General features: G+C 44.3%; 1 protein-coding gene across 4 annotated transcripts; it reads right to left on the reverse strand.

Moving 5' to 3' along the window:
• Positions 1 to 11,377: 11,377 nt before the first annotated feature.
• On the reverse strand, positions 11,378 to 191,392 carry SPNS2 (SPNS lysolipid transporter 2, sphingosine-1-phosphate). 4 transcript variants are annotated; one of them, XR_012750524.1, is made up of 14 exons: positions 190,884 to 191,392; positions 109,013 to 109,078; positions 77,007 to 77,143; positions 63,354 to 63,505; positions 59,537 to 59,603; positions 51,487 to 51,617; positions 50,334 to 50,486; positions 48,841 to 49,030; positions 41,979 to 42,044; positions 36,074 to 36,172; positions 32,036 to 32,199; positions 25,391 to 25,464; positions 15,162 to 15,208; positions 11,378 to 11,446 (listed from the first exon to the last, which is right to left on the reverse strand). XR_012750524.1 is itself a non-coding variant. In XM_075336368.1 (13 exons), exons 1-12 carry the CDS (start codon positions 191,143 to 191,145, stop codon positions 25,398 to 25,400), a joined length of 1,554 nt encoding a protein of 517 aa, XP_075192483.1. In that variant the 5' UTR covers positions 191,146 to 191,392; the 3' UTR covers positions 11,378 to 11,446; positions 25,391 to 25,397. The 4 variants fall into 4 exon arrangements, 3 of the variants coding, with proteins under 3 accessions (XP_075192483.1, XP_075192484.1, XP_075192485.1); XM_075336368.1 differs by lacking the exon at positions 15,162 to 15,208; XM_075336369.1 differs by lacking the exon at positions 25,391 to 25,464 and having other exon boundaries at positions 190,884 to 191,391.
• Positions 191,393 to 288,358: the final 96,966 nt, after the last annotated feature.

The following is a 288,358-nucleotide window of genomic DNA, read 5'->3' on the forward strand; positions in this document are numbered from 1 at the left end:
AGTTTCTTCTTCAAAATGATTGCAATCACAAATTCTTTGGTATTATTATCTTCATTTATTTTGCTTGCAATGAAAAAGCACAAAAGAGAATGAAACAAAAATCAAATCATTGATCATTTCACACAAAACTCCAAAAATGGGCCAGACAAAAGTATTGGCACCCTTAGCCTAATACTTGGTTGCACAATCTTTAGCCAAAATAACTGCGAATAACCGTTTCCGGTAACCATCAATGAGTTTCTTACAATGCTCTGCTGGAATTTTTGACCATTCTTCTTTGGCAAACTGCTCCAGGTCGCTGAGATTTGAAGGGGGCCTTCTCCAAACTGCCATTTTGAGATCTCTCCACAGGTGTTCTATGGGATTCAGGTCTGGACTCATTGCTGGCCACTTTAGTAGTCTCCAGTGCTTTCTCTCAAACCATTTTCTATTGCTTTTTGAAGTGTGTTTTGGGTCATTGTCCTGCTGGAAGACCCATGACCTGTGAGGAAGACCCAGCTTTCTCACACTGGGCCCTACATTATGCTGCAAAATTTGTTGGTAGTCTTCAGACTTCATAATGCCATACACATGGTCAAGCAGTCCAGTGCCAGAGGCAGCAAAGCAACCCCAAAACATCAGGGAACCTCTGCCATGTTTGACTGTAGGGACCGTGTTCTTTTCTTTGAATGCCTTATTTTTTTTCCTGTAAACACTATGTTGATGGATTTTCCAAAAAGCTCTACTTTTGTCTCATCTGACCAGAGAACATTCTTCCAAAACGTTTTAGGCTTTCTCAGGTAAGTTTTGGCAAACTCCAGCCTGGCTTTTTTTATGTCTCGGGGTAAGAAGTGGGGTCTTCCTGGGTATCCTACCATACAGTCCCTTTTCATTCAGACGCTGACTGATAGTACGGGTTGACACTGTTGTACCCTCGGACTGCAGGGCAGATTGAACTTGTTTGGATGTTAGTCAAGGTTCTTTATCCACCATCAGCACAATCTTGCGTTGAAATCTCTCGTCAATTTTTCTTTTCCTTCCACATCTAGGGAGGTTAGCCACAGTGCCATGGGCTTTAAACTTCTTGATGACACTGTGCACCGTAGACACAGGAACTTTCAGGTCTTTAAAGATGGACTTGTAGCCTTGAGATTGCTCATGCTTCCTCACAATTTGGATTCTCAAGTCCTCAGACAGTTCTTTGGTCTTCTTTCTTTTCTCCATGCTCAATGTGGTACACACAAGGACACAGGACAGAGGTTGAGTCAACTTTAATCCATGTCAACTGGCTGCAAGTGTGATTTAGTTATTGCCAACACCTGTTAGGTGCCACAGGTAAGTTACAGGTGCTGTTAATTACTCAAATTAGAGAAGCATCACATGATTTTTCAAACAGTACCAATACTTTTGTCCACTCCTTTTTTTATGTTTGGTGTGGAATTATATCCAATTTGGATTTATGACAATTTTTTTTTTTCATTGAAGACAAATTAAATGAAGATAATAATACCAAAGAATTTGTGATTGCAATCATTTTCAGGAAGAAACTGAGTATTATCTGACAGAATTGCAGGGGGTGCCAATACTTTTGGCCAGCACTGTATTATCATCTCATCTCATCTCTTCTAGAAGTCCTAGAAATTTCGAGCTCCATAGGGTTCCAATGGTAAAAATGTTAAATGACCCCTCTCTGGGACTTCTAGTGTTAAATCGATGGCTGGACCATATGTAACAAGCTTTTCTCCCCTCCCCCCCCATCATTCACCTTTTGTGCCTCCCCTATTTCCTCTTAGACTGTAAGCTTACGAGCAGGGCCCTCACTCCTGGTATCTTAATTTTGTTTTTTTTGTATTGTCTCAAATTGTCTGTACATGTCTCCTCTGAATTGTAAAGCGCTGCGGAATATGTTGGCGCTATAGAAATAAAACTTTATTATTATTATTGGCATCCAAATACTAAGGCTAAAAACTCACCAAATACTTAACGTGGCCTTAAAGGGAACCTATCAGGTGCAATATGCACCCAGACCCACGGGCAGTTCTGACTGCATATTGCTAATCCCTGCCTAACTGTCCCTGTATGTAGTAGCATAATTAAAGAGATCTTTAGAAAAAGTATTTCTAAAGATCCTCTATCATATGCTAATGAGCATAGGGACTAGTCGCAAGGGCGTTACTTCCTACACTTATTCCGCACTCTTAGCATGGTAGCATGCCCACAGTCAGCAGTGAGGCACATACCTGTGTCCGCTGATCTGCACGCCCAGCACTTCCCCGGCCATGCGCAGTATGAAGACAGGTGTATGTGTCTCAGCTTCAGAGAGGTCTACTGCGCATGACCAGAAGTGCCGTGACTTCGGATCAGTGGTGACAGCGGACACAGGTATGTGCGTCACCACTGGTGATGCTGCATTAAATAGAATGTTAGCATGCCCCTATGGGAGTGCTGCCATGCTAACAAGGTGGAACTGAGTGCAGGAACGAAACGCCCTTGCGACTAGTCTCTGTGCTCATTAGCATATCATAAAAGATCTTTAGAAATACTTTTTCTAAAGATCTCTTTATGTATGCTACTAGATACAGGGACAGTTAGGCAGGGATTAGCAATATGCACCCAGAACTGCTCTTGGTTATGAGTGCATATTGCACCTAACATGTTCCCTTTAATGTAAAGTTTGTACATGTCTTCTAGGGAAACCCCTATACATCATGTACCCATTTTTGGACATCGTCTTAGGCAAAATACTAGGTGGTAGTTTTTTTTTGCAGGTGTGCACCCTTTGGTATACCAAGTTCACAGGTATGGTTACTATAGCATTTTTGGTCCTAAGCACACGGTAAGCAAATCGTGGACGTAAAATATGCTAATTGCATTTAAATGTTTTTGACCAAATTTTTGTGATGCTACCTTGGCATAGCTGACATTTCTTAAACTCTCTCATTGTAAACATGTGGATCTTTGGCAAACTTCCACTTTTCTTTACTCATGACCACACATGAAGACAAAATCTTGCCAGCTGAAACCCACAGGCCAAGTATAGGAAAGGAGAATTAAAAAGTACTGGCTTGAAATCTGGTGGCCAGAAGATATATTTACATTTCAGAAAAGAGTCATTGTGCAGCCAAGACTTTAATCTTAGGAAAGCAGTAAAAAAAAGGGAAACCATACAGAACATTGCCTTAAATAGTTTATTTTGTATATCATTTACATAAATGTATATATTTGGCTTTCTCTTATACTCTGAGGTTTACAATTTCTAAAAAATAAAATAGTTCTTTTTTCCCTGAAATAAATCAGAAAACTATTTTACTTTGGTTCTTGTATGACAAGAAAGCACCACTTGTATGTGGTTGTATAAGTGCTGGTAGAACTCTTACTACGGAAGGAACCAGCATTACCTTACAGTAGCAAAAGGGTTAGTAGCAAAACATAACAGCATTTCCAAAATATACAAAACCATCAATATTGTCTGACAAAACCTTCATTATTGTGTTGTAAACTAATTAGTAGGAGGCAGATTTGGGTGGCAGGCAGCCAATAGCGAGTATATATGCAGTCTGTGTGTTACAAAATACGCAATGATAAAAATACTGATATACCATGATGTAACACGATACATAGAGCATAACATACGGAATGATGGAAACGTAATAATAGAACCCAAATGATTGTGCAAAGAAATGAACAACAAAGCTAAAGATTAATAGTTAGACAAGCGGTCCGCAGCGACCTTGCAGTAAACATCATACCCAGTAAATGCCAATATATTGGTCACAGAAGTGTTACATCTTGTTAGTTTTCTCTGATGAATAATGGTGGTCCCCCAACGTGTTCCACTGTACAGGCTTCAGGGGGTTCACTTTTGGTAGTAATGACATTCAGCTTATGTGCATAATTATAAAGCATTAAGAGATGATTGAGATGTGCAGTTCTACATTACATGTCATCACACTCGGGATCAAACTATCATGTAGATTAAATGAAGCTTGGAAAGTAGGAAAAATTTGACTTAAACATGTTCGATACTATGTTGTTCTTGTCGTAAATTGAGCAACTCCAGCAATTGGTTCTGAGCCACTGATTCTGGAGCAGTTTTTATTTTATGTCTGTCTATCTGTTCCAAAGCTATGACCCTTCCCAATAATAATGTGCAAATTTTCCCTTTAGCCAATTGGGCGTATACCTTTTTTTTTTTTTTTTTTTTTTTTTTTTTTTCCTTTTGACGCTGGTCAATCACAATACAGCCAGCTTCAGAAGTTCTGTGGTCTACAACCAACTGGTTGAAAAGAAAATGTGCACCTTTATTATCGAGGCACATAACCCTGGAACAGAGGAGCACTAAAGAAAATTGGCTCAAGAATCAGTGACTCAGTGACGCAGCGCCAATTGGAGCAGGTACTCGGTTTAAAGTGCTAAATCTATTGGGAGATCCTCTTTAAATACAAGACCAGGGCCATAATGTGAAGAATCAAACCCATTGTCTGTCTCATTTCCTTTTTTTTTTTTAATTTAAACCTCTACTTATGATAAATGTGTCTTTTTGGATTTCTTTAATTGGAACAAGAAAACCAGTATTGCTAATTGTTGCACAATTTTAGAGGCAAATTTTTTTACCTATGCAATTTTCAAACATAATCTAAACAGCAAAAGGTACTACCATTAAATAAATACCATTAAATATTAGTGTAAAGCCCCAGGAAGATGGAGGTTTTATCAGAACACACCGTACGAGGCATGTATGAAGGGGGTCATCCCTGTGAATTGTCATGTTGCTAGGTAACTGGCTGCAGGAAATGTACAACATGAGGGGGGGATTTATCAAAACTAGTGAAAGTGAAAAGCAGAGTAGTTGCCATGACTACCATTGATAGCCCATCATCAGGCTGCTGCTTTGTTTTTCAAAGAGCCTCTGAGAAAGGAAAGCTGCGATATGATTGGTTGCTTGAAGAAGCTCTTCCATTTTTTTTATTTTTTCACTTTGTCTTGAATTTGCATCACGTACAAATATTTCAACTAGGAGCTGATATTTTTTTTACATTTTAAAATGTGTGTGTGTGTATATATATATATATATATATATATATATATATATATATATATATATATATATAATATATAATGTATATGTATGTATTTTTTTTAAAAATTTTGAAATGGCTAAATGATGGCCATGCAGACGTTTTCAGCGCCATCCTTCACATTGTGGAAATATATCTTCTACATGTGCCCCAGCACTGTAACTTGTGGATTTTCACATTTTAGCTGCATATTGCACTTGCACCATGGTGCTTGGATGGGGTTCATCAAGATTCCTATCATACTCATATATCATATACATATCATCATAGTATCTAAGCACAGCATGGTGCAGTTAGCTTTATGTCTGAACATTATTCATTCATTTGTAAAGGTTAGCTATAAATGTTATGCACTCATCTATGGCAGTGGGATCAGCCAACTAACATGATGACAGAGGAAGGGAAGATTCAGGCATGTTAAATTTCAATGTCTGATCCTTTTGGTCCCAGGAAACATTAGCCGATGCCAGTGATATCTCCTGGGGATGAGTGAACTGCTCTGTAAAATGAACGAGCCATTTGATTCTCAGTACAGATTGACAAAGTATAATGGAAGTCAATGCTGAAGATACAAATTTTTCTGTAAATTCTTCTGGAAAAATGCTTGAGTTCCCCATTGACTTCCATTATAAGGTGTAAATGAGCACCCGACCATCAAAATGCTGGTTTGGCTTACTGAGCACTTCACTCATTCTCCCCTTTCAAAACCCATGCACTCTCAACCAAATCAAGTGTGCAAGCGTATACAGTAGTTGGGCTGGAGGAGATGTACAGTTAGGTCCAGAAATATTTGGACAGTGACACAAGTTTTGTTATTTTAGCTGTTTACAAAAACATGTTCAGAAATACAATTATATATATAATATGGGCTGAAAGTGTACACTCCCAGCTGCAATATGAGAGTTTTCACATCCAAATCGGAGAAAGGGTTTAGGAATCATAGCTCTGTAATGCATAGCCTCCTCTTTTTCAAGGGACCAAAAGTAATTGGACAAGGGACTCTAAGGGCTGCAATTAACTCTGAAGGTATCTCCCTCGTTAACTTGTAATCAATGAAGTAGTTAAAAGGTCTGGGGTTGATTACAGGTGTGTGGTTTTGCATTTGGAAGCTGTTGCTGTGACCAGACAACATGCGGTCTAAGGAACTCTCAATTGAGGTGAAGCAGAACATCCTGAGGCTGAAAAAAAAGAAAAAATCCATCAGAGAGATAGCAGACATGCTTGGAGTAGCAAAATCAACAGTCGGGTACATTCTGAGAAAAAAGGAATTGACTGGTGAGCTTGGGAACTCAAAAAGGCCTGGGCGTCCACGGATGACAACAGTGGTGGATGATCGCCGCATACTTTCTTTGGTGAAGAAGAACCCGTTCACAACATCAACTGAAGTCCAGAACACTCTCAGTGAAGTAGGTGTATCTGTCTCTAAGTCAACAGTAAAGAGAAGACTCCATGAAAGTAAATACAAAGGGTTCACATCTAGATGCAAACCATTCATCAATTCCAAAAATAGACAGGCCAGAGTTAAATTTGCTGAAAAACACCTCATGAAGCCAGCTCAGTTCTGGAAAAGTATTCTATGGACAGATGAGACAAAGATCAACCTGTACCAGAATGATGGGAAGAAAAAAGTTTGGAGAAGAAAGGGAACGGCACATGATCCAAGGCACACCACATCCTCTGTAAAACATGGTGGAGGCAACGTGATGGCATGGGCATGCATGGCTTTCAATGGCACTGGGTCACTTGTGTTTATTGATGACATAACAGCAGACAAGAGTAGCCGGATGAATTCTGAAGTGTACCGGGATATACTTTCAGCCCAGATTCAGCCAAATGCCGCAAAGTTGATCGGACAGCGCTTCATAGTACAGATGGACAATGACCCCAAGCATACAGCCAAAGCTACCCAGGAGTTCAAGAGTGCAAAAAAGTGGAACATTCTGCAATGGCCAAGTCAATCACCAGATCTTAACCCAATTGAGCATGCATTTCACTTGCTCAAATCCAGACTTAAGACGGAAAGACCCACAAACAAGCAAGACCTGAAGGCTGCGGCTGTAAAGGCCTGGCAAAGCATTAAGAAGGAGGAAACCCAGCGTTTGGTGATGTCCATGGGTTCCAGACTTAAGGCAGTGATTGCCTCCAAAGGATTTGCAACAAAATATTGAAAAATAAAAATATTTTGTTTGGGTTTGGTTTATTTGTCCAATTACTTTTGACCTCCTAAAATGTGGAGTGTTTGTAAAGAAATGTGTACAATTCCTACAATTTCTATCAGATATTTTTGTTCAGACCTTCAAATTAAACGTTACAATCTGCACTTGAATTCTGTTGTAGAGGTTTCATTTCAAATCCAATGTGGTGGCATGCAGAGCCCAACTCGCGAAAATTGTGTCACTGTCCAAATATTTCTGGACCTAACTGTAGATAGCTGTGGCCTGTTTGCCGGACACCTGTGTATGGCCACTTAGAGATAATAGCATCAGGATATTCTCATCCAGCACTTGCAATGGCTAAAGTGATTCTTCAGGGACATCTTTACACATAAACATGGGCGTTACACTACAATGGAAAACGCCTCTGAAAACCCAGCTCCAGAACTAATTGATGTTTAACCAGAGTGTGATTTCATGTAGCTCAGCAAGTAAAGATATTCCTATGCCAGGTGCTGACTCGGAGAGACTGCAGCATCAACATTTTATGCAGCTCCATACACTGGCCAAAGCTTAGGTGAATGGAGCTTCACATTTCATTTCTGCATTAAAATTGGGTGCATTTAGTTTGTTCTGGTCTTGGCAGTATAGGTGTATGTTGATGTATTCTAATACACATGGAAACGCACCACACAATCCATGGATAACATCAAATTCACTGTTAGAAGCTGAAGGCCATCATGAGTTAGAAATGAATTAGCCAAGTAAAGCACAGTGACAAATATAAAAATACAATTAAAACAATGCTGTTCTCTGCGGTGTACGTGATTTTAAACACAGAAAAGAAACATTAAAAAAAATTAAACTAAAAAACTGAACATAGAGTGAAAGGTGAAGGGGGTACACACTAGGCAGTTGAAGTGGTCCTACTGATTGAGATCGAATACCCTATTCAATGTTGTGTACCAAATGGCATTTGAAACCCTGTTACACACTAAACACATTCAGAAATTAATTACGAAGTTCGGAATTTGTCAAGTGTCCCATAGGACAGACCATGGGCAATTAGTACAGCTCATACTTCTGATACTGGTCCACCAGCACCTGGTTCTAAAAGTGAGACCTCCTTCATTAGATATAGGGAGTGCACTATGTCAATTTGGTCCTGATGCTGCAATTTTGGTGATCGATTTCTATAGATGTGTGTTTGTGAACGTTCCTAAATGGAGCTTTTTACCCACATTAAAAGGAGTTGTCCGGGCTTAGGATACAAGTATGCAATCACTCTGCGTGACTTAACACTGCTGAATCGTGCGATGCACACACTAACTATTCCTCTGTACTCTCTATGTCAGTGGCAGGTTATGTGACCTCATCTTAAGGTCAAATACTAACCATTTGTCATTTATCTCAATTTTGTTCTTACGAGAGAAGCTGATTACATCTATTTGGCACTTGACCACAAGAATAAAACCTCCAAATCTGGTGGAATTTTGCATTATGATGAGCTATTGGACTGCAAAGGGGACCCATAAATTGTTCTTGCACAGGGGTCCTTTTCTGTCTTTTTCCACCAGTGATTACAAATCATGCACATGCAATCACTTGACCGCCTACTTGTGCCAGGAAATTGTGATACTGTCTTAATTCTACAGTTGCATAGAGTGACTGCATCTTTTTGTCCCAATCCTGGATAACTTCTTTTAGGCTGTGCGCCCCTGATGAGTCTTTAGTGCGTTTTCGACACTGCATATTTTTGCTGCATCAGAAATAGAGTCTTAAGGCCACTTTACACGCAACGATATCGCTAACGAGATATCGCTGGGGTCACGGAATTCGTGACGCACATCTGGCGTCGTTAGCGACGTCGTTGCATGTGACACCTACGAGCGTCCGCTAATTATCAAAAATACTCACCAAATCGTTCATCGTTGACACGTCGTTCATTTCCCAAATATCGTTGCTGGTTCAGGACAGGTTGTTCGTCGTTCCTGAGGCAACACACATCGCTACGTGTGACACCCTGGGAACGACGAACAACAGCGTTCCTGCGTCCTCCGGCAACAAGGTGGGCGTGTCGATAATGCGGCTACTTTCCGTCCCTCAGCTTCTATTGGTGGGTCGCTGTGACGCCGCACGAATCTCCCCCTTAAAAAAAGAGGTTGTTCGCCGGCCATAGCGACGTCGTTAGGAAGGTAAGTACGTGTGACGCGTACCTGCGATATCGTTCGTCCATTGGCAGCAATTTGCCCGTAACGCATGAACGACGGGGGCGGCTGCTATTGCTAGCGATGTCGCTGCATGTAAAGCAGCCTTTACAGTTCCAGCAAAATGGATGGGATTTGTAGAAATCTCCTGCCCCCTGTGCTTCTTTTTTGACTTGCGATGTGATTCAAAGCTGCAACATGTCAGTTTCTCCTGTGGCTACACCAAGTTTTAAGTGCAGATTTTTCTCAGACTTGCAGCAAATGCAGAAAATCAGCATGCATTTTTAGTGCGGTTCCGCTGAGAAAATGCATCAAAAACATATGTAATCCATATATAAGTATATCGGAGTTTTGTCAAAGCTAAATACCAAAAAATATAGCAAATGAAACAGATTTATTTAAAGTATGACACACAAAATCGCAGCGGCAAAAACTCATCATGGGAATGTAGCCTAAGGAAATGTGCCCGTGTTGAGTATTTGTTCAGTTTTTTACCTTCTGTATTTTTCAGCCACTGGATTTGGCTTCCAAATACTAAAGTGGTGACGTGTTTCTATTCTAAATTTTCCTCCAATTGTTCCACTCCTGGTTTTGGTTTACAAACGCCGAGGTAAAAAAACTCACCAAATACTCAGTGTTAACGTGACCTAAAGCAGTGGTCTCTATCGTGTCTCTTCAGCTGTCATAAAAGAGCAGCTTCCCGCATCTTGCAACCATTATTTGGGAATTGTAGCATAGCTATAGATGGAGAGCCACAGTTTGGAGAACACCAATTTAAAACATATATGCATGCAGTATCCATAGAACGCCAAATTAATGGGTACACAATGCCTACAAACATTCATACAGAACAGTCCTGGAACAATCATTTCAAGGACCAAAAGAATACAGAGAGTTTATGACTAATATTCAGTCTTCTTGACTAGGGCAGGTAGTCCTATTCTTTGCCCCAAACAGGGGCAGAAAGCTTGATAACTCTTTAAGAGCCCCAATATACTCTCCAGAAAATACACCATTTTATATTAATATTCCTCAATATACTTCAATAATAAATAAGCAATACTTTGCTTTACAGAGCAGCGTACTTAATAACGTGTTGTTAATAGCACCAATAGGTTGTAACACTATACGTTTTCTGAACTTCATTCTTCAAGTAGAACTCTATACAGTCAATTTTTGTAATAATGGATTTCGAGTTACTTATCTCTAAGCCCAGATCCGTGCTGTGCGCACACATTATTAAGTAAGCGCTTACAGACATTTCACATAGATTCTAATACTGATCACCTTTCCAGGTAATATACAAAAAGTGCAAACCCCAAAAATTCAGAATTTCTTCATTAGTTCTAGACACTTATTTCATTCCATTGATCTGCACTTTGAAAAAGGAACATTCCTTGCTTACATATTAAAGCTATGGAGAACAAAAAAAAAAACTTCAAAGAATAAATATCCATTATCTGTAGAAATCCACCTGTATGGAGCCTAAAGTTTAAATTAAAGAATATATGTAAAATATATACATTTATATAACTTTATATACCTATATACAATTTAGAAAATGTATGTACACTAATTTACATGATAATTTTCTCTGTGAAAAAAAATCCTTCAAATAATTAATTACACTTCTAACCTTGCTTCTTCATAAACTTTGTTTTTGGACAAGGTAAATGTGATATGTGCCTTCCCCACCTTTTCACCTGCCTTACTGATCACTTGGGAAGTGTCGGATTGATGCCATTTTGGGCATCTCATTTATCTTGGCCTATACTTTCTGCCCACTAGTGGCAGTCACTTCATATATTTGGAGTCACTTACACAACCTCCTTCATAGAATAAAAAAAAAAATCTCCACTTTCAGTGCATTCTCTTGTCCTTCCAGAAAATTTAAGGTAATGAGCAGTTCCCAGAATTTCAGGGTTGAGTTGTTGGGTTTGATCTTCTGTCTTCGAGGAAATTCTTTTTTTTTTTGGGAAGAGATAAAGTTTATGCCCATGAGCTGTTGTCTTCAACTCTTGGTATAGACCTGCAAAGAATAAGAGAATTGTAATACTATTGTAAAAAAACACTAGCCATGGCAAGTAGTGACAGCATTAACTAATGAACATGTTTATATAAAGCTGGCCATACAACTTACAGGAAGGTCGTTTATCCCAAGAACATATGCGGGTTCAATTTGTATGGGGCACACAGACCCTGGTAGAAGAGGTCAAGAGAAAAAAAAGGATGGGGCTTATTGGATTTTACGTTTGATCCACTGCTCATGTAGGAGGAATCTCGGAATCCATTGTCCTGTGGAGGCACCTCTCCATTTATTGTACTTGCAGGAGGTGTCACTCACTCCCCATTGAAATAATCATGCATACTCGGCTCCACAATTTTTTATTGCTGAGCGACAGGTGTTGGCAGACAGTTATCTACTGCATATGACCAGCCCAACATTTGGCAAATATGATGATGTTATTGACAAAGGTAGCAGTCATTACAACTTGAGTCAACATTCATAATCTACATTGCTCCACGTATTTTAGACTTTGAATGTTGCTGTAACATTCTTCACTGTTTTCTATGGGAAATATTAGTTGCAGTGCCATGCGAAAGTATTCGGCTCCCTTGAATTTTTCAACCTTTTCCCATATTTCAGGCTTCAAACATAAAGATAAAAATTTTAATGTTATGGTGAAGAATCAACAACAAGTGGGACACAATTGTGAAGTTGAACAAAATTTATTGTTTATTTTAAACTTTTTTTAAAAAAAGAAATAACTGAAAAGTGGGGCGTGCAATATTATACGTCCCCTTTAAGTTAATACTTTGTAGCGCCACCTTTTGCTGCGATTACAGCTGCAAGTCGTTTGAGGTATGTGTCAGTTTTGCACATCGAGAGACTGAAATTCTTTCCCATTCTTCCTTTGCAAACAGCTGGAGCTGAGTGAGGTTGGATGGAGAGCGTTTGTGAACAGCAGTTGTCAGCTCCTTCCACAGATTCTCGATTGGATTCAGGTCTGGACTTTGACTTGGCCATTCTAACACCTGGATATGTTTATTTGTGAACCATTCCATAGTAGATTTTGCTTTGTTTGGGATCATTGTCTTGTTGGAAGACAAATCTCTGTCCAAGTATGTTTGCAGACTCAAACAGGTTTTCTTCAAGAATGGTCCTGTATTTGGCTCCATCCATCTTCCCATCAATTTTAACTATCTTTCCTGTCCTTGCTGAAGAAAAGCATTCCCAAACCATGATGCTGCCACCACCATGTTTGACAGTAGGGATGGTGTGTTCAGGGTGATGAGCTGTGTTGCTTTTATGCCAAACATATCGTTTGGCATTGTGCCCAAATAGTTTGATTTTGGTTTCATCTGACCAGAACACCTTCTTCCACATGTTTGGTGTGTCTCCCAGGTGGCATGTGTCAAACTTTAAACGACACTTTTTTTTTATATCTTTGAGAAATGACTTTCTCCTTGCCCCTCTTCCAAAAGGGCCAGATTTGTGCAGTGTACGCCTGATTGTTGTCCTATGGACAGACTCTCCCACATCAGCTGTAGATCTCTGCACTTCATCCAGAGTGATCATGGGCCTCTTGGCTGCATCGTTGATCAGTCTTCTCCTTGTTTGAGATGAAAGTTTGGATGGACGTCAGGGTCTTGGTAGATTTGCAGTGGTATGATACTCCTTCCATTTCAATATGATCGCTTGCACAGTGCTCCTTGGAATGTTTAGTTTTGGAAATCTTTTTATAACCAAATCCGGCTTTAAACTTCTCTACAACAGTATCACAGACCTGCCTGTTGTGTTCCTTGGTCTTCATGATGCTATCTGCGCTTTAAACAGAACACGAAGACTATCACAGAGCAGGTGCTTGTATACGGAGACTTGATTACACACAGGTGGCTTATATTTATCATCATCAGTCATTTAGGACAACAGAGATCCTCAATGAACTTCTGGAATGAGTTTACTGCACTGAAAGTAAAGGGGATGAATAATATTCACACCCCATTTTTCAGTTATTTATTTGTTTAAAAAGTTTAAAATAAGCAATAAATTTCGTTCAACTTCACAATTGTATCCCACTTGTTGTTGATTCTTCACCATAACATTAAAAGTTTGATGTTTATGCCTGAAATGTGGGGGAAAAGTTGAAAAATTCAAGGGAGCCGAATACTTTCGCAAGGCATTGTATGTGGCTGTTTTCATGCTACTATGCACAATGGGGATACCTTTCAAGTGACTAAGCATTAAACCCACAGTTACTTTACCAGACCAGTATAAATATACACATGCATACATAATCATTTTAATGGGGAGAGGGGAGTAAGCCACTGTCAGACTCCTCATGAAGAAAGAAAGCATCAGACATGTTGAAATCCAATCCATCTATACCTCGATATCTGTCTGGAGGCCCTGTGTATATTAAAGGGTATCTGTCACCAGGTTTTGCTATCCCATCTGAGAGCAGCATAATGTACAGACAGAGACCCTGATTCCAGTGATGTGTCACTTACTGAGCTGTTTGCTGTCATTTTGATAAATCAATGTTTCTCTGCTGACGATCTAGCAGTTATACAGAGCTCATGAATATGCTGGACTACCTGGCAGCACGCCAAGTAGTCCTGTAATGATAATCTACTGCTGCTTAATCAGTGATTTTATCAAAACTACACTAAACAGCCCAGTGACACACTGCTGGAATCAAGATCTCTGCCCCTAAATTATGATGCTCTCAGATTAGGTAGCAAAAACCTGGTGACAGATTCCTTGTAAATTGCTAGTCGTTCATACCCCAAAAAGTTTTGGTAGCTTTTATCTTGTGTATGAGCAGCTGAAGAATGGCCCTAACTTGTACAGTTCCATTTATGCACTCTTAAAAATTTGAGCAAATTTCTTCACATTCAATATTATTATCAATCTTAAAAGATTGGCAATGTTTCGCAGTTGCATATTATTCTGTATATATTGGTCTTCACAGAATGATACATGTATTTTATATGTTTTATATTGGGCTCCTATATAATTCAAGTAACATGTCACATCATCCATAAACCGAAAAAAGTCCCATCTATAAGGAAAGACAAACTCAAGACCTAACTAGCAGAAGTCTTTGTAAACCGCAGCATGAGACCTTCTCTATTCGTATGCAATGAGCGGATCAAAGTGAATGCAAGCACATCTTCACAATTAGAGACTTTTAGGTTTCTTTTAGAAGTAATGAGGCAGACACAGTAGGGGGCACTATTGATTGCTTTAGAGCATGGGCTATGAAAAGCGCCCAGGTGAGAGAAAATGTGCACCCTAGGGAATTAAATCCAGGACAACAACCGAGTGCCAGCAACAGAGTTAAATGGGACATGACAAGCTGGTAGCTGATCATCTCTGTGCACACATCAATTAAATATCCACCTTTGCTTTTCTTCAGAACACAGATCTTTGCTAAACACTGTGTTAATGAATCATTTCCTATAATCTGGATCTGTATATAAATTCCATCTCTAAGGGTTCAAAAGCAGAAGGGATTCTAGACCGGGCAGGGCAGTAGAATCCCAGTGAGAAAATTCTATCAATAATACTTAATTGAAATCCTATAGAAATTAATACCATAACCATAAAAACGCCAAGGCACTATAAAAAAAAATAAATGTCGACCTGACCGTATCTATATAGTTGTGCACGGCCCAGTATATTGTCAGCTAGGCTTATAAAGATGTCATAATGTCCCATATGCCAGGGATGACTGTACCTTATCAGACTTTCACAGAGACTGGCGGCATCATGAGTTGACTCTTCCTAAGTAAAAGGACAAACAGCAAATGTCACTTTTAAGAATAGGGAAAAAAAAAAAAAAGACAAAACGTGAAATGTCAGGGATTTCAGGAGCTAGAAAATACTGTGCCGCCATAAGCATGAAAACTGCCAGCTCAGCTTCATGGATTCAATTTGCATTTTTTTCTAGGAGTAGAAGTATACAGTGATGACTCTTCATTTATTGACAGGAGGGGCAGGAATGATGTTACTGGCCAAATTTATTCCCATCACGCATTTCATAAGTACTTTAGGGTGCACAAGTGGTTAAGTTTTTTTTCTGAGGTATGCCTCATTACTTCTAATATACATGGATATGCTCAGACAGCTGTAAGCCTTATATAGAAGTCCTAGTTTTAGAAGGAGGTCAAACATTGCTTCCTTTTAAAATTTTATTTTCGTGTATAACGAGGTGTGGCTATTACAATACCTTTGCTAGATATATATTTAGTCATTCCTTTAATTATATGCACATTGGACCTTTCATTTTGAGACAAATATTACAGGGTAGGCAGCCGCCTAAATTAATAAAGGAGTTAAGGGGGCTTTACATGCTGCGACATTGCTAACGATATATCGTCGGGGTCACGCCGTTAGTGGCACATATCTGGCGTCGGTAGCGACATCGCAGCGTGTGACACCAAGGAGCAACAATCAACGATCGCAAAAACGTCAAAAATCGTTGATCGTTAACACGTTGCTCCTTTTCATAATATCGTTGGTGGTGCATGCCGCTGGTTGTTCGTCGTTACTGTGGCATCACACATTGCTATGTGTGACACCGCAGGAACGACGAACATCTCCTTACCTGCGTCCACCGGCAATGAGGAAGGAAGGAGGTGGGCGGGATATTCCGCCCGCTCATCTCCGCCCCTCCGCTTTTATTGGACGGCTGCCGTGTGACGCCGCACGAACCGCCCCTTTAGAAAGGATGCGGTTTGCCAGCCAGAGCGACGTCGCAGTGAAGGTAAGTCCGTGTGACGGGTGTAAGCGATGTTGTGCGCCACGGGCAGCGTTTTGCCTGTGACGTACAACCGACGGGTGCGGGTACGCTCACTAGCGATATTGATAGCGATATCGCAGCGTGTAAAGTGCCCTTTACTGTCAAATTTATATTTTAATCACCGTAGCCAAAAGCAACATTAATATCACGAGGTTAAGATGGGAACCCGATATCCTAAGGGTTTAAACTACAAGATAGATTTGTTTTATCTTTACTAATATTTGAATCAATTGGTTACTAATGGTATGTATTTATATTTATTATACTATGGAGTAATTCTAATTATGCTTCCCTTAGTATTTAATAGAGGTCATGAGTTGGCAAGCTCATCTTCTAGAAAATAAATCTTTTCCATTTAGAAGAGATCATAAAGAAGAAGAAACATAGAATTATGAAAGGAGACAATGTTTCTTTGAATAAATGTTTGTTTTATTTTTTGGAAAATTGATGTTATTTATATCTTTGTGAAATTCATGATTGTTTGCATGTATATGTGTGGATTTCCTTTTGGTCATCTCCAAATGATTTCTATGCTCAATGTGTTTAGAGCTCCACCCTAATCGATGTAGGGATATATAAATGTATTGTGCTCATATCTGATGTTGTCATGATTAAGAACAGTTTACCTGTTTGAACCGCGTAGACGGACATCTGGTCTACTTTGATTGCGGTCATGGGTTTTTTTATGGTCTTAATTATTTTTCAATAAAGACATGTTTTAATCATATGAAGCGGATGCTGGATCCACTATTTTGTTTGCCTCAAGTTTCTACCTGGCTGCCGGTCCAGGTTTCCGGGCACCGCACCTATATTCAAGAGTCTGGTGAGCGGTTTGATTCTCAACGTTCGTTAATGTCATAAACCCGCCATGATAACATTCACTTGTAATAGTGAGATGAGTTGTGTAGGTTATTTACTACCCTGACTTAATGTTCTGCTCATACGTTGAAGCTCGCAGTTTAGAAAATTCTTCCAAGTGTCTGTATGTTATGTGACCTTGTAACCCAGATATTACTTTATTTGTACCTATATTTTCTGTGGTCGAGTCTATGAATGGCCTAGAATTAGTAAGATTAACTGTTTAAATTCCAATTTTTAAAGCCAACTGTCAATTACCCAGAATGTTTTCAGGCCATGTTCTATGATAGCTCAGTAGCAACCCAGATTACTACGGACTTAGGGGTACTTTGCACGTTGCGACATCGCTAGCCGATTGTAGCGATGCCGAGCGCGATAGTCCCCGCCCCCGTCGCACATGCGATATCTTGTGATGGCTGCCGTAGTGAACATTATCGCTACGGCAGCTTCACACGCACTTACCTGCCCTGCGACGCCGCTCTGTCCGGCAACCCGCCTCCTTTCTAAGGGGGCGGGTCGTGCGGCGTCACACGGCAGCCGTCCAATAAAAGCGGAGGGGCGGAGATGAGCGGGCGGAATATCCCACCCACCTCCTTCCTTCCTCATTGCAGGCGGGACGCAGATAAGGAGATGTTCCTCGCTCCTGCGGCTTCATACACAGTGATGTGTACTGCCGCAGGAACGAGGAACAATATCGTACCTGTCGCTGCAGCGAAATTATGGAAATGACCAACACTACACAGATCACCATTTTACGACGCTTTTGCGATCGTTTATCGGTGCATCTAGGCTTTACACGTTGCGATGTCATTACTGGCGCCGGATGTGCGTCACTTTCGATTTGACCCCGACGACATCGCAGTAGCGGTGTTGCAACATGCAAAGTACCCCTTACACCACCTTTAGAACTATATATAAGACCTAGTGATGAGTGAGCACTACCATGGTATTTATAATGAGCAGTTCGACACTCGGATGGGCTTGACTCGAGTACAGAGTATAATGAAAGTCAATATGAAACACAAGCATTTTTCTGGAAGAACTTCCGGAAAATCCTCAAGTTCCCCATTGACTTCCATAATACTTGGAAGACTAATAAAGCCCATCCGAGGGTCCAACTGCTCATTACGAGTACCGAACACTTAAGCTTGGAAGAGCCTATTAAGAACCCATGCTTATATCGTCGCAGAGGAAAGCAATTATTGTGATTGGTCCAGATTGCTACTTGAATAAACCAGCATTACCCATATATATATATTTTGACGTTGCACCTTGCAACATAGGGGGTTACTCGCTCAGCATGAGGGCTTCAGGTAGACACAGGAGGCACAGTTTCTTAAGATCACAGCCTGCTTTATTCAACTTCATAAAGCACCGCGCTGGTACGGACATCACATGGCATGTACAGGCAGGAAAACTGGTACATTCCCAAACCTCAGCCCTTCAGATTATGTTCAGTCCATAAGTCCCTGCAGAGCCTTCTCAGACGCGGTTTCCTTACCTCCACCCAGCTACTTCCTCCAGCATAGGAACTTCAGTGCAGGGCCATGGGTGTGTCCAGAGGCCTGACTTTCATTCCTGGGACCACACCCCGAGGTGGAGATATGGTGAACAGCCGTCCCACCTATCTCATTAGCTGACCACAACAGAGCCAGCCCAGGTAACACACCTTAACCCTCTCAGCACAGTACCAGTGATTATATCACAATAAATATATATATATATATATATATATATATATATTATCTCACGTAATATTCAATCAATTTATATGCATATAAATAGTCTTTTTAGAAGAAAGCAGAGGCTCCAGCAATTGTTCACTACCCAATTTATTCCACGAAAAAGCCATGTCTCCATCCCCAGACAGTGCCCATGTCCTAAACCTAGGGAAGGGTCATTCATGACATTACTGATGTCTCACATTCCTGTGGGAATCACACAAGGAGCCAGAGGAAGGAACAATGCTCTACCCTTTCATCCTGACAGAGGAAGACACTATTTTCAAACCTATGCTTAACAAATAAATTGTAAGGAATAGTTTTATTCTATTTTAGGAATTCCTAATCTTTGCTGAGATTTTGTGACGGTGAGAGTAGTTTATTTTAACTTCTCATCCGCCTATTTAATGCTTCCACGAAAAAAGGAAATACTTATTTTTATGTGAAGGGTTCCCTTACAATAAAATCATTATGTCTGCCAACCGGAGTTCTGAAAATTATAGCATATTAGTTGTAAAACCCTCTACTTAGTCATTTAATTCTATACCTTTATGATAGGCTCCCTAGCTGTGTCGTGACAATGTGATCAAATGAAAAGCCTAAAGGGCGAAATAGGCCAGAAGCGTACAATGTGAACCTACTGAGGCAGTGCAACCTCATGCAGTAAGGATACTAAATTCACTCCAAGAACTAACCTACACATTGGGTTATATGTATTTCCAAGTTGGATCAGTTCTACATCAGTCACAAATCGACAGACAATACTACTATCTTCAATCCATGGATCAAGTAGAATATCCTGAAGCTTCTCAATGGTATAAGAAAACAGCCTAGTAGATAACTTGCATAAGATACAGAAAAAACACAGCACTCACCCTTCTTCAAGCAATGTTTATTCGAATACATTCTGGTTTATATTAGTTCTGGTACAATAACTGTTTCATGTCACACATTGGATGTCAAGTGTGGCTCAAAATGGTCATTGGGCCAGATCTTTGGAAATTATATAATGTGTTAATTATCTCATATATGAATAAAGAAGCATTGTTTAAAGAAGGGGGAGTGTCATGGTTTTTCCTATATCTTTTATGCAGGTTACATGTTTTATACATGACTGTCCCAAATTTTAGGAAAACCACAAGTATAAAGGGATTTACCTTGACCTATCTCACCCATCCTGTGGCTCCATCTTCTGAACACTCTATAATTTTAATGGCATTCTAGGATAACCTTTTTTGCTCCCCATCTTTTGCATAGGCATGCTGGGCTCCTCTTATCGACTATATCCCCACTAAACTTATCTGCCAATTCCTTCCTTCCTTGAACTTTTTTTTTTTTTCTGTTCTTGGTTCTATCATTCAAATTGGATTCAAACATGCAAGTATTTTTGCAGATTTCTTTTTAACCAAAGCCAATAGTAGAGCCAAAAAGACAATTGAAAAAAGGAAATAGACCGCTTCTCTTTTATTTCTTCCCAAGTACTCAAAATATCGTATATATAAATCTAGCTTAAGATCAAATGAGTACTTAAAAGGGTTCTCCGGGAAGATAAAAAAAAATTCTACTGTCCCTGCCCTGATTCAGTGCAACGCTGAAGCTGCTCCTTGCTGCTCCCCCTCCCCTCTGGGACGTTACATCACACATCATTCTGTACAGATTTCATCAGTGTTTTTGATCAGAGTGTCGGAGTTTGGTCAGAGATTCATGAGCATTTTTTACATCGAGTAAAAAAAAAAAGTGTACTCAAGCTTCTTCCATGAAACAGTCCATTAAAATTGGACAGCACAAGAATGGCATCCAAGTGCTGTCCGATTATTTCACTGACCCATTCACTTCCATTGACAATTTTGATCTGAAAATTAAATCAATATCGAACATGCCTCTGTGCTTTTCTGTGGACTACTTGGTAAGAGGAAAAAAAAATCAAACATTTAAACTACCAAATAGACTAATCATAGGAACAAGTGCTATCCGTGAAAACAAAGATAGCACTCATATAAGAAAAACTGATATCTGAATGAGCCCTTAAGGCCCCGTCACACTAAGCAACATCGCTAGCAACATCGCTGGTAACGAACAACTTTTGTGACGTTGCTAGCGATGTTGCTGTGTGTGACATCCAGCAACAACCTGGCCCCTGCTGTGAGGTCGTTGGTTGTTGCTGAATGTCCTGGGCCATTTTTTAGTTGTTGCTGTCCTGTTGTGAAGCACAGATCGCTGTGTGTGACAGCGAGACAGCAACAACTAATGTGCAGTGAGCAGGGAGCCAGCTTCTGCTGAGGCTGGTAACTAATGTAAACATCGGGTAACCAAGAAGCCCTGTCCTTGGTTACCCGATATTTACCTTTGATACCAGCCTCCTCCGCGCTCTCACTGCCTGTGCTGCCGGCTCCTGCTCTGTGCACAGATAGCTGCAGCACACATCAGGCAATTAACCCGATGTGTGCTGTAACTAGGAGAGCAAGGAGCCAGCGCTCAGTGTGCGCTGCTCCCTGCTCTGTGCACATTTAGCTGCAGCACACATCGGGTTAATTAACCTGATGTGTGCTGTAACTAGGAGACTGGGGGCTGGTCACTGGTTGCTGGTGAGCTCACCAGCAACTCGTGTAGCCACGCTCCAGCGATCCCTGCCAGGTCAGGTTGCTGGTGGGATCGCTGGAGCGTCGCAGTGTGACAGCTCACCAGCAACCTCCTAGCAACTTACCAGCGATCCCTATCGTTGTTGGGATCGCTGGTAAGTTGCTTAGTGTGACTGGACCTTTAGACTGCGTTCACGTCAGTTATTTCCATTTTTATGATCTGTTTGAGAAGCATAAAAACGTAAATAAAACATTCAGTTACAAGACCCATTCATTTGAACAGATCCCTTTAAAAATGGAAACTTTGGGTTCAGTTAGGGATCTATTTGCATTCATCTTTTTACATGTCCTTTTTTTAATTTTTTTATTACTCGATCCATTATAAAGGATCCCAAATGGAGATATACTTAGATCTATTTAAAGGAGAGAAGCATAATACATACTCTGCAATAATAAACTGCATATTATAAGCACATGGCTCTTGAGCATATGAACTATAGTATTCCTATGACAAACCTGTAATTCAGGCTGCTCACTCACTATAGTAAAACCAGCAGCAGTATACACTACATCCAGCTCAAGTACAAAGAATGATTGTGTGAGAAAGAAGGTTTGACCAGTCAGGTATTATTGTTACATACGGGATATTATGGACCTGCTAACATTACTGAATACACAGTACTTAGTGCTTGTGTTTCCCCCATATTTACCTATATAATGATCTGGGCTAAGTGATGTTGTATTTTATGTTTGTTTTTTTAATTCACCGCTGTCTTCTATAAATGGAAACCATATGGTAAAACACAACAAGAGGTACAGTCGCTGACAGTAGTTCTGTCGCTTATCCATGTTATGTAAATAAAAGCTTATAACCTAACTTTAAATTCATCCATTGGTTTTATAAATTACTCTTTTGAAAGCTGAAAACCTCCCAAATTTGGTTTAGGTTATGAAAATGAAGTTGATGCAAAGCTGAAATATTGATCATTTAAATGAACACAGAAAGGTCAGATTTTAGCAAGACAAAGGTTTTGTTGCCTTGTCATATAATGCACCCAATCCTAGTTTACATCCTCACCTGTGCTCACTAAATGATCAATTAATTAGTGGGTGTGTATAAAAAGAAACCCAGCACCCCGGACCTTCAGTTGAACTGCAACTTGACCTCTGACAACATGCCAAAAATCGACCATGGGATTAAAGCCTTGATTATCAAGAGACTGAAGACCAGATCCACTGCAGAGGTGGCTGGCACCATTAATGTATCTCAGTGTCAAGTACAAAGAATTAAAAATGTTTTGAAGAGACTGGAGCTGATATTGACAAGCCCAGGTCCGGCAGACCTCGCAACACAACTGCTCAGGAGGAACGTTTGTTGGTTAGAAAATCCAAAGCCAGCCTCTTTTCCACTGCAGCAGAGCTCCAAAAGGCCTGGTCACCTCAAGTCCCTGTGTCAACTAGAACAGTTTGTAGGATTCTGTCTCAAAATGGCCTCCATGATCGAATCAGTGCCCAGAAGCCAGTACTAAACAAAAGACAATTAAAAAAAGTGTGGCATTTGCCAAGTCCCACAGCCTGCTAAACAGATGGACCCTAGAAAAGTGGCAGAAGGTGGATTTCTCTGATTAATCTTCAGTTGAATTACACCACAGCCACTGCAAATACTGCAGGAGACCTACTGGAGCCCATATGGATCCAGATAACAGTTAAGTTTGGTGGTGGAAAGATCATGGTCTGGGAGTTACATTCAGTATGGGGATGTGCGAAACATTTGCAAGGTGGAAGGCAATATCAATAGCCTAAAATATCAAGAAGTACTAGCTATCTCTTACATTCCCAATCATTAAAGGGGTCAAATTCTGCAGCAGGATGGTGCTCCATCTCATGCATCAATCCTTCCAACAAAGTTCCTCCTGGCAAAGAAGATCAAGGTGCTCAAGGACTGGCCAGCACAGTCACCAGACATGAACATCATTGAGCATGTTTGGGGTAGGATGAAAGAGGAAGCTTGAAAGATAAAACCAAAGAATCTAGATGAACTCTGGGAGGCATGCAAAACTGCATTCTTTGCTATTCCTGATGACTTCATTAATAAATTGTATGAATCATTGTTGAACCACATGGATGCAGTCCTTCAAGCTCATGGAAGTCACACAAAATATTAAATATGGCTCTAATAGCACCACAACTTCATTCACCAATGTTATGCATCATATCTTTGTATTAGAAGTTAATTATTTGTTTGAATTTCCCGTTACTTTCTGTGGGCGACAAAACTTCTGTCTTGCCAAAATCTGACCGTTCTGTGTTCATTAAATGTTCAATATTTCAGCTTTGCAGTAACTTTATTTTCATAACCTAAACCAAATTTGGGAGGGTTTCAGCTTTCAAAAGAGTAATTTATGAAACCAATGGATGAATTTAAAGTCAGGTTATAAGCTTTAATTTACATAACATGGATACGCGACAGAACTTCTGTCAGGGACTGTAGACATGTTTTATACACTGTAGTAGGCCGTGTAATTCTTAAAGTACCACTCCTATGTTTTTTGTTTTTACTTCACCATTGGAGTGGCATGTTTCCTGCCCATAATAAAATACTTATAAGCCACCATCTTCTCCTGTTCTCTGTCTTTTGCTATTTTTAACTAGCCAGATTGCTCTATTGTTTGCTGGGCAACCTGGAAGTCACTTCTCAATGTAAGTCTATGAGAGCCAGAATGAGGTCCTCATAGACTTGCACTGAGATTTTGTGATTGTTACCTCTGACTTACAGTCAGTCAGCAGGAGCCGCAGTCACAAGATGGCGAAACAGGACCAGAGTGGAGCCAGGAAGAGCAGAAGACAGTGGCTGGTAAGTATATTACTAGGGTCAGGGAACATGCATTAGTTATACGACTTCAGTGGTGCAATAAAAAAATAAAGCTTGAGTAGTGCTTCATGACAAATCTTAAAAGGTGTATGTGGAAATAGGTAATAACATTGTTATATACTGTATGTAATACATTATTCATATTCCATTAGAACACCATTAGTAGTGTTGCATCACTATCAATCAACTCTTCTTGGTGGAACTGTATACACTACAATTCATAATTTGTAATTCCTTGAAGTCACTGTAATCACTGATTATTTTTTGCATGAAATGCTTGAAAATGGTGTCTGTCATTTGTCATTTTCGCACAAAATCAAATAAGCCCCCTTTTTTTTGTCTTAACGTGTTTTTTCTTTTTTTGACTTCCAGCACCAAAAGTCATAAATCCTTTAAAAAGGTCATACTTTTGACTAAAAATGGGACAAACTGAAAAGACCTCCAGAAACCAGGGACTGAAGTGAAGTGCGCCAAAACATAAAAGTGATATTTGGTAACAGTTCCATTTTATAAAACTGTCTAAAATATCTGGATAAGTAAAGTTATCAAAGGAAAATTAAAAAAAACTCATATACAAGAAAGATGTCTAAAAAGAAAAGTGGCGCAAAACATATAGAAAATAAGTTGCAATTAAGAACGCCACTAGTAAAGAGCAAATTACTCCAGAAAACTGAAGAAACTGAAATGATGAATTAAGTCATTGTTCAGCAGAATGGCCCAAATAAACACAGGAAAACAGCTCTTCTCGAACATTGGGCTCAAGAAGAAGTACAAATGGAGATCATTACTAAATATAGAATAGTGCTTAATATTAGGAATTAGCAGATAAGTCTTTCATCGTAATGGTCCCTGTCTCGTTAAGCAGCTATTCAGATCTTGGCTTCTGTAGGTCATTTGGATGCATGACTGTTTGCCAGATATTAAAAGCACTGAAAAATTAAATTCTGCACAAATTTATATGATCAATCTAAGTGCCCTGGCTAGGATCAGGACATTTACTCAAAAAATAATGCAAGAACGTCAAAAGAAAATGAATAAGAAATGAAAAGAATAATTTCACTAAAGCCTCAAATTAGATCAAACAGAACAGAAAATGGGAATGTAAAAAACAAAAGAACAAAAAATGAGACCAACCTAAAAGCTACAAGATGGAAGCTTCTTCTGAGTCACTACAGCTGCCAACAGTGAAAGGTTCTGAACACGGCTCACTAGTGGGAAGAAAACGCACTCTTTTTAATGAAGATGAACTATTTTAAGCAGTCACCATCAGGCATACCCTCACCAGACAAAGAAACATTGAAATCTTTGTCAATGCTTTTTGTTAGTCTGCTGTAATGTCATCCGGGCAGAAGCTGGGTACTATAGTGAAACCTCAGGACACAGCTGCTATGGTCAAAGCATAGCACACCTGGCCTCACACAATGCAGTGCTACCTATCCCAGCAACCAGTCCCTTCAGAAGCATTACAGATGGACAAAGCGTGTGTAAGAGGACAGCAGACAAAGCTATTAAAGATATTACGTGGAGACAGACGTGTGCTGGTTACTGCATACATTATATGGCATATAATGACTTCAAATGTACTTAAGTTAATGTTTGAAGCTTCAAAAAGTAATAAAAAATTGTCCAGCTGCAACTTGAGACCTGAATTAATGCAACTCTCCACCGTGGGAATGAAAAGGAGCCATACATTTGTCATGGATTGTCACTCTACCTTGTGGCTTCTATTGCCTCCTATACTGAGACTGGTGTTCCAGACCTTCTGCATCCAAGATGGTAATTTCTCTGACATGGGGAGAATGATGGAAAATCTGAACAGTGCCTCCCCTGCCTTTTGTATTTTTTTTGGAGGTCAATCTTAGACTAATCACTATCCATGCTAATGCGGTGGCCATCGTGGATACAGGAAGACTTGCTTCACCAGAGGTCCCCAGGTAGGGTGGCTATACAAATGTAGTCACTTTTCAGGGTCAGGGTGAAGGGTCGCTTTTATACCTCTATCCGTCACCATCTTTTTACCTGGTTGTCAGAGGAATGTTCTGCCAGTATGAAGGTACCTTACTATGCAAATCATGAAGATCAGCTGACAGCAGCTCCCTTTGCAATTGCCAGCCAAGGACGTCTCAAATATACTCAATCGGAGACCAGAAACACTGCAAGCAATAATAGGGTGTTTAGGCCACTAAGCCTACCACAGTAGGGACAAGTTGGAGAAATAGTCATACCACTGGTTCCACCATCAAATCAATTAGCTGGTATTGTACCTGGAATGAAGATTAGAATGGTCAAGCTACCTTACATTATGCTGCCCCACACTATAGCTCTGGGAGTAGGAGTGGTGTGACATTCCCTCGCCAAAGCCTCTTCATGGCATTGCCTATGTGATCTCTATATGGAAACTGGAGGCTAAAATGGAGAAATGAAAGCTGAAATTGAGGTCTATTCTCTTCAAAAATGAGTCCTGCATTTGTCGTGATAGCTGGAGACAGAAAATTCCTGAAGGAACATCACGTCGGTCCTACTCCCTGGATTATGGTGTGGGGTGGCATAATGTATGGTATCCAGATACATCTAGTCTTCATTTAAGGAACAGCTCAGCGTTAAATTGATTTGGTGGTAGAACCAGTGGTATGGCTATTTCCACAAAGTGTTACACTAGCCATTTTTCAACACGACAATGCCAGGCCACAAACTGATCATGGTACTGTGAGCAGCCTGTGTGGTATAAACATGCTACCATGAACTGCAGTGTCTTTGGACTTGTCTCCCATTGGGTACATTTGAGACGTCACCGGTTGGAAATTGCAAAGGGAATTCTCAGCAGTGGATCTAGATGACTTGCATGGCCAAGTGCATTCAGAGTGGCATAGCATTCCTCAGACAACTATTAATAACCTCATTGCTAAAATCTAAAGGTGTGCAAGTGAGTATTTTCTTGACGGGCATTGCAATTGCAATGTTACATCTATCTATTATACAGTGCCTTGAAAAAACTATGCATTTGTATTCAGCTCCCCTGTGTAAATACTTTAAAGGACCACCTTTTGTTGCTATTACCTCTGTAAGTCTTTTTTGGTATGTCTCTACCAGTTTTGCAAATTTAGAATCTTTAATTTTTGCCCAGTTGTCTTTGCAAAAAAGCTCTAGCTCAGTGAGATTGGATGGAGAGCATCTGTGAACAGCAATTTTCAAGTCTTGCCACAGATTATCAATGGTACTTTGGTCCGGACTGTGACATTCAAACACATGAATATGTTTTGATCTAAACCATTCTACGGTAGCTCTGGCAGTATGTTTAAGGTTGTTCTCCTGCTACAAAGTTGAACCTGTGCCACAGTCTCAAGTCTTTTGCAGCCTCTGTATTTAGGTCCATCCATCTTCCCATCAACATTCATCAGCTTCCCTGTCCTGCTGAAGACAATCATGCCCACAGCATGATGCTGCCACCACCATATTTAACAGTGATGAGCATTGTAAGTTTCTTACCTTAGAGGTTTTGGGGCTAAATGCAAAACGCTGTATGCTTTGCTCTCATCTGACCAGTGTACCTTCTTCCACATGTCAGCCATGTCCATTACATGGCTTTTTGCAAACAGGACTTCTTAAGGCTTTCTTGCCCCTGTTCCATAAAGGCCAAATTTTTGGAGTATACATCTAATAGTCGTCCTCTGAACAGATTCTCCCACCTGTGCTATTCATCTCTACATCTCCTCCTGAGTTACCATAAGCGCCTCTTGGCTGCTTCTCTGGTTAGTGCTCTCTTTGTTTGGGATCTCAGTTTAGGTGGATTGCCATGTCTTGGTAAGTTTGCAGTTGGGCCATACTTCTTCCCTTTTTGGATGATGATTTGAACAGTGAGTAGCGAGATGTTTAGATAATGGGTTTTTCCCCCATAACTTAACAATGCTTTCCTTTTCTCCCTGACTTCTCTGGTGTGTTACTTGGTTTTCATGTTGCTGTTTGATCCCTATTACTCTCAAACAAACCTCTAAGGCCTTCACAGAACAGCTGTAGTTATACTGAGAATAAATTACACATGTGAACTCAATTTACTTATTAGGTGACTTCTGGGGGCAATTAATCACTCAGGTTTTTTTTAGGGACATCAAACTATAGGGAGCTGAATACCACAGCAAGTCACAATTTTCAGATTTATATTTTTAAAATACTTAGAAAACTATGTATCATTTCCTTTACATTTCACAAACACTTGCTACTTTGTAATGGTATATCACATAAAATACCAATAAAATACATTTACATTTGTGGGTGTAAAGTGAAAACAAATGTAAAAATGTTCACAGGGTATAAATACTTTTTCAAGGCACTGTAGCTCTATCTATTTGCTGCGTGACTACACTTTTCTGTACCTAAATTTGCAGTACTGTTTTCTAAGGATATCTATTTCTACAATGTGTACTAATTGAAATGAATTGCCTCGCTACAGGCTTGTTACAGTAAAGGTACCGTCACACATAACGAGATCGCTAGCGAGATCGCAGCTGAGTCACGGTTTCCGTGACGCAGTAGCGATCCCGTTAGCGATCTCGTTATGTATGACATCTACCAGCGATCAGGCCCCTGCTGTGAGATCTCTAGTCGTTGCAGAATGGTCCAGGCCATTTTCTTCAAAGGTGATGTCCTGCTGGGCAGGACACATCGCTGTGTTTGACACTGTGTGACAGAGTCACAGTGACTGCTGAGATCATTATACAGGTCGCTACTGCGACCTGTATTGTTCCTGCATTGCCGGTAAGATCTGACTGTGTGACATCTCACCTGCGACCTCCCAGCGACTTACCTGCGATCCCTATCAGGTTGCATCGTTTTCGGGATCGCTGGTAAGTCGTGTGTGACTGGGCCTTTACACATCTAAGCAGTCAACAGCTAATGATGCAGAGGGATTCACTCGCTACTTTACCAGGAAAAACTGCAAGAACTTTTAAAAAACAATTTATCGTACTGAAATTTGGACTGTACAAATTTTGGTTCATGAGAAACTAATGTTTTAAGCCAGGTGTTGAAAAAATGTCCACTGTTCGCATCCAAGCAGATGCCTTTCCATATTGTTGAATGTATTCTGCAGTATGTCTCAGTACATAGCCAGAATTTCTCGCTGTATGTTCTCTTTGAGTGCCTGTAATGGGCCAGAAGTTGTTGTTTCACATCTTGAATGGTTTCCTTAGACATTTTCGGATGTCCTCTATCATGTCTATCCAGTAATGTTCCTGTACGTTATAACTTATTTACCAATGACAGAGTGCACGGATTTCGACCTCAAAACATCTTGAGAAACTCACTTTGGCACCTCTTTCAGGAGTCCAATATCTTTTCAGAATGAAAACACGATACTCCAAAACTGTATATGTACATTGTTAACAAATGAAGAAGAAATTCGGCAGGAGTGAAATGCAAACACCACACAAACTGCTAACAGAAAGACGTGCATGAAGTCTATCTCTTAGTGGAAACGATCAGCAGGGTGACAAGTTGGTTAGACCACTTGGCACAAGGATGTTTGCTGTTGCTCAAGTTCATTGGTTCATGAGAACTGAGAGTGCAAAGTATTTACAGTCCAAATTTAAGTACGGTTGACCATCTCTTTTAGGAGTTATAGCAATTTTTCCGGGTACAGTAGCAGGTGAATCACCCTGCAGCAGATGCTACAGTATATAAAATAAACATGTCAGTAGAAACCACTTTTAACATAATAGTAAGCATGTATTGTACCATGGAGTCAAGGTACTCTTAAGAAAGGTAGCTGAGATTCTAGAGTTTAGTGGAAGAACCTTCTATCAGAGGTGTTTGATATTGTGCACAGTGATTGGGCAATAATTCCACTTTCTGTAGATTAAGGCTAGATTGAGTTGAGTCAGTTCAACCTATTCTCTTAAGCTGCCCATACACATTAATGTAGACCAAAACAGACGATTTTATCACTACCAGCTGATATGTCAACATATCTAATATGGGATGCCTCCAGACTTTCTCACAACAGATGATATCAGGAAAGAGAATTATTGGACATATTCAATTTCATGGCCTGATTGTGTTGTTTCCAAAGGTGCATGACAGTGGTTGAAGATCCATTTACATAAGAACACTTGTTCCCGATCATTGGCCTATGTACACATGACACCAAGCAGCCTATGAACAAATAAAATGCTTGTTCTCCAGCTGAACATTTATGCCAACACAGAAACCACTGTAGTCGGCAGCACATAGCTGTGTATAAACAGGGAACATGCTAATGACAACATGCATGCTGCTACAGATCTTATTAACAATCTTTTAGTCTTCATACAGTTTGGATGGCCTATGTGTATGAGCCATAAATGAGTGCAGATTAACTTGTAAACAGTCAATCGGCACTTATTTAGGGACACCTTTAGGACAGGTAAGTGACTCACTTGCTTATCAACCTTTAAATTAACGTTCGCTTATTAGATTAGACCCTTCCTAATGATGTGAAATAGACAGTTTTTAATTTAGCAAATGCCTTTCCATATATATGTTATATAAGTATGAGGTTAGTATGTATGCAGTGATGCAAAGATTAATTGTAAGCCATGAAGTTAATTAATGACCACAGAAAACAAGTTTGGCTTTTAAAATATTTTTTGTACTCTATAGTAGACTTTCAATTTAGTGTAACTATAAGCCACACAGTATGCCTAATGTGCTTGATTATTGGCTGATTTTCACACACTTATACTGTTAAGAAAAGTAACTATATAGCTCAAGAACCCTAAGGTTTAACCCATTAGTAACAAATTGTTTCACTTTTTTGCATACCTCCAGCTGCAAAAGAAAATTTATTATGGAGCATGGCTTGTTTTTCAAAACCACTCTGAGATTTTGGGTTGTGAATGTCCAGATGCTGGTAATGCTGCCTTGTGTGTACATTGTATTGTCTGTAGGTTAATCACCCCCTGTAGTGTTTCTGTCCCTATGTCTGGGGGAGGGGGATCTGGAATCCACCCAACCTTTTTGCTTACCTGGGAGATTATTCAGTTTGTATGAGAATTTCAAGAGACAAGGAAGAAGATTGATCCTCTGGGGGAGAAAGCTGCAGCTACAGGCAGCACCCAGAGAGCCGTTGAGAAACCCAGATTTCCCTGGAAAAGGACTGCTGGAGGATTGTGACTGATCCCCGGGACATTTATCCTATTACTGGACGATTTAACCTCTGTGTGGTGGATTATTGTATGGACCTTTGATTTGCCTGGAATAAAGGATCTCTGGATTTGTCACCCAGCTCTCGCTCTGTTGATTGTGCGATATCGGAGAAGGACCCCGTGACACACTCTTTCCTAGATTACGAAGCGGCTGACATCTTGAGAATATACAGCTTTGCTCTTCTGTGACTAGGCTATCGACTTCACTGAAGGATCGAGTATCATAGGATCTCACTCTCACACTGAAGACAGCAGCTAAGAGTGAAGTGCAGACATGCCTAATTTAGTGCAGCCCAAAGCATGGACTTCAAGTGGTCCGTGCTGTTGGTAAACCACATAAACCTCTAATAGAGTGATTTCAACAAATGATTATAATTCAGAGTCCTTCAGTATAATCATTTTCCTTTTGAAGAAAGGAGGTACGCTTTAAGTGCTTGGGTCATAGATTCGAACAGCTTTGTAATGCTTAAGAAAGACATTTACAAACTGTCTTGCACTGATTTGGCTACTGTAGTATGAAATTTGATTGAGCCAACTTATTTTCATTAGTTCCACTAGACAACCAATAGACCATACAGATTTCAAGTAAACTTCCACTTACTGTTGCTCAGCTTTGGCACGGTCTTCTAAAAAGTAAAGTGCTGTAGCCAGGAAAAACATTCCACCCAAAACAACCACAAACGGGCACAGCATAAGTGCATAACCTAAACTTAGGAACTCCCACAATGGAGATTTCGTGGTATTCTCTTGGATCAGGTCTGAGATCTGAGAAGCAAAAACAATAGACATGTAAACAGCTTCCCCGAACCTATTGAAATAGAACAATTTGCTTCTACGAAAGAGGAAATCCACTTTAGCCTGGTTGCCTAATGACTTGGGCACTGGGGACTACAGAGGAAAACTAGGTTTAGCTAAACAACCATTGTGCACTCATGTCTGAAAACACAAAGTGCCAGTTTTCATCGCACCAGGGTCATTTGTGAGGTCTGGACATTTTTCCAGTAAGTAATGGAGTGCTATGCTGTGATTCAACAGTAATAAAAAAATAAATACATACAAACTATTAACACTGACATTTTGCATTTTACATTCTAATAGGGTGCAGAAATTATTTTTAGAATTTCAGTGCATAGAGGATATTGTAAGATTATGGGTAGAATGTCGCTGATGCAAAGACCATCTGGTATTATTTTTGAGGATATTCCAAATATTAACAATTATATGTATTATTTTTCTTAAATCTAATACAAAATTAACCATATAGTAGTAGAACTTCAGTGACTAAGGACAACTGCTGAAGGATTGAAGAATGTCTACGGTATAATATGGCTGAGTTTTAAGGTACAAAGGGTGTTGTTTACGGAGGTGCAGAATAGAGGGATGCGACAATATGCAAATAACAAAAGGATATTGACATTTTGCCAGATGGCAACTATCTGTCATTAAACCACTCGGGATTTTATCATGGCAATGGAACATCATATAACTTAAAGCTTCATAAAAAAACAATATATTTTTCTTTATTGGGTGCTGTCCATGAGATTTTCAACCCATATAGTGTTGCTTCACGAAGTGTACATCATATAGTCCAAAATTGACCTTATATGGTTCATCATTCAGCTCCATGATAAAAATCTTCTCCGGCTGATCCTCAAAATCTGTTACATCGAGCTCCATTATGTAAAGACAGCACTGTGTAAATAGTTATATTAATGGAATTTTCTCTTACGTTACTTTACAAATTGCTGATACTTTCAGTAAAGCCTCGTATTGCCATAAAACCTTCACACGGAGGGCTGGAAGTAAAGCAATTAGAATAATGTATGAAACTGCAACTGTGAAATGGCCTTGCAGTCCTAAAATGTGATGTGCACGCTGAGCCAGACAGGCTCTTAGGGAACAGTTCAGCCTCGGCACTGCAGACTCCTTCCAGTTACGACTCATCTTCTATCTTCAGTTTATGAAGTATGTGCATCAGACTTGGAAACATCCCGAGGTGTACAGCCATTCCACACTTAGTCCCGCTGTACACACTGGTGTCATTAGCCTGATGACTGAAGCACGTTTATAACTCTCTCATCTGTGAAAAGTAGTAAATCAACCTGTCTTGTTCTTCAGCAATATCTATATAATATGAGGGAACAAGCTAGCTGTGGTTCTTAAAATCAGCCCCGTCACTGCTGACTGTCTTCACCATCAAGTGATCATGTTCCACAGAATACACATGATTCTCTCTACTAGAGATGGGCGAGCACTAAAATGCACGGGTGCTTGTTACTTAAGGCGATCAGGTCAGACACCCTGAAAGGGCTCAATGAGTATAATGGAAGTCACTGATTGGGCAGTTCGGCTCTCCGCCCATATACAGTCAGCCATAAGTGGTGCATTTATTGGGGAAGGCAGTTTTTTTTTTTATCTTGACACACTACATCCAAAACCTTTTTTTATACCCCCCTGGAGAGCCACTGAGACACTACAAATGGCTCGCACTGGGGTGTCGGCTCAAATCATTCAGTGAAGGCATCCGGCTCTCTGTGTTTTTGTTTCATGCACAACACATCCGAGCACCCGCAATACTCGGCCAAGCATCATGAGCACCCCAATGCTCAATCATGTATCAAACAGTGGTGAGCACACTCGCTCATCACTACTCTCTACATAAAATATTGATTCATTTCCGTGCCTTTTGAACTCACCAGTTTTCTGGTTGAGTAAAGAAGTTGTCTCATGAAGACTTCCCCTGTCCATGTCCTATTAGTGCATTTTGGTATTATAGAAGGGGAATCTCTATGAGCAATGCCTGTTCTTGTAGGTTTGAGACTATTTTCTTACTAAGACCACCCATCATCTGAATGCAATACAATATTGCATGTAATACTCTATTTGCTGGCCTGGCAGGACGCAGTCTCCCATAGCAATATCAGCTGATTAGTTCTGATAGAACAACACAATATATTAAAGGGTTTTCTTATTCTGATATCAGATTTGATATTGAAGAGTTGGATTTTAAAGCTTCTTCCATGAAATTATTCTCACATCTAGACCAATTTGACCAAAAAGTCAATTTAAAAAAATTGCACCCCGCAACTGTAAAGGCCCTGTTACACACAGAGATAAATCTGCGGCAGATCTGTGGTTGCAGTGACATTGTGGAGAATCAGTGCCAGGTTTGTGGCTGTGTACAAATGGAACAATATGTCCATGATTTCACTGCAACCACAGATCTGCCAAAGATTTATCTCTGTGTGTGACGTGGCCTTAATATTAGCTTAATCTCTGTATGGTAAAGTCTGATTGACATTTTTTTATCACTGTGTTTTTAGTTTATCCGTGGTTTACCGATCTATCCACTTTAATAGGGTTTTTCCACTACAGGAAGTGTTCGTACTTCACTACAATATGTAACTTCCTCCTCATGTGAAGAAATCTAACTGTATGCCTCCTGTGATCTTGAGAATGAAAGAACTATAACGCCACTTTAGCTGTGTTTCCTTCATTGCACAGTAAGTTCACAGAAGCACATCTAAGCAGGAAAAAAGTCAAAGGACCGCTTTTCATTTCTTTTTAGGATCAGCGTGGATCTAACAAATTGGATCCCCAGCCATGACAATGCTATGACATAGGCATATGCAAAACATTGCAATATGGGAACAACTTTAAAATGCTAATTTTTTAACTTCATGATCCTACACACCTTATAAGATGCATTAGGAGTATTTACAAATCTCTTTTTCATTAAAGGGAATCTGTCAGCAGGTTTTTGCTAACTCATGTGAGAGTAGTATGATGTAGGCAAAGAGATTCTGAATCCAACAATGTAACACTTAGATTACTGACTGCAGCCATTGTGACAGAATCTAAATTTTTAGCTTTAGTCATGTAGCAGAACCCAAGGAGCTGTTCCCACCCCCACCAGGCTATCAATAGAGATTGTACATGGACAGTGAGGTGTCAATCAGAGGGGGCGCGCTGGACTGCCATGCACGTGCCAGCTAGACCTAGCAATGATAATTAGCAAGTAAAAAAACCTTTAGTTTCAAGTAAAGAACAGCACGGAGCCAGATAACAGGGACATAGTTGTTTTTTTTGTTTTTTTAACCCCTACAACATTCGTAAGCTTACATAGCAAAAACCTGCTGACAGATTCCCTTTACAGGGGTTTCAATAGCACATCGAGCACATCGGATGATAATCTAATTGCATGTGACTGTGACTATGGAAATCACGTATTTGCAATCACATGACCACCCATTCTCTTTGGGAATGCAGGGAAATTGTGGCACTGTGCACATTGCACACTGTCATGATTCAACAATTTGCAGTCACATAGAGAGACTCCAAAAATGTGTCTAGAGCCTAGAAAGCCATTTGAATAGGATTCAAATGTAAGGAAGTCATCAGCCTCATTATAATAATAATAATAATAATAATCTTTCTATAGCGCTAACATATTCCGCAGCGCTTTACAATTCAGGATGATCATATACATATCATTATGTTACACATTTCAATAATCATGAATATTTCATCACATCTTAATTTTACTACATTTTACTGTAGCTCAATAAAAGTATACAAAAATACATATGCACATACTAGAGTACTACTACATTCACACTGACCACTGTCATGTACTTACAAAGCCAATAAGGTATGGACTCCCAGCATCTCCAAGAAGATGTGATGTGAAGCTCTGCAAAGCTACAGCTGTGGCACGGCGGGTTGGAATAACCACGTACTGTACAAAATAAGACATAAGTGTAAGACAAATAATAAAAAACACTCTGCATTCAGCGCTTCCATTCTAAGATGTGGGCATTATGTAATAAAGTAGTACATTGCTTTCAAAGAATATTTTAGGTTTAATACAGACATTTATTTCTAGGTAGTATAACAACCACCAGGTAAAGGCCGCTTTACACGCTATGACATTGCTAAAGCGATCTCGTTGGGGTCACGGATTTTGTGACGCACATCCGGCCGCTTTAGCAATGTTGTTGCATGTGACACCTATGAGCGATTTTGCATCGTCGCAAAATCGCTCATCGGTGACATGGGGGTTCATTCTCGATTATCGTTGCTGCTGCAGTAACGATGTAGTTCGTCGTTCCTGCGGCAGCACACATCGCTCTGTGTGACACCGCAGGAAGCTCTCCTTACCTGTGTCCCGCAATGCGGAAGGAAGGAGGTGGGCGGGATGTTCGTCCCGCTCATCTCCGCCCCTCCGCTTCTATTGGGTGGCCGCTTAGTGACGTCGCTGTGACGCCGCACGGACCGACTCCTTAGAAAGGAGGCGGTTCGCCGGTCACAGCGGCGTCGCTAGGCAGGTAAGTAGTGTGACGGGTCTGGGCGATGTTGTGCGCCACGGGCAGCGATTTGCCCGTGTCGCACAACCGATGGGGGCGGGTACCCACGCTAGCGATATCGGTACCGATATCGCCGCGTGTAAAGTGGCCTTTATACTATAAAACAATGAGACCATAACCTCCATAAATAGAGAGAATTCAAGACCCAGTTTGCATCCTTGTTTTTTCTTTATTCTAAGATAAGCATGTTTTTGATCCTAGATTGTTGGCAGAGCTACGATGGCTCAATGTGGACATCTTATTTATTGACTAGTATGCTTTTTTATTTTATTCCATATTGATGAAGGAAACAATAGTGTGTTACTGGATGATAGGAGCTATCTTGACGTATCAAACAAGAACACAGTATTCAAGAAGCTTCCTGTTTAAAATAAAACATCCATGGCCGCAGCCTTGTGTTTACTTGAATAGGTTGAATAGGAAATTCCTACAGTAGACTATGGTCAAGATTATTTCATTCCAGGACAAGATTATAAACATGGTGTAGGACATTCCATTTCGAAAGCTGGGTCATTGAAACAATAGCCCGGGAATCATCTAGATGAGAGATGTGACTCAACAACTTAAGAACAAGTTAAATGGTTAGCCTATTCTACAAATTAGAGAGATTTAACAAATGCTGGTTTAATGAGCGAGGATTTCATGTGCATGACAACACATAAGGAGATTATGCGTTCATCTGCCAGGAAATTCTGAGTATGGGTGCCACCATATGAACTACAATGAGCTGGCTATATGAGGTTTCATTCAATGTGTCACATTACAGGCACCCACACAGTGCGATTGCAGCTCTGTAGGATGGTGTGACTTGTGTGGAATATTAATGGCAGCAAATTACACTAGTCCTTATAGTATTAATATAATGTTAGTGCTTTATTAAGATGATGACAACATAAATTGCCTAGCGCAAAGGGATCGCTACTGTCCTCCGAATATAGTCACTTCCCTTCTTCCTAATGACCATGATCGGGCAACTAACCCAGGCTTACACTCTCCTAGTTATGCAAGCCTAAATAAGAGATTTTAAATGCTTCGCATGGGTTAGGTAAGGGTGAATTAGCCCTTATGGATGACCCTAGTAAACCAAGGAACATTTTATTTTTGAATAAAATGTATATTGCAAGCACACAAAAGTAGACACAGTTCAAGCTTCAAGTTATTCCACTAAAATGTTAGAATGAATAGACATTTCGAGGCTCAATTGCAATGAAAGCTTTTGAGGTCAAAGAACTGCTCGCTAGAACTATTCATCTCTTACTATTAGATTATATTTAGAACTTTTTTTCCTTATACTCGCTGCATAAAGTATGTCAAGGAATGCATAGCTAATGGATACATTAAAGCAATAAAAACACAAAAAGCATTGAATGTGATTAACTTTAAGAGAAGAAGTTAAAGTCAGATATTCAGGAGATTCTAGGTCATTCATATATAACCCCAGTTCCGAAAAAGTTTTAACGCTGAGTAAAGAAAAGAATGTAATGATTCGGAAATCTCTGCTAGCCATATTTTATTCACTACAGAACATAGAACAGAGATCAGAAGGTGAACATTAGACAGTTTTCCACTTAAGTTAAAAAATGTACTCATTTAGAAATTGATAGCAGCAATACATCTCAAGAATAGAGATGAGTGGACCAGCAGATCCCTGTTAAATTTTTTTTAAAATCTGGTTCCAGTCTGGAATCGAGGTTCCCATATAAGTCTATGGGGACCAGAATCCAGCGATTAAAAATGGTGGTGGAAAGGGTGGTAGGAGCAGACGCGGTGTACTCACCGAGACTCCGTGTCAAGCTGCTTCCAGGTCGCGCACCTTTTTTCCCCGCCTACAGGCCTTCCTGGTATCTCTGATTGGTTGCAGTCAGACATTCCCAAAGCCTGTGTGAGAGCGTCTGACTGCAACCACTCACAGACCCTGCCTGTGAGTCAGCATTGAGGTCTAAGAATAAATAAAAAAAAAAATTGGCATAGGGTCCCCCCCCATATTATGATACCCAGAACAGATAAAGCCCATGGCTACAGGCCCAGCCCTGCATTTATCTTGGCTGTGTATCAACATAAGAAGAACCTCATGCGGCTTTTTTTTTTTTTTTTTTTTTTTTAATGTAAAAAATCATTTAAAAAAACGATGTGCAGTTCCGTCCAATTTTGAGAACCAGCTGTCATAAAGCCCGGCAGCTGGGGTTGATATTCTCAGACTGGGGAGGCCTACGGTTATAAGGCTGCCCCCAGCCTAAAAATAGCAACCTTTAGCTACACGATATTGTCAGTGCCATTAGATGTGATAGGCTCAGTGCTTTACCCGGCTCTTCCCGATTGCACTGATGCAGGGGTATTGAGGGGTTATTAACAGCCCACAGCTGTCACTTTTTTACAGTCCAGGTCCACTCATCCCTACTCAAGAAAGATGGGACAAAGCCATGTCTACCATTGTGTGTTCTTTTTACAACAGTCTGTACATGTCTGGGAAATGAGGAGACCAATTTCTAGAGTTTTGGCACAAGAATACATTCCCATTTTTGTCTGACATAAGATTCTATTTGCTCCACAGTTATGGGTCTTCTTTGCTAGATTTTATCATTTAAAATGCACCAAACGTTTGGTATGGGTGAAAGGTCCAGACCGCAGCAGGCCAGTTCATCACCCAAACTCTTCTGTGAAGCCATGCTGTTGTGATGGATGCAGTTTGTTGTTTAGCATTCACTGAAGTATATACCTGGATGGGGACATATGTTGTAAAAAAAATCCTCGCAGTTGCCCTCCTCAGCATTGATAATGCTTTTCAAGATGTGTAAGCTTCGAATGTGGTAGTCACTAATGGAACCCCATACTGTCAGAGATATAGGGTTTAAACCATGTGCTGATGACAAGCTGGATAGTCTTTTTCCACTTGAGGTTGTGGATTGCATAAAGAATTTCACATTTTGATTCATCTGACCACAGAACAGTTTTCCATTTTACCTCAGTCCATTTTAGATGAGTTTTGGCCTACAAAGGTTGGCAACGTTTCGGGATTGTGTTGATATGTTTTGCTTCCATCAATTTCTAAATGAGTCAATTTTTTAAAATGAAAAGGGGAAAAGTCTAACTTTCTGCCATACATGTTCTATGTTCTGTTGTGAATAAAAAATGATTATAATATTTTCAAATCATTGCATTCTTGTTTTCTTTACATTTTACACAGCGTTCCTGCTTTTTCAGAATTGATGTTGTAATATAATACAAGTACAGTCATTTAAATTAAAGGATTTGTGATCAAGTGGATGCTGATCGCTGGGACCAACACCTATCCCGAGAATGTGGCTGGTGCAGACATCTGTCTGAAATGGAAGCGGAGGTCGAGCCTGTGCACCACTACTCTGTTTATAGCCTACGTTCTGCTGTATTTAGCTATTTCATTGCTATATGTAATGCCACAGACAATGAATGGAAAAGTTCATAAGCTCAACCTCTTGAGATTGGTTGGCATCCCAGCATCCAATCCTCTAAAGGGTGCTTAACACGTTGCGACATTGCTAACGATATATCGTCAGGGTCACGTCGTTAGTGACGCACATCTGGCGCCGTTAGCAACATCGCAGCATGTGACACCAAGGAGCGACGATCAACGAGCACAAAAACTTGAAAAATCGTTGATACGTCGCTCCTTTTCATAATATCGTTGGTGGGGCATGCCGCTGGTTGTTTGTCGTTCCTGCAGCGTCACACATCGCTATGTGTGACACTGCAGGAACGACGAACATCTCCTTACCTGCATCCACCGGCAATGAGGAAGGAAGAAGGTGGGCGGCATGTTCCGGCCGCTCATCTTTGCCCCTCCTCTGCTATTGGGCGGCCGCTTAGTGACGCCGCAGTGACGTCGCCGAACACACCTCCCCCCTGAAGGAGGGATTGTTCGGCGGTCACAGCGACGTCGCTGAAAAGGTATGTGCGTATGATGCTGCCATAGCGATAATGTTCGCTACGGCAGCGATCACCAAATGTCGCACGAACGACGGGGGCGGGTGCTATCGCGCACGACATCGCTATCGCTAGCAATGCCACAGCGTGTAAAGCACCCTTGAGAGCTCTGGCAGTTGGCTGCAAGTATTAATAAATTTTGGTCTGTGAAACCTTTTGTACTAATTTTAATGCACAAAAGAGTGAAATTAATCTGCTGCATGCTTTCTAATAGCCAAAATGTGTAGGGTCGTCCAGTCTCCGGTCCATCAGAGTGTTAGACCTACAGTAAATAAATTTGTTCCTTAGAATAAAAATTAAATTTTACAAAACTGTATATTAAAAAATATCTCTGCCACTAATTATATCGGATAATAGGACATCTCTTTTTATAGCTGATAGAACAATATAACAAAGAAGCCAGGATCACAGCTACATATTGAAAATATCAGTATAATTTGAAGTGCCAGATCCCATGTAAATATAGTTAGGTTGAAAAAAGCCCTCGGTCCATCTATTTCAACCTTCCTCCACCAATTATACATTTGGTCACTAAGTCATTTATAACCAACAATATTGTATGTGCTGAGGAAATCATCCAGCCCATTTTTAAAAGCTGTTATAGTATCTGCCATTACTACCTCTTGTGGTAGGGCATTCCACAGTCTGACTGCTCTAACTGTAAAGAACTCTTTCCTATTTAGCTGCCGGAATCGCTTTTCTTCCACTCGCAGTGAGTGCCCCCTGGTCTTTAGTATTGTCTTTGGAAGGAATAAGTCATGTGCCAGTCCTTTATATTGACCACACATGTATTTATACATATAAATGAGATCTCCTCTGAGACGTCTTTTTTCTAAGCTAAACATATCTAACTTTTTCAACCTGTCATCATATGGGAGGCCTTCCATTCCTTGTAGTCATTTAGTTAGCCGCCTTTGAACTGACTCTCACTTCTGAATGTCCTTTTTAAAATGTGGAGCCCAAAACGCGATCCCATATTCCAGATGTGGCCTTACAAGTGATTTATAGAGGGCTAACAATACATTGGGATCACGGGATCTAATCTCTCTTTTTATACACCCTAAAATCTTGTTTGCTTTAGCAGCTGCTGCCTGACATTGAGTGCTGCTGCTCAGCTTATTTGTAACCAGAATACCCAAGTCCTTCTCCTGTTAATACATTAGTGGCAATCAATATAACAAATGATATGTAGATAAACCTAAAGATATTCTTACTTACCATTAACATATCAGCGGTGATAGCCCAGTTAGAAAACAGCAAAGTTTCCCCAGCAAATATGCAAATCTGTCAAAATTAAATATTTTCCATTAATTTAAGGAATTGAGATGCAATTCTGATAATTTTCATAATCACTTAATCACTAAAGAACGTTTTATTCTCTGAATATAATAAATATCCCAAAAGAAGTTTATAAAATGTCTAATTTACGTACACATGGGCTTGGCTAAAATATAGATTAGACTAAAATTGTCCAAACCAGTTGACATGGACCAACTACCTAATGTGTAAGGGGGCCTCACAACTCTCACCCGACAGATGATATCGGAGGAGAGAAGTATCTGGCCTTCTGAATTTCAACATTCAATCGTTTTGTAGAGAAGTTGCCACCAGAGAAGTCGGGAGAGAATTTAACTAAAGAGTACTTGGCTTCCAAATATGTAGTTATACCAATCTAAAACACATGATACTCTTCTTAATCTACACTGGGACCCGTAGAAGCGTTGTTTCATGTGAAACGGAGGCCATTCACAGTGCACCCCGCTTCCGCCCTAGCATGTTTTTATTGATGTTGAAATAAAACAAGAAAAATGATTGCAATTCCTTCACGTTTCACACTTTAATTGCATCTCAGTTGTTTCATTTTAAAGTACCACTCCAGCCGTATTTTTATTACAGTGCTGGAGCGGGGCTTTAAATCTAAATGCCCTGCCATTACTGTTATTTTAACGTTCCAGCGTTTCATCTGTTATCCGCGTCTGTCCGTCGGACTCTGGCACTTTCAGGCCAGTCGGCTGCTCTAGTGTTTCATGGAGCATGCTGGAGGTCACAACTCAATGCAAGTCTATGAAAGCCTTGTTCTTGCTCTCATAGACTTGTGACGTAACGCTGACTTCCGGACACTCAAAATTTAGGGTCTTAAGTTGGCACCATGGGACCGGAGCAATGTCAAAAAAGTTGAAGACGCCGGAAGGTGAGTGTATAAAACTGTGGGCTGGTGAAAAAAAAAAGTCCTCTGGAGTGGCACTGCAAATCCAAAATAGTGGCATGCAGACCCCCAAAGATTCGGTCACTCTCCAAATATTTCTGTACCTAAATGTATGATCTAAGCTCAGTCCTTTCACTCTGCTATTAGTATATTGTGACATTATTGAGGTCTGAATATTATATGGATATAAGGAAAGTGTGCTTTTGATGTATTATACTCTAGCATCCACATGGTTAATGTTGATAATATAAAACCACCCATTCCACTGCCTGTGTATTTAGTAAGACTGTCTTTCCAGATATTGTTTTGTTCTGCTCACTATTTGTATTCTTGTTCTGGTCCTATTGTCCATCTAGTCTTTGAAGAGCAGTATCGTTGCATGCTGAATGCCTCCGCTCCATTCTGCCTTGGCTGCACACACTGGCTCTTATACAATAAGCAATGCTAACACATTTCTATATTTGGATTATATTCAATTACACCTGCTTATGGTTTTCCCCACAAATGGAACTATGTGCAACCAACAAGCACCCTCAAACCCCTTATTGACGGAGCCAATTTTGACCTTAATGACCAAGCCAAATTTTAGGACTCCAACCTGTGTCACTTTATGAGGTAATAAGTCTGGAACACTTCAATGGATCCCGGTGATTCTGAGACTGTTTTTTTTTGTGACACATTGTAAATCGTGTTAGGGGTAAATTTATTAGGACATTTCTTGCGTTTTAATTGTATAAAAAAACAAAATCGGAAATTTTGAGAAAATGTTGAACATTTCGCAATTTGGCCAAAATAGATTGCGGGCACTTTGTTGTATTTGCAGGGCCCTGAAGGTACTTAGACAGCAGAAACTCCCCCCCCCCACACACACACACTCACAAGTGACCCGATTTTGAAAACTAGACCCCTCAAAAATTTTATCCAGGGGTATAGTAAGTATTTTGAACCCCAAGGTACTTCAGAGAATTTGATAACATTAGATCGTCACATTTAACATTTTCATTTTTTCCACAAAAATTTTTGCTTTAGCACCAAATTTCGCATTTTTACAACTGGTAACACAAAAAAGTGGAGGCCACAGTTCATTACCCACTTTCTTATGAGCGCGGAGGTAACCCACATGTAGTCAAAAGTTGTGTTTGGACAAACGGGAGGACACGGAACGGGAGGAGCAATATTTGAAATTTGGAAAACAAATTTGGCTGAAATAGATTACGGAGGGCCCCTAACATACCTACACAGCAGAGTCCCCCACTAGACCTATCAAGAAATTTATGTAGGGCTGTGTTGAGCAGTTTGAACCCAAAGGTAATTCACAAAATGTTTTAAAATGTTGATGTGAAAATGACATTGTTTTACATTTTTTTTTCTTGCTAAAATGTTTTAGCTAAAAATTTGTAATGTTGACAATGAATAATAGTATAAAACGGACCCATAATTTGTTACGCAATTTCTCCTGAACACAGTAATACCCCAATACATGGTCAAAAACTAATGTTAGGGCACATGGCAGGGCTCGAAAAGTGAATATCTCTATTTTATTTTTGGAACACAAATTTGGACAACACAACCTGTTGCATTTGCAGAGCCCCTGAGGTGTAAAAATGCAGAAACACCCACAAACAGTACAGACCAAAAGTTTGGACACACCTTCTCATTCAAAGAGTTTTCTTTATTTTTTATATATTTTATAAGCAAAAGGTGGCTACTTTGAAGAACCTAGAATAGAAGATATATTTGCAGTTGTTTCACACTTTTTTGTTAAGTATTTAATTCCACATGTGTTAATTCATAGTTTTGATGCCTTCAATGTGAATCTACAATTTTCAGTCATGAAAATAAAGAAAACTCTTTGAATGAGGTGTGTACAAACTTTTGGTCTGTACTGTATGTCCCCATATTTTTTTAGTTTAATCCCTGGTCTCATACACTGCTGTACTAAGGCACAGCAGCACATGAGACCTGTCAGTGAGTCACTGACTTTGCCTGTAATACCCAACTTATACCAGGCTCTTACATTCCACCATACCCTTAGGTCAACAGATGACCCCAGGGCACCATGGTAACGATCGGCACAAAATATTATGATTGTAGAGGTCAATCCTGCCAAAGGGGGTCCTTTAACCCCTTTTTAAAAAGTTAGATACTGCTGTCGCAATTGACAGTGGTATTTACAGGGATAATCGGCCCTGATTGGTTCAAAACTGGTTGGTGCAGATGACAGCAGGTGTCAGCTGTCATGTACTATCATCTTTGGGAAGTTAACCCAGTGGCGCTATTCCCTTTTTCCCGATCGATGTTTTAAAGCGGTAATGAGAGAATAAGGCCCCTGAATGACCACCGTTTATATGCGTATCGGCGGTCGTTAAGGGGTTAAAGGGAGCTATTACTTTAGAAAATGACATGGACTGCACATTGAATATATAGTGTGCAACTAAGCAAAAATTTACAAAACTGAGAATGAGGTTCTTAGCTTAAGATTCTGGTCAGGCTGTATGAAGAACACTACCATGTGACAATGAACCTCTCAGGCAGTCCCTGAGCTTAAAGGTGCGGCGGTGCCTTGTGTCAACCACTGACAAAATGACAGTGCACCAGCAGGGGGAGTGACCTGGCACCCCACAGCCCATGCTGCAAGGCAAAGCCCCCATGGCTCTAGGCCACCCCACCCTACAGGCACAGTATCACAGCAGCAATGGTCGCCACACAGCACCAAAACTATGTGAAAGGTGCTGAAAAACACAAATTCTACATATCCATGTCTTTTTCTACAATTATGGTACACTTTAAGGGGAGTCTGTTAGTATGCCAGACCAACGTTATTAAATGTAATTAGCAGAGAGTCGCCCAAAGTGACAATAAAGGAGAGGGAATTAAGCTTGCTATATTTGCTAATGAGCGTATGTGGCTCAATCATACTGCACAGTAATCCCTACGCTTATACAGACTAATTTACATTTAAAGGAAAGGCGGAGTAAGGACGAGGAAAGGGTTCTTTACTGTAACTGGCACCAAGGTCTAGAATGCACTATCAGTGTTTGATGAAAGAATTTAAGAAGGTCCATACCTTTATGTGAGAAGGAATGATATTGAGAGAGGGAATAAAAAAGGGGGTGACTAATGTAGAAATGGTGTAGGTAGGAAAATATTTGACTACTATGTGGGACCCGGCTTAAATTCCACAAGTAGCTACAATCATGGGATTTTGCTTTGTCTTCCTCTGGACCAAACCGCTCAGCCCAAGGCAGGATGAACTTAGTGACCTCGAGTCTTTTCAAGTATAATGAGTATGATAATATGTATTTCCAATAGATTCCCAGTGCAGCTGTCAGGATTCTGGATAATGCAGGATTATAAGCAACTTTGTGTTTCATAACTAGCTGGTTACCTACATTTCTGCTTTAATCATTTTTCCTCTGCGTAATTCTGCAGTTTTTTATTTTTTTAAATGGCCGGATGAGTTGTTACGAATCAAAGTTAGTGCTTTTTAAGTATCCCCATACAAACATTTTTCTGCTTCCCTCCAAAATGGAGCAGATCTATTGCTCACATAAAGTCATTGCTCTCCTTTTGTTTTCCCAGAACAGCTACATAAAAGCTATGTGTACATGTACAATGCATTGACTGTTCCAATTTTACAGTATTACGTTTTCTGGAGAAAATAAACCTGCATTGGCAAGTATGCCGTGGTGTTAAAATCCTTGTGAATTCCAGCTATATTTTTAGAATACACTGGATTTTTACTGGTGTCTAAAATCATTGGTACAGCAGTTTATCATTCAAGCTTGGTTAGAGAATTCTTCTAGTATAAAGGGAAATGATTGCATTATATTGAAACAACAGATATGTCAGGTTTCTGTACGGTCTCTATTCAGTCATCTATGGAAACTAGCATATGTCATATATTCTACGGTAATATATTGCTGTAGTGACCGTCCTGCCACATTTATCTAGGACACCAAAATTTACGGTAATTTTTCAGGTTTGGACCCTGCTTATAATATGAATCCACAAATCAGAAACAGATCGATAAGGTATTGGAAGATTTTTGTAGGAAACTTGCTATGTCAATTTTCATTTGCCTTGCATCTTGCTTACTAATGTAAGGCACCAAAGTTCTCAATGATTGCCCTGTATTCCTCCTGAGACACAGTAATGCATTTTTTATAATGAATTACATGAGAAAATACTAAGTTTTATATTCAAGAATTTCCTATATTATCCTGAATCCTTCATTCTTTTTGTACTACAGCAATGCAGAAAGCCCATTTAAAGGAAATCTGTGAGCAGGTTTTTGCTTCCGCATCTGAGAGCAGCATAATATAGGCAAATAGATCCTGAATCCAACAATGTATCACTTAGATTATTTGGTGTAGCTTTTTTGACACAATCAGAATTTTTAGACTTAAGGCCGCTTTACATGCTACGATATCGTGACCGATATAGCTAGCGTGCGTACCCAACCCCATCGGTTGTGCGACACGGGCAAAATCGCTGAGCGTGGAGCACAATATCGCGCAGACATGTCACACTAATTACCTGCCTAGCGACGTCGCTGTGACCGGCGAACCACCTCCTTTCTAAGGGGGCGGCTCGTTCAGCGTCACAGCGACGTCACAGCTGCGTCACTGAACCGCCGCCCAATAGAAGCGGAGGGGCGGAGATGAGCGGGACGTAACATCCCGCCCACCTCCTTCCTTCCTCATTGCGGGCGGCAGCAGGTAAGGTGAGGTTCCTCGTTCCTGCGGTGTCACACATAGCGATGTGTGCTGCCGCAGCAGCGACGAACTGCTTCGTACACCGAGCAGCAACGATATTCAAGAATAGGGGGGCATGTCACCGATCAGCGATTTTGACCGTTTTTGCGATGATTCAAAATCGCTCATAGGTGTCACATGCAAAGACATCGCTAAAGCGACTGGATGTGCGTCACAAATTCCGTGACCCCAACGAGATTGCTTGAGCGATGTCGCAGCGTGTAAAACGGCCTTTAACCATGTAGCAGAGCTGAGAGAGCTGTCCCGCCACACCAGGCTCTCAATAGAGATTGTAGATTGACAGTGAGGTGCCAATCAGAGAGAGCGGAGCGTGAAGGATTCCTGTGCGCATGACATTGTAGTCAGAGCAATGATAAGTCCTGCTGCTTAAACAAACAAAGCAAATAAAATAGCAGATCAGACCTTGACAAGACAGGCATCCTTGAATTCTATGTTTTAGCCCTTGCAGCATGCGGTCTTCAGATTACATAGCAAAAATCTGCTGACAGATTCCCTTTAATACAGTCTATATTAAACGGTTACTGCTCTAAAATGAACCTGTCTAAAGATCCTCAATTATCAGACTAGAGATATTATAGTATAGTGACCTCAATACACTCACAGGCTTATTTGTATTTGTCTTCAAAGCTTAATTTTTCCACTTTGGCGCATTGAGTAACTGCAAGCAAGGTATGTTTCACTTTTCTTCGATGACTTATACAGCCAAACTACAACTTTGATTAGTAATATATCACATAAATGCAGCACTTACAAGGCTGCCAAGATGATTAAACCTTGTAAATGAGGAAATTAAGATGCAAATTTGATAAAAACTTAATTAATGCTATTTTATCACAAAGATACTCTGGGACCGGAATGACAACAGCTATACATGTAAGAATACACTATCTGCATCAGGAAGGAGGGCTAAGCCAGAAGCAATAGTGACTGAGTGGGTGGCAATAGTTCTTTAACAGGAGTAGAATAATTTCAGATCATGTGCAATCTGGATACCAGCTGAGCCGCACAGAAGGCTTGTTTCAGCTTCACTGGGCAGGAATTATTTAGAACAGCAGAAAGGCATAGGAGAAAAGATTTCCTTAGTAAAGTGACTTACATATGCAGCTACGATGCTGCTCTTGGCAGCAACGAAGACCAAGCAAATGAAGATGGCAGATCCCAGCATGCCTACAGCACAGACAAGTGGGTCAGCGCGTTGCGTCTTCAGCCGACACCATTTAGTAGCTCCCGCCCCTGTTATCACTCCGAGAAAGCCGGTGATGCAGGTGATTGCTCCAAAAATCAAACTGTTAAAGAAAAGATAGACAGACTTGTCATGGACATAGGGAACCACAAGAGCGCTGGTATACAAGTGTCAGAACTGTAAGAGCCTCTTAATTGCATGAATTCTCTTCTTTGCTAATAATCGCACAGTGGGAAGTTTAATGTTAGCAAATAATAAACTAGAACAACCCTGATCTTCATGTGTGTCCCCCTCCTGGTGATCCCTAATCAGCAATTATTTCAGGGGAAACCATAATATAAAATGAATCAATATCCATCAATCCATGGTGTCCATTGTATTCCATAAGCCCCCTGCAGTCTGCACTGGCAAGAGCCTCATGTGAATGGCGCTCTATGCTATAATTAACATGGGAGGTGTCAGATATTCTCTAATTACAGGGGGGTATTTATTACAGAGATAAAAAAATATTGCAGAAATATTCTAGGCATACATAATTGGATCACAGTTATTAATAAATACAAAACCTTTGTACCTTTAGGCTCATTTCTCCCAATGAATTTGCAAAAAAACCAAACCACAGCATCTTCATCATAATCACAGATGCAGATTCTTTACTGTAAGAGCAGTGAAACTATGGAACTCTCTGCCACATGATGTTGTAATGGTTGATTTATTATTAAAATTTAAGAGAGGCCTAGATGCCTTTGTTGAAAAATATAATATTACTTGTTATGTGCACTAGATTGTGATGGGACGTTGATCCAGGGAACTAGTCTGATTACAGTATGTGGAGTCGGGAAGGAATTTTTTCATCTAATGTGGCTCTTACTGTCTGTAGTAAGGGGTTTTAGCCTCCTCTGGATCAACATGTTGGTCATAGGTTGAACTCAATGGACTTAAGTCAACCTTCAACCTTAAACACTGTGAAACTATTACGGTTCCAGCAAAATGGATGGGATTTATAGAAAGCCCCTGCCCACTGTGGTGCATGTTTAAAATCCGCAACATGTCAATTTCTCTTGAGTTTTATGTGCAGATGTTTCTGGGAAAAAATAAAAAAAAACAACAAAAATTGCAGCAGATGTTTAAAATCTGCAAGTAAGAATTCACACATGCACTAAGAAAGCATGTAATCCTCACATAAAGCTTTGTCAAAGGAAGTATCCAAAACAAAGCAGCTATATTTAAAACATGGCATATCAAAAAGATAAAAACCGCGGAATAACACGATAAAAAAGCACTCAAAAACGTAACCTAACTGGTGCAGAAATGCTGCAAAAACACCATTTACGCCATCAAAAACTCCCCAGAGAGGCATCTTGGGAACGTAGCCTTAAGAATTTTCAAACCAATTCATAAATTACCTGTCTTTGGTGCTGCAGGGTCCAAAGTTACAAGGCTCCACTGTTTTCTGTACCACCTGAGCTCTGTTCAGATAGAGAGGAATCCACATACCGAGAGCCCCAGTTGCAAATGACACTGTAGACGTTGCCAAAGAGGAGAAGACATAACTGCGACTGGCAAAATAAATAGAAAATGCACAAATTAAGTGCCTGAAATAAGGCAGCCCAGCAGGCCAGATGTGACCTGAAAATTGATTTTGCTTCCTTTTCTGTACTTAATAGGATTTCTGCTAGCTTTATGAAATTCCCAATCCCGTCTTCAAGATTTCTCACGAGCTGCGCCTATGCTCTGGAACACACTACCAAGAACAATCTGATTAATTCCCAACATCCACACCTTTAAGCGGGTCCTAAAAACGCATTTCTTTAGACTAGCCTATCACCTCACTGCCCTGATCTAATCTAGTCCCTTTCTGCCCTTCATAAAAAATTTACTTCCAATTCTTGTCCCCTGTATCTTCTGACTCCATTCCTTTCCATGTACTTTTTTACATTCTGTACCTGTATAAATTCTGGCTTTTGACCGGTCCACGCAGCTGGTTTTGAATCCCCTATTAAATAAATGGCTGGACCATATATGACAAGCTTTTCTCCCCCCCATTCACCTTTTGTGCCTCCCCTATTTCCTCCTAGACTGTAAGCTTACAAGCAGGGCCCTCACTCCTCCTGGTATCTTAATTTTGTTATTTTATATTGTCTCATATTGTCTGTACATGTCCCCTCTGAATTGTAAAGCGCTGCGGAATATGTTGGCGCTATAGAAATAAAATGTATTATTATATTATTATTATTATTCCTCTTTAGCCAAGCTATGCTGCTGCTGACACATGGCATCACCAACCCGTAAAATATGGAATAATGCCCTGATCATGAGTCCCAAGTACAAATGTAGTGATTCTTAATCTAGCGCCCACCATGTGAACTATATCTTGATGCAGAACACTAATGTGACACTTAAAGCAAAAGCTATTGGACAAGTGAGATGTTCGTTGCACATACACATTCTGTCTTAGGATGGTACGCACAGTGTTGTACAGATCAGGAGTGGCCCTGATCACGGCATTCATTCCGTTCCCCTTCTTGTTTTCCCCTTATAGCAGCTCAGTTGACTTACTTCTTGATCAGGGCTTTCATATCTCGGAACCAAGAACTCCGCGCCTTTAGTTGTTCTGTGTGTCCTCTCTTTGCGGCTGGTACAAATATTAGTATTAGAGTTCCCGTTATCATACCAAGCACCGGGGAGACCTTAGGACATGAAATACATTTGTTAATATATTTTGTACAATATATTAACTACAGCGAAGAAGTGATAAATTCAATCCCAAAAAACAATAATTATTATTTAAAAAAAAAAAAAAAAAAGTCATGTTCAATGTCATTACATTAGAGACGTATGAGGAATGCTGGAAGGTTGTGATCAGAGTCATTAGTATGTGTTCTCTAAAGGTCCAGTCACACTAAGCAACTTACCAGCGATCCCAACAACGATAGGGATCGCTGGTAAGTTGCTAGGAGGTTGCTGGTGAGCTGTCACACTGCGACGCTCCAGCGATCCCACCAGCAACCTGACCTGGCAGGGATCGCTGGAGCGTGGCTACACGAGTTGCTGGTGAGCTCACCAGCAACCAGTGACCAGCCCCCAGTCTCCTAGTTACAGCACACATCAGGTTAATTAACCCGATGTGTGCTGCAGCTAAATGTGCACAGAGCAGGGAGCAGCGCACACTGAGCGCTGGCTCCTTGCTCTCCTAGTTACAGCACACATCGGGTTAATTGCCTGATGTGTCCTGCAGCTAAATGTGCACAGAGCAGGAGCCAGCACACACTGCTTAGTGCTGGCTCCTTGCTCTCCTAGTTACAGCACACATCGGGTTAATTACCTGATGTGTGCTGCAGCTACATGTGCACAGAGCAGGAGCCGGCAGCACAGGCAGTGAGAGCGGAGGAGGCTGGTATCAAAGGTAAATATCGGGTAACCAAGGACAGGGCTTCTTGGTTACCCGATGTTTACATTAGTTACCAGCCTCTGCAGAAGCCGGCTCCTGCTGCCTGCACATTTAGTTGTTGCTGTCTCGCTGTCACACACAGCGATCTGTGCTTCACAGCGGGACAGCAACAACTAAAAAATGGCCCAGGACATTCAGCAACAACCAACGACCTCACAGCAGGGGCCAGGTTGTTGCTGGATGTCACACACAGCAACATCGCTAGCAACGTCACAAAAGTTGTTCGTTACCAGCGATGTTGCTAGCGATGTTGCTTAGTGTGACGGGGCCTTAAGTCTTGAGTACCGTACTTAGCATATGTTTAATCCTAATGAGTATCAGAGATGATGCCTCTAGACATATAGCTCCAAGCACCTAGGCTTTCAGTCTGCTGCCTTAAGGGTACGTGTGCTAAATCATGATCTTCTAATAAACAGGCAGGGGTTGGATTACAGAATCACACATTTGGGTTTCCTCAAGGAATTAAAAACAAAACAGAATAACAGCAGTTAATGTATTAAAATAATAAAATAATCATTGCTCATCTATTCAAACCCTGCGTCCTGCATCATTCAGGTGACCGCTGCAGCCAATCACTGGTCCTGTCAGTGCTGATACCAGTTTAGTTGCAGTGATTACAAAATTATGCCAATGCTGTAGCAGTCAGAAACCAGCTAAAGTGGAGTGGTGGGTAATCAAATAGGTGAGTAAGGTGCAGACTTATCATTAGTGTAAAATGTGCAGCCACACAGGGGCCCAAAAGGTGAAGGGGCCCACTTTCACCTACAAAGCTGGTGGAATGATGCATTATGATGAGCTGGTGGACTGCACAGGGGCCCTCTTCTGCCTGTGTCCACCAGTGCGGTGAGTAATGGTTATTTTATTTAATTGAAAAAAATTCCTGTTCTTATCAATTAGTTTATTCCATTCAACCCCTGTAAATGGTGTTATCAGGGTATGCTCCATGGTCTGTATATAGGTCCCTGCCTTAGATTACTTTACTTGGTCCATGGTGTGTACATAGCCTGAGCTTACTCTTCTTGGTCCATGGTCTGTACATAACATGAACTTACACTTCTTGGTCCATAACCTGTACACAACCTCAGCTTACTGTTCTTGGTCCATGGTTTAGACATAGCATGATCTTACTCTTCTTGGTCCATGGTCTGTACAAATCCTGAGCTTACTCTTCTTCATCCATGGTCTTACATAGCCTGAGCTTACTCTTCTTGATCCATGGTCTGTACATAGCCTGAGCTTACACTTCTTGGTCCGTGGTCTGTACATAGCCTAAGGCGGGCTTTACACGCTGCGACATCGCTAGCGATGTCGAGAGCGATAGCACCCGCCCCCGTCGCACATGCGATATGTGGTGCTTGCTGCCGTAGCGAACATTATCGCTGCGGCAGCTTCACACGCACATACCTGGTCGGCAACATCGCTGTGACTGCTGAACAATTCCTCCTTTAAGGGGGAGATGCGTTCGGCGTCACAGCGACGTCACCATGTCGTCACTAAGCGGCCGCCCAACAGAAGTGGAGGGGCGGAGATGAGCGAGACATAACATCCCGCCCACCTCCTTCATTCCGCATAGCCGGTGGACGCAGGTAAGGAGATGTTTGTCGTTCCTGCGGCTTCACACACAGCGACGTGTAGTGCTGCAGGAACGACAAACAACATCGTACCGGCAGCAGTAACGACATTATGAAAAGGAGCGACGTGCCACCGATCAACAATTTTTGACGTTTTTGCGATCGGTGATCGTCGCTCCTAGGGATCACACGCTGCGATGTCGGTAACGGCGCCGGATGTGCGTCACTAACGACGTGACCCCGACGATATATTGTTACTGATGACGCAACGAGTAAAGCCCGCCTTAGCTTATACTTCTTGATCCATAGTCTATACATAGCCTGAGCTTACTCTTCTTGGTCCACGGTCTGTACATAACCTGAGCATACTCTTCTTGGTCCATGGTCTGATAACATGAGCTTACTCTTCTTGGTCCATGGTCTGACTGTACATAACATGAGCTTACTCTTCCTGCTCCATGGTCTGTACATAACATAGTTACATAGGTTGAAAAAAGACCTAGGTCCATCTAGTTCAACCTTCCTCCACCAATTCTACATTTCGTCCCTAAAGGTCCAGTCACACTAAGCAACTTACCAGCGATCCCAACAACGATAGGGATCGCTGGTAAGTTGCTAGGAGGTTGCTGGTGAGCTGTCACACTGCGACGCTCCAGCGATCCCACCAGCAACCTGACCTGGCAGGGATCGCTGGAGCGTGGCTACACGAGTTGCTGGTGAGCTCACCAGCAACCAGTGACCAGCCCCCAGTCTCCTAGTTACAGCACACATCAGGTTAATTAACCCGATGTGTGCTGCAGCTAAATGTGCACAGAGCAGGGAGCAGCGCACACTGAGCGCTGGCTCCTTGCTCTCCTAGTTACAGCACACATGGGGTTAATTGCCTGATGTGTGCTGCAGCTATCTGTGCACAGAGCAGGAGCCGGCAGCACAGGCAGTGAGAGCGGAGGAGGCTGGTATCAAAGGTAAATATCGGGTAACCAAGGACAGGGCTTCTTGGTTACCCGATGTTTACATTAGTTACCAGCCTCCGCAGAAGCCGGCTCCTGCTCACTGCACATTAGTTGTTGCTGTCTCGCTGTCACACACAGCGATCTGTGCTTCACAGCGGGACAGCAACAACTAAAAAATGGCCCAGGACATTCAGCAACAACCAACGACCTCACAGCAGGGGCCAGGTTGTTGCTGGATGTCACACACAGCAACATCGCTAGCAACGTCACAAAAGTTGTTCGTTACCAGCGATGTTGCTAGCGATGTTGCTTAGTGTGACGGGGCCCTAAGTCACTTATAACCAACCATGTAGTGTGTACTGAGGAAATCATCCAGCCTTTTTTTAAAAGCTGTTATAGTATCTGCCATTACTACCTCTTGTGGTAGTGTATTCCACAGTCTGAGTGCTCTAACTGTAAAGAACCCTTTCCTATTTAGCTGCCGGAATCGCTTTTCTTCCACTCGCAGTGAGTGCCCCCTGGTCCTTAGTATTGTCTTTGGAAGAAATAAGTCAGTTGCCAGTCCTTTATATTGACCACACATGTATTTATAGATATAAATGAGATCTCCTCTGAGACGTCTTTTTTCTAAGCTAAACATATCTAACTTTTTCAACCTCTCATCATATGGGAGGCCTTTCATTCCTTGTAACATGAGCTTACACTTTTTGATCCATGGTCTGTACATAGCCTGAGCTTACTCTTCTTGGTCCATGGTCTGTACATAACATGAACTTATACTTCTTGATCCATAGTCTGTACATAGCCTGAGCTTACTCTTCTTGGTCCATGGTCTATACATAACATGAGCTTACACTTATTGATCCATGGTCAGTACATCACATGAGCTTACTCTTCTTGGTCCATGGTCTATACATAGCTTGAGCTTACTTTTCTTGATCCATGCTCTGTACATAACATGCGCTTACTCTTCTTGGTCCATGGTTTGTACATGGCCTGAGCTTACACTTCTTGATCCATGGTCTTTACCTTGCCTGAGATTACTCTTCTTGAAACATGAGATTGGTATTACCATGGATTTCCTTCTCTTTATACTTCACACCTACACCATGTAATTAGTCAGATATGTTCTATGTTACTACGCTATGACACATTACAAATAAATTGTGTAGAAGTAATTATTTTTTTACATTTTTTTTTATATAACAGCCAAATAGCTTTTACAATGGTGTTTAGTACGTCCAATCCGCACCTCTTCCTTCATTATACATAAGTTCTGGGAAATGTCCAGAAGACAATCTGAAACATTAAACAATAAGAATCTTGAAGTAAATGTTCTCTATTTTTGGTTGTTCAGTAAAGACATAATTATACCTTTACTATAGCTACAACTCCCTAGTTGCTTACTGGATATGCCAGCAAAATTTTAGAGCGAGAGAGAGTCAAAGGTGAAGAAGCAATGTTTCCTGTTTTAGGCCTTTAAATCAGATTCATGATCACACAAGCAATGCTTGCACTTAGATGAAAAAGAAAGGAAGTGTGAAGAATATGGGGTCAGTGCAAAAGCTATGGAAACCAGCTTTGTTGTTTTTTTGTCCCTTAAAACAGGAAAGAGACTGTTATAATCCTAGACTGCTAAAAGTGGTGATAAGTTGGAATGAACGGTTCAGATGCGGCTACTGATTAGGAGCAGATAATTAATAATACAACTGAAGGGAACGGCTGGAATCACAACCTGTCAATGTTTCACTGGTGAAGGACCTTCTCTACTATTAATTGATCACGACTCTTATGTGGGCGTCACACGGTACGATCTATCGTGCGATCGCACGAGCGATCGTACCCGCCACCGTCGTTTGTCCGTCACGGGCAAAGCGCTGCCCATGTCGCACAAAATCGTTAAACCGCCGTCACACGTACTTACCTGCTGAGCGACTTCGCTGTGGGCGGCGAACATCCTCTTCCTGAAGGGGGTGGACATTCGGCGTCACAGCGATGTCACATAGCGGCCGGCCAATAGAAGCGGAGGGGCGGAGATGAGCGGGACGTAAACATCCCGCCCACCTCCTTCCTTCCGCATTGCCGGCAGGTGCCGCGGGACGCAGGTAAGATGTGGGTCACAAAAACTGTGACCCTGACGATGCATCGCACAATAGATCGTCTCGTGTGACGCCCGCATTACTCCTCTTTACAAGTATTTTAAGCAATTTAGTCTTACATTATTTACACTATCACAGTAAGAGAAGTATATCCGCTCTGCTTTGTTCACACTAATGTCCTGATTTCTGCCCATGCTGGAACCATAACAGCTCAGATGGGTGTGTATGAACATAATAGTGTGTATAATTTCTCTCTCTGTTCTATTATTTTTGACAGCCATAATACCACTGCAGGATATGTTATTGGTGACAAAACAAATACTGGAACGCTTGAAGTGTGAACAAAGCCTAAAAGGTAGCCATACAAATTAGTTTATATCAACTAAACACGCTCATTTTGGCTGGACCAGATGAGTATCTAATGTATAAGCGGTGGCCTTGACTTTCCCCTATGGCAGATGTCAAAGGAAAAAAGGATCGGGCATGTTGAATTTCAATATGACCAATCCTTTTGTGCTTAGGTGAAATAGGCACTCGCTGGAGGGATTCAGCAGTAGTTTATTCGACTCTCTTTATTAAAGGGAATCTGTCACCAGGTTTTTGCCACCTAATCTGAGAGCAGCATCATGTAGGGGCAGAGATCCTGATTCCAGTGGTGCGTCACTTACTGGGCTGCTTAGTGTAGTTTTGATAAGATCACTGATTAATCAGCAGTAGATTATCATTAGAGGACTACTTGGTGTGCTGCCAGGTAGTCCAGCATATTCATCAGCTCTGTATAAATGCTAGATGTGCAGCAGAGAAAACATTGATTTTATCAAAATGACAACAAACAGCTCAGTAAGTGACACATCACTGGAATCAGGGTCTCTGTCTCTACATTATGCTGTTCTCAGATGGGGGGAGCAAAAACCTGGTGACAGATTCCCTTTAAGAATACTTGTATAGTCAGCCAATATAGAGAAACATATCTATAAAGTATGGCTAGCTTCAGAGAAAACTCTGGATTAGAATTTCTTTCCAAAAATATATTTCCTTTTCATTGAGAAACACAATAATACAACATGAGCCTCATTTAAGGCAAGCATCACGTAAATGTGGAAGGGCGCTGTATAGTTATATTGTCAGTCAGACAAAGGATTCTTCAGTATTGTCATCGTTACACCTACACGTCTGAATCTGATGTTCAGAGATTCATATGCAATGATTTGCCTATTGTAGAATGTGTCATCTTTCATCACTTGCAGTCACTTCAAACAGAGCAACATACTCTAGTCTAAATCCACAAAAGCTAAAAAAGATTTTTTTTTTATAAAAAAAAATAATGAAATTACATACAAATATATATTATTTGTGTCTAGGGAATCTAACTGCCCCTACCATGTGGTATGTGCATCTGCTCTACTATTCTGTAGAAGTCTACATAGAAATAATAGATGGTGTGTACAGTATTTGATACCAAGGATGTGAAAATTGTTAAAAAAAAATAAACATATGGGAAAAAGAATCTCATTAGTATTGTCTTTTAGATATAAGGTTGTTAGGATTATTCTGTATTTGCAATAATGGATGAACACAGTACAGGACTCCCGTGACAATACAATAGAGAGTTTGGGAAGTAACTAGAAGTTGATCAGTAATCGTCATATAGTTTACTGTACGGGAAAATACTAGGAGTATGGATACACCTAAGAAGTAACTCAATTTCTAGAATTCACCCCTTGCATATACAGTAGTCTTTATAGTAGTAGCAGTTTTAGGATTAACCCTCCGTCACATACAATAGGCCTGACAGGCACATCTCTTTTACTTTTATTTCTCCTTCCTCACCAGATTGTGAGGAAATCCCCTGCCTCCAGGTAGTCTCCTGTCTCTAGCAGCTCTGTGAAACCTCATACCACAGTTGGATTGCAGAGCTTCAGGAGGACAGATATAACTGCGCTAATCTCTCAGGCTCATTGTATGTGAACACGTCACACTCAATAAGGTTGGTATTTTATGTTTTTATTCATCACATGCTCTGCAAGTGTAATTTTTCTGGGGAAACTTCAGGATCTAATTCTGATTGAATATGTGTTTAATAGTACCTAAGGTACCTTAAAATTAAGTTTGTTTCCATAAATTTTCTTTGTAGAGTTGGGGACTATTTGGCAGGAGTTTTGAAATGTTTGTATTTCAGAGTTATTAGTTTTATGTTAAGTAAATGGGTTTTTTTTGCACCTGATTATGTGTAGTCTCTTTTATTACATCCCTATGAAGGTCACTGATCACTTTTAGAGCACTGAAATTGCAAACATTAGATATTATAGGTATTTTTCTAGCCTGCGCCTGACAGTCACATTGTATGTGAACTTGTTAGAACCGATATTGTATGTGACGGAGGGTTAAAAGGTTCTTTGCTGATTTAACGGTTTCATAAGACTATGAGATATGTCCAAACACTGCATTGGAAGATGTCTATTATTTTTTTAGACAGTAATTGTATATTAACTTATCTTTCGTAATGAATACTATAAACTGATGCTAATACTTTACCCGCAGTGCCCAGCGCCAGTCTCCTGCTACCTGCTTGACACTTGAACCGGTGATATATCCTAAGCCACTGTAAGTAAAGGAGCATAGTTAGGAAAGCTAAAAAAAAATTCTATATACCAAGTGAAATCACACATCATGCCAGAAACAAAAACTTTAAATAATGAAGAATTTAAAAGGGTTGTGTCCTTTATCTTTATTTTCAGGAAAGTGTTTAGGACAGTATTTTGTAGCACTTAAAGGAGTGGTCCACTACTCAGCATTAGTGGCCACAAAGCTGTAAAACTCAGAGGGAAGGCTTTTCTCAAATACCTTGTGTAGTACATTCTGCCTCTGAGTGTTGCTATTGCGGTCCTGCTCATCCTCATCACGTGACCCTCGGGCTCCGTGACTTCTGAGATCCGGTCATATCACATCAACTTCTAGTAGACCTGACATCACTGAGACCGGCCTCATTCTCCGTGAGTGACTGGGCTGTGGGCGCAGTTTCACCACTCGTCACAGCCTATCAGCTCGGCGCTCTCTCCTTCGCTGCAGAGCGCCGCAAGCAGGAGTGATGCTGGACAGTAATGAGCGGTGAAACTCCACCCATAGCCGAGTCACTCGAAGACTGGGTCCCTCCTTGGTGTTGTTGCGTCAACTAGAAGTTGACGTGACATCACCGGATCTCAGAGGTCATGGAGCCCGGGGGTTACTTGATGGGGATGAGAGGACTGCAATAGCACTGCTCTGAGTCAGAATGTACAACACAAGGTATTTGAAAAAAGCATTCCCTATGAGTTTTACAGCGATGTGGCCACTAATGCGGAGTAGTGAACCCCCTCTTTAATTATATATAAGTGTTATAGTTTAGTCTCCTCAGTCTGTTTGTAGCATTGTCTTCCTCGCAGATTGAATAGCTCTACAATTCTCAAAATGGCTGTTCATGGATGGACACGTGACCTGACCTCCTCCAATGAAATACATCTTTACTATGTGCAGTGTTTTTATATTGGTGGAGTCTGTCACATCAGCCATTGTACGGATAAGAAAAGCTCTTCAGTCTATGTGAAGAGCTGCACTAACAGAATAAAAAACATGTAAGGCCCTGTGCGCACACTGCGTTTTTTTGCCATGGTTTTTGCTGCAGAATTGGTGCTGTTTTTGTTCATAAGCTTCATGCAGTCCTTCCCCAGGAAAGTCTATGAAAAATCCAAAATGCTGTGCGCACGTTGCGTCTTTTTCCTTACAGGTTTTGCTGCAGAATTTCTGCTGCAAAAAGTAGCATGTGACTTTTTTTCTGTGTTTTTCCCTGTGTTTTGACAATTGACAATGCTAAAAAACTGTAGGGACAAAACCGCAAGGCATACCGCGGTAAGTCTGCACCAAAAACGCAGCATAACACCGGTAAAACCGCATGCATTTTTGGTGCGGTTCTTCCGCAGGTAGGTGCGTTTTTTGCTGGAGAAACAAATCTGCAGTGTGCTCTCATAGCCTAATTCTTATTTTTTAGTAAGTGCCACAAAATATTCAATAAAATAAAGTGGACAACCCTTTAATAATAGACTAATGCGGGCGTCACACGGTACGATCTATCGTGCGATCGCACGAGCGATCGTACCCACCCAAAGGCAAATCGCTGTCCGTGTCGCACAAAGTCGTTAAACCGCCATCACACGTACTTACCTGCTGAGTGACCTCGCTGTGGGTGGCGAGCATCCTCTTCCTGAAGGAGGAGGGACGTTCGGCGTCACAGCGACGTCACTCAGCGGCCGGCCAATAGAAGCGGAGGGGCGGAGATGAGCGGGACGTAAACATCCCGCCCACCTCCTTTCTTCCGCATAGCCGGCGGGTGCCGCGGGATGCAGGTAAGCTGTGTTCATCGTTCCCAGGGTGTCACACGGAGCGATGTGTGCTACCCTGGGTACGATGAACAACCAGCTCAAAGAAAAATAAACGAATTTTTAAAAATGAGCGAAGTGTGACAGATAAACGATTTGCACACGATTTGCAAACATTTTGTGTCGCTCGTGTCACACGGGACGACGTCGCAAACGATGCCGGATGTGTGTCACAAAAAACGTGACCCCGACGATGCATCGCACGATAGATCATCTCGTATTGACGCCCGCAATAGACCAGAAGACCCATGCGAAGCAGTGTTATCTAAATGTACTGTTTTCAGACTATATAAAAAAAATATACATACGGTATATATTTTTTAACCCTAGAACGCGTAAGCAATTCAATCTACCATAGAAAACAAATGACCTAGCAGGCTTGCGAGGCCCCAGGTATGCGTTCTAGGGTTAATAGATTTATGTAAAAAGTGAATATTATGCATTTTAGTTTGCAAAGGCCTAAAGGATAACAGCTTTGTCAGCTATTCACAGTGATCAGTGTAGACTGCATGAACTGTAAGGAAATAATCTCAGGGTGCCACTTTAGTATAGGAAATGGCCAAGAGGAACGTAGCTGCCACCCAGTCTGGTGCCTTAGAGAGCAAAAGTCAGCTATCGATGGGGTACAACATGCAAGTTATGGTCACGTGATATTTCTACTAAATAGTTATATATATATATAATATACAGCTTTTCTACTTGTTCTTGCCCCTGAATGGTTGTGTGTGAATTCTAGCCAAAGTAAAGGCTTTCAAGTCATGTCTCCAGAAGGCCACTGTGCCAATAAAAATTACCTAATGTCAAACAATGAGAATACGATAACAAAGAGCTGTAGGATGGAATTTTATGGTTACATTATTTTTAAGTCGAATTCTGACAACATTTTGGGAAATAGATACAGAAATATGGTTTATTACAAACTAATTATTACATAGGCTGTATCTTTATGTCACTGTTATACTGTATAATCTCATTATCTTGTTATATGCATAATAAGGCATGTCATTGCTCTTAATTAGTACTATAATTGGAAGACAAAGCGATATTCACAAAAAAAACCCCAAAACAAGTTATTTATTTTTAATGCCAGGGTCCTGTACATGTGAAGACGTTTCACAGAATAGTGGATATCTTGCTGATGGCTGTGGCTGACCGCTGGGACACTCAGCAATCCCAAGGTTGATGCTCTGAATTCCCAAGAGTAGGGCTCTGCAGTCCTATTTTGAATGGAGTAGAGATGTGCATACTCAACCTTTGCGCCACTCATTGTCTAAGGGACTGCCAGAAACATCCAAGCACTGAATTCGGCTGATTTCAGGACTGCGGGATAGCGAATAACTTGTTGGGTTTTTGTGACTAGCCCTTTAAGCTTACATGTAATGTGCACATCAGAGCACATCACCCCAATATGACATGCGTGTAGACGCCACAGGAGCAATGAGTCCCGTGATTAATGCAGCTGTTTAGTCACCACTGTAGCCATGTCAACAAAGGCCAGGGGCAACAGCAGATAGGTAGTGCTGGAGTGGCCAAGGGCAAGTAGTACTCGTTTTGTTATTTTTACAAAGGGCAAGTCTAAGGACTTAAATAGTTAAAGGTGGAAACCAGTAAAATAATGTTTCTGGGAACTATTTAGCCCACATAGCTCTTTTTTCTTTGTTTTTGCACAAATTGAAAGGGAAGTAGGGTCTGTCATCTTTAACATAGACTTAACCATATCTTGTTCATCTTCTTTAGTCTCATTCTTTATTCACATAATTTTTTTAAAGAAAAACAAACAAGAACAATGGGTTAATATGAACAGACAAAACCACAAAGCACTGACACATGTACAATGCATGCTCTGTATGGAAAGTGCTTGACTATAAATAGTCCTATCGGTTGTGCTGACTAAGAGCAGTCCCTGGTGAACACTTCATATATGCAGCGCAGTATGTTACCTTCCAAGAGGAATAGCAAAGTAGAAGACTGACAGCATAAGCGTGCGGGTGTTCTTGGTAAACAGATCTCCGATGATGGTGGGAGCGATGGTTGAATAGCTGGCCTCACCAATACCTACAAGTCCTCTGGAGAGTACAAGCAGCCAAAAATACTGTAAAAGAAAGACATTATGCACAGATTATTAATAAAGACTAAATACCAGGGTACAACAGTGCACATTTCACTACTCATTACTTGTGGCTTGGGAAGAGTTAATGCAGAAGCAATTTTCTTTGGTTGCCAAAGTAACTGGTAAGGGGGTATGTCATGGGAATACACAAGTATAAAAAAGAAGAAGCAGGGTGTGTATCGCCCGGCAGGGGTCCTATTATCAGCCAGACAATCCTGATAAACTAGGCAAAATCATTACACGGCTTTGTTTTGTCCCTTCTTTTGAGCCGCATGGTTAATCTTACGGTAAATTTGCCCTTGCCGGCAAAAAATAGGTATAAAGATTGCTGATTAATAAGGCGATAATGTAAGCATCAGCCGTACGAAGTATTAAAGATGGAATAATAGAAAAAGGACACTTTATCTACACACTAATGTAACCAATTTGGATTATATATAGGCTTTTAAATATTCCACATCATCAGAATTCAGACTATTGGCTAATTGAAATGTTAGTTGTGCATGGTCCAAACAGGTGGAGATACATTACATATATATATATATATATATACTAGAAGGTAGCCCAATTCTAACGCATCGGGTATTCTAGGATTTATTGTGTAGTTAATGTATGATTTTTGTTATATATATATATATATATATATATATATATATATATATATATATATATAGATCTTGTTGTGTGTAGTTGCCAAGTGTTTGTGTAGGGCGCTGTAAATGTTCTGGGTGTTGTCTGGGTGTGGGGGGGTGAGAGCGGTGTTGTTTGTGTGTTGCGTTGTGTGTTGCGTTGTTTGTGGAGCTCTGTGTGTCTTCAGCGTTGTGTGTGTGGTGCTGTGTGTGTTGCGCGGTTTGTGTGGGTGTGTGTGTGGGGTGCGTGTGTGTGTTTTGGTGGGAGGTATGTTTTGTGCAGTGTGTGTGTTGGAGGAGTAGTCCTGGGGGAGAGGTGTCTAATAGAAGGAGTAGTCCTGGGGGGAGGTGTCTAAAAGGTGGAGTAGTCCTGGGGGGGAGGTGTCTAATAGATGGAGTAGTCTTGGGGGGGAGGTGTCTAATAGGTGGAGTAGTCCTGGGGGGGAGGTGCATAGGTGCCCAATGTGTGCAGGGGGCATGGCCAAGCGGGCAAAGTGTGCGGGGGGGCGTGGCCGAGCGGGTAAAGTGTGTGGGGGGGCATGGCCGAGCGGGCAAAGTGTGCGGGGGGCGTGGCCGAGCGGGCAGTGTGCGGGGGGCGTGGCTGAGCGGAAAAAGTGTGCGGGGGGCGTGGCTGAGCGGGCAAAGTGTGCGGGGGGCATGGCCGAGCGGGCAAAGTGTGCGGGGGTCGTGGCCGAGCGGGTAAAGTGTGCGGGGGTCGTGGCCGGGCCGAGTGGGCAAAGTGTGCGGGGGAGCGTGGCCGAGCGGCCAAAGTGTGCGGGGGCGTGGCCGGGCCGAGCGGCCAATGCGTATATAATGTATCTCCACCTGTTTGAACCATGTACCACTAATATTTCAATAAGCCAATAGTCTACATTCTGATGATGTGGAATATTCTATTATGTTTACAGTGTACGATAGAAAAGGGGAATGGAAATTTAAAATAGGATTTCAAAAAGGTTTTTCATTAAGTGTCATTTTAATAATTCAGATAGGATCATCAAATGAACATTATCGTATGGGCTCATCCACAGTTGTATTATTGCTTATTTTGTATTGAGCCATAATAGTTCCTACACACAGGAACACGAGCCCTCTTCTGTACTCACATTTGCCTCCTACATCATATACAAGCACAAAAAGTTTCACTTTCAGGTTCCATATGAATCTGACACAAACAAAATTGTGGCCCGCTCCACCGAACTCAATTCACCACGGTGCTTATGGCAGACATTTTTCATAAATACCAAATACCTTAAGAGCCTGTGCACCCGGTGCGTTTTTTGAGAAATCTGCACCAAAATCTGCATGACTATCCTGAAGCTAGCAAAGTCTGTGTGATTTCTGAAGTGCTGTGCGTACATTGCTTTTTTTTCCCCTTGCAGCAGATCTGGTGCAGAAAAAAAAAACAACTGCAGTATGTCAATTTGCCATTGCCTTCACTAAAAAAAAAAAAAAAAAAAATGGAAAAAAAAGTACCAAAACTGCATGAGTTTTTTGGTGTGCGTTTTCAGCCAGAAGGTGCAGATTTGATGCAGAAAATGTCTGCACCAAATTTGCAGCGTCTGCACATACCCAGATACCCCAATACACAACTCTGCAGTTGTGTCAAAATATTGTGAATTTTTGGTGTTTATACGCCAGTCCAGGCTAGCTATTCTAATACGCCCGTGGCATGGGCTGGATTGGGCATGGTCACTAAAACAGTGTAACTTACTCCAGGAAAGTACGCCAATACCCGGCTGGCGTACATTTCTGGTAGTGGCACACACTGGGTACCAGACACGACTGATTCATTAAATCATGAAGGCTAGGTGTACACCAGCGAGCACTTCATTAAGACTGGTGGACGCTATGCCAGTATTAATGAATCTCCCCCTATATATTCAGATGTATTTTACTTTAAAGGTAACCTGTTGATGAATCAGAGCCAGACAGCAGAATCGTAGCCTGGTATGTTTTTCTTAGAAATGCTCCAACATTTCCCTTTAATTATGGAGATTAGAGCTAATTCCTAAAAAGGTATTCCATTTTTAGAAAAATAAATATTCGTACTACAGTATGGTGAAACGTTAAACATTTTTCTAATATACTTTCTGTATCAGTTCTTTTACAGGTTTCAAGATTTCCGCTTGCGGTCAGTCAATAAGGACCTTTATTATTTGCTTTAGATATAAAACTGTCCTGGTCATTGTGATGATTACACAGGCAATTTTAAAAATGAATGCAGAATTATTACTTTTCATCATATAGAGGATAACTATTATTTGCTGAAAATGTAATACCCCTTTAAGTCAAGCATTCATGCGACTGTCTAACCAGGGAAATTAGACACGTGCAGGTCTTGAAGGCCCATCAGCCTTTGTGATGGAGACCTAGGTCATTACACATTGATAAAACATTACGGTATTTCTTTGTAGTAGGTCTGTGTCCTTCAGGCTATACACTTTGTGTATTATTTACGCCGTCTGCATGAGAATAGGTAACTCCGCTGTGGGATTGCATGCCAATATTTGTCTTCATGCCTAAAGAGAAATCTGAAGGTGTCTGTGAATACAAGATGAAGGTGCTTCATCCACCAGGAGAAAGTGAAAAAGAATGCAAGCTTAAGACCCTTTACATCAGGATTTACATCGGGGGTCTACTATTGTACAGTCCTCTTCCAGCCAGTGAGCGTTGTAGTACCAGCAAAGGCCATCACAGAATGTGTCATGCCTGAAGCCATGACATTGGAGAAGGTTAAGTAGATCTTAGAAAGCTTAATTCTTCTAAGGGCCTCGAATTCAATATATTTTATAGAATCTATTTTTACAGTTATATCTCTATATAAATAAAGATAAAAAAAACCCATAAAATTGTGGAAACATTTAGGTCTTGATTCATCATCATCACAGTTTCTCCAGGTTTTTCCTTAGTAATTTGCTGTTTTTTTTAGTGGCTTTAGTATGTGCACCTTGTTTTGTATAAGTTTTGTGCCTTTATTAAGTTGCTTATCCAGATATTTTAGACAGATTTATAAAATGATACTTTTTCCAAGTGTCACTTTTGTTTTTTTTGGGGTGCATCTCACTCCAGTCCCTGCTTCGAGTAAGGTTTCTTGTGGAGGTGTTTTTTTTTTGGTGCAGTAGAAGACTAATGTGCAGCATTTTAAAGCATTTGCAACTTTTTGCACTAAAAAGTCATAAAAATTGAGAGCTGTTTTTTGATTTTGCACAAAATTCATGAATTTGTGTGTGCTAGTTTGCTGAATTTGGCGCAAACAAAAAACATCAAGAGACAAACCAGGAAATGCTTTAGTATATACCCCATGTGATGTGTGATTGAGTGCTTCCCAATTTATCTACTTGTGACTCTCACCCCAAACCTATAACTCCTAATGTATATGCCCACGGATCCTTTCATATTTGTGATGGCGGTGATATATGTGAAATGTTAATATAATCTCCTGTACCTAGTGCCTTGTGAATAACGAACATGAGAAATTAATAATAACTCATGTTTGAAGCATTCTTTGGTATTTAGTTCCTTCCTTTATCTGTTGCATTCTAGTGGGAAGGAAGTGATGAGCTCCACAGGAGCTAGCACCCATCGGGACTTACACACTGCCTACCCAGATCTTGGGAAAAAGAAAATAAGTAAAAGTAAGCAAATAATCACAAATGCTGAATATTACTCGCAGGATAGAATTTTTTTTAACTTTTTTTTTTTTTTTACTAAATCCTATGAAATACTGTAAGGAAAATATGCTTATATAGTAAATAAAGATGACCATATACATTGGAAGAACGTCAGCTGAACCCATTGCCAGGCCCGGCCAACAATCCAATTTGTTTTGGGGTGTGAAGACATTCCCAATGAATGATCGGGTAGTTCGATTTCAATATGTCCTATCCTTTGTTCTTCAGGGAGGTAAGCCACCACTCTCATCTTCCGTTTTAGAACATGCATAATCAGTTAAGCAGAGTCTGCATGTGTATGGGGTGTTCAGGAGAGATAGCTAGTGATCAGCTGACAGCGACCAAAAGAAACCACCAAGGCATGCATTTACTTAGTTTTCTAAAGCACTATAATAAGGCAACCATAGACGTGCATGGGGCTTTTATTGTGTTTATATACCGTATATATATATATATATATATATATATATATTTATATTCTTTGAATCCTTAGAAAGTGGCAATGTAAAGTACTGTCTACTAATCGGTCTGCCTCTAACTAAACTCTCCCCATTCCAATCTACCATGAACACAACAGCCGTGATCATATTTCTGTCCAACTGCTACACTGATGCCGCCACTCTGTACCAGTCTTTGCAGTGGTTGCCCATCCAATATAGAGTGCTAAATAAACTTATCAATCTTACCCTGAAAGCTCTCCACAGTCCTGCATTACCCTACATCACCTACTTCAACTCTGTCTATCACCCTACCTGTACTCTCCATTCAGTTGATGACCTGGTTTGGCTTAGACTAGCATCTTCCATAATCCGAACCTTCCAATCCCATCTCCAGGACTTCTCTCGTGCTGCATCATTTTCCTGGAAGGCACTACCCCAATCAATATAGTTAAATTCCTGTATCCACAGTTTCAAGCTTGCCCTGAAAAAACCTGGCTGAACCCTACATGACAAACACTTTAATTTTACATTTTGTGCCTCCCCTATCCTCTCCTTTCCTCACAGATTGTATGCTTGAGTTATTAGTTAAATATTTGAGTTCAGATTATGCTATACGAATACCAAGTACTGGTCCAGTATTCATCATGAATAATGAATCTAATGCAAGTCAATGGGGAACCCGAGCAATTTTGTTGAAGATTTCCCAGAAAAATGCTTGAGTTCCCCCATCTCTAGTTATGATGATTGGGAAGGATAGGTAAGAGATATTTCTACCAAGTTAGGAGCTGTCCCTGGCAATTTTATTAAACTTCTACATACCGAATGTTAAAATCATCAGATTTGGAGGCTGGATCAGGAATACTTAGAACAGAATAATAATAGTGGATATACTAAGAGGACCCAACAGAAGAATAATCTACAGCACACACATGAAACGGTCTAATGAAATAGCCGAGCTCTTTTATCTAACGCAGTAAGTTTGCTTTTATTTTGGTGCTAGTCCCTGTATTAATGTGATCCTCACACAGTAGATTCTGTAAATTAACACAATGAGAAAAAGTGCTTATTTCAGCTAATGTAATTCACAAAAAAACCTTGGTTCATTGAGGATATTAAACTGGGACATTTAGATAAAAAAAACAAACCTGAGGATATTCACAATGAATGAATAATGAGATGATGAGATGCCGTCCTTGCGTTCAGAGCAGTTTTTGGTTGTCTAATGGAAGAGTGTTAAAAACTTTCCATTCTAAATAAAAACACCACAGACTAGAATTAGATTTATGAGGAAAGAGGTCCCAGTTAGTGATGAGTGAGCATGCTCGCCACTGCTTGTTACTCGACCAAGCGTTGGGGTTCTCGGGCACAAATTGAGTACAGAGTATAATGGAAATCAATCGGAAACTGGAGCACTTTTAAACTCCGATGCTTGGTTGACTAACGAGCAGTGGCGAGAATGCGCACTCATCACTAATCCTGATGTAGTATGATTGAGAAGCTATGAGTAAAGAAGAAGAAGTGTCCTTAGATATGAGCTTTTCACCCTGTGAGATACTTGATCTTCCTTTATGTAACCTTAAAGTGGACACACATCAGACACTGACAGGATGGGTAGACAGTAATGACATCAGGCAGCGTTCGTTTGGCCTAGGTTGGGGGAAGATAAGCTACCGCCAGGGGCATACTCCCCTCTCAGTTAGGACTAAATGTGCACTTGTGAGAGATATTATTAGGAATAGCATATGTACAATATATTGAAGTAGTTGAAGGGGCTTTCCCTTAGCAGGACAATGGACAAGTCGGGTCCCAAAAAATCTCCCCCCACTAAATGATTTCCTATGGAGATATATTTGCTTCTAGTGAATATGTAGGAAGGGTCTGATTTCTTTGGTAATACAATGGAGATAAATTACAATCTGTGGAAACCTGCTAGAGTACTTTGGATGGATTGTAGGATCTTACAGTAGCTTGTTCTAAACAGAGTAAGGGTACCTTCACACTTAGCGATGCAGCAGCGATCCGACCAGCGATCTAACCTGGTCAGGATCGCTGCTGCATCGCTACATGGTCGCTGGTGAGCTGTCAAACAGGCAGATCTCACCAGCGACCAGTGAACAGCCCCCAGCCAGCAGCGACGTGCAAGCGACGCTGCGCTTGCACGGAGCCGCCGTCTGGAAGCTGCGGAGACTGGTAACTAAGGTAAACATCGGGTATGGTTACCTGATGTTTACCTTAGTTACCAGCTCACACCGCTTAGCTGTGTGTGCAGGGAGCAGGGAGCCGCGCACACTGAGCGCTGGCTCCTTGCTCTCCTAGCTGCTGTACACATCGGGTTAATTAACCCGATGTGTACAGCAGCTACATGTGCAGAGAGCCGGAGCCGGCAGCACAGGCAGCGTGAGAGCTGCAGAGGCTGGTAACTAAGGTAAATATCGGGTAACCACCTTGGTTACCCGATGTTTATCTTGGTTACAAGCTTACCTCAGCTGTCAGACGCCGGCTCCTGCTCCCTGCTCGCTTCATTTGTCGCTCTCTCGCTGTCACACACAGCGATCTGTGTGTCACAGCGGGAGAGCGCCTTTGAAGAAAACGAACCAGGGCTGTGTGTAACGAGCAGCGATCTCGCAGCAGGGGCCAGATCGCTGCTCATTGTCACACACAGCGAGATCGCTAATGAGGTCACTGCTGCGTCACAAAAAGCGTGACTCAGCAGCGATCTCGGCAGTGAGCTCGCTGTGTGTGAAGCACCCCTAAGCGTTCCTAGCACTTAGTGATCTATGTGGTTATGATTATCCACTTCAGTGATAGTCTTGTTCAATAAGGGTCTTTCTACACAGGCAAGTAATCTGCCCCTAAAATAAGTGCTGATCAATAATACAGCAGATCAACCAGAGCTCATTACTCTTCCATTATGTGCAAACTGTATGGAGATGAAGCATCTTCTCCCCCATACATTTTGATTGTTCTCAGCAGCTATCCTAGATTATACAAAGCAACATGCTGCAGACCAATAATGATTTTAAGGCCCTCATAAAAGATATGACAAGCAGACAAACAAATATCTGCATGTTTAGTAGCTGATTGCTGGCATTTATACACAGTGTAATTATGTTCTATTAAGGCAAGTATCGCCAAATATTCACCTGTATAAAAGGGTAACACAGAAACAATAAGCTCCAGCAGCAAGACATATACAAGTGGGGTGGTCATCTGTTTAATATGATGGGCCGAATGAATGATTGGCCAACAATTATTCCTCTTGATCCCCCTGCCCTCTATGTGCATGTTGGCTTGACTGGGCTGAAAATGCAGGTGTTCACAAAAGGGAGAGAGGTATATGGCACAGTACTGATCTGGTGGTGGAAGCCATAATAGAAAACATGGACAACTCTGGCAATGGCTTGTTTCCCATGAGAACAACATATGGCTCCCTACCTTTCTGACCGAGAGCCACATTCAGCTCAGAGGGTGGTGATCCACATTTAGGTCCCGCTGCTCACAGTAGTGACACCCAAAGTCCCATTACCAGTATAATGACAGCCAAAGCTTTCCCTCAGAAATCACCACATCGAGACAGTATACCAATATCTAAGGGTTCCTACCTCTATTTAAGCGGGCTTTACACGCTACGATATGTCAAACGATATGTCGTCGGGGTCACGTTGTAAGTGACGCACATCCGGCGCCGTTTGACATATCGTAGCGTGTGACAGCTACGAGCGTCTGTTAACGAGCAAAAATACTCACCTTATCGTTGCTCGTTGACACGTCGCTCATTTTCTAAATATCGCACGTCCTTCTCTGCGCCGGTTGTTCATCATTCCCGGGGCAGCACACGTTGCTCCGTGTGACACCCCGGGAACGCTGAACTGCAGCTTACCTGCGTCCCGCTGGCAATGCGGAAGGAAGAAGGTGGGCGGGATGTTTATGTCCCGCTCATCTCCGCCCCTCTGCTTCTATTGGCCGGCCGCTGTGTGACGTCGCTGTGATGCCGAACGTCCCTCCCCCTTCAGGAAGTGGATGTTCGACGCCCACAGCGAGGTCGTTTGAAAGGTAAGTACGTAAGACGGGGGGTTAAAACATTGTGCGACAGGGCTACAAATTGCCCGTGCCACACAAACGATGGGGGCGGGTGCTATCGCAAATGCGATTGCACGATTAATTGCACTGTGTAAAGCAGCCTTTAGATCTATTCTTCTGTGTGGGACTACTCACAAATGTCACCATCTGGAGACTTGCTCTTCACACCTGTTTGCAAGACCTGGTGCAAATGCACCAAGCTATCAGACAGCCAGGAGCCAAACATCATGGGCCAGCGAGTCACATGTGGCTCCCGAACCACAGGTTGGGGACCCCTATAGGGCAAGTTGAAATTCAACATTTCCAATTCTTTGTTCCCCAACAGCTGTCATTGGGGAATTGTTGGCGCTAACCCATAGACAATAGGCTGGTTCTTCCAAAATTGTTGGGTTCAGCCAACATTTATTTACGCATGCTGCCATCTTAAGGTTTCTATCAGAACCACTATCCTCAATGTGCTAGATTTCATTCTAACTAAGCAAAAAAAAAAAAAAAGACTGTATTTGAGAGATCAATTTTAATTCCTGTAAATGTACTAACTCCTGTGCATTATGCTCAGCTCAGGGGAAATCTCCTGGCACAGGTGCTTTTTAACCTTGGCATTGTAATCAGTGTGATCACATACTGTACACTGCCTGCTATGAGCTTTAGGAAAATAAAACAAAAGACTATAGATGTAGTCACGCAGGAAACATCAGAGGAGGGTGTGACAAAACATGTGCTACTGGAATGCAAATATTAAAATGAAAAAGAAAGCCTTAGAATGGCGGTGACTCTCCGTGTTTAAAGTTAATCTCTGTAGGAATGTGACACCTCTCACATTTCAACCTCATGCAGCCTTGTAATTCTCTGGAGCGGTTATGTCATAATTACTACTAAAGAGAAGATGACAGGTTGAAACAAAGTCTAAGCCGGTGCCATATAAAAGAGGATTCTGGAATAACAAAGAAGAGTAATTACCAGGAACATGTACTACCACTACACGTTGGGTTCACCTGATCCTGGCCTAGAGTGTCAATACCTGCAGTGTTCTCTTTTCAGCTGAGCAAATACATTTTTATTAGTGTCTAAGAATGTGACCTAACTAGATCACATATCTTTATAATACCCAATATGAGCCTTTACATGGAGGTAGCCTTAGGGGTACTTTGCACACTACGACATCGCAGCTGCGATGTCGGTGGGGTCAAATCGAAAGTGACGCACATCCGGCGTCGCTGTCGACATCGGAGTGTGTAAATCGTTTTTGATACGATTAACGAGCGCAAAAGCGTCTAAATCGTATTATCGGTGTAGCGTCGGTCATTTCCATAATTTCGGAAGGACCGATGTTACGATGTTGTTCCTCGTTCCTGCGGCAGCAGACATCTCTTTGTGTGAAGCCGCAGGAGTGAGGAACATCTCCTACCTGCCTCCACCGGCTATGCGGAAGGAAGGAGGTGAGCGGGATGTTTACGTCCCGCTCATCTCCGCCCCTCCACTTCTATTGCCCGCCTGCCGTGTGACGTCGCTGTGACGCCGCATGACCCGCCCCCTTAGGAAGGAGGCGGGTCGCCGGCCAGAGCGACGTCGCAGGGCAGGAAAGTGCGTGTGAAGCTGCCGTAGCGATAATGGTCGCTATGGCAGCTATCACAAGAGATCGCATGTGCGACAGGGGCGAGGACTATCGCGCTCTGCATCGCTACCATCGGCTTGCGATGTCGTAGTGTTCAAAGTACCCCTTAGAGTAGATCTGTAAAGTTGGTCCAATACGAGTAACAGCTCCTATTTATAATCTCTCTTTTCACCACTCACACCTAGGAACCCATTAAGACATTTCGATTGAAGGCGTTTTCCCCTGAACAAAGTACATTTCAGTTAATAGATCTTGGAACAATAATAACAGTTGTATGTGTTAAAAATATTCCTTAGCGGAGATAATCTTATAAATGTGCCCCTGCTATGTACTTGGTAATAGTTGTGTTCAACCATGCAGAGGTGCTCTAGTTGGTACTTCCAACAACTCCTGGATGGGTGGTGAGGAGGGAAGCATAAGTCACATATAATAAGTGAGTATACAGATGAAACAGGTTGAGTTTGCAGCTGCTATTTTCTTTCTGTTTTATCAGTAGTATTTTTGCCATGTCACCAGTCATGGAGCTCATCATAAGTCGAGTCAGAGACATATAAGCTCGGCGGCCCCTGGAGCTACTACCTCAGTGACTTGATTTATGTTGAGCTCAGAGGATTGGGGACATGGCAGAAACAATCCCTGCTGTGTTACTGCAGGCAGGGGAAAGGTGTTACCTTAAAAAGTATCATCTGCCAGCCCCAGTTGTCTGTATACTCACTTATCATAAGTGACTTCTGCTTCCCTCCCATTGGGCAGGAGCTGTGCTTTGTGTTGATTATGAACTAAAGTAGTGTCGCATTGTTAGACACGTTACTTAAAAAGTATCCACTGCCAGCCTCAGTTGTCTGTATACTCACTTATAAGTGACTTCTGCTTCCCTCTCATCGGGCAGGAGCTGTGATATGTGTCAATTATGAACTGAAATAGCGCCGCATGGCCAGACACAGCCATTACACAGTGTACATGTATACATGTATAGGATTATACTAAGGGTATGTAAGGGTACATGTATAGGATTATCTCAACACAGGGACATTATTATATGTATTATATGTATACATTATTATATGTAATATAATAATAATGTATTATATGTATACATTATTATATGTATTATATGTAAGGGTACATGTATAGGATTATCTCAACACAAGGACATTATTTCTTATAGTGTGATATCCTAAATTAACATTATTGCATCAATCCAATGATTTTAAGGAAAAAAAAAACATCAGCAATGAATGTGTGTGTGTGTGTGTGTGTGTGTGTGTGTGTGCATAATATATGAAGAAGATAGTAGTTCTTCTGCACTGCCCGTGTGACCAACAACGATGAGCTAGATGAAAAAATTGACAGATTTATTAATCTATGCGTTTCAGAGCGATCCAACCTCTTCCTCACGATAAAACTATATACATTAATTATGGTTTATCCTGAGGAATGGACCACATTGCTCCGAAACGCGAAGATTAATAAACTTTTCGATTTTTCATCTGACTCATCGGTTTTGGTCACACAGGTAGTGCAGAGGAACCACTATCTTCTTCATATTTTCTGACTCGGTATCTCTACACATGTGGATGTGTAGTAGCCTTTACATCTACATAGTGGTTGTGTCTCATACAACCACCCCAGGTGAGGAACTCATCTATTCCCCTCACACGTTTGTATCAGGTATAACCCTATTGTGCTTCTAATTTTCACTTGTAGTTTTATTCTGTATATGTATATATATATATATATATATATATATATATATATATATTTATATATCAGAAAGAAGGAATATGAGAAGCTGGAGAAATACCAGGGTCTTAAAGAACAACTGGAGAAGATGTGGAAGGTGAAGGTAACAGTGATTCCAGTGGTGATAGGAACACTTGGAGCAGTGACCCCTAGGTTGGAAAAATGGCTGCAACAGATTCCAGGAGCAACATCTGAACTCTCTGTCCAGAAAAGCGCAGTGTTGGGAACAGCTAAGATCTTGCGCAGAACCCTCAAACTCCCAGGCCTCTGGTAGAGGACCGGAGAATGAGGAAGGACAAAACCACCCACAGGGGGTGAGAAGGTAGGTTTTTCGGTTTTCTATATATACATATACATATATAGAGAGAGAGAAAGAGAGGAGAGAGAGAGGAGAGGATAGAGAGAGAGGGGAGCGGATAGAGAGAGAGAGGATAGAGAGAGAGAGAAGAGAGAGAGGAGAGAGAGAGGAGAGAGAGAGGGAGGGGTAAAGAGGGAGAGAGAGAGAGAGGGGGAGAGAGGGAGAGAGAGGGACAGAGAGAGGCGAGGGGAGAGAGGAGAGAGAGGAGAGGGAGGAGAGAGGAGAGAGAGGGGAGAGGAGAGAGAGGAGAGAGAGAGGAGAGAGAGAGGAGAGAGAGAGGAGAGAGAGAGGAGAGAGAGGAGAGAGAGAGGAGAGAGAGAGGAGAGAGAGAGGAGAGAGAGAGGAGAGAGAGAGGAGAGAGAGAGGAGAGAGAGAGAGACACAGACAGACAGACAGACAGACAGACAGACAGACAATCTGTAAATTCCTGCATGACAATATTTTGGTTGTCTAATACAAACCGTATGTTAGTACGATACATGGAGTTTCTATCCAGTGAGTTGTTATAAGGAAGACATTACGGTATTGATTCTTTCATTCCTGTAACATTTCTTCCCAATGTGACACAAGATGACTAAATGTCTTTTTACCATAACCTGGGTTGCCAGAAATTACAGAACAGTCTGTAAAAACAGAGCACTTTTTTGCTCTATACATAAACAATATTTATGGTGTCTGTGATTTTTTTGAAGCTGAAGAAATATATATAGATTATTTTGACAGCCATTATGATCATTTTACAATTTAAAGTGAATGCTACTAATGTCTTATAAGAATTATGGGCTGTAGACATAAATCACTTATAATCATAAGGATTAGTAATGGCTTTCCAATGGGTCCGTGAAAATTGTTGTCTATGTTTTTTTGAGGTTTTCCAGAATTTTTTTTAAAAAAAGTCAAGTTGGCAACCCTGCATCACACAGTTTGGTCCATTGATATTCTACCTGTTTTGAGATGAAGGAACTTGAGAAGGTGATGGCCGACCAGAAGAATATCCCACAGCTCAGGATCACTTTTCTGTTGAAGCGGTCTCCTAAGTAACCAAATATGGGAGCTGCCACCATGAAGCTACAGATGAAAACTGCCAAAGAAAAGTAACCGTTAGTGACAGATGATCACTGCACTTACTGAATATATAACCATAGTTACTGGAGAAGGCAACAAAAAACAGCAAAAACACCAACGCACTAAAATGTCCAGGGTCATTACACTGACAAATGATTGTTTTTTTTGTAGATAAGTAAGAAGAGTCTTAAGAAGTGATATCATTTTGGCAGGAATAGACAGAATACCAGCACGGAAGTCATGTAAAACACCATATATTAAATACATAAAAATTGTCCCTTTGAGGGACAGTGTGGAGATAGATAATGAAAGGAAAGACAATAGAGAGAGGACAGCATGGTATAGGCCGTGGGTTCATAAGGGCATATGGTGTGGCAATTATAGCTGATAACGATGGACGGTGTGGTGGTTATAGTTGATTAAGGAGGACAGTGTGGAGACCAAATACCATAAGAGGCATATTTAGGTTATATTATGGACAGATATGTTATGCAGAGAGCATTATAATGACACTCTTATTTTTAAGGGCACCGTGTGATGAGGTGCTGCAGAAGACCGTATAGGAGGGAAGTCTGGAGAGACGAGCTGTGGATGTAAAAATTCATCATATCATTTGGACAAGATAGAGACAAAAAGAAAGAGAATGACTCCAATTAGAGAAAAAGTCACCTATAAAAGGTAACTGGATGTAAATGTTTACTTGTTGCTACTGACTACATCTTGTCAGTACTGTGGTTCCTGTATGGTCCACAGTCTGATGATGGCTGATGACAAGAACTCCTAGTATCTAGTTGTAGGTTCATGTGATATAAATGTCTATGGGGTTTATTTGATTTGACATTACAATTGATTGCTGTAGTAGGCTTAGTGATGTCACGTACTGATGGTAGTTTTTGTGGCATAAACTTGTACTGATGGTACTGGTGTTATATTTATATACTGATAGTGGTGCTTGTGATGTATTCATGTACTGATTATGGTTCTGGTGATGCATTAATGAAGTGCTGGTGGTTCTGTGGATGCATTTATACGCTGATGATGGTTCTGGTGCTGTATTAATGTACCGATGGTGGTTCTAGTGACCTATTTATTTAAAGATCATGGTTCTGGTGCTGTATTTATGTACTATTGATGGCTCTAGTTTTCTATTTACATACTGAAGATGATAATGGGTTTTGTATTCATGTACTAATGATGATAATGAGTACAGCACCATAACTATCATCAGTACATGAGTACATCACTAGAGCCATCAATAGTACATGAATACGGCACCAGGACAACTATCACTACATAAACCACCATCAATACAGGAATATGACAACAGATGCACCAACAGCACATGAATACATTAACAGAACCACTCTGTACATGAATATGACACCAGAACTACCATCAGTTTTGCTGCAAACTGTATTTGTCGTTTGACTGATACAAAAACCATCATATGTATCCTTTTATCTATAATGAATTCTGTTTATTTTCCATTAGGTTCTCAGCCAAATGCTGGATAAAATTTAAATCTAACAGAACCATTTTAGGTAAGCTATATTAGTTTCCATCATTGTCCTTGGGTCTGACATTTAAAATATAGGATATCAGAGATGAATATCACTAATACTCCCTTTGTATTGTGTAAATGTTCTACAAACAATGAATGATTCTATACCCAACTTTTAAATTGGGCCCCCTGTTGAGCCTCACCTCTAAAGTACACCACTTTTTTTTCCTTTAGCTAATATTTTGGGGCAAAAAAAGTTAATTCTAGAAGAAGTGGTTGTCAGAGATTTTGACTTGACCCACCGGAGGGAGGAGTGTTATATTATTGCGATCTTATTACTTTAGTCTCTAAACCACCAAAATATTTAGTCCCAGCTCTGCTGCTATGTACAATGTAATGGCGGTTTCTGACCATGCAGGGACATGGTTTGATCATACCACATCTCCTGGGCCAGGGAGATTGTAAAAAAGTATACAGTAATTCTTACTTTCTGGTAAACAACATTTTTTAACAATAGGCAGGAAAATGTTTTACCTCACAAAAAATAATCTACAATCCCATGATGTAATAATATCTGTATAATCTCTTTTCCATCCTCCCCTGCCCAGGAGCTGTGGAATGATCATATCATATCCGTGTACAGTCAGACATGGCAATTACACAGTGTTGAGCAGGGACACATATATAAGATTATCTCAGCATAGGAACATTTTTAATAATAACTTCCATTTGTTTAATTTATTATTCCAAGATCTATTGATTAAAATTAACTTTCTTTGGTAGTGGGAAAACCACTTTAAAGGGAACCTGTCAGGTCCCATGAGTGCTGATCTAAAACAGGGTGATGTGTGGCCTAGAAACCCCTTCCTACCCATCCCTGTGTTTTAATATTGTGTAATATGAATGTATAAAAAACGTTTTATTACTTACATGTTCCCTATGTAAATGATCAGAGGCTCTAGCCCCCTGGGAGTCGCATTACCCCATGGGCGTTTGCATTCTTTCCGTGGTATCTCGGCCCTGTGAGCATGATACCATGTATTTACATGAGCGACATCACCGTCAGCTCCTTGAGATCCCGCGTGCGCGCTTGCCATTCCCAGAGCATTGTTATCCGGGTGCTTGCTTTCCGGCTTCAGACGCACTCTGTGTATGGTTGGAGCCGCAGGAGTCTTCTGAGCATATGCAGTGCGCGTATGAAGCAGACAACCAAGTACCCGGATAACAAGGCTGCGGGAATGGTAAGCAACACGTGCGGAATCTCAAGGAGCTGATGGTGACGTCGCTCATGTAAATCCATGGTATCACGCCCACAGGGGCGTGATATTACGGAAAGCATGTAAACGCCCACGGGGCAAAGCGACGCCCAGGGGACTACAGCCTCTAATCATAGGGACCATGTAAGTAATAAAACATTTTTTATACATTCATATTACACAATATTACAACACAGGGATGGGTAGGAAGGGGTTACTAGGCCACACATCACCCTGCTTCTAGGTCAGAACGCATATGAGACCTGACAGGTTCCCTTTAACTGAAAGAAAACAAGGAATTAAGGGGAATTGAATGTCCAGCAAAAGTAAAGATCCTGTAGCACATAATTAAAATAGAATTACTGTCTAGACAAGGTGTTGCTATTTTTACATGTACATGTTATTTAGGAATAGAAATAAAGGTGGCTAAACATAAAATTAAGTATAAGGTAAGAGTAAATCCTAGTCTACTCCACCTGGGCAAAACGCATAGTACTAGATTAATGCATATGTGAAATTTAAAAGGACCCAAGCAAAATCATGGACATTCCTGAACTTGTTGACTTCAAAATAAATGATAGTGTAGACTATAATGGCCGAATGTGCGAGATCAGTGTTCACAATGTGGAAAAAAGCAGCTTTTCAACAATCTGATAGAGCTCATATGTCCACAATGATTATAAATATAAACACACTAGATAGATAGATAGAGAGATAGATTAGATAAGATAGATAGATAGATAGATAGAGGGATAGATAAGATAGATAGGATAGATAAGATATATAGATAAGATAGTTAGATAAGATAGATAGGATAGATAGATAGATAGATAGATAGATAGATAGATAGGATAGATAACATAGTTAGATAAGATAGATAGGATAGATAGATAGGATAGGTAGATAAGATAGAATAGATAGATAAGATAGATAGATAGATACGATATATAGATAAGATAGATAGATAGGATAGGTAGATAAGATAGATAGATAAGATAGATAAGATAGTTAGATAAGATAGATAGATAGGATAGATAGATGAGATAGACAGATAAGATATAGATTAGATAGATAGGATAGATAGATAAGATAGTTAGATAAGATAGATATATAGATAGATAGGATAGATAGATAGATAGCTAGATAAGATAGATATATAAGATAGATAAGATAGATAAGATAGATAGATAAGATAGATAAGATAGATAGATAATATAGATGAGATAGATAGATAAGATAGATGAGATAGATAAGATAGATAAGATAGATAGATAGATAAGATAGATAAGATAGATTGATTTAGAATTGGCCAAAAAGATTCACGGGACCCAGGTCAAGGGGCAATGTCAGTAGTCCTTCCAAACAATGCACTATAATATATTTTATTATACATGGCTATATTGAGAACCCGACTATAATATTTTTCTTTACAGACACGATGATATTCTATCTTCATTTTAGCAGCCTTTTGAAGTTGACGGAAGTGTGTCTTCCCCTATAATCGTTAGCTTATCAGAAATATTTCAATTCAGTAGGTTCCTTAACAAGCTGTAGACATCCTTGGTGATAATCTCACTTTTCATCTGGTTATGTTTGTTGAAAATAAGCAATAGTCTACACAAAACTCAAAAAGCAAGTAAAACTGCTTATAATTAATACGTGCTAATGTTTTGATAAGTTGTTCAGAGCTAGTGGGAAAGAAATTCCCTCCCGAGGGGTGAAAAGTACAATATTCTCTGTTTTGACAGCCCACACTAAACACTGAAACTGTGATAATATTTGTTACTGTCTAGAGAACTGAATCTCACCGACATCAAGTGTTTACATAGCATAAGAGTATATATAATTATGTACTTGAGGATTGAATACAAATAAAAAAGTATGGGATAATAAAAACTGTCAGACTATCATTGTGTTCTCTTAGGTCTAAAGCAAGGCACACCCTTATCTAGTACACCTGTCTGGGTTTGTCATACGGGTCTGGATCAGAGAGAAAATTTCTATGTGGTTCTACCTGCTGCCATATATGATATCTCTTATAACCCCCCCCCCTATAACCTTCCCTTCCAAGAAAACGCCATTCAGCAAACACATCACATATTGTAAATTATTTACAGATCTTTTGATCCATTTACTATGACAAGAAAAATTGTCCATAAAAAAAGAAGAAAAAAATAAATTTGTGCGTGAAGATAAAACCCAAAACATATCTATACTTGATATGGTGATGCCTATACGACACTCAGAATGTTAATTACTCAAGAATAAAGTGTTAATAGGAATCTTATTAAAATGATAAGGACAAGGGGTAGTGGAAGCTCACCATTGATTCAGTAGACCCACAGGTGCACAGACCTGGCTTGGTAACCATGAAAAAAAGAGGAAAAAGTCCTGACCACAATTTTCCTTAAAACTTCGTATGTTCTTCTTTATTGAAACATCACATGCACAGTATTACAAAGATGTGTATACCCATGATGTGGACTCTATAAGGCCCCCAGACTTTTTCCTCTTTTTTCCTTAATAGGAATCTGTCATTTGATTCATGAAGCCCAAACCAAGGACAGCATGAATCAGACATTGGCTGTGTTATTGCAGCCGTGTTTGAAAACATACTTAGAATCCAGTCCAGGGACTAAGCGTTTTGGCTAACTAGCCCTAGGCAGGTCCCCCTCCGCCAGATACTTTTCTCAATACTTATCTCAGTATGTACACATGTAGGGGGAGACCTGCTAGTCAAGGGGAGAGGGGAGGTATGGAAGCTGTCAGAGACCTGCCTGCCTATGACTAGTCAGTTGAGACACCTAGTCCCTGGCTGGCTTCTGAAAGTAAGCTCTCTGTCTCAAATGCCACAAAGTTTCAGAGTAAAACATGCAGAACTGCAATAACGCAACTAGATTCCGTCATGCTGCTAACCTGTCATATGATTCTTATGCTTGAAACAAGAGCTGTGTGAATCAGATAAAAGTTCCCTTTAAGTATATTTTAAAGCACCACTCCAGCATTTTTTTTTTCAGCGCTGGAGTGGCGCTTTAAATGTCTGCCCCCAATATTATGCTTACCCTCTGGCATGTCACGCCTATTCAGTGCCCTCCGGTCCTTAAACACCATCTTGTAACAGTAACTTCTGATTTCCCGGAAGACATTACAAGGTTTCAATACAACACTATGAGAGCTAGAACAAGGCTGTCACAGAGTCGTACTGAGTTGTGACCTCCTGCTCGCTCCAACAAACACTAGAGGTCTATGGAGTCCGACAGGAGCGGCAGCCATAACAGAAGAAGACGACGGCAAGTGAGTATAAGACGGGTCAGAGGACATAGGACTGCAGTGGTGAAATAAAATACAACAACACTGGAGTGATGCTTTAATTCACAGAAGATCAGCAAACGTACATATAGAATGCACAATAAGTTGTGAATATAGTAAAATCGTAAATGAAACTGGTCAACAATTTTATGCTTTCTACATACAAGCATAACTGAGAAATCAAATGTTAAAAATACTGAATAATGAATTCATAGCTTGTACCTTTGCATTTTTCTGAAGCAATCATGCAGTATCATGTTGTACTTCGGGGGTTAATCTCCCCTTAAGGGTGGTTCATCGCTTAGTGTTCATAGGCACATGGATATTATGCTGAGAAACAAGGGTTCTCTCACCTTGTGTTGCCAATAGTTCCTGTGAGCGGCACTATTGCAGTCCGCTCATCCCTTTCACGTGAACCCCCCCCGTATCTGTGACCTCTGATGTCTGGTGATGTCACGTCAACTTCCTGACCTGACATCACCGCGGCCCCAGTCTTCTTTCTCAACATAATATCAATGTGCCTATGAAAACTAAGTAGTGAACCACCTCTTTAATTTACGTCTTCTAAGTGAGAATAGTGTGAATTAAAATTTGGCAGTACATACAATTGCCTATGGGTCTGATATATGAACCTGTAGACACTGTATGAACTGCTATACAGGGTTTCTGCAGATAGCATTGCTGTGGGCTCAGGAGGCTTTTCGTCAAAAGGCAGGAGTGTAACTAGTGTAACCAGACTCTGGAGTCTATGGGACCTTGTTATAATTGGAGACCCTTTAGGAGATTTTACATTGGGGCCAACAAGCTTCAAGTTACTCCACTGTCAAAAAGGCATTACTGACACTGCCTGCAACCGGAAAGAAGATAAATCCCATATGAAAACATTTAGATGGTTCTTTCCTGATTGGAAGCAGCCATGTGTACAACCTTGATCACTAATAAAAATCTGGAGAAACCTTGTCTAAACACTCAGTCAAGAAGACATTATTTTAGGTTTTTCAACTTCTCAAGTTCTCTCTACAAATATATTGGGAGTTTGCAAGCTTGATTCTATCTCTGCTTCACTGTATCAAGTCTATCTCAATGAACGTCTGGGAGGATATTCTTAAAAAGTTCAATTACAGCACCTCTCCAAGGTAATCATGAGACAGCTATCTAATCTGGTAACCAAAGTCTGAAACACTTCACACAAAGCTTTTCACCTGCTAGGAAGAATTTTCATGAAGTCTCAGAGGTCAAAGGCAAATTGAGACTTCTTCCTCGGCAAACAGCCTGATAGATTAGTGTGTATTTTAACAGCTTGCAAGCCACAACTAGGTTCAGCACTCAAGTGATAGATGTGTTGGCTATTCTCATTCATTCTCAATGCAATGTAGTGAAGATTAACAGTGTCCTACCTGGAGGTACAGACAAAACCTAATGTGGCAGATCGTGATCATGCCTAAAACAAGTTAGTAGACTGCAAATCTTTAACCTAATATTTTGTGTCATTCGTATGCTGCGATTACATCATGTCTGTAAATGTCCACATTATTATTCAAATTGTCCCTCCAGTGAGGAAGGAGACAAACTCTACCGCCACCTATTGGAAGTAGCAATCCTAAAAGTCAAAAGTGGCTTTTTAAACAAGTCTTTTCATAAGACTTAGGGGCCCTTTGCACACTACGACATCGCAGTTGCGATGTCGGTGGGGTCAAATCGAAAGTGACGCACATCCGGCGTCGTTCTCGACAGCGTAGTGTGTAAATCCTTTATGATACGATTAACGAGCGCAAAAGCGTCGTAATCGAATCATTAGTGTAGCGTCGGTCATTTCCATGAATTGGGAAATACCGATGTTACGATGTTGTTCCTCGTTTCTGCGGCAGCACACATCGCTGTGTGTGAAGCCGCAGGAGCAAGGAACATCTGCTACCTGCGTCCTGCGGCTCACGCCGGCTATGCGGAAGGAAGGAGGTGGGCGGGATGTTTACATCCCGCTCATCTCCGCCCCTCCGCTTCTATTGGCCTCCTGCCGTGTGACGTCGCTGTGACGCCGCACGACCCGCCACCTTAGGAAGGCGGCGGTTCGCCGGCCAGAGCGACGTCACAGGGCAGGTATGTGCATGTGAAGCTGCCATAGCGATAATGTTCGCTACGGCAGCTATCACAAGATATCGCTGCTGCAACGGGGGCGGGGACTATTGCGCTCGGCATCGCAAGCATCAGCTTGTGATGTCGTAGTGTGCAAAGTACCCCTTAGGATTTATTACCAGATCAGAATCCCAATTTGCAGACTTGGTGTTTCGAGGTGATTGCCCCTCGTCAGTGCAAAGTGTGGGTATCTGATCTGGCTTATGAGAAGCTATGTGGGGACCACAGGGAAGACCTGACAAACCAGTCTGGCTGTCAATAAGGGGACTTATAGCTGCAATGCCCCTCTGGGAATTATTCAAATTGTCCCTCCAGTGAGGAAGGAGACAAACTCTAGCGCCACCTATTGGAAGTAGCAATCCTAAAAGTCAAAAGTGGCTTTCTAAACAAGCCTTTTCATAAGACTTAGCATTTATTACCAGATCAGAATCCCAATTTGCAGACACTGTTTCGGGGTGATTGCCCCTCATCAGTGCAAAGTGTGGGTATCTGATCTGGCTTATGGCAAATTATTTTTTTGTGATGATTGCAAGTAATTATACAAGAGTTGTCAATGATTGCTTTATATCATTAATTGGTCCAATATGTGGAGGTGCAATAAGATAACCGGTGACGCTCATTTTCAGCATGTCAGGATACAATGACAGTTATTCTCATCAACTTGAAACTATTTATTTATAGTCAATTATTGCAATATGAGGTCAGCTTGAATCAAATTTGTAGTATTATCCCAGCAAAGAAATACACCCATGCACATATTGTTCTGGTCCCACTAAAATTATACCAGCTGCATTGGCGCAAAAGAGAATCGTCATCGACCTGATGTAAATTTATCTTGAGTACATGATCTTTCTGTGCAGCACACAGTGACAATAATAATAATAATAATAATAATATTTTTATATGGGTTGGCCAGGCTTGACACAGACTTCAGAATGAGGAACACAAGTGGTCAGGATTCTCCAGTAGTGCCAGAGAGAGTGGTCATGTAAAGGCAGGTGTGTGATTTGCATACTTCCAGCCACAATCCAACTAGATGTGCTGGGCCTCATTCAATGAAAGTAATTTGAGAGCAGTTGAGAACGTATAGTCGGCACATGACCACATTTATGCAAACCGCATACTTATGGTCACGTGATGTCATGGGTGACAGACAGTCATGTGGTTTCTGGTCATAGAAGGTCACAGCGTTTGGCTGCACAGAATGCTTCCTGACTTTCCATTGTTCCTGCTCTCAGTATTCATTGGTATAGATAACTTTCCTGCTGGATTCATCTCTCCCTTTTGGGTCCAGCAAGAGCTTGATTTTCACCGAGCGGTTTATTATCGGTATTCCCTTGGTGTTTAAATACCCCTTCCTTTCTTTGGACTGTGCTGGTGATATTTTCAGTTCCTTCAAGCCAAGGTTGCAAGCATGTGGGTTGTACTCCTCTGTGGTGTCATTGCTGACAGCTCTGCTGAACTTTTACCTGAGTCATCTAATGATACGTCATTCATGCTTTTCCCCCTTGTGTCTTCTATAGTTGTTTAGTGGAGTTGACGAAAAGCTCATTCCATCCGTTCCCTATTTAGGGCCCAGCACTAGGGATACCTAGGGTCAGGTATCCAGCTGGGCGCATAGGTGCAGAACTTATCTAGGGTCGTGAGGGACTAGCAGTAGGTTTGGGCAGGGGTCACCATCTTCCCTCTCCCTAGGCACAGGGTTTCCCTTCCCTTTCGCCGTGCACTTGGTACTTCCCCGTACCTAGCGTGACACATGACTTTCCGCTCTTGCTGATAATACCACAAAATCCTGACACTGTATGCACCACACACTGTCAGGATTCAAAGTTTGCAGTGACTGCAGACTTTTATCGGAAGACTGGACAACTCCTTCAAGGCATAGATTAGGAATTTCAATAATTAAATGTGATATGCAATAAAAAAAATGATATCGTGGTACCCTTTTATTCAGAAACATCTATGTAAATATTTTTAAGCCGTATTTACAATAATGAAGTTGAATTTCAAGTCAAACATCTCAGAGTTTTCATGGCGAGATCAAATATTCATTAAATAATCCAGTAAAAAACATTGAAATTTTACTAAATTGGTGTAAATAGTAAAAGATTAGATCTCATATTTCAGATGAGAAGGTTACTGTAAGATAAAATGTTAAAAAGTTTCAGGACTATTTGTTAATTCTCTCCACATGGTAACAGATAAGGCCATATGCACACAATGCTTTTTTATGTGCAAATGTCATTTAGCAGGATTAAAAGCAGCTGAAAAAAATGTGCATTTTTTTTATTTCATTTGCAGGTTTTTTCAGGTTTTTTTTAGTCATGGAATTCGCGGGGGGTTCAAAGTGCTGTACTTCCACGATCTCCTCCGGGTCTGCGGCTGATGTTACAGCTGGGTTCCGGCTCTCACAAGCGGTGTCCAGGCAGCTCCTGACAGTTTAACCCCCTGAATGCTGTGATCAATGCGATTGCTGGGTGACTGAGCTACGGAGAGCCTCACACACCATGCTGTATGCATGGTGTGTGAGGCGAAATGTCAGTGCTGCGAGTGAAACACTAACATAATCCACTGCAGTGATCAAGCATAGCAGTGGCTTATAAAAATGCAGAAGGAATTGACATGCTCCTTTTTTTCTGCAACAAAATCTGCAAGGAAATAAGAAGCAGCAAGTGCCCAGCAAGTCAGGATTCTAATAGATTTTTGTTGCATGTGTTTTTCTTTGCAGTATTGATTCAAATCTGCAAGGAAACAAGTATGAAAAAAAGCAACGTAGCACATAGCCCAACGCTCACCCTTATTATTTATAGAATGTAAGCTCACATGGGCAAACTAAAATTTATATTGTATCTGCTGCAGCATGCATTATATTCTCCATCGATGTGATACAAGTGCTGCTCAGGTCTAGGACACCGATGAAAATAGGCATGTAGGGTATCTTCAGTATCTAAAGGCCGCGTTACATGCAACGACATCGCTAACGAGATATCGTTGGGGTCACGGAATTCGTGACGCACATCTGGCCTCGTTAGCGACGTCGTTGCGTGTGACACCTACGAGCGACCGTTAACAATCGGAAATACTCACCAAATCATTGATCGTTGACACGTCGTTAATTTTCCAAATATCGTTGGTCGTGCTGGACGCAGGTTGTTCCCTTAAAAAAGAGGTTGTTCGCCGCTACCAGCGATATCGCTAGGAAGGTAAAGTGGGCTTTACACGCTACGATATATCTAACAAGATGTCGGCGGGGTCACGTCGTAAGTGACGCACATCCGGCATCGTTAGTGATATCGTAGCGTGTGACAGCTATGAATGATCAGAAATACTCACCTTCTCGTTCATCGTTGGCACATCGCTCATTTTCTAAAAATCGAACGTCCTGTTGTTCATTGTTCCCGAGGCAGCACACATCACTCCGTGTGACACTCCGGGAACGATGAACTGCAGCTTACCTGCGGCCGCCGGCAATGCTGAAGGAAGGAGGTGGGCGGGATGTTTACGTCCCACTCATCTCCGCCCCTCCGCTTCTATTGGACGGCTGCTGTGTGACGTCGCGGTGACGCCAAACGTCTCTCCCCCTTCAGGAAGTGGATGTTCCCCGCCCACAGCGAGGTCGTTTGGAAGGTAAGTACGTGTGATGGGGGTTACAACATTGTGCGACATGGGCAAGAAATTGCCCGTGCCGCACAAACGATGGAGATGGGTGCGATCGAAAATGCGATCGCACGAGAAATCAACACATGTAAAGCAGCCTTTAGTACGTGTGACGCGTATCTCCGATATTGTTTGCCATGGGCAGCAATTTTCCTGTGATGCACAAACGACGGGGGCGAGTGCGATCGCTAGCGATGTCGCAGCGTGTAAAGCGGCCTATAGACTTGAGTGGCAAAATCTAGAATAACCTATTGGTAAGAGTTTTCTTTAACTTAGTTTCTAGAAATTTGCCCACATCTAAACAAATAACACAAAAAGACCCATACAAAAGAATGAGCTATACCAATACACAGAGACATTCTTGGTAAAATAAAAAATGGCAACAATTACCCAATTGAATAGGTTGGGAACCCTGTTAGTCCTGTTAGTCAATATTGTTTTTTTCCCCAATTTCATGCACATTGAAAGGGCTTCATTTTTTGATCACTAATATCACGTATATTGTCCTGGTACTTAGGAAACGGATGTCAAGAGCAATTATTCAACAGCTAAAATCCAGGTAAAGCTGCTGAAGCACAGCTTGGGTGTGTTAGAGGATACAAATCAGGCATAAAAATATTGCCTGTGAACCTTGTGAACTTATCCCTCCCTGAAGCTCATTTCTTTCTGCACATATTCCCCAGACACACTGAGGATATCCTGAAAGGATACACTGACCAGCTGAGTCAGCAGCGTATAATGGCTGCAATGGGGATTGCTGGGCACTCGCATCACACCAATCCTCTGCACAGGAGAATAGAGGACGCATTTAATCCTGACATTCTTTACATGAAAGGAAAAATCCACCTTCATAATAATCCATTGGAAATGTTATAAAAATAGATGCCGGGAAATTAAGGAGGAGAAAACAGAACGCAGCGAAAGACAATTCAGCTATTATTTCTGCTAAGTTCCTACTCAGTTCTCAGATGTAAGAACATGTAGGCACCTTAATCAATGAGAGCCATGACCAAGCGGATCAGATAGGATAATGTCTTGTTAGTCAGGAAATTACTTGCGGTCACACCCTCGTTCTGCTGATGGTCACTAATCTACTACTTACAATGCTGCAGATGACTGATAATAAAGCTTGGATGTCACACCCATCGTGAGAACTGTGGTGACAAAACAGTATTTATGGGAAGTAGGGGTTAAATCCGAAGATTATGCCAATAATAAACGGGCTCGGACTTTTAGGTACCCAACATCTTTCAGTCTTATTATTAAGGTCTTTGTAAGTTATCATCATGGGTCCTATAAAAATTTAAGTATACCAGTGCTAAATTATGGCTGACTCAGCAAGATGCACATGTTCATAAATGAAAAAAGTTAAAGGGAATCTGTCACCAGGTTTTTGCCACCTAATCTGAGAGCAGCATAATGTAGGGGCAGAGATCCTTATTCCAGCAAAGTGTCACTTACAAGGCTGCTTAGTGTAATTTTGATAAAATCACTGTTTAATCAGCAATAGATTATCATTAGAGAACTACTTGTCCTGCAGCCAGGTAGTCCAGCATATTCATGAGCTCTATATAACTGCTAGATCTGCAGCAGAAAAAACATTGATTTTATCAAAAATTTTATCAAAATGACAGCAAACAGCTCAGTAAGTGACACATGGCTGGAATCAGGGTCTCTGTCTCTACATTATGCTGCTCTCAGATGGGCAAGCAAAACCTGGTGACAGATTCCCTTTAATTAGATTTAGAATCCCTCCAATCCACCAATGTTTCTTTAACCTTCCCCCTTTTTGTTTCCTTTTTTCAGTGGCTGCAGTTGAAGAGGAGTGAGGTAGAATTAGTCTGGAATGGGAGGAAACAGAATATAGCTGATTTTTTTGTATTCATTTTTAAATCATTTAAATTCATTAAAAAGCAAAAAAACATTAAAAAAGCCTTTCTAAGACATGCTTCATTCAATTGTTCAAGAGGTTGTCCACTACTCGGTAACCCCTTCTCAATCCCAGTCCCCAGACCTGAATATCATTGAAAATCTGTGGGATGATGTGAAGCGTGCTGTCCATGCTCGGCGACCATCAAACTTAACTGAACTGGAATTGTTTTGTAAACAGGAATGGTCAAATATACCTTCATCCAGGATCCAGGAACTCATTAAAAGCTACAGGAAGCGACTAGAGGCTGTTATTTTTGCAAAAGGAGGATCTACAAAATATTAATGTCACTTTGATGTTGAGGTGTCCATACTTTCGCACCAGTCAAATTTTGTTTAAATGCAGATTGCACATTTTCTGTTAGTACAATAAACCTCATTTCAATCCAGAAATATTACTCAGTCCATCAGTTATTAGATATAAGAAACAGAAATAACTGTTGTAAAAACCCAAATTGTTATAAAGAAAAAAGGTTAACATTAATAGGGGTGCCCAAACTTTTTCATATAACTGTACCTTTTAATGGCTAACTGAAAAGATGGTAATAATAGCAAGCTTTTGAGACTACATAGGTCTCTTCTTCAGGCTCAGTAGGTACAAAGATATATTTTAGCTTTTTCAAGATAAAGCACATAATGTCAGAACTTGATTCACTAATCCTATAAAGTTCAAATGGCAAAGACCGGACCACCCTACATTCACAAGTACTAAAACTGACACATAATAAAAGCTAAAGCGTCCCCAATCAATGGGCGTTATGTTCCCTCTGTTGGCATTAGTCCGTGAATGTCAGCCAGCTTCTTTCAGGCCTTTTTTGTTCCATACAGGTTTTACAAGTCTAGCTGCTTATCACTGCAGATCAGCGAGTGCTTATAGTGGTGCTGAAGCCAGGCACAATTCTGCTGTCCCAGGTGCTGATTTTCCTGAAGCCTTGGAGACATACTAAATAATATTTTCTTGGTTGTGGCTATATATCACTTCCTTGGCTAAAAGAAAGACACTTTATTCCAGGAAGAACATCGAGATCCAGGCTGATTTCTATGTCAAACTCCCTCATCATAAATTCAGCCATCAACTTCTATAAGCGCTTTCTCATTTTTCATTAGTGTCTTCCTATTATATTAGCCTGTCTAGTAAGCTCTTCATGCATGGAGTAATAGCACAAGCAATAGTGGACGATTTATTGACACCTCACCTTATACAGACATACAATGGGCCCTTGTGGTTTGTCTAAGAACTAAAATAGTCATTCATGGGCGTGATGGGTGAAAAACGACAGCTTAAGGCGGGCTTTGCACACTACGACATCGCAGACCGATGCTGCGATGCCGAGTGCGATAGTGCCCGCCCCCGTCGCAGCAGCGATATGTGGTGATAGCTGGCGTAGCGAAAGTTATCGCTACGCCAGCTTCACACACACACTCACCTGCCGTGCGACGTCCCTGTGGCCGGCGACCCGCCTCCTTGTTAAGGGGGCGGGTCGTGCGGCGTCACTGCGACGTCACACGGCAGGCGGCCAATCAGAGCGGAGGGGCGGAGATGAGCAGGATGTAAACATCCTGCCCACCTCCTTCCTTCCGCATATCCTACGGAAGCCGCAGTGAGGCCGGTAGGAGATGTTCCTCGCTCCTGCGACTTCACACACAGCGATGTGTGCTGCCGCAGGAGCGAGGAACAACATCGGACCATTGCGTCAGCGTAATTATGGATTACGCCGACGCTGTACCGATGATACGATTACGACGCTTTTGCGCTCGTTAATCGTATCATCCAGGCTTTACACACTGCGATGTCGCATGCGATGCCGGAAGTGCGTCATTTTCAATTTGACCCCACCGACATCGCACCTGCGATGTCGCAGTGTGCAAAGTGCCCCTAAAGCTCCATGCAATTATATTGTAAGCAAGGAAAAGACTTAACCAATTTGTCGTTTTTAATATATAAATCTTTAGCCTGCCAGCACCTTGTGGCCGTTTCCATTTCCAAATTTGAAAATATATATGTATATACTACAGTTCAAAGGTTTAGGGTCACGTAGATATTTCCTTATTTTTGAAAGAAAAGTGCATTTTTTTTTTCAATGAAGCCAACATTGAGTTACACAGAAATACATTCTACATTGTTAATGTGGTAAATGACTATTCTAGCTGCAAACATCTGTTTTTTAATGCAATATCTACATAGGTGTATACAGAGCCATTTCCAACAACTGTGACGCCCTGGACTATTCAGGTCGTCACAGGGTTCTGCACAATCTTTCCCTTCAGTACAGAATTCAACCCCCCATGGTTCTGGGTCTCCATCCTGCAGTACTGCCTCCACCAGCATTCACAAATCCTAGATACACCTTGCTCCACACCTGTCAGGCACACCAGTGGGCTGCTTAAGCAGGAATAGTGCCGTCCAAGTCAGTTCAGTGGTAGCCCTCGAGCTGTGAGGAGTTCTGAGGAAGCTGGGAGTTGTAGCTCCCAGGAGAGAAGCATACTAGATCGCAGACGGTGGTCTGGACCTACAGGAGTCGGACCCCCGGTCGCAGGGGATTGAGACTAGGTGCCTGGGACCTATTTTGGAGGATGGTCAGCAGCCTGGCCCGAATCACCGGTCTGGGACCGAAGGCATGACAGGGTACACGAACCCTAGGTCGGGGAGAAGCTTCAGGCGATCCAGCAATTAACCTGTGGAGGACAGGGCCTATATGGACTGTTCCCCCTAAGCTCAGAGATCGGGTCACTAGCGCACCGAGGGGGGATAGGGCTTTCCAAACCAGCAGCCCACTGAAATCCAAAGCGTGAGCCCCTGAGAGCAGGCTCCTTCACTTAGCCACAGTGGGGAGCGGGGCCCAGAAAGCTCTAAGCTGATGGGCCACAAAGGACACTCTAAATTTGTGCCAGGAGGCAGATCACGAACCAACAGGCAGTGCTGCAGGGGATGGGACCCGGACGAGCTCCCCTCAAGAGGCAGCGGCAGTCAGAGACTTGGTTTACCCTGTTGTCAGCGTCTGCTTTATTGCTGAGTGAATACCCGACTGACCCCTGCAACCAGCGAGCCTGCACTTCCCCTGCACCCCATATAACCATCCAGAGTCCCGGGGCCTTCCCGTACCCGTGGAGGGTGATGTCATCTTGCTGCTCCACTCCATCACCCTGGGTATTCCCAACGGCAGCGGCGGTACTCCCAATTACCGTACACCACGGTTGGCGTCACGAACTATACCTATCCCCTGTAAATAACCCCCTTTTTTATTTGAGTGTGGCCCCTAGCCCCCGGGTCCGGAGACCCTCGTGCCACGAGTAATCACCACCCTGAGCGGTTCGACCGCTGCAGGGGTGGCACACAACCACCACTCCAGTGTTCTAATGGTACATTGTGTTTGCTAACTGTGTTAGAAGGCCAATGGATGTTTAGAAATCCCTTGAAAACCCTTGTGCAAGTATGTTAGCACAGCTGAAAACAGTTTTGCTGATTAGAGAAGCTTTAAAACTGACCTTCCTTTGAGCTAGTTGAGAATGAGGAGCATTACATTTGTTGGTTCCATTAAACTCTCAAAATGGCCAGAAAAAGAGAACTTCATGTGAAACTCGACAGTCTATTCTTGTTCTTAGAAATGAAGGATATTCCATGCGAGAAATTGCCAAGAAACTGAAGATTTCCTACAACAGTGTGTACTACTCCCTTCAGAGGAGAGCACACACAGGCTCTAACCAGAGTAGAAAGAGAAGTGGGAGGCCCTGCTGCACAACTGAGCAACAAGACAAGTAAATTAGAGTTTCTAGTTTGAGAAATCGATGCCTCACAGGTCCTCAACTGGCAGCTTCATTAAATAGTACCTGCAAAACGTCAGTGTCAACGTCTACAGTGAAGAGGCGACTTCGGGATGCTGGCCTTCAGGGAAGAGTGCAAAAAAAAAAGCCATATCTGAGACTGGCTAATAAAAGGAAAAGATTAATATGGGCAAAAGAACACAGACATTGGAGAGAGGAAGATTGGAAAAAAAGTGTTATGGACAGACAAATCGAAGTTTGAGGTGTTTGGATCACACAAAAGAACATTTGTGAGATGCAGAACAACTGAAAAGATGCTGGACGAGTGCCTGACCCCATCTGTCAAGCATGGTGAAGATAATGTGATGGTCTGGGGTTGCTTTGGTGCTGGTAAAGTTGGAGATTTGTACAAGGTAAAAGGGATTTTGAATAAGGAAGTCGATCACTCCATTTTGCAACACCATGCCATACCCTGTAGACAGCGCTTGATTGGAGCCAATTTCATCCTACAACAGGACAATGACCCAAAGCACACCTCCAAATTATGCATGAACTATTTAGGGTAGAAACAGGCAGCTGGTATTCTATCTGTAATGGAGTGGCCAACCCAGTCACCAGATCTCAACCCTATTGAGCTGTTGTGGGAGCAGCTTGACCGTATGGTACGCAAAAAGTGCCCATCAAGCCAATCCAACTTGTGGGAGGGGGGAAGCATGGGTTGAAATATCTCCAGATTACCTCTGCAAATTAACAGCTAGAATGCCAAATGTCTACAAAGCTGGAATTGCTGCAAAGGAGAATTCTGTGACGAAAGCAAAGTTTGAAGGAGAAAATTATTATTTCAAGTAAAAATCATTATTTGTAACCTCGTCAATGTCTGGACTATATTTTCTATTCACTAAATATCTCATTTGGTAAATAAAAGTATGATTTTTCATGAAAAAGACAAAATTGTCTGGGTGACCCCAAACTTTTGAACGGTGACCCCATACATTTGAAAATGTATGTATGTATGTATGTGTGTATATATATCTAATATATAAAACCTAGTGTATGTATGTATGTATGTATGTCCGCTAAAGGAATTTGCACCGTCGCATTTACAATCATGAAATTTTACACAGACACTCCATGTGACTCAGGGAACCTCATAGACTATGTTTTGACTGGAAAATGTAACCCCGTGCTTTACAGCTACTCGCTAAAATCCTGCCTCCGTTAAACTGAATGGGCAACACGGTGGCTCAGTGGTTAGTACTGCAGTCTTGCAGCGCTGGGGTCCTGGGTTCAAATCCCACCAAGGACACCATCTGCAAGGAGTTTGTATGTTCTCCCCGTGTTTGTGTGGGTTTCCTCCGGGTACTCAAGTTTCCTCCCACACTCCAAAAAAAAACCATGCTGACAGGGACTTTAGATTGTGAGCTCCAATGGGGACAGTGTTCCTGATGTATGTAAAGCGCTGCGGAATATGTTAGTGTGACGCCCTGGACTAGTCAGGTTGTCCCAGGTAGACCCATGCACACACACCCCCTCCCTAAAAAGGTGACAGCAGCCAAACTTCAAAACCCTTGTCAACACCCTCCAGGTTTGATGTCCACACCAGGGGGGCGGAGCCAGGCGGTTGGCTCTGCCCACCGAGGAGTTCACAGGCCTGGAGGCGGGAAAGAGCAAGAGTTCTAGAGCGTAGTCTGACAGTGGAGGAGAGAAGTCAAGTTCAAGGGCAGACCTGTGACCAGGCCTGCCAATAGTCTACTCAGGTGTCTGGGATGTTGCCCAGTCACCTCTGGCAAGGAGGCAGACAGTGGTGGCCGCCTGCAGGAGCTGGGATTACAGCCGGTGGAACCGTAAGGACCGGGGTCGGGCGGTGGCCCGCAGGTACCGAACCGGGTAACCTATTGGAAACCGGAGCACCAGGAGGGGTACTCAGACCCAGTACGAAGCCCAGAATCCACAGGGCTGAGTCAAATCAACAGATTGAGGACTAGACTTAAGGACCTTTCCCACACAAGACCCGACTGAAGACAACAGCCCAACCATTAGGGTAAAGCCACCACCAAGGCATAGAGACCCAAGGGTGCAGCGTCTGCGGGTAAACAGGTCTCTCCCGACACCCAGCAAGCCGGGGAGCGGACTACCGTTGCTTAGGCATAGGAGTCAAAACATTCACATAAAGAGGTGCAGGAGAAAGGTGGAAACCACCAACCTGTTAAGGGAGAAGCTGCAGCCGGCTGCGGCCACCGTTCATCATCCCGTTTGGTTTACCAGAGACTCCAGTGTGTTGTATCATAGTGAGTACACCAGTGCCTTCAGGCTGCGCACCGCACCAGCACGCACCCATCCCCATGCCTTAGCACCTCCCTCGGGCCCCCGGGACCATCACTCCCCTATCCACGGAGGGGTCAACACCAAGCTGCGCAACACCGTGGAGGCCTAGTCAACGGCAGCGGTGGTGTCCATCCATTCAACACAACCCGTGGGTGGCGTCACGAATTTAAATCCCTTACAAACCACCACGGCCCTGGCCGTGGAACTCCCCACCGAAGTCCCTGCGTGTAGCGCCAACCCCCTTTCAGAGCGACGTGACCCCCGGGTCCGTGAGGAGCTCGAGACACCCACCGTACGAGCACGGATCCGACGGGTGGTACATTAGCGCTATATAAAAATAAAGATTTGATTTGATTTTTGAGGTGGGAGCCACAGGCTATTAATAGCAACGGTCAGTGGTTGCTATAGGAACAAAATAAACCGTTAGTATAAGAAGCTTATGTGTGAGGTAATAATATGTCGGTGGAGAGGCGGATAGAGAGAGACAGAAAGACAGAGACAGAGAGATAGAGACAGACGGGCAAAGAGATAACCCTGGAAAGAGATAACCCTGGAAAGAGACAACCCTGGAAAGAGACAACCCTGGAAAGAGACAACCCTGGAAAGAGACAACCCTGGAAAGAGACAGCCCTGGAAAGAGACAGCCCTGGAAAGAGACAGGCCTGGAAAGAGACAGCCCTGGAAAGAGACAGACTGGGAAAGAGACATGTGGGGAAAGAGACAGATGGGAAAGAGACAGCCCTGGAAAGAGACAGCCGGGCAAAGGGACAGCCCTGTAAAGAGACAGATGGGGAAAGAGGCAGACAGACAGACACACATACACACTACAGCTAGTACACACACATATACATATATATATATATATATATACCCAGTTTGCCTTTGATAACAGGGCATGGGAAAGCTGGGTGCTGAGGGGAAGATGTATAGCAGAGCATGGGAAAGCTGGGTGCTGAGGGAAGGATGTATAGCAGAGCATGGGAAAGCTGGGTGCTGAGGGAAAGAGACACTTTTCCTCAGCACCCTACTTTTCCATTCCATGCTTGCATCTTTGTCCCTGATCCTTGTATATAGCCCCATCTATTATTTTTTTTTGCTGAACATTATATTTATGCTATAAAAATAACATTATAGATTTAATCATTTTAGATATAAAAATGGTTGTTTTTTTAATGATACTTGCGTTTTGGCATTTTTAAAAAGGTTTTTTTTGGTGCTTTTAGTATTAAATTATGCTTTTTAATGTCTGCATTTTAGCACTAAAATGTCACATGTACACATTAACTTGTTCACACAAATGCAGACATATACAGTATATAAAAATGTAGTGTATGTGTGCATTTTTGTACACCCTGTGAACACAATGAAATAAAGTTTGATCTCTGACAGCAAGCTCCATGAAAATGAGGAGGCTCGGCCACCATGACAGGACAGCAGTGAGGTATTTTACATTATCAGCTACAGGGCAGTGGGGGAGGGGAGCAGGAGAGTGCAGCTGTGGGGCAGGAAGGTGCAGCTGTGAGGGGTAAATAGGATAGGTGGAGGATAGAAGAGAGTAGTGTGGCTAGAGACATCATTCAAGGTGCTCCAGCACACACTTCAGGTTACATTTTGCTTCTCTGGAGCTTCGACATCCTGCTAGTGCTGACTACAGAGCAATGACGTTGCAGAAGGTAGGGACACCATCTCGTTAGAAGGTTCTCATATTTCTGCAGCACTCACTGCACAGGCCTGAGACTCCATAGCAGGCTATGGCGGTGAGCAGGGCTTACTACTGTGAGGATCCGGAGCAGTGAGTTCAATGCCAGGGATGGATGTGCTGAGAATGAAAACCATGCGCTCAGCTTTTCTCCCGTCTTCTGATGGATGGCAAGAGGCGGAGCTTATGAAAGAGAGAGACTGTCAGAGTCGGGGGCCCAACGGGGGATCCACCGATTTCCTGGTGGGCTGGAGAGCAGTGAAATCATTCTCTTTAATAGAAACACACTGTTGTTCTTTTAAAGAGAATGAATATTCACTTCTCTCCCTGCCCATAAGCCTGCCCACCTCTTAGCACTGGTTTCAGAGGAAAGAGGTGGGTGGGATTATAGGCGTGGAGAGCAGTGAATATGCATTGTCTTAAGCAGCTGGCACACGTGTAGCCCCAGAGCCGGCTTATGCCTCCTGTGACCCCCATGCCACCGCACTTTGCAGTGTGGGGATCCCACGGATCTCTGTGCTGTAATACATTTCATCTGGATGTGTGCACTCGGAAGTACATCGAGCTGAAGCAGGTGCTGAGGTTGGCGAGCCCCCTGAACTCCCTGGCCTAGTTGATGTAGCGACCCCCGCAACTGCGATTGTTCCGTCTCTGTATATATGTTACACACAGTGCCTTGAAAATGAATTTGTAGCCCATGAACTTTTCCATATTTTTTAACATTACACCCAGAAACATGTGTATATATACAGTGTCTTGAAAATGACATTATATATATATATATATATATATATATATATACATATATTATAAATACACACCTATATATATATATATATATATATATATATTATCCTGTGGGCTACTTGCTTGTAGCTGTTATCCTAGTAATCCTATACAGGCAGCGTACTTTCATGTCACTGTAGGAAGTGCACATAAATACAGTCAGAAGGTATATTAAATGTGAAAGGTTTGCAAGTTACGTGCAAGCAAATTCTTTTAATGGTGAATCATTTAGACAGCTTTTATTTCGAGCTCTAACCTTTCACATTTCTTTATTCATTGCTACTGATCATATTGCCAAGAAGTTCACTATTACTTGTAATCGGAAGGTCTCCGCAGGGAGCATCACTGAGGTGTCAAGAAAACATCTCAATACAACCATCATTCACAGCCAATGACTAGCTAAGGACACTTCACTAGTCTCATCATACAAACCTGCTCTCACTGCTACAAATATATGTCAGCCGAGAGAAGCTTTGGAAAATGGCGGCTAAATAATACTGTAGATGAATGAGGAAATGAGTGGCAGGAGACACCCAAGAGGTCTGAATAATCTAGTAAACTATATCACGTCTTGTCAGCTTCCATCATGCATGAGGTCCTATGGGCATTCCACACAGTGACTAAAGGCCTGGAAGAACGCAACCCGAATATAGCAACAAATGATGTGGAGAGCACTTAATGAGAAGCGAGAAATGCACAGATGCTAGTGCAAAGCAGCAGAACATGGGGAGATGGCTAATTGTTTCTGACGGACTACTACGTCATACTGACCTATCATGACCCCAGCCCCTACATTGCTTCTCAGAGGACATGTAAAGCCCGTGAGCAGTGGGAGTAGCATTGGCAAGCTGTAGTAACCAGTCATTGTATGTACCATATAGATAACTAAAGTCACAAAACAGATTTTCCAATTAAAGTGGTATGGAGAAACATCTTATGGTGAGACAGACATATGTCGTGACCATTTGCACTTTTTGCTGTGTAAGTAATTATATGTAGATTGAGAAGTGGTAGCATGGCAGCATATGTCTTTCTTTGGCAAGAACTGGAGCTGAATGAATCAAGCCAATCAGTCCAGTGTTTCCTTACGTTCTTGGAAACTAATTAAAGGGTATGTGTCATGAGAAAATAACCCATTAATTCAGGTTTATATTACGCACATATTTTTTTCTCCATTTCCCATATCACTATGTATATTCAAAAAGAGAAATCTTGCATTCCCACATTCTGATACTATATTCATAATTTCTGTTCTGTGCAGATGAATTTTTTTTCAGCAGTCTATCATTATAGGCAGAATTAGGATGAAAAGTAACTTTGGTATATAGAGTAGATACCACAGGACCCACTGTTTATAATAGGTGATTGCGCAGCTCAACTGCCCCCTCACCCTGCTTCATGATTTACTGTACTTTACACAAAGCAGAACAGTTATCATTACAAACAGGATTACAAGGAAAGGTAATGGCTCTATATACCTCCTCCTCCATGTCCTTAGCCCAAATTAGAGCCCGAGGCAGGCCCCAATTACCCTGAGTGACTGGTGTTATGATCCGGAACCATGGAAGACCACCACAAATCATTGGCAAAAGGTGACAAGAGCATTGGCAACTAATCTGGCCGCCATCCCCTTACTAACCATCACAACTAGAAGTAGCCGAGGGGTGAACTAACATCCTGTGCACCGCGAACCCAGCCGGAGAACTAGCTATCCTAAAGGTAGGAAAGATGAATAACTCTCTGCCTCAGAAAATAGACAAGAATAGCTAGCCCCCCACATTCAAAGACTGCGGTGATATAGGAAAAACACAATACGCAGGTAGATGACAGGATTAGCAAAAGGTGAGGCCCCGCTGACTAAAATAGGAAAGGACAGGGCAGGGACTGATGGTAGCCAGAGAAAAACCCTGCAAAATACCAACTTCCTGATAGTACAAAAAGGCCCTCAGATCGCACGATCTGAACTCCGTCCTATACCAGGTGCCCTTGTCATACCAATGAACAGAAAACAAGAATTATAACAAAGTCAACAAGCCACAAATACATGGACCCAAAGGAGCTATACTCCACACAGAACTGCAGGGAGTTCCCCATCAAACCACTGAGGGGGAAAATCCCTACAAGCAAATAACCTGAAACCAACCACAGCAAATGACAAACCCAGATAAACAAAAGAACCAGACAATAAATAAAGAGCAAGCACTAATCTGGGGAAGATGTGGTGTAGAGCAGGATTAAGCAGGCTGGAGATACAAAGAACAACTGACATCCGGCAACAGCCTGCAATCAGACCAGGATTTAAATAAGCAGAGAGTTAGCAAAGGAAACACCCACTGCACAACACACCTGGTCCAAGTCCAAACCATTCCTGGCCACCAGAGGGAGCCTCCCAGCAGCCAAAACATAACTAACATTCACAACAGACTGGGCTGTGGGATGAGTTTCACCGCTCGTCACAGCCCAGCATCTCACTCTTGCTCTCTCCTTCACTTGCACAGTGCTGCAAGCGGGAGCCATACTGGGCTGAGGCGAGCGGTGAAACGCCACCCACAGCCCAGTCACTCAGGAAGACTGGGGCCTGCATTGGTGATGTCGGGTCAACTGGAAGTTGACATGACATCACCGGATCTGAGAGGTCACAGAGCCCAGGGGTCACTTGATGGGGATGAGCAGACCACAATAGCATTGCTCAGAGGCAGCATATACCACCCAAGGTATTTGACAAAAGCCTTCCCTATACATTTTACAGTGATGTGATGCCACTAATGCTGAGTAGTAAACCATCTCTTTAAGTATACTCATATATGGGACTTCTGGTGGCATAACAGTTATGATTTGCTATATAGGTTTCTCTACTATATCAATGTTAATTATTAGAAGTATCATAACATTGCCTTTAGTTAGTTAAATGGTCAGGGACTTGGAAACATACAGTAAATAGTCTGTAAATGCAGATTATTTTGCTCCTGCCAAGTCTCCGAGGACCTGAGTGTGCATTCTTAGGCCTCAGTTCAATATTCTGCAAATCATGAATTCTTTGATCATCTTCTCTCCTACATAATTACACTTAAAAGCTCTATGTGACCAATTCAATGAAAAAATAATTACACAGGCTATTTACAAAAGAACACATCTGCTTATATTCCATAGACTCTGCCTGCTGAAAGCTTACTTATGTCTCCATTCACAGATAGGATCTATTATTTATATGGCAAATACGCAATCTAATGTTCCCCACAAGTGGCCGCTAATTAGAAATACATTTCTTACTCTGTTGACACTAATGTAATATCAGATTATTGATTTCATAAAAGGCTCAAGTTTTGGTAAAGCTGGGTGTAAATGTAGATATGAAGTAAAGCCTATTTTGTCTTAAATTTCGAACCACATTATTCAAGGCAGAACACTTCACTTGAATGAGACAAAGCCAATTCTAGTGCATACCTCCCAACTATGAAACACAGGAACGAGGGACATATACCCCTTCCCTAACCTCACCAGCCCTTTATATGTGCTCACACAGAAATATTGCATCTAGTAAGTGCCATATGTGTTTCCACACAGAATAATTCCACTTTTGTGGCCCCCCCACGTGACCTTTCCCCCCCTCACACACAGTAGGATTACCTTGGCGGTACATATTGTTACACACAATATATTGCTCACTGCACAGTACTTTCCCCTTCATACAAACAGTATGATGTCCCCCAGTGTATTCCCCTTCACACACAATATGATTACCCTGGAAGTACCTTCCCCCACTTACTCCTTTCCCACACACACAGTATGATGTCCCCAGGTGTATTCCCCTCCACACACAATATGATTACCCTGGAAGTACTTTCCCCTATTTACTCCTTTCCCTCTCACACAGTATGATGCCCCCAGTGCATTCCCCTCCACACACAATATGATTACACTCGAAGTACATTCCCTACTTACTCCTTTCACCCTCACACAGTATGAGGCCCCCATAGTAGATTCCCACACACAGCATATTCCTTCAGACACATTATGATGCCCCTCTCTATACAAACAATATGATACCCCTACAGTACATTCCCCCTATGCAGTATGGTGCCCCCACAATACATTCCCCTCCACACACACACACACACACACAATATGATGCTCCCAGCAGTAGTGCCCTCCAGGATAGAGAAACAGCTCCCCAAATGAAGGATTGTACTACTGGATCTGTGACGTTTGGGAGGTATGCTAGTGGCTATGGCCCCTTCAATCACAGTGGCAGTGCCAAGAGTTAAACCCTTACCAATCAGATATTAATTACCTAACCTAAAGGAAGGTTGTCAATATAAAACTCATAAAACCCTTTAAGCACCACTCCTCCATTTTTTGTGGCGCAAGCCCTCTGTTCCCTGTGATATACTCACTTTCAGGTGGCTTCATAATTTTTTGGCGCTGCTCCAGTCCCATGGCGTATCTTGTGCCCATAACTTTGGACTGGTTGGAAGTCAGAAGTTACATCACAAGCTCTCAATGTAGTTCTATGAAAGCCAGAATGAGGCTCTCATAGACTTGTATTGGGTTGTGACCTACAGCTCACTCCATGAGATACTGGAGAAGCCAGTTGGTCACAAATTGCTGAGATCGACCGGAGCGGCGGTGATAAAAGATGAAGATAGCGGAAGATGAGTATAAGACGGGGGCAGGGGACTTACATTTAAAGCACCACTCCAGCGGGAAAATAAAAAAAACGCTGGAGTGGTGCTTTAAATGGCATACAGTATAGCCAGTAACAAATTAACTATTCCAAAAAAACAAAAAAAACTATTTACACTTCAATAGCACTAACCGAATTGAACACCAGAGGTGACGCATTATCACTATGTTTTGTCTTCAGTAACCATCATTTTCAGACAGAATCTCCCAGGAGAATCACTTAACCAAGGAGCAACAAAGTCACATATTTCAACACTGTGTAAACTGATTTCCCCAGCCTAAGAATCTTACTGTGATGCAAAGCAATAAATGTTAGAAAATAGTCGTCATGGACGTGAACATCATGAATGAAGATTTTTGGTGTGTATAATAAAATGCATTTCTCCGGCAGGGAGACCCTACCAGATGTGTTATTTCTGCAGCAGCGAGATCCCTTGTGTCTACAAAAGGTGCAGCCTGTTTAGTCTTCATTCTGTTTGGGCTAAAGTATCTCCAGCTAAAGGGGAAAATATGGTTTAACCCCACAGCTGCCTTTACAGAGGTGAGCAAACCTTTACTTTTCTGGGGATTGGGTGCTGAAGATTTCAAGAACATAAGGCTTACCATTACATTAATTTATTAACTCCTTGCATGCTACAAACCCACTTCCCCACCACAACTCATTCTACTAATTGACTATAACCATCAGTAAATTATCACTGAAATGGAATGTGACATCAGAAAATTAGCTATTGTTTAAATCAGGTTCCTGTATTAAATGTGTACATATTTATATAACACATACTGTATGTAAATAAAACGTGTGTGTTTATATTTGTATATTTTTTTAGGAATATTTAATTTTTTTTAATTATAGTTTTCTGTATAAAAAAATAAAAATTAGTCTTTCAATTATTATCACACTGGTCACTGGGGCTATTTAAAACTCATACTTCTCGTCATTTCAGAAAGAGTTTACAGCAGGCATATTATCATCAGAGGAAGGGTTACAATGACAGGTAACACCCATATACCCAGCTGATAACACAGTATCCACCTTTGAGAATTGGCGATTTCACAGCTCACATTCGCCCCCTCCCTTCATCAGCACCTATGCACACAATCACTTGATTCTTCAATAAAAATTATAGGTTCAAACTCCATCTATTGTGGCTAATATACCCGAAACAGGAAATTTAGAGTCTACAAAACCCCACTGGCCAGTGTGAAATTTGCAAGATTTCTATTTTTAATAAATCTTTTGATATGGGAAAAAAAAATTGTCAAAAAAATTAAATAAATTAATAAAATAAAAATAATAATAATAAAACACAAAAACCCGATTTCAACAATAGGTTATATTATATTGACACCTTCCTTTTAAAGCTGTCCTTCATTTTCTGCTAAACTATATTTAAATGTTTAATAAATGTAACAAATAAATAAGTACTTAGAATATTGTTGTATGCTATTAAAAAAAAAAAAAAAATACTCCTGAAACTTTATGAGTCTGTTAAAAGTCAATGGGAGTGGTCAGGATATATTCTTAGGCTGAGTTCCCATGTCCAGTAATCATCTGTTAGAGCAGATCCTACAGAGATCAATTAGCATAAAACAAACAAAAAATTTTTTTAACCATTGTGAAATAACTGATTTCTGCCTGATCCGTGTTTTTTTTTTTTTTTTTACATTGGAATCTATGGAGACGGATCCGATAATAGATTACGATTTCCCTTCAATTTGAAACTCATCCAGTAAGAAACAAACGGATCCTTTACAATTGAAAGAAAAACGGATGGCTAAATAGCAATCAATTAACAGATCCATTTTCTATAGACTCCAATATAAAAAAAATGGATCCCACAAAAATCAATTTTTTCAAAAACGAACAAGAAAACGGTGTTTGCACAACTTTTTCCCCAACGGATCACTACTCGATCCATTCTAACGAATTATTGCTAGACATGTAAATGTAGCCTAAAACGCTAAAAAAAACCAAAACATGATGCTAGTAAGAAATGAGACGTTTGTGTCTTTTTTTGTAAGATATATTCCTGTATCGACCAACAGTACAAAAAAAATACTCATAAGTGATTTTTTATTTTTTTTTACATCTGAAATAGGGAAGATAGATTAAGGCAGGGGCCACACGGGGACTAATGTGATCCTCGCATGACACTCAGCTCACGCTGGCAGCACAGCAGGAGCTGGGTGTCATGCGAGTGTCATTGCGACTGAGGTCCGATCATGCGATCGGACCACTACTGCGGGGAGTGGGTGGGCACTGAGGAGGGGCGGGCCGGCTCTGCAGAGGGGAGGAAGGAATTTCTCTCCCTCTCTCCTCTGTAGCCGGCTATTGCCATTCTCGCCTTGCACTCGCAGTACACCGGTGTACTGCGAGGGCAGTGCGATGTTTCTCTCGTTCCATAGATTTGAATGGGTGCAAGAGAAAGAGGATCGCATTGCACCCGCAGCATGCTGCAACAGTTTTCTCGGTTCGATTAGGGCTGAGAAAATAATCGCTCATGGGTGCTGGCACATAGATTAATATTGGTCCGAGTGAAATATGATGTTTTATCGCATTCCACTCGCTCCGATTTTCATGCCGTGTGTCTTAGCCCTAAGACCTATAGTTATCCAATTTAGCAATTGTGTGGATTCGATTTCCCAGTGATCACCTACAGGTATCTGAATCACATCCATTCGATGATAAATGCTATTGATACTTTTTTTGACCTAAGAAACACTATATTTAACATTAATCTTGCTATTTTTGTGAAATTATATCGTTGTAGCGCCTCAATCCTCCTTGTTGAGCAATACTTAACGTCCATTAAATAATGATTAGATTGTGCTTACTGTGTCAGGTTATACAAGAGAAATTCACCTTAAAATGATCAAGGTAACATATTTTCAGAGAGTATTCTAGATACCAGATACACTAAATGTTTTTGTGCTTACGATCGATAAAGAAGTATGTGCAGCATGTGTAATATTTAACAAACTAGTCATAGCTAGGACATTCTGAGAAGAAATTCCATGTCAGCTGGATTTTCAGTAAATGTGACATGTCAGGAGGCTATTTTCATAATCTCTAAATATAAGCTATAGACTCCATGTGATGAGAAAGATGCTTTGCGTTCAATTAGAGATAAAAAATTAGGGATGATTGAATATCACAAATATTCGGCAATATTCGGCTTCGCGAATATCTGACAAATAGATCACCGCTATGTGAATATTCGATGCGCAATGTAAGTCTATGGGAAGCCCAAATAGTTGCTATTTGGCAACTATTCGGGTTTCCCATAGACTTACATTGCGCATCGAATATTCACAAATAGTCGAATAGCGGCGACCTATTCGGCGAATATGGGCGTTGCCGAATATTTGAGGTATTCGATCATCCCTAATAAAAATCCTTGATAACAGTGAAGAAAATTACTTTAATCAAAGTGCTTGAAATAGGATAAATATGATAACGGTATGCAAACATCTTAATAACTGTGTTGTGCACAGATCCCTAATATAGCGCTCATTAAATTCTATGGGCCATAATATATCTGCATCTTTGTCCAATTTTACATGAAGACACAGGTAGAATCACTTAGAATCTGCGAGAAATAAACATGTGGCCTGCTCTACGATATGCCAAATTGAAAGAAACATATAGAGGCACTATATACTAGGCATATGTCTATAATAAAGACCATTAAGGAGATCCTTGCCTAAAGAATAAAAAGAGGTTGCTGGTAACTTTTCTATGTATAGTCACACGTACACTTTGAGTAGTGAGTTTTTTTCCTCAGCATATGTAAGACCACGTGCACATGTTGAGTATTTAGTGAGTTTTTACCTCAGCATTTGTAAGGCCGTGTGCACACGCTGAGTATTTAGTGAGTTTTTACCTCAGTATCACCTCAGTATGTGTAAGACCATGTGCACACATTGAGTATTTAGTGAATTTTTACCTCAGTATGTGTAAGCCAAAAGCAGGAGTGGGCGATAAATACAAAAGTGGTGCCCATGTTTCTATTGTACCTTTCCTCTGATTGTACCACTCCTGGTTTTGGCTACAAATACTGAGGTAAAAAACTCACCAAATACTCACTGTGAGTAAATGGCCTAAGAAGATACTAACAGAATATGAATACAGATGTATACAATTTTTCGGGGGGCATCAAGTTACTCATCTGCACAATCACAGCCTTAAGGCCACTGTACACACAGCGACATTGCTAGCGATGTTGCTGGTGAAAGCACACGCCCCCGTCGGTTGTGCGTCACGTGCAAATCGCTGCCTGAAGGCGCACAATATCGCTAGTCCCCGTCACACATACTTACCAGCCTAGCGACGTCGCTGTGGCCGGGGAACCCCCTCCTTTCTAAGGGGGCAGTTCGTTCGGCGTCACAGCGGCGTCACTAAGCAGCCGCCCAATAGAAGCGGAGGGGCGGAGATGAGAGGGCCGAACATCCCGCCCACCTCCTTCCTTCCTCTTTGCGGTCGGCCGCAGGTAAGGTGATGTTCCTCGTTCCTGCGGTGTCACACATAGCGATGTGTGCTGCCGCAGGAACAACAAACAACTTGCGTCCTGCAACAGCAACGATAATCAGGAAAGGAACTACGCGTCAACAATCAACGATTAGGTAAGTAATTTTGATCGTTAACGGTCGTTCGTGCGTTTCACACGCAACGACGTCGCTAACGAGGCTGGACGTGCGTCACGAATTCCGTGACCCCAATGACATCTCGTTAGCGATGTCGTTGCGTGTAAAGTGGCCTTTACCCTGTTCATGAGCCCCCAAAACTGCAGAACCTAGGCTCTGCTCATAACTCAAAAAGAAAGTACACTGATGGACACTTACCAGTTTGTAGTAAGCCAGCACCACTGTCCTTGACTCCAAAGTGTTGCTGAATGTCCAGTAGTACCCCTGTTAGGAGATAATAGACATATTTGAAGAAAAATATTTCCAGTTAGGAGTTACATTCTAGCATTCATGCTCCAAAATGTCCTCTTCCCCATATCCAAACATTATTCCTAAAATTAAATTCATAGCGGCTAATCTACAGTGAGGCCAATGAGCAAAGACATTGTCAAAGGAAATTCTACTGGTTCAATAGGGAAGACAATATAAAAGGTAGTAAGAAACAAGAAATAGAAAGCTTGTGATTGCAGTGAGCCCATCCCTGGCATCATCCAGTGGCCCATTTCCCCAGGACAAGTGCACGCATGCTTTAGAAATGGTTTGATATATGGGTTATTCAAGTGCAAAAAAAATGGGAATAGGATTTTGCTATTCTCCTTAAGTGGTTTGGTATCCTCAGATTACCTTGTTGCTTTATATTTTGCCTTTGTATTGCAGTAAGTGCATTAAGCAGACAATATGCTAAGATTACGCTGACTAAACTTGATTGAACTTGATTCAGATTGTAAAAAAGCAAAGCTTTATATTTATTGTCTTGGGGGAAAATTTTATTTCTGACTGTCATTACCAAATTATAGCTATCTGTAAAAACACATAGGGATACTATCTGTAGAACCTACGGAGATCTTTCCTCATGAAACAGATATTTTCCTGGAAATTGTGTACCTTCTGCTTATCCCAGATAGTGTCCCGTGTCCTATCAGTATGAACGTTTTTGGATTGAGCCCTTCCTGTGATATGTTTATCGCATGTGACAGCTGCAGAGTTTGCGCATTATTAGGACTACATGAAGGAAGACATGATAAGGAAACACTGTTGAAGCACGCTGTCCACCCATAGATGGAACATCCTATACAATTGACTCGGGTAAGAAAAGTTCAGATACTATCTTTAACAGAAGACTGGAGCACCCATATCATATCTCTAGAATAGTTTTCTTTAGCATATTTTTCATATAGCTTTTTGGGTATGTGTCTTGTAGGTTATGAACATTATAATATTGTAACCATATACTGTATGTCTGCTCTCTAATTGAAACGTAACCTTTGCAAAACTGAACTTCTTCTACTCCCTCCGTCTTCTAACCTTCCTAAACCTCATGTCTCTTTCTGTATGCAGCACCACGAAACTCCTAGGCAGCAGGCTCGCTGTTTGGGTGTTATGCTTGACACCATTCTTTCCTTTATCTCCTATATGCAATCTCTCGCCCGCTCCTGTCGCTTGCACTTCAAGAACATCTCTAGAATCTGCCCCTTTCTCACTATGGAGACTATGAAAACCCTCACCGTGGGCCTGATCCACTCTCGCCTTGACTACTGCAATTCTCTATTAAGTGGTCTCATCCTAACTAGTCTTTCTCCTCTACAGTCCATCCCTAATGCTGCTGCCAGGGTCACCAATCTGGCTAATCGTTACTTGGATGCTTCTGCTCTGTGCCAGTCATTGCACTGGCTGCCCATATATCATAGGATCCAATTCAATTTGCCTGTTCTCACCCACAAAGCTCTCCACAGTGCGGCACCCCACTACATCTCCACCCTCATGTATGTCTATCACCCTACCTGTTACCTACGCTCCGCAAACGACTTTCGATTAACATTCACACTAATCCAAACCTCCCACTCCCATCTTCAAGACATCACCTGAGCTACACCAAACCACTGAAAAGCTTTATCCCAAGAAACTAGGATGAACCACAAGTTACTCAGCTTTAGACGCTCCCTAAAAACACATCTTTTTAGGGTGGCCTATCACACTCCAAATCGAATTCAATTCACATAGAGTCCCTCCACTACTTCTCAGAACATAACTCTCCATCAAACTCTACCACACTCAAAAGCATCACAAAGATTGGCTGGTGGCTGGTTCAGGCAGGGTTGTCTTTATTTTTGCCCTAATTATTTTATTTTCTATAACTGTTATTTGCTTGTATATGAACCTCTGAATTGTAAAGTGTTGGCGCTATAGAAATAAAGATTATTATTATGATATGAAGCATAAGTTTAACCTTCACTGTACCACTAAGACTATCTATTCATTCTAAAACCTTGACAGAAAATGAATTATTTCAAATCTCCCAAAACCAGTGGGATTATGGCACTGATTTTAAGAGCACATAAATACATAACCGGCAGTACGGAGGGGTTAAATGGAGTAACGTCAGATCATCAGTTCACATAGTGTCTGATTTTATCCCCATTATCATACTTCCTAAAAGTATAATTTGTTTCAGACCATGCTCCACCTTAGCAACACCAAACAAAAATCAATTTTCACATAAATTCCCATGGGGTATGCAGGTGTTCATAGGAAAGGTAGAGCCATTATGTCCATGATGAAAGCATGAGTAAACCGATACTACATATACGCAGATCCTCCTTTTCTCTGTGACAAAGCTTTTGTAATAGTCGTCTCGCTGTCATTTTTCTTTCCTCCTTGGATCCGTCGTCATTGCTTGAATACTAATTTATCTTTCATACGTAGCCCGTTTTATTCTATTTTCTCTCTTTTACAGCTTTTGGCTCACATCAAACCTGTTTGGTCTCTAAAGGAATATAAGATTTTATCTTTGTATCTCTCTGTCTCTCCATCTGAGCTACTAAAATGATTCCATTTCAACAAACTCATTGACCGTGACTGCAGAATGCTATCTTTATGCCACCACAGTTAAGAAGTTGTAAACTCGCAGAGACTTCACTTTATGTTCCTCGCTTATGATTATGTCAACATGCCATAAATAATGCCAATATTTCACCACCATTACAGCCTCAGGATGACAGTCAATGGTATCACTTAGTGATCTGAGGTCAGCCCTATTGATTTACATCATCCCACAAGTGCTTCTGGGGCAGGGCACAGGCCATGGCTGCCCTCAACCTCAGATCTCCAGGGACTATACGATTTGCCTGGTACCAGTTATCAACTGGTATTTAAGATGACGTTTTCGAACTATAGACAGGTCATGACTTTTTATCATAGACAATTGTGAATAACCTGCCATAAAGTAAAGTGTGATATATTTATTAGTAAGAGCACTCTCGCTTGTCCACCACCTCCGCCTACTTTATAGATCTACAATCACTCCTACTATAAATACTCCCTTCTTTTTATTGATCTTTCTATAAAGTTTGGATGTATCATATGATCTATTTATTCACTCCTTGGAAAATTGTGGGACGCGCCAAGGAAATAACGATATGCTTTATTGGTCACTATAATCACATTCCTACAGATTAAGAAAGCTCCATTAATAAAATGTAATTATTTCCTCCTGTCATTATAAAAACCAGAAAGACTGAGTTTGGTGAAGCTTCTCAGCCTAGTTTGAAGTGATGCTTAGCAGGTATTTAAATAAAACTTGGGTGTAAAGCACATGGTAAAATTTAGTAACACGCCCTAGTAGGAAGATACTTTTCTAATGCACCTCGCCCCCATAGTCAATGTCAACATACACAGACATTTCAGGCCACACCCCAGCATTATATGATGCTTTTTACACAGTTAGTCATATGTTATACTACACATGCTTTTATGGGGTATTACATAAGCGTTCACACATAGTTTACATGACACTTATAAATATAAACCCTGCCTCATCTTCATGACCTAATTAGAATAAATTGGTAAGAATCCAAAGTTTCATTCATTTATTCCAGACCGTAATTTTATTGCTGTGAAGACTTAATGCACGATGAAATTTACACTTTCAGTGCTCACTATTAACTACTTAAAAAAACTTAAGGGGTTGTCCACTACTAGGACAACTCCTTCTGATTACATTTATTTACCCCAGTTAAAATAAAAGACGCTGTACTCACCTCCCGTTCTGGCATCATTCCAGCACTATCAGTAATCACAGTTTGAGGCTCACGTGACATTTTGACTAGAGATGAGCAAACCTTAGGCAGGCTTTACACGTTGCGACATCGGTAACGATATATCGTCAGGATCATGTCGTTAGTGACACACATCCGGCGCCGTTACTGACATCGCAGCATGTAAACCCTAGGAGCAACGATCACCGATCGCAAAAACGTCAAAAATCGTTGAACGGTGACACGTTGCTCATATCATTACTGCTGCCGGTACGATGTTGTTTGCCATTCCTGCAGCACCACTCATCGCTGTGTGTGACACCGCAGGAACGACAAACATCTCCTTACCTGCCTCCACCGACAATGCGGAAGGAAGAAGGTGGGCGGGATGTTATGTCCCGCTCATCTCCGCCCCTCCGCTTCTATTGGCCAGCCGCTTACTGACGTCGCTGTGACGCCGAACACACCTCCCTCTTGAAGGAGATATTGTTTGACGGTCACACCGACGTCGCCAACCAGGTATGTGCGTGTGAAGCTGCCGTAGCGATAATGTTCGCTACGGCAGCAATCACCACATATCGCATGTGCGACGCGGGCGGGTGCTATCGCGCTCGACATCACTAGCAATTGCTAGCAATGTCGCAGCGTGTAAAGCCCGCCTTAGGCTCGAGGTTTGGAGTTCAACTTCCAAAAAGCAAGGTTCAGGTTCGGAGTTTGAGTGAGTGACAAGTACGAACCTCTCAAGCAAGCAGCGCTGTGTTTGGGTATGAGTGATACACAGCCCTGTGCAAGCCACGTGCAGTGTTTGATCAGCTCACTTTTGGGGTAAAATCAGTGTTATCAGATGTAGTGTGCACACACAAACCCCCCCCCCAAATATTTTTTTTATAAACCATGCCCACCCTGCCCCAGAAGTGTTTTCCTAATAGCACATAAGCAAAACACTTCCGGGGCAGGGTGGGCGGGGTTTTGAAAAAATTTTTGGGGGGGTTTGTGTGTGTGTACACTACATGTTTTCATGCTGATTTTACCCCAAAAGTGAGCCGATCAAACACTGCATGTGGCTCACATCACTCATACCCAAGCACAGCGCTGCTCGATTGAGAGGTTCACTCACTCGAACTTCGAACCATACTTTTTGGAAGTCGAACTCTGAACCTTGAACCTCAATACTAAGGTTCGCTGATCTCTAATTGTGATGTCACACGAGCCTTGTGTCCAATCACCAACGGCTTCTCTCTCCACGCCTTCGGACCAAATTAGTTAAATCAACAGGAAGTGACGCTGCGGCTGACCCTCACTTCCTGTTGACTGCTTTTTTGGTCCGAAGGTATGGCGAGAGAAGTCAGCAGTTATTGGACGCGGGGCTCCCGTGACGTCACAATAGCCCCGAACTGCGATTAACGACAGTGATGGAACACTACCAAAATGGGATGTGAGTACAGGGTCTTTTATTTTAACTTCGGCAAAAAAGTGGAATCAGAAGGGTTGTCCTACTAGTTGACAACCACTTTAACTCAGAAGGCTCCAATGTCCTCAATGCGTGCTAGATATCATTCTATTCCATAAAACATTTGTGAAGCCCCGCAGGTGTTGTGTCGGTGCATACCTTCAGGGACTCCACGTAGCTGGTGCTGGTCACAGGTAGGGAATCTTCAGTTTTGATCGTGACGCCACTCTCAGATTTGCGGTCAGAGGGGACCGCCACTGCAGATTAGGAGGCACCTGGGGCTGATGGTGGGTGCAGTCGGGTGTAGTAGCCTCCTGAGAGTGAGGCAAGCCCCAGGGCCCTTTGTAAAGCTGTAGTACCACAAGTCGCAGAATGACCACACACAGGCAGAGTGTCTTTCAGGGTTTTTACTCACTTCAGGTGGCAGGGTGAGTAACCCGGGCGTAGCTGGGATGAACCAGGTGGGAACCAGGTATCCTTCCGGCTGACTGTATGAGGGTGACTACTAACTCGCCTTCCTTAGCCCTTGGTGGTTTGGGGTGACCCCGACTTTGAGTCCCTATGGGGGTCACCCAGGGAAGATGCTCCAAGCCTCTCTCCCCTTCTTGTTTTGCCGTGTGCTTGTTCCCCGGGCCAGGCCACTCCAGCCTCTTGCCTCCTGTGACCTATGGGCCCTACTTGCGGTTACGTGGCTGCGGCTTTTGGTTGTTGTGGTGTGGGCTGTAAGAGCCCCACACCGGCAGGTTTAGCAGGGAAAGGTGAATCTATCCTCGCTTCGGGATCTGCCGCCCGGTTGGGCCTGGTGCTCTCTAGAAGTCTCCGTACTTCCCACTCCGTGCACTCTCTAGCTGAAGCTGGCTTTCAGGCAGCACTCCTAGTTGACCGTTCTCCCCCGTCTGTAGTCACTGCGCGGGCGCTGTTAGACAGCAGCAGCCCCACAGGTCTGCTCCTCACTGAGCCCTATGGAGTTCTCCTTCTAACTGACTCACTGCTCCTCCTCTCCTGTTCTTGCCTACGCCACCTAGCAACCAGATTCTCTTACCACACCCCTTGAGAGGAGATGGAGGCTTTTTAACCCCCTGCCACTATTCCAGTGGAGGTATAGGCTTTGCCCCCTCCTGGGATCCCCAGGGGTCCTCTCATGGGTACATGTGTGAGACCTGATCACTATGCGCCTGTGTTCCACACCCCTGTCAGCCTTCTGGATTACCTGTATTGTACTGTCCCCAGCATGGGTGCAGTACTCAGTGGTGCCTGACCAGGTCAGGGGCGCCACATTCCCCCTTAGTTATCACCAGCACGTCCTCGGGCTGCAAGACAACATTTTAAAATGCATAAAACATTAAAACATGTAAAACATTTAAAAGCACCAGGTATCAGACATCACCACCCTCCACCCACAAGTCCGTTAACCCACCCAAAACCCTCTCAGGAGGCAGGTCACCGGTCCTTTTGGTAACCAGATCTGGGCCATCCGTTTCCCCAGACCTTTCCTCCAATCTTCCTCTCCCGTTGGCCGCGACTTCAGCCACTTCTGGCAGGATGTAGAGGCGGCTTTCATGGGCTGGTGGTTTCAGGGTATACCTGGCCTGGTGGATCCGCGCCGTCAGCCTCTTCTGGCAGGATGCAGAGGCGGCCTCCACAGTTGGTGCTGACCAGGTACCCTCTTTGTGGTGGTGAGCCAAGGCCCCATAAACAGGCGTGCTCTCTGGTTGCAGGTGAGCCAAGGCCCTTTTCTACGGACGGGCCCCCCTGGTTGCAGACGAGCCAAGCCCCTAAACAGGCTGGCCCTGGTGGTGGTGCCACTGGTGTAACTTTTTACACTGCGAGAGTTTGTGGCTATAGCAAGTTCATAGCCTTAAAGTTTATTTCTCACAATAGTTCTTGTGGGCGCATTCTTAAACTTGAGAACGTTGCAAACAAAACTTTCAAAACTTTAACTTCTGTACTTCTTTTCTGTACTTTACTTTACTCCTCTTTTTCACTAGGGCGAGGGCACGTTGGGCACTGGCACCTGTGACTTTCTTGCTCTTTGTCTCTGTCTTCATCTGTAGGATCTTTATCTTTCCGTTCTTGGTCTTCATCTGTTTCTACATCTGGTTCTTTATCTCTGTCTTTTCTTTCTTGTCTTTCTTGTCTTTCTTGTCTTTCTTGTCTTTCTTGTCTTTCTTGTAGCATGGGATGGCTGTAAGGTTTGCTGGGACATAACGCTACGTCCAGGGCATACAATCCCCTTTCGCCTTGATGCTTGGTGAACTGAACTGAGTCTCCCATCTTTAGATTTCTGCCAGGGTGTCCTCTAGGCAGATGAGCGCTTACATCTCTCCTGTTAACAAATATCCCCTCCTTGATGCCAGGGGCTACAATGAATCCATAACCACTTTTCAAGTTGAAGTCTTCCACTACGCCATAACACAGGGGTCCTCTAGCCTGGGCTTTGGACTCTCTCAACAAACGCTTCTCCTTTAGGTCTCTGGCGGTGACTGCTCTCTGTTCAGGAGACTGTGGTGCTGGAGCAAACTGTGTTCTTCTGCGCCGTGTCTTGCGGGCTGGATCCATGCCTGTGGGCTCCCAGGTGAAGCTCTTAGGCAGCTCTTCTTCTGCAGAGGGGGTCAGGTCCTCCTCGTCCCAGCGGGAGTATGGCAGCATTTCCGGCTCTGAATACACAACTGCTACTGGTGGCACTGGAGTCGGAGTCAACCCTTCTGCTTCCTGGCCTCCTCTCCCCCTTAGTTCTTCCTGGCACTCCAGCTGTGGCAGTGCCGGGGATGGCTGCTCTTCGGCCGGCCCAGGTGAGGGACTCCTTGGTGTAGCTGCTGCAGGAGTTAGCAGGAGACTCTTTGGGGTATGCGGAGGGGGTATGTACTGGCTCACCAACCATTGTGGAAATTTGGCCTCCAGGTCAGCCCTCATCTGCCAATATGCAGGGTCTTCACCCACCGTGGGCTGCCTATCAGGAACCTCTGTGGACCGGGGAGCGGTGTCTGCTCTGGCCTTACAGGCCGGGGTAAATGCTGAGGTAGCCTTTCCTTGGCGGGCCGCGCCTGGCATGGCGGCGGCCTGGTCTTGGCGGGCCGCGCCTGGCATGGCGGCGGCCTGGATCAGTGTCGCTGTTGCAGGGGGCTCTGTGCAGGCTGGGCTGGACGTCGCTGCAGCAGTCTGGGCTTGGCGGGCCGCGCCCTGTATGGCGGCGGCCTGGTCTTGGCGGGCCGAGCAGGGCATCGCTGCAGCCGCTGGGGCTTGGAGGGCCGCACCTGGCGTGGCTGCGGCCTGCTTCAGCGTCGCCGCACCGGACGCCTCTTCAGGGACCGCGGACGTGGCAACAGGGGTCGGGGCACTTGCGCGGGCCGGGGCATCATTCGACTCACCCGTTGTTGGTAGCACTGGGGTCTGCGTCGTCGCCGTCCCGCCTGACACCCGGCGCGCAGCTCTCCCTTCATAGGCCCGAACCGCCGCGGTCATCTCCTGCAGTTCCATCCGTTCCTCCCGAATCTGCTCCACGACCCGGGTCTCCAGCCGGTTGCAAAACTGGGCCAGCTCTCGGTACCACCAGGCAGCGGAGCCTGGTTCTGGGTTCCTGCGGTCAGACGCCATTTCTTCTGCGCCGTCTTCTGCACGGTCTCCCAGCAGTGGACTCTTCGCTGCCTCCTGTAACAAGCTGTCCAGTTTCTGCTCTGCCTCTTTCAGCAGCTCCTCTCCCAGCAGCAGGCTTGTGGCTTCCTTTCCTTCCCGCCGTCTCTCGACGCTTCCACTCTCATAGCTGGCAAGGTCAGAACTCTGCAGGGGATCTCTGGGTAGCCACGCCTCTTCGTGGGCGGTAACTTCTTCCAGCGCGGGCTGCTGTTGTTTTTCAGCGCGCTTTTCATGGTGGCAATATGGCGGCGCTTCCAATTTTTCAAGCGGACCGCCCAGGCACATGGTCACCTGTCTGAACAGGTCTAGTCCTTATCCTGTTCGTGACGCCAGATGTGAAGCCCCGCAGGTGTTGTGTCGGTGCATACCTTCAGGGACTCCACGTAGCTGGTGCTGGTCACAGGTAGGGAATCTTCAGTTTTGATCGTGACGCCACTCTCAGATTTGCGGTCAGAGGGGACCGCCACTGCAGATTAGGAGGCACCTGGGGCTGATGGTGGGTGCAGTCGGGTGTAGTAGCCTCCTGAGAGTGAGGCAAGCCCCAGGGCCCTTTGTAAAGCTGTAGTACCACAAGTCGCAGAATGACCACACACAGGCAGAGTGTCTTTCAGGGTTTTTACTCACTTCAGGTGGCAGGGTGAGTAACCCGGGCGTAGCTGGGATGAACCAGGTGGGAACCAGGTATCCTTCCGGCTGACTGTATGAGGGTGACTACTAACTCGCCTTCCTTAGCCCTTGGTGGTTTGGGGTGACCCCGACTTTGAGTCCCTATGGGGGTCACCCAGGGAAGATGCTCCAAGCCTCTCTCCCCTTCTTGTTTTGCCGTGTGCTTGTTCCCCGGGCCAGGCCACTCCAGCCTCTTGCCTCCTGTGACCTATGGGCCCTACTTGCGGTTACGTGGCTGCGGCTTTTGGTTGTTGTGGTGTGGGCTGTAAGAGCCCCACACCGGCAGGTTTAGCAGGGAAAGGTGAATCTATCCTCGCTTCGGGATCTGCCGCCCGGTTGGGCCTGGTGCTCTCTAGAAGTCTCCGTACTTCCCACTCCGTGCACTCTCTAGCTGAAGCTGGCTTTCAGGCAGCACTCCTAGTTGACCGTTCTCCCCCGTCTGTAGTCACTGCGCGGGCGCTGTTAGACAGCAGCAGCCCCACAGGTCTGCTCCTCACTGAGCCCTATGGAGTTCTCCTTCTAACTGACTCACTGCTCCTCCTCTCCTGTTCTTGCCTACGCCACCTAGCAACCAGATTCTCTTACCACACCCCTTGAGAGGAGATGGAGGCTTTTTAACCCCCTGCCACTATTCCAGTGGAGGTATAGGCTTTGCCCCCTCCTGGGATCCCCAGGGGTCCTCTCATGGGTACATGTGTGAGACCTGATCACTATGCGCCTGTGTTCCACACCCCTGTCAGCCTTCTGGATTACCTGTATTGTACTGTCCCCAGCATGGGTGCAGTACTCAGTGGTGCCTGACCAGGTCAGGGGCGCCACACATTCATAAAAGGTAACCTTGAAAATTTTATGCCAAGGACAATATAATACTATATGTGTCAGGTTTGATTTTATGGCTACTGTTGTAAACATAATAATAGTTGTATAATAAGATACTAAAAATAATAACCATAAAAAAAGGTAGAAGGCAGTATAAAAAAGCATTGCAGTCACCACTATTATAAGGTCACAAGACTTTGTAGTCACTTTGGTGGATATATTTAGGGTCAAACTTCAAAACTCAAAATTATTGGTGTATCTTTATTCTTAGTCATTTAGTAATATCAAGTGACAAAACAGTCTACCAGCTCCAATACTGAAATATGACCTGTTCTAAACAGTTTTCCAGAGCTCCATGTCTTGTTCATTGTTACCCATTATCACAGCTATGTCCAATAATAGGGTGTCCTAATATAAAGAAGAGAAAAGGGCTGAATATAAAGAGGAGAAAAGGGCTGAATTATTTGCACTTTACTACTGAAAAAGTACCGTATCTTACTGAATGGTTTCTATCTCTAAAGTGCTAAGAGTATTAAAGAGAATCCCATCTAAGAGCATCATGACGTATAGGGGCAGAGACCCCGATTCCAGCAATATGTCAAATAGTAGACTGCTTACTGTTATGTTGATAAAATCCCTTTTTTATCTGCTGTTCAGCTCTGTAAAATCCCACCCACACCACTGATTGACAGCTTGCTTATCCATGTACAGTGAACACAGAAAGCTGCCAATACGTGATCGTGCCCCGAGTTATACAGAGCTCAATTGTCACAATGTGGCAGCAGGTTTACTAGTCCTCTAAGGCTGGAGTTCCACTTGAGAGTGACTCGAATCGCATCACCTAGCACGGCCGCACACTCTCCAGACAGGAGCGGGCTGGCTGCATGCATTTCCCTGCAGCTGAGACGCTCGTCTCCGGAGAGCATCAGGCCGCGCCGGGTGATGCGATGCGAGACTCGTGTGAGTCACTCTCAAGAGGAACTCCGGCCTAATGATGATCTCCTGCTCATAAAAACCAATTATCTAAACTACAACAAGCAGTGACATCGCTGGAATCAGGGTCTCTCATGCTGCTCTAAAATCAGGGGACAAAAACCTGGTGACAGATTCCCTTTATATAACACCTTGGATATCGCTAACCTCTGTGCACTAGTTGGTATCTAGCCTTCTATTAAGGAATCCCTGCAAGTCCCCTATAAATTATAGCAGAGGGATGCTCGTTATTACAAAACATTGAAACTACGTGATGATAATTTGTACTTTGCAACGAGAATGAAATCCCAGATTAGCTCCATTTCATAAACTTTCAATCTAGATGAAAACACCCTGATCGTTCTATGATAATTGGAGAATGTGTCACTGTAATTGCCTTAATAAATAATAGTCACCAAAATAACCCAGTCATGGATTTGTCACTTGGCAGTTCGGGAAATACAGCTCTCCGGAATAAATTATTAATTGTATCCAGGAGTGGTTATAATTACACATGATGCAAACTATTAACATTTGAAAAGATGTATTCATTACACATTGGAAGATCTACTTTGTTATGTATAAACACATTTCCTTTTCAGAATAAAAACACTAACTGAATTACGTCCATTGATCACATTATGCAGGGCGCCTTCACTTTCTATCATGATGCTACAGAACCGTGCACCGTTTCCTCCTGACACTTGTACCTCCTTGTGTAGTGTTGTCTTTACAGCGCCGCTGAACAGTATAGTGTGTTTCATCACAGCACAACTGACGTCTTATCAAATGACAAGAGTGGACAACATTGCTCAACATCCTCAGATACGAAGCGCTGAACTGGAATTCTGACTCCGAGTTTCCATTAATAGTTCAAACAAAAAATACAACTTTACTGTAGATAATGCCTAAAAAGTGTACCTCAATGAAAGTAATACTAGAGGGTGGCTACAAATGAATGCAATAAGTCAAATTCAGCATAAATCATTTCCTGCCAAATACTGAAAATGTATCCTTCTATTTCACCCATGTTGTGTCATTTCAACTCCGACCTGGATGTTTCTAAAGCGTAAAGATATACTCCCATCAAATTTTTAATCCTCTTAATATAATGCAGTCTTCATATTATATAGCACTGTGTATTTGCCCATTTTGCCCTTCTTCCCAGTTAATTCTTCTGTTTTCCTTTGGGTTCATGACATCACGTGATTAAAAACAGACTAGCTGAATACTTCTAAGCACTATGAAGAAACGTGAAGTCTCTTTTCCCTGCATGAGTCAAAACTGCACAAGTCCCTGGCAGGCAGAGGAATGGAGCAGGTGGGCCAGGAGTTGAAGAGGGGAATGATTCATGCTGGTTCAGGAGACTTCGTATTTCTACATAAAGCAGAGAAAAGAGAAGAATTTACTAGGTAGAAAGACAAAATGAGCAACTGTAAATACACAGTGCTATATAATATGGTGATTGCAATATATTTAGAGGGGAGAGGGTTTCTATAAAAAAAAAAAAAAAAAAAAAAAAAGGCTCCAGTTGGAGCCGAAAAATTGCAGCACATGTGAACAAAAAAGACACTTTTTTGCACCATTTCGGAATGCTGAAGTTTTGTTTTTTGGTTTTTTTTTTGGGGGGGGGGAGATATTGAAAAGTAGGACCAGATTGTTCAGGTCCTTGTGGATTGAACCTGGTGTACATATTACCTACTATAAACAGTTCGGCCTACCTCGTATGGATCTTTTGCATGGATATGTTAACCTGCAGAAAAATAGGTGTACTAATCTATGTCACCTGTCTATTCCATCAGGAGATAATTTTCTGGATTACTGTATTTACTGAATCTGTCGCCGTAAACTGCAATACTACAAAACTTACAGAAGACTTTTAAAGAACCATATGAGTAGCATGATATTGCAATTAATCCTACACGAGCATGGCAGATTTCATTAGCCAACGGGAAAAATAATGCTATACGCAGAGCTATTTTCTCTGTCAAAATGACAGACAGCTTAACGAAACCAATGGACCCATAATAAATCGATTTGGCCTGGCTGGAGTGGGGGTGGGTTTCATCGGTATGATAGATTTGCACTTTTTAATTTATGATAATATTTGGGCAATGATCTTTTTAAAGGGAATCTGTCAAGTTTTTTTGCCACCTAATCTGAGAGCAGCATAATGTAGAGTCAGAGACCTTGACTGCAGAGATGTGTCACTTACTGGGCTGGTTGCTGTAGTTTTGATAAAATCCCAGTTTTATTAGCAGGCGGTTATCACTAGAGACCTAGTAAACCTGCTGCCATTTAGTCCTCCATGTTACAAATGCCGTTATGAATTGTACCAAAGGCTCAGGTCATTTGAACACCGGCAGCCCCCCTATGTGGGAAGGTAATTAAAACTGTGTATGTATTTTAATTAGCAAATAGCTGTGAAATCCTGATAACCAAATGGTGGAGCATATGTTTCCCACGTGCTTTCTTGCTAGCACCTTGATGCTAATCCAAAGATGAGAAAAAGGGCCTCAGAAGCTCAGATACTCTGATCCCTCAGCTGCAGGGAACCCTTTTGACATCATGAAAAACAATATTTCGATGTTATCGTTATAATAATTTGAGTTTTATTTAATCCAAGCATATATCAATGATCAGGAAAAATATTGGCATCTGTGGGTAAAATCACAAAAGTGTTGGTAGCTGGCAACGCTCTGGAGCACAATATCTCCCTGAATTATGGATATATCATATTCATGTGTGGTATGCATGGCCGGCTTTAGGCATGTGCGACCTGTGCGGTCGCACAGGGCGCCGACGGCCATGCTTCAGGGGGGGCGCCGCAGAGATTACAAATCAGAAATTTCCTGTCTCCTCCGGTCCCAGCACTGCGTTTTTACTGTAACCGCCGCAGTGCAGGCAGCAGGCTTTGATGGGAGGAGCCACAGGGAGACCTTATGTTTGAAACTAAATGTACTGTCTCCAGCGGCGCCTCTCCATCCCTTTCTTGAAGCTTGGCAACCGGGTGCCAGCTGCCCCTCCGTGCGGTTGGCCAGCTGGAGGCTGTGTGGGGGCCCAGCTGCACATAGGAGGCTGTGTGGGGGCTCTTGCTGTGCATAGGAGGCTGTATGGGAGCTCCTGCTGCATGTAGGAGGCTGTGTGGGGGCTCCTGCTGCGTGTAGGAGGCTGTGTGGGGGTCCCCCGTCCTCATGGCCTAATGGTGTGTATGTGGTACTGCACCTCAGTCTGTTCAGGTCATTAGGTGACACATAAAACTTGAGGACTCTTTATTATGTAGAAAGCAGAGATTTTTTTTCTAATTTCATACATTCCCCTTTAACATCTGTATTTTGGACTTTTTGGTCCAGAGTACACGCAGCATCGGCTGTCGGCTCCATCGTGCATTGTCTGGCATCATCCTGTACGTTTATCCTCAGGAATTGTATAGTAGATGCTGATCCCACCAATGGGGCCACGACCTGTGCTGCTCTAAGTGTATAGGAATTTATATCATCTCTTTATGAACAGCGGCAGCGCTTCATTCTCCAGATACATGTGCACGCCATAGGTGAGATCCACATGTACCATCCATGATGTAATATCCAGGGATACGGCATAAATGGTTGAAATCCGAAGACCTGTAAAAGAACGGGATCAAATGTGGTGGATTTGAGGTGCAGATTCTCCGGCACAAATATGGAGTTTATTGTACATTTGAAGAGATCAATTTTATTAGGATATAAAAAAATGGCCTCCTGTCCTCGTTTGTTTCCTGGGAAACTGGGTAAAAAAATCAGTAGGGGGGGGCACCAAAGGGCAGTTTTGCACAGGGCACCATTCAGGCTAAGGCCGGCCCTGGTATGTATAGAATTCTTAAAGTATTTTTGGTAAGATAACGACCATATTGTGTCTCTGGAAGGTTCCAAGAGGAAAATATGATCCACAGGAGAAATTAAAGGGGTATTCCCATCTCCCAAAATATGTAGTAGATGTAATAAATAATCATATTAGCAAATACCTCCACTTAGAAATGTAGTATAGTTCTCCTGATATAGCCATGTCTCTTACTTCATGTGCAGGGCATTGCAGCTTAGGTATCCATAATTACGTCCACTAATATAGTGACAGTCAATTAGTTGCTTGCATTCGTAACCATGGATACCTAAGCTGCAATGCCCTGCACATGAGGTAAGAGACATGGCTATATCAGGAGAACTATACTACATTTCTAATTGGAGAGATTTGCTAATATTATTATTATTATTTCACCTACTACATATTGGAATAGGATTTTGGCAATGGGAATACCCCTTTAAAGTCAAAACTGGGTTTGAATCGCACAGCTACCGTCTTCTTTCCTCAGCAGGAGGGGTGAGGGGTCTGGTGAGAACCTTTATAACACCTCATCTACCAAATAAGAGGGTGAAACCCATGTGTATTAGAGATTTATGCATATTTTCCGCAGCAATTGACTCGTCAGATGTTCTCATAAACCCAATCCGTAAGACATTTCTGTACTTATCCCTTATATTGTATATTGTATTGCCTGTATGCATATCTTTTATCATTTAATTTTGTTAACTCTTTGAAGTACTCGTTTTGTACATTACATGTAAAATGTAATAGTTTGCTCCTTGCTGCGCTAAACATACCCCAACTTTGAAAGAGGGAAAGTTTAGCTTGGTTGTGTTACCCTATGTATGCCAGAGTGCAAAAAAAGTACCAATATCAGGTGCCCCAAAAAACTGGGTGGTGGGTGTACTAGTGTGTGACCCAGAGCGGGCATCTCACTAGACTATCAAAAAGGCGAGTGCTGGCAGCCACAAGTGTGGTGTGGATGCATGAACTAGCTGGGTGGAGCGCTTAAATCATTGTAGGCCTATTGCGATAGGTGAGTGGACGTGTGAGTGTGACAGGTGGAGTGCTCCTTTACATATGCATCATGTGCAGTGAGCGTGTGAGTGTGATAGGTGGAGTCCTCCATTACATACGCATCATGTGCAGTCAGCGTGTGAGTGTGATAAGTGGAGTCCTCCTTTACATACGCATCATGTGCAGTGAGCGTGTGTGTGTAAGTGGAGTCCTCCTTTACATACGGATCATGTGCAGTGAGCGTGTGTGTGTGATAAGTGGAGTCCTCCTTTACATACGCATCATGTGCAGTCAGCGTGTGAGTGTGATAAGTGGAGTCCTCCTTTACATACGCATCATGTGCAGTGAGCGTGTGTGTGTGTAAGTGGAGTCCTCCTTTACATACGCATCATGTGCAGTCAGCGTGTGAGTGTGATAGGTGGAGTCCTCCATTACATACGGATCATGTGCAGTGAGCGTGTGTGTGTGATAAGTGGAGTCCTCCTTTACATACGCATCATGTGCAGTGAGCGTGTGTGTGTAAGTGGAGTCCTCCTTTACATACGGATCATGTGCAGTGAGCGTGTGTGTGTGATAAGTGGAGTCCTCCTTTACATACGCATCATGTGCAGTCAGCGTGTGAGTGTGATAAGTGGAGTCCTCCTTTACATACGCATCATGTGCAGTGAGCGTGTGTGTGTGTAAGTGGAGTCCTCCTTTACATACGGATCATGTGCAGTGAGTATGATAGGTGGAGACCTCCTTTACATACGCATCATGTGCAGTGAGTATGATAGGTGGAGACCTCCTTTACATACGCATCATGTGCAGTGAGTATGATAGGTGGAGACCTCCTTTACATACGCATCATCATGTGCAGTGAACGCGTGTGTGATAGGTGGAGACCTCCTTTACATACGCATCATGTGCAGTGAGTGTGATAGGTGGAGTCCTCCTTTACATACGCATCATCATGTGCAGTGAACGCGTGTGTGATAGGTGGAGACCTCCTTAACATACGCATCATGTGCTGTGAGCGTGTGAGTGTGATAGGTGGAGTCCTCTTTTACATATGTATCATGTGCAGTGAGTATGATATGTGGAGACCTCCTTTACATACGCATCTTGTTCACTGAGTGAGTGGTGTCTGTGACATTCCATATTCATGAGCTTGGTAAACCCTCATCTCCCCCAGTGATTGGCAGCTTTCTGCCTATGCACAGTGTACACAGAAAACTGTCAATCACTGGTCTGGGGGGATTACACAGCTCAGCATTCAGAAAACTGGTACATCTGCAGAAGATAAAACATTTTTTTTGCTGTTCTCAGGTAGGGTAGCAAAAATCTGGTTTTAGATTCCCTTTAAGAATTTTTTAAAAAAAAAAAAATCTGCAAAGTATTTCTATGCTGGGGCAATGCAAATCGATGTCTATTGTTGCTGTGTAACTGTATTCACTAGAATCCAACATATACAAGCAGAATAGTCTACTACAGCCTCTTTTATAATACCGCACTATAGTCACTGATTCTTGTAGAAAGAATGAGGGAGTATAAAGGAAAATACTAGAATCCCCAGAAATGACAGGGACGGGTCTTCAGCACTGGTGGCAGTCATACTGCAGGTGCTGGATGCACACTTTGCTTTCAAATGTAATTTTAGTAACCGCAGTGGCGACTTCATCCTACCAACTTCCTAGCGTTGTGACCACGCCATACCACAAGCTTTCCTCTACTTATGCCCAAGGCCTATTCAATTCAGCTGGGAACTGATAAACAGAATTTAGGAAAGATTGTTCCAAAAGGAACCCAGTGACCGCAAAGACCACAGACAAGACCTAGCTGCATTAAGAAGGAGTGAAAATGGACTTGAGGAACAGTCATTATGCAATGAAATTGTCAATTATTGATACACTAGAAGGTGGCCCGATTCTACGCATCGGGTATTCTAGAATTTACGTATTGTGTAGTTAATGTATGATTTTTGTTATATATATCTATATATATATATATAGATGTTGTCGTGTGTAGTTACCAAGTGTTTGTGTAGGAGCTGTACATGTTCTGGGTGTTGTCTGGGTGTGGCGGGGGGTGAGAGCGGTGTTGTGTGTGTGTTGCGTGTGTTGCGTTGTTTGTGGAGCGCTGTGTGTCTGTAGCGTTGTGTGTGTATGTGTTGCACGGTTTGTGTGGGTGTGGTGTGTTTTGGGGGGAGGTATGTTTTGTGCAATGTGTGTGTTGCATGATAAGTGCGTATATTTATGTATGGCGCGGTGTTTGTGTGTTGGGTGTTGTGTGTGTGCAGCGTTGTCTGTGTGTGTGGGTGTCTGTGTAGGGCGGTGTTTGTGGTTCCCAGTGTGTGTGTGGTGTGTTGTGTGTGTTGGGGGAGGTGTGCACCTCCCATCGTGCTCCATCCGCCATGCTGCGCACCCCCCATCGTGCTCCATCCGCCATGCTGCGCACTCCCAAACGTGCTCCATCCGCCATGCTGCGCACTCCCAAACGTGCTCCATCCGCCATGCTGCGCACTCCCAAACGTGCTCCATCCGCCATGCTGCGCACTCCCAAACGTGCTCCATCCGCCATGCTGCACACTCCCAAACGTGCTCCATCCGCCATGCTGCGCACTCCCAAACATGCTCCATCCGCCATGCTGCGCACTCCCAAACGTGGTCCATCCGCCATGCTGCGCACTCCCAACCGTGCTCCATCCCCCATGCTGTGCACTCCTCATCGTGCTCCATCCCCCATGCTGCGCACCCCCCATCGTGCACCATCCCCCATGCTGCACCAGCCCTTCCCAGCCTTCCCCAGGATCAGCCTCTCTCCTCCCAGCCTCCTTCCTCCCAGCCTCCCCCTCCCAGCCTCCCTCAGCATCAGCCTTCCCCTTCCAGTCTCCCCCAGCATCAGCCTCCCCAAGCATCAGCCTCCACCAGCATCAGCCTCTCTCCTTCCAGCCTCCCCCAGCATCAGCCTCCCCAAGCATCAGCCTCCCTCGTCCCAGCCTCCCCCAGCATCAGCCTCCCCCAGCATCAGCCTCCCCCTCCCAGCCTCCCCCAGCATCAGCCTCTCTCCTCCCAGCATCAGCCTCTCTCATCCCAGCATCAGCCTCTCTCCTCCCAGCATCAGCCTCTCCTCTCTGTCCCCAGCATCAGCCTCTCTCCTCCCAGCGTTCCCCAGCATCAGCCTCTCTCCTCCCAGCCTCCCCCAGCATCAGCCTCCCCCAGCATCAGCCTCTCTTCTTCCAGCCTCCCCCAGCATCAGCCTCTCTCCTTCCAGCCTCCCCCAGCATCAGCCTCCCTCTCCCAGCCTTCCCCAGGATCAGCCTCTCTCCTCCCAGCCTCCGTCCTCCCAGCCTTCCCCAGCATCAGCTTTCCCCTCCCAGCCTCCCTCAGCATCAGCCTTCCCCAGCATCAGCCTCTCTCCTCCCAGCCTCAGCCTCTCTCCTTCCAGCCTCCCGCAGCATCAGCCTCTCTCCTTCCAGCCTCCCTCAGCATCAGCCTCCCCTTCCCAGCCTTCCCCAGGATCAGCCTCTCTCCTCCCAGCCTCCTTCCTCCCAGCCTCCCCCTCCCAGCCTCCTTCAGCATCAGCCTTCCTCTCCCAGTCTCCACCAGCATCAGCCTCCCCCTCCCAGCCTTCCCCAAAATCAGCCTCTCTGCTCCCAGCCTCCTCCAGCACGCCGTGCTCCTCTGCCGACACTCACACACCCGATCGCATACACTCACACACACCCGATCGCATACACTCACACACACCCGATCGCATACACTCACACACACCCGATCGCATACACTCACACACACCCGATCGCATACACTCACACACACAGACACTGACGATATCGCACATACGCGCTCACATTCACAACATCCGGAGATACCACATGCTTCTGGCCATGTGATCCTCCGTCAGGTCCTGGAAGGTCACAACAGCACAGTATCGAGGCCGAGAAGCAAGCGATATCGCCGGATGCTGTGAGTGTGTGGATGCGATGTGATGTGTGTGTGAGGTGTGTGTGAGAGTGAGTGTGAGAGTGAGTGTGATCTGATGTGTGTGTATGTGTATGTGTGTGTGCTGTTATGTGTGAGCGTGTGGATCTTCCGCCGCTGCAGGACCTTGATGTGCTGGTAACTATGCCAGGATGGTTACCAGCGCATCACGTCCCCCACTAGCACGGGAGCCCACACCAGCATACGGCGGCAAGGCCAGCAATGCGAGGGTAAGTGTCGGCTGGGTTGGCGGCGTACGCTGATGTGGGCTCCCGTGGGGGGGAGGGGGGGGAGTGGTACAGTACTCACCTGGGAGCCGTGACCGTGTCAGTTCGGGGAATGCGCGGGGGGGGGGCAGAGCTAACGTCCATTGCGTGAGGGGGGCGGGGCGTGGCGTGGCCGAGTTGCCAATGCCTGCAGGGTGCCGGGGCGAGAGGCCAATCTGTGGGGGGGCGGAGCCTGGGCGAGCGGCTGGCCAATCCGTGTGGGGGGGCAGCCTGGGCGAGCGGCCAATCGGTGTGGGGGGGCGGGGCCATGGCGAGCCCAGCGGCCAATCAGCTTTGTGTCACCGTAAGGACACAATGTCACCGGAAGGACACAATTTTGAAGCATGACAGACAGACAGACAGACAGACAGACAGAATAAGGCAATTATATATATATAGATGAGATTAAAAGGAGAATGTAAAAATGTGAGTAATACTATTACATAGCTCAAAGTGTTCACCGTGAAGCGGCTTTTATGGAAACTTCCTACAAAACTGAATTAAAATATCAAATATAATATAAATCCTTTACTCTAAGCCAAACCTACAGGCCCAGCTTTCCAAACTACTGGTTAAAAAACAAACCAAAAAAACAAACAGGTTTCTAATCTAATCAACAAGATATTGGAATTGGCTACTAGTGAAGAGCAAGCACTACCATGCTCAGTACTTGAAACGAGTAGGACGGACGCTCGGACAGGTTCGGCTCAAGTACCGAGTATAATGGAAGTCAATAGGAAACTCGGGATCTCCCGGAAAAATGCTCAAGTTCCCCATTAACTCTCTTTATACTCAGGTACTCAAATCAAACCCGTCCAATCATCCAACCTTCTCGTTTTCCAGTACATAGCACCTGCACATGGTGCTGCTCGCACATCACTATTGGCCATCAATATTTAAATGACTGGTACGAGTTAGGGTTGGTGCACAGAACCTTATGTTTAGAGCCTAAACCAGGAAAAGACTTAAGGCCGCTTTACACACGATATCGCTAGCGATCTCATTAGCGATGTGACATGCCCAGATCATTGCTACGATTTGACGAGATCGCTCATAGGTCGTTTTGTAGAGGTCACACGTACCCATCTCACAAACGACGCTACATCATTCAGCGATATATTGTTTGCCCAAGGCGGTCGTGTGGACACTGTCACACAGCATTCCTCCTAACGATTCCAGCAACGACAGAGGCATATAATTGTCCATAACATACATAGTGACACCAATCAGAGCAGAAGAGGCGTGGAGCATTGCTCGTAACGACACGCCCGTGACGCTGATGACGGACACACTAACAATGTTGTTCTTCGTTGGCAGGGTGTCAAACGTAGCAATATGTATGCTGCGTTTGAAACGAAGAACAATATTTTGAAAATGTGTCAACGATCAACGATTTTCGCTATTTTTACGATCGTTCGGAGTCACTCGTAGGTGTCACACGCAACGACATCGCTAACGACGACGGAAGTGCGTCACGAAAACCGTGCCCCCGACGACATATTGTCAGATAAATCGTAGCGTGTAACGGGGCCTTTATACATTGATTCAAGCATATCAATAGGGTTCATTCACCTGGGCCTTCATCAGGGTTGTGTGTTTGTGCCGCTGTATTTTTCCTGTTAAGATATGCAGAAATGATGCAGAAATTTCTGCACCAAATAATAAACGTGTGCACAGAGCCACAGTTGACTGCTCCTAGATGCCCTATTAATTAGTTCTGAAAATGTGAGACAGTTATCTGCAAATTCCTGTGCAAACTGATATTAACCCGTAAACTCACCATTTCAATAATAATAATTGACAATAATAATAATAAAAAAAAAATAAATGGAAAACTATTCTGAAAACATGAATGTGGAAATGTTGCACATGGGGACTACTAGCTGCTGGTAGGGTGGCAGTGATGCATCAATACTCGAGACATGCATTCCTATCGTTATACCTCTAACTCAATTGCCTTTAATGACTTTTCATTAGATCCACAATTTTGGCAAGAAAAAGACCAATAAAGGCGGGTTGTCCATGATTGCTGTGTTATTTCAGACAGGCTGTGCTCCTGCCGCTCTACTAATCCTGATCTTGTGCCGATACCCACAACACATCTCCTCTATAAGCAGGCATGCTTCTTTTCTCCAGGTCTATTGATCGAAAATGAGAACTCGTGGCACGCTGGCTTAATGAATTATTCATGCTGTGAATAAATCAGGGGATGCCACTTAAGGAAAGCTCCGTTTAGTAGTTCATTGCAGGGTCTCAGGAGAGCCCACCACTACAGCTGAGCCTAGAGAATCTCCAGTATTCAGTGTATCTACAATATTTGGGGGCCACAGACAGCCCGCAAGGTACATAAGCATCATTCCTCCTCCTGGTGCATAAATGTGCCAAGTACATGTTTGCAGGGTGCTAAATCAACATTGCGATGCTTCCTGGTGCAGAAATGCAGTGCTGGATGCTATCTGCAGTGTGCCCTACTATTATGGTTGGGGTATGTTGACTGACTGTATAGTAATTGATTTAATTCACCATAAAATACCACAAACAATTATAGGGAGAAAACATTATATCTTATTTAGTAAATTGTTATTTGAAAGCCTAAAGCCACGTACATTCCGCCTATAGGTAACATTAGTCACGCTTCTCTGGTGAGCATTACTTTAAGAATATGACAGGGCTTCACACACAGATAGGAGAAAATCATTTTCTGAATTTTATTGTCCTTGGCATATGAAATTCAGTGCGGAAAATGCTTAACCCACAGATTACTTCGAGTTAAACAAAAGGATTTACAGGAATCTAGTCCAGTGGCCACATTGGTAGTCCCTGGGCTAGAGGGTGGGGGTTATCCCCCTACCTGCCAGCATACTCCACATCACTGGACCAAAGTTTGGCGATCCTTCTCCTACCTGCGAGCATACTCCACATCAAAGGACCTAAGCCTACCGATCCTCCTCCTACCTTCCTGTAACCTCAAAGTCGCTGGATCAGAGATTGGTGATCTTCCTTCTACCTATCATCATACTCCACCTCACTGCACCAAAGCCTGGCAATCCTCCTCTTACTTGCCAGCATACTCCACATCACTTGACCAAAGCCTGGCGATCCTCAGCCTGCAAGCAACCTCAACGCTGCTGGACCAGAGCCAGCAGATCCTCCTTCTACCTGCCAGCATACTCTAACATCTCTAGACCAAGGCCTGGCGATCCTCCTCCTATCTACCAGCATACTCCACATCACTGGACCAAAGCCTGCCGATCCTTCTACCTGCCAGCATACTCCAGATCACTAGACCAAAGCCTGCCGATCCTCCTTCTACCTGCCAGCATACTCCACATCACTAGACCAAAGCCTGCCAATCCTCCTTCTACCTGCCAGCATACTCCACATCACTAGACCAAAGCCTGCCAATCCTCCTCCTACTTGCCAGAATACTCCACATCACTAGACCAAAGCCTACCAATCCTTCTACCTGCCAGCATACTCCACAACATTAGACCAAAGCCTGCCGATCCTCCTACCTGCCAGCATACTCCACATCATTAGACCAAAGCCTGCCGATCCTCCTACCTGCCAGCATACTCTACATCATTAGGCCAAAGCCTGCCGATCCTCCTACCTGCCAGAATACTCCACATCACTAGACCAAAGCCTGCCAATCCTTCTACCTACCGGAATGCTCCACATCACTAGACCAAAGCCTGTCGATCCTCCTTCTACCTGCCAGCATACTCCACATCACTGGACCAAAGCCTGCCAATCCTCCTCCTACTTGCCAGAATACTCCACATCACTAGACCAAAGCCTGCCAATCCTCCTCCTACTTGTTGGCAAACTCCACATCACTTGGAAAAAGCCTGTCAATCCTCCTCTTTCCTGATGCCCCTTCTGCTTCAATGGGCCAGGACCTTGCAATTAATACACTCACACTACATTACATGTGCATATACACACACATTTAATGAATATAAAACTTAATGGGAGTTTGTTTCTTTAAGCTGGTGAACTTTTACCCCCACTCCTTATGGTTCATGAACGGGGCATACATCCTAAGGCCATGTGCACACGTTGAGTATTTGGGGAGTTTTTTATCTCACTATTTGTAACCCAAATCCAGGAGTTGGTGATAAACAGAAGTGATGTATGGGTTTCTATTATACTTTTCTATGACTGCTCTATACCTGATTATGACTTACAAATACTGATGTAAAAAAACCTCACCAAATACTCAACGTGTGCATGTGGCCTAAGGAGGAGGAAAGAGGGACTGCTGTCACTACACTCTCCTTTAAGATAGCACAACTTATCCAACTACATTTAAGAAAAAACACCCAGTGTCTGACACCTACTTCATAGCCATGAATTATAACGAGCATGGGTGGACTAATATTAGGCATATAGCGCTAGATGTTATGCTGATAAAATGATCCCAGCTGTTTAGAGGGACTCTACAAACGGTGCAAAATGTGATATTTCTTGATGTGTTTAAGTTGGAAGAGGCTTTTTAAGGCTTTTCCCTGATGAGCCATTTAATAGCACATAATGGCCTAATTACTAACTAAAATTAGTATTCAAAATGAGATCTTCAGTTCTCTGACCCTAGAGTGATGTAAGAAGTGGCTTAAGTATAGAGTGATATGTACCACAATATACAAAATAGAACTTACCTATTAGTCTTAGGCTCTGTGCCCAGGTGTGCGTATTGCATGCAGTTACGCTGCGTTCTCCACCGCAGCATAACTGCATGCGTCCTGTGTCCCCAGCATAATCTATGAAGATTGTGCATAATCCATGCGCACGTTGCATTTTAGAACGCAGCGATTTGCATGCTGCCAAATCCCTGCGTTCTAAAAAGCAACATGTCACTTATTCCGTGCCCTTTGGATGCAGCCCCCGCTCTGTCTATGGTGGGGGCTGCATCCAGAGCGCATGAAATCGGCTGATTCACTGCATTCATTCTGCAGCGATTTGACACGCACATACTGTCAAATCTCTGCAGAAATTGCTGCAGGGACAGTACGCAACGTGGGCACATAGCCTTAGGATCCCTATGTATTGTCCCCTTTCAATAGTCTTATTGCACTAAACTACTTTTTGGGAACCTGCAGCTGCATCAACCTCTTCATTGCTCTTTCCTATTTACCGTAGTAGCTTGAGGTGTTAGATAACTGTGGTTTTTGGAAACTTATAAGCAGTTTACATGCCGGGAAAAGGAACAGCAGCCTGCTGGACGGCAATGAAATAAGGTATACCAGTCACATTTATGTAGTCTTAAATACTATAACAATAGGTACATTTTATATGCCAAAGAATGTAACGTAATCATATTTCAAATCATCAATCTTGTTGCAATGTGTCTGTATCCGTATTCTGTATTTCCGTGGAACTGAAAACGTTCAGAATAGCTAAAGAAGTATTAATATCACAATGACAGTTGACGTTAGTGGGGGTTATCCAGGACTTTTACAAGAACTGGCAGGCAGGTAGTTGCTAACTACCTGCCTGTTCTGTACGGGGACGATCTCCCCTGGCTCAGCCGGCAATTCCCCTGCTTCGTTTCACTACTTGACAAAAGAGCAGTTCTTTCTTCTTTCTCTTTTGGTCTCTGCTTTGTCAACAAGTCATCTCTGCAGATGTCATGGTGATTGACAGCCGGCTCACTGCTGATTGAAGACCAGTCCCAGGGGGACTTGTGTTTAAAGCGCTGCTCCAGCGGTGAAACACCCCCCCCCCCGCTAGAGTGGTGCTTTAAGAGCTAAATATGGTGGTAGGTCTACTGTGTCTCATAATTTAGCCTTTTGTAAACCATAATGTGTATTTTTTTTTCTTACATTTTCCCCCCTCCATGAAAGATAAGTTGGCCAGACACAATGTGCGTGGTGCAACTCTAGAAGAAAATCATCCATTAAAGCGACAAGACCCTAATTTATAGCATTGCATGTTGTCTAAAGGGGGCTTTACACGCTGCGACATCGCTAATGCGGAGTCGTTGGGGTCACGGAATTTGTGACGCACATCCGGCCGAATTAGCAATGCCGTTGCGTGTGACACCGATAAGCGATTTTGCATCGTTGCAAAAACGTGCAAAATCGCTAATCGGCGACATGGGGGTCCATTCTTAAAAATCGTTACTGCAGCAGTAACGAAGTTGTTCCTCGTTCCTGCGGCAGCACACATCGCTGCGTGTGACGCCGCAGGAACGAGGAAGCTCCCCTTACCTGCCTCCCGGCCGCTATGAGGAAGGAAGGAGGTGGGCGGGATGTTACGTCCCGCTCATCTCCGCCCCTCCGCTGCTATTGGGCGGCGGATCAGTGATGCTTCAGTGACGTCACACGGACCGCCCCCTTAGAAAGGAGGCGGTTCGCCCGTCACAGCGACGTCGCCGGACAGGTAAGTATGTGTGACGGCTGTTGTGCGGCATGGGCAGCGATTTGCCCGTGTCGCTCAACAGATGGGGGCGGGTACCCACACTAGCGATATCGGGACCGATATCGCAGTGTGTAAAGTAGCCTTAAGTATAATGTCACAAGTGTCTTCTATGGTTTCCTTCATAATTAAACCTTTTGGAAGATGATTCTCTTGAAGAACATGGTTACAAGCTATGACAACATCCCCGGCCATCATAATCAACAAACCCACCAACAAACCGACCATAAAGTTTTTAGTGTAGTTTTCTTCGAGAATAGACCTACGCCCACTTTGCTCCATGCATACTGATTACGGAACTGACACTATTAGGCTATATGCGCACACTGAATCTTTTACTGCATTTTTGGTGCTTTTTTTTGTGAAGTTTGTGGTCACATAAGATGAACCCAAATGCATGCAGTTCCTTCCCCCAGCAAAGTTTATGAGATTTCTATTTTGCTGTCCACACAGTGTATATTTTTTTGGCTGCGTTTTTGAAGACACAGCCAAGATGCAGCATGGGAATTCTTTTTGCGTTTTGTCCCTGTGCTTCTGAGGACTGGCAGATCAATCCCCTGATAACTAGGGGTCAGCAGGGGATTGATCCCTGGTATCTGGCTAGATGCCGGTCCCCATATAAAGTCTATAGGAACCAGAATCCAGCGCAAAGGGGTAGGAACAAGCATTTTATACTTACTGAATCACCAGTGCGACTGCCACACTGCTCCCACGGCCGCTAATTCACTTCCCGGGCCGCTCATTACCTTCATTGTATATGCACTACTTTCCCCGCCCACCGGCATGTGTGATTGGTTGCAGTCAGACGAGCCCCCACGCTGAGTACAGCGTGTCTGACGCTTCCAATCACAAACGCTGGTGGGCGGGTCTATCATACAAGAAAATAAATTAAAAAAATGGGCCTAGGACCCCTTTATATTATGATACCCTGCACAGATAAATCCTGACAGCTGGGGGCTGGTATTCTCAGGCTGGGGAGATCCATGGTTATTGGGCGCCCACCCAGCCTAAAAATATCACCTGCAGCCGCCCGGAATTGCTGCATCCATTAGATGTGACAGTCCCGTCACTTTACCTGACTCTTCACTATTGCCCTGGTGCGATGGCAATCGGGGTAATAAGAGGTTAATGGCAGCCCACAGCTGCCACTAAGGCCTAGATTAGTAATGAGAGGAGTCTATTAGACCCCCCCATCACTAATCTGTAAATGAAAGTAAATAAACACAAACACCCAAAAAATCCTAGATTTGAAAAAAAGCACCCTGTTTCAGCACTTTATTAACCCCAAAAACAACCCTGCAGGTCCGACGTAATCCACACCAGGTTCCACGACGCTTCCAGCACTGCTACATGTGAAGCTCACAGCAAGCGCCAGAGAACATGACCGCCGTTTGTGAGGTAGTGACTGAAGTGAGCCACGCGATCAGCGGTGACGTCACTCAAGTGATTTGTGGTCACAAGTGGAGGACTCCAGCTGTGGCCCATGTAATTTTTTGGCCAAAAAAATAATTAAAAAATAAACAGTTGGCCAAGCTAGCTATCGCTCTATTGAGCTATTCTGTTATTTATTTCTATCTATTCTGTTCTTTCTATCAATTTATCTATTGTAGCTATCTATCAATTATCCTATCATATTTTGTTTCTCCTTTAAAAACGCATTAGCAAAAACACGGCAAAAACGCAGCAAAACGTCATGCGTTTTTTGAGCCATAAACTCAGTTTTCTGTGATCACAGGAAAAAGATGCACTCAAGATGCACTCAGAAAAAGATGTGTATATAGCCTTAGGCACGACTATCCGACATAAAAGCATGTTGCCGGTAGCAGAATACGTCTCAGAGCTTGACACAGTGATATAAAAACAAATAATTATTTCTCCTTTTCTGGGACAAGAGCTGTAAAATATGTTACCAGTATGTATGAGCTCCAGTGACATGTCTAACTAATCTTCACAGCTGCATGTCATACATCAAGTGACATTCTGGAAGTATCAGCGGTTAATTACAGCGAGGCAGTCTGATTTATTGTTCAGCAGGCAATACAATGATGCGGCCTGTCAGACTACCTATATTTCACTACATGTTACACTGATTACCCCATGTTCCAGACATCTTCTGTTTTTCATTGCAAGCATACGGCTAGGTAATAATATCTGAATCAAGAGGTCCGTGCTATAGACGATTGTTACAGCGTAGGCAGAACTCCTGAAATCCATACATGTGGGACCATGCTATTATGTAAGTATAGCCTACAGCCGGGCAGTTGTAAGCAAATCTCACATATCGACGCCTCTATTTTAATTCTGGATCTCAGGAGGTGGTCTAGAAAAACAATTTTTAAGTCTTCTTAAGGCCGCTTTCCATTCTGCGATCTCGCTAGCGAGATCGTTAGCGTGCGTACCCGCCCCCATCGGTTGTGCGTCACGGGCAAATCGTTGCCCATGGCACACAACATCGCTAGGAACAGTCACACATACTTACCTGCCTAGCGACGTCGCTGTGACCGGCGAACCGCCTCCTTTCTAAGGGGGCGGTTCGTTCGGTGTCATAGCGACGTCACTAAGCAGCTGCCAAATAGAAGCGGAGGGGCGGAGATGGGCGGGACGAACATCCCGCCTACCTCCTTCGTTCCTCATTGCGTGCGGCCGTAGGTACGATGTGATTCCTCATTCCTGCAGTGTCACACATAGCGACGTCACTAAGCGGCCGCCCAATAGAAGCGGAGGGGCGGAGATGAGCGGGACGTAACATCCCGCCCACCTCCTTCCTTCCTCATTGCGTGCGGCCGCAGGTACAATGTGGTTCCTCGTTCCTGCTGTCACATAGCGATGTGTGCTTCCGCAGGAACGACGAACAACATCGTACCTCCAGCAGCAACGATATTTGGGAATAGAGCAGCATGTCAACGAGCAACGATATGGTGAGTATTATCGCTCGTTAATGGTCGCTCCTGCGTGTCACACGCAACAATGTCGCTAATTAGGCCGGATGTGCGTCACGAATTCCGTGACCCCAACAACATCTCTTTAATGATGTTGTTGCATGTAAAGCAGCCTTTACTCTTTATCACAAGATGATGCCAAAACCAGATAACCTCACTCTTAGTTTTTCCCTATTAATTTGCATAGAATATGCACATATTTCCCTACAAATAAATCTTTTGTCTAGATATATGTAAAGAAACATTATTCCTTTATATTGTCTGTTTACCGAAGAGTATTTAAGCATTTGTTTTGTGCACTACATGTACTCGACAGTACTTACAACAGCTGATGGTATTTGACCTACAGACTATTCTAAAAGTTAGACTGGGGAGATACCAGAGACATTTACTGCATGGTCATTGTTTACATGGCAAGTCAACAAGGGCACATATTTCAATGAAGGAAGTTGCCCTAAATGGACAGGCTCTTTATTGGCATTCATACAGTGCCTTTCGAAAGTATAAGGCTCGCTTGAATTTTTCAACCTTTTCCCACATTTCAGGCTTCAAATATAAACATAAAAATGTTAATGTTATGGTAAAGAATCAACAACAAGTGGGACACAATTGTGAAGTTGAATGAAATTTTTTGCTTATTTTAAACTTTTTTAAACAATAAATAACTGAAAATTGGGGCATGCAATATTATTCGTCCCCTTTACATTCAGTGCCGCAAACTCACTCTAGACGTTCATTGAGGATCTCTGAATGATCCAATGTTGTCCTAAATGACTGATGATGATAAATATAAGCCACCTGTGTGTAATCAAGTCTCCGTATAAATGCACCTGCTCTGTGATAGTCTCAGTGTTCTGTTTAAAGGGCAGATAGCATCATGACGACCAAGGAACACAACAGGCAGGTCCGTGATACTGTTGTGTGAAGTTTAAAGCCGGATTTGGTTACAAAAAGATTTCGAAAACTTTAAACATCCCAAGGAGCACTGTGAAAGCGATCATATTGAAATGGAAGGAGTATCATACCACTGCAAATCTACCAAGACCCGACCGTCCATACAAAACTTTCATCTCAAACAAGGAGAAGACTGATCAGAGATGCAGCCAAGAGGCCCGTGATCACTCTGGATGAACTGCAGAGATCTACAGCTGAGGTGGGAGAGTCTGTCCATAGAACAACAATCAGTCGTACACTGCACAAATCTGGCCTTTATGGAAAAGTGGTAAGGAGAAAGCCAATTCTCAAAGATATCCATAAAAAGTGTCATTTAAAGTTTGCCACACGCCACCTGGGAGACACACCAAACATGTGGAAGAAGGTGCTCTGGTCAGATGAAACCAAAATCAAACTATTTGGGCACAATGCCAAACGATATATTTGGCGTAAAAGTAACACAGCTCCCCACTGTCAAACATGGTGGTGGCAGCATCATGGTTTGGGCCTGCTTTTCTTTAGCAGGGACAGGGAAGTTGGTTAAAATTGATGGGAAGATGGATGGAGCCAAATACAGGACAATTCTTGAAGAACACCTGTTGGAGTCTGCAAGAGACCTGAGACTGGGATGGAGAATTGTCTTCCAACAAGACAATGATCCCAAACATAAAGCAAAATCTGCAATGGAATGGTTCACAAATAAATGTATCCAGGTGTTAGAATGGCCAAGTCAAAGTCTAGACCTGAATCCAATCAAGAATCTATGGAAAGAGATGAAAACTGCTGTTCACAAACGCTCTCCATCCAACCTCACTCAGCTCCAGCTATTTGCAAAGGAAGAATGGGCAAGAATTTCAGTCTCTCAATGTACAAAACTGATATACACATAACCCAAGTGACTTGCAGTTGTAATCACAGCAAAAGGTGGCGCTACAAAGTATTAACTTAAAGGGGACGAATAATATTGCATGCCCCACTTTTCAGTTATTTCTTTTTTAAAAAAAGTTTAAAATAAGCAATACATTTCGTTCAACTTCACAATTGTGTCCCACTTGTTGTTGATTTTTCACCATAACATTAACATTTTTATCTTTATGTTTGAAGCCTGAAATATGTGAAAAGGTTGAAAAATTCAAGGGAGCCGAATACTTTCGCAAGGCACTGTATATATGACCCCAATGCAAAGTGTTCACTTTTAAAAGTCAGAAAATATATGCGTAAGGTTCCCATCACACATCCCAGTTTTCATTACATGTCGTGTCAGTGTCTACACATACTGGAGACACATTCACACGCATACGCATTAAAAAAGGTGTTGAGTTTTACACCTACGTATCTTCACATGGACCATGTGTACTTGTGAACCACACTCGTGGCCAGCGATTCCGGGTGCACAGTCGCCAGTGATGCCGGGTGCACAGTTGCCAGCAACGCTGAGTTCACAGTCACCAGCGACGCCGGGTGCACAGTCGTTGGCGACGCCGGGTGCACAGTCGTTGGCGACGCCGGGTGCACAGTTGTTGGCGACACCGGGTACAGAGTCGATGGCGACGCCGGGTACAGAGTCGTTGGCGATGCCGGGTACAGAGTCGTTGGCGATGCCGGGTACAGAGTCGTTGGCGATGCCGGGTGCACAGTCGTTGGCGATGCCGGGTGCACAGTCGTTGGCGAGTCCGGGTGCACAGTCGTTGGCAACACCGGGTACACAGTCGTTGGCAACACCGGGTACACAGTCGTTGGCGACGCCGGACGCACAGTTATTGGCGACGCCGGATGCACAGTTGATTGTGACACCACAGAAACTTTTTTTTTCCTTTTTTCATTTTACACCCCTAATAATTTGCCACCTAGGGCAATCACCTCTGTGTCCCAACCCCACACTACATTACAAGGCCTTTGTTTCTCAGCCAAGTAACAATGTTTTTATGAAGATATACTATTTTCAATGGTTTGGCCATCTATATTTCTAGGTTTACACCCCTGTGCTTGAATGGCCTCAAAAACTATGCTGTATTATTAATGTACTATATATTGAAGAGCATATCCTTATGAAAAGTGATACCATCGCCCTTAACCACAGTCTATTACACAAGCTGTGTCACGCTATAGTATAACTCCAGATGAAATGACTTTTTAAGTAGCACTGAATGGAAAAAAAGGCTTTATTGAATGAATTCAAAGAAATAACTTGCCTACTGAGAAGGTAAGGCATTCCTGTCGTATGACTTACACATAGCAGAACAGGCCACTGATCAATGGTAGTGTACGGTTCACACAGTCCCTGCTCTCCTGGCGCTCATACAACAGACATGGAATTAAGTTTCTACCATGAGGTAAGAATGTAAAGGGTCTTTGGAACATGAGTCAGGAAGTGATTTACTTCACCAGACCCTGGGGCTTGGGAGGGAAATAATACAAAAAAAGGAAAACATAGATTCAGTTTCTCAAAGGACATAGATTCATGTATGTAATCCCTTTCTATTTGCCTTTATCCGTGAGGGTTAGCTTTCATTACAACCTGTGCTGAAAAGAGGAAAAGCTAAAACGAAGGCCCCTGTAGAAACTGTATAACCATGTGTTCCTGCTACGTAGGCTTATACCCATTTTTCATAAAGTATAATGCAAACATTGGACAAGGTATTACCATTTCATTTTATTATTGCAGAGGATTTGCCAACTTCAAGATCTATTCTTCATTCATTTCCAGACACTTCAGTGATTCCGCGTTCCCATTTTTATGCTTGGTTTATGCTTGGTATGCAATATTCCACTAGGGCAGTCATGGCGAACCTTTTACAGGCCGAGTGCCCAAACTGTAGTTCTAAACCCATTTTTTTTTCCGAAGTGCCAATCAATCCTATTATGTAAATAATTGATTTTAACCTTACCTTTGCAGTCTTCTCTTCTCTTCAGCAGGGGGCATCACACTCATGCGTGCTTACCACACATTGGAGCTGAGCCCCTGCCCTTTCCAGACACAGCAGTTGGATTGATCTTTCTGGAAATAAATTGCAGCATGTTAGACAGAGATTTTAGCCTGGAATGCAATCAGATGTCACCCTGTAATCCACATCTACATTTCAATGTCTGAAGATCTTGAAATCCCATAAAGACGTACGAGTTGCTATTCTCCCCTTTCATTGTGTAGTTATGTCCCCATCCTGGCCACTTCCTGGTAAACATGTCCCCCATCTTGATATATATTTCCTACATTCTGGTATATTTGTCCACATCATGGCCCCATCCTGGTAAATGTACCCCATCCTGGTAAATGTACCCCATCCTGGTAAATGTATCCCATCCTGGCATGTTCCCCCATGCTGTTAAATGACCCCATCCTGGTAAATGTACCCCATCCTGGTAAATGTACCCCATCCTGGTAAATGTACCCCATCCTGGTAAATGTATCCCATCCTGGCATGTTCCCCCATGCTGTTAAATGACCCCATCCTGGTAAATGTACCCCATCCTGGTAAATGTATCCCATCCTGGCATGTTCCCCCCATGCTGTTAAATGACCCCATCCTGGTAAATGTACCTCATCCAGGCATGTTCCCTTATCCTGGTAAATGTACCCCATCCTGATAAATGTCACCCTTCCTGCTAAATGTTCCCCATCCTGGCATTTTTCCTCATCCTGGCATGTTCATGTACCCCCATCCTGGCATGTTTCCTCCCCATCCTTTCATGTTTCCCCCCATTCAGGTAAATGTATCCCCCATTCTGGTAAATGTATCCCCCATACTGGTAAATGTATCCCCCATACTGGTAAATGTACCCCTTCCTGGCATGTTTCCCTTCCTGCTAAATGTACCCCATCCTGGCATGATTTCCCCCATCCTTACAGTCATGTTTACCCCCATCCTTGCAGCCATGTTTCCCCCATCTTTGCAGCCATGTTTCCCCCATCTTTGCAGCCATGTTTCCCCCATCTTTGCACGTTTCTCTCCATCTTTGCACGTTTCTCTCCATCTTTGCAGCCATGTTTTCCCCGTGCTCTCCATGTTTTCCCCGTGCTCTGTTTGCCCCGTGCTCTGTTTGTATATGCCCCATGCTCCCATGTTCCCCCCGTGCAAGCTCTGTCCCCCGTGCTCCCCATGTTCCCCCCGTGCTGGCTCTGTCCCCCGTGCTCCCCATGTGTCCCCCATGTAGGCTCTGTCCCCCGTGCTCCAATGTTTCCCCCGTGCTCCCCATGTGTCCTCCGTGCGCTCCATGTTTGCCCCGTGCTGGCTCTGTCCCCCGTGCGCTCCATGTTTCCTCCATGCTCCCATGTTTCCCCCGTGCACTCCATGTTTCCCCCGTGCGCTCCATGTTTCCCCCATGCTCCCATGTTTCCCCCGTGCGCTCCATGTTTCCCCCGTGCGCTCCATGTGTCCCCCGTGCGCTCCATGTGTCCCCCGTGCTCCCCATGTGTCCCCCGTGCGCTCCATGTTTGCCCCGTGCTGGCTCTGTCCCCCGTGCGCTCCATGTTTCCCCCGTGCGCTCCATGTTTCCCCCATGCTCCCATGTTTCCCCCGTGCGCTCCATGTTTCCCCCATGCGCTCCATGTTTCCCCCGTGCGCTCCATGTTTCCCCCGTGCAGGCTCTGTCCCCCATGTGTCCCCCGTGCGCTCCATGTTTCCCCCGTGCAGGCTCTGTCCCCCATGTGTCCCCCGTGCGCTCCATGTTTCCCCCGTGCAGGCTCTGTCCCCCATGTGTCCCCCGTGCGCTCCATGTTTCCCCCGTGCAGGCTCTGTCCCCCATGTGTCCCCCGTGCAGGCTCTGTCCCCCATGTGTCCCCCGTGCAGGCTCTGTCCCCCATGTGTCCCCCGTGCAGGCTCTGTCCCCCATGTGTCCCCGTGCAGGCTCCGTCCCCCATGTGTCCCCCGTGCGCTCCATGTTTCCCCTGTGCAGGCTCTGTCCCCCATGTGTCCCCCGTGCAGGCTCTGTCCCCCATGTGTCCCCCGTGCGCTGCATGTTTCCCCCGTGCAGGCTCTGTCCCCCATGTGTCCCCCGTGCGCTGCATGTTTCCCCCGTGCAGGCTCTGTCCCCCATGTGTCCCCCGTGCGCTGCATGTTTCCCCCGTGCAGGCTCTGTCCCCCCCACATCTTGGCACAGCCGCACAGAGGCTAAAAATAAAAAAAAAAAACTCACCTTCTGGCCCCCACTCCTCCACTGCTGTGTCCTCAGTCACTTCAGTTCCCGCGCGGCCACAAGACACCGGCGCCGCCTACTGACGCTCCTCCATCTCCTAGGCAACAGGTCTGCAGCCCAGGAGAGGAGGCGTGTCAGAGCGAGGAGAAATGTCTCCTCTGCTAAACACCAGTTTGAGCTGCTGGCGCGACCACACCAGCAGATCAAACTGGCGCAGTGTGGCGACAGCGCACGTGCCAGCACAAACGGCTCTGCGTGCCCTGTCTGGCACGCGTGTCATAGGTTCGCCATCACTGCACTAGGGTAACACGGCCTGTAAAAATTATTCTGAAGAATTCCCATCCTGAATATAAAAACACTTGTCATTTGCCCGCTCCTCGTAACAATTACGCTTGAGATTTCTTTCAAAAGGTGTCTGGCCCCAGTAGAGCCCCTCACGCTGAGTAATAAGTGCCGACAGACAGAAATGAAGTAACTTAAGAAGAAGCATTTGTGAACTATCAGTCATCTAGAATGACCCTTTTCTTCTGCTCGTATTAACACTGTCGAAATGCAAGTTCCACACTGTAGAGGTATACAGCCAAGGAGAGAAGAACAGAAGTCGTGTATATAGTGGCTGTCCATGTGCTTCATAAACATATAGGAGTGTTTATGAAAGAACATGCTAAATGGGATTAGCTAAGCAACCACAAGATGGAGATGTCTCAGAATTTGGCTAAGAGCATACTACATCTGCGCCTAAAGGAGACATTGGGAGTTTCCTGACTTTTTCATAGGCTCCATCCATCAGAGGCCAAACGCGTGTCCGGCTTCCGTCTGGCAGGCATGCATCTACATACTGTTTGTCTTACTGTATAGGAAAGCACAGCAGGCTCTTTCCTATACAGAGAGCTACTATAAAGAACAAAAAATATATACCATGCCTAGAATTTTTGTTTTTTCTTACAATGGGTCCCTATGTAGTAGAGATATCTTGGCATCCTGAATGCGTTCGCTGTACAGTGCATACCTCCTTAGTGTATAAACAGACAGTGGGCACAGAAGCATTGTGTACATACTACCTAGCTTTAGTGACACTATGAAAGGGCTACTTTAATACTTAAACCGCAGACTGGGTTCACATAGTGTTTGTCACTATGTTCAGTCGTTCTGCCAAGGCTTATGTCTGAACCCTACAAAAACAGGATTCAGGTATATGCACCGACAGGGCCATTGACTGTAAAGATGCAGATAGCGTCCTAGTGCTCTGTTGTGCATCATTTTTGGCCGTATATGCCTAGTTGAGGCGGGCAGTAAGAATTTGTCGACTACGTCTTGCTGCCCGCCTCAACTAGGCTATACGGCTGAAAATGATGCACAACAGAGCACTGGGATGCTATCTGGATCGTGACAGTCAATGGCCCTGTCTGAGCATACACCCATCCTAATCCCGTTTCATCAGAAGGCCGGGCAAACCTTTTAACTTTAGAATTAAAGTCAAGCAAAGTCAAGCATTGGACAAAGATAAAAAAAAAAAAAAAAAAAAAAAGATAAAGCAAGTCCATCCTCTCTCATCGATCTTAGACCAGGAGAAAGCTAAATAGTCTACTTTACTCCATCATACCAAATTTAACTTAATCGTGTAAAAACAGTCTCTTGACACCAATTATCACTCTTCTATAGAGGATAAGTATTTAGTCAAATATACCGTATTTTTCGCTTTATAAGACGCACCTGATTATAAGACGCACCCCCAAATTTGGTGAAGGAATAGAGAATTTTTTAATAAATGGGGTCCGTCTTATAATGCCAGTGTCCGTCTAACAAATAATATAGGGTATATGTCCCTCATAGCCCCCTCATCCTAAAATTAGCCACCTTAATCTGGATATGGCCACCTTATATTGAACACGTCCCCCAGTAAGGCCCACAGGCCCACTGTGGAAGGCCCACAGGCCCACTGTGGCAGGCCCACAGGCCCACTGTGGCCAGGCCCACTGTGGCCAGGCCCACTGTTTGCAGGCCCACGGGCCCACTGTGGCCAGGCCCACAGGCCCACTGTTTCCAGGCCCACAGGCCCACTGTTTGCAGGCCCACAGGCCCACTGTTTGCAGGCCCACAGGCCCACTGTTTGCAGGCACACAGGCCCACTGTTTGCAGGCACACAGGCCCACTGTTTGCAGGCACACAGACCCACTGTTTGCAGGCACACAGGCCCACTGTTTGCAGGCACACAGGCCCACTGTTAGATGTTGCCCCCATGTTGCTGCTTTTAGTAAAATAAACTCCTTACCTTCTGCAGTAGTGTCCTGTCTGGTGTGACCCTCCTCGGGGTTGAGCTCCTCCAGTGTCTCCTGCACTTCCTACTTCCTGGTTCTCGGTGCAGTCATGTGATCTGCACAGCAGAGAGATATCTCTGCGTGCAAGATCACAGCAGCAGGAGGGAGACTGGGCAGACAAGCTGGAGGAGGTGAGTAAAGAGTTTATTATTTTACTATGGGCAGCAGCATGGGGGCCATAGCTAACACAGGGGGAGGGGGCATGTGCGATCAAAGGTAAGCACAGGCAGATAATATGCGCAGCTCCCCCAGCCCATCGACGCGGTGCAGTTTCAGCACCATGGTGGTGGACAGCGGCTGTGCATATTATATGAGCGGGTGCAGGAGATCAAAGGCTGCCGCCCGCAGCTTCACAAGCCTCTACCAACCCCCCCCAGACCCCCCAGCACCGCTCCAGAGCGGCCTCCACCTCCCCTGGACCCTGCAGTATATAATCTGTATATTCGGTTTATAAGACGCACCCCCTACTTTACCCCAAAATTTGGGAGAACAAAAGTGCGTCTTATAAAGCAAAAAATACGGTAAATTTATCTTACTCACTTATACAGCGCTATTAATTCCACAGCGCTTTACAGACGTGATCATCCCTGTCCCCATTGGGGCTCACAATCTATATTCCTGATCAGTATGTCTTTGGAGTATTGGAAGAAAACTGGAGAACCTGGAGGAAACCCACACAAATACGGGGAGAACATACAAACTCCTTGTATATGTTCACCTTGGTGGGCTGTGAACCTGAGACCCCAGCGCTCACCACTGAGCCACCATGCTAACCATTTAATTTTGCCATTATTAGGCCTTGTATTGCTTAGCATAACTCTTACTATGTAATTGTTAATGTCATTGACATGCGTTTTTGCCATGGGGCTCAATGGTGTAAATGGAGAGAAACATATGTAATTGTTATAATACAGCAGAAATTACTTGCAATTCTTGCAGTACCAGCTCAAATCCTACTACAATATGCAGTTAACCACTAGACAGTAAAAATAATGCATTGAGCTATACACCCAGAACCATGTGATCACTTTCACGATATTCTGGACATACCATGTTCTAATTCATGGGTGGCATACAATGTGGTGGGAGATCTACATCCAGAGATAATTTAGACAAAGCCATTCAGCTTACACAGAGAGCATCAATACCCACACGTGAGGCTGCCGTAAAAAGAAAGCATGCTTGTAATTATTGGTCTGAGTGTGCCATATATAATATATATATATATTATGTTCTTGGCAAACCCCAAAGGAAGCACAGGAGAAAGGACACAATGACACATCAGCGGGTGATTGTTTTTTTGGTTTTACTCTGAAAGGAATTTACCCTGGAAGAAGTTCATACTGTTCTTAAGAACTTTCTTACCTTAAAAAAATATATGTTTTGGACTCAAGGAATCCACTACTAGACAAACCTTGGCTACATGATTTTTAAGACATACATCAGTGGGTGAAATGGCACTCACCAAATCCCAAATCATCCACCCCTTGTACTGAAAAAATTAGCTGTACATTTTTCATTTATGGTCCTCTTAGATGGTGACCCCAGTTTACATCCTGCTGCCTGAACAGATTGGCTTCCTTTTCTCCTGCATATAAGATAGCCACCACCATGGCATAGAGAGTACAGTGCTAAATCTAAACCATAAAAACAACCTCCACTCAAAAATATTATGTATTGCAAGGTGTGCACAGTACCAACATTCCAAGCTGTACTATTGAAAAAATGAGATTTTTGGCAAAAAATTGCAATTTTTCGAGCCACCCCGCCAACGTCACGGCAAAAATCTAAACCATGCCTCGCCTCCACAGCAAAGGGAAGGCAGATGAATTTTAGACCATTTTGGAAGCAGTAGGAACAAAACACCAATCTGACCACAGGCAAATAGAAGGCACCCAGTAGGGGGACTATACATGTGAAAGGCAATCATTTTTTAGTCCCTGATTGGAGGTTCATTCTAAAATCTTATCACAGAAAGTTAGTGCTTTAAAGTAGAAGAACTAGATGCTCTTTCTTAAAGGGAATCTGTCAGCTGGTTTTTGCTACCTCATCTGACAGCAACATGATGTAGGCAAGGAGATTCTGAATCCAACGGTGTATCATATAGATTACTGGATGCAGCCGTTCTGTAACAATCAAAGAACTGAGTTTTAAGCATGTAGCTGAGCCTAGGGAGCTGTCCCGCCCACACCAGGCTCTCAACAGAGCATTGACTGTCAGGTGTCAATCAGAAAAGGGTGCATGCTGGATTGCTGTGCACACAAGCTTCTACTTATGTAATGATAATCACAGGGTAATAAAGCCGATCACATATACAATAGCTTACAGACAGATAAGAGAAGCAGAGTTGCTTTTTTGTTTTTAACTCTTATAGCAAATCGTCCTCAGCTTACATAGCAAAAACCTGCTGACAGATTCCATTTAAAGGGGTTTGGTAGCCGATAGACCTGTTGTTGAAATGTGTGTGAACCTCCAAAAGCCATGACCTCCATTTATGTAACCCAAATTACATTTTTGATTGACCGATCATTAAAATCTGGTATTAGTAAAACAAGCATTAAAGTCAGCAATAGCCACATACTGAAAGCGGACTTTTGGCTGGAGATTGGCCTTCTTCTGATAAGTCTCCCTTGCTGGATGGAGCCTCTTCCCTAAGTGCCTGCTCACAATACTAAAGGAATTTCCTATTAATCATTTGTGCAATCCATCATCAATTATTAACTTTCATATTTCTCCAATGTGTTAGATGATGTGCATGAGCAGTGCTCACTTTGGTTTGCACTTCTCAAGTTATTTGTAATCGTATTTCTTTATAAGGGAAAATATATATATTTTATGGGGAAGGATATATGTGCATGTGGACTGCTGGAAGTCTACATATCAGTAACTAATGAACTCTAGTGTACAGACGCTTGGGTGGAAAGTTCTAGGGAATGGTTTTCGAATAGTAATGACACTTGTGTGACCCCCATTAACAGACAGCGCTCTCAGCAGCATATACAGCTGGATCATATGTGTACAGAGGAGCTGTGGATATTCACAGCTGCAGACGGCATCTCCGCGTATATCAAGAATACCTCTTTGTCCAATTCACAGTGTCCTGCTGCCTTTCATGTTTATGGCATGGAAACTTCTACTGTATGTAGGAACACGACAGAAATTTTGACAAGGATCCCAAGATGAAGTGTCTTTACCAAGCAAAAATATTATGTCTAGCTAACGCCATTGAATAAATAGTTATAAAAGTGCAGGTGCGTTAACACTACGAGAAGGAATGTAGAGCCATGTATTTTTTTCCATATGTCCTGCAATGAAACACCACTTCTTCCAAGATTCCAAGATGGGGCCATAGGTCATATGAAGGAAGCGAGTATTCCACCCATTATCTCTAGACTATACCACACTCAGCTGTACAGAAAGATATGGACGAGACATTAAGAGGCCTAACATGAGGATATGGGCTAGCACTGTGACATGCGGAAGAACAACCATTACTCACAAATGAGTTTTCCAATCTTGTTAATTATCAAAAATTGTTAAAAGGAAATCATTCTTGCACTTTCACATCTCCATCGATATATATCAAACTCTGACATCTCCATGGAAGCAAATTGCAGCATTAATTTTTTTAAAGAAAAAAAGTTTTATATGATCACTACTTTTCTCTCAAATACAAGTGAGCATCTTTTATGGCTTGGTTAAGCAATATTAAGAAGGTAAATCGAGTGTTCAAATATTACAACCACATATACCTGTACAGATCTATGGGGTAAAGCTCCTCCTTTGTGTAAAGTGTCAAATTGGCTTGGGGAGATTTCTGGAAATTTAAATATTAAAGGGATGGTTCACCCATTTTTTTATTTTCTGTAGGAGTTCTACTTACCTTTCTAGGTGTTTTCTCCATTGGCTTCTGTTTCCAGTTCTGGCACTGAGCGGCGCTATCCTGCACGCTCAGTGCCGGTCACATGACCCCCTGGAGCTGTGGCCGCCAGCATCCTCTGACGTCCCGGCATTTCTGGGCTCTCAAACAAGACGGGTACGTCAGAGGAGGCTGGCACCACTCAGATTGAGTGACAGGGCTGTGGGCGGTGACTACCGCACATCACAGCCCAGTATCGAGGGGAGGATCCGGAGGACGTCAGTGTGGAGCCGGCGTCCTGCAGATGGTGAGGCACGGGGCGCCAGTGTGCAGTACAGGGGGGGGGGGGGGGGTTCTTCAGCTGAATCCCCCCCTGCACGTAAGTATGTGATCACACTGTCCACCCGCCCGCTCTGCTGCGATGTCAGGAGAGCGGCCGGTGTCGGGCAGTGTGATCATCTGCTCCTCCCAGCAGCAAGACACTGACAGGCATGTCACCGCTGTGCTCTGCCTTCTGTCCTGCTGCATGGGACCAACTGTATGCACTCTGTCACCTGCACCACAAGTCACAGAGTGGAGACAATTGGTGACAGAGCACCTCTGCCCCCCCCCTTCTTTCCCCACTCTCTTCTCTCCCCCCACTCTTCTCTGCCCCCTCTTATCCCTCTCTCCTCTCCCCTCTCTTCCCCCGCTCTCTCCCCCCCCCTCGCTCTCTTCCCCCCCTCGCTCTTTCCCCCCCCCCTCGCTCTTTTTCCCACCCTCGCTCTCTTCCCCCCCCCCTCGCTCTTCCCCCCTCTCTTTTCTTCCCCCCCGCGCTCTCTTTTCCTCCCCCCCGCGCTCTCTTTTCCTCCCCCCCTTGCTCTCTTTTCCTCCCCCTCGCTCTCTTTTCCTCCCCCCCTCGCTCTCTTTTCCTCCCCCCCTCGCTCTCTTTTCCTCCCCCCCTCGCTCTCTTTTCCTCCCCCCCTCGCTCTCTTTTCCTCCCCCCTTGCTCTCTTCCCCCCTCGCTCTCTTCCCCCCTCGCTCTCTTTTCCTCCCCCCTCGCTCTCTTTCCCCCCTCTCTTTTCCTCCCCCCACGCTCCTCTTTTCCTCCCCCCCGCGCTCTCTTTTCCTCCCCCTCGCTCTCTTTTCCTCCCCCCCCACGCTCTCTTTTCCTCCCCCCTCGCTCTTTTTTCCTCCCCCCTCGCTCTCTTTTCCTCCCCCCTCGCTCTCTTTTCCTCCCCCCCTCGCTCTCTTTTCCTCCCCCCCTTGCTCTTTTCCTCCCCCCTCGCTCTCTTTTCCTCCCCCCCTCGCTCTCTTTTCCTCCCACCCTCGCTCTCTTTTCCTCCCCCCCTCGCTCTCTTTTCCTCCCCCCTTGCTCTCTTTTCCTCCCCCCTCGCTCTCTTTTCCTCCCCCCTTGCTCTCTTTCCCCCCTCTCCTTTCCTCCCTCCCGCGCTCTCTTTTCCTCCCCCCCGCGCTCCTCTTTTCCTCCCCCCGCGCTCTCTTTTCCTCCCCCCCGCGCTCTCTTTTCCTCCCCCCCTCGCTCTCTTTTCCTCCCCCCATCGCTCTCTTTTCCTCCCCCCCCTCGCTCTCTTTTCCTCCCCCCCGCGCTCTCTTTTCCTCCCCCCCGCGCTCTCTTTTCCTCCCCCCCGCGCTCTTTTCCTCCCCCCCGCGCTCTTTTCCTCCCCCCCTCGCTCTCTCTCTCTTTTCCCTCGCTCTCTCCTGGCATGGTCAGTACAGAAATCTCTCCATCGTGGAGGGGTGAGAGGGAGTAATAAACATGGAGTCCCTACTGTGTCTGTGTATTTATTTCTAATAAAGTTTTTTTTCTCTGTGTGGTCTTTTTTTTTTTAAACCCTTTATTGGAGATTCTTAATGGCCAGGTCAAACTTGGCCTGACATTAAGAATCTCGGGCTTTATACCAGCTGGTAAAACATAGCTGGTATTAACCCCTTATTACCCAGCGTGCCACCTGCCACCAGGGCCACTGGAAGAGTTGGATACAGCGCCAGAAGATGGCGCTTCTATGAAAGCGCCATTTTCTGGGGCGGCTGTGGACTGCAATTCGCAGCGGGGGGCCCAGAAAGTTTGGGCACCCTTCACTGCGGATTTCAATCCCCAGCTGCATAGTTGTACCTGGCTGGACTCAAAAATTCGGCGAAGCCCATGTCATTTTTTTTTTTAATTATTTCCTGAAATTCATGAAATAAAAAAAACAAAAAAGGGCTTCTCTATAGTTTTGGTTTCCAGCCGGGTACAAATAGGCAGCTGGGGGTTGGGGGCAGCCCGTAGCTGTCTGCTGTACCTGGCTAGCATACAAAAATATGGCGAAGCCCACTTCATTTTTTTTAAAAAGTTTTCAGGCAAAAACCTTTATATAAAAAAAAAATGCCTCCCTGGATTTCTATTGCCAGTGAAAGTAACACCAAGCAGCTGGGGTTAGCAGCCAGTAGCTGCTTGGGTTACCCTTAATAGAAAATGCAGCGGGAGCCCACAAACAATGTGATTTTTTTTTTTATTTTTTATTTTTAATGAATTTTTTAAAAAAAAAAGAATCGACATGGGCTTCGCCCATCGAGCACCAGAGCATTTTACTGCTCAATTCATCCCAAGTAATCAGATGACTGCAGTGTCTGCCAATTACTTGTTCTGTGTCCCCCTGCATCCATTGCAGCGTGTACGGGCTGTGAGGTCAGCGGAGTTCACTCCAGCACTGGAGTCAGCTGATCTGAACTCAGCTGAACTCCAGCCTGCACACGCTGCGATGGATGCAGGGGGACATAGAACAAGTAAGGTCTAAGCCACACGGCGAGAAAAACAGTGCGAGTGGAGTGCGATCAAACATCGCATTCCACTCGGACCAATATTAGCCTGTGTGTCAGCGCACATGAGCGATTATTTTCTCCGCCCTAATTGGACCGAGAAAACAATCGCAGCATGCTACAACTGTAATGCAAGACTCTCTCTTTTACCCATTCAAGTGTATGTGGTGAGAGAAAAATCGTACTGCACTTGCGGTACATCGGTGGACTACGGAGGAGAGAGGGAGAGAAATCCCTCCCACCCCTCCTCAGTGCTGGCCCACCCCTCGAGTGCCGGTCCGCCCCCGCAGCTGAGGTCTGCTCGCAGAGTCGGACCTCAGTCGCAGGGACACACGCATGACACTCAGCTCTGCTGTACTGAGCGTGAGCCGAGTGTAATGCGAGGGGATTGCAGCAATCCCCGTGTGGCCCCAGCCTAATCGGCCGACACTTGAGTCAGCTGATCTGAACTCAGCTGAAGTCCAGTACACACAGCCCGCACACGGTCACATGTGACCGGCAGCAGGCAGCGACTGCTGTTAAGGCTACATTCACATGACCGTTCCGTTTTTGCGGGCCACAAAAAACGGTCCTTTTTTTCATGGATGCATCCTAGTGGCATCCGTGTGACATCTGCATGCCTTCCTTTTTTTTGCGGACCGCAAAAAACGGAAGCAGCAAGAAAGATAAATAGATGAGTAGATATAGAGATGAATAGATAGATATAGAGACAGAGGGATAGAGGGATGAATGAATGAATGAATGAATTAATTAATGAATGGATAGATAGAAAGATAAGAAATACATATATAATGTCTTACCCCCTGCATATTCTAAGCTGACACCCTTTTGTGACTTTCATGTGGCACTAAGGGGTGCTTAGCCTTGTATTTAGCCAAAAAATAAATAAATAAAAAAAAATGACATGCGGTCCCCCTATCTTTTGTAGCCAGCTAGGGTAAAGCAAACGGCTGCAGCCTGCAAACCACAGCTGGCAGCTTCACCTTGGCTGGTAATCCAAAACAGAGGGCACCCCACGCTGTTATTTTAAATTAAATAAATAATTTAAAACAAAAAACACGGGGTCCCCCAAAATTGGATCACCAGCCAAGGTAAAACGGACAGCTGTGGTCTGGTATTCTCAGACTAGGGAGGTTCACAGTTATTGGACACTCCCCAGCCTAAAAATAGCAAGCTGCAGCCGCCCCAGAACTAGCGCATCCATTAAATGTGCCAGTCCTGGTGCTTCGCGCCATCTCATCCCGTTGCCCTGGTGCGGTGGCAAACGGGGTAATATATGGGGTTAATACCAGATGTGTAATGTCACCTGGCATCAAGCCCTGGAGTTAGTGATGTCAGGCGTGTATCAGATACCCGACATCACCAACCCAGGCAGTAATAAAAAAAAAAAAGACAACAAACACATTTTTATTTGAAAAAAAACTCCCCAACACATTCCCTCTTTCACCAATTTATTAGAAAGAAAAACAAATCCAGGTCTGGTGTAATCCAAGGGGGTCCCACGATGATCCATACCATAGTCAATGTCCCAGTCAATGAAGAACAGAATGTTCCCTATTTGCTGGGAGAGCCGTGCAGTTACCTGAGCTAACATCAATAGGTCAGCCCAGGTCACTGCAGGGCATGACGAGTGCTGCTATCAGGAGGTTAGCGAGGTATATTACCTGCGATGATCGCTGAACTCCTGACAGCAGCGCTGTCACTGAGTTCAATGACCGCCGCCTTCACAAACCAAGTATCGCAAGCGGCCCGTGACGTCACCACTAGTCACAGTATCGGGTCGACAGCGAGAGGTGATGTGACAAGCGGCGGGCATACAAGGCAGTGACGACCGCTGACGTCAGGAGGGCAGGACTTCATCACCGTAGGTAATGAAATTACTAACCTCTTGACGGTAGCGCTGGTCATCCCCGCGGCTGCTGACACTGCAGTGCGGGCCGCTGCTGACACTGCTGAGCGGGCAGCCGCGGGGCTGGGGCTGGAGCGTGACACTGACTGCACGGGCACCCGACGGAAGTCACATGGAACTGCTTCCGTGTTGCTTCCGGGAAGTTTGCGGACCCATTGACTTGTATTGAGTCACGGTTCGTTATTACGGAACAGAATAGGACATGTTCCATAATAACGGAGCGGACATACGGCATGCAATGTGTTTTTTTTTGTAGGATCGGATGCACATGGAAGTGCTACCGTGTACCATCCGATCCTACACAAAAGACATTGAAAAGATGGTCCTGTCTGTGGGGCCGCAAAAAAACAGGAACTGACCAGGACAAACGGAACGGTCATGTGAATGAGCCCACCTGCAGCGATTGCAGCGTGTGCGGGCTGTGAGATCAGGAGTCAGCTGACTCCAGCGCCGGACGATAAATTCTGTGTCCCGCTGCAGAAGGATCCGGTAAAATAACGGTTGCATGCGCTGCACATTTAATCCACAGGATCTGGTCATATGCGATTTGCGGATGATACGGACGACACACAGACTAGGCAAGAGGGAAAAAAGCAATCTCTTCACCCCCTCACTTTTTTTTCCCCAATTATTTTTTTCACATGTTTCGCAGACTAATAATCATAATTTCTGTACACATACACACACACACACAAACACTCACAAACACACTCACACTATACACACACACACACACACACACACACACACTTTCTTCCCCTGGCTGTGCAGAGCTGCTGTATGGCTATGTCCGCACGTTGCGTCGGAGTACCTGCAGTTTATTCTGCACGTTTTCCTTCCCTTGGTTTTTGACCAAATGGCTTTTGAACATTTTTTAGCGCTAAAAACGCATGCGTTTTTACCGCGTTTTTAGTGCGTTTTTAGCGCTTTTTACCTGCGTTTTCACCTGCGTTTCTGCAGATGCGTTTTTGAGATCAAGACACTGAGAAATAAAGTTGAATTAGTCAAAAAGAATGAAAAAAAGAGAAAAAAAGTATAAAATTAACTTTTAATAAAATTATATGGGAAATTATCAATTTTAATGTAATAATAGTGGTTATGCACATTTTAACAGAAAAATAGCTAAAGTTTATTATATTTTTACATTTAAATTTTCGGTTATTGTGTGTGTGTAAAGGAACATTAGAACCCATTAATTTTTGTCCAGAAAAGCATGCGTTTTTGGAGCCAAAAACGCAGTTGAAAAGCAGGTAAAAAGCATGAAAAACGCAGGAATTGTTATTTTGGTTGCTTTTTGCCATTTCTCATTGACTCCAATGTTAAGGAAACGCTGCAGAAATGGCAAAAACAACTGACATGCTGCTTCTTTTTCAGCATGGTTTTTGACCACAAATATGCAAATTAAACGCTGCAGAAAAAAAAGCAAAGTGCAGACAGGATTTCTGCTTTTCCCATAGACTTTGCTGGAAATCAAAAACGCATGCGTTTTTGCACAAAAACGCTGCTGCCAAAAACGCTGCAGAAACGCGGTAAAAAACGCAACGTGCGAACATAGCCTATCTGTGATATCTCTCAGGGCATCAACTGGGAAGAGGCAGGGAGGAGGGTTTGGTCGGAGAGCAGAGTGGGTGTATTAGACACAATGGGTGTGTTAGATAAGCTAGACACCGCCCTAGAGCCACAAACAGTTCTGGGACTTGTAGGAACTGAACACAGGAAGTCAGAGGAGAGATTAACCCCATCAGAGCTGGAGCCAGCAATGAGCATGTGCTGCTAGTGCACAATAAAAGGTAATTTTGCTGAAAAAACATAATAGATGTGTTGAGGGGCACATATTAGCAAGATTTATCAGAAAAAAAAAAATCAGTTTTGGTAACTGGACAACTTCTTTAACCTTTGTGGAAAGGAAGAGGAGGACACAGAGTCTATTGCCACCTATTAGAAGTGGCAATCTTAAAAGTCAGTATCAGTCATTGCTTTGCTTCTTTCCCTAAGTCAGGTGGCAAGGCCATTTAAAGGGTCAACAAACATTGATTTTTAGGATTGCTACCTCCAATAGGTATCCTCTTCCTCTCTGAAATGAACATTTGCATTTTTTTTAAATTCCCAGGGGAACATTACATGTCGTATAAGACTCCATCCGCCAATTTGACAATCTATACAAGGAGAAACTTTACCCCCGTAGGGCTCTTTTCCACCTGAGATTTTCATGTGTGAGTGCAATTCGATAAAAAAAATCGGATTGCACTCGCACCAGTGTTAATCGATGAGGCAGTTTTCTCTTTCCTGTTATTTCTCGACACGAATCATGCTCTCAGTGCAATCTCAGCATGCTGCGTTTGGCAGAGAGTCCATGCAGCCCTATGGGAGTGTGTGAAACATCGCACTGCACTCGCATGTTATGCAACTGCAGTGCGGTGTACGCAGAGACAGACAGCGGAGGAGATGGGGAGAAAGTGCTCCCTCCATCTTCTCGCATCACAGTCGCATGACCCTCGGCTGACACCTGCAGCAGAGGGTCATTAGCATATTGCTTCCGATCCTGTTGCATCGGAAGCGGTACGCAAGTGGAAAGTAGCCCTTAAACCTATTGTCAGAGGCTGCTCACTCAACCAAAGCAGTTGTCCTGCTTCCCAGTGATGAGTGGAAACCTCCTAAAACATGTGTATGTGCATGGAGCTCCTGGTTTGGCTTCTTATCCTAAGTCATGCAGAAAGACTCTTTATAGAATCAATACTGACTTTCAGGATAGGCTATGTGCACACGTTCCAGACAATCTGCACCCAAATCTACATGTTGCAGGAAAAAGGCTGCGGGAAAAAAAAACCCTTTGTTTTTGCCAAGATTTGTTAAGATTTTTTGCTGCAATTTGCTCCGTTTTTCCTGCATCTTTTTTTTCCCATTACTTTCAATGGTGAAAACGCAGGAAAAAAACCACAGAGAATTGATATGTTGCAGATTTTTTTCTGCAACAAAATCTGCAAGGAAAAAAAAATCCTGAATATGTGCACAGCACTGCAGGTTCCTCATAGACTTTGCTGGCATCAGGATTTCCTTACAGATTCCTGAAAATCTGCAAGAAAAAACGCACAGTGTGCATACAGCCTTGGAGTTCCTGTCTTTTTCCTCTCAGAAGAAGCTATTTACATATAAGTCTTTGTTTACATTGAGGTTACTTGATGAGCTTAGCTTTTTTTTTTTTTTTAAAAACAGACGCTTTCCACAATCCTCCTCACAAACTGGACCAAGAACGCTTGGAACAATCTTGTTATTCATTTCTATGGGAAATTCACTTTGCTGTTCATATAAAGGAGTATCAAAAAACCTAAAAGGCTTTAAAGGGAACCAAACATCAGGATTTTCGTATATAAGGTAAAGCCAGTGCAGCACTGGCACTATCAGGCACAGGCTGTACATACCATTAGTGGGCAGCTCGGATGTTTAGTCTTTGAAATCCAAGTTTGTGAAGTTTAAAAATTCATCATCTTACCGATTAGCTGCAGCAGACGTCTGCTACGATATCGTTTGTTGAAGCTAATCGGTAACATCAGCTGTTCTCAAGTCCTGTTGTGATCGCTCACGAACCCGCGGTCACAACGGGATCTGAAGAAGCGAGGGCGCATGCGTCGCCCTCTCAGGCACAAGACTAGGTAATGCGGGCTTCAGAAACACGGCGCCGGAGATGAGCGCTACGCGCAGGCGCCAACTCCGCCGCTATGTTACTGAATAGAAGCATTTGCATAGAGCCAGAGAGAGGGAGTAACAGGCGGCGGGGAGGGATTGGGGGGGCAGGAATCACGTGCATAACCCGCACGGATATTATCAGCAGAGGTGCAACTGTCAGTCAAAAAGATGATGAATTTTTAAACTTCACAAACTTGGATTTCAAAGCCTAAACATCCGAGCTGCCCACTAATGGTATGTACAGCCTGTGCCTGATAGTGCCAGCACTGCACTGGCTGCACCTTATACATGAAAATCCTGATGTTTGGTTTCCTTTAAAAATAAAAGAAACAGTTACAAAAGTCCTCAAAACACTTTAGGAAAAGAAAACTCATTGCGAAAAAAAAAGTGAATATGTTGAAGCACTGTAAAATAATTAATGCAAAGTATATTAATATGACATCTGATGGAGTGATATCTAGACATGCATACGATCTAGTCTGAAGAATAGTGCACAAATGCCCCTGGTGGCAATCTGGAATATATACTCTTCTTTATAAGAGCTGCTAACTGCATAATAAACAACAGCTTTTGAGGGAGGAGGATTGCATAATTTAGGTTTACGTTATCGGTTTTGTGCTATAGCGAGCAATTTTTGCCGAGATTTTTTTTTCATTGCTTTCAGCATTTGACCTTAGCAGAAAATGCAAAATGCTTTCCAATATGAAGACTGGTAAATATCTTGGTCACATTGAGGGAGTTAAACAAAGTCAAGCACAAAGCGATTGTCCCACAGCTAACATTTCCACGGGCAAATTACTATGTGTTACAGATCTACAAACAAACCAGCAATCACAGAGGAATCTAAATTACCAGGAGAGAGAAAGGAAAACCGCAAAGTTATTCTGAAGCCGTTCTTCAATTATGCCATCTTTTTAAAGTTGTCATTGAATTTATTTTGGTGGTTTTAGTTTTTCTCTAGAGGAATTCTACATGTGCCAATGCCTTCTCTGTCTATTTGCCATTGTGCTATCTCTGCTAATATAAAATATTCCTAATAAATAGTTTGGAATCCATCGTAAAGCCGTGCCCAGTATTTATCCTATAAATAGTGACTTCTGATGTATCACAGTCATTTCACCGGTATATTGCTAATTCGGGTTACTCCCATGTGGACTTCCCTAGTTCAGGGCACACTACTCAGAATTTATGCTGTGTTTCCCTGTTCCTCCTCCTATATTAAATACAGACAGACATAATGTAGAAAAGTTTAGCAACAGCTTCTTTAAGGCTAGGTTCACATCAGGTTTTGGCTCAGAAAATTCACATGATGTACGAGGGGCTGCTGATAAGTCTTTGGCTTTGTGATCTTTGTTTGCTTCTATGGTAATGAATGTTACTTCACATGAAAGCCTTATGTGTTTAATATATGTTTTAAAAATTTTGTGTTTGTTGCTTATGGCAACAGTGTTCTACGCACACGGGAAAACAAAATGGCGAAGTCTAATGCAATATTCACAGCAAATGAGAGAAGAGGAGTGATAAAATTCTTGTTTCTGCAAGGAAAATCCGCGAAGGATATTCATGGTGATATGTCGCAGACATTGGGAGATCAATGCCCTTCGTATTCCACAGTTAAGAACTGGGTTGCCAAATTTAAAACAGGCCACTTCAGCACCAATGATGAGGAACGTCCTGGACGACCGAGAGTGGTTGTTGTTCCGGAGATCGTCGATGTTGTGCAGAAACTCATACTGGAGAATCGACGAATTTCAGCTAAAGCAATAGCAGACATCATGGGGATTTCCTGAGAATATGTTTGTGTCATTATCCATGAACATTTGGACATGAGGAAGCTATCTGCAAAGTGGGTCCCCAAATGTTTGACAACAGATCAGAGAAGCATGTGAGTGAAAACTTCCCGGTTCATTTGTCAGCGGTTCCGGACTGATAAGAACTTTCTGGTTCGACTGGACACTATGGATGAGGCCTGGATTTATTTGTATGACCCTGAAAACAAGAAGCAGTCAAAAGAGGGAGGCATAGTGGTTCTCCTCTTCCAAAGAAGTTCAGGGTGCAAAAATCAGCCACTAAGGTGATGGCGTCTGTATTCTGGGATAAGGAGGGCGTGCTGCTAGTTGACTACCTTCAAAAGGGTTCCACCATATATGCAAGGTATTACATTGAACTTTTGGACCAATTGAAGGCAGCTCTGAAGGCCAAAAGGCGCGGCAAGCTGTCCAAAGGAATCTTGTTCCTGCAAGAAAACAGCTCCGCTTACACTACACAAGTGACCACAGCAAAACTTGCAGAGCGGGGCTTCCAGCTGGTTGACCACCCACCTTATTCACCAGATCTAGCTCCCTTCGACTATCATCTGTTTCCAAACTTGAAGAAACACCTCAAGGGTACCAAATTTCACACCATCCTGATTCCATGGCTGCTACGGATGCCTGGTTTGAGGCACAACCAAAATCCTTTGTTTTGTTAGGCTTACAGAACTTGGAATACCGATGTAAGAAGTGCGTTGACATCACTGGAGAATATGTGGAATAAATGTAAAGTTTCATCATCCTATCTTGTTTCTTTCTGGGTAAAGCCAAAGACTTATCAGCAGCCCCTCGTATACACCTAATGTATTGGATGCTCATCATTAGCCGTACCTGACTGGAAGTTCAGAAGACGTCTACGTGTGCCGTGTCCTGAACATCCACCCTGCTTTTGAGGCGCACTGACACAGTCAAAATGAACCGTGTGCATGCGGGAGATTTCTATTAGCTAGCAGTGACACTAGTATCAAAGCTGCTGGGTTGGAGGGCATAGGGGACCTGACAGCCTCCCTTTAACTTACAGTGCTTCGATTAGGATTTTATTTAGGGGTATCAGACTACAGGTTGATGAATACAAATGCATGTCACAATACTTATATGATTTTCTAAATGTTGTTAGCAAAATCTATCATTTCCTTTACACATAACAAATACTACTTTGTGTTGGTATATCACATAATGTCCCAATAAAATACATTTAAGTTAGCGGGTATAAGGCTATGTCCGCTCACTGCATCTTTTACTGCATTTTTGGTTCTTTTTTGAGGTCACAAAGATGCACCTGCATGCATGCATTTCCTTCCTCCAGCAAAGTTTATGAGATTTCTGTTTTGCTGTCCACAGAGTGCATCTTTCTTTGGCTGTGTTTTTGAAGATGCAGCATGTCGATTTTTTTGCGTTTTGTCCCTGCATTTCTCACTAGTGACGGGAGGACTGAGAGATCAATCCCCCACTGACTTGGGGTTGGCGAGGGATTGATCCCTGGTATCTGGCCAAATGCCAGTCCCCATATAAAGTCTATGGGGACCAGAATCCGGCGCAAAGGAGTAGGAGCAAGTGCGTTATACTTATCGAGTCACCATCGCAGCTGTCACACCGCTCCTGTGGCTGTTCATTCAATTCCCGGGTCAGTCATTACCTTAATTGAATATGCACTGCTTCCCCCGCCAACCGGCATCTGTGATTGGTTCTTTAAATAATTTTAAAAAATGGTGTGCAGTCCCCCCAATTTTGATACCCAGCCATGTTAAAACCCGACATCTGGGGGCTGGTATTTTCAGGTTGGGGAGACCCATGGTTATTGGGTGCCCCCCCCAGCCTAACAATAGCCTGCAGCCGCCCAGAATTGCAGCATCCATTAGATGTGACAGTCTCAGCACTTTACCTCTTGGTGCGGTGGCAATCGAGGTAACAAGGAGTTAATGGCAGCCCATAGCTGGTACTAAGCCCCAGAATAGTAATGGGAGGCGTCTATGAGACCCTCCTATCACTAATCTGTAAGTGAGAAAGTAAATAAACACAAAGACCCAAAAAAAACCTTCAACTGAAATAAGACAAAAAAGCACGTTCTTACACCACTTTATTAACTCAAAAACACCCCTGCAAGTCTGACGTAATTCACACTAGGTCCCAAGATGCTTCCAGCATTTCTACATCTGAATTCACACCGAATGGCCATAGAACATGACTGCCCGCTGTGAGGTTCAGGCAGCGACTGAAGTGAGCCGCGCGATCAGCGGTGATGGTGATCATGGGAACCTTCAGCTGTGGCCGTGACCAACCTGAGTGATGTCACCGCTAATGGATGCGCCACTTCTGGGGCAGCTGTGGGCTGCTATTGTTAGGCTGGAAAGTGCCAAATAACCATGCCCCTTCCAACCCTAATAATATCAGCCCCCAGTTGTCTGCTGTACCTTTGCTGATTTTCAAAAAATTTGGGGACCCCACGTCATTTTTTTTTTTTTTAAATAAATCAAAATAATTTAAAAAAAAAAGAGCATGGGATCCCCTCTATTTTTCGCAACCTGCCAAGGTACAGCAGACAGCTGAGGGTTGCAGCCTGCAGCTGCTGCTGTTCTGTTCTGGATATGAAAAATCAGGGGGAACCCATGCTTTTTTTTTTTTTAAATTATTTCATTTATTTAGAAAAAAAAATAAAAAAAGATTATCATTACAGAAACAGAAAATTGACTGGTGTGAACACACTTTTGCCCAGGTAGTATTGAATGGCACACATACCCTACTGCTAACTGCAGCGCTGCTCACTCACAATGGCAGCAATACAAACCGTGCTGTATGAACATTACAAAGCTACGAGAGCGATGACAGCACATTGATGTTTACTAGGCTCCCATGGCTCATAAAGACCTTGTTATTGTCACTGAGGCAGTTATGCTTATTACAGAAAGTCCTGCATGTGTACAAACAAAGCAATGCATGGGACCCTTAACAGCCCTCATAGAGAGCAAGTAGGGGGGAACCCTAATTAGTAGCGACTTGCATAAAAGGTTACATTACAGATAAAGGAAAATCCAGCGGACGTCTCCCTGAGATAGTTGTACTTTTCTTCTTTTTTCTTCAAAGCCCAGTTCATATATCCAGAAAGGAAATTGTTCTTTTTTCCAATTAATTTTTTTTACGCACATAGTAACCTGATGCTGAAAGTTAACCAGACTACAATATTGTGATTGTACATTATTTCCATTGATTAGCGCTCCAGGGATCTACAGAGGATACTTTTGCACACTTCATCAAAAGCTTGGAAGCGGTGTTCATCTGTATTACTACATCATTTCCTAATACCTCAAGGCACATATACTGTTATGTTAAACATGGGAAGGGTGGGAAGAAGATAAACAAAAAGACTTGCCTTAGGTCCAGGGAAGAATTTCACTCTCAAGTGTTTGATGAAAAGTCCAAGTCTGACACCCTCTTAGATAAGCGATTTGTTTCAGAGACAAATTAAAGGAGATGTGTGAACATCAGGATATGTAATGTTGGTAGTTTACCATCAGAATACAAATATTTCCTGAATAAACTGTTTATAGGAAATAACTGGAGAAACAGAGATTCTTAAGCTACGTATTCACCTTAAATAGTGGTCCCTGGGCGGACTGCTAACCCTTCTAACTTCCTATACTCCTGCACAAGTAAAGTGGAACCTTGGTTAACGAGAAAAATCTGTTCTGGGAGTGTGCTTGTTAACCAAGTTACTTGTCTAGCAAAGCAAGATTTCCTATAGGAAATCATTGCAATCCAGACAATTCGTTCCACAACCTGTTAAATGTCCCATCCAGGTCCCCTATTGTGCCATTCCACAAACGTACAAACACGCACAAACACACATATTATGCTCACCTTACCTTCCATTCCATCTCCGGCCTCCTGGTTCTTGCAGTTCGCCGGTATAGGATGTGTATCGGGTAACCATCGTGACCAATGCCGGAACTTCCGCTGCCAGAGCGCTGACGTCAAAGGCACGAGCCGCTTGCCTCTCATTGGTCAGCGCTCTGTCTTTCAGTAGCGGCTAACAGCGGAAGAACCTCCCTCATCGCGATGGTTACCCGATACACAGCCTGTAGCAGCGAACTACCAGAACCGTGAGGCCGGGGATGCAACGGAAGGTAAGCATAATAAGTGCGTGTTTATGTGTGTTTGTGCGGACTGCAAGACCGGGTCAGAGCGCGGTGGATATACGAACCGGAAGTGTGTGCGGTGAGTATTTTGCTCGTAAGGCAAAGCTTGCTCGTAAAGGGAGTTACAAAATTACAGCAAGCTTTGCTCGTTAAGCGGAATACTCACTAACTGGGTTACTCGTTAACTGAGGTTCCACTGTATTTTCATTGGAGTCAAAAAATACCTCTGGTGATGACTTACAAGGAGCTTTCAATCTTTAATAAATGCAATAAACCTTTTATATTTTGGGGACCCTATTTGCATTGTGACTCAATCAAGAATAAACTTCTAGGGACACGAAATGACACCTCTCTGCACATGGCACAAAACCTGGACAGTGGCAGACAGTGTGTAACACAAACCTGGTGGCACTTTATGTGTCTAGTGTTCTTGAATGGCAATATGGACGGGTGCATAAGCCCTTAAACTGTACAAATATTGGCAGATTTGGCACCAATCTTCATAGACTTCCAAAGTGGACTGATGAAACCAATCTGTATAGATCAGAATGGATTGTTTCAATACCGAAGCCAACAATAATTCATGGCCAACTTGCGAGCAGTTGGTGCATCAAAAGTTATTCATTGATTATTCATTAAATATTCTTGCAAACTGCTATTTGTTTGATTTAGAATTCATAATGTTCCCTAAATGTCAATATAATGTAAAATACCGACCAGATAACAATCTCATGCACACTCAGGGTTCGCTTCATTAAATCTTTTATGCCAGAATTCTGGTGTGATAAGCTTTGGAAAGTCACTACATTTGACGCAACTCAAGACTGCGCTAAAATGTAATCATTTTTGGCATTTTCATGTCATTTTTACCTGGGTCCAAAGAGTGAAGAGAGCTGGGGCAAATAGTGGCATGGTGATTGCAGCTCGTCAAATTAACGTCAAGCAGGGGAGTTCACAACAGCAGAGTTCCCAAGCTTCAGTCCTCAAGACCCACCAATAGAGCCTGCTTTCAGGATTTCCCTAGCATTGCACAAGACATGGAATCATCAACTGGGCGGGTGATTAAATTATCACATGTGCAATACTAAGGAAACCCTGAAAACTTGCCCTGTTGGTACGTCCTTGAGGACTGGAGTTGGGGAACTTTGTGTAAGAGCATAAATCTTACTTCAGCAGGGACTGGAGTAAGATTTGTGGCAAGGCGCATACTACTTCGCCCCTCACAGGATTCATTAAAGGGAACAGGTCACATGTAAAAATTATATTAACTTGCAGATATGAGGTTAGTAGTGTTTGGAACCTGCACATTGAACTCTGCTGTACAGAGGAAAACAACTAATGATTGCATCCGCCCCCGTCGTGCGTGCATTACGGGCAAATCACTGCCCGTGACGGACAATATCGGTAGTGCACATCACACGCACATACCTTAGTAACGACGTCGCTTTGGCCAGCGAACAACCTCTTTTCTAAGGGGGAGGTTCGTGCGGCGTCACAGCGACGTCACACAGTGGGCCACCAATAGAAGCGGAGGGGCGGAGAGCAGCCGTATTATCGACACTCCCATCTCGTTGCCGGAGGATGCAGGAACGCTGTTGTTCGTTGTTCCAGGGGTGTCACACATAGCGATGTGTGCTGCCTCAGGAACGACGAAACAACCTGCGTCCCAGAAGTTCAACGACATTTGGAAAATTAATGACGTATAAACGATCAACGATATTTGAGGGTAAGTGAGATTGTTAGCGGTCGTTCGTTAGTGTCACACGCAACAACGTCGCTAAGGATGCCGGATGTGCGTCACGATTTCCGTGACCCCAGCGATATCTCGTTAGCAATGTTGTTGCGTGTAACCGGGCTTTAAGTCAAGGGGTGGCACCTATTCAGTCACTGCTCTTGGTCAACAATGACTGACAGCAGGTTCTAGAAAGCTGAATAAACTGATAACAAGTTATCTGTGATTCAATGTCTTATTTCAGAGAAATCCATAGTTTGTTAATATGGTTATAAGCTGTTAAGGACAAAGGGCCGGACACAGATCTCTCTGAGAATCTGCCTCCAAAGCTCATTTTAAATGAAAGGAGACGTTATCAGTGTGAGACATGTAATGACTGACACATTGCTGTCATAATCACACACAGCTCTGCAGTGAAATCAAAGCTAACACAGCACAGCAGAAGTGAACTTTGTCTCATTACACACATTTGCAGCAGCACTTGACCTCTCATTGTGCTGGCATCTCTGTTGCAGAGCTTTGCCTGATTATAGCCAACACAGTACAGCAGAGAGGAACCTGGTCGCATTACAAACACTGACCTACATGCCCATATAGATTGCTCAGGAGGATTGCTGCTACTGACAGATTCTCTTTAATGCAAGGATATCATAGTGCAATATAGCTTTACTTCAGGGTAAGGTAAATGTGACACAGTGATAATATTTCATTTATCAGGGGCTAGAAAGCAGATTTAAAGTGAATCCTGTGTCATTATAAAGGCATTTTAAAAATGTATGCCACATACTGAAATTCTGAACCTATATTTTACTACATAATTCATCAAGACCCAAGGTGGACATTGTAAGTGCCAATGCCGAGTAAGAACTGTTCTGCCCCAAGGCACCGACATGAATAATACACAAGGTTAGAACAGTATTGGAAGACATAAAGTGTATTATACAGACAACTGTACAAGATACAGATTACAATGTTCCATATTGTAGTTAAAATCAACATCTTTTTTGTAAAATACATACAGATATTAAGAAAGTAAATTGGATGTATGCGACTATTCTGTCTGATTTGGATGCTGGGTTTTGCTATTAACTCAATATGTTGTATAGGTGTCATAATGCTAAGTGTACATTAAATTTGCATTTGCGCTAATAAAATCTTACAAAGTTAGAAAGGTCTTGGTTAATCGTATTTCCAGCTTTGCAATGAATTTCAAAGAAAAATAAAATGTGAAAAAAAGCCCTTCCCCCTTTATATTTCTCATATGTATGCAATTACCTATACTGCTCTAGAAAAGCAAAGAAGATGGACAAGTCAGGCTGCATAGCAATTTTAACACATACCACATCCCAACGCCTTTTTAAACTGTCTAAAAATACTTTTACTACTCCTCCCTGCAATTAAAGAAGTGAATGAAGACATCTACTTGTATATTTTTTAGTCTTGTGGATTTAAAATTTACTGCAACCATAGCTGCTCCAAACATATCTATGGTATAGTACTTCAAGAATTAAAGAAGTCCCGTACTTCCATCTTGTACATTTAGGGCATATCAATGGCATCCACCAAAGGACTCTTAAAGGGAACCTGTCAGGTCCAACATGCACCTAGAACCACAAGCAGTTCTGGGTTCATATTGCTAATCCCACCCTAACTGTCCCTGTATCTAGTAGCATAAATAAAGAGATCTTTAGAAAAAGTATTTCTAAAGATCTTTTATCGTATGCTAATGAGCGCAGGGACTAGTCGGCCAAATTAACATGTTAGTACACCCCTGTGGGTGTGCTATCATGCTAATGAATACGCAGTGTCAGAGAATGATCTCACTCACTTTTCCGCCGCCCGACACTGGATTTCGGCTCAGTGCACATGCCCCCGGAGATTCAGTTATGCGCACTATGAAGCCAGGTGTATGTGTCCTGGCTTTAAACCGATATAGTTCGCATGACTGAAAGTCCAGGATCATGCGCACTGAGCCGAAATCCAGCGTCGGGCGGTGGAGAGGTGAATGAGATCATCCTCTGACGCTGCGCATTCATTAGCATGTTAGCACACCCACAGAGGCGTACTAACATACTAATGGGGCCGACTAGTCCCCTCGCTCATTACCATACGATAAACGATCTTTAGAAATACTTTTTCTAAAGATCTCTTTATCTAATCTAGTGTATACAGGAACGGTTAGGCAGGGATTAGCAATATGCACCCAGAACTGCTCGTGGTTCTGGGTGCATATTGAACTTGACAGGTTCCCTTTAATGTACAAGAAAAAGGCCCAGATGAGCGCCACCGTTAGGAGTGGTGGTCGGAATTCCCATACAAATGAATGGGAGTTCAGACCACTTCTCCACTGATAGAACGCATCAGGGTCTCATTTTGAGACAGATACAGATTCCATTGGTGGGTGCAGCATTGTACTGTACATTTATGGAATTCTCCATTGTAATCCCCCACGACATTTTACTATAATTTATGCTCTGAAGAGTTACCCAAGGATTTTCACTTTAGTTTTTTGGGTAAGTAGTAATGCAAGTAGTGCCATATACTGTAAATCCAGTTACCTAATAAAGGGCACAATTTTATTTTTACTTTTGCTTGTCGGCAGTCAACTTAAAGATGCACTCTCATTACACTTTTTATTGGTTAAAACATGTGTAAATGTATATATAGTAGTGAAGGTGGTTTAATATACTCACCGATTACGGTCTTCCCTGGTTTCCAGTGCCCTATCAATTTTTCTGTGTCATGTGATGCCTTTTCTGACATCACACGCACACTGAAGTCTATGTGTGAGCCGGAAGTCACTTTTACAATGCTAGACTATGATCTAGCGTCAGTTCGAGGCTCCGTGGGCTTACACTGGAAATGTTTCAAGCTCACACATAAACCTCACTGCGAGACAGTCTGTGACAGTAGCTGAAATATGACCTAAAAGAAGACAGGAGCTACGTTGTAAACTAGGGAAGAAGGTGATCGGTGAGCATGTTAAAAGGGAACCTGTCACCAGATTTGGCAATTATAAGCTACAACCGTCACCAGTGGGCTCTTATATACAGTATCCTAAGATACTGTATATAAGAGCCCAGGCCACTGTGTAGAATGTAAAGAAACACTTTTATAATACTCACCTAGGGGGCGGTCCTGTCCGATGGGTGTTGCTGTTCTCCGGTCCAGCACCTCCTGTCTGCGGCGATCGCCACACTCCTTCTTTTGAGGCTCGTGTGCACGATGCGTCTACACTGGCCAGCATTGAGGTCCGCGCAGACGCTCTTTGATCTGCTCTACTCTGGACAGATCAAAGTATTGTAGTGCGCATGCACGGGCGGTCTTGAACCTTTCATCACGCCTGCGCATTACAGAGGTTTGATCTGCTCTGAGCAGGGCAGATCAAAGTGCTCCTGCACAGGACCGCAATATCGGCCTGTGTGGATGACAAAGACGCATCATCCACACTGGGCTGGGTAGAAGGAGGATGGAGATCGCAGCAGAGAAGAGATGTCGGACCGGAGAGAGGAGGTGCTGAACCGGAGAGCAGTGACACCTATCAAACAGAACCGCCCCTAGGCGAGTATTATAAAAGTGTTTTTTTTTTACATTATACAGCGCGGCCTGGGCACTTATATACAGCATTCTGGAATACTGTATATGAAAGCTCAGTGGTGGTGGCCACAGCTTATAGTTGCCAAATCTGGTGACAGGTTCCCTTTAAAGCACCTTCACAACACTACATACACTCTTAAGCTAAGTTCACATGTCCTGTAGTCATCCGTTAGAACGGATCCATTAACGGATTGCCATTTAGCCATCCATTGTACTTGCATTTATAACGGTTCTGTTTCCTTAACGGATCTGTTACAAATGCATGATAAATAGCAATCCGTTAATGGATCCATCCTCCATAGACTCCCCATGTTTAAAAAAACAAATCTGTCCGATACTTAACAGCGGACAAAAAAGTTGTGAACTCAGTCTTACAGAGGTTTAGTCAAAAAAGGTTTTCAAGGGAGTGCTTCTTTAATTCTGCATTATTTATTCCTGGATTTACACTTTAAATTAGAAAGCTAAAACCTCACATAAATGCAGACTGTGTAAACAAGAACACTGATAATAATGTTAGATTTTAGAATATTTAGTGAAGTTAACCGATATAACTGTCTTCTCCCCCCACGCTTCCCCGTATGTCTCTTCCACCACCCTAGCACAATGCTACTTTTCTCTGCTCTCCAGCTGTATGAAATCCTATTACAGTAATCCCTAACGAATGACTGGTGTTTTAATGGGATAGATGGCTAAACTATGAAACCATTTACAGTGCCATACAAGCAGCTATAAACTAGAGATAAGGGCGTCACTGCGCTTAAACTGCCTGGAATATAGGAAACCATTATTAACATGATAACGTTAAATAATGGATACCTCGCACAATCTATACCTACGATCAGCATCAGTTGAGTTTTTGATGCTGCAGAACTTCTGCACCATCTCAGCAAAAAAAAGCAATACTCATCATCCTTAGACGCATGGCATAAAGAAAACTGGCAACTCAACATATACTGTACATATTCCGCAGTAATTTAGTAATCATGTCAGTATTTGTATAATGTAAGTACAATGTTCTTAGACTACTGCACTAGAGTATATTATATTGTATAATAGTGTAATACTTTGCTGTATTTTTGAAAGCCGCCATATAGATAAAAAAGTATATGCTGTAAAACGTGAGTTCGGAGACGATACCTACAGCATAGTTTGTTTTGTTTTTATCCAAAAAGGGACATGCGGTTACTACATTCCTAGATATGTGATACACCACAAGTAAAAGAATGCAGAATGACTGTAAAGGAACTTATACAGTACAGCACTATAGTATATATAGGGATTCCACACATTTCACTGGGTAAATATTTACACCCATAAGCAGCATGAAGGAAGTCATCCTCAGCCAACACTGGCCAGTAAGGATAGGGCTTTATGGCAACTTTTGTTCCGCAAATTAGTATTTTCCTTTGTTGTGAAAAATAGTGTGACAATTACAAGAATTCCAAGATACCACATAGTGACTTTAGAGAAACACGTAAGTTGTATGATGGCCTTTGAGCTCTGCATGACTAAGGTTTGCTGTCGAGGTCCAGTCCTAGACTCTGGCCATAAATAATAGATTCAAGTTGTCTCAAACTAGCAATATCGGCATGGCCAGCCTGGTAGCGGGTAAACAAGGAGATAAGAATCAGTTTTCAACATGGCTGATTCTTTGGGGGTTTTTTTCTTAAGGAAGATGATCCAGAACCAAGGGTGTGTGGCAGGGGCTTACTTCACTATCCGTATTGAGAGTTTGAGAACACATGCATGGCCACAAAAAGAATCAATGTGTAAGGGAGAAACAAAAGAAAACCACTCATTATTCATCCTTGGTTAAAAAGCTATTCTCTTTAAAGGGGTCTTTGGAATATTGGATAGTTCATTGTCACCATAGAGAAGGACATATCAAATAACCTAGCTGGCTATTACAATTTAGAATAAAACATATCGAACTATTAAAGGGAATCTGTCACCAGGTTTTTACTACTTAATCGGAGATCAGCATGTTGTAGGCAAAGAGATTCTGAAACTGACCACGTTTATCTTATATCACTGTGTGCTGCCGTTGTGACTTTATCTCAGAATTGAGTGTAGCAGAGCTGGGAGCTGTACCAGCCCACACCAGGCTCTCAATAGACATTGTGCATTGACTGAGGTGTCAATCACAGCAGGGGGCGTGCTGCAGTGCTCTGCACATGCAGAGGAGTCACACCAATGTTAATCACAGAGCAATAAACCCTTTAGTACGAGTAAATAGTTCACACAGAGATAAGAGAAAAACAGATGTTTTTACTTTTTTAACCCTCGCAGCATGCTGTCCTCAGCTTACATTGCAAAATCTTGGTGACAGATTCCCTTTAAAAGGTGCAAGCTAGTCCAACATTTGATTGTAACCATGAATAGTTAACCTATTCTAGAGGGCTCAAACTCTTACGTAGAGATCCACATTCAGTTCTGAGAGAGTTGTGAGCCACATTCAGGCCCCACCTTCCAGTAGTGATATGCTGCTCCTACCCTGCTCAAAGCAGTGACACCCAAAACCCCAATTACCAGCATAAAGACAGCTAAAGCTTTCCCATAAAAATCACATTGCTGGAGTATACTTACATGCAGGATCTCCCACCCTACTCCAATTCAGTATTCTCACATCAAGCCTTTTCACCACACTATTGCCTCCATCTTCAAGCACCTCCCTTGATTGGCAATATCATCTCATTTCCATATTACTGCACCTAATTTACTCTAAACCTTCAAAACTTTTCGTGCACATCCATATCTGCTCTCCTGTGTGAGGCTACTCACAAAATTCATCTGGAGACCCACTATTCATAGTTTTTTCCTACACCTGGGGCTAATCTACCAAGCGGACAGTCGTGAGCCGCACATCACAGACTTGTGAGTCACATGTGGTTCCTGAGCCACAGGTTCTATTATTCAGTAATAGATGGCCATAAATATCATTTTACTGCTCTGAACAATAATATACAGTTGAAGAATTGGATCAGCTTGTGTGGAAAAGGATTAACTCTCTGAACCATGCATATCAATTTAATCTAATCAGAAAAGTTACTTTAAAAGGAGAATCTGTCACCATAAAAATGCCGACCAATTCAGTATAACGTGTTTTATAACTTTGCTCTTCCTCGGACTTATGTCCAGTGGGTGGTCCTATCAGTGACTGACACCTGTCTTTGTATACCTGTGCATACAGAAATAGCTGTCAGTCACTGATAGTCCCGCCCACTGGATCGAAGATCCAAGAAAGAGCAGAGGTTAAGTGAATAAACCACAGGCTATACTAAATCGTATGTCACAGATCTATATATGAATCCGCTCAGCTCCCCCTGCCCTATAACATGGAGACTACAGATTGGACAGCATTTTCATGGTGACAGTTTCCCTTTAAACTTCCCATGTTATTTGTCTCTATCTGGGTTGGATAATGCAACTAGAAAGGTGCTGCTAACTCTGAGTGCTTTTCTATTTATGTATTTTGGCACTCCTAGTGCCTGGTGATAAAAAAAAAAATAAAAAAAAAAATAAAATGGCGCCTGGAGGGTCTAACTTGTAATTTGTCCACTCTTGTTCCCAGTCAAGAGTCAATTACTCTGCAATCCTGGAGAGAAATCTTTCCTATTCATAGTAATGTAAGTGTTAAAGATGAAATGGGTGAGATATTTTTAGAGCTAGAAAATCAAATAAAATACAATATCACTGATAAAGGGGACATAAACACCCCATTCATTCTAGACACGAATGTCGCCATTGCTTTTCCCATACACTTCTTGTTGATCTGAAGTGAAGAGCCATAATGAATGGAGACAGAGCTCTCACTATATGATGGTCTGATAGAGTAGTCACTGTATTCTTGTGATTACATTATCACGGCAATCCTGGGATTTTGTTTAATCTTTTTCTCTAACAATAGCCATCTTATTAGCAGACTGGACAGACTTTATGAAGTAAGAGACCACTAGCAACGTGCATTACAGCTGCAATTAGAAGATCAAGCCTTTTGATCACAGAAAATGTCACCATTACAGGCCGTAGTAGTATATTCATTAGGCACGAACAGTGTTTATGGACAATATCTTTACTTGCATGGATGTTATTAAAGACATTGAAATCCGAGAACGCAAAGAGCAGCCCAATCAATCTATTATAACCAGGACGGGATCCTATATTTTTTTTTTTTTTTAAAAGTTGTTTTCTCTAAATCAGTATTATGACGGTGGCAACATCCTTGATTATGTTATGGACCACCGCTAAAAAAAAATAAATAAAAAATGAAAAAAATAATATATCACTCTCACAAAACAAACATATAAATCCCAGACAGCACTACTTAAGCATTGTGTTTTTTTATTTTATATTTTGGTGCTTCTAATCTAAGGTCCCTGAGCCTGGCCTTTTATTACCCACCCCCATCTTCACCTTCTATCGCTGATGCTTCTGTCGGTCTCCAGCAGTTTGTGACCTGCCACCTCTTTACAGTGTTTCACTTTTCAATGCAAGTCTATGAGAGCCTTGTTCTGGCTCTCATAGACTGGAATTGAGAGCTTGTGACTAGAGATGAGTGAACTCGAGGTTCGGTGTTCGTACCGAACACAGACTTTACCAAACAAACATAGTTGGGGTGCAAAGTTCGGCTGCTGTACATATGTTGACCACTCATTTGAGCATCGCTGTGTTCGGGTACTCTTGGTGCTCAGCCCAGTGGGAGCCATTTACAGTGTTTGATCAGCTCGCACTGGGGGTAAGAGCATAAGTAGTGTGCTCCCAAAAATAATAAATAAATGGAAAAACGCTGCCCTGCCACCCCGGAAGTGATCCATTTATGGCTGGCTTCATGTGGGCAGAGACCCAAACTGCCCAATTAGTGACTTCCATTGAATCCAGGTCTCAAACCGAAGTTTGTCTAAGGTCTGGCTGAAGCAGTAGAACCAAACTTCCACAGGTTCTCTCATCTTTACTTGTGACCATTACCTCTAATTTCCGACAGTCACAAGTTGCCGTTACAAGGTGGTGCCATGGGACAGAAGTGGTGGTGATACAGGTGAAAATGCTGGCGGGTAAGTATAATACTAGGGTAAGGCACCTTAGATTAAAAGCACTACTCCATCGATATAAAAAAAAATAATGCTGGAGTGGTGCTTAAGCTATGATTGCAGACCATCATTTTAAGCTATTACAGCCAGTGGGATAATTAGGCCAGTTTCACATTTGCGTTGTGAGGCATCCGTCACAGTGCGTTGTGTGACGCATGTGACGGATGCGTTGCAAATAGTATGCTAATAAAGGTAACGGATTCCTTTAAAAGAACGTTTTCCGTTTTTTGTTGTTTTTTTTTTAATATTTTGCCAGGAAAGGAGATTTGCGGTCGGGAGGAGAGAGAGAGAGGTGACCGCAAATCCCTGAGTGACTACAGTGAGCCGCGCGATCAGCTATGCCGTCACTCAGGTGACCCGCGGTCACAGCTGCAGTCCTCCACCTGAGAGCTGTGTCTGCGGGTCACCTGAATGAGGGTCCAGCTGATCACGCGGCTCACTTTAGTTGTTGCGTGGAGCTTATAGACAGCGGTCGTGTTCTACTGCCACCGCTCCTGTCAGCTTCATGTAGCAGAGCTGAAAGCGTTGCGGGACCTCGTGTGGATTAAGCCGGACCTGGAGGGGTATTTGGGGATTAATAAAGTGGGGAAAAGAGGGTGTTTTTTTGTCTTTTATTCCAAATAAAGGATTTTTTCGGGTGTTTGTGTTTATTTACTTTCACTTACATTTTAATCATGGAAGGTATCTCAGGGAAACGCCTGCCATGATTAACCTAGGACTTAGTGGCAGCTATGGGCTGCCATTTAACTCCTTATTACCCTGATTGCCACCGCACCAAGGCAATTCGGGATGAGCCGGGGAGAGTCCCTGGACTGTCGCATCTAATGGATGTGGGAATTCCGGGCGGCTGCTGGCTGATATTGTTAGGTTGGGGGGCTCCCCATAACGTGGGGCTCCCCATCCTGAGAATACCAGCCTTCAGCCGTGTGGCTTTATCTTGGCTGGTATCAAAATTGGAGGGGACTGCACGCCATTTTTTTTTAAAATTATTTATTTTACTGCACGATATAGACACACCCACCGGCGGTGTGATTGGTTACAGTGAGACAGCTGTCACTCAGCGTGGGGGCGGGTGTGACTGCAACCAATCATGGGCGCCGGTGGGCGGGGAAAGCAGTGAATACAAGATGGATTAATAAGCGGCCGGCAATTTCAAAAGAGGAAAAGCCGCCGAAGCTTTGTGACAGCCGTGCAGCGCCGTACCAGTGATTGGTGAGTATGAGAGAGGAGGGAGAGGGGGCAGAGAGACCAGGAGTGATGTTAAACTATTTAGATCGTTCTGCTGGACATGCTGAGTATGCTCAGTAGAAAGTGCTGGGAACCGTCAGCGGATTCCGCCACTTAGCGCATTGCGGCGGAATCCGCCGCCATAGACAATCATTACACACCTTGGCGGATACTAACAGAATCAGTCAAGGTGCGGTATTTTAACGACACAAAAAACGCTACATAAAGCATTCCTTCTGCCCGACGCAGTGTCAAAATAACGACGCTGCGTTGTGCAGCGGATACAACGCAGACACTTGAGTTACAGTGCATCGTCCATAGAAGTCTATGGAGAATAGCGCAGTGCGTTAAAGGACTGCACTATTCTCCATAGCGGCGGATTGCGCTGAACGCAGGTGTGAAACCGGCCTTACACATTCCCCTATGTATATAATCTGCCCTTCAGAAAGTGGGCAACCATTGGAAAGGTTTGTTCTACTGTATTCAAAGCATCAGCTGTTACATAAGGCATAACAATAGTTCAACATCGCATCTGAGGACCAATAATAAATCAAAGGATTGAGCATATATTATTCAACTTGGCCTATCCTCCTCTTCTTCCACCATCAGTCTGGTGAGAGTCGGGAGGAGCCATACTTAGAAAATGATGAGTTCCTGCCCAAATCTGCAGGTTTGGCCCACTGTACTCACACATTAATGGAGTCCTCTTCCCTGGTGAACGTATGTCTTTAGATTTGATTTGTCACTTTTTTAATTCCGCTAACATTTTTTGTGTGCAGAAAATCTGCTGCTTTTCCAGTTCAAGCAAAGCAGTTGTGATTTCATGAAAACTGATGCCCATGATGCATTTAAAGACGCTGCGAAACCGTGCATTTTTTCCTTATTAACTTCAATGGGGAGTCTGACAAAGAGCAGGTAAAAATGCAATTGGGGTTTTAGTGTATAATTTCAAATCACTGAACTAAAAGCATAAGAGTACGTGCACACGATTAGGACTCCCTGCGTCCTGTATTCAGCGAGTCCTGACCTGCGGGGCCGCGAGTCTCCTCCGCAGGAGACCGCAGCTGCTCGTGCCTACCATCAGAGTTTGGGGCGTTGCGGTCTCTAACTTGTGTTCTTCCTATGGAGGATACTTGCGACTCCGCAGCAAACAACTTATATGCTGCAGCTCGGAAAGCTCGCAGCTGAAGCCGCAGCTGAAGCATGCTGCATCCAAAACGCTGTGAACACTGATCGTGTGCACGTAGCCTAATGCAGAAAAAAAGAAGGGATGCATCAAATTAAAAAAAAAAAATATTCAGAACAGATGGTTAATATTTATTTTGGTGTCGACACCCGCAGAAAACATGCAGGAAAAAATAAAAAAAAAAAAAGCAAAACAAAACACAGCAGTTTTTCCACATAATATTTGATCACAGAATAATGTTTCCACCTAGAGGAGGGGGTCTTTACCTGCCACTTGTGTTCAAATCAGTAATGTCAACGTATTTCTGATTAGTGCTGAGAAAATTGTACAACACACCCGTCTTTCAATGTAGAGCCAACCACTGTATTCATTTCCGGAGTCTCAATTTTAACCTGAACCCCAAAATAAACCTTAGAATGAGCCAATCTGATCAAAGACACATTTCTGCTGTTGATCTCAGCCTTCCTGAACTAAAGCATATGGAAGTATGGGAAATCAGTAACATGCTGTGTGTTACTTGGCTCAGCAGTCAATACATACGCCATATCAATGGCATTGATCGCTATAAACAGTGCCTGAAAATAATAGCTATTTTCCTACAACAAGTATTCAGTTTTACTACCCTTTAGCTCAACCCAATTTATATCAATGACTCGCTCATACGAGCCAGAAATTCAGTTTGAAAAAATTTTCTGCTTTTGAAACAAGCCCCAGATGTGTACAAACTTGGCTTGTTTTACAGCGGAGAGAAATAGCCTAATGCTGATGAAAGGATTTCTGCTGCAATATATTGTATCTACGAAGGTCCAGCATTTCAACTGGTTAACAATGCACGTTATCCTATTTTGTTTAAGAGTCATCATTTATGAAAGCAAATTGGCAACAAACAGAACCAGACGTAGTGTGAGAACCATAAGCGGATTCACATGCTCTATATAACAGGCCAAGAATCCTACTGAGCGCCTGCACTAAAATCAACACAGGTATTAATGAAGGTATTAGGACAGGAAAGCGATGTGTACAGCCAATGGCTACAGTTTTCAAAAGTTGGACAAATTGATTGGATCTGCCGTTGAGCTAATGTCTAAAGAGTCTAGAAGAAACTTAGCGAGTTGTTGCCAGTTCTGCACCGATAGGATGACATAAAGTCATTGTGTGTACAGAAGACGTCTCAGTTGTTGTACTAAAAGAATCATGGTGGAAAAGCCCTATAAATAAGAAAAAAAAAAAAAAGGAGGAGAAAACAAAGCTGGCACCAATAAACATTCATGACAACATACAATGTTCTCTAGCCACTTTCAATAAATACTGACGTGTTCTAAGAGACTGATTTCAACACCAAGACATCAATTGTTCAACCGAGATCACAGTCAACCATGATCATGGTCAACCGGGGTCGTGGTCAACCGGGGTCGTGGTCAACCGGGGTCGTGGTCAACCACCTGAAGCTATACAATAGAGTTGAGACTGATTGAGAGAAAATGTTCACATTTCAGGCTTTATCCCCAATGAAAACAAATCTCGTATTTCAACTGAAATGTCTTCATCAATGCTTCCAATTAAAGTCTTTTACTTACACAATCCAAAATCTGGTGATACACAGACAGAAAAGCGACCTGGCTTAGCTACTGAAAAGAGCACTCAGCCAGCCACCATCATACAGCACTGGACTCATGAAATCACAGGAAAAGTAGTCCTTTGTGGAGTCCAAATTGGAAGTGGATCTGCTGAACCAGTGTAAATGCTTGATAATCAGAGCATGTGATATACCGTAATTCTACCATATTATTCAGGAAACTCAAATCCTTAAGATCACGAATTTATATGTTCTGGGCTGGACAACCCCTTTAACTTTGGAAAATTTCCTAACATTAACTACCTGACTTAACACATTACTGTCCATAAAAATGAGTGTCAAACCCTTAAGCTAACTGTATCTCAACACTGATAGGTAGATAAAAAATATGTATAAATATATTTTAAACATGTGAAAAAGTCACATTTTTTTCCTTACATTTACTTGCGCTGTTTGTGCACCTGCAATACAAGGTTGTGTCTGACCCAGCAACCTCTCTGGTAAAGCAAAAAAAAACAAAAAAAAAACCCATGACTATGAGAAACTGTCACTATATGAGTGGTCTTAACCATGAATACCTAAGCTGCAATGCCCTGCACATGAGGTAAGTGACATCTGATCAGGAAATCTATACTACATTTCTAATTGTAGGTATTTGCTAATCTTATTATTACACCTACTACATATTGAGATAGGATCTTAGAGATGTGAGACTTCACAGTAAAAGCCCCTTTACACACTGCAACATCGCTAGCGATATTGCTGTAACGTCACCGGTTTTGTGACATAATAGCGACCTCCCCAGCGACTTTGTAGTGTGTGACACGCATCAGTGACCTGGCCCCCGCTGTGAGGTCGCTGATCGCTACAAATCTTTCAGGTACATTTTTTGGTCCTTAGTTTCCCACTGAGCAGCATGCATCGGTGTGTTTGACACCATTACAACGACATTATTAGCGACTTAGAACCCATCCCGTAGGCGTGCTATAGCGTTCCTTGGTGGTCGCTAATGTGTTCTGATTAAGAACACACTAGCGATCACCAATCGGAGCTGAGGGCGGCGTGTAAAAAGGACACCTAGGTGGCTTCAGCGCCAAACACCATGCCCCTAACATAGGTGTGAGTCGCCAAATAGCTGCTGAGTGACACGTCCGCAATGACCAGTGAGGTCGTTCTGCAGGTCCGTATCGCTGCTGCATCGTTGGCCAGATCTGCCTGTTTGACAGCTCACCAGCGACTGTTTAGAGACTTTCCAGTGATCCCGGCCAGATCGAGATTGCTTGTGTGATCCCTATAAAGTCTCAGTGTGTATGTACTTGTTGTATAATTGACTTCCCATTGGCCAATAGCTGCATTGTCTTCCATTATACTGTATCATGTTTATCACATTGTTCTCCCTTATCTTTTGTATTTCCTTATATACACACACTTATTTATGGTTCATTTTCTGTCACTTTATTATCCAGGATGTCTGAAGAAGGTCAGAGTTTATGGGCGAAACACAAGTTAAGTTGATTTGGATCGAATGAAACTGAATAAAAGATATTGAATGGTTGAACATATGTGTATGTGATGTTCTTCATCTTGGACACAATCTAATTGAGTGGGATCAAAGCGAATACTTTTCAGTGGGTGATTGGAGTAGGGCTGAATACATTTGTTTTCCCAATTTATTAATTCTCCCAAATCCCCAAAACACTATAAAAGCCATCAAAAATGAACTCTGGAAATCCTGTTTACATCGTCTTACTGCATTTTATAACGTGCACGCTCATTCTACAGATGTAGCAGAGCTGAGATGGTCATTTAGCATAAGTAATTTGTTCTTCTACATGAATAAAAGAAACGCCAAGCTACGGAACAAGCTTAGCTCTGCAGTATGTGTACAGAACCTAACATGATGAATGAAATCATTGATCAGCTGATCTCGTACTCACTGTAATCAGATTACTTGGCGTTAATGAGATTTACAGCGTTCACCTCCCTGACACAGTCACAGACAAGTACACTGGGTGGTCATGCCACTGGCCTTGTGCTGCGCACCATATGGAATGCTGCCCTGCCTGTTACTGAATGTACACCTATGAGCCCGGATGCAGGGTGTTTACACAAGTTTATGTCTCTCAATATTTATGCAAATCATTGCAATATAATCAGTTTGAACCCTCCTGTAATTATTAAAAATGGGTATAATTATTTATTCGACAGTCTGGGTCTTAGCACAAGCTCACAGGGGATCATAGAAAATATAAGCAGGAGTGTCACAGGTGATTAAAACATTCCGAAGACATTCCACTCACTTAGAAGACATTCCTTTCCTGTGATGTATATTCCCTTCTTTACCTGTGAACTTCAAATATACAGAGTCAGTGCTCCCCGATTATCCAAAGTCTAGGTGTCTCCTTTATTTTAAATGCTACATTTCATTAATGTATATTATGTGATGGTAGCCTATTTTTTTTCAATGTGCACTGACAGTGTGCTCTTGCCGGCTCGTCACTCCTCTTTAGAGCCAGAGACGGGGTGCAATGTCAGTGTGCATTTGTAGAAATAGAGCAGAAAACGCATACTGATCATGTGTTGGAATTGACAACTGAAGCATGCTGTTTAGTGAAAAGGTTAGTGTTAGCCCTGAAATGGATGTCACTGATGAGGATTCATTTCAGGGTGGAAACGGCAAGTGCAGCAGTGAGTGCAGCTCCAGCTTCCTGATGACATCCCCCACATTGTCTTGGGCTTCTTAAGTACTGTATGAGCAGCAGTGTGGACTTTCTAAGCATGGGAGGTGCAATGATGAAACCGAGCAGAGTACATCCCAGATCACTGTGTAATAAATATTCAGCAGCCTGGGGAACGTCAATTAAAGTCTAGGGGGTATAGTTGTAAATTTGAGCTGCATGACTCCTCAGAGTAGCTGCACAGCCTCCATGACTCTGTAGTGGTATTTAACATACAGTGTGTGCCTGTTTATAGATGCATTTTATATATAATTCAGTGTAACCCAAGTGTATACAAGGCAATCTTTACAAACTTCTGATGCATTTTTTTTCCTGTTCATTATAATGTCAAGAGTGCCATCTTAGACCTATAACCATGCAACAGGCTTCACTTAAAAACTGAAGTTTCCTCAACTTACTAGTGGAGCTATGTCTTCAACCAAAACTTTAAAAGTGACAGCCGGACGGGATATCTGACCAAATTCACCATAATATAAGTCTTTCTTGCAAGGTTCCTTAACAGAAGCATATGACACAATATGGCCACATTTGTGTTCAAAGAACAATTGCCCTCCAGCAGTTTTTTTTCCAGCACTGGTGTGGCGCTTTAATCTAAGTCCTTTGCCCACTGTCATATACAAGTGCATCTCAATAAATTAGAATACCATGAAAAAGTTAACTTATTTCAGTAATTCAATACAAAAAGGGAAACACATATTATATAGTCATTACAAACAGAGTGATCTATTTCAAGTATTTATTTCTTTTAATGTTGATGATTATGGCTTACAGCCAATGAAAACCCAAAAGTCATTATCTTAGAAATTTTGAATAATTACCACAAAACACTTGCAAAGGCTTCTTAAGCATTTAAAATGGTCCCTTAGTTTGGTTCAGTAGGCTACACAATTATGAAGAAGACTGCTGACTTGACATTTGTCCGTAAGGCAGTCATTGACACACTCCAGAAGGAGGGTAAGCCACAAAAGGCCATTGCTAAAGAAGCTGGCTGTTCACAAAGTGCTGTATCCAAGCATATTAATGGAAAGTTGAGTGGAAGGAAAAAGTGTGGTAGAAAAAGGTGCACAAGAAACTGGGATAATCGCATCCTTGATAGGATTGTTAAGAAAAGGCCATTCAAAAATGTGTAAGAAAATCTGTGGAAAAAGAAGCGCAATAGGGTCTTACCCCAATATGTACGGGGTGAGGAAATGAGCAATCCTACTCACCAATAGGGGTTGTGAAAGTCACAACTCCTATAACAGCATGTAACTCCAAGCCACGGCAGCGGTCCCAACAGGGCAGATAACAGAGAGCAGTAGAGATGGGTTTCAAAGCCGCGCCAATGACCGACAGATCATGAAAGCTTAAGATTAATGTTGCTTTATTTCATGCACAGGTCACAGGTGACCTGTGCATGAAATAAAGCAACATTAATCTTAAGCTTTCATGATCTGTCGGTCATTGGCGCGGCTTTGAAACCCATCTCTACTGCTCTCTGGTATTCAAAAATGTGTGGGAGATTCACAAGGAGTGGACTTCTGATGAAGTCAGTGCTTCAAGAGCCTCCACATACAGATGTATCCAGAACATGGGCTACAACTGTCACATTCCTTGTGTCAAGCCACTCATGAGCAATAGACAATGCCAGAAGCGTCTGACCTGGGCCAAGGAGAAAAAGAACTGGACTGTTGTTTTCAGATGAAAGTAAATTTTGCATTTAATTTGGAAGACAAGGTCCCAGGGTCTGGAGGAAGAGTGGAGATGCCATAATCCAAGCTGCTTGAGGTCTAGTGTGAAGTTTCCACAATCAGTGATGGTTTGGGGAGCCATATCATCTGCTGGTGTAGGTCCACTGTGTTTTATCAAGACCAAAGTCAGAGCAGCCATCTACCAGGAAATTTTAGAGCACTTCATGCTTCCCTCTCCCAACAAGCTTTTTGGAGATGGAAAATTCATTTTCCAGCAGGACGTAACACCTGTCCACACTGCCAAAATAAACCTAAATAAATGTTCATGAGACACTTATGATTAAGGAATCTTTTGCTTTTAATGGAAGTCCGAAACGCGTAAAGATTTCATGACTCTAACTCCTACCATCTGAGTTGATATTCGGTCTTCACGATGCTTTTAAAAATTAATTAAATAAAGCTTTGGATGTTTTAACTATAAGAAGAATTTGTGCCGGATCCTTTCCTCTTTTCTATGCTGTTTCGATTGCTACAATACCACTGTGCTTAATTGGCAGCAAACTCACCTGACCTAAACCACATAGAGAATCTCTGGGGTATTGTCAAGAGGAAGATGAGAGACACCAGACCCAACAATGCAGATGAGCTGAAGGCTGCTATCAAAGCAACCTGGGCTTCCATAACACCTCAGCAGTGCCACAGGCTGATTGCCTCCATGCCACACCGCATTGATGCAGTAATTCATGCAAAAGGAACCCTGACCAAGTATTGAGTGCATTTAGTGTACAGACTTTTCAGTAGGCCAACATTTCTGAGTTTAGAATTATTTTTTCAGTTGGTTTTATATAATATTCTAATTTTCTGAGATAATGACATTTGGGTTTTCATTGGCTGTAAGCCATAATCATCCACATTAACAGAAATAGACACTTGGAATAGATCACTCTGCTTTGTAATGACTCTATATAACATATGTGTTTCCCTTTTTGTGTTGAATTACTGAAAAAAAAAATAACTTTTTGATGATATTCAAATTTATTGAGATGCACCTGTATTACTCTTCTGGCAGCTTCATAGTTTTCCGATACCACTTTGGTCCCAGTATACCATCTTGTGGCTGTAACGTCTGAATGGCTGGATGTCAAGAGTTACGTCACAAGGTCTCAATACAACTCTATGAGAACCATAATGAGGCTCTCAGAGCTGTATTGAATTGTGACCTCCAGCGCGCTCCATGAAAGACTGGGGCGATCACAAAGGTTAGAAATCACAAGAGGCCGATAGGAACGATGCTGAAAAAAGATGAACATGGTGGCAGGTGAGTATAAGGGGTACTTTGCACGTTGCGACATCACTACTGCGATGTCGTTGGGTTCAAATTGAAAGTGACGCACATCCGGCGCCGGTAACGACGTCGCAACGTGTAAAGCCTAGAAGCACCGATAAACGATCGCAAAAGCGTCGTAAATTGGTGATCTGTGTAGTGTCGGTCATTTCCATAGTTTCGCTGCAGCGACAGGTACGATGTTGTTCCTCGTTCCTGCGGCAGCACACATCGCTGTGTATGAAGCCGCAGGAGCGAGGAACATCTCCTTACCTGCGTCCCACCTGCAATGAGGAAGGAAGGAGGTGGGCGGGATGTTTACGTCTCACTCATCTTCGCCCCTCCGCTTCTATTGGCTGCCTGCCGTGTGACGTCGCTGTGACGCCGCACGACCCGCCCCCTTAGGAAGGAGGCGGGTCGCCGGCCAGAGCGACGTCGCAGGGCAGGTAAGTGCGTGTGTAGCTGCCGTAGCGATAATGTTCGCTACGGCAGCTATCACAAGAGATCGCATCTGCGACGGGGGCGGGGACTATCGCGCTCGGCATTGCTACAATCGGCTAGCGATGTCGCAGCGTGCAAAGTACCCCTAAGACATGGGGCGTGGACTTCCATTTAAATCATAGGGAAAAAAAATATAAAAAATGCTGAAGTATTACTTTAAAAGTGACGGCAGGTAGCATAGCTGTACTTATATATTTGGATACAAACAGCTGAGATTTGTAAAATCAGATTTTATAACTCTATAGCCGTTCAAGTAAAGATACTTTCTGTCAAAATGGTCAAATAGATACACAAATAAAACAATAATTTATTATCAAATCAGCAATTTACCAATAACTAATTCAGCCTTATAAACAGTAACCCTAATTGCCCTATATATAAGTCCCATACTCTATATATAGGCTGTAGCAATGGCGTTACGCATAGGTTATACTGGTCATCCACACAGACAGACGACATCTGTGAGGTGGAGAACATGTATTGCCAGAAGACAGATTATGCTAAATACCTCCCATGCCCCGGGGAACCTGCTCCACCTCATACACACTGGTTTATTTCCGTACATGCTAAGCAGTCACATAGACACCTATCTATATGCACTAGAACATACTATATAGACATGATACTGGGCATAAAAGATTAGGCAGCAGTCTATGGAGCAGCCAGCACATAACTGAGCGTACACTACATTCACAGGAAGGGTCCCTAGGTGGAAAATCATGATGGCGTCAATGGTGCCCGAGGGGAATGGGGCAAGGTTAATGTCTTAGAGAGAACCAGAATTCTTTTGTTTCTGTGGAAACCAATAAACGCCGTATATAATGATACCGCTGAGGAAAGATCTATTGTTGGTTTAGGAAATGCCACTGAAGTATTATTCTACAATGATCAAATATGTGGCGGATTTTCTACAGACCGTATATATAGTATCCTGCTAGTGACTAATTATTGCTGCTTTATTAATATTCTTTGTAGTTATTATATGTCATTTATATCTGTTGTTATATAGCTTTATCGCTGGCAAGTGGTTCATTGGGATAGTGAAGTTCTAAAGTTAAAGGGCTTGTCCTACAACCAACGTATCATCCCCCATGCATGATAAATGTATGATTGCTATGCATTATGGTCACTTCATTCAGGGGGGCCATTCTCTGAATCATTCAGGGTCTCAGCCACAAGACACTATTAATCCCATATGTGTATAAATTAAGAATACAGACAATTCTTTATTTACAGCCTATCGGATAATATTGGCAAGCGGTTGCTAAAATCCATTACCCATTCAAAGTCATTTGCTTCTAATCAGCAAATTCGTAGCCATCTATAGATCATGTTCTTTTAACAATGATAAAATATGAGGTAGTTATAATGGAATTTGGAGAGCGCAAAGCACAAGCAGAACAATTACCCTACACGAGACATGTGATATCTGAATATCAAGTGATTTATTACATTTAATTCACTCCCATGTTTTGGGCAAGAAATGATATCAATTAATTACAATTACTAAAAGTATTACATGCAGAGAAGAAGTTTTCAACTCCAGACATCTCAACTTTTTTCATAGCATATATAATATATCATTTTGATATACTATAAACTGGACCAATCCGTTGAGAAGTTTGATTGTGATCCACGAGTTATCAATTTTGAAGCGGGATACTGATTTCAGTGGTCCAATACTTATGTGTTTTTGAGAACAGATATCTAAAATGTTGCCACTGCACAGCCAGGAAAAAGAGAGAATTGGAGCCTGAGCAACGAGCATGGGGGAGATAATCAGTCACATCAAGAGGAGGAGGGGAGGAGAGAAGATCCAGCACTGACGTAATCAAAAAATTCTTTATTCAAAATTCATAAAAAAGGTAATTCCAACCAAGTGCAGCATATATTTACGCTTGACGCGTTTCGGAGAAAGTAGACTCCTTATTCATGTTGCTTATGAATAAGGAGTCTACTTTCTCCGAAACGCGTCAAGCATAAATATATGCTGCACTTGGTTGGAATTACCTTTTTTATGAATTTTGAATAAAGAATTTTTTGATTACGTCAGTGCTGGATCTTCTCTCCTCCCCTCCTCCTCCTGATGTGACTGATTATTCAACTGTGGAAGCCAAACCACTTGTTCCGTGCACCGGACCAGAAGTTGGAGATACCTGTTTTGGAGTGGTGAGCTGAACTAAATTCTTTATTTGTGTTTTTTCATGGGGGAGATACCCTGAGCGGGTGCACAGGCCCAAGCAAAGAGCTGGGACGCGAACCCAAGCAAAGATGCGAGCCCGAGTAAAGAGCGGGGGCGCGAGCCCGAGTAAAGAGCAGGGGCGCGATCCCGAGTAAAGAGCGGGGGCGCGATCCCGAGCAAACAGCAGGGGGCGCGAGCCCGAGCAAACAGCAGGGGTCGTGAGCACAAACAAAGAGCGGGGCACGAGCCCAAACAAAGAACGGGGGTGCAAGCTCAAACAAAGAGCGGGGGCGCAAGCATCCATTTGCAGCCCTTTACCTATTAATGTGTTCTATGTAGAATTCTGCTAATAAATGGCTAGGGGACAGGAAAGGGAAGGGATTATTATCCTGAATACATCAGACTCATGCCTTAATGGTGGACTCCTTGCTGGCTGAACAGCACGCATTAAAATTTAAGTTCTTAACAACTACATCCCAGAGCTCAGACCACCACCAAATCATAAAGTAACATATCCTAGGGTTGATAAAAATACTGTTTTAATATGTATTCATATCTTTACTTTGTATAAGCCTCTCTCACCTGTTCTTTTTCTCTGAATGAGAAGAGCTCAGTTATTACAAGCCTATGGGAACCTGACAACTTTTTTTTGTTTTTAGGAAGGTAATCCACATACAGCTATAAAATTGGGTCAGCTTCACTGAATGAGAATTGAGAATGCAACACCCTTAGAATGTAACTGCAATTACATACAATAATATATATATATTATATATATATATATATATATATATATATATATATATATATACACACACACACACACACACACACACACACACACACACACACACACATACATACATACATACATACATACACACAGACTATAGCTGAAAAAAAAATCTAAAGAGCATCGTTTTATTCTATTTTTCTAACATTGCAGTAACATAGCCAATCACAATGCTTCCTGATTATGATGGAATGACCTGTCAATAGAAACAACAGCGGAAGCTCTATACAAGCTATTACTACTGTGACTGCAAAAATAATAGATCTGAAAATAGATGTATCACTCTAAAGCAATCGGATATAAATGGCTGCTATCTTATGTGTATGAATAGGTATAGTAATATTAATTTCAATTTATTTAGAAATGTTACCTACATTATTTCTATAAGAAGATTGCAATGTTAATGTACACCTCTTTCCTTGAAATAAACATCAATATGCAATCAATAAGTGTATGCATTGGTTTTGATGACCGATTTCCAATCCAATAATGACTTGGGAATGTGCACATGTATCCACCTCAATAAGGATATTAGAAAAGGAGAACATACCCAAGGCTAAGAGCCATTATTTAGGGCATGTACAGGCAACATTACTCCAGTTGGTAGCTCATCCTTGTAGCCTTGAATACACAACCTGCTATTACAGCATTCTGGTCTATTTTTGCCCCACTTACACCCATATCCTCTTGGGATGGGGCAGGGTGTCATCAGGGTGGACTTGAGGTTGGATTATTTATGAGCACTCAAACTTCTTTATATGTCTGCCAATGAAAATTGAAGTTAACCCATGTAAATTATAGTCAACTACTCAAGTTGTTGAGGTTCCTCACGAGCTAAGGTTACCATATGACATAATTTTACTTCCAACTTTAGTCCCCGTGATTGATATCCTCCATCAAAAAATGATGTGTGTATCACCTTGGTACCTGCCTTCATTCTTTTCCTGATGGGACCATACAAGGACCTAGAAGGACCACAAAGCATTACACAAATCATGTGGCACCAGGATGCTGCACTCTTGTAGCCCACTGTGGTGCTTGGTGGTGGCCTTCAATGTTTAGATTACACTGCAATGCTGCAAATCCAATCTTCATTTATTAGATGACACTAATGAAGCGGTGACTCAAAACTGTATCCGAGCCCATAATATAGCTGTCTATTATGGGACTACAGAACACATTTCCTATACAGTGCAGTGATCATCTACAATAACCTGATCATTACAGGAATCAAAATGATAAATGGAACCTGCAAATAGGAAATGTTCTAGGAAAAGGTGAATGACCTTGAAGCATCCCAATTGTTGAATGCCTTATTGCTCCATAAAGACCATGTGTGACCTTAAATGACAGCGGGTATTGTATACAAGGAGGATACTGCCAGAAAGTACACCATACCGTGGATCCACTGGACGGATCTCATTGATCAACTATACTTCTGAGCATATATATGTATACTATATATATATATACATTGTATGTAGATTCCATTTCATTAATGACCTGCTTAAAGTCTGTGAAATAACATAGTAGTTGACTATATATATATATATATATATATATATATATATATATATATATATATATATATATATATATTGGTCAGCTACTACATTTAATAGACACTGGAGAGATCATTAACAAAATGGAATATATATATATTATATATATATATATATATATATAGTAATGGAGATGTGATGTGTAAGTTGGTAGGTGGCACACATGGCAGTGCCCTGCTGTGTGCCACCTCCTCCTGGGGTATGCACACACTACCTCCATCCTTCCAGGGTGCATTATGTGTACCTGGGGTCTCTTACCTGCTACAGTGTACCTGTCCAGGTAGTTGAGCACATTGCCCACGCTGAGGATGCCCGCTGCTGCCACCCTGGCACGCCTCATGTTGAGGGGCTTCTCGGGGATGCTGCTGGGGCTCTCCATCTCTTGGGATTTCATATCCAGCGCGGTGGTGTCCGGGTTCATCCTCCCGGAGAGGGTCTCCACCCCCCCGTCCTCTGCTCCCGGGATGCAGTCCTGGCTGCTGCCCCCCGTGCCCGCTCCATCACTCTCCAGGCACATCATGAGCTGCTGCCCGGAGCTCCGCCAGTGATTCCGGGCAGCTGAATGGAAGAGCGTCACGTTGCCGTTCCTGGCTCCTCGGCAGTGAATGAGACAAAGCGCTGGTGAGTGCGGTCAGTCCTCAGCTTCAGGCTGGCAGCCCCCGGTGAGCGCTGCCGCGGGTGACACTTGACAGCTCGGGCTGGAGCGTGCTCCCCCTCCACTACCCTGCTGTACTGCAGAGAGGAGCGGGCGGGGGAGAGGGCACTCTGGGCTAGCTGGCTCCGCCCCTTTTACACCGTCCTGGAGGAGAGAAATAAGCCCACACCTGATTCTAGTGCGCGTCGGTCTGCTGTTCTGTGTGATCCACAGCGCCACCTGCTGGTTACTCATACCTCAGAAGCTGGCTAATTCATTGCTCTTAGCAGCAGCTGCGGTGGTTCAATTCGGTAACCCTAATCTGGTGGTCCGCTTCTCTCAGTTATTCACAAGTACAGCCAGGTCGCCATAATCTGGTGGTCCACTTTTCTCAGTCATGTACATGGTCCACAAGTACAACTAGCTCTATTCTAGTGGTCCACTTCTCCTGTCAGTTATATGCATGGATCATAAATACAACTAGTCCTAATCTGGTGGTCCACTTCTCTCAGTTATATACATGGTCCGCAAGTTGTGGACCATGTATATAACTGAGAGGAGAATTGGACCACCAGATCAGAGCTCGCTGTGCTTGCGGACCATGTATATAACTGAGAGAAGTGGACCACCAGATTAGGGCTAGTTGTATTTATGGACCATGTATATGACTGAGAGGAGAAGTGGACCACTAGAATAGAGCTAGTTGTACTTGTGGACCATGTATATGACTGAGAGGAGAAGTGGACCACCACATTATGGCAACCTGTACTTGTGGACCACAAGTACAGGTTGTCATAATCTGGTGGTCCAATTCACCTTTCAGTACTATACATAGTCCACAAATACAGCTAGCCCTGATCTGGTGGTCAAATTCACATAAGTTATATGCATGGTCCACAACTACAGCTAGACCTGATATAGTGGTCCAATTCTCCTCTCAGTTATATACATGGCCAACAAGTACAAGTTGCCCTAATCTGGTCTACATACACTATATAAAAAGAGACATCTGCATGTTTTTCTCACTATCTTACATGAAATCAGAATAAACCTTTCCCGTTTTAGGTCAATTAGGATTGACGCTTACTTGTATTCTGTGATATCCCGTAGGTATAAGAGTTAGTACTTTGTTGTTACTATATCTTTATGAATTTTGCACTTTATAACACTTTTGTGTTACCATATACAGATTTATAACTATATTTATATTAGCATTGTCTCTTATACAGGGTAATATTGATAACATTAATAATCATGTGCAGATTATGGTGTTCCCAATATTATGGTTAGATTGATCATTTTAACCCCTTCTGTGGGGCTTGCTTCCTTGAGACATCCTGTCTATGTTTTTATATTTTATAATCAACTAGCTGAACTACCCAGCTTCGCCCGGGTTAATAACTGCTGTTAACAAAATAAAATGTATTAACAAAAATGTATTCTGCACACAAAAGCCACAAAACAAATAGATAGAAATGTAATTATTAAAAGGCAAAAACTAAGCTAATAGAAGCATTTCACAACATATATTTCAACACCACAGATATTCCACACAGATTTACCGTAATTAAATTGGCCAAGTAATATTCTCCGTCTGTCTCTTTCCCCGTCTGTCTCTTTCCAGATCTGTCTCTTTCCCCGTCTGTCTCTTTCCCCGTCTGTCTCTGTCTGTCTCTTTCCCTGTCTGTCTCTTTGCAGGTCTGCCTCTTTCCTTGTCTGCCTGTCTCTGTCTCTTTCTTTGTCTGTCTCTATCTCTCTGTTTCTTTCCCCATCTGTCTCTTTCCAGGTCTGTCTCTTTCCCCATCTGTCTCCCCGCCTCTTTGTCTGTGTCTTTCCCTGTCTGCTTGTCTCTGCCTGTCTTTGTCTCTATTTCTCTGTCTCTTTCCCTGTCTGTCTCTATCAAGGTCTGTGTCTTTCCCCATCTATCTTTGTCTGTCTCTCTGGCTGTCTCCTACTTCCCTGTCTGCATGTCTCTTTCCCCATCTGTCTCTTTCCAGGTCTGTTTCTTTCCAGGTCTGTCTCTCTTTTCACCGTTTGTCTCTGTCTGTCTCTTTCCCTGTCTGTCTCTTTCCTCATCTGTCTCTGTCTGTCTCTTTCACCGTCTGTCTCTTTCACCGTCTGTCTCTGTCTGTCTTTTTCACCGTTTGTCTCTGTCTGTCTCTTTCCCTGTCTGTCTCTATCTCTCTGTCGCTTTCCCTGTCTGTCTCTCTCTATCCGTCTCCCCACCGACATCTTATTACCTCACATATTGTCACGCTCTCCGGGTCCCCTGCTCTGCTCCCCAGCTCACCTGCCACGCTCCCCGGCTTCCCTGCTTCGCTCCCCGGCTCCTCTGTCAGACATCCCCCGCTCCACGGTCTCCAGCCTCCATCACCTGCGGTCCCCAGGCGGCCCGGTCCCCGCTCCCGGCGCCCGTCGGCAGCCCTGCTCCAGGCCGGCTCCCCTGCTTCCTATACACCACTCCCTGCCCTGGCTTCTGGCACCCGGGCCTCGCGCATGCGCATTAGGGCTCGCGCGCGGTCATTGACCCTCTCTTAAAGGGCCAGCGTCCACTGACAGGAAATTGAACACACAGGTACAGGGTATAAAGGGGTTTAATGTCCAAGTGGGCGGGGCCTGTTCTTCGTGTTTCCTAAGCTAGGAGTCAGGTCTCCTTGTGTCTCTGTGATATACTTACCTATCTCTCTTCTAGAGCCGCTCCTGCCTCGCCATCCGGTCCTGCCGATTCCCGAACCTCGAACGCTGACTATCTGCCATCCCGTCAGTCCGTACCATCTCTGATCCCTGTGGTGACCCGTCCTCTCGCTCCATCGGTTCCGGACTCTGCCTGACAACATCTCGGCCTCTGAACCTGAGCTCCGTCACCCGGACTACCATCAGTGACTCCGTGGTCCCAGGGACTTCTCCATTCCACTCTTTTGCATGGACTGTCCTGCTACCCGTAGTGCTCCGGCTACCGGACCCCTTGCCTTCATTAAGGTGTTCGGCCCAGTGGATCCACCCCCTGGGTCTGCCCGTCCACCTGGCCCTAACACATATAAGCTTCTTATACTATGAATGTCTTTTATTCCTATAGCAACCACTCACAACGCCTACTCATAACCTGTAGTTCCAGGGTCCATTTACTTTAATGAAGGCATGTTTTTTGGAGAGTAACTGTAAAGCGTGGGGTTAAATTTTCCTGTTAAAACATAGTGTACAATGTTCCCTGGGTCACATGAGGTATCTATGCAAAATTTTGTGATTGTAAATGCGACGGTGCGGATACACTTTTCGTTTCACTTTTTCCCCATTATGTAGATAGAGGCAAAATTGATTGGTAAATTGAAACGCGCAGGGTTAAAATTTCGCCTCACAACATAGTCTATGATGCTCTCGGGGTCCAGATGTGTGAGTGTGCAAAATTTTGTGATTGTAAATGCGACGGTGCGGATACACTTTTCGTTTAATTTTTTCCCCATTATGTAGATAGGGGCAAAATTGATTGGTAAATTGGAACGCGCGCGGTTAAAATTTCACCTCACAACATAGCCTATAACGCTCTCGGGGTCCAGAAGTGTGAGTGTGCAAAATTTTGTGGCTGTAGCTGCAACGGCGCAGATGCCAATCCCGGACATACACACATACTTACACACATTCAGCTTTATATATTAGATAAAGGTATTTTTTTATATTGACTTTTTCTTCTTGCTGGTGATTTTTTGTGTGCGCACGTTGCGTCGTGTCCCTGCAGACATTTCTGCAGGGATTTGACAGCACATGTGCGCATCAAATCGCTGCAGAAACACTGCATAATGAATGCAGTGTTTCTGCAGAAAAAAAGCAGATTTCATGCGCTCTGGATGCAGCCTCTCCCATAGACAGAACGGGACCTGCATCCAAAGCGCACAGAATAATTGACATGTTGCTTTTTAGAACACAGTGATTTGGAACAAAATTTTGGCATCCAAATCGCTGCGCTCTCAAACGCAACGTGCACATGGATTATGCACAATCTTCATAGATTGTGCAGGGGACGCAGGTTGCATGTATTTATACTGTGGTGCAATACGCAGCGTAAATACATGAAATTCGTCAACGTGCGCATGAGCCCTTACGTTTGGAGGCAAAAGGGAGAAGCTTTAAAGCCTAAGATCACCATCCCAACTGTGAAACACGTGGGTGGCAGCATCATGTTGTGGGGTTGTTTTGTTGCAGGAGGGAATGGTGCAGTTCACAAAATAGATGGCATGATGAGGAAAGAAGATTATGTGGCAATAGTAAAGCAACATCTCTAGACATTAGCTAGGAAATTAAAATTTGGGTGGAAATAGATCTTCCAAATGGACAATGACCAGAAGCATACTGACAAACTGGTTACAAAATGGCTTAAAGATAACAAAGTCAATGTTTTGGAGTGGCCATCACAAAGCCCTGATCTCAATCCTATTGAAAATTTATGGGCGAAGCTGAAAAGGCAGAAGCAAGCAAGGCGACCTACAAACATGGCTCAGTTACACCAGTTCTGTCAGGAGGAATGGGCCCAAATTCCTACCAACTACTGTGAGAGGCTTGTGGAAGCATATCCAAAACGTTTGACCCAAGTCATATAATTTAAGGACAATGGTACCAAATACTAATGAAATGTATGTAAACTTTTGACTTTGCAGAACGTAAAAAAATGCCTTAAAACATTCTCCGTCTCATTATTCTGGCATTTGGCAAATATACAGTCATATGAAAAAGTTTTGGCACCCCTATTAATGTTAACCTTTTTTCTTTATAACAATTTGGGTTTTTGCAACAGCTATTTCAGTTTCATATATCTAATAACTGAAGGACTGAGTAATATTTCTGGATTGAAATGAGGTTTATTGTACTAACAGAAAATGTGCAAGCCGCATTTAAACAAAATTTGACTGGTGCAAAAGTATGGGCACCCTTATCAATTTCTTGATTTGAACACTCCTAACTACTTTTTACTTACTTACTAAAGCACTAAATTGGTTTTGTAACCTCATTGAGCTTTGAACTTCATAGGCAGGTGTATCCAATCATGAGAAAAGGTATTTAACGTGGCCACTTGCAAGTTGTTCTCCTATTTGAATCTCCTATGAAGTGTAGCATCATGGGCTCCTCAAAACAACTCTCAAATGATCTGAAAACAAAGATTATTCAACATAGTTGCTCAGGGGAAGGATACAAAAAGTTGTCTCAGAGATTTAAACTGTCAGTTTCCACTGTGAGGAACATAGTAAGGAATTGGAAGAACACAGGTACAGTTCTTGTTAAGCCCAGAAGTGGCAGGCCAAGAAAAATATCAGAAACGCAGAGAAGAAGAATGGTGAGAACAGTCAAGGACAATCCACAGACCACCTCCAAAGACCTGCAGCATCATCTTGCTGCAGATGGTGTCAATGTGTGTGTCGCCCTGGGCAAGCCAGGGGTCACAGGTCACAACACCACCACACCCCACATCCCAGGTAGGCACACCTAAGCTGAACCAAAAATCCTTGTTGCCTTCCTCCAGAGGCTGATGATTCACACCAGGGGGTGGGCCAGGCGGTTGGCTCCGCCCACCAAGGAGATCACTGCTCTGGAGGCAGGAAGTACCAGGAGTTGAGCCCGGGCAGGGGAAGAGTGAAGTCTAGCTGAGGGCTAGAGTAAACAACAAAGAAGTGAAAGTGGAGGAAAGAAGAGTAGTAAAGGAGGAAAGCAAGAAGTGGTGACAGAGCAGAGAGTGTGCCAAGCCTGAGAGCCCAGCTTTGTGTAGGGCCAGAACAGCAAGGTCAGCGACGGCGGTGACTGTCCGGAGGGGGACCGTTTGGAAGTTCCTGGAAGGACCCCGTTGGCTGTGTGCCCGGTGGTCTGGAGCAGTGTTCCGAAGGACAGTCAGCACCAGGGCAGGGGCCTCTCGGACCCCGGCAAGGCTAGGAGTCGCCAAATTTGCCGAATCCGTCAGTGAAGGGGACGTAGATTCCCCCAACAACCAAGTCCCGATTGAAGGCAACAGCCCAACCCGTACAACAGAGGCACCGCCACCGCCAGGGCACCAGTCTCTGAGGGCCAGCGCCTGCGGGCAAAGTGTAGTGCTCCTCCGGCCCAGCTTGAAGCCGGGGAGCGGGTTACCGGTGGGGACCCATCGCAACCAACCGTACATACAGGTGCAGGGAAGAGAGACATCACCGTCACCTGCCGGGGAAGCAAAGCAGCCGTCTGTGGGACCGTCCTACCAGCCGTTTGGTTTACCGTACAAACTGTGTCCCGTCTCAGGCTGAGTGAGTACCACAGTGCCGCAAGGCACAGCGCTGTCCCCGCGTCCCTGCGCCCACCAAGCCCTGCACCTCCCAAGCCATCACCGGGCCCCGGGATCACCAACCCCTACCCACGGAGGGGCAACACAACACCTAGCTGCTCCGCTTCACCATCCCCGGGATCCCCGTATTGAGCAGCGGTGGTGCTACACATCACCACAACCGTGGGTGGCGTCACGGACAATATCCCAACATCCCAAACCCCCCTTTCACTCACGGGCGAGGAGTGCCGCTCGAGGAAAACCCCCGGGATCCGGCCTACGGCTCGAGCCACCACTGAGCAGCTGCCGGACCCGAGCAGAAGGGGTGAGCGCGGTGTGCTGACACCCTCCTCCCCGCCCGCGACAACTTGGCGTCACGAACAGGATGTTACCGCTCTGCCGTCTGGTAGAGGTGCGCCTTGTTACCGCCGGAGGTATCCGGCAGAAAAATTGCAGAAGCCGCCATCTTTGGCGCGAAAAGTTCCCGCTCGAGCGTCTTCTCGAGCAGTAGAGGCGCGAAGGCCAGAACCCCGCCCCGAGAGAGGAGGGGCCGGAAAGAGCTAAGGGGGACGCGATGGCGGCTGGCCGCATGTAGCTGCGGCTATAAAGGCAGGGATGCCAGGACTCTGCAAACATACCGTTCCTGGAAGCAAACGAACCAGCCATCATGTGGATGCCGTCCCGTGACACCGAAGCCCCCGCGCCTGGAACCGCGGCGTGGGTGGAGATCCGAACCGCGCAGCTCTACCAAAGGCTGCAGGTCAGGATGCAGCTCCTCATGGAGGAGTGGGAGGCCGACATGGCGGACGTTGTAGCCACCGTGCGGAGACGCGAGGAGGAGACGGAGAAAGGGAGGGTGAGTGACCCACGTCCCGATGCCCTTGAGGGGCCGGTCATCGCGGCTGTGGGGCCCGGTCCAAGCCCTCTCCCCCCGTTGCCTCCCTCGCCACCCGTCCCGGAGGCTGTGACCCCGCCACTAGGCCTGCTACCACCGCAACCGGTAGCAGTACCCAGCGTCCTCGCCCAAGCGGGCCGACCTGTAGCCGGAGCCCGCGGCACACCGGAGGTGTTACCGTGGAAGACGCCGAAGGAGAAACCGGAGGCATCCCTTGAGAAATTTCCCGAGCCGGAGTCGATAGCCCGCTCCGAGCCGAAGGCCCGGCAGCGGAAAGCCCCTATGCCCATCCCCCACACCTCGGCTGAGGTCGCGCCGGGTTGTTGCTGTAAGGCAGCGCCCAAGGCCAAGACACCGCGGGACATGCCGCCCAGGTTCCTAACGGTGGGCAATGTCCAGGATGTCCCGCGGGGCCCGACCCGTGCGCCGGCGCTGGCGGCAGCGCCGTACTGGGATAGGGAGCCGGTACCGCTGGGCCTGGAGATCGCCGAGAGGGAGCGGAAGAAGGCCGAGCTGGTGGCCAGGGCGATCCGGGAGAAGGAGAATCTCCGGCAAGCGACGTTCCGTGTCCGGGGACCGTTGTACGAGGGGCAGGTGAGGCGGTTTGATGTCCGCCGGGGCTACGGGTTCATATACGATCCGGGCCTGGAGGCCGAGGTGTTTGTAGCCCGGCGGGATGTGCATGCCCACCTGCCCGAAGAACATCCCGGCCGCAACCTGATGCCGGGGGACATTGTACAATACACCCGACACTTTGGGGAGCGAGGATGGTTTGCACTGGATGCTAAACTCAGGAGGGGCCCGGAGGCCCGAGCGAGTGCAGACCTCTACCCCTTGCCAGTGACCCCAGTGCTTGAAGGACCGGAGTAGGGCAATGGATGCCCGCAGCACCGTCCCCGTTGGGACCACCACGTTGTTTGTTTGCAAAGTTTTAAAAGTTGAAAATGATAAGTGAAAATGATCCGAAGTTCACCTGATTCACCGTGTGATTTGCAACCGGCTGGAGCCGGCACCGTTGTCCCCGTGGGGACCGTTTAAAAATGCATGGGAACTATCCATGGACAAGCCCGTGAACTTGCAGGGCAACCACAAACGTTAGTGGCTTGTAAATATGTTGGTTACCGTTACCGTTTCCGCAGGCCGCCTCCGGAGAGGCAGGTTGGAGGGAGGGCCCTGAGCAGAGCAGGCCAGGGCCCAGCCGCCAAAGGAACCGGTGGCTACCCTCTGGAGGGAAGGACAGATCCCGCTCGGGTACCGTGTGCTGGACTGTGGGTCAAGGGGTGCTGCCTGGGTTTTAGGGGCAGCATCAGGGCCAGGTTACTTGGGTGGGAGAGAGCGGAAACCGTAACCGTAAACCGTTGCAACGTTAAAGAAATGTGCCTCCCGTCTTGGGAAGAATTTATTAAAAATGTTATGCATGTTGTTTAACCCTGTTATCCCCTTTTTACAGAAAAATAAAACCGGTGTAGGACGGCAGCCCGCGGACGGTCTGCATTTTGCTAAGGGGGAATGTGTCGCCCTGGGCAAGCCAGGGGTCACAGGTCACAACACCACCACACCCCACATTCCAGGTAGGCACACCTAAGCTGAACCAAAAATCCTTGTTGCCTTCCTCCAGAGGCTGATGATTCACACCAGGGGGTGGGCCAGGCGGTTGGCTCCGCCTACCAAGGAGATCACAGCTCTGGAGGCAGGAAGTACCAGGAGTTGAGCCCGGGCAGGGGAAGAGTGAAGTCTAGCTGAGGGCTAGAGTAAACAACAAAGAAGTGAAAGTGGAGGAAAGAAGAGTAGTAAAGGAGGAAAGCAAGAAGTGGTGACAGAGCAGAGAGTGTGCCAAGCCTGAGAGCCCAGCTTTGTGTAGGGCCAGAACAGCAAGGTCAGCGATGGCGGTGACTGTCCGGAGGGGGACCGTTTGGAAGTTCCTGGAAGGACCCCGTTGGCTGTGTGCCCGGTGGTCTGGAGCAGTGTTCCGAAGGACAGTCAGCACCAGGGCAGGGGCCTCTCGGACCCCGGCAAGGCTAGGAGTCGCCAAATTTGCCGAATCCGTCAGTGAAGGGGACGTAGATTCCCCCAACAACCAAGTCCCGATTGAAGGCAACAGCCCAACCCGTACAACAGAGGCACCGCCACCGCCAGGGCACCAGTCTCTGAGGGCCAGCGCCTGCGGGCAAAGTGTAGTGCTCCTCCGGCCCAGCTTGAAGCCGGGGAGCGGGTTACCGGTGGGGACCCATCGCAACCAACCGTACATACAGGTGCAGGGAAGAGAGACATCACCGTCACCTGCCGGGGAAGCAAAGCAGCCGTCTGTGGGACCGTCCTACCAGCCGTTTGGTTTACCGTACAAACTGTGTCCCGTCTCAGGCTGAGTGAGTACCACAGTGCCGCAAGGCACAGCGCTGTCCCCGCGTCCCTGCGCCCACCAAGCCCTGCACCTCCCAAGCCATCACCGGGCCCCGGGATCACCAACCCCTACCCACGGAGGGGCAACACAACACCTAGCTGCTCCGCTTCACCATCCCCGGGATCCCCGTATTGAGCAGCGGTGGTGCTACACATCACCACAACCGTGGGTGGCGTCACGGACAATATCCCAACATCCCAAACCCCCCTTTCACTCACGGGCGAGGAGTGCCGCTCGAGGAAAACCCCCGGGATCCGGCCTACGGCTCGAGCCACCACTGAGCAGCTGCCGGACCCGAGCAGAAGGGGTGAGCGCGGTGTGCTGACACCCTCCTCCCCGCCCACGACATGTGCATTGGTCAACAATACAGCGCACGTTGCACAAGGAGAGCTGTATGGGAGAGTGATGCAAAAGAAGCCGTTTCTGCAAGCACACCACAAACAGAGTCGCCTGAGGTATGCAAAAGCACATTTGGACAAGCCAGTTACATTTTGGAAGAAGGTCCTGTGGACTGATGAAACAAAGAATGAGTTGTTTGGTCATACAAAAAGGCATTATGCATGGAGGCAAAAAAATGCGGCATTCCAAGAAAAGCACTTGCTACCCACAGTAATATTTGGTGGAGGTTCCATCATGCTTTCGGGCTGTGTGGCCAATGCTGGCACCGGGAATCTTGTTAAGGTTGAGGGTCGCATGGATTCAACTCAGTATCAGCAGATTCTTGACAATAATGTGCAAGAATCAGTGACGAAGTTGAAGTTACGCAGGGGATGGATATTTCAGCAAGACAATGATCCAAAACACCACTCCAAATCTACTCAGGCATTCATGCAGAGGAACAATTACAATGTTCTGGAATGGCTATCCCAGTCCCCAGACCTGAATATCATTGAACATCTGTGGGATGATTTGAAGCGTGCTGTACTTGCTCGGCGACCATCAAACTTAACTGAACTGGAATCGTTTTGTAAACAGGAATGGTCAAATATACCTTCATCCAGGATCCAGGAACTCATTAAAAGCTACAGGAAGCGACTAGAGGCTGTTATTTTTGCAAAAGGAGGATCTACAAAATATTAATGTCACTTTTATGTTGAGGTGCCCATACTTTTGCATTGATCAAATTTTGTTTAAATGCGGATTGCACATTTTCTGTTAGTACAATAAACCTCATTTCAATCCAGAAATATTACTCAGTCCATCAGTTATTAGATATAAGAAACTGAAATACCTGTTGTAAAAACCCAAATTGTTATAAAGAAAAAAGGTTAACATTAATAGGGGTGCCCAAACTTTTTCATATGACTGTATCTATATATCTATCTATGCTTCTATCTATCTATCTATCTCTCTATCCCTCTATAATCTATTTATCTATCTATCTATCTATCTATCCCTCTATCTATCCCTCTATGATCTATCTATCTATCTATATCTAGCAATCTACCTATATATTGCATAGAACTAAATCTAGGAATTTCCTTTCCAACACTTTACAAATCATTCTGCTAACCCTAAGGAATATCTTAAATATTTCTGAAGTCTCGCTAATACAAATCATATGTAGTGTTTTTTTCCCAGTAACGTCTTGTGAATTGTTCTTAGCATTAAGTGAATTGTAAGGAACTAATGAAAGGCATTTCCATTGGAAAGTAAAGCTGTGTACTCTTCATTAAGTGTGTTCAGGGCTTTATTAATGCAGATGTAATTAACCATCCGCAAACTATGGTGCTCTCCTATGTAAGCAGATGTGATAACACCTGGCAGAAAGTTCTAACACCTCTATAGCCAGGAGGTCACTGCTTATAGCAAACATCGCTATCCACTTCCCAGTCCTGTATAATGCAAATATTCTCTATATATTCCTTATAGATTACCTATTCCTATACTAAACCTTACTCTTTCTTCCTGATTTCCTCAGACAGTCCGTGTCCCGAGCCTCAGGTTGGGGACCCCTGCCCTAATGTATATGGGGTTCATATGACTTTCTGATCTCAACATTCTCCGATCTGAATAAAACGCACTGTTTCTGCCATTTTTTTCCTTTTTGTTATTCTCTGAATGGGATAAATATCCTAAGAATTTATTAAAAAAATTCAACTAGTTTTGTATATGGAGATACCAACTACTTTTTTTTTTATTTTTTTAGATTTTATTTATGTTCCGGAAAAAAGGGGGGTAATATGAACGTTTATATATTTTTCTATTGCTTTTAATTACAGTTATGACTGAAAGTGTTGGCACATTTGAAATTGTTCCAGAAAATGAAGCATTTCTCACAGTAAATTATTGCAATTATATGTTTTGTCATACTCGTGTTTATTTCCTTTGTGTGAATTGGAACAATATAAATAGAGAAAAAAGGCAAATTGGACATATTTACACAAAACCCCCAAAATGGAAAAAATTGTTGGCACCCTCAACTTTGGATGCACACCATTTGGATTAAATAACTGCAATCAATCGCTTCCTATAACCATCAACAAGCTTCTTAAATCTCTCAACTGGAATTTTGGACTTCTCTACTTTTGAAAATTGTTCTCGGTCTCTCATATATGAACGGTACCTTCTCCCAACAGCAATTTTAAGATCTCTCCACAGGTGTTCAATGGGATTTAGATCTGCATTAATTGCTAGCCACATCAGAACTCTCCAGTGCTTTCTTTCCATCCATAAATATGTTTAGGCTCATTGTTCTGCTGAAAGATCCATGACCTAGGAGGCAAACACAGCTTTTTAACACTGGACACTACATTGTAACCCAAAATCCTTTAGTAATCTTCAGATTTCATGATTTCTTGCACACTGTCAAGGCACACAGTGCGAGAGCCAGCAAAACAGGCCCAAAACGCCTTTGAATCTCCACCATATTTGACAGTAGGCACTGTGTTCTTTTCTTTGTAGGCCTCATTCTGTTTTCGTTAAACAGTAGAATGATGTGCTTTACCAAAAAGCTCTATCTTGGTCTCATCTGTCCCAAAGATGCTTTCTAAAAATGATTTTGGCTTACTCACGTACATTTTTTGGAAACTGCAATCTAGCTTTATTATGTCTCTGTATCAGCAGTGGGATCTTCCTGGTCTTCTGCCATAGCGTTTTATTTCATTCAAATGTCGATGAATAGTTCACACTGACACTGATGCACCCTGAGCTTGAAGGACAGCTTCAATTTCTTTGGAACTTGATTGGGGCTGTTTATCCACCATCCGGACTATCCTGCATTGCAATCTTTCATCAATTTGTCTCTGCAATCCACGTCCAGATCATTTAGCTACAATACTATGGGTTTTAAATTTATTGGTTATGTTGCATATTGTGGACAAAGGAACATCAAGATCTCTGTAGATGGACTTGTAGCCTTGAGATTGTTAATATTTTTAAACAATTTTGGTTCTCAAGTCCTCAGACAATTCTCATCTCCTCTTTTTGTTCTCCATGCTTAGTATGGCACTCACCGACACACAATGCAAAGACATCTCCCCTTTTTATATGGTTCCATGTGTGATTTTCATATTGCACACACCTGTTACTTGCTATAGGTTAGTTTGAACAAGCATCACATGCAGGAAAAAAAGTTGTTTATCCAGAATTTTGAAAAGGTGCCAACAATTTTGTCCATCCCATTTTTAGAGCTTTGAGTGAAATTATGGCCAATTTGCCTTTTTCTCAGGGTCCCAGCAGTCAAACCACCAGCCATTAGTAAGTTATTCAATATCCTATGGATAAGGGATAACTTTTGATTTTTGGAGTGACCCTTTAAGGGCATATTACAAAATGGTTGTTGTCCCAGATTGCTTTATGGATTTACATGTTTATGAGAAGTGCTGCAATATCTTAACAAGTGTAAGGAGTCATCTACTTTTTCACACAAGTAATAAGTGATAATAACTGTAAGAAAATACAGGAATAACTCAAATATGTTACGTATTCACTTATGTTCCTTTAGTGTAATTCTCAGTATAATAAATAACTGGCACCGGATATGCAGTAATATGCTACATTGCGTGTTTTGCTTTTTATACTATTTAGATTTTAGTTATTTTCATGTGTGCTTTATTATATTCTCTTGTGCCTATATATGCACATGAATAAATGAGGGTGATCATATACAGTATAAGTGAACCTAGATGTGTTAAATAATCATAATACGACAAAAAAACTGTGGAAAAAGAAGCGCAATAGGGTCTTACCCCAATATATACAGGGTGAGACAATGAGCAATACTACTCACCAAGAGGGGTTGTGACAGTCACAACTCCTATAACAGCATGTAACTCCAAGTCCCGGCAGCGGTCCCCATAGGACAGATAACAGAGAGTAATAGAGAACAAACCAGCAAAGAACATCAAAGATTTGAGATTTGATGTTCTTTGCTGGTTTGTCCTGAGGAAGGGAGCTGTGCCTCCTGAAACGCGTTGACCTGACCTGTACATGAAATAAAGCAACATTAATCTTAAGCTGACATGATCCAGTGGTCTTTGGCGCGGCTTTGAATCCCATCTCTATTACTCTCTGTAAATAATCATAATGAGAGAAGCTTTACTAGTGATGAGAGAATACTAACTATTTGGGTTCGGATTATCTGTACCAAATCCCAAAGTACTAGTGTCCCAAATAAATGAACCTAATGCAAGTCAATGGGGAACCTGAGTATTTTTGTGGGAAATTTTCAAGAAAAATGCTCGGGTCCCACATTGACTTGCATTAGGTTCGTTATTTGTGGCGAATACCGGCATAGTACTTTAGGATTTGTTACGAATAATCCGAACCCGAATAGTTAGTATTCGCTCATCACTATTTATGACACATCGGAGTATAATGTCACCACACTCTCCACTTATTTACTTTGGGACTGTGTGTGACATCTCCAATAAATAAGTCAGATTTTCACCTCTTGGATGTGTGCGCCTATTCATACAAGTTTGTATTCTCTACTTCCTTGTTTCCTTTACTTTACAGTAGAAAATTAGCACCTTATGATAGCCCCACATGTATCTCAAGTAGTTGACATCCTGCTGATAAGGGGATTACTCCTCCTGAGCTTATTGAACATCACCCCAGCTCTCTGCTTGTGTTTTCTGCTATGAAATACTTTAGTCTTTTTTCTAGTTTTCATTTCTGTTAACTTACATTTTTCTTTCCGTTACTTGGGTACATTCCAGGATGTTTTTCACTAGAATCACTAATGCCATGAAACAATAGGAGCCTCATTATCTTGGAGAACAGCTCAAGGCACAGCACATCCCGAGCTTCCTATTCCTCTGGCAGAGGAGACGGTATCTTCCCGAGCCAAAGGAGATGCCATTTTAGTTAAATCATAGAGAAAGTGACAAAATTTACAATTCTTTTTAGTGATTGGATGGAAGTATAAAGGGTACTTTGCATGTTGCGACATCGCTAGCAAATGCTAGCGATGCCGAGCGCGATAGCCCCCGCCCCCGTCGCACATGCGATATGTAGTGCGAGCTGCTGTAGCGAACATTACCGCTACGGCAGCTTCACACGCACTTACCTGGTCGGCGACGTCGCTGTGACTGCCGAAGAATCCCTCCTTCAGGGGGGAGATGCGTTCAGTGTCACAGCGACGTCACTGCGACGTCACTAAGCGGCCGGCCAATAGAAGCGGAGGGGCGGAGATGAGCGGGATGTAAACATCCTGCCCACCTTCAAACCCTTCCGCATTGCTGGTGGACGGCGGACGCCGGTAAGGAGATGTTTGTCGGTCCTGCGGCTTCACACACAGCAATGTGTGGAGCTGCAGGAACGACAAACAACATCATACCTGCGGACGCACCGACATTATGGAAATGAACGACATGACACAGATCAGCAATTTTTGACTGTTTCACACTCGTTCATCTTCTTTCCTAGGCTTTACACGTTGCGACTTCGTTACCGGCGCCGGATGTGCGTCACTTTCGATTTGACCCCGACCATATCGCAGTAGCGATGTCGCAACGTGCAAAGTACCCCTAAGGCTTGGATGGTAGTGAGTGCTTCACATGATGTTCTATACATACTACATAGGCTCTAAGGAAGAGGTTGGAGTAGAGATTTCCCATATTAGATAAACTTGACTCTTAATAACATATTGTCTTTAATCAGGCAATTTGGACGTATATATACATGGATTCCTATGAATAATAAGACAACTGATTAGATCTTAGTATATACAGTAATAATTCATCTTTACCCTTGTGTGTAGCTAAAAGTACCACATTTTAACAGACATGATAATTCAGGACATGTATATATACAGTATATCTACAAATTATACGGACAAATAGGGCAAGTTATGTTAGACTACTTGACACTGGTCTTTTTTTTCAGACTCCTTCACTATACTCAATTGACCATTTTAAGAAACCAATTAACATCTGAGTAATTGACATCACACTGTGAGAGGTTGGGGGAGGAATTAAATCTACTTTTATGTTAATCCCTGGTACTGATTGGCCACTGAGGTATAAATTGTCTTTTCCTCCAAATGTAGATTTGTTAGACTAGAAAAAAGTTTGGAAAAGGACCATATATTTTCTGAAAAGTCTAATTCATGGTAAATGGCATAACTTTGGAGCCCTAATTTTGCAGTGCCCTCACCTTCCTCCTAATCCTTCCTTTTATACCCAAGTATATTATACCTCTTTTCATACCTGAGATAGCCTTATAACCCTCTCCCCTGCACTGTACAGTCAGAGGTGCCCCCAACAATGGAACTTTATTATTACAGTCACCACCGAGCTATAGCCGGCTCAGTCAGGCTACCAACATACTTAAAAACAAATCAACTATCAAAATGTTGCAGTGCTTTAGGAATCATTCCTACATCAGTTTTTCTCTTATAAGTTGCATCGATGTTTTTCACAGATAGAATTCGTATATATTGTAGCTTATGAGGTCGTTTCCATGTATGTGTATTTTCGTGGTCTCAATGATCCACACCAAAACAAGGAGACTATCCCTACATCTCAAATAATGTGGGCCCAGTCTGGCTTGTATTGGTAATCTAGTGTGCGTAACATCTCTGCCGACTTCTGTTTCGGCCACTAGGTGGCGCCGCGTCTTTATTGTGGGTGAAGCTTGACAGCATCAATTCTGTATTATTCCAGGGACTTGTTGCTTTGGGTTTCTATCTGCTATCAGTGTACCGCCGAGCCGCTCGGAACTGGGCTTGTTGGTGGGTGGCTCAAGCGCCTCTGGACCCGGGGTCACTTCGCTCTGAAAGGGTGCTGGCGCTACTTAGGGGGTTGGTAGGTAGGTGTACGGCCGGAGCCGTGTTTCAGTTCGTGACGCCACCTACGGGATGTGGTGAAGGTGTAGACACCACCACTGCAGTTACGGGGCACCCGGGGAGATGGTGATGCAGCAAGATGTTAACCCCTCCGTGGGCAGGGATGATGGCCCCGGGACCCGTTGGGGAGAGTAGCTGGGCGGTGCAGGGCGGTGCGCGGCCGGATGGCACTGTTGTACTCACTGTTATTGACACACACAAGTCTCTGGTAAACAAAGTTGATGGTGGTCAGTGCCCGCAGCCGGCTGCGTCTGGTCCCCCACCCGGTTCGGTGGTCTTTGCCTTTCTACTGCACAGTGTAGTGTATGTGTAGACTCCCTGCGCTTCAGCGACGGGAGTCCGCTCCACGGCTGTGTGTATGTCGGAGGAGCCCGTTTGCCCGCAGACGCTGGCCCGTGGGATCTCTCTGCCTGAGCGGTGGCTTTCTATCCCCCTCGGTGGGCTGTTGTCATCAGTCGGGACTTGGGTGGGAAAGGACCTATAGTCCAGACCGCAATCAGTTAACTCAGTCCAGTGAGTTCTGGACCTCGTTTCAGGGTCTGAGTACCCCCCTGTGTGCTCCGGTTTCCAGTCGGTTCCCTGGGTTGGTACCGGCAGGCCACTACCCTGTCCCGGTCCACCACGGTTCCACTGAGCCGTCTTCCCGGCTCCTGCAGGCTAGGCCACCGTCTGCCTCCTAGCCAAGGTGTGCGGGCTACGACTCTCACACCTGTCAGTCTGTTACAGGCCTGTCACATAGGCCTGTCCTCCTCCACTGCTGACCCTAATCTGGCTCCACTGACTTAACTGACTTAACTTGACTGCACGAGTTCTTGCCTCAGGTCCTCTGAACTCCCCAGCGGGCGCGGCCAACCGCCGTGCGGGGCGCTATCCGCGATCACCTGGTTAGTCCAGGGCGCCACATCAGCACTAGGTGGGGCCGTTCTATATAAACTCCTGAGAGCAAGTTCCCACGGCCAGCCAATGTTTGGTCTTCCTGGCTGTAGCTTGTTCTGTGCATCTGGCGTTTCATTCTGATTTATCCTGTTCAGTGACCTCAGCTAGTATATTGATGTTTCTCCTGCCTGATGATTTTGTACCTCATGTACCTCCTGTATTTGACTCTTCTAGTTAACTATACTTTTTGCCAGCTGGCGCTACCCAACAGCAGCTGAGTTTGTGGCCCTAGCTCAAGAGCACCTGTCTAAGTCCAGATCCCTTTAGGCCCCCTTCACACGTCCGTGAAAAACACGCACGTGTGTTACGGGCCGTTTTTCGGGTCCGTGTCCCGTTTTTGTGTCCGTTTTTATGGTCCGTGTGGCACCTGTGAGAATTGCGTATGCTAGCCGTGTTTGTGTGTAGAACGTCCCTGTGTGCGTGTGGAATTAACGTGTATGTGTACGTGGAATGTCCGTGTGGAATGTCCGTGTGTGTGATGCACAATGTCGTTTATAAATGTCGGCTGACAGCAGACAGAGTTGCGCGATGAGAATGAACTTGGGTGAACTTCACCCGACTTCATCCTCATACCGCGGCTCTGTCTGTGTCGAGTACTGATTAGCGGTCACCTGTGAAGGATTCACCGGTGACCGCTAATCCCCCGAGTGACTGAAGTTTCCCCCCCTCTCTCATACTCACCGTTCCTCGATCCCCGGCGCGGCGCTGCACGGCATTCACACTGCTGCGGCGGCTTTTACTATTTTGAAAAAGCCGGCCGCTCATTAAACAATCTCCTATTCCCTGCTTTGAGTGACAGGTGCCTCACTGCACCCAATCACAGCAGCCGGTGGGCGTGTCTATACTGTGCAGTAAAATAAATAAATAAATAATTAAAAAAAACCGGTGTGCGGTCCCCCCCAATTTTAATGCCAGCCAGATAAAGCCATACGGCTGAAGGCTGGTATTCTCAGGATGGGGAGCTCCACGTTATGGGGAGCCCTCCAGCCTAACAATATCAGCCAGCAGCCGCCCAGAATTGCCGCATACATTATATGCGACAGTTCTGGGGCTGTACCCGGCTCTTCCCGATTTGCCCTGGTGCTTTGGCAAATCGGGGTAATAAGGAGTTAATGGCAGTTCATAGCTGCCACTAAATCCTAGATTAATCATGTCAGGCGTCTCCCCGAGATTCCTTTCATGATTACTGTAAATTACAGTAAATAAACACACACACCCGAAAAATCCTTTATTAGAAATAAAAAACACACACATATACCCTGGTTCAACAATTTAATCAGCCCGAAAAAGCCCTCCATGTCCGGCGTCATCCAGGATGGTCCAGCGTCGCATCCAGCTCTGCTGCATGGAGGTGACAGGAGCTGCAGAAGACACCGCCGCTCCGGTGTATCACGGACGTGTGAAGGGGGCCTTACAGGGTGTAAATCGTGAAGGCCAGGGCAATCCCTTGGTTCTTGGAAATGGAGTAGTTTGCGCCAAGCTGGTTCATGTTTTTCTTTCTTGAGCTGCCAGGTGACTACTAACAGTGCTCGCATGACAGTTTGGCTATGTTTAACATGTCTGAGTTCTCTATCACCTGTCATCTGCCATCAGAAAACCTAAAGAATTATAGATAAATGGCAATTATAACAAAATTGCCGATGAAGTATGAAGTAGGCAGGACAGTTGTAAAAGTGATCAATCCTACAAGCCACTCCTCACAAAAATATGGCAGAAAGCAGTGTCACAGTAATAAAAAAAAAGAAAGTGTACATGAGCAACTTAACAATAAATTGTGCATACATACTGTCACGCTCCCCGGCTCTCCTGCTAGGCTCCCCGGCTCTCCTGCCATGCTTCCCGGTCCCTCTGCCTTGCTTACCCGCTCCCGTGCCAGGCTTCCCGGTCCTCCGCTCCATAGCCTTCCTGTCCCATTGCCTGCGGTCCCCAGGCAGCCCGGTCCCCGCTCCCGTCGGCATCTCTGCCTCAGCCCGGCTCTCCTGCTTCCTCCTCACCGCTCCCTCCTCTGGCTTCTGGCACCCGGGCCTCGCGCATGCGCATTAGGGCGCGCGCGCGGTCATTGACCCTCTCTTAAAGGGCCAGCACCGAGAAACAGGAAATTACATAGACAGGAACAGGGTATATTAAGAATCACTTTCCTGGTGGGCGGGGCCTGTTCTACGTGTTTAGTAAGCTAGTGTTCAGGTCCCCTATTGCTTTGTCTTGTACCTTGCCTGCATTAACCCTGTCCTGTCTCGTAGAGCCTGTCCTGCCACGCCAGCCGCTCCAAACCACGCTCATTCCCGTACCCTGACGGTGACTTCGGCGGATGTGCCACCACCTCTGCAGCTCCGCCAGTCTCCAGTCCCTGGCTCCGCTTGGTGACCCGTTCCATCGCTCAGCAAGTCTCAGATCCCGCCTGACCTTACCACCTGGCCTCGGACTCTGAGCCTCGTCACCCGGACCACCGTCCAGAACTCCATCCACCTTTCCTGCTCCCCTACGGACTGTCTGACTACCACCAGTGCTTCGGCTACCGTGCACCCAGACCCTCTGGCGGGGTGACCTGCCTGGCTGCCTCCTCAAGGGAAACCGGTGTACGGCCCAGAGGTTCCACCACCCGGACGTTACAGCTAGAACAGGCCATGGATCCCGCCGAAGCACTAGCGGCCCTGCAGCAGGAACTCACACGACAGCGCGAGACCCAGACCCGCATGCTGAACTTCATGACTTCTGTGGATGCCCGTCTGAACGCGCTACAAGCAGCGGTCACGCCTGTGGCATCTCGGGTTCCCACTGCACAACCCACGACCGCAGCTCCCGTGGCAGTCTCTTCGGATGCTTCCAAACTCCGTTTGGCCTCACCACCCCGGTACGCCGGTGATCCCAAGACCTGCAGGGGATTCATTAATCAGTGCTCCCTCCATTTCACGCTGCTGCCGCACCTTTTCGCATCTGACCAAGCCAAGGTCGCGTTCATGATGTCCCATCTAGAGGGAGAGGCACTGGCCTGGATGAACCCCTTGTGGGAGAAGGAGGATCCGGTAACTACCAACATCCAGGAGTTCCTGCAGGTATTTCGTACCACCTTTGACGAGCCCGGACGCGCCTCCGCGTCTGCCTCATCCCTCCTCCGGCTACGTCAGGGGACTCTGACGGTGGGCCAATACGCCATTCGGTTTCGCACCTTGGCCTTGGAACTCGACTGGAACAATGAGGCCCTAACCGCCGCCTTCTGGGAGGGACTCTCGGGTCGGATTAAAGATGAGCTGGCGGGTCGGGACGTGCCGTCCTCCTTGGATGCCCTGATTGCTCTAGCGACTCGAGTGGATCTTCGTTTCCAGGAACGATCCAAAGAGGTGTCCCGCGAGAGGCGTCCGATGCGGCACGCCTCCCCACCACTGAAGCCCATCGCTCCCCAGTCGGCGTCACCTGGCGCTTCTACCTACGAGCCCATGCAGATTGACTGCCTGAGGCAGTCTGAGCAACGCAGAGCTGAACGACTAGCAAAAGGTCTCTGCTTCTACTGCGGAGCTGGCACACACCTGCTACGCTCTTGTCCCGAGAAGCCGGGAAACTCCAAAGCCTAGGCCTGGTAGGAGAGGCCACCCTAGGTGCTGGGACACTCTCAGACTCCGTTACCTGGACTATTCAAGTCACCACAGACCCGGTTCACGGCAGAGGCGTATCTTGATTCCGGAGCAGCAGGCAACTTCATCCAGCAGGCCACGGTGGATAAGTACCAGGTGCCTGTCCTCCCACTAGAGAAGCCGCTGGTGATCGCCTCTGTAGATGGGAGACCCCTCTCTGACACCGTCTCACTGATCACCAAGCCTGTGGAAGTACGGATCGGTGCTCTGCACACCGAGAAGATCACCTTCTACGTCCTCCCGCGTATGTCTCATCAGATCCTGCTGGGACTCCCATGGTTACGGACACACGAACCGTCGGTCAGCTGGAGTACAGGAGAAATCACCCGATGGGGCTCCTCGTGCCACGAGAGATGTCTGAAAACCATCCAGCCCGTTCGACGCCCTCCGCTTCCAGAGTCTCTACCAGGACTGCCTTCTGCCTACTGGTCCTTCTCGGACGTTTTTGATAAAAAGGAGTCAGAGGTACTACCGCCTCATCGTCCCTACGACTGCGCCATCGATTTACTGCCAGGAACCACGCCTCCTAGAGGAAGAATATACCCCTTGTCCCCTGCGGAGACACGAGCTATGTCTGCCTATATTACCGAGAGCCTGGCAAAGGGGTTCATTCGGAGGTCCTCATCTCCTGCCGGAGCAGGGTTTTTCTTCGTCAAGAAAAAGGAGGGTGATCTGCGCCCTTGCATCGACTACCGGGGTTTAAACCAGATCACCGTAAAGAACAAATACCCTCTGCCGCTTATCCCCGAACTATTCGATCGGCTCCGAGGAGCCCGGGTCTTCACCAAGTTGGACCTTCGTGGGGCCTATAACCTGGTTCGCATTCGCTCTGGAGACGAATGGAAAACCGCCTTCAACACTCGGGATGGGCACTATGAGTATTGTGTCATGCCCTTTGGTCTGTGTAATGCTCCGGCAGTCTTCCAAGAACTGGTGAACGACGTGTTCAGAGATCTCCTCTATGTCTGTGTCGTGGTATATCTGGATGACATCCTGGTCTTCTCTCCGGACCTACAGACCCACAGAGAGAACGTGCAGCTAGTTTTCCAGAGACTTAGAGAGAACCGTCTGTACGCCAAGTACGAGAAATGCATCTTTGAAAAGTCATCTCTTCCCTTCCTGGGTTATGTAATCTCGGACACTGGCCTGCAGATGGACCCAGAGAAAGTGTCTGCCATCATCAACTGGCCTCCTCCTTCCGGACTGAAGGCTATCCAACGCTTTCTCGGCTTTGCAAACTATTATCGGCAATTCATCCCGCATTTCTCCGCCTTGACTGCGCCTCTCTCTGCCTTGACTAAGAAAGGAGCTAATCCTAAGGACTGGCCCCCGGCGGCCGATGCCGCGTTCTGCTCCTTGAAACAGGCGTTTGCTTCCTCCCCGGTTCTCCATCGCCCTGAATTGAACAGACAGTTCACCTTGGAGGTGGATGCCTCCTCCTCAGGAGCCGGAGCAGTGTTGATGCAGAACTCCCCCTCCGGCAAGCTGGTCACTTGTGGATTCTTCTCCAAGAGCTTCTCAGCACCCGAACGCAATTACACCATCGTGGATCGGGAGCTACTGGCCGTGAAGCTTGCCTTGGAGGAATGGCGCTACCTCTTGGAGGGCGCAGTATATCCTGTAATCATATACACAGACCACAAGAATCTGGAGTACCTGCGGTCAGCCCAAAGACTGAACCCACGACAAGCCCGCTGGTCCTTGTTTTTTGCCCGATTTGATTTCCAACTCCATTTTCGGCCTGCGGACAAAAACGTGCGGGCAGACGCTTTGTCCAGGTCCTTAGTGGCCGTGGAGTCGGAGGAGGAGACATTCCAGCCCATCATCAACCCCAGCAACATCATGCCGGTGAATCCTGTCACGGTAACTCAGATACCCCCTGGGAAAACCTATGTCCCAGATACTGACAGACAGAGAGTCCTGCACTGGGGCCATGCCTCGAAGATCGCCGGTCATGCTGTTCAGAAGAAGACTTGGAGCACGATTGTCCGTCACTACTGGTGGCCGTCCCTCCGTAAAGACGTCTCAACCTTCGTCTCGGCCTGTCCGTCCTGTGCCCGGACCAAGACACCCAAGCACCTACCATATGGACGTCTCCTGCCTCTGCCCATTCCTTCTGTTCCGTGGCAACATATCGCAATGGACTTCATTACGGACTTACCTTTATCCTCTGGACACACAGTCATATGGGTTGTGGTGGACCGTTTCTCCAAAATGGCTCACTTCATTCCCATGGCCGGGCTGCCCTCTGCCCAGGAGCTAGCTGACTCCTTCATCCAACATATATTCCGATTGCATGGCTTTCCCGCACACATTGTGTCCGACAGAGGAACTCAGTTTACCTCGCGCTTCTGGAGGGCCCTCTGCAAACATCTGGAAGTATCTCTGGACTTTTCTTCGGCCTACCATCCTCAGTCGAATGGGCAAGTGGAGCGGGTCAATCAAATCCTGACCTCCTTCCTGCGCCACTACGTTAATGCCCATCACGATGACTGGTCCATGCTTCTTCCTTGGGCTGAGTTCTCCCACAACCATCACATCAGCGAGTCCACCTCCAGCTCTCCATTCCGAGTCGTTTACGGACTTCAGCCTTCTGTTCCATTGCCAGTATCCTCGGCTTCCGATGTCCCCGCAGCAGATGCTCTGGTCCAGGACTTCTCAGCCATATGGAGCTCTGTCAAGACCTCCCTTGAGCGTGCTTCTTTGCGGATGAAGAGACATGCGGACAAAAGGCGCCTGGATCCCCTGTGTTTCTCCCCTGGTGATCTGGTCTGGCTTGCATCCAAGTATGTCAGATTGAAGTTGCCATCCTACAAGTTGGGTCCTCGTTACATCGGGCCGTTTAAAGTCATCAGCAAGATCAATGCAGTCTCCTACAAGCTGCAGCTCCCGGCCACGATGCGGATACCCAACTCTTTCCATGTCTCCTTGCTCAAGCCTGTTGTCCTTGGTCCCTTCTCCGCTGAGGTCGGTACTGCTCCTCCTCCCATCGCTGATGATGACATCTATGCGGTAAGGGATATCGTGGCCATGAAGACCGTACGTGGTCGGCAGTATTTCCTGGTGGACTGGGCGGGGTATGGTCCCGAGGATAGGTCCTGGGAGCCCCGGGAGAATGTTGGCACTCCTCTGATTTGTGCCTTCCTGTCCCGCTTGCGGGGAGGGGGGCGTGGGGGAGGGGGTACTGTCACGCTCCCCGGCTCTCCTGCTAGGCTCCCCGGCTCTCCTGCCATGCTTCCCAGTCCCTCTGCCTTGCTTACCCGCTCCCGTGCCAGGCTTCCCGGTCCTCCGCTCCATAGCCTTCCTGTCCCATTGCCTGCGGTCCCCAGGCAGCCCGGTCCCCGCTCCCGGTGCCCGTCGGCATCTCTGCCTCAGCCCGGCTCTCCTGCTTCCTCCTCACCGCTCCCTCCTCTGGCTTCTGGCACCCGGGCCTCGCGCATGCGCATTAGGGCGCGCGCGCGGTCATTGACCCTCTCTTAAAGGGCCAGCACCGAGAAACAGGAAATTACATAGATAGGTACAGGGTATATTAAGAATCACTTTCCTGGTGGGCGGGGCCTGTTCTACGTGTTTAGTAAGCTAGTGTTCAGGTCCCCTATTGCTTTGTCTTGTACCTTGCCTGCATTAACCCTGTCCTGTCTCGTAGAGCCTGTCCTGCCACGCCAGCCGCTCCGAACCACGCTCATTCCCGTACCCTGACGGTGACTTCGGCGGATGTGCCACCACCTCTGCAGCTCCGCCAGTCTCCAGTCCCTGGCTCCGCTTGGTGACCCGTTCCATCGCTCAGCAAGTCTCGGATCCCGCCTGACCTTACCACCTGGCCTCGGACTCTGAGCCTCGTCACCCGGACCACCGTCCAGAACTCCATCCACCTTTCCTGCTCCCCTACGGACTGTCTGACTATCACCAGTGCTTCGGCTACCGTGCACCCAGACCCTCTGGCGGGGTGACCTGCCTGGCTGCCTCCTCAAGGGAAACCGGTGTACGGCCCAGAGGTTCCACCACCCGGACGTTACACATACTGTATATACATATCATAGCGAAAGCAAATTTTCAAAACTAAATAGCCAACTTTTTGTCATAATTTTTGCTTGCGACAAATGGGAATGAAACTAGTCACAAGAAAAAGAGATTATTCATAACTGAGTCAGTGTGCTCTTCAGCCCATAGACAGAGACTAACCAGTAGAAATTTGAGAGGCCATCTGCCACGAGGTCTGTACATTGGCATATTTTTTCAGTACTGTATTTTGAGTGGACTGGCAGAAATTGGACTAGTAGAACTTTTGCAGCCCCAGATAGTTGGAAGAAATATCCATGATAGGTAGTAGTCAAGCATTCACAATGACCTATGGAATCACAGGGTAGATAACTATACAAGAAGGTTAAGCAGTGTTGACTGTAGTAGGGAGTAGCCTCTAGAGAACCACAGTGGCATTGTAGGACAAGTGAGAGTCGACACTCACGTTACATGACTTTTGGTGAACTTAAAAATTTTGCACCATTTGATCCATGGACTGAGGTAGAGGAGTAAACACAAGTGGACAAGCTATTCAGTGTGTTTTGAAAATGTTAAAGGGTTATTCCCAAAATACCAATCATAGCTCAGTGTCTTAAAATCCTAAAATAAACAGACTTCTCAAATGCAATCAATTTCCAAAAGTTCTCGTTGCCCGGTTTATCATCCCCTGAAACTCTGCATTTCAGAAGCCTTTACGTTCCTGGTTTCCCATGCATACATCCTGTAGTTCTTTCACGACAGGCTGCACATGCGCAGTAGATACCTGCTATTATTCTATAGTATGCATCCTCTTCTTACTCTAAAGTGACATGGCACATGGTAGAAATGATCAGCTATTCTCCTTTCTGACTGCACCACCGGCTGTGTGATAGATGCAGTAGTGTATCTCCTTTCTGACTGCACCACCGGCTGTGTGATAGATGCAGTAGTTTAAAAGCAGAAGTATCAGCTACAAAATCACTATTGTTTTTTTCTACCTATATATATAATATATGTACTCTTCATCAGTCTCTAAAAGAGAAACAGCAACCAATCAGAGCACAGCTTTCATTTTTTTTAAACAAGTCTGGTAAAATGAAAGCTGCACTATGATACGTGGCAAAAAAAATAGAAGAAATAGAACTCTAAAAATATGTAACAAATTAGACACTGAGTATTTGAAGGCTTAGTTGGGTTACTTTAGAGAGTTTATTAGTCTTCAGGGAGTTTGAAAAAATATAGGATTCTGGAATAACCCCTTTAAGCATAGTGTTCCAGTTTATCGCTGCCAGAAGACACAAGTAAACCATTGTAAATTCTCAATTCTGAACCACAACCACTATTATGCTCTCCACTGATACATTTTTGAATTATTTTTTTATATTTAACTATGTATTTTTGTGATAAATAAAAGAAATTTAAAAAAAAGCAATCCTGCCTTAAAGTGAACCTGTCAGGTCCCCTATGCCCTCCAACCCAGCAGAATTCATGGCTGTATGCCCAAATTCCATCCGTAACCAGCCCTGTATAAAGTTATTCACTAATATAAATGTTTAAAAAGACTACTTAGAAACCTCGCTTTCCCTACGCTAATGAAGGCCTTGACTAGTCGCAGGGACATTGTTTCCCCAGACTAGTTGGCCCTTTTTCTGTGTTATCACGCCCCTGTGTACGTGATAACATCATTTCCACACGCCGGGGTCACCTGAAAATCTTACGCATGCGTGCAGTTCATTTCGGCCACGGTAGTGTGCCTTTGAAGCCAGTTGGATGGTTCTCAGCTTTATTAGGCACATTGCGCATGACTGAAAGTTCAGAACATGGCTCACATACGCATCTTCTGAACTTCCGGTCATGCACAGTGCTCCTAATGAAGCTAGGAAGCATACACCCAACTTCAAAGGCAAAGTAATATGGCTGAAATAAGCCACATGCATGCACAAGATTTCCAGGAGCTAGCAGTGATGCCGTCTTGTGGAAATCATGTTATCACGTCCACAGGGATGTGATAAAATGGTAGACTAGTTTGCGGACTAATGCCCCTTCCACTAGTCAAGGCCCTAATTAGCATAGGGAAAGTGAGGATAATAAGTAGTTTTTACATTTTTTTTAAATATTCATATTAGCGAATAGCGTTATACAGGGATTATTAGGAGGGAATTTGGGCATACAGGTATGTATGCTGATGGGTTGGAGGGCATAGGAGACCTGACAGGTTCCCTTTAAAGGGATTGTGCACTAGTTAGGACAACCCCTTCTTAATTTGTAAGTTTACCCCTTTTAAAATAACAACACATACTCATCTCTGGTGCTGATGCTGTTCCAGCAGTGTTGAACGATCCTTGTGGCCAATCAGCGGCCCATTTAGACTCCCCGCATTAGGAGGAATCACATGCATTGGAAGAGAGAGCAGTAGCACTCACTTTATCCGTATGTAAGTGATTGGTCCAAACGAACTTAGAGTATTTGAACTCCCAAAACTTAAAACTGTTACGCGATCCCCAGGAGTGTGAATACAGACATCGCTGGAATGGCACCAGCAATAGAGGTGAGTATATGTGTTATTATTTTAAAAGTGGGAAACATACAGATTGAGAAGGGGGTGTCCAAGTAGTGGACAACTACTTTAAAGCATGGCCATATAGTTCACTCATCGCAGCAACATCTACCTTTCCATTTTGAGCAAAATATATACATCACTTACGAACACATTTCCAGCTATGGCCATGATTATGGGACAAGGAACAGCAATCACATGTGAAAAGAAAATATTCATAATCATCCTGTTTGTCTAAATGATTATAAAAATCTGCATAAATTAGTAAATGTTTTCTAAAATACCGGTAGTGAAGTTTTACATTCTGACATGTAGCATATTCTCTGACTTAGACAATAGGTAAAACCACCAACCAAATTCCAAGTGAAAGCACACTGTTTTTGTAAACATATAGCTGGCCCTAAGATATATGGGGTTTTGCAACACAATGGATTGTCATATTTTAGTACTCAGAAAGCTAAGTGGGTTTTTTTTAGTTCCAAAACTACAATTGATCACAATTTAAGCCAAAATTGAATCATTTACATGCCCGTTATTTGAGTGATCACAATTTTCTTATATTTACTTTCAGTAGCAGTGGCAATATTATGTCCAGTATAGATCAGTCATAGAAACATAGTTGTATATCCTAATTATTTTCTTAGTATATTCAATAATTTTAAAGTTTATTTTACTAGGTGCTATTTAGGAAATGTTCTTGATAAACATAAACCATTAGGACAGGGTTTTTTTTTTTTAATATATTTTACATATGACCTAAGTGACAAACTGTTTTAGGGGTATTTCTATTACTTTTCTTAAATGCCCGAATCCCTTAAATAAGTAAAATATGAAAAGCATATGCCAACTTCCCACCTGGAGTTGTCCCAGATATGATGGGCCTCCCATAACAATGTCTAGTGAAAGATACAATCTGGGGTCACTGCCTGGCAGCTGTCTCTACTAATTTGACAGTGTGGATGTTGGCTATGATGGAATATTGATGAGCAGCGCCTCTCAGAAACTGCATCAATTTTACGCGGGCATCGGGAGACCTTCCGGGGCTGAAAGTAAGTATAAGCTTTTCTTATTTTACTTGCGGGAGTAACTTAAACATTTAAGACAGACAACCCCAGCGTGGCAGCTGCTGCACTCATCAGACAAAGTCTACTCATTCTATTCAGCGGTCCATGATCGCTACTCTCGCTTAGACCATTACTTTGTTAAGCATAGGGATCTCCACTGTCTGCTGGCTGCACCAATCGAAAGCATCTATTTTTCTGACCACGCACTGATTACCATTACACTTGCCCTTAACCGTCCCATTGACAGGCAGTGCCAATGGATCTTGAATAACTCATTGCTAAGTGACCCGACTTTCTATGGGGGAGGTTCGCACAGCCCTTGTGGAAAACCTAGAGGAGAATGCATCTGGGGAGGTGTCACCTAACGTTGTATAGGAGGCCCACAAATGTGTAGTAAGGGGACTCTTCATTAAGCATGGCTCGCAGCTGAAGCAGGAGCGTGCAGCGGAGGTAGCTGCTCTTCTTGAAGAAATCCATGAATTAGAAATCCTGCACAAGGATCTCGGGACACTGGGGCCGGACCTCTTTTGCTTATAGAAAGAGAAAAACTGCGCACCCTGATGAATCACAAACAAAGGTCGCCATGGTAACGTGTAGGAGACATTTTAATGAGTTCGGGAATAAGAGCAGCAGAACGCTGGCTAGAGCGTTACGTGTACAAAGGTCACTTGGCTATGTCCTGCGGGTTCGGCCCTCGGGAGGGGTTATGGCTACGCTGCCCCTCTGCCTTTGGGAATTTTTACACCTCCCTTTACTATATTGACAACTCCTGATCTGAACAGGCCTCGTCAAACTTTCAAACAAGAATACAGGAATATATTCGCAATATGAGTATGAATTAATTTAAAACTGGCCAAGAAAGGCCCATTATGGATTCGGAACTTCTTGCAGCTATTAAAAATTCTCAGATGAGAAAAGCTCTAGGCCCTGACGCATTCCCCTTAGCCTACTACAAAAAGATGGGCCCCCTTCCTTCAGGCTTTTAACAATGTGTCTTTATCCGCCCTGTCCCCTGTCCCTCGAGACACATTGATGGCTAATATTGTTGTAATCCCCAAGGAGGAAAAGCACCCTACACAGTGCGCTAGCTACCTCCCCATTTCCCTTTTGAACACAGACTTGAAACTCTTCACGAGAATTCTGGAAGACAGACTTTCATCTTTGATGGGGGAGGTCATCCACCCTGATCAGGTTGGGTTCATGGAAAGGAAAAAAGCAAAGGACAACACGACTAAAGCTCTGAACTTGGTCCACAAAGCCCATCTTGAGAAGCTGCCCATGATGCTCTTCTCTACCGATGCCAAAAAGGCTTTCAATCGAGTTAATTGGATGTTTATGACTGAAGTCTTTTGGGCTGTGGGGTTGGGCAGGTCCATGTTGAGATGGATTGGATCCCTTTATAGTGTCCCCTCTGCTGCAAACAGCGTGAATAGCCTCCTCTTAGACAGGTTCCCCATAGCTAATGGGACCAGACAGGGGTGTCCCCTCCCCCCTAATATTCGTACTGACTCTGGGGCCTCTTCTGTGTCATATTAGAGGTAATAGCGATATATCTTGCTATTGGGTTAAAACATCTGAATTTAAAATTGTGGCCTATGCGGACTTTTATTTCTTCTCATTAATGCTTGGGTCTCTTAACCCCTTCAGCCCCCGGGGCACTTTCCGTTTTTGCGTTTTTGTTTATTGCTCCCCTTCTTCCGAGAGCCGTAACTTTTTTATTTTTTTATGTCAATCTTGCCATATGAGGGCTTGTTTTTTGCGGGATAAGTTGTACTTTTAAATGAAACCATAAGTTTTACCATATAGTGTACTGGAAAACGGCAAAAAAATTCCAAGTGCGGAAAAATTGCAAAGAAAGTGTGATCGTACAATAGTTTTTGGGATATTTTATTCACCATGTTCACTATATGGTAAAACTGATGTATCTATGTGATGCCTCAGGTCAGTGCGAGTTTGTAGACACCAAGCATGAATAGGTTTACTTGTATTTAAGGGGTTAAAAAAAATTCACAAACTTGTCCAAAGAAAGTGGCGCACGTTTTGCGCCATTTTCCAAAACCCGTAGCGTTCTCATTTTTCGGGATCTATGGCTCAGTGACGGCTTATTTTTTGAGGCTGACGTATTTTAACAGTACTATTTTTGCGCAAATGCTACGTTTTGATCGCCTGTTATTGCATTTTGCACAAAATTTGCGGCGACCAAAAAATGTACTTTTGGCATTTGGAATTTTTTTGCCCCTAGGGGGCTATAGCGATCAGCAATCCGATCGCTCTGCCCTATCTGCAGATCACAGCTACAGAGCTGAGAACTGCAGATTTGGTGCTTTACTTTCAATGCTGGCTGTATTCCGGCATTGAGAGGAAGTGACTCATGTTAGCTACAGGCGTCATCACATGACCCTGTGCTACCATGGCAACCACCGAAAGTCACGTGATCATATCACGTGACTTCCGGTGGGGGCGGAGTAAGTGACTGTCATGGCGGCGCGCATATACATCTCGCTGCCAGATTTTGGCAGCGAGATGTAAGGGGTTAATGGCCATGGGGGGAAGCGATTCCACCAGCGACTAGCAGGCACACATGTCAGCTGTTGAAAACAGCTGATATGTGCGCGGATCGCCGCCGCCTGCCCACGGCAGGGGACGGGGATTAACTGCACACGATCCATGATGTACCCAGTACGTCATGGGTCATTAAGGGGTTAACCCAATCTTCTGCAGGAATTTGAAAAATATTCTGCCTGTCCAACTTCAGAATTAATATGGCAAAGTCAGAGGCCTTGAATGTGACTCTGACCCAGGATTTGGTTGTTTTACTCCACTCGTCCTACAGCTTTAAATGGGCCTAAGGTATCTGGAGATTCAATTGGCGGTGGACACCAAAATGCTCTTCAAACTGAACTTCCTCCCCCTCATCCGGACTATCTGCAAGGACTGTGTGAGATGGGCTAAAGGCTTGGTTACGTGGTTTGGGAGATATGACATATTCAGGATCGTGTTCTTCCTCACATACTGTACCTACTACAGGTTCTCCCAATAAGGATTCCCAACTCCTTTTTTTAAGGAATTGGCATCTCTCCAGACAACATTTATCTGGGACAGCAGGCCAGCCTGGTTCTCTTGCTCCTTACTGAGCAGATCCAAAAGAAAGGGTGGACTGGGAATCCCTGATCTGAAGGATTATTATTGGGAATCACACATGGTTAGAGTCATTGATTGGTGTCGCCATTCCAAGGTGAAGAACTGGATATTCCTGGAGCAGAGCTTCTCCGAGGTCCATCTCCCCACAAGCTCCATGCACTTGGTTCATAGGCTATTGCTCCCTGTGCCCTCTCCCCTTTTGCCTATAATTGGCTCCCCTGATCTCTGCCCCGGCCTGTCAGATCCTGCTTTTCGTCAATGAATTGTGGGAGGAAGATTTCGTGCCTGACGCTTGGGATCAGGAGGGGACTGGCTTTTGCTTAGGGCCATTGAAGATTAGAGATGAGCCACCCCCCTAGAGTTCGAGTTCGGTGTGGTTCGTCGAACGAAGGACAAGTTCGTTGAACGTTCGACTAACCAATTCGAACCCCATTGAAAACAATGGCAAGCAAACACAAACACATACAAACACATGGAAAACACCTTCTAAGGTGTCGAAAAGGTGATAAACAACTCACAAGACACCACAAACACATGGAAAAGTGACATATACTCATGCGAAAACAAAAGAGCTGGACGAGTAAAAAGAGGAGGAGACACAGATATAGGAATGTCATGCCCTTCTAAAATCATGTAAAACACAGCAAGGGGACTCCAAGCAGAGTCTCCCGTTTTTCCAAAAATTGGGCCACACACACCACTTCAGTGGCATCACTTATGCCCCAGTTGCAAACTTGGCATGTTGATTTGCATCAAGCACATTCAAAAATACGCCAGCCTTAACTGTCCCCAGGATGATACCGGAGTAGCAAAGTCCTTGTTGAACCATGACTTGTTCATCTTGGATCATTTTTAAAAACACAGCAAGGAGACTCCAAGCAGAGTCTCCCTTTTTTCCTAAAATTGGGCCACACACACCACTTCAGTGGCATCACTTGTGCCCCAGTTGCAAACTTCACATGTTGATTTGCATCAAGCACATTAAAAAATACGCCAGCCTTAACTGTCCCCAGGATGACACCGGGGTAGCAAAGTCCTTGCTGAACCATGACTTGTTCATCTTGGATAATTTTTAAAAACAGAGCAAGGGGACTCCAAGCAGAGTCTCCCTTTTTTCCCAAAAATTGGGCCACATACACCACTTCAGGGGCATCACTTGTGCCCCAGTTGCAAACTTGACATGTTGATTTGCATCAAGCACATTCAAAAATACGACAGCCTTTACTCTCCCCAGGATGACACCGGGGTAGCAAAGTCCTTGCTGATCCATGACTTGTTCATCTTGATGAACGTTAGTCTGTCCACATTGTCACTGAACAGACGCGTGCGCTTATCTGTCAGCACACACCCAGCAGCACTGAAGACACGTTCAGAGACAACGCTGGCTGCAGGACACGACAAGATCTCCAAGGCGTAAGTGGCGAGCTCAGGCCATTTTTCAAGATTGGAAGCCCAAAATGAGCAAGGCTCCAGTTGCACTGCTCAGTCATAGCATCGATGTTCATTTGGAGATACTCCTGTATCATCCTCTCCAGCTGTTGACTATGTGTCAGACTTCTTGTCTCTTGTGGCCTTGCAAAAGATGGTCTAAAAAAATTATGAAACGATTCCATAAAATTGCTGTTACCACCAGATATGGTGTTGCTGGTATGGTTTGACTGATGATGACAAGACAGTCCCATGCTTGGCAAGTTACAACTGGGAGATTCACTCTGTGCACCACTGGTGTTTGGTGGAAAAGCCGAGCTAAGATTGCATAACAGCTTCTGCTGATACTCCTTCATACGTGCGTCCCTTTTTATGGCTCGAATTATTTCGCCAAATTTGGACTTGTACCGGGGATCTAAGAGTGTGGCAACCCAATAGTCATCATTACTTCTTTGGACAATCCGAGGGTCTTGTTGTAGGTAGTGCAGCAAGAAGGCGCTCATGTGTCTTGCGAATCCATGCGGACCAAGTCCTCGCTGTGTTTGTGGCAGCGAGGTGATAACCGTGCTTCCTTCCTCTGACATCTCCCCCCAACCTTGAACAACCGAAATTTGACCATGGTCTCCCTCATCTGCTGAGTCTTCCATGCACATCAACAGTTTGTCCTCCATTTCTTCCTGGGCTCCTGCACCTTCCTCAACAGTTTGGCTGCTACCATGCGCCCTTGGTAATCCCTCTCCCCCACCGTCCCATGCCTGCCGCCTTGGTGATGCTGAACATCTGAACCTTGTAGATCTTGGTATCCCTTCCGCATATGAATCCTCCTGTACTTCCTCCCCTTCCTCTTGTCCCACCACCTGACTCCGAATAGTGTTTAGAGTGTGCTCCGGCATGTAAATGACTGGCATTGCCATGCTGATAATGGCATTGTCAGCGCTAAACATATTCGTCGCCATGTCGAAACTGTGCAGAAGGGTGCATAGGTCCTTGATCTGAGACCACTCCAGCAGCGTGATTTGCCCCACCTCTGCATCTCGTTGGCCCAGGCTATACGTCATAACGTATTGCACCAGGGCTCGGCGGTGCTGCCACAGTCGCTGCAACATGTGGAGAGTCGAATTCCAGCGTGTCGCCACATCGCATTTCAGGAACGGCAGGAAGAAAGACTTCTGGAGCGATGCAAGTCGGTCAGCTGCGCCAGTTGAATGGCAGAAGTGAGCAGAGAGTGACCGTGCCCTGTGCAGAAGCCCATCTAGGCCAAGATAGTGGGTTAAAAATTGCTGGACAACAACGTTCAACACATGAGCCATTCAAGACACGTGTGTCACCTTGCCCCGGCGAAGGGCCGCACCCAGGTTGCAGCATTTTTGCACACGCCCTTCCCTGGCTGCAGGTTGAGTGGAGACAACCATTTACTAAACTCGGTCTCCAGAGCTGACCACAACTCCTCAGCTGTGTGACTCTTATTTCCCAGACATTTCAACGTAAAAACCGTCTGATGCCATTGAGCTTTGCTGCCAGCATAGTAAGGAGGTGTCCGGGATTCCTTGTGCACAGTTACAACGGGGGTGGCCTGACCAGACAGGCTTTGGGCGGAGGTGGAGGACCCAGATGAGGTTGAGGAGGCAGAAGCAGTGGAGGAACTTCTACATACAGAGGATTGACGCACAACTCGTGGAGACGGCAAGATTTGTACAGCAGACCCTTCTCCATCTATCACCATAGTTACTCAGTGCCCAGTCAGTGACATGTAACGCCCTTGTCCATGCTTACTGGTCCAAGTATCAGTGGTGAAATGCACCCTGTCACACACAGAGTTTCTCAAGGAAGCGGTGATGTTGTGTGCGACATGCTGGTCTAGCGCAGGCACGCCTTTCTTGGAGAAGTAGTGGCGACTGGGCATCTGGTACTGGGGCACAGCGATGGACATAAGGTATCGAAAATCCTCTGTGTCCACCAGGCGGAAAGGCAGCATTTCTGTAGCCAACATCTTGCAGAGGGTGAAAGCCAACCTCTTAGCTTTGTCATGGCTAGGAGGAAATGGTCTTTTACTTGTCCACATCTGAGGGACCGAGATCTGGCTGCTGTGTGGAGACGGCATTGAGTAGGGTGTCCCTGGAAAACTCCTGGTCTGTGAGGAAGGTGCAGGCGTAGACATTATGTTGCCTTCATCCAAAGTTGGGGCTCTCGATGTCTGAGAGAGCTCTACACCAGCACCTGTTTCCCCTTCCAAAACAACTGATGACCTGCCAATCAAACTGCCTGTTGCGGTTAAAGAGGTGGAAGGTCTGCGTCGAAAAGCATGTGTGACAGCTGTCCCCACAGTCATAGAGGATGAAGAGCGCGCGGATGCACTTGAAGGGGCAGACGGTGGTTGGCCCGCTTCACTAGGCCGCATTGTAGCACAGTGAGCTTCCCACTGGGACTTATGCTTGTTATTCATGTGACGATTCATGGACGAAGTAGTCAAACTAGTGAGTTTTTGGCCTCTACTTACAGATTGGCGACAAATCTTACAGATCACATGAGTTGGATGATCCTTTGCGATGTCAAAAAAGTACCAGGCTAGGCAACTATTAGAGCCCATGCGACCTGCAGAGCCACCCCGACTTGTGCTCAGAGGCAGAGTTGTAGCTGAGGATGCAGTTGTTGACGTGCTTCCAGTACTCCATCTGTGTCCAGGAAGGCGCAAGCTAACCTCGTCGTCAGTCGCATCCTCCTCCACCACCTCTGTTGACCTCCTCGAGTGCCTGACTGTGGGTTGACAGTAAGTGGAATTTACAACCTCATCATCAACCTGTGTGTTTGCATTCCCCTCGCCCTCAGACCTAACCTCTTCCTGCCCTGACTGAATAGTTAAAGGGGTTGTCCGACATAACAAAAATTTTTGAGTTTAAGCTAATCTGTGCTGTATTGTCATATAAAACACCCCTACATTGTTATTTTTTGTTTTCTGACTTTTGTTCCTCTTGAATTATCCCTTTATTCTCTGCAGCTCCTTGTTTACATTCAGCTCCAGCAAACTGACCACTTCCTGTGCAAAACCTCCCAGTCACAGCTGGCACCGCCCGGCCTCAGTGTCCAGCCCCTCCCCAGTGTCCAGCCTCGCCCTCTGCCCACCCCCTGCACACACATTCCCTGTCAGTATTCTGCCCCAGCACTGACCTCTCATCACTACAGCATTGCAAATAACAGCCCCACATCAGGCTGTGCACCGCATACACACACACCAGGCTGTGCACCGCATACACACACACCAGGCTGTGCACCGCATACACACACACCAGGCTGTGCACCGCATACACACACATCGGGCTGTGCACCGCATATACACACACACACACACACATCGGGCTGTGCACCGCATATACACACACACACACACACATACACACACACACACACACATCGGGCTGTGCACCGACCCCCCCCATAGGGAGTACATACTCACCCGTCCTCGGTCCCCGCCACTCCTGCACATTCGCGCTCTGTCTGCGCTCTGGCCATATCAGCACAGTAGTGACGTCACCGCTGTGCTGAAGAGAGCACAGACAGCCGGTCAGTGATGAGAAGCGCTGCTTCTAATCAGCACTTTCAAATGTACCGGCATCTGTGATCTGTGATGCCGGTACATTTGAATGTGCGATCCTGAGCAGGGGGCCCGGTGCTGGCGGTGACACCGCGGCAGCTGCCGCCAGGCCCCTCCCCCAGGTCACGGGTCCCACAGAAGTGCAGGGGGAGGTTGTGGGCAGAGTACGGGTGCGGGAGAATGTGTGGGAGGGTGCAGGCAAGGGGGGCGGGGCTCATCACACTGTACCCGCCCAGCAGGGAGGCGACATGCTGTTCCACATTTGCATGTCAACATGGCCCTGCCCATGTTGACATGAAATGACCGGAAGCAGTAAAATCGCGGCAGAAGCGGTCACATGACCACTCTGAGCTGGGGGAGAGGGGCTGACAGCAGGGCAGGTAAGTGGTCACTATCTACTTACCTGCCCCAATGTAGCCCAATAGGGTAATAATGAAAAAAAACTCAAAATAAGCCGGATAACCCCTTTAAGTTGTCATTCCAATCAGGTATCTGAGTCTCATCGTCATCAGTATGTTCCTCATTGTCTCCACCAAGAGGTGTTACTGTTTGGGAATGAGGGTCTACATTATGCTCAGAAACTTGGTTATCAGGGCCTGAATCTGACTCACAAAGCTTATGGGCATCACTGCAGATCATTTCCTGGTCTGTACTCACTGTAGCATGGGAGCAGACCTCTGATTCCCAGGCTATAGTGTGACTGAACAGCTCTGCAGACTCACCCATCTCTGTTACACCATACTCTGCAGGGCGGGTGGAGACTTGAGAGCTGGTAGAAAGCAAGTGCGATTGGGGTGACAACTCAGAAGACTGTTGTTTTTTGGATGTTGAAGTTGAGGTGGAGGAGAGGCCACTTGTTGGAGCACTTGAGATCCATTCAAGCATGTTCTTTTTTTGTGCATCATCTACCTTTGTTACAGTTGTTCGGTTCCGTAAAAGAGGGATCACATCAGATTGTCCACGGAAAGTAGTAGACATCTTACTTTTGCTGGAAGATGGCCTTTCTTCAGCAGATGTTACTGTAGCTTTACCACCTACCCCACGGACACAAACTTTTTTTCCCTTTCCAACACGCCTGTTCCCCTTTCCACCAGCATCTGTCCTTTTGCCACTCATTTTGTTTGTGACCAGACTGGACACTTAAAATGTAGTAGCAAAAATGGAGTGGTGGTGTACAATGCAGAGGTGGTCTAGCTTTATTGACAGCTGAAGAACCAACACTGACTATCCCTGACAATGAAACTATGGCCCTAAAACTGGCAGCACTTCTTGGAATTTAAAATAGCGTAGCAAACTGGAGATGTGGTGTACAATGCAGAGGAGGTATAGCTAAATTGTCAGCAGAGGAACCCTAACGTAGTATCCCATTCAATTAAAGTATGCCCCTAAAAATGGCAGCACTTTTGGCAATTAAAATTGCGTAGCACAAATGGACAGGTGCTGTACAATGCAGAGTGCAGAGGTGGTATAGCATAATTGACAGCTGAGAAACCCTAACGTAGTATCCCAGACAATGAAAGTATGCCCCTAAAAGTGGCAGCACTTTTGGCAATTAAAATTGCATAGCACAAATGGACAGGTACTGTACAATGCAGAGGTGGTATAGCAAAATTGACAGCTGAAGAACCAACAATGACTATCCCTGACAATGAAACTATGGCCCTAAAACTGGCAGGACTTTTGGCAATTAAAATTACGTAGCACAAATGGACAGGTGCTGTACAATGCAGAGGGAATATAGAAAAATTGTCAGCAGAGGAACCCTAACGTAGTATCCCAGACAATGAAAGTATGCCCCTAAAAATGGCAGCACTTTTGGCATTTAAAATTGTGTGCACAAATGGACAGGTGCTGAACAATGCAGAGGTGGTATAGCAAAATTGTCAGCAGAGGAACCCTAACGTAGTATCCCAGACAATGAAAGTATGCCCCTAAAAATGGCAGCACTTTTGGCAATTAAAATTGCGTAGCAAAAATGGACAGGTGGTGTACAATGCAGAGGTGGTATAGCAAAATTGTCAGCAGAGGAACCCTAACGTAGTATCCCAGACAATGAAAGTATACACCTAAAAATGGCAGCACGTTTGGCAATTAAAATTGCGTAGCAAAAATGGACAGGTGGTGTACAATGCAGAGGTGGTCTAGCTTTATTGACAGCAGAGGAACCAACACTGACTATCCCTGACAATGAAACTATGGCCCTAAAAGTGTCAGCACTGTTTGCAATTAAAATTGCGTAGCAAAAATGGACAGGTGTGTAGAATGCACAGGTGCTGTAGCTAGCTGGTCAGCAAAGGAACACTAAGTTAGTATCCCAGACAATTTTAGTATGCCACTAAAAGTGTCAGCAGTGTTTGCAATTAAAATTACATAGCAAAAATGGACAGGTGTGTAGAATGCACAGGTACTGTAGCTAGCTGGTCAGCAAAGGAAGCCTCACTGTCTATCCCTGCCAATGAAACAATGCCCCAAGGAATTGCCTGAGCTGATGTAGCAAGACGCTGTGATATAAACCCCTGCACAGTGCTGGCACACACCTGCCTAGCAACAACGGCTATGAACGGCTGTAATGCAGCCCTGAAAAGGGCTGAAATGACAAGTAATCCCTAATCCCTAAAGCACTGTGTAGATTGCACTGTATGTCTATAGCGAAAACAGCAGCAACAACGGGAGCGTGAGCGGTGACTGTTACCCACCCGCAGCAGACAGATAATGGTGGCGACGGGGAAAATGGCCGGGTCTTATAAGGCAAGGACATGTGACATGCATAGCCTGTGACACATGTCCTTGCTTGTCTGGCAAAAATTCACTTTGCTGTGTGTGTGTCTCTGATTTGCTGACAGCCTGGCCCGCCCCACTGTACGCGCGGTTAGGAAAAAAAAAATAAATGGCGATCGCCATTCTTTCAGCACTCAGCAGCAGCACTGATCTAAACCCCGTCCCCCCGCACACTATACGCTGAATTTTGATATCATGATTCACAGTGACTCACACTATTACAGTGAAAAGCCAGCTAGTAACTAGCTACGCTTTTTGGTGATCGAACCGTTCTCGAATGTAACTCGAACTGCCGAACTTTAAGGAAATCATTCGAGCAACCGTTCGAGGGTGAATATGTATGCACTCCATGCAAGCATGTTGCGTATTTGGAAGCCAAGGTAACTGGTCTAAATAAGCAGCTTGCAACACTCAGGGGCATTGCAAACCTGGAGAGGAGTTTAGAGCTCACTGAGCTTTCTCTGGCTGGGGCCAGTGATATGGAGGAGGGTGGAGGTGGGGAAGATCAGGACCCAGAGGTAGGTAGCTGGGTAACAGTTAGAAGAAGAGGTAGGGGGAAAAGTGTTAGGGAGCCTAGTCCTGACCTGGCAAAACCTAGTAAATATGCCTGTTTGGCTGATATTAGGAATGAAGGGCCAGGACTAGGGTCACTACAGCAGGACGTTGCTCCTAGCAACCAGGAAAACGACTGCTGTAGGAAGGAGAGAAATAGGAGTGCAGCAAAGCCCAGACAGATGTTGGTGGTAGGGGACTCCATAATTAGGCGGATAGACAGGGTCATCTGTCACCGAGACCGTGAATGCCGAACAGTGTGTTGTCTGCCAGGTGCTCGGGTTCAGCATATTGCGGATCGGATAGACAGATTGCTGGGTGGGGCTGGGGAAAACCCAGTGGTCATGGTACACATTGGTACTAATGACAAAGTTAGAGGCAGGTAGAACGTCCTTAAAAATGATTACAGGGAACTAGGAGAGAAACTGAAGTCCAGGACCTCCAAGGTGGTGTTTTCAGAAATACTACCGATGCCACGAGCGTCACTAGAAAGACAGCGAGAGCTTAGGGAGATACATTTGTGGCTTAGAAATTGGTGCAGGAAAGAAGGGTTCGGGTTCATGGAGAACTAGGCCGACTTCTCAGTCAGCTACAGGCTCTACGGTAGGGACAGGCTGCACCTCAATGGGGAAGGTGCAGCTGTGCTGGGGGAGAAAATGGGCAGATGGATGGAGGAGCTTTTAAACTAGGATCTGGGGGGAGGGAGGGTAGTGGAGCAAAAAAGGGGATAGATAGAGCAGATACAGACAGTGAGACGGTAGGGGTCAATGAAGGATTAGAGGGGGATGGGACATGCAAGGAACGTAGGGAGGCTAGGAGTAATAAAGGTGTTCATAGTATTAAATGTCTACTGGCAAATGCAAGACGTCTTGCAAACAAAATAAATGAATTGAAGATTCTTATGTCAACCATGAATTATGATGTGGTGGGCATTACGGAAACCTGGCTGGATGAAAGCCATGACTGGGTGACAAACATACAGGGTTATAGTACATTTAGGAGGGACAGGAAACACAAAAAAGTTGGTGGGGTGTGTATATTTATCAAATCTAACCTAAAACCTGTGTTGAATGATGACATTGCGGGGAACTGCAACAATGTAGAGTCAGTATGGGTAAATGTACATGGGAAGGGGAATAATGGAAAAATGCTAATTGGAGTTTGCTATAAGCCTCCTAACATACCTGAACAAATAGAGGCTGAAATGCTGCAACAAATTGAAAAGGCAGCTAATAATAATAATCGGGTTCTTATTATGGGGGATTTCAACTATCCAGACATACAATGGGACATAAAATGTTCTGGTTCTGCTAAAAGTTGTAAGTTCTTATCTACTATTCAAGACAATTTCCTCTCTCAGATGGTAGGTGAACCGACAAGGGGAGATAATCTGATAGATCTGGTCCTGTCAAATAGACCGGATACAATTTCAGATCTACAGGTCCGGGAGCACTTGGGCACCAGCGATCATAATATGGTAAGCTTCAACGTAATATTCAATGGAACATTTCAAAGGGGAAATGCTAAAACCCTGGAATTTTAGGAAAGCTGATTTCAACAAATTAAGGGAAGAGCTTAAAGGTGTAGATTGGGACAAAGTCATGATAACTGGGGATACCGAACATAAATGGGGTGAGTTTAAGGATATACTACTAGAGTCCTGTAAAAAACTTATACCCTCTGGTAATAAAATGTCCAGGAATAAAAATAAAGCACTATGGATAAATAAGACTGTACAAAGTATAATAAAACAAAAACAAAGGGCGTTTAAAATCTTAAAGGCTGAGAATACAGAAATAGCATTTCAGAAGTATAAAGATATCAATAGGAAATGTAAAAAAGAAATCAAACAAGCAAAACTAGCTACTGAAACAAAAATCGCCAATGACATTAATATAAATCCCAAAATCTTGTATAAATACATTAATGCCAAAAGGCAAACAAAGGATAGTATCGGCCCCTTAAAATATAATAACATATTAGTTATAGAGGACAAACAAAAGACTGAGATATTAAATAGGCATTTCTCATCTGTGTTCACCAAGGAACTGACTGTACCAGGCATCATTCAACAAATGAAAAATCAAAGTTTGCCACCCGATATAATTAATTTAACACAAAATGAAGTACGCATACATCTGAGTAAATTAAACATTGACAAATCCCCAGGGCCAGATGGCATTCATCCACGAATATTGAAAGAATTGAGCTCCGTAATCGACAGACCGCTGTTTCTCATCTTTTTAGACTCGCTTGTAACAGGGTTGGTGCCTCAGGATTGGAGGATTGCTGATGTGGTACCGATATTTAAGAAAGGTAAGAGGGTAGATCCAGGCAACTACCGTCCAGTAAGCCTGACATCAGTAGTATGCAAAATTTTTGAGGGCATTTTAAGGGATGACATGCAAAAATACATTGCAGAAAATAATATGATAACTGACAAACAGCATGGATTCATGAAAGATAAGTCGTGTCTAACCAATCTGTTGGGCTTCTATGAGGGGATAAGTGCAAACCTGGATATTGGTAATGCAGCTGATGTGATTTATTTGGACTTTGCAAAGGCATTTGATACTGTACCACATAATAGCCTTATACTAAAGCTCCAGAAGCAAGAACTAGGGGAAACTATATGCAACTGGGTAAGGAATTGGCTAAAAGATAGGAAACAAAGAGTAGTCATAAATGGTACATTCTCTAAATGGGCTATAGTCAGCAATGGGGTGCCAGAGGGATCTGTGCTAGGACCTATTCTTTTTAATCTCTTTATTAATGACCTTGTGGATGGGATTGATAGTAAAGTGTCAGTCTTCGCTGATGACACCAAACTATGTAGGACATTAAAAACTGACCTTGATAGTACAATATTACAAAAAGATCTGGATAAGATGTCAGAATGGGCAGCTACTTGGCAAATGAGATTTAATGTTGATAAATGTAAAGTAATGCACTTAGGATGGAGTAATCCTATAGCTGCGTATACATTAAATGGAAGTAAACTCGGGACTACAGAACAGGAGAAGGACTTGGGTATTCTCATTACAAATGAGCTGAGCAGCAGCACTCAATGTCAAGCAGCAGCTGCTAAAGCAAACAAGATTTTAGGGTGTATAAGAAGAGAGATTAGATCCCGTGATCCCAACGTATTGTTACCCCTCTATAAATCACTTGTAAGGCCACATCTGGAATATGGGATTCAGTTTTGGGCTCCACATTTTAAAAAGGACATTCAGAAGTTAGAGTCAGTTCAAAGGAGGGTAACTAGACTACTACAAGGAATGGACGGCCTCCCATATGATGACAGGTTGAAAAAGTTAGATATGTTTAGCTTAGAAAAAAGACGTCTCAGAGGAGATCTCATTTATATGTATAAATACATGTGTGGTCAATATAAAGGACTGGCGCATGACTTATTTCTTCCAAAGACAGTACTAAGGACCAGGGGGCATACACTGCGAGTGGAAAAAAGTGATTCCGACAGCTAAATAGGAAAGGGATCTTTACAGTTAGAGCAGTCAGACTGTGGAATGCCCTACCACAAGAGGTAGTAATGGCCGATACTATAACAGCTTTTAAAAAAGGGCTGGATGATTTCCTCAGTACACACAACATTGTTGGTTATAAATGACTTAGTGACCAAATGTAAAACTGGTGGAGGAAGGTTGAACTAGATGGACATAGGTCTTTTTTCAACCTAAGTAACTATGTAACTATGAGTTCGTCGAACGACTCAAACACCCCCAAAAATCACTCGAACATGAAATTGGCGAACCGTTCGACTCGAACATCGCTTAACTCTATTGAAGACTGTTTCATACCGGTACCGTTGGGAACCTGGAGATCTATGCAACTTAGACACTTCCTTAGCTCCCTCCCTGACTATGCTCAATTAGCAGGCCATCCTACAGAGTTCGAAAATATTTGCAAGGGGAAGGGGGTGTTGCGGCATTCCCACTTCCCAGTTATACAGGATGCTAGAAAATCCGGATAATGTCCCTCCCCCGGGTACCTGTTGCAGTGGTAGCATGACCTTGGACTCTCCCTGACAGATGCACAAAGGAGAAAAATCTTGCTGCTGGCACACAAAACTTCAATAAGCTGCAGGCTCCAGGAATCTAATTTCAAACTTTTGGCAATGGGGTATAGGGTCCCATCCTGATTACACAAGATGTTTTCTGGAGTGGATTCCCTCTGTTGGAGGTGTGGGATGGTGGACAGGGACTTTGTGCACGTCTTCTGGTCCTGCCCTACTTTGCAGCGGTTTTAGGCCGGAGTGGAAGAAGTGATCAGACATGTGACTGGAACGACCCAGGCTTTGGGCCTGGAGTTGTTCCTGCTACAACTACCGGTATCCTCGTTCTCCTCATATAAACATTAGTTGCTGAATTTCGTGGTAATGGCAGCTAGGTTGTGCATCCCCCTGAAATGGAAGTTTGATGCTCCTCCCACTTTGGCTCTTTGGGCCTCCAGGTTTAATGATCCTTTACAAATGGAAGATTTGACCTCCTCGCTGTATGACAGGTATGAGCCCTTCTACAGGAATTGGTTCCCCTGCCTGGAATTTAAGTTCTCTAATGACTATGATCGTCTGCTGAGTGACTTATAGACCTTGGCTTTTAGGCAGGGTGTGTTCTTTCCCCTGGAGATGCCAGTTCCCCCCCCCCCCCCCTCCCTTTTTTTTCTTCTTCTCTTCTTCCCCCTTCACCTTCTCTATACCCTTCCTTTACTCTTGAGGGATCCCTTCCCCTGTTGATGGTGGATTGTGAATCTCTAATGTGATGTGGCCTTTCCCTAAGGCATTTCCTTCCATTTTTATTCTATGTCTTAAAAATGGACGGCCCCGCACTATGAGCTGACAGGGACAATTTTAAGGGTTTTTATGTATGGAAGACGTCTGCTTTCAAAGTCTGTATAATTGACTTTTGGTTGACAGTCTTTTGTTATGTATGGGTCTGTTTAGAAATAAAGAATTTAGAAAAAAAAAAAGAAAGACAACCCCTTTAACTATTGAATATCTAAGTGCTTGGCACATTCTTTAGCTTTCTTAGACTTTAAAAAGATGGCCACCACTCTATTATATCCTATGGGCTTATCTAGGGTTCAAGAGATGAAACATGTAGTTAGAAGACTTTTATAACAAATATTGGGGATATGCCATAAAGGATTAAATGAGTTTTCCAATGTTTAATTTCCCCACGATGCATTATAAACCAAAAAATCCTATATTTACATTCCTGACCTTTGACATTTTTACAATGTTGGACTTTTGATCTGACAGAATACTGAATGCTTCAGTAATCACGTGAGATATCAATGGGTTGAGGTCTGTGGACTGTGGGGGTTAATCCAGAACCTCTACTTCAATTGCCATTGAACTATTGCTCCTCCAATCTCAATGTATGCTTTGGGTCATTATTCTGCTGAAACACTATGTCGTCCTTTTCATACCCATAATACTCGAGTGCACAAAGAAACTTGTCTTGTAGGATACTCACATATAGCTCAGCATTGAGACAACCATCGATCCTGGTCAAGTATTCAACATCTTTGGCTGTGAAACAACCCCATATCATCAGGCTTCCTCCACCAATCGTGACAGTTCCTTCCTTCAGTTTCTCAATCCGTTAGCACCTTTTTACACTGTTTCTTCCAGATCCATCAGAGCCTAGTCTATTGACTTTCGGCTCATCTTCCATTCTTCCACTGTCCACTTTTCATACTTCTTTGCAAAATCGAGCCGATGCTTCGTATAACAATATTGTGTTCGAGGCCTCTGCTTCTTTTTCAGGCCACCATTCCAGACTTGTGTAATGTGCATCGCACGGTGTTTCTATGGATATCTGGGACCTCACTATTACGAAGCATATGAGTCACCTCCACTGCCGTGTTTGTCGTGCTAGACCTGACAGACCTTCTGCTGAGCCGACTTGTTAACATTGATATTTTTCTGGACATCCACCTCTTGTCTTTTTTTAAATCAAATGTTTTTCATTGAAAATTTTCCAAAAATAACATTACAGACAAAGAGAGGAACGTAGTTCTCAGACGCTAACTGTCACCTCCACCCAATACCAAACAACCAGTTTCAGATACATAGTATACTGTAAGTCACAGATTTGAAAAGGAGAAATTACTATCTATATATATAATTGCCTTATTCTGTCTGTCTGTCTGTCTGTCTGTCTTGCTCCAAAATTGTGTCCTTACGGTGACAAACAGCGGATTGGCCGCTCGCCTCGCCTCGGCTCCGCCCCCCGCATGGATTGGCCGTTCGCCTCGCCTTGGCTCCGCCCCCCCGGCCGCTCGCCTCGCCTCAGCTCCGCCCCGCCGCACAGATTGGCCGTTCCCCTCGCCTCGGCTCCGCCACCCCGCACGGATTGGCTGCTCGCCCAGGCTCCGCCCCCACACGGATTGGCCTCTCGCCCCAGCCCCCTGCAGGCATTGGCAACTCGGCCACGCCCCGCCCCCCTCACGCATTGCACGCTCGCTGTGGCCCCGCCCCCCGCACACATTCCCCGAACCGATACAGAGACCCGACTCCCAGGTGAGAACAGACACACACACATATCAGATCACACTCACTCTCACACACACACCTCACACACACACCTCACACACACATCAGATCGCATCCACATACTCACAACATCCCGTGATATCGCTTGCTTCTCGGCGGCGTACTGTGCAGTGACCTTCCAGGAACTGCCGGAGGATCACATGGCCGGAAGCATGTGGTATCTCCGGATGTTGTGATTGTGTTAGCGCGTATGTGAGATATCTTCAGTGTGTGTGTGTGAGTGTATGCGATCGGATGTGTGTGAGTGTGTTCTGATGTGTGAGTGTGTGTGTGTATGTGTGTGAGTGTATGCGATCGGATGTGTATGAGTGTGTTCTGATGTGTGAGTGTGTGTGTGAGTGTATGTGATCGGATCTGTGAGTGTCGGCAGAGGAGCACGACGTGCAGCACAGCTGCTGGGACCGCCCACCGGTGGGCACAGGGAGAAGTGGTGTGTGTGTGTGAGTGTATGTGATCAGATGTGTGCGTGTATACTGTCTGATGTGTGACTGTGGAGCACGATGGGGAGTGCGCAGCATGGGGGATGGAGCACGATGGGGAGTGCGCAGCATGGGAGATGGAGCACGATGGGGAGTGCGCAGCATGGGGCATGGAGCACGATGGGGAGTGCGCAGCATGGGGCATGGAGCACGATGGGGAGTGTGCAGCATGGGGGATGGAGCATGATGGGGAGTGCGCAGCATGGGTGATGGAGCACGATGGGGAGTGCGCAGCATGGGGGATGGAGCACGTTTGGGAGTGCGCAGCATGGGGGATGGAGCACGATGGGGAGTGCGCAGCATGGGGGATGAAGCACGATGGGGAGTGCGCAGCATGGGGGATGGAGCACGATGGGGAATGCGCAGCATGGGGGATGGAGCACGATGGGGAGTACGCAGCATGGGGGATGGAGCACAATGGGGAGTGGGGATGGAGCACGATGGGGGGTGCGCAGCATGGGAGATGGAGCATGATGGGGGTGCGCAGCATGGGGGATGGAGTACGATGGGGGGTGCGCAGCATGGGGGATGGAGCACGATGGGGGGTGCACACCTCCCCCCAAAACACACACACACACACACACTGCCACACACGCACTGGGAACCACAAACACTGCCCTACACAGACACCCACACACACAGACAACGCCGCACACACACAACACCCAACACACAAACACCGCAGCACAAATATACGCACATGCTGCACAACACACATTGCACAAAACATACCTCCCCCCAAAACACACACACACCCCACACCCACACAAACCGCGCAACACACACACAACGCTACAGACACACAGCGCTCCACAAATAACGCAACACACGCAACACACAAACAACACCGCTCTCACCCCCCGCCACACCCAGACAACACCCAGAACATTTACAGCCCCTACACAAACACTTGGTAACTACACACAACAACATCTATATATATAACAAAAATCATACATTAACTACACAATACGTAAATTCTAGAATACCCGATGCGTAGAATCGGGCCACCTTCTAGTGGATAGATAATTGGGTTCAAAATACTGACGCACGCAATTAGTTCAGTCAATTGAAGGTATTAGGTGAGAGACCCATCTTGAAACTCAATTGACTAAGTATAAATTAAGATTAAAATTAATATAAATATAAATTAATGATCAAAACAGACCTAAGCGGTATCTTTGCAGTTCTCTAGATGCCAAACCCATTGTCACAATTGTCACAATTTAGAAGGACACTGTAAAAATGGTGGTGATGTAAAAGTGGTGATGTAAAAGTCATTTTGTAAATAATAGTTTTTAACTGTTTTGGTTTAAAGGTATATTCAGTTACATTTTTAAAATTGCTAAGTTTTCTAAAATTTCATAACATTTCAAATATTTAATGAACAAAAACATAATGACCAAAATTACTAAAACTAACTAAAACTAACTAAGACTAAATTTAATACTAATAACAAAACTGCAATGTGTGGGAAAGAAATATCAAACTTGCTGGGATATGTAGCAGCATTTTAAAGTTTTACAGTCTGAGATGACACATGCCAGAATTGAAAAACGGGGCATGGTTACAAAGACCAAAATTGTCTAGATCCTTAAGAGTTTAAAGGCCTTGATATTGATTTTTATGAAATGAATCATGGTTATTAGCTGAAATCATGCTTTTATAATAGATTGTAGCCTTTAAATGGTCATTAATTTGTGGCAAAAATCTAAATATGATTTAAATGTTTTTCCATGGGAACAAAAGGTGGAAGATGCATGGCAAAAGATCCAACTTGGCTGTATTTGTTGTGACAGTTACAAGGTCGTTTACAACTTTTTCTCCAAGAAGCACTGAAATCCTACTTTTTTACCATGATTTACAAGTGGATTTGAAGCACTATACTTAACCCTCAACTGGTGAGGTGGGATTTTTGTCACGGAACTGGTGATGTGGGGCTTCCTATAAACCAGTGTTTAGAAATCTCTAAATTTTACAAAAAAAGCAAAGATCACGTTTGTTTTAATCGTTTTCTAATTGGTGATTGATTACACATGAGTACACCACAAGTATCGGAAAATGTAATACATTGATGATTTATACCAGCATTTTCCAATGAATGCCAGCTGAATAAAATTTCCTTGGGGTGTTGCAAGCCCCACCTCACTAGTTGAGGGTTAAAGATTCTAATTAATTTTGCACCAAATTCAAAGCACACCTTCCTATGTTTGACTTGGCTATGTTACTATTTGAGCTCTGCATTGTGTATTTTATTGTGTTTTTTCAATTTTGAAAAAACCTTCTCTACTCTCTGAAATTAAACTGGATGATGACTACTCTGCAGATACTTTTCCTGGAAGCAGTTCTTAAAATAGACCATAGACTGTTTTCTTCAGATGTACACTATAATTTTTATCATGTCAATCATTTTTATTTAGTTGGATTCCATCTTGTACTTGATGTATGTGGGAAGCAGCACTGAGATGTGAAGGGAGCACTAACCCCAGAGATGAGTAAAGTAAATACAGAACAAGCGCTTGCATACTTGTTAGACAGAGGGATTTTCTGCAGCTCCACAAAGTCTAGTAGAAATCTTGGAGAAAAGTGTTAACTAGGTATTTGCATTTTATGCATTTATGCTATTGCCACAGGATAGGCCATAAATATCAGATACGTTTTGCTTTACAATTGTGGATATTCCATTAAAGTCTACCTTAATATTTAAGTTATTGTTTTTAGTCTTTGTTCTGTTGCAGTGGGGGGAGAGCTTCTTCTGAAGTCAGATGCCTTACTGACTTAAAGGTCATGTCGATTAATGCTATCAACCATTTTTTAGTTTTACAGGCATGCCGGAGTGGCTACAGTCACTGCTGAGTACCCAGTGAGCAGCGGCTATAAGCACGCCCCAGCACATTGACTGACAGATGTCTCTGTATTGATGCACTGCAGAACCAATTGTTAGTCAAACTCACTGTGTACTCAGCAGTGACTGTAGCGTCGCCAGCAAGCCTGGATGACTGGAAGCTGGCGGCTCTTGGAAAGAATAAAATTTATTTTTTCATGGGAGCCACATTTTCAGTACAGCGACCAGGCACCTTTCTAACACTATTGGCAGCTAACACATCTCTAACACTAATGTCATCTGACGTGACATGTTTCCATTTACACAGTTGTGTACATCAACGTGGTTAGTGGGAAAATGGCTGATATTTGGGAACACATATAAGTTCATGTCACTGTTCAAGTTCGGCCACCTGGATAAAAATAAAAAAAAGTTAAAAGGAAGCAAAATGAAGATCAAACAGGAGAATTTACCTAAAGTGTCTTTGTGCAGCTGTCACAGTGCTTGCGGGTCCACTCATTAGCTCTCATGAATATTCACTGCTTCCCCCTCTCACCCTCTGTGACAGTGTCTGTGATTGCTTGCAGTCAGACTGCCAGCGTGTCGGTGTCTGTGATGAGTTGTGGAGTGTAAAAATAAATAAATAATTGGAAAAAATATGGCATAGGATCCCCCATATTTTGATACTCAGCGCCGATAAAGCAGACAACTAAAGGCTGCAGCCCCCAGCTGTGTGTATTATCTTGGCTTTGGATCAAAACATGAGGGACTCCATGCAGTTTTTTTTAATTATTTAAATAAATCATTTAAAAAATGGAGTGTAGTCCCCCCATCTTTGATACCCAGCCAAGATAAAACGGACAGGTAGGAGCTGGTATTCTCAGGCAAGGGAAGCTCATGATTATTTGGGCCCCCCACCCTACAAGTAGCAGCCCGCAGCCGCCCTGCAGTTGTAGCATCCATTAGATATGACAATTCCGGCGCTTTACACGGCTCAGCCCGATTGCCCTGGTGCAGTGGCAATTGGGTAATATAAGGGGTTAATGACAGCTGGGATTTGCCAAAAAATTACAGCTGTCATCAAGTTTTTTTAAAAAGTCTAGCCGTACCTGCCGAACTCGAACATCTGTGGGTTCGCCCATCTCTACTCAGCAGTTTAAATAGAGTGCAGCCCCACCCAGCAAGGAGAAATTTTGTCTAGACATGAAATAACCCCCAATCTTTCAGGCTGGGTTGTACCACAAGCAGGAGTAAAACAAGGCTGCTGCTGCATAGTTGACGTTCAAAACTCAGCAAAAGAAGTAGAACATACAATCTCCTTGCAGATGTTGTCCTTGGTGGGATTTGAGCCCAGAACCTCAGAGCTGCAGGTCTGCAGTGCTAACCACTCAGCCACTGTCTGGCCCATCTGAGTGTTAAGTGAAGATAAAGCACAGACATATTGTGTTGCAGCCATGAACACATCTATTAATGTAGGTTCAGCCTCCTGTTGACAGAGGGAACTACTTCTGGCTGGGGCTGCATTACAAGAGAATCATCAGAGTGATTTGTAATATCACCCTCTGATTCCCCTGAGAGTGGCAAGGGAGAGAACTGACTAGAAGACTCAGCAGGCTGTTTATATCCCTCATTAGGTGAGGGAGCTCTTTTACCCGGACTTCCAAGACTTGGCTTTTGAATTCATGAATGGACTTCACTTTGTATTCTTTCAACTTACATGGCACTCACGTGATACATTTTGGCAATTTTCTTGGCTGAGAGACCACTATCAACAAGCTGGATAATGAGTTTTTCTCTTTTTTGGGAAATCTTCTTCATGGCTGCTCCTTGATTCGAATCAGTGACGTTTCACTTGGGAATCAACCTAACAACACTAAGCTATTAGGAAATGTGAGAACAAGTTGTTAATTGTAATATTCAGCAAAAAAAACGGTAACAATACAGTGACATTACAAGAATTTGCATAACTAATCATATGCTAACAGTTGCAAGTTAAATTTATGTATGAGATAGCCAAGATGATTGTCTATAGAATAAAGCAAGTCTCATGTTTGATGCTGTAGTGGATAGTGAGGTATGGAGCCTGAAAGTCAAACTTTCAAAACACTGTTACCCTTTTGCTCAACAGTGTATTTAAAACATTGAAAGCAACAAGGGGATGCTCCTAGTTTACATTTATGCACTTAGCACTTTTTTTTATCCTTTTTGAAATGTCTGGATTTTTGCACTATAGTGAGTCACTTGTCATTATTTAACTAGATAAAACTATGCACAAGGTCATTTTTTTTCCCAACAAGGGGTTTACATTTTTTGATACACATAATTTTGGTTTGTATATGCAACCTCATATTCTGCCATTCCAATATCTCTTTATACCGATACATTTTTTCTAACAGGTGGTTTAAATTTTCTGATATATATATAATTCTGATGTGCATATGTAATCTTCTCCTATTATTCCAATATTTCTCTATACCTGTATATTTTTTTTATTTGTGGGTATGCATCCTTTTGTGCACTTCCTGTGCTGTTTTGTACCATACTAATTTAATTGTTAACCAATAAATTATTGTTTTATTTATCTCAATATATGACTATTTATCGGATTTTTTCTTGTTTCCTTTTCTGAAGCATCCCTCTGTTTATTTTTCCTCACCGATTAGTCTTACCGGCATTACAGGTCTTTTTACATAAATGGTATATAAAATTCTCCACTGTTGGGATTACTCTATTACTTCCTTGCACCCATATATATGTTTTTGTATGCCTAGAAACACATCTATATTGATAGCAAGACACATAGATGGAATGAAGGACTTATTACGGAAAGGTCAACCAAAGGACTCCTACTCAATACAAAGAAGACAAAAATATTGACTGCTGCCTTGTACGAGCAGGACACCTTTTAGATGGACTGGCAGTTGTAAAGGACTTCAACCTATTTGTAACAATGATTAGTGATGGGCGATGTTTGGGATCGGGGAGACTTGCCCGATCATTTTGTAAAGATCAAGATTGGAATCGAGATAACACGACCTTGTGTCCGATCACCGATCTTGGACTTTACAGTCATTATGGTTACCCAATACACATCCTGTACCGGCGAACTACAAGAACCGGGAGGCCGGCAATGGAACGGAAGGTAAGGTGAGCATAATATGTGTGTGTGCGTGTGTTTGTGTGTGTTTGTGTGTGTTTGTGTGTGTTTTTGCATGTGTGGAATGGCACAATAGGGGACCAGGATGGGACATTGAACAAGTTGTGGAACGAATTGTCTGAGCTTGCATTATTTCCTATGGGAAATTTTGCTTTGCTAGATGAGTAACTTGGTTTACAAGCACACTCCCAGAACAGATTACGCTCATAAACCAAGGTTCCACTGTATAGTTAATAATAAACATTGTCATTATACTTACAGGTCCCACGATGCGTCCTGCAGACTCTGTCTCCCGGTGCTTCTGCTTCTGAGTATGATCATTACTGTGCCGCCCAGTAACCAAAAGACCTTCCATTACGTCATAGCATGTGACCAGTCACATGTGAATGTTGTATTATCCCATTGGCTACAGGCTAGTCACATGTCTATGACGTCATGCAAGGTCCTGTAGTGTAAGCATACTCGCCGGTACTCGGTGCTCGACCGAGCATCTCAGTACTTTCGGTATACTTGGAGAGTGCCCTGTATCGGCAACATGCTTGGGCACATGCACAGGCACATGCTCAGTTCCCCCTCCCTGCATGTTGGCGCTCTTTACAGAATCAGCCCACATGCAGGGATTGGCTGCCACACACTGTAATGCTACAGTCGGTGAATAGCGGCGCCGGGAAACAGGTGATCGAAGATCACAGTTGCTATAGTATCCCGCTCGTTAGGCTACTATGGCAATGGTGGCAGCGGTGATGTCACCGCTTACCAACCCGAACCCTTTGCTCACGCATTGAGTGATTAGTATGTACGGGGAGCAGAAGTGTTCTTCCTCTCTCCGTGCATTCTGATATAGCAGAGCTGCATCGGTTGAAGAAGACAGAAGACCAGGATCGTGGAAGGGGGAGAAGGAGTAATAAAGATGGGGTCCCTAAGTGTGCCTGTGCATTTATTTCTAATAAAATATTTTTTCTTACATAGTTACATAGTTACTTAGGTTGAAAAAAGACCTAGGTCCATCTAGTTCAATATTCCCCCACCAGTTCTACATTTGGTCACTAAGTCATTTAAAACCAACAATGTTGTGTGTACTGAGGAAATCATCCAGCCCTTTTTTAAAAGCTGTTATAGTATCTGCCATTACTACCTCTTGTGGTAGGGCATTCCACAGTCTGACTGCTCTAACTGTAAAGAACCCTTTCCTATTTAGCTGTCGGAATCGCTTTTCTTCCACTCGCAGTGAGTGCCCCCTGGTCCTTAGTATTGTCTTTGGAAGAAATAAGTCATGTGCCAGTCCTTTATATTGACCACACATGTATTTATACAAATAAATGAAATCTCCTCTGAGACGCCTTTTTTCTAAGCTAAACATATCTAGCTTTTTCAACCTCTCATCATATGTGAGGCCTTCCATTCCTTGTAGTAGTCTAGTTGCCTGCCTTTGAACTGACTCTAACTTCTGAATGTCCTTTCTAAAATGTGGAGCCCAAAACTGGATCCCATATTCCAGATGTGGCCTTACAAGTAATTTATAGAGGGGTAACAAAACGTTGGGATCACGGGATCTAATCTCTCTTTCTATACACCCTAAAATCTTGTTTGCTTTAGCAGCTGCTGCTTGATATTGAGTGCTGCTGCTCAGCTTATTTGTAATGAGAATACCCAAGTCCTTCTCCTATTCTGTAGTCCCGAGTTTACTTCCATTTAATGTATACGCAGTTACAGGATTACTCCGTCCTAGGTGCATTACTTTACATTTATCAACATTAAATCTCATTTCCCAAGTATCTGCCCATTCTGACATCTTATCCAGATCATTTTGTAATATTGTACTATCAAGGTCAGTTTTTAATATCCTACATAGTTTGGTGTCAACAGGTCATTAATAAAGAGATTAAAAAAAATCGGTCCTAGCACAGATCCCTGCGGCACCCCACTGCTGACTATAGCCCATTTAGAGAATGTACCATTTATGACTACTCTTTGTTTCCTATCTTTTAGCCAATTCCTTACCCAGTTGCATATAGTTTCCCCTAGTCCTTGCTTCTGGAGCTTTAGTATAAGGCTATTATGTGGTACAGTATCAAATGCCTTTGCAAAGTCCAAATAAATCACATCAGCTGCATTACCAATATCCAGGTTTGCACTTACCCCCTCATAGAACCCCAACAGGTTGGTTAGACACGACTTATCTTTCATGAATCCATGCTGTTTGTCAGTTATTATATTATTTTGTGCAATATATTTTTGCACGTCATCCCTTAAAATGCCCTCAAAAATTTTGCATACTACTGATGTCAGGCTTACTGGACGGTAGTTACCTGGATCTACCCTCTTACCTTTCTTAAATATCGGTACCACATCAGCAATCCTCCAATCCTGAGGCACCAACCCTGTTACAAGCGAGTCTAAAAAGATGAGAAACAGCGGTCTGTCGATTACGGAGCTCAATTCTCTCAATATTCGTGGATGAATGCCATCTGGCCCTGGGGATATGTCAATGTTTAATTTACTCAGATGCAGGCGTACTGCTTCTTGTGTTAAATTAATTATAACGGGTGGTGAACTTTGATTTTTCACTTGTTGAATGATCCTTGGTACAGTCAGTTCCTTGGTGAACACAGATGAGAAATACCTATTTAATATCTCAGTCTTTTGTTTGTCCTCTATAACTAAATTGTTATATTTTAAGGGGCCGATACTATCCTTTATTTTCCTTTTGGCATTAATGTATTTATAAAAGATTTTGGGATTTATTTTAATGTCCTTGGCGATTTTTGTTTCAGTAGCTAATTTTTCTTGCTTGATTTCTTTTTTACATTTCCTATTGATATCTTTATACTTCAGAAATGCTATTTCTGTATTCTCAGCCTTTAAAATTTTAAACGCCCTTTGTTTTTGTTTTATTATACTTTGTACACTCTTATTTATCCATAGTGGTTTCTTTTTATTCTTGGACATTTTATTGCCATAGGGTATACGTTTTTTACAGGACTAGTAGTATATCCTTAAACTTACCCCATTTATGTTCGGTATCCCCAGTTACCATGACTTTGTCCCAATCTACACATTTCAGCTCTTCACTTAATTTGTTGAAATCAGCTTTCCTAAAATTCCAGGTTTTAGCATTTCCCCTTTGAAATGTTCTATCGAATATTACTTTGAAGCTTACCATATTATGATCGCTGGTGCCCAAGTGCTCCCGGACCTGTAGATCTGAAATTGTATCTGGTCTATTTGACAGGAGCAGATCTAGCAAATTATCTCCCTTTGTTGGTTCATCTACCATCTGAGAGAGGAAATTGTCTTGAATAGTAGATAAGAACTTACAGCTTTTAGCACAACCAGAAGATTCTATGTCCCACTGTATGTCTGGATAGTTGAAATCCCCCATAACAAGAACCCAATTATTATTATTAGCTGCTTTTTCAATTTGTTCCAGCATTTCACACTGTATTTATTCAGGTATGTTAGGAGGCTTATAGCAAACTCCAATTAGAATTTTTCCATTATTCCCTTCCCCATGTACAATTACCCACACTGACTCTACATTGTTGCAGTTCCCCCCAATGTCATCATTCAACACAGGTTTTAGGTTAGATTTGATAAATATACACACCCCACCACCTTTTTTTGTCTTTCCAGTCCTTCCTAAATGTAGTATAACCCTGTATGTTTGTCGCCCAGTCATGGCTTTCATCCAGCCAGGTTTCCGTAATGCCCACCACATCATAATCCATGGTTTAAATAAGAGTCTCCAATTCATTCATTTTGTTTGCAAGACTTCTTGCATTTGCCAGTAGAAATTTAATACTATTAATACCTTTTTTACTCCTAGCCTCCCTACGTTCCTTGCATGTCCCATCCCCCCCTAATACTTCATTGACCCCTACCGTCTCACTGTCTGTATCTGCTCTATCTATCCCCTTTTTTGCTCCACTACCCTCCCTCCACCCAGATCCTAGTTTAAAAGCTCCGCCATCCGTCTGACCATTTTCTCCCCCAGCACAGCTGCACCCTCCCCAATGAGGTGCAGCCCGTCCCTACCGTAGAGCCTATAGCCGACTGAGAAGTCGGCCCAGTTCTCTGTGAACCCGAACCCTGCCTTCCTGCACCAATTTCTAAGCCACGAATTTATCTCCCTAAGCTCCCGCTGTCTTTCTAGTGACGCTCGTAGCATCGGTAGTATTTCTGAAAACACCACCTTGGAGGTCCTGGACTTTAGCTTCTCTCCTAGTTCCCTGTAATCATTTTCAAGGACGTTCTACCTGCCTCTAACTTTGTCATTAGTACCAATGTGTACCATGACCGCTGGGTTTTTCCCAGCCCCACCCAGCAATCTGTCTATCCGATCCACAATATGCCGAACCTGAGCACCTGGCAGACAACACACTGTTCGGCATTCACGGTCTCGGCGACAGATGACCCTGTCTGTCCGCCTAATTATAGAGTCCCCTACCACCAACATCTGTCTGGGCTTTGCTGCACTCCTATTTCCCTCCTTCCTACAGCAGTTGTTTTCCTGGTTGCTAGGAGCAACGTCCTGCTGTAGTGACCCTAGTCCTGGCCCTTCATTCCTAATATCAGCCAAACAGGCATATTTACTAGGTTGTGCCAGGTAAGGACTAGGCTCCCGGACACTTTTCCCCCTACCTCTTCTTCTAACTGTTACCCAACTACCTACCTATGGGTCCTGATCTTCCCCACCTCCACCCTCCTCCATATCACTGGCCCCAGCCAGGGAAAGCTCAGTGAGCTCTAAACTCCTCTCCAGGTTTCCAATACCCCTGAGTGTTGCAAGCTGCTTATTTAGATCAGTTACCGTGGCTTCGAAATACGCAACATGCTTGCATCGAGTGCAGACATATTCACCCTCGAACGGCTGCTCAAGGCATGCATACATCTGACAAGATACACACCTGGTAGAATTGTCCATGGAGCACCTATTAAATGGGGATAAACAGTAAAGTAGAAAAACAAAGAAAAATAAAACAATGGGAAATGTATGAAGATAAATTCAAACTATGTTCTTGTGTCAAACTATGAAATTGTGTTTAAACCATGCAGCACTTATCTGCAATCCTCGCACTTTGCTGCCGAACCTCGCATCTCTGAGTGATGTCTTTTTTTTAACTCTTTATTGGAGATTCTTAATGGCCCGGTCAAACTTGGCCTGACATTAAGAATCTCGGGCTTAATACCAGCTGATAAAACGAAGCTGGGATTAATCCCTTATTACCCAGCATGCAACCCGGCACCAGTGCCGCTGGAAGAGTAGGATACAGCGCCATTTTCTGGGGCGGCTATGGACTACAATTTGTAGCAGGGGGGGAGAAAGTTTGGGCCACCCTGCGCTATGGATTCTAATCCCTAGCTGCCTAGTTTTACCTGGCAGGACACAAAAATTGGGCGAAGCCTACGTCATTTTTTTTTTTAGTTATTTCATGAAATTCATGAAATAATTAAAAAAAGGGCTTCCCTATATTTTTGGTTCCCAGCCTGGTACAAATAGGCAGCCCGTAACTGCCTGCTGTACCTGGATAGCATACAAAAGTATGGCGAAGCCCACGTCATTTTTTTTCGCTGGATTTTGCATTGCCAGTAAAGATAACACCTGTGGGTTACCAGCCAGAAGCTGCTTGGATTACCCTTAGCTAGCAATAGAAAATGCAGCGGGAGCCCACGCATTTTTTTTAAATTTCTTTTAAATAACTTAAAAAAAATAAAAAATGGGCTTCCTGTATGTTAATTGCCAGCCAAGGTAAAGCTAGGCAGATGTGGGTGGCAGCCCCTAGCCATCTGCTTTATGTGCGCTGAGAATCCAAAATACCGCGGAGTGCTACGTCATTTTTTAAATTATCTATTCATTTTTATACAACTATATATTGTGTGGACACACCTTCTCAGTCAAAGAGTTTTCTTTATTTTCATGACTCTGAAAATTGTAGATTCACATTGAAGGCATCAAAACTATGAATTAAAACATGTGGAATGAAATACTTAAAAAAGTGTGATACAACTGAAAATATGTCTTATATTCTAGGTTCTTCAAAGTAGCCACCTTTTGCTTTCATTACTACTTTGCACACTCTTGTCATTCTCTTGATGAGCTTCAAGAGGTAGTCACCGGAAATGGTTTTCCAACAGTCTTGAGGGAGTTCCCAGAGATGCTTAGCACTTGTTGACCCTTTTGCCTTCACTTTGCGGTCCAGCTCACCCCAAACCATCTCGATTGGGTTCAGGTCTGGTGACTGTGGAAACCAGGTCATCTGGCGTAGCACCGCATCACTCTCCTTCTTAGTCAAATAGCCCTTACACAGCCTGGGGGTGTGTTTGGGGTCATTGACCTGTTAAAAAATAAATGATGGTCCAACTAAACGCAAACCGAATGGAATAGCATGCCGCTGCAAGATGCTGAGGTAGCCATGCTGGTTCTGTATGCCTTTATTTTTGAATAAATCCCCAACAGTGTCACCAGCAAAGCACCCCCACACCATCACACCTCCTCCTCCATGCTTCACGGTGGGAACTAGGCATGTAGAGTCCATCCGTTCACCTTTTCTACAAAGACACGGTGGTTGGATCTCAAATTTGGACTCATCAGACCAAAGCACAGATTTCCACTGGTCTCATGTCCATTCCTTGTGTTCTTTAGCCTAAACAAGTCTCTTCTGCTTGTTGCCTGTCCTTAGCAGTGGTTTCCTAGCAGCTATTTTACCATGAAGGCCTGCTGCACAAAGTCTCCTATTAACAGTTGTTCTAGAGATGAGAAGGTGTGTCCAAACTTTTGGTCTGTACTGTATATATATACTGTATATACACTACAGTTCAAAAGTTTGTAGTCACCCATACAATTTTGTCTTTTCTATGAGAAATCATACTTTTATTTATCAAATGAGTTGCATAATGAATAGAAAATATAATCCAGACATTGACAAGGTTAGAAATAATGATTTTTACTTGAAATAATAATTTTCTCCTTTACACTTTGCTTTCGTCAAAAAATGCTCCCTTTGCAGCAATTCCAGCTTTGCAGACCTTTGGCATTCTAGCTGTTAATTTGCGGAGGTAATCTGGAGATATTTCACCCCATGCTTCTAGAAGCCCCTCTCACAAGTTGGATTGGCTTGATGGGAATTTTTGCGTACTATACGGTCAAACTGCTCCCACAACAGCTCAATATGGTTGCGATCTGGTGACTGGGCCCAGTGACAGTCAAAGTTCAGTTACCAGGACCTTCGAGACTTCAAAGTCATGTGACCAGTCTGTGGCCAATGAAATAATACAATATTCACACGTGACTGGGTCACATGGCTATGACGTCATTGAAGGTCCTTTAGTAGTCAGTGCTGGTGTGCACAGCAATGATCGCATGGATGCGGAAGCAGAAGCGCCAGGAGGCAGAGTCTGCAGGACGCGTCGCGGGACCTATAAGTATGATCATAATGTTTTTTAATAATGTGCTTTTTTTACAGCCCATGGACCTGATCACTACGTGATCGGTACGATCCCCGATCTTTACAGTTCGCCCATCCCTACTGTGAGACTGTGACCGGGGTTATCTATGACGGCCGGTATGTCTCGCCCAGGTTGTGCTCACTCCATGATAGAAAGTAAATCCACTGTAGGGTTAATGCTGTTTCCCTACAGGCTTAAGGAAGGGTTAAAAGGAAACAGGAACGAGGGCAGGTGTGCCGGGTGTGAGGGAGTGAACAGAACTCCCTGAGTTTTCTGCTGGAGAGGCACATGTATTGTGTTATGGACTTTTGTTTGGACATTAAAACCGTGTGCTGTGAACCTTAATGCCTGGATCCCGTGTCTTCTGCTGCGCAGCCGACCGTGCTACCTCACACTACCAATGATCACTTGATGCAGCGATGACACCAGAAGTCAATAGAAGAATAACTATGCACAAATTAACAATAAATTTACTGGACAAGGTCCTCATATCTAGGAACATTTCACTGGTCATGAAGACATGGCTCATACTTAGTCTGGTCTTTTCTGAAGTAACATATGAATTTGAAACCTGGACAGGAAAGAAACAAGACAGAAGAAAAATCAATGCCTTCAAAATGTGGCTCTGGAGAACTATATACCGTATTTTTCGGACCATAAGACGCACTTTTTTCCCCCCAAATGTTGGGGGAAAGTTGTGGGTGCGTCTTATGATCTGATTGTGGCTGCGGGGAATGAGGGTGCAGCGGTGGAGCGGGTCATGGGGGGGCACGAGCAGGCTGTAGCAGTCTGCCGTGACCAAGTGGGCCCGCTCATTTAATATACACGCCCATCCTCCCACCCATCTCTCAGCGGTGAAGTCGGCGCTGACAGGTGGGCGGGAGGATGGGCAGGGATAAACAGCCGGCCCACATGATCACCCCTGGCAACTGCAGCCTGGAGTGATCATGTGCGGCTGTATTCACTGCCCCCCGCACATCATCATCAGTGCGGGGGGCAGTGAATCAGTACAGATTACTCACCGTTCCCCTGCAGCATCGCTCCTCCTCACGTCTGTCTGGTCAGCTGACTTGCGTGACTAGCGGCGCGCACATCGCTGTGCGCACGTGTCCACACGCAGCCGCCAGCACAGACCACCGGAGGACATTGCGATGCTGCAGGGGGACGGCTGCATTCAGAGGCGCTGCCGCTGACATAGACGGTAAAAGGAGTGGTGCTGCAGGGAGTGAGGTGAGGTGAGTATGAACGTTTATTTGTTTTTATGTGCCACAGGATGCGGCCATACACCAGGATGAGAGCATATAGCAGGATAGGGGTATATTATGAGCAGCATGGGGAGTTTTGGAGCAGGATGAGGGTATATAGCAGGCTGGGGAGTATATAAGCAGGATGAGGGTATATAGCAGGCTGGGGAGTATATGAGCAGGATGAGGGTATATAGCAGGCTGGAGAGTATATGAACAGGATGAGGGCATATAGCAGAATAGGGATATATTATGAGCAGCATGGGGAGTATATAGCAGGATGGGGAGTATATGAGGAGGATGAGGGTATATAGCAGGCTGGGGAGTATATGAGCAGGCTGGGGAGTATATGAGCAGGCTGGGGAGTATATGAGCAGGATGGGGAGTATATGAGCAGGATGGGGAGTATATGAGCAGGATGGGGAGTATATGAGCAGGCTGGGAAGTATATGAGCAGGATGGGGAGTATATGAGCAGGATGAGGGTATATAGCAGGCTGGGGAGTATATGAGCAGGCTGGGGAGTATATGAGCAGGATATTACCCCATAACAGTGTCAGCAGCAGATCCTCACCCCATAAGTGTGTCATGACCATATTTTTTGCTTAAAATTTTATTTTCCTATTTTCCTCCTCTAAAACCAGGGTGCGTCTTATGGTCAGGTGCGTCTTATAGTCCAAAACTACGGTAATTAATACCATAGATGGCAAGAAAAACAAACAAATCAATTTTGTAACAATCCACGCCAGATATTTTACGCAAAGCAATTATTACCAAGCTACGACTTGCCTACTTTGAACACAGGACATCATGGTCAGAATGAACAAGGCAAAGAGGAAGACCAGTAACCCAATGGTTTGATATTACCAAGCTAATGGCGGAGAAGACGCTGATGGCCTATGGCCTACCTAAGCTTACTCAAGATCGTTCTTCCTACAGAGTGTTCATCCATCAAGTCACCATGGCTCGAGATCGAGCTGAAGGCTGTTAAATAATAGTTACAATTCATACAACAGTGCATTTTTAAGATGGGAACATCATGGTGTGGGGCTGTTTTTCAGCATACCGCACTGGCAAACTTCATATCATTGAAGGAAGCATGAATGGCCAAATGTGTAGAGACATTCTTGATTGAAATCTGCTCCCATCTACCAGGATGATGAGATGAAAATTAGGTGGACATTTCCACAAGTCAATGATCCCAATACTCAGCCAAGGAAACTTTCAATTGGTTACAGAGAAAGAAAATAAAGATGCTAGAATGACCCAGCCAATCACCTGACTTGAATGCAATAGAAAATTTATGGAAGGAACTAAAGCTCAGAGTTCAAGAAGGAGTACACAGGAACTTCAGGATTTGAACAGTGTAAGAATGGGCCAAATTCACAACTGAGACTAGTTTCTCCATACAGGAGGCATCTTGAAGCTGTCATCACCAATAAAGGCTATTCTACAAAGAATTAAATACATTTCTGTAAGCGTGTTCAATACCTTTTCCCTGTGTCATTTCTCATAATTACACATCTCTAAATTTATAGACATTTATAGTTCAATTTCTTTGCCTATGTGGATTGGATGGGTTGGTACCGACATCTGGTGAGAAATTAATGTCAATAGGATCTTGAGAAATATATTTACTTAGAAAATTGATGACGTGTTCAACACTTATTTTACCTGATGTATATACAGTATATAACGTAAGCTAGCAGGAGGTGAGGTCCTGGATGGTAGGTATGTGTCACCAAGGTGGCTGGCCTTGATGATATAAGTACAGGTAACAACAAGTTCCAGTGAGACCGAGGTGGTGAGACCGTTTGATTTATTTTGCCTTAACCAGTGAAGGTTTTTTTCACTTTGAGCTGAAAAGTTTATGAAGTACAACAAACTTTATTTTGTTTTGATATTAAAACTCTTTGCCTGTTCAAGCAGCTACAAGGGAGCTGAAGCGCTCTACAATATACAGTATATACATACGTATCCTCTGTGCTTTCCCCATGTGATCAGGCAATGAAGAAATAATCTTTTCTGCAAAACTGACAAGCAACAGACAGTGATGTCATAAGCACAGAACTAACTTTGAATGTGTAGCCTGATCATTTCAGCTTTAGACTGAAATATGTTCCATTCAGCACTAAGGGGAATATAGGAAACTGTTGCCAAAATAAACTCTTTGTAGTACACGTGCACTGTTTTTTTTTCAGGGTTTGACCTCAGCTAATACATTTCATTAATGCAAAACATCAAAATGTCTGTGAAGCATTGTATGGTATGATTACAATATCCTTTTAGGAATTCCCATTGGTATTATCTGAGATCCTTGAGATGAATCCAAATCAAGCAAATGGTACAAGTTTCCGGAATATGCTTTTTGAGATGAATAGCATAGATAAGAATATGAATCTGGATAACTGAAAATTAGATCCCTCAATTTAAGGAAAAATGCATTAACAATAGATCAAATATACATAGGGAGAGTAAATTTGACATATGAAATGCTTTTTAAGTCTTAGTATCTTTTCCTCTGTCACTTCAGGTTTCTTCTTGCTAATATACTAAAGTGAACATACATAAAAAGGGTGTTAGCTCGGCTATGTTTGACATAAAAATATAAATGTCGGAAGCATACGTGCTTGACATCAGACTTACTGTATGAATTTCTTATTCCAAGCTTTCTTCTCACAATTTCATTTATTTTAAAGGGGTTGTCCAGGCTCTGCACTGCGATGCATTTCACCTTAATGTGCAGCCTTGTACTTACATCCAGCTGAAGCAGAGGCTGGGGCCGGCGGGCCCCCTCACCCCTGGGCCCGGTCGCGGTTGCGATCCCTGCGACCACGATTGTTCCACCCCTGGGTGCTACCGTGTTTTTCCAAAAATAAGACCTCCCCAAAAATAAGCCCTAGCAGGGATTTTCAGCATTTTCAGAGAAAGGCTTAAATATAAGCCCTCCCCCGAAAATAAGCCCTAGTCGCGGATCAATAATGAAGTGTCCGTGCAGTTAAAAAAGTTACAGATACTGCAGGACACTTCATTATAAACAGCGGCACCTGGCAAATACTCACCCGACACTGAGCGGCAGGACCTGCAGTGATCACACACCCGCACACATCAGCTCACACACACACACACACACACACACACACACCAGATCTCACACACAAACATCGGATCGCACACACAGTCAGATCGCACACATAATCAGATCGCACACACAAACATCGGATCACACACAAACATCAAATCACACATACACACACACACACACAAACATTGGATTGCACACACATCGGATCGCATACACACTCACATCTTCCAGCGACAACGATCTCTTCTCGCCGTGAGAATCCTGAGAGGCAGTGCAGTGGAGCGCAACGAACAAGACCTGCGGCCAGACACGTGACTTGGTCTCATTCCCTGCTGCCGTAAGTGCTGGATGTGATGTGATGTGTGTGTGTGTGTGATCTGCTGTGTGTGTCTGCAATCGGCTGTGTGTGTGTCTGCGATCGGCTGTGTTTTTCTGCGATCGGCTGTGTGTGTCTGCGTTCGGCTGTGTGTGTCTGTGATCGGCTGTGTGGGCCTGTGATCGGATGTGTGTATCTGTGATCGGCTGTGTGTGCCTGCAATCGGATGTGTGTATCTGTGATCGGCTGTGTGTGCCTGCAATCGGCTGTGTGTATCTGTGATCGGCTGTGTGTGCCTGCGATCGGATGTGTGTATCTGTGATGGCTGTGTGTGCCTGCGATCTGCTGTGTGTGATCTGCTGTGTATATCTGCGATCTGCTGTGTGTGTGTGATCTGCTGTGTGTGTGTGATCTGCTGTGTGTGTGTGATCTGGTGTATGTGTGTGTGTGTGTTGGTCTGTGTGTGATCTGCTGTGTTTGTGTGTGTGTTCTGCTGTGTGTGTCAGCGTGTCAGCCAGCAGCAGGGGAGAACGGCATGCAGCGATCGGATGTGTGTATCTGTGATCGGCTGTGTGTATCTGTGATCGGCTGTGTATGCCTGCGATCTGCTGTGTGTGATCTGCTGTGTATATCTGCGATCTGCTGTGTGTGTGTGTGTGTGTGTGTGTGATCTGCTGTGTGTGTGATCTGCTGTGTGTGCCTGCGACCTGCTGTGTGTGTCAGCTTGTCAGCTAGCAGCAGGGTAGGACGGCGTGCAGCACCCACCGGAGATTACAGGAGGACCCTGGAACCACGCAGACGTCCTGGTCTGGTGAGTATGAGTCTCCTGGGAAGTGGAGGGGTCTGCTTTTTTGGGGGGTAAACTTTCTCCAAGAATAAGACCTCCTCCAAAAATAAGCCCTAGTGCAGTTGTCGCGGGCGGAGGAGGGGACGCTGCGCTCTCCCACTGCTCGGGTCCGGCTGCCGCTGCTGCTGCGGCCGCTGCTGCTCGGTGGCTCGAGCGATGGGCCGGATCCCGGGGACTCGAGCGGCGCTCCTCGCCCGTGAGTAAAAAGGGGATTGGTATTGGGGATTTATTGTCCGTGACGCCACCCACGGTTGTGGTGATTGTGTGGACACCACCGCTGCTCTGTATGGGGATCCCGGGAGCGGTGACAGGGAGCAGCTTTGTTGTTATTTCTCCCCTCCGTGGGTAGGGGGTTGGTTGTCCTGGGGCCCGGTGATGGGGTAGGGGTGGATGGCAGGCCAGGTGCGGGGCCTGGTGAGGTGCAGGGTCGCGGGGGCAGCGCTGTGCCGTACAGTACACAGTTCTCGGTAAAACACACGGCTGGAAAGACGGTTCCCACGGACGGCTGCTGTTGCTTTTCCCCGGTAGTTAACGGTGACTGTCTCTTTCCCTGCACCTTGTGTAATGTTGGTAGCGATGGGTTCTCACCGGTAACCCGCTCCCCGACTTGGATATGGGCCGGAGGAGCCCCTCTTTGCCCGCAGGCGCTGGCCCTGAGAAAATGGTGCCTTGGCGGTGGCGGTGTCTCTCTCATACGGTTGGACTGTTGCCTTCAATCGGGACTTAGTTGTTTGGAGACCCGGGGGTCCCCTTCACTGACGGATTTGGCAAATACACGGCGACTCCTAGCCTTGCCGAGATCTGAAAAGCCCCTGCCAATGGTGCTGGCTTCTCTTCGTATCCACGGTCCTTTCGGCAACCTCCAATCAGCCTCTCCTGCAGACGGTCACCGCTGTCTGCCAACCTTGCTGTCTCAGTCCGGGGCACACACCCGGACAAACTTCAGGCTTTCAAACTGTCACTTTCTCCTTCACTTCAACCCCTCTCACTTGCTCCTCTACCACTTCACTCTCTCTACAACTCTCACTAATCTGCCTGGTTTTCCCGCCTCCAGGGCTATGAACTCCTCGGTGGGCGGAGCCAACCGCCTGGCCCACCCCCTGGTGTGGACATCAGCCCCTGGAGGAAGGCAACAAGGGTTTCTGGTTTAGCTTTGGTGTACCTATCCGGGGTGTAGGGTGTGGTGGTGTCATTACCTGTGACCCCTGGCTTGCCCAGGGCGTCACATTCCCCCTTAGCAAAATGCAGACCGTCCGCGGGCTGCCCGTCCAACACCGGTTTTATTTTTCTGAAAAAGATAAAAAACGGTAACACATACAATTATAGTAACATCATCCCACAACGGGAGGCACTTTTCTTAAACGTTACGGTAACGGTTGCGGCTGCCGCGCTCTCCCACCCAAGTAACCTGGCCCTGATGCTGCCCCTAAGAAACAGGCAGCACCCCTTGACCAGTCCTGAACCAAGTCACCCGAGCGGGATCTGTCCTTCCCCTCCAGAGGGTAGCCACCGGTTCCTGTGGTGGCTGGGACCCAGCCTGCTCCACTGCGGGCCCTCCCTCCAACCTGCCTCTCCGGAGGCGGTAACGGTAAGCTGCAACAAAACATATTTACAAGCCACTAACGTTTGTGGTTGCCCTGCAAGTTCACGGGCTTGTCCGTAAGGAGTCCCTTACGCAACTTTTCAAACGGTCCCCACGGGGACAACGGTGCCGGCAACGGCCGGATCAATCACGGTTACTGACAATCAGATGAGACTTCGGTGATCATTTTCATCTTCAAAAACTTTCAACACTTTAAAACTTGTACACACAGGTGGTCCCAACGGGGACGGTGCAACGGTGCTCCGCTGCCCTTAATCCGATTCTTCAGCTGAGGCGGATCCATCCTCTGCCACCAGCATATCAAACATGCATTGACATGCCTGCTGTGACAAGGGTGCCCAGTACCCATTTCCACCGGTGCGCGGGGTGTAGAAAACCACTGGGTCTCCTTCATAGTGGAGACGCTCACTTACCCCCTCAAACTCAGCAGTGGGCCCGGGGCCGGAGTCATCATCAATTATTCCTGCGTCATACGGGTTGCCGCCAGCTGCTGCAGCTTCCTGGCCTCCAGCATCCAGCACATCAGATCCTTCTGCAGTAGCACGGGGCAGCAGGTCAGGCGAGTTTACACTGAGGCGCCCCATAAGTAACGGCAAGGATGATGCATAGGTCGAGACTAGGCCGGGCCCCTCAGCCGCAGCGGTCGGTCCTGGTAGGACATAGGGACGTGGGTCACCAGTCGACTCTGTTACATCCGTTCCCCTCCCGTACATCGGGGCAGTTGCAATCAGCATCTCCACCTCGTTGGTCCACTGCTCCATCATCCGGAAGATCTGATCCTGTTGGCGTTGGTGGAACGCAATCACCCGGGCCTTTATCCATGCTACGGTCCCGGACTCGGGGTCTGGCGCAATCACTGCCAGGACTTCTGGCACATTTTTGTTAAGGGGCCGCGGTCCTAGCGGTTTCCCCGGGAGTGATTCAGGGACTTCCTGGGCGTCTGCAGCCAGTTGGTCCGCCGGGGCGGATTGGCAGGGTATCGCTACCGATTGCGGTGGCAGCGGGCCTAGTGGCGGGGCGGCAGCAGCTAACACGGGTGGCGGGGAGAGAGGCAGGGTGAGCGGATGCGGGCCGGGCTCCTCAGCTTCAGTGGCCGATCCCTCAGGAATACAGGGGCGTGGGTCTCTTACCCGCTCCTCCAAATCCTCTTCCACCTCGCGTCTCCGCATAGCAGCCACCACGTCCACCATGTCGGTCTCCCACTCCTCTAGGAGGAGCTGCATATGGGCTTGCAGACGGTTGCTCCGCGGGACGGTCCGGTCCCTCAGCCACGTTGCCGTGCCGGGAGCGGGGGCTTCCTCGTTGGGAGTTGAGTTATTCATCTTGGTAATGAGGTCTTCCAGGAACCCAATATCGCTGCAGAGTCCTGGCGTCTCTGCTTTTATAGCCGCGGCTACATGCGATCAGTTGCCATTTCGTCCCCCTTGGCCTCTTTTCTGGCCCCTCCTCTATCGGGGCGGGGTTTTGGCCTTCGCGCCTCCACTACTCGAGGAGACGCTCGAGCGGGAACTCCGCGCCAAAGATGGCGGCTTCTGAAATTTTCCGGCCGGACACCTCCGGCGGTAACAAGGCGCACCTCTACCCAACGGCAGAGCGGTAAGATCCTGTTCGTGACGCCAAGATGTCGCGGGCGGAGGAGGGGACGCTGTGCTCTCCCACTGCTCGGGTCCGGCTGCCGCTGCTGCTGCGGCCGCTGCTGCTCGGTGGCTCGAGCGATGGGCCGGATCCCGGGGACTCGAGCGGCGCTCCTCGCCCGTGAGTGAAAAGGGGATTGGTATTGGGGATTTATTGTCCGTGACGCCACCCACGGTTGTGGTGATTGTGTGGACACCACCGCTGCTCTGTATGGGGATCCCGGGAGCGGTGACAGGGAGCAGCTTTGTTGTTATTTCTCCCCTCCGTGGGTAGGGGGTTGGTTGTCCCGGGGCCCGGTGATGGGGTAGGGGTGGATGGCAGGCCAGGTGCGGGGCCTGGTGAGGTGCAGGGTCGCGGGGGCAGTGCTGTGCCGTACGGCACGGTGGTACTCACTCAGCCTGAGACGTTGACACAGTTCTCGGTAAAACACATGGCTGGAAAGACGGTTCCCACGGACGGCTGCTGTTGCTTTTCCCCGGTAGTTAACGGTGACTGTCTCTTTCCCTGCACCTTGTGTAATGTTGGTAGCGATGGGTTCCCACCGGTAACCCGCTCCCCGACTTGGATATGGGCCGGAGGAGCCCCTCTTTGCCCGCAGGCGCTGGCCCTGAGAAACTGGTGCCTTGGCGGTGGCGGTGTCTCTCTCATACGGTTGGACTGTTGCCTTCAATCGGGACTTAGTTGTTTGGAGACCCGGGGGTCCCCTTCACTGACGGATTTGGCAAATTCACGGCGACTCCTAGCCTTGCCGGGATCCGAAAGGCCCCTGCCAATGGTGCTGGCTTCTCTTCGTATACCGGTCCGGTCCGCCGAGCCACCACCCGTCCACGGTCCTTTCGGCAACCTCCAATCAGCCTCTCCTGCAGACGGTCACCGCCATCTGCCAACCTTGCTGTCTCAGTCCGGGGCACACACCCGGACCAACTTCAGGCTTTCAAACTGTCACTTTCTCCTTCACTTCAACCCCTCTCACTTGCTCCTCTACCACTTCACTCTCTCTACAACTCTCACTAATCTGCCTGGTTTTCCCGCCTCCAGGGCTGTGAACTCCTCGGCGGGCAGAGCCAACTGCCTGGCCCACCCCCTGGTGTGGACATCAGCCCCTGGAGGAAGGCAACAAGGGTTCCTGGTTTAGCTTTGGTGTACCTATCCGGGGTGTAGGGTGTGGTGGTGTCATTACCTGTGACCCCTGGCTTGCCCAGGGCGTCACACTTTTTTGGGGGGCAAAAAAAATATAAAAGACAGTGTCTTATTTTTGGAAAAACACGGTATCTATCTCTGCCCCCAAAACAGGATGTTGTAGCTGATAACAGTTTTAAAATTTCTTTGTATGTACATTTTTTATCATAAATTATTTTCCCTCAATTTCAAAAGGATCTGTTAGCTCTATTGAAATGGCTCTTTAGATTAATGCATGTATATCCTGTTAAATAACAGTGCTACAGCACCTTTTCTTAGAGCTTTGTTTGTGTGGTTCCTTTGTTATTCCATTTAGAAATTTATAAAGAAATGGACAATTGGGCATTTCCATTCTTTTATGAAAGCGGTATGTCTTCATGCAGTCTAATACAGTCAGCACTAATTGGATGGTGTCAGTGTGTTTTGACTTTAGAGGCATATCAACAACAAATTTTTAGGAGGAATGACAAGAGGAGCAGTACAAGCATGTGGATAAAATTAGGACTGATGATTGCCACATTACAAGGAATACAAGTATTTATATAAAAATGCCAGGAGAGTTTTAGGTCTCTTACCCTATTTCCCACCCACAACTTCTCCACACATAATCTCTTTACACAAGACTTCTTTCTTTACTATTTTCTTGTCAGCTCTTAACACAACTGTCCAAGATTTTTCCAGTGCTTCCCAAGCACTCTGGAACTGGTCAGTATTTTTCCCAACTTTGAAACATTAAAACACAACCAAAAAAGCCCATCACTTCAGAAAGACTTACACCCAGGGGTGGGATTCAAATTTTTAACAGGTTCTCTGTGAACCCCGCCCATTTTAAAACCACCCCCATTCTGTAACCACACCCAATTTGTTAGGCACATCCATTTTCACACACTTTCCTCAACCAAAAAATACAAGTAATTTAAAATAAAATCTATTTCCCTTTCTTCTCCTCCTATACCTTCACTCTCCTGTCCAGTACCAGTTGTTCCAGTCACTGTCAGTCATATTGTATTAAATGGTTTTTCTACAATTTTTAATAATTATTACTAAAGGAGCCCTTGTAAAGTTGGAACGGACAACCTTCCCCATACAAATATCATCCCATGTGGCTCCTTTCCCTCTACAGATCCCATCCCATGTGGTCTCTTTCCCCTGCAGATCCCATCCCAATAAGGCCTCTTTCCCCTGCAGATTCCATCCCATTATGGCCTCTTTCCCCTACAGATCCAATCCCATGTGGCTCCTTTCCCCCTACAGATCCCATCCCATTATGGCCTCTTTCCCCTGCAGATCCCATCCAAATAAGGCCTCTTTCCCCTGCAGATTCCATCCCATTATGGCCTCTTTCCCCTACAGATCCCATCCCATGTGGCTCCTTTCCCCCTGCAGATCCCATCCCATCATGGCTTCTTTCCCCTGCAGATCCCATCATGGCCTCTTTCCCTAGCAGATCTCATCCCATATATCCCATATGCTCCTTTTCCCCTGCAGATCTCGTCCCATGTGGCTCCTTTTCCCATATAGTTCACATCTTATGCGGCTCCTCTCCCCTGCAAATCTCGTCCCATGTGGCTCCTTTTCCCATATAGTTCCCATCTTATGCGGCTCCTCTCCCCTGCAGATCTCATACCATGTGGCTCCTTTTCCCATATAGTTCCCATCTTATGCGGCTCCTCTCCCCTGCAGATCTCGTCCCATGTGGCTCCTTCTCCCATATAGTTCCCATCTTATGTGGCTCGTCTCCCCTGCAGATCTCGTCCCATGAGGCTCCTTTTCCCATATAGTTCCCATCTTATGTGGCTCCTCTCCCCTGCAGATCTCGTCTCATGTGGCTCCTTTTCCCATATAGTTCCCATCTTATGCGGACTCCTTCCCCCTGCAGATTCTTGTCTCTCTGCATCTTCGGCTCACTGAGCGCTTACCCGCTCCAAGCATCGGTGGCCTCTCCTCTGTCTTCCGTCCTCTTCCATGGCACTCTGCAGGGACACTTACACTGGCAGTCGGTAGCAGGATTGAGCAACCTCACCATGCTGCCGTGTCCACAGCAGCATCAGCTAGTCGCTGGACGCCAGGTCAGGGAGAAAACAGGCTCCACTGAACCCGAAAGGCCGGCACGTATGCAGGTACGGGGGTTCATTTGTGTTAGTGTCTTACAGACACTAACACAAGTGAATATAGAGAACCGGGTCGCCGGAGCCGTGTCTTGCCAGTTCGGGGAACCGGCTGCTATTTTAACAACCGGTTCACCCAAACCGGACAGAACCGGCTGAATCCCACCCCTTCTTACACTCTACAGTAACCCTGCTGTCACCAAATTGTCATATTAGCAGCTTGTACCCTCAACTCCTGTTCCTTTTGCCCCTTTTCTGTAGATTTTAAGTCTTTAAAGATAATTTCTCTAGCCCTGTGCAGCAATCTGTCGCTCACATAGCCTTGTTCAGTTTTATTAGTTTTGTACCTTATTTTATACAAAAAGGTTAAATTAAGGTTATTTATTGTATTTAACACAGCTTTAAAATAAATGTTAAAGACAGTGGCGTAACGATTGCGGTCGCAGAGGTTGCGACTGTGAACGGGCCCGGGGATACTGGCGCCCACCAACCCCAGTGCATGCTTCAGCTAGATGTGTGTCCGAGGGTGCACAACCAGCTGAAATACATTCCAACACAGAGATCTGTCAGGTCCTTGTACTGCAATACAAGCAGTTTTGGACTGGGGTGCCTGGGGCCAGGGGCCCACCCTATAGCTATATGCAAATACATGTTAGCCGCTATCTCCATTATAGTGGAGCATTGACTGTAAAACCCAGGCATCTCCTGCACATCTACTGTGCGCACTATAACTGGGATGTACAATTACAGTATCTTGCAATAATGGGGTTCTTTGGTAAAAAGACCAATAATACCCCATACAAGGGAGAAATAATGCCACATCGTGACCAGTTAACATATTACCACCACATAGTGACCAAATACAACCACATACAAGGGAGAAATACCAACACCCCATCACCAGATGTCATAGTGGTGAATAATACTACTTACAAGAGAAAAATGCTGCCACCTGTTATGATCCGGTAACCGTGGAAGATTACAAAAAACTCCCATTGGTGAAAAAACACCAAGAAAACAATCTCTGAGGCATCTATCTCCACTTGAAATGAATTAGAAACATCAGGTTGCTGCAGGACTGGGGAGGAAGTGAACCTCTTTTTAAGTTCTTGGAAGGCCATAATTGCTTCTGAAGTTCAATTCTCAACATCAGCTCCCTTTTTGGTCAAATCAGTCAAAGGCTTAACCACACTCGAGAAATTGCCTAGACGTTTATGGTAGAAATTGGCAAAACCCAGAAATTTTTGAAGGGATTTCAAAGAGGTTGGCTAAACCCAGTCATGAATGGCCTGAACCTTGACCAGATCCATTTCAATAGAAGCCGGGGACAAAATAGACCCCAAAAAGGACATTTTCTGCACGCCAAAGAGACATTTTGATCCCTTAACGTACAATAAATGTTCCCTATGAGCATCCCAATCATCAGAAAAAGTCAAGATATCATCCAAATAGACAATCAAAAATTTGCCAATTAGCTCCAGAAAAATATCATTCATAAATGATTGAAAGACGGAAGGGGCGTTAGTGAGCCCAAAAGGCATCACTTGGTACTCAAAATGCCCCTCAGGGGTATTAAAGGCCGTCTTCCACTCATCACCCTCCTTAATGGAAATGAGATTGTATGCTCCCCTAAAGCCCACTTTACACGTTGCAATTAGTTGTACAATCGCATTTGCGATGTGACACGCCCAGGATGCATACGGGATCTTATGAGATTGCACGTTGGTCGTTCATTTGCTGTCACACGTGCGTTAGTAGTCTATGTTAAATTGATCAATTTTATGTGCGATCCTTTAGATCATGTGTTCTGTGACGTATGCATTGGGCACCTTTTTTTTTTTATTATTTATTGACTTGCCAAGCGTGTGTACTGTGTAGGGATGCGTTTTTACTATGTCATCTGCCGTTCAGCTCTGCTACATGGCCGCTAACAGCAGCCACAGACAGCCATGTAGCAGAGCTGAATGGCAGATGACAGCAGACACAGACAGAGCCGCACTGTCAGAATGAACTCGGGTGAACTTCCCCCGACTTCATTGTCATGCTGCGGCTCTGTCTGTGTCGCGCCCTGATTAGCGGTCACCTGTGAAGGGCTCACCCAATTTTAAAACCAGCCAGATAAAGCCATACGGCTGAAGGCTGGTATTCTCAGGATGGGGAGCTCCACGTTATGGGGAGCCCCCCAGCCTAACAATATCAGCCAACAGCCGCCCAGAATTGCCGCATACATTATATGCGACAGTTCTGGGACTGTACCCGGCTCTTCCCGATTTGCCCTGGTGCGTTGGCAAATCGGGGTAATAAGGAGTTATTGGCAGCCCATAGCTGCCAATAAGTCCTAGATTAATCATGTCAGGCGTCTATGAGACACCCTCCATGATTAATCTGTAAATTACAGTAAATAAACACACACACGCCCGAAAAAATCCTTTATTAGAAATAAAAAACACAAACATATACCCTGGTTCACCACTTTAATCAGCCCCAAAAAGCCCTCCATGTCCGGCGTAATCCAGGATGCTCCAGCGTCGCTTCCAGCGCTGCTGCATGGAGGTGACCGGAGCTGCAGCACACACCGCCGCTCCGGTCACCTCCACACAGCTAATGAACACAGCCGCGCGATCAGCTGAGCTGTCACTGAGGTTACCCGCTGTCACTGGATCCAGCGGTGGCCGCGGGTAACCTCAGTGACAGCTCAGCTGATCGCGCTACTCACCGCCGCTCCTATCACCTCCACGCAGCAACTGAGGTGAGTAGCGCGATCAGCTGAGCTGTCACTGAGGTTACCCGCGGCCACCGCTGGATCCAGTGACAGCGGGTAACCTCAGTGACAGCAGCTGATCGCGCGGCTGTGTTCATTAGCTGTGTGGAGGTGACCGGAGCGGCTGTGTCTGCTGCCGCTCCGGTCACCTCCATGCAGCAGCGCTGGAAGCGACGCTGGAGCATCCTGGATTCCGCCGGACATGGAGGGCTTTTTGGGGCTGATTAAAGTGGTTAACCAGGGTATATGTTTGTGTTTTTTATTTCTAATAAAGGATTTTTTCGGGCGTGTGTGTGTTTATTTACTGTAATTTACAGATTAATCATGGTGGCTGATATTGTTAGGCTGGGGGGCTCCCCATAACGTGGAGCTCCCCATCCTGAGAATACCAGCCTTCAGCCGTATGGCTTTATCTGGCTGGTTTTAAAATTGGGGGGAACCGCACGCCGTTTTTTTTCATTATTTAATTATTTATTTCACTACACAGTATAGACACGCCCACCGGCTGCTGTGATTGGGTGCAGTGTGACACCTGTCACTCAGAGTGGGGGCGTGTCTCACTGTAACCAATCATAGGCGCTGGTGGGCGGGGAAAGCAGGGAATACAAGATTGTTTAATGGGCGGCCGGCTTTTTCAAAACAGTAAAAGCCGCCGGAGCAGTGTGAACGCCGTGCAGCGCCGGGGATCGGGGATCGGTGAGTATATGAGAGAGGGGGATAGACTGACATGGACAGAGAGTGAGGGACAGAGATAGTGACCGACTGACAGAGATTAGTGAATGACAGACATTGTGAGGCGCTTCAGAACGCAGCTTTTCAGCTGCGCTCTGAAGCGGATCTTTTTTAAGCTGCGGTGCAGAGCGCACACCTGCGCACATAGCCTCAGACACCAAAATCGTATGAGGGATGTCACACGTTACAATTGACTAGGTTCGTGCAACAAAACGCTCAATTCTAGAGAATGATACGATGTGTTTGCGATCAACGGTTTTGCGTTCAATCCTGATCGCACGTAGCTGTCACACGCAGATACCTCACAAACGATGCCGGATGTGCGTCACTTACAACTTGACCCCAACGACGGATTGTGAGATATATTGAAGCGTGTGTAGCGGGCTTAAGATCAAGTTTCGTAAAACAATTAGCTCCCTTTACTCTGGAAACCAAGGGTAATGGATACTGATATTTAATAGTGATTTAATTAAGGAGACGATAGTCAATACAAGGTCTCAATGACCCATCCATCTTGGACACATAGAAAAAATCGGCACCCGTAGGTGATGAGGATGAGAATATATACATAGTCATGGCCAAATGTGTTAGCACCCTTGAAATTGTTCCAGAAAATGAGAAAATAGAAAATCAGAAAATTAATAATACACCCTTTACACTGACCCCCTCCATAATATCTCTCCCACACTGCCTCTATGTATATCCCCACACACACTGGCCCTGTGTATAATACCCCCCTCCCCCTCACACACACACTGCTACTTGCAACACTTTGCTAAGAGAGAAGTAGTGGGCACCACAATGTAATAAATATAAATAAAGGGAGGGGTGCTAACAAAAACTATGCAAAAAAGTGAATTATAAGGCCGCTTTCACACTTGCGTTGAATGGCATCCGTCACACTGCGTTGTAAATAGTGTGATATAAAGGCAACGGATTCCAGTGAAATAACGCGTTGCATTAAGCCGAGAGAGAGCCATCACTGCACACACCCCGGCATTACCGCACTCATCATCACTGCACATACATCGGCACTACCGCACTCATCATCATCATCACTGCACACACCTCGGCACTACCGTACTCATCATCATCATCACTTCACACACCCCGGCACTACCGCACTTATCATCATCATCACTGCACACACCTCGGCACTACCGCACTCATCATCATCATCATCATCACTGCACATACATCGGCACTACCGCACTCATCATCATCATCACTGCACACACCTCGGCACTACCGCACTCATCATCATCCTCGCACACACACCCCGGCACTACCGCACTTATCATCATTCCCGCTCACACCCTGGCACTACCGCACTCATCATCATCACTGCACACACCCCGGCACTACCGCACTCATCATCATCACTGCACACACCCCGGCACTACCGCACTCATCATCATCATCACTGCACACACCCCGGCACTACCGCACTCATCATCATCATCACTGCACACACCGCGGCACTACCGCACTCATCATCGTCATCACTGCACACACCCCGTCACTACCGCACTCATCATCATCCCCGCACACACCCCGGCACTACCGCACTCATCATCACCGCACATACACCGGCACTACCGCACTCATCACCGCACACACGCAGGCACTACCGGACTCATCATCATCGCTACACACCGGCACTACCGCTCCCATTATCACCGCACACACTACCTCAGTGATGTCCCCACTGACAGTGCAACTCACTTCAGTTGCTGCCTGGAGCTGACAGAGAGCGGCGGTGTTCTACGGCCGCTCCTGTCAGCTTCATGTAGCAGAGTTGGATGCGTCGCGGGACCTCGTGGGGATTACGCTGGACCTGTAGGGGTATTTGGGGAATAATAAAGTGGTGAAAGAGGGTGTTTTTTTTCTTTTTTTCCAAATAAAGTATTTTTCGGGTTTATGTGTTTATTTACTTTCACTTACAGGTTAATCACTGTGCGTGTCTCAGACACCTGCCATGATTAACCTAAAGGCCACTTTACACAAAGAGATAAATCTTTGGCACATCTGTGGTTGCAGTGAAATCATGGACATATTGTTCCATTTGTACACAGCCACAAACCTGGCACTAATTGTCCACAATTTCACTGCAACCACAGATCTGCCGCAGATTTATCTCTGTGTGTAAAGTGGCCTTAAGACTTAGTGGCAGCTATGGGCTGCTGCCATTAACTCCTTATTACCTCGATTGCCACCGCGCCAGGGCAATTCGGGATGAGCCGGGTAGAGTTCCAGGACTGTCGCATCTAATGGATTCGGCAATTCCGGGCGGCTACTGGCTGATATTATTAGGCTGGGGGGCTCCCCATAATGTGGGGCTCCCCATCCTGACAATACCAGCCTTCAGCCGTGTGACTTTACCTTGGCTGGTATCAAAATTAGGGGGGACCACACAGCGTTTTTTTTAATTATTTATTTATTGTACTGCACGATATGGACCCGCCCACCGGCGGCTGTGATTGGTTGCAGAGAGAAAGCTGTCACTCAGCGTGGGGGTGGGTCTGACTGCAACCAATCATAGGCGCCAGTGGGCGGGGAAAGCAGTGAATACTAGAAGGAATAATGAGCGGCCGGCATTTTCAAAAGAGGAAAAGCCGCCGCAGCAGTGTGAACGCCGTGCAACGATTTGTGAGTATGAGAGAGGGGGGTGAGGGGGAAAGAGAGACCAAGAGTGATTTTAAATAATTTAAATCGTTCTGCTGGACATACTGAGCATGCTCAGTAGAACGTGACGGAATCCGTCAGCGGATTTTGCCGCTTAGCGTATAGCGGCGGAATCCGCCACCATAGACAATCATTAGACACCTTGGCGAATTCCAATGGAATCCGTCAAGGTGCGTTATTTTAATGACCCAAAAAACGCTACATGCAGCATTCCCTCCGCTCGACGCTGCGTCAAAATAACGGCGCAGCATCATCCAGCGGATGAAACGCAGACACTTGCGTTACAGTACGTCATCAATACAAGTCTATGGAGAATAGCGCAGTGCGTTAACGGACTGCGCTATTCTCCATAGTGGCGAATTGCGCTGCACGCAAGTGTGAAAGCAGCCTAATGAGAGGAAAATAATCTGCAAAGTAAAAATGTGCACACCCAGCTATTTCTATATAAACATAGCTTTAATTGATACAAAACATACAAGGCTGACAAAAACAAAGGTTAAAAACACAATTATCAAGAGAAAAAGAATGAATGAAATAGGGGGATGAACATAATAATCCACAGACAGCACCCGGAGGCAGGAGGCTCACAGCACCGGGAGGCAGGAGGCTCACAGCACCGGTAGGCAGGAGGCTCAGAGCACCAGGAGGCAGGAGGTTCATAGCACCAGGAGGTAGGAGGCTAACAGCACCGGGAGGCAGGAGGCTCATAGCACCGGGAGGCAGGAGGCTCACAGCACCAGGAGGCTCGCAGCAGCGGGAGGCAGGAGGCTCACAGCACCGGGAGGCAGGAGGCTCATAGCACCGGGAGGCAGGAGGCTAACAGCACCGGGAGGCAGGAGGCTCATAGCACTGGGAGGCAGGAGGCTCACAGCACCGGGAGGCAAGAGGCTCACAGCACCGGGAGGCAGGAGGCTCACAGCATCGGGAGGCAGGAGGCTCGTAGCACCGGGAGGCAGGAGGCTCGTAGTACCGGGAGGCAGGAGGCTCACAGCACCAGGAGGCTCATAGCACCGGGAGGCAGGAGGCTCATAGCACCGGGAGGCAGGAGGCTCACAGCACCGGGAGGCAGGAGGCTCATAGCACCGGGAGGCAGGAGGCTCACAGCACCGGGAGGCAGGAGGTTCACAGCACCGGGAGGCAGGAGGCTCACAGCACTGGGAGCCAGGAGGCTCACAGCACCGGGAGGCAGTAGGCTCAAAGCACTGGGAAGCAGGAGGCTCACAGCACCAGGAGGCTCACAGCACCAGGAGGCAGGAGGCTCACAGCAGGGAGGCATGAGACCACGGATTGGAGGTTCCCCACCCCGGATCTAACTGAAGCAAGACAGAGGCTGAGGTCGGTGCGCCCCCTCCCCTGGGCAGAGATCAGCGGCCTGGGATCAGCGGCCCCCTCTCCCCCGGACAGAGATCAGCGGCCTGGGATCAGCGGGCCCCTCTCACCCGGGCAGAGATCAGCGGCCCCCTCTCCCCCGGGCAGAGATCAGCGGCCTGGGATCAGCAGGCCCCCTCTCCCCCGGGCAGAGATCAGCGGCCTGGGATCAGCGGGCCCCTCTCCCCCGGGCAGAGATCAGCGGCCTGGGATCAGCGGCCCCCTCTCCCCTGGGCAGAGATCAGCGGCCTGGGATCAGTGGGCCCCTTCCCCCTGGGCAGAGATCAGCGGCCTGGGATCAGCGGGCCCCTTCCCCCCGGGCAGAGATCAGCGGCCTGGGATCAGCGGGCCCCTTCCCCCCGGGCAGAGATCAGCGGCCTGGGATCAGCGGGCCCCTCCCCCGGGCAGAGATCAGCAGCCTGGGATCAGCGGGCCGCTTACCCCGGGCAGAGATCAGCAGCCTGGGATCAGCGGGCCCCTTCCCCCCGGGCAGAGATCAGCGGCCTGGGATCAGCGGGCCCCTTCCCCCGGGCAGAGATCAGCGGTCTGGGATCAACGGGCCCCTTCCCCCTGGGCAGAGATCAGCAGCCTGGGATCAGCGGGCCCCTTCCCCCCGGGCAGAGATCAGCGGGCCCCACCCCCTGGGCAGAGATCAGCGGCCTGGGATCAGCGGGCCCCTTTCCCCCAGGCAGAGATCAGCGGGCCCCTTTCCCCCGGGCAGATATCAGTGGGCCCCTTCCCCCCGGGCAGAGATCAGCGGCCTGGCATCAGCGGGCCCCTTCACCCCGGGCAGAGATCAGCGGCCTGGGATCAGCGGGCCCCTTTCCCCCGGGCCACCACCTCACCCTCCCCGATCGTCTATGGCTTACAGCGCTTACCTGTCCAGCTGTCCCCGCCACCTCCGCGTTGCCCACAGCACTGTGATGAGGCGCAGAGTGATGACCTCATCACATTGGACTGCGGGATGATGCGCCGCCTCCCTGCTCCACTCGCTTCCAGCCACATGGCTAATTTGCATGCGATGCCCTAGAAGGGCTTCGCCTGCAATTTAGCCGTATATGCAGTGGCTGAAATGAAATGGCCGGCCCCTCTGCTGCGGCTGTGACTGGTGCCCAATGAAGAGGGGAGCCTGGCCTGCCCGGGGCTTAATAAAGCTAAGTAATTACTCCGGGCCTGTCCGGGCCCCCTCTCTTCACCGGGCCCCCTACACCAGTTCCACTAGTAATGCCCTGATGGCGGCCCTGGGCACAATCATACTCTCTGTGGGGGGGCAAAGAATCAGAACCAGTCTCATTAAACACGTCAAGAAAATCTGACAAATATTCAGGTACATCATGCAGTGGGGGGGGGAATAGACAGCACAGGAAGATCACTATGCACACATTGACAAACCCAACTAACCACAGAAAAGAACAATCAATCAAGAACTGGATTACGGGTCTGCAGTCAAGGGTATCCCAGTACCAAAATATTGTGCAAGTTGTGTAATACTAAAAATTTACAATCCTCCTGATGAGCTGGTACAACCGTCATAGTTACCTAGGTCCAAAACTGGGGTTTATTTTCAGCTAGGGGAGTAGCATCAATGCCCCTTAAAGGAATAGGAGTTTTTAAAGGTACCATAGGAAAACCAAAATTCTTAGCAAAACCAAAATCCATCAGGTTCAGGACAGCCCCTGAATCAAGGCCAAAGCCGAAAACGAGGACAAGGAGCAAATGAAAGAGACGGACAAAAGAAATTTAGGTTGCACAGTACCCACAGTAAATGAATGAGCAAATCTCTTTTCCCATTTAGGGCAGACAGGAATAGTGTGAGACGAGTCACCACAATAGAAACACAACTTCTGTCTAAAACCCTGCCGCACAACATTAGAGACCCTACCACACTGCATAGGCTCTGACAACTGTTTCGTAAGCAATACATCAGTACGCATCGTTTTGCGCTTGCGTAAACCCCTATCAATCTGAATGGCTAAAGTCATAGAGGCATCGAGACCAGAAGGAACAAGAAATCCCACCATAACATTCTTCACTGCATCCGCGAGACTCTTACGAAAAAGTACCGCAAGAGCATCATCATTCTATTTGGTAAGGACCACCCACTTTCTGAATTTCTGACAAAAAATTTCAGTGGAATCCTGACCTTGGATCAAAGCCAGCAAGGCTTTCTCTGCCTGATCAATACAATTGGGTTCATGATACAACAATCCCAGGGTCTGAAAAAAGGAATCCATAGTAGCAAGAATCGGATCATCAGGAGCCAGTGAAAAAAGCCTAGTCCTAAGGGTCACCACGCAACAAGGAGATGACAATCCCAACCTACTGCATGGGACTCCTTGAGAACTTAGGCTTTAAGGCAAAAAAACAATTTACAATTATTTTTAAAGTTCAAAAATTTCGACCTATCCCCTGAAAACAATTCAGGAACAGGAATTTTAGGTTCTAAAACAGGATTCTGTCTAGGATATGCTGAAATTGCCTGGACCTCAGAGGAGAGATGCTCAAAAAATATTTTCCCTTCTTTTGAGTACATTTTTCTTTTGTTGGCCGGTTATACTGTTATGATCCGGTAACCGTGGAAGATTACAAAAAACTCCCATTGGTGAAAAAACACCAAGAAAACAGGAGTAGTTGGAACCTGAGCTGACCGCCTTCCCCTAACTATCAGACCACACTAGAAGTAGCCGTGGAACATTCCTAAAAACCTAGATGCCTCGTCACATCCTGAGAAACTAGCTACGCCTTACAAAAAGAAATGAGGAAATCTACCTTGCCTCAGAGTAGTCCCCAAAAGAGTAGATAGCCCTCCACATAAGATTACAATGATGTAGGAAAACACAATACACAGGTAGGAAAAATAGATTTAGCAAAGGCGAGGCCCAACTAACTTGATATAAAGAAAAGGAAAGGAAACTGATTGTGGTCAGTAAAAAATCCCTGAAGAAAAATACCAAACCCCTGATAGTAAAAATGGCCCTGGAGGTCGAACGACCTCACCCCCACTATATCAGGTACTCCTGTAAATAATAGGAGAAAAAAATACCAAAAAAACCCCAAAAAATACAGAAGAGCAAATAATCAAGTTAGACAGGGAGAAAATCCCTTTTTCTGCAGGAGAACTAGCAAAGGGGAACCCCCATGCTCACAACACAAGAGAAACCAAACTTCACCTGCAAGAAAACAGATACAAAGCAAAACAAGGAAAAATAACCACCCTAAGGTGTAAACCAGGAAGCAAGGAAAAACTGAGAACTTATCTGCAGAAGTTTTGCTCAGGGAAACAGGGAAGGACAAAACTCCAAGCCAGGAACAGAGACTTAGGAATATACAATTATAACCGGCGCCAGCAAGGCAAAAAGTGCTCTCCTATATAGACCAGACTTGTCTGCAATAGGACTTCCCTAATTCCCCATTAACGCAGACACCTGTCTGAGTCACAGGCTCAGATTCAGCTCCACTACCATTTCTGGCCACCAGAGGGAGCTTCAAAACAGCACCCACACAGGCGACATTCACAATAGCCACCCATGACCAGACCACATAGTGACCGAATAATATCGCATACAAAGGAGAAATACTGCAACACTATGACAAGACCACTTAGTGACCAAATAATACCATATACGAGAGAAATACCACTATACCGTGACCAGACCACATATTACCACTACAAAGTGGCCGAATACAACCACATAGAAGGGTTAAATACCAACACCCAATGACCACACAACATAGAGACCGAATAATACTACAATTATGATCATGAATTAAAACCACAATACTAATAACACTAATATTACCATTATACACAGGTGCTCAGTATATAGTGGCAGTGTACAGGTAATACAGTGATCACCGGTGACTTTATAAACAGGAGATCTGTATATAGTGTCAGTATACAGGTAATACAGTGATCATTGGTGACTTTATAAACAGGAGATCTGTATATAGATAATACAGTGATCACTGGTGACACTATACACAGGAATTGTCATGGTTCTCTCTGTGCTATAGGAGTTTAGTGACAGGTTTAGGGTCTGAATCTCACTTTCCCTTGTGAGACTCTGGTATTTAAACGTGTTTTCCTTTCCTTTGGCAGTTTTGGCGTTAATGGCAGTATTCCTTGACAGCAAGCAGGCCAATTACCATCCAAGGGGTTTCCGGTTTGGGACCACTCCCAGTCCCTTTATATACCCTCTGCTACCAGAAGAGGGTGCCAGTTATTCTTGATTCATTTGGATTCTGGTCTTGGAGGAAGAAGGAGCTGCTGAAATCCTCTGTTGTAGTTGCTGTGGTGGCTCCAGTCTTAGTTCTGACTGCAGCATTTTTTTGTTGTTTGTCCTCCTGTCTGTCTACCTTTCCCAGTGTGTTACATAGTTACATAGTTACTAAGGTTGAAAAAAGACCTAGGTCCATCTAGTTCAACCTTCCTCCACCAGTTCTACATTTGGTCACAAAGTCATTTATAACCAACAATGTTGTGTGTACTGAGGAAATCATCCAGCCCTTTTTTTGAAAGCTGTTATAGTATCTGCCATTACTACCTCTTGTGGTAGGGCATTCCACAGTCTGACTGCTCTAACTGTAAAGAACCCTTTCCTATTTAGCTGTCGGAATCGCTTTTCTTCCACTCGCAGTGAATGCCCCCTGGTCCTTAGTATTGTCTTCGGAAGAAATAAGTCATGTGCCAGCCCTTTATATTGACCACACATGTATTTATACATATAAATGAGATCTCCTCTAAAACGTCTTTTTTCTAAGCTAAACATATCTAACTTTTTCAACCTGTCATCATATGGGAGGCCTTCAATTCCTTGTAGTAGTCTAGTTGCCTGCCTTTGAACTGACTCTAACTTCTGAATGTCCTTTTTAAAATGTGGAGCCCAAAACTGAATTCCATATTCTAGATGTGGCCTTACAAGGGATTTATAGAGGGGTAACAATACGTTGGGATCACGGGATCTAATCTCTCTTTTTATACACCCTAGAATCTTGTTTGCTTTTGCAGCTGCTGCTTGACATTGAGTGCTGCTGCTCAGCTTATTTGTAATAATGAGAATACCCAAGTCCTTCTCCTGTTCTGTAGTCCTGAGTTTACTTCCATTTAATGTATACGCAGCTATATGATTACTCCGTCCTAGGTGCATTACTTTACATTTATCAACATTAAATCTCATTTGCCAAGTATCTGCCCATTCTGACATCTTATCCAGATCTTTTTGTAATATTATACTATCAAGGTCAGTTTTTAATATCCTACATAGTTTGGTGTCATCAGCAAAGACTGACACTTTACTATCAATCCCATCCACAAGGTCATTAATAAAGAGATTAAAAAGAATTAGTGCAAGCACAGATCCCTGCGGCACCCCACTGCTGACTATGGCCCATTTAGAGAATGTTCCATTTATGACTACTCTTTGTTTCCTATCTTTTAGCCAATTCCTTACCCAGTTGCATATAGTTTCCCCTAGTCCTTGCTTCTGGAGCTTTAGTATAAGGCTATTATGTGGTACAGTATCAAATGCCTTTGCAAAGTCCAAATAAATTACATCAGCTGCATTACCAATATCCAGGTTTGTACTTACCCCCTCATAGAACCCCAACAGGTTGGTTAGACACGATTTATCTTTCATGAATCCATGCTGTCTGTCAGTTATTATATTATTTTCTGCAACATATTTTTGCATGTCATCCCTCAAAATGCCCTCAAAAACTTTGCACACTACTGATGTCAGGCTTACTGGACGGTAGTTGCCTGGATCTACCCTCTTACCTTTCTTAAATATCGGTACCACATCAGCAATCCTCCAATCCTGAGGCACCAACCCTGTTACAAGCGAGTCTAAAAAGATGAGATACAGCGGTCTGTCAATTATGGAGCTCAATTCCCTCAATATTCGTGGATGAATGCCATCTGGCCCTGGGGATTTGTTAATGTTTAATTTACTCAGACGTAGGCGTACTTCTTCTTGTGTTAAATTAATTATATCGGGTGGTGAACTTTGATTTTTCACTTGTTGAATGATGCCTGGTACAGTCAGTTCCTTGGTGAACACAGATGAGAAATGCCTATTTAATATCTCAGTCTTTTCTTTGTCCTCTAAAACTAACTTGTTATTATATTTTAAGGGGCCAATACTATCCTTTGTTTTCCTTTTGGCATTAATTTATTTATAAAAGATTTTGGGATTTATTTTAATGTCATTGGCGATTTTTGTTTCAGTAGCTAGTTTTGCTTGTTTGATTTCTTTTTTGCATTGCCTATTGATATCTTTATACTCCTGAAATGCTATTTCTGTATTCTCAGCCTTCAAGATTTTAAACGCCCTTTGTTTTTGTTTTATTATACTTTGTACAGTCTTATTTATCCATAGTGGTTTCTTTTTATTCCGGGACGTTTTATTACCAGAGGGTATAAGTTTTTTACAGGACTCTAGCAGTATATCCTTAAACTTTCCCCATTTATGTTCAGTATCCCCAGTTACCATGACTTTGTCCCAATCTACACATTTAAGCTCTTCCCTTAATTTGTTGAAATCAGCTTTCCTAAAATTCCAAGTTTTAGCATTTCCCCTTTGAAATGTTCTATCGAATATTACTTTGAAGCTTACCATATTATGATCGCTGGTGCCAAAGTGCTCCCGGACCTGTAGATCTGAAATTGTATCCGTCTATTTGACAGGACCAGATCTAGCAAATTATCTCCCCTCGTCGGTTCATCTACCATCTAAGAGAGGAAATGGTCTTGAATGGTAGATAAGAATTTACAGCTTTTAGCACAACCAGAAGATTCTATGTCCCACTGTATGTCTGGATAGTTGAAATCCCCCATAATAAGAACCCGATTATTATTATTAGCTGCCTTTTCAATTTGTTCCAGCATTTCACCCTCTATTTGTTCAGGTATGTTAGGAGGCTTATAGCAAACTCCAATTAGCATTTTTCCATTATTCCCCTCCCCATGTACATTTACCCATACTGACTCTACATTGTTCCAGTTCCCCCCAATGTCATCATTCAACACAGGTTTTAGGTTAGATTTGATAAATATACACACCCCACCACCTTTTTTGTCTTTCCTGTCCCTCCAAAATGTACTATAACCCTGTATGTTTGACACCCAGTCATGGCTTTCATCCAGCCAGGTTTCCGTAATGCCCACCACATCATAATCCATGGTTGACATAAGAGTCTCCAATTCATTCATTTTGTTTGCAAGACTTCATGCATTTGCCAGTAGACATTTAATCCTATTAACACCTTTATTACTCCTAGCCTCCCTACGTTCCTTGCATGTCCCATCCCCCCCTAATCCTTCATTGACCCCTACCATCTCACTGTCTGTATCTGCTCTATCTATCCCCTTATTTGCTCCACTACCCTCCCTCCCCCCAGATCCTAGCTTAAAAGCTCCTCCATCCGTCTGACCAATTTCTCCCCCAGCACAGCTGCACCCTCCCCAATGAGGTGCAGCCCGTGCCTACCGTAGAGCCTATAGCCGACTGAGAAGTCGGCCCAGTTCTCCGTGAACCCAAACCCTTCCTTTCTGCACCAATTTCTAAGCCACAAATTTATCTCCCTAAGCTCCCGCTGTCTTTCTAGTGATGCTCGTGGCATCGGTAGTATTTCTGAAAACACCATCTTGGAGGTCCTGGACTTCAGCTTCTCTCCTAGTTTCCTGTAATCCTTTTTAAGGACGTTCCACCTGCCTCTAACTTTGTCATTAGTACCAATGTGTACCATGGCTGCTGGGTTTTCCCTAGCCCCACCTAGCAATCTGTCTATCCGATTCGCAATATGCCGAACCCGAGCACCCGGCAGACAACACACTGTTCGGCATTCACGGTCTCGGCGACAGATGACCCTCTCTGTTCGCCTAATTATAGAGTCCCCTACCACCAACATCTGTCTGGGCTTTGCTGCACTCCTATTTCCCTCCTTCCTACAGCAGTTGTTTTCCTGGTTGCTAGGAGCAAAGTCTAGCTGTAGTGACCCTAGTCCTGGCCCTTCATTCTTAATATCAGCCAAACAAGCATATTTACTAGGTTGTGCCAGGTCAGGACTAGGCTCCCTGACACTTTTCCCCCTACCTCTTCTTCTAACTGTTACCCAACTACCTACCTCTGGGTCCTGATCTTCTCCACCTCCACCCTCCTCCATATCACAGGCCCCAGCCAGAGAAAGCTCAGTGAGCTCTAAACTCCTTTCCAGGTTTGCAATGCCCCTGAGTGTTGCAAGATGCTTATTTAGATCAGTTACCTTGGCTTCCAAATATGCAACATGCTTGCATCAAGTGCAGACATATTCACCCTCGAACGGCTGCTCAAGGCATGCATACATCTGACAAGATACACACCTGGTAGCCGTGTCCATGGAGCACCCATTAAATGGGGATAAACGTTAAAGTAGAAAAACAAGAGAAAAAAAAAACAAAAACAATGGGAAACGTATAAGGATAAATTCAAACTATGTTCTTGTGTTAAACTATGTAATTGTGTTGAAACTATGCCACACTTATCTTCAAGCCCTGCACACTTTGCTTCAGAACCTCGCTCGCACGCTTGTTTCAGTGTAGCAGTGGGGCCAGCGTCCTGCCCACTTCTTAACCAGGGACTATTGTAGGGTCATCTCAGGGCTTCAGGTTTTGGCTTGGCGACAGGTGAGGAACCAGTATAGGGACTGGTGAGAAGTGCAAGCTACAGCGCCAGGTAAGTGAGGAGGTGCCCATCTACCTTCACACTAGCACTAGGTCCTACCATTGTTAAAGTGTCCTTGGTATTCTCAGGTTTTGTCTTGGTATTACCCCTCTTGTGTTGTGTATTTGGCCTCACACCAGACTCTCCCCTAGTCCATGCATGACAGGAATTCTGTATATAGTATACAGATAATACAGTGATCACCGGTAACTTTATAAACAGGAGATCTATATATCGGTAATACAGTGATCACCGGTGACATTACACACAGGAATTCTGTATACAGTGTACAGGTAATACAGGGATCACCGGTGACTTTATAAACATGAAATCTGTATATACAGTGGGTAATAAAGTGATCACCAGTGACATACACAGAGGCTCTGTATATAGTGTACAGGTAATACAGTGATCACCGGTGATATTATACACAGGAGCTCTGTATATATTGTATAGTGTGTATGTACATGTAATACACTGTGACGTCTCTAGCTGAAATTATTCATCTTCATTTTCCTCTTCACCCGCCACTGACCGCTATCAGTTCTTCTCTCCATGACTCGACTCTGCAGAAAATAACACACAGTCACCTATAGCTGATCACTTTAAGAGCACATTCCACACTTTTTCCCCAATTTCTACACTATGTCAGACTTTTGTTCCCCCCATAGAAGATGGTATCCTCAAAATTAAATTATTTTACAGCAGTAATAATGTCCCTAAATTTGCCCCTATAGTAATTATGTCCACCATTTGCACCATAAACCAATAATGTATGTTCTTCATTCTGGCCCCATATAGTAATTATATCCCCCATCCTGGCCCCCTTTATTTAATAATGTCTCCCTTCCTGGCCCCCTTTATTTAATGTCTCCCTTCCTGGCTCCCTTTATTTAATAATGCCTCCCATCCTGGCCCCCTGTATTTAATAATGTCTCCCATCCTAGGCTCCTATGTTACCCCATATTGGGTTCCTATGTTCCTCTATCCACGGCTCCTAAACTGCGCCATCCTAAACCCCTAAACTGCCCCATACTGGGCTCATATATCCACTACCCTGTCAATTCCCAGAAGGAGGAACAAAAATATTCTTCTCACCTTCCTGCGCTCCCCCGGTGTCCTCTTGTAGCTTTATATCTGGCGCTGTCAAAATGTCCACCACACCCATCCGAGGCTGCTCGCTGTTGTCAGAGTGTGGCACATAGCAGTGATGTTAAAAGATATGATGTAGGCACACAGACTTGCAGACACATGCAGACACACACTGACACATGCACACAGATGAGCACACGCACACAGATGCACTGACATGCACATGTATGTAGACACATTCATGAACACACACAAAAGCACACACTTACATAATTAGACACACTGGCATTTACAGACACTCAGACAAATGCATACAGACAAGCACACAGACATACAGTCATATGAAAAAGTTTGGACACCCCTATTAATGTTAACCTTTTTTCTTTATAACAATTTGGGTTTTTGCAACAGCTATTTCAGTTTCATATATATAATAACTGATGGACTCCGTAGTATTTCTGGATTGAAAGGAGGTTTATTGTACTAACAGAAAATGTGCAATCCGCATTTAAACAAAATTTGACCGGTGAAAAAGTATGGGCACCTCAACATAAAAGTGACATTAATATTTTATAGATCCTCCTTTTGCAAAAATAACAGCCTCTAGTCGCTTCCTGTAGCTTTTAATGAGTTCCTGGATCCTGGATGAAGGTATATTTGACCATTCCTGTTTACAAAACAATTCCAGTTCAGTTAAGTTTGATGGTCGCCGAGCATGGACAGCCCGCTTCAAATCATCCCACAGATGTTCAATGATATTCAGGTCTGGGAACTGGGATGGCCATTCCAGAACATTGTAATAGTTCATCTGCATGAATGCCTGAGTAGATTTGGAGTGGTGTTTTGGATCATTGTCTTGCTGAAATATCTATCCCCTGCGTAACTTCAACTTCGTCACTGATTCTTGCACATTATTGTCAAGAATCTGCTGATACTGAGTTGAATCCATGCGACCCTCAACTTTAACAAGATTCCCGGTGCCGGCATTGGCCACACAGCCCCAAAGCATGATGGAACCTCCACCAAATTTTACTGTGGGTAGCAAGTGCTTTTCTTGGCATGCCGTGTTTTTTTGCCTCCATGCATAAGCCTTTTTGTATGACCAAACAACTCAATCTTTGTTTCATCAGTCCACAGGACCTTCTTCCAAAATGTAACTGGCTTGTCCAAATGTGGTTTTGCATACCTCAGGCGACTCTGTTTGTGCCGTGCTTGCAGAAACGGCTTCTTTTGCATCACTCTCCCATACAGCTTCTCCTTGTGCAAAGTGCGCTGTATTGTTTACCGATGCACATTGACACCATCTGCAGCAAGATGATGCTGCAGGTCTTTGGAGGTGGTCTGTGGATTGTCCTTGACTGTTCTCACCATTCTTCTTCTCTGCCTTCTCTGATATTTTTCTTTACCTGCCACTTCTGGGCTTAACAAGAACTGTACCTGTGTTCCATTTTCTTACTATGTTCCTCACAGTGGAAACTGACAGTTTAAATCTCTGAGACAACTTTTTGTATCCTTCCACTGAACAACTATGTTGAATAATCTTTGTTTTCAGATCATTTGAGAGTTGTTTTGAGGAGCCCATGATGCCACTCTTCATAGGAGATTCAAATAGGAGAACAACTTGCAAGTGGCCACCTTAAATACCTTTTCTCATGATTGGATACACCTGCCTATGAAGTTCAAAGCTCAATGAGGTTACAAAACCAATTTAGTGCTTTAGTAAGTCAGTAAAAAGTAGTTAGGAGTGTTCAAATCAAGAAATTGATAAGGGTGCCCATACTTTTGCACCGGTGAAATTTTGTTCAAATGCGGATGCATTAATCAGTTATTAGATATATGAAACTGAAATAGCTGTTGCAAAACCCCAAATTGTTATAATGAAAAAAGTTTAACATTAATAGGGGTGTCCAAACTTTTTCATATGACTGTATGTAGACAAAATGCACACCCATGCAGACAAGCACTTGCACTCATAGAAACGTAAACAAACAGGCATGAACATACATGAAGATATGCACACATTCATGAAGACAGGCACACATATGTAGACACAGAAATGTGCACATACACACATGCAAGCTTATACACGTAGACACAGACAAATGTACACACATATGTAGATACACATAGACAGGCACAGTACACATACGAAGACACAGACATGCACACGCAGAAAAAGAACACATGCAGACATGTCACATAGACAGACACATGCACATATTCACAGACACTTTCACACAGACATGCACACAAACACAGACACGCATATACATGCACACATACATAACCACGCAGACAGACGCACGGACACATACAGAGATGCACAAGAACGCAGCCAGACACACGCTTGCACACAGACACACACATATGTAGACATGCACAAGAACGCTCTCATGCAGAGACACACAGGCACAAGCATACATACACACACACATAGGTGCATATGCATGCACAAGAATGCAGACAGGCACATGCATGCAGGCAGATGCACAAGAACACAGACAGGCACATGCAAGCTAGCACAAGAACGCAGACAGGCACATGCATGCAGGTACATGCACTTATGTAAAGACAGACATACATACATGTACACAGATTATACTCATTTATACAAAAAAAAGTCATATAAACAGACATATACACAAACATACACACATACAGTTAGGTCCAGAAATATTTGGACAGTGACACAATTTTCGCGAGTTGGGCTCTGCATGCCACCACATTGGATTTGAAATGAAACCTCTACAACAGAATTCAAGTGCAGATTGTAACATTTAATTTGAAGGTTTGAACAAAAATATCTGATAGAAATTGTAGGAATTGTACACATTTCTTTACAAACACTCCACATTTTAGGAGGTCAAAAGTAATTGGACAAATAAACCAAACCCAAACAAAATATTTTTATTTTCAATATTTTGTTGCGAATCCTTTGGAGGCAATCACTGCCTTAAGTCTGGAACCCATGGACATCACCAAACGCTGGGTTTCCTCCTTCTTAATGCTTTGCCAGGCCTTTACAGCCACAGCCTTCAGGTCTTGCTTGTTTGTGGGTCTTTCCGTCTTAAGTCTGGATTTGAGCAAGTGAAATGCATGCTCAATTGGGTTAAGATCTGGTGATTGACTTGGCCATTGCAGAATGTTCCACTTTTTTGCACTCATGAACTCCTGGGTAGCTTTGGCTGTATGCTTGGGGTCATTGTCAATCTGTACTATGAAGCGCCGTCCGATCAACTTTGCGGCATTTGGCTGAATCTGGGCTGAAAGTATATCCCGGTACACTTCAGAATTCATCTGGCTACTCTTGTCTGCTGTTATGTCATCAATAAACACAAGTGACCCAGTGCCATTGAAAACCATGCATGCCCATGCCATCACGTTGCCTCCACCATGTTTTACAGAGGATGTGGTGTGCCTTGGATCATGTGCCGTTCCCTTTCTTCTCCAAACTTTTTTCTTCCCATCATTCTGGTACAGGTTGATCTTTGTCTCATCTGTCCATAGAATACTTTTCCAGAACTGAGCTGGATTCATGAGGTGTTTTTCAGCAAATTTAACTCTGGCCTGTCTATTTTTGGAATTGATGAATGGTTTGCATCTAGGTGTGAACCCTTTGTATTTACTTTCATGGAGTCTTCTCTTTACTGTTGACTTAGAGACAGATACACCTACTTCACTGAGAGTGTTCTGGACTTCAGTTGATGTTGTGAACGGGTTCTTCTTCACCAAAGAAAGTATGCGGCGATCATCCACCACTGTTGTCATCCATGGACGCCCAGGCCTTTTTGAGTTCCCAAGCTCACCAGTCAATTCCTTTTTTCTCAGAATGTACCCGACTGTTGATTTTGCTACTCCAAGCATGTCTGCTATCTCTCTGATGGATTTTTTCTTTTTTTCAGCCTCAGGATGTTCTGCTTCACCTCAATTGAGAGTTCCTTAGACCGAATGTTGTCTGGTCACAGCAACAGCTTCCAAATGCAAAACCACACACCTGTAATCAACCCCAGACCTTTTGTTCAAATCAAAGTTTATTAGAATAGAAGAAGATAATCAAACAATTGCACAGCGCGCAGGCTGAGGGTATATATCCAAGCTAGCTGCTAAAAACACAACAGTTCTTTGACTACACCTGCGCCACTGGCGACCAAAAATAACAAGTACAATTCGTATGTGTTTGAAATAGGAAGAACAAGTTGAAAAAAAAGAGCTAAAGAAGAGGAGGTGGAAGAAGAATTTAGAGACAGTAAAGACAACAGAAACGTGGGAAAGTAAGATGAAAGGGGAAGGGTACAAAGAGTTCCCACCCGAGTGGACGCGCCCTCCTACATCAAAACCACATTTTCAAGGCTAACCTTATAGGTACAGAAATAAGAGAATGGAAAATTACCTACATACCTGCCCCCCCGTGAATCCATAGACCCATATCCGGTGAGTCCCTGAACATGATCCACGGGGCCCACGTAGCATCAACTTTGTCCTTGTTGCCGAGTGTCTGACCTATCAAGGTCTCCATCCTGAAGATCTCGTTGCACTCTGCTATGAATTCATCCCGTGATGGGATTCTAGTTTGCTTCCAATATCTTGGAATTAGGTTTCTGGCAGCTGTTAAAAAATGTCTTAATAAACCTTTCCTAAACCCTGAAGCAGAAACATTCCCGAGGGACAGGAGAGCTAACTCTTTTGTGGGTCGGATCTGCCTCAAGGAGAGTTTATTGAGTAACTGGAAAATGCTCTCCCAGAATGATCTCACTGGGGGACATGACCACCAGATATGAGTGAGGGTTCCCCTCTCCTTTTGGCATCTCCAGCACACATCAGAGGCTGATGGAAAGGCAGCATGGATACTCACAGGACACCTATACCACCTAGATAGGATCTTGTAGCACCTCTCCTGTGATATCACATTCAGCGAAGTTTTACCAATAAAGAGAAGGATTTTGGCCCGCTCCTCAGCCGAGAATGACCTCCCCCACTCTCTCTCCCATTTCCCAAAGTACCCAGGCAAGCCGTCCCTCGCACCTCTGCATCTGAGAAACAAGTCATACAAGGTCGAAATGGTATGGCCTGGAGGATCCTTCACTAGGCAAAGGGCCTCAAAGGGTGTGAGTGCCCTATAGATGTCTACCCTCCTAGCCATAGACACTATAAAACTTTTCAGCTGTTCGAAGAAGAACCACATATCTTGAGATTTGGTGATATCTGAAGAGTAATTATCTAGGGGTGTAATACCTGTGTCTGAGATAAAGTCACGAATAATAGGATGGTCACTCTTCCTTTTATGGAGGAATGTTGATCTATGGAAACCCGCCTGAAAATCTGAATTACTATGGACCGGTGTCAATGGGCCTGGAATGGAGGACAAGTCAAGATATTTATTACCTCGGGACATAAAATTCCGCAATTGCTTTGTGATAAAGGGTACTGTGATAGAGCTGGAGCTGGGTGGTGCTCTGGTCCAAATAACTACCTTCGGATCAACATCAGATTGCGCGCTTTCGGCTTCCACCCATCTTTTCGTTTCACCTGAGTTAAATAGATCCAGAACGCACGTCCCTAAAGAGGCGTAGCTATACAAAAGGAGATTAGGGAGTCCAGTTCCTCCCATATCCCTTGATCTACTCAATATTTTGTGGGAAATACGTGGGCGTTTATGTGCCCAGACAAATTTGGTTATGCTAGATTTCAGACGTGAGAAAAAAGAGGCCGGCAATACTAAGGGGATGGTTTGGAAGTAATAAAGCAGCTTCGGTAACAGGTCCATTTTGATCGCATTTATCCTCCCAAACCATGAAAGCTGGAGTTTGTTCCAGTTATTGAGGTCTAATTCTAACTTCCTGGAAATGTGGCGGTGATTTGATTTAAAGAGGTCAAGGGGATCTGCCGTCAGTTTAATTCCTAGGTATGTCAATGAATCCACCTGCCATTTGAAGGGGAGAGAGGCTTTGAGCTGAGTCACCAGCATTGGAGGATATATTCAGTATTTCGGATTTATGAGTATTTATTTTAAAATTACTCAGAGATCCGAACCTCCGCAATTCAGCCATTATGTTGGGTAGACTAATGAGTGGAGAGGTAACGTACAGGAGCAGATCATCTGCGAATAAAGCTAATTTATGGTCCTGTTTGTGAAATGTAACCCCTTTAATTGATATATTGCTCCTCAATGCCACCGCCAGATGTTCCATGGTCAGAATATATAATAATGGGGAAAGGGGGCACCCTTGTCTTGTTCCATTACATATTGTAAAGGAATCTGAGAGGGAGCCATTTATTTTGATTTGTGCTGTGGGCGAAGAGTAGAGTGCTGTAACTCTGTTCATCATGTGCTCTCCCAACCCTATGTTTTTAAGGACCTGAAACATGAAACCCCAGTGCACCCTGTCAAACGCCTTCTCTGCATCTACCGACAGGATGCACATGGGGATCCTGTGACGTCTTGCGCCGTCAATCAGGGAGATGGTCCTCAGGGTGTTGTCCCTGGCTTCTCTTCTGAGCACGAAACCCACCTGGTCTGGATTTACCAGTCTGGGAAGAAGGTCTCGTAACCTATTTGATATCATTTTAGAATAAAGCTTGATATCTAGATTTATGAGCGAGATCGGTCTATAGTTGCAGCAAAGAGATGCGTCCTTCCCTGGTTTTGGTATAACTGTGATATGGGCCATCAACGCCTGGGGAGGGAACGCACCCCCTGCAGATATATATCTACAGACCGATAGGAACAGA

This window comes from Anomaloglossus baeobatrachus, chromosome 2 (genome assembly GCF_048569485.1).
Source record: "Anomaloglossus baeobatrachus isolate aAnoBae1 chromosome 2, aAnoBae1.hap1, whole genome shotgun sequence".
Taxonomy (NCBI): Eukaryota; Metazoa; Chordata; class Amphibia; order Anura; family Aromobatidae; genus Anomaloglossus; species Anomaloglossus baeobatrachus.

Excerpts from the sequence above, each read along its gene's own strand:
- SPNS2 (XM_075336368.1), bottom strand. The coding sequence starts at position 191,145 with ATGATGTGCCTGGAGAGTGATGGAGCGGGCACGGGGGGCAGCAGCCAG. Across the intron at positions 32,200-36,073 it reads GTCCATACCTTATTGGCTTT|ATCTCAGACCTGATCCAAGA; the intron begins GTAAGTACATGA and ends TTTGCTTCTCAG. Across the intron at positions 25,465-32,035 it reads CGTGCCAAAGCTGAGCAACA|TGAGCCGTGTTCAGAACCTT; the intron begins GTAAGTGGAAGT and ends TCTTCCCACTAG.